At 44.5% G+C, this 288,358-nt stretch overlaps 1 protein-coding gene across 1 annotated transcript; it reads right to left on the reverse strand.

Moving 5' to 3' along the window:
• Positions 1-4,099: 4,099 nt before the first annotated feature.
• Positions 4,100-7,236, reverse strand: LOC137429144 (homeobox protein DLX-6-like). The gene is made up of 3 exons (XM_068119156.2): positions 6,671-7,236; positions 5,537-5,730; positions 4,100-5,225 (listed from the first exon to the last, which is right to left on the reverse strand). Exons 1-3 carry the CDS (start codon positions 6,999-7,001, stop codon positions 4,968-4,970), a joined length of 783 nt encoding a protein of 260 aa, XP_067975257.1. The 5' UTR covers positions 7,002-7,236; the 3' UTR covers positions 4,100-4,967.
• Between the last annotated feature and the right edge of the window lie 281,122 nt (positions 7,237-288,358).

Below are 288,358 nucleotides of genomic sequence, written 5' to 3' on the forward strand. Positions count from 1 at the left end.
AAATTCATAAAAGGAAATATAAAAGGAAGTGATGTTACAAAATAAACATGACCACAACCCAATTAATGATCATAATTATAACAATAATTATAATGATAATAATAATACATGTATCCCTCATAATTGACAAATCTCACGCTATATTGACAATGTCAGATGGATCTGCAATTTGGATTTTTAAACGATCTCAGGAATCCATTGAAGGGTTCAACTGTTTCTTTTTCGACATTGTGCTGCCAGGTTATGCTGAGAGGTGTCCACGCACACCTGAGCCGTCGCACCTGGACTCGAATCTCGAACCACCGTCATTCTGGTGTTTGACATGTAGGACGAAGCGTGAATGCTTGTGTCGTCCCGCGGATGGACGAAAAGCTGGCTGTCTCATGTGCTGGCATTCGCCGTTAAAAACTCCAGTGTGTGCCGACGATAACTCCGAGAGTTATCGCCGGCATCCTGAAGAAATTACATGGAAAACGCGTGATGCATGGAAGTAAAATTTTAATCAACGAAGGAATATCGTCCATGCAGTTCTGATGAATTCAAGTTTCATGGAAAAGAAATCCCATGAATCAATTTTCTTATTTCGGTCAGGCCACAAGACTTACCGAAACCCACCTAGCACACGTCAGGTAAATCTACAGGACCATTTAACCTCACACTCCTGAATCCTCTCCTCCCTCCATCCTCGTCCTTACTTTCTCCGAAAGCCAACGTTTTGCATCCACAAAATTTCTCTTGCAATTCGAAGCAATAAAATCAGGCGTTGAACGCGTGTTGTCCAAGTGGAAACGGAGGAACGATGACATTCCCTCTTGTTTTTCCCAAAAAACTCCACCGTGCCACCGTTTTTCCATGCACGGTACGTACGCACACCTTCAGCGATTTCGTGCCGTTTCACCAAGAACTGATAAAAATGATAAATGATATGCATTTATTCCGCTAAATTCCTTTAATGTCTGATAATTAGCGCTATTTGAAAGTTGACGTGGACGAGAAGATTGTCCGCTATTCGTAATTATCCGCATTTTCCTAAATTACCCACAATTTTAAACGCTGAACAAGCTCTCGATTGCGCCAATTTCATCAGCCTAATGAACGCCTAGCGCGGGCACTAATAACGCCTTTTTTTCGCGGGGAATATAAGGGAAAACGAAGGGGGGAAAAGCTTGATTTTTACACCTGTTCGTGGGACGTGGTGCGGCGGAGAGTCGACCTGCCTCGGGGCGAACGGTCCGCAACATGGACGTGACGAGATCATGAATACAGGTAAGTTCAGCACCTTTACCGTACACACCGAGTCGTGTGAGGTTGTATCGGAGTATTTCGTAGAACTTTCATATCATTTCATCGTTTCATATATATATATATATACTGATCCATACACAGTATACCTGCGGAGGGAAAGCGTACCTGTATAGTACAAGGTGTGCATGAAGAAAATGTTTATCACCAGAGTGTTGTGCGTTTTTTAATGATGTTTAAAATAGTTTCAAGTTGGACAGACTGTGTTCCTTTGGGGATATATGCTGTAATTTAATATAATATTGTACGGATAACAAAAGGAATTAATTTTCAGAACCGATTCCGCAAGAAAGTTCAAATACCAAACGCTGCTCATCGATAAGCACACTTGTTCGGATCTCTCCCACCTCAAGTGTGATTCACCTGGTGCGGTAACTCAGTTGCTGTTAGAGGCACCAATGGCGACACATTGTATGATGAAGGAGCGGCGTCATGACGTTGTTGCAATATGGTGCAGTTTGTGAAATATAGTGCAGCGTGGTGCAATATGGTGCAATGTGTGCAATGTGTGCAATATTGTGCAGTGTGTGCACTATAGTGCAGCATGGTGCAATATTGTGCAGTGTGTGAAATATAGTGCCGCATGGTGCAATATTATGCAGTGTGTGCAATATGGTGCAATGTGTGAAATATAGTGCAGCATGGTGCAATATTGTGCAGTGTGTGCAATATAGTGCAGCGTTGTGCAATATAGTGCAGCGTGTGCAATATAGTGCAGTATGGTGCAATATTGTGCAGTGTGTGCAATATAGTGCAGCATGGTGCAATATGGTGCATTGTGTGAAATATAGTGCAGCATAGTGCAATATTGTGCAGTGTGTGCAATATAGTGCAGCATTGTACAATATATGTGCAGTGTGTGCAATATTGTGCAGTGTGTGCAATATCGTGCATCATGAACTATTGTTGTGCAGTGTGTGCAATATATTGCAGCATGATACGTTATGGTGCAGTGTGTGCAATATAGTGCAGCATGGTGCAATATGGTGCAGTGTGTGCAATATTGTGCAGCATGATACATTGTGGTGCAGTGTGTGGTTTTGGTGCAATATGGTGGAAAATGCAAATACATGTGCATGAGAGCAGAAGGCGAGCAATGGCAAGGATTTCGCAAAATCTTACGGTCATGCATGACCCGTTTTGGATACATTCGTACTCGCACATATACAGTACATGTATCTATGTCACATTGAAAAAAAACAATGACCAGAAACAGTAAATCACGAGTATATATATCTTTCAGTGCGGTGCGTAACGACTGATTGCACAGCATATTACTGCTATGAAATTTGCCCGATGCAACACAGTGTTATAGTTATAATATATATGAAGAGTTTGCACCACACATTGGTAAACTGAAAGATAATTATTGTCAATATGTAAATATCTCCGATGTCTCCTCCTCTGCCTCCAGATACATTTACTAGTGATCGCATAACTCATCGTGCTCGTCGTTGGTTCTCTAAAATTAAAAACAATTAAATAAACAAAATTAAAATCTGTGTTCTCCTTCAACCACAGACTTTTATTAAATTTACGTAAACGGGGACTGAAATTAATATTAATACAAGCATCACCCGTATTATTTTATAAACTTCATTGTTCGGATCGAATAACGTTTGTATTGATGCTAGAAACAGGTATTTAATTGTGTATATATATATATATATATATCCAGTAGTCATCCTTAAAATGAGTTGTCGGTCGTGTGTGCCAAAGACATAAAACCATAACAAAGAGAACATCTGTTTCGATGTGAACCTGAAAGGACAGAAGGTGTAGTGTACACATTACATAACATTTTTACCTCCGCCACCAAAGGTGGATGGAGGTTAGGTTTTCACCCCTGTCTGTCTGTTTGTCCGTTTGTCTGTCTGTCCGTTTGTGAACAAAATATCTCAAAAAGTTGCGGACGGATTCGGACGAAATTTGGCAGGGAGGTAGTGTATGGGACCCCGACGAAATGATTAAATTTTGGTGAAGATCCGGATTCGGATCCGGCTACTAGAATTTTTAAAGTGATTCTTCACCATTGGGAGATCGGGCCAAAAAGTATACACAGCAGGATATCTCAAAACGTTGTGGACGGATCCGGACGAAACTTGGTGGACCGGCTGGGTGTCTCACAAGGATGATTCGATTCGATTTTGGTGAAGATCTGAATATGGATTCGGATATGAGAATTATTTAATTTCTAAAGTGATTCTTCACCATTGGGAGATCAGGCTAAAACCAACATATCGCAGGATATCTCAAAAAGCTATTGATGGATTTCGACGAAACTTGTTGGACAGGTTGTGTGTGTGACAAGGAAGAATCGATTCAATTTTGGTGAAGATCTGGATCCGCATCCGGCTAGTGGAATTTTTAAAGTGATTCTTCACCATTGAGTGATATGGCCAACCAGGCAGAGGTTTGCTCTCTACTGAGTGCCGTTCTAGTTACTGTATATGAAAGGTACTGATAATGTATATACCCTATATTTTGGGCTTGTTTTATCCCATATATGTATAGACTACACAACATATTGCATTTGATAAAAATGGAAGCGATCAATAAAATCTTAAATAACATCTTTGATTCTTTATACAGGACATGTAAACGCTATTAAATTGTTTGTTTAACAATTACAATTTTATTATATATATATATATATATATATATATATATATATATATATATATATATATATATATATATATATATATATATACATATATGCCTTTGTATAAATACACACCCGCACGGCACACATACATACACAAAGGCAACATATGAACGACTGAAGTCATGTACACTCTATACAACATTCATATTTATTAGAATACGAAAAAGCACTGAACATTGAACGAATTATATACATCTCAAGAAAATAAGTGTCAATATATACAAACACAGAGAATTGCCTCGAGCGTGATCATTGAAGGGATTTGGACCACGTGATCGCATCATTCCTTCACCGCGCGCGCTCCATCGGATAATATCACTCAACGCTGTCTCGATATTATTAACTTCCCAGGAAGGCTTTAACGTAATAACACATCAATCTGTACAAACAGGATGCCACAGGTACTAACGACGGGTATTTGCGGTGGAAAGCAGTTCGATCTCTGCACGGGATGTTTGCGTAACATGGCGCCCGTTACGTAGCCTCGTATGCATCCTCACCCTCTCTGCCTCCTCTCCCTCTCTGCCTCCTCTCCCTCTCTGCCTCCTCTCCCTCTCTGCCTCCTCTCCCTCTCTGCCTCCTCTCCCTCTCTGCCTCCTCTCCCTCTCTGCCTCCTCTCCCTCTCTGCCTCCTCTCCCTCTCTGCCTCCTCTCCCTCTCTGCCTCCTCTCCCTCTCTGCCCCCTCTCCCTCTCTGCCTCCTTGTCCTCTCTGCCTCCTCTCTCTCTCTCTGCCTCCTCTCCGTCTCTGCCTCCTCTCCCTCTCTGCCTGCCTCCTCTTCTTCCTCTCTGCCTCCTCTTCCTCTCTGCCTCCTCTTCCTCTCTGCCTCCTCTTCCTCTCTGCCTCCTCTTTCTGTCTGCCTGCCTCCTCTCCCCCTCTGCCTCCTCTCTCTCCCTGCCTCCTCATCTATATATATCTCTCTCTCTCTCTCTCTCTCTCTCTCTCTCTCTCTCTCTCTCTCTCTCTCTCTCTCTCTCTGCCTCTCCCCATCACTCTCGCTTACATGAGCGACGCGTGTTGCATTGTCTCTGCCGCCGAGTACCAGTGCGCATATGGCGCCATGTACCCCGCCACGGGCATGCCGGCGCTCTTGTTCACCGTATGGATGTCCCACGTGGTGACTGGACCCTGCGTGCCAGGGCTGGATGGAGGCAGGCAGCTCGGGTTCACCATGAGAGGGTTGTTCTCTAGACCGCTACCTCCTTGCTTCATCAGCTTCTTGTATTTAGAGCGTTTATTCTGAAACCAAATCTTCACCTGCAAGCAAAGAACACAAAAACATCGCCATGTGTCATAAGATTTGAAACCGCAGGGCGGTGGCACTGGGTTGGTCCAGCTCTAAGACAGGAATATTTGCGCAGGTATTTTTCAGGCATACAATGACATTAATGGGAAAGGGTTCTCTTCGTGGGCAACATGACCATCACCATCCGATTCGTCGATCAAATTTATTCAGAACACGCTTCCTCGAACCAAAGAAAAAAAAATTGCTAAAAGACATAAAAAAGGTAGAAGTTTTAGCGTCGAGGTTATCGTGGGAATCGGAGACCATCCGAATATGAACCGACCTGGGTCTGGGTGAGTCCCAGGGAGGCGGCGAGTTCAGCCCGCTCAGGTAGCGCCAGGTACTGGGTTTGCTGGAAGCGTCGGTTCAGCGCCTGGAGTTGAAGGCTCGAGTATATGGTCCGCGGTTTGCGGATCTTCTTCCCTTTCCCGTTGAAGCGAAGTTCCCCATTCTGGATCACCGGCGTTTTCTCGGGATCTGCAGGACAATCAGGCGGACATCAGGGATCCCATTTCTCCCGTGGACACAGCTTGTGCACCGCGGCTGAAGGAGCGCCGGGTTTACCAACCTTGATGCATTATGGTTCATAACAACGAGCAGAACCTGGCACTTACCGACAAACACCTACTAAATAATCGTGTGCACACAGGAGGAAATTCTCTGTGACGTACAAGATGATATGTACACTGAACGAATTTAGACCATGCAATACTGCTAATACGATATATATATATCAATATGTAAATATATATATGAATAAAATTAAAAAAGAAAAGAAATATATATATAAAATATTATATATATATATATATATATATAAATAATAAATAATAAATAAATATATATATATATATATATTATATATATATATATATATATATATATATATATATATATCAAAAGGATAACATTAGCATCATGTCACATTGAGGGTCAGAGTTGCCTTCTTTGTTATATGTATGTGTATATATATATCAAAAGGATAACATTAGCATCATGTCACATTGAGGGTCAGAGTTGCCTTCTTTGTTATATGTATGTGTATATATATATATATATATATATATATATATATATATATATATATATATATATATATATATCATATATATACATGTATAAATTAAATAAATAAATAAACTATATATACACATAGCATAAGGTCAGCATCATGTAACTTCGAGGGTCAGAGTTGCTCTCTTTGTTACATGTGTGTGTAAATATATATATATATATATATATATACATATATATATATATATATATATATATATATATATATATATATATATATATATATATATATTATATATATATATATATATATATTATATATATATACATACATATACATACATCCGTTGTGAGACACACTCGATTGTCAAGTGTGCGTGTGAGTGCGTGTATCCGTCCTCACCGTGTTCGTCAAGCCGGCCGTGGTTGAGCGCGGAGCTCGCCTGGTACGACGGGAGAGGGTTCAGATTGTACGCACTCGCCGCGTTCCCTCCCGCACCGCCCATGTACGGATAAGCAAGCGCGCGGCCGCCGTACGGGGGCGTCGGCGCCGGGTACGACGCGTCGGGACCCGGCCCGGACAGGCAGTGCGACTGGTAGTGCGCGTGTTGCGCCATGGAGGAGGCAGACATCTGATGGTGCCCCGGGTGATGGGAACCTTGGCCGAACTCCAGGAACGCCGACTTGCCGCACTCGGGCGCGTCCAAAGCTTCAGCCACGGCGCTCATGGTCATGGTCGATCGACGCGCCAGGCACCGATGGCATCCTCCGATAGACGATCGGATCGAACGCGTCCTCTCGGACGCTCCCACGTCACGGGGCGCGCCCGCGCGCCGCGATCACGCGCTCGGGGATGCGCGGGTAAAAGTTCATGCGAGGAGCGCTCGCGCGCGATGCATATGGAACGTCGGTCGCGAGACGGCACGATGTGCGCGAGGCAGCGCGCCTTCCCATTGGCTGCCGCCGTGTCGTCACGATCGCGGTAATAGATCTCCCTGAATACTCGTGGCCGTCGCTAATTAATAGGTGCGATAAATCCGCTCGAGCGTCTGGTCGTGTTGCGGATACACGGCGCATGCAAATACACAGGCGGCGCGTAACCCCCGTTTTGACACAATTGCATGTGACGAGCTAATTCGTTAAATCGACGTACTTTGCTCGTGTAAGCTGCAATTGACTAACTGTTATAAAGAGCTGCCTAAATGGCTCCGACGAAACCGACCCACTAAACTCGAACTGTGTAATATTTCCCAGGTAGGTAGAGCCGCTTGGCAGGACGGTGGTAGCCTACTGAGGTTGGTACCAGGTATGTACCTGGACTGCACAGCCGGTGCTGCAGGTATTATATATAGGCCTACGTATGGCGGCGTAGACCGGTCGACATGACGTTTTTGCTGCTAAACCAAACCTATTAATCCCCTATAAAACCAACGAATGGTGCCCTCCGTGCACACAATGGTATTGTTTAGATTCAAAACACCTTGAAGTTTGGCAGCAAAGACAATCACTCGTTCACCTGAGAAGTAGTCGTACGTACACACCCTTCTCTCCATATATCGATGAATATCGTTGCGGATTTGGGAAATCACAGAGTATAGCCGCCATTTTGTGAACGACTACACAATCTTCTTGTGAGTGCTTAGTGCGGGGTCACAAGGAGCAATCCAAAACTCGCAGGTAAAACAACCCCGTAGGTGCGCCGCAGGTAGGGATAAAGTTTCAATGAAGTCATTCGCACAAGTGAAGGAGGGTAACTGTGATCGCTTTCACTAACAACACCTCTGCACCCCAGAGAGGTAGGAGCGACCATGACATCAGGAACGGTGCGTAATCCTCCGAATGAAAAATGACAGTAATTTTATTTGAAACAACCGCTCGTTTCTCCTTACACCTGAGGATAGGCGACCCCTTCGTACAGCATGAACCCAAACGACAAGCCAGTTACATGGATTATTCTTCATTTTTTTGTACTTGCTCTTCAGATGATGCCTCGGTATTGGCATGAAATTGTTTTCCTTCGTATTTACTGCAGAATCAAATCTGAAAGGGTAAAATAATGGGGATGCTTAGGGAGGGGGCAGGTGGAGGGAGTAGGGACTCTGACTTTTGTGAATGATATGTAGTTCATTCCAAACACAAACGCCTTCATTGTTGTGGGGCCCGGAAAGCAAGATCGCCAAAGAGGAAGATCATTCCTTATTCTTTGGGTGGAGACTTAAACAATTGAACAATTGAGGGTATTGGGAAAGCTGGCAGACAGATAAGCTCGAAATATATATATATATATATATATATATATATATATATATATATATATATATATATATATATATCTGTCGTATAAAAGTAAACTTGCACATTTGTTTATACACTTGTTTATATTTGTTGGTTTGTTTGTTTATTTATATAAGCTTCAAAAACATATCTTACTATTATTCACCAAATGTCTGTCCGTCTGTTTGTCTGTCCGTCTGTTCTCAGGCCCGCAAAAAACGGCTGAATTGACCGCAACGAAATTTTGGGTGGGTAATCCTGGGACCCCCTGGAATAAAATAGGCTATATTGTTTTCCCAATTTTCCAATTTTTCCAATTTTCCAATTTTTCCAATTTTCCAGTTTTTCCAAACACGATAATAATAATAATAATGCATTTATTTTATATAGCGCTTTTCAGGAAGCCCAAAGACGCTTTGACAGAGTGCAAAACATAATGCATAGCAAAACATAAAGACAATTGCAAAAAAAAGAAGAATCAATAGGGAAATATTCAAAGCACAAAGGAGGGAGAAGGAGAGGAGATAGAATGTGAACGGAGATAGAACGATGGAATAATATTTACCGATATGAACAGTGATGTGGCTTTTATTGAAATTCTACAAATACTGTTTAGATTTTGATGATTTGCGTGTGATATGATTTAACGGATGTTTATATAAATCGTTTAATATAAAAAAGCCTTCTATTTCTGATATTTTGCCTTTTCATTTGGGCCTCCCAATTGAAGCCCCGCCCGTAGGGCCCATAGGGTTAGGGTGCCGTTGCTAGTGAACCAAATACAAACAAACATTACATGTTGCCGAAGGGTGCCCCATGTGTGATTTCTGTCAGGGGAGGGGACTCATCGTGGAGGAAAGACCCCGATTTTCTCTGTGTAAATGTGTATTGTATAGCTTCACACGGTGGTAGCCTATATTACAACTTAACAATATGCATTACTTATGCCGATGTTGAAATCTGAGTGAGAATAATTCGAAATTTTCAAAATGTTTCATTTCAATCCGTTTAAGTGGAGGCTCAAACGAAATATTCCAGCACTGAGCTCTGCAGCAAAGCGGAGGTGATATTTGCCTTGCGCCATATATAAACAGCAAGGATGGTTGAAGAAAGGTGATGTTAGTTGACTTCCAAGGAGATGCAAGATGACCTCAGGCATGTGTATGCAGTGTGTGTATATATATATATATATATATATATACAGACTTGGCATTTAATATGGAATATTTTTTTTGGAGTGGTGAACTTACTTTTCAAGATGTCTTAGAACCAAAAGTTCATTGGAATTATGTTGAAATTATTCTAGATTTTGTTAATGTGACCTTTAAAAGAAACAAAAACCACATTTGACATTTCGAAACAAATAAATTGATCCTTGAAAGTGATGTAAACTGATATCGAACTCAATTCATGGACAGTACTGTGTTAAACTTCTGTACGTTTTCCAGAAGTATCTCTTTATTTTGTACATTAGCCCAATTTTTTTTAACAAAAACAAAAGTTAAATTACGACTGTGATTACAGACAGTAAAATTACAGTTCAGTACTTCGTGTAACCCCCACGAGCATTCAGGAGAGCACGTACACGTCGAGGCATGCTGTTCACGAGATTTGCCAAGGTTTGGACAGGAATCGCTTGCCATGCAGTGACAATAGCCTGCTGCAATTCACACACAGAGGTCTGCTGCTGGTCCAAGTGGTCGATTTGACGCATTAATTCTGCCCACAAGTTCTCTATCGGATTCATATCCGGGGACATGGCAGGCCACTCCATATGCTCTACACCACGGTCAGCAAGAAAGTGTTGGATCATGCGAGCATGATGAGGCCATGCATTGTTATCTTGGAAGACAACGTTTCCTCGAAAGGCTGCACGAGCAAATGGAAGCAATTTTTCTTCCAGAATGGCCCTGTACTTGAACTGGTTCAGGTTTCCATTCAGAACAACCAGGTCAGTTTTGCCCCTTGCATGAAAAGCAGCCCAAATGGTCACCCCACCACCTCCAGCTTGGACTCTTGGCACTATACAATCTTTGTTGTGGGCTTCATGCACTTGGCTGCGTACTCGGACGCGGCCATCTTGACGATAGACCAGAAATCTAGACTCGTCACTGAACATCACGTGATTCCAGTGTCCTGGCTGCCATTGACGGTGCTCTCTGGCCCACTGCAATCGGTGCTGGCGGTGTTGTCTGGTCAGGCGTGGCTTTCTCAGAGAACTCCTGGCACGATAGCCTGCTTGAACCAGTCGTTGGTTGACTAGCCTTGTGGATACAGGCACATTTGTCAGTTGCTGCCACTCAGCCCTAAGCCGATTAGCTGACTTGGTACGGCCATTGCGGACTAACCGGTGCAGCTGGCGATCATCCCTCCTTGTGGTTCTGCGAGGACGTCCTGGCCTCGGTATTGGAGTAGGGACACCCCTCTGAGCATTTCGTTTTAGGATCTTTGACACCTGACCTTGAGTGATGCCATACTGCCGAGCAATAGCATGCTGTTTCATGCCGTAATTTCGTAAAGCCACCACTCCATGACAAACAGCATTGTCGAGTTGATGGACCATCTCCAGAGGAAGTGGCAATAACTTTTGGAGACGTGCAGCAGTTGTTTTCCACGAATACAGAACGCAACAACCCTTGTATACCCGACTGTGAAGCCAATCATCAAATGCACCTGTCCATACATTTTGCCACGCCACCTGTGATATAATCCTGTTGTTGACTTCTTGCTGCAACAGACAATCAGTGACATGGTTCTTTTAACAAATAAATCACCAAAGTGTAAAAGAAACTCACCAGATTGATATACTGAGTTAAGAAAGTAAACCCAAGTCAAGAAAATAAAAAACATTCCATATTAAATGCCAAGTCTGTGTATATATATATATATATATATATATATATATATATATATATATATATATATATATATATATATATATATATATATTTATATATATATATATATATATGTATATATATATATGTATATATATATATATATACATATACATATATGTATATATATATATATATATATACATATATATATATATATATATATATATATATATATATATATATATATGTATGTATATATATATATATATATATATATACATATATATATATATATATATATATATATATATATTGTTACAGATCGCGGTTTAGATGTTATGATGACCGAGCGGTGGTGTATTTAACCGCGACCTAACAGGATCCCCAACTCACCCGATTCCACCCAAACGTTGGCCGGATCGCACCGCAGCTAGTCAATGAGGGAAAAGACGAAAACGACGCAATGCAAAGAGGAAAACGAAGGCAAAGAAAGGTTTGGAAATACTACCAAATTTATTGACTATTTACACACAAGCAAAAAGAAAGCAGTCACGTTTATTTACAAGCACATAAGACGCAGGTGACACAGGGAAAATACTAGCTTACCTACAGTCTTAATTAACCCAGGACAGAACAAACAAAAGGCAGACTCACGCGGGGAATGACAGGAATGGCAGGAGGTGGATGGCTGGAGGTGAACGCTTGGTGGAGCCAACGCGGAGCTTGGTGGAGCTTTGGTGGAGGTGAATGCTTGGTGGAGCCAACGCGGAGCTTGGTGGAGCCTTGGTGGAGGTGAACGCTTGGTGGAGCCAACGCGGAGCTTGGTGGAGCCTTGGTGGAGGTGAACGCTTGGTGGAGCCAACGCGGAGCTTGGTGGAGCCTTGGTGGAGGTGAACGCTTGGTGGAGCCAACGCGGAGCTTGTTGGATTGGTGTGACGGGTTCTCTCTCCTTCCTTAGTCCCACCCAGTCCAACAACTTCCTCTCTTGCTTAGTCCCACCCAGTCCAACAACTTCCTCTCTTGCTTAGTCCAACTCAAGGCCTTCCTGTCTTCTGATCTCCTCCCTCCTCGACTCCTCACCGCAACCAACGCAACCACTGACCGCCACCACCGACTCCTCACCGCAACCAACTGACCACCGACTCCACTGACTGACTCTTCCCGACTCTCTCTTGACGACCAACTCTTTGTGACCAACTCTTTGTGACCAACTCTCTCTGGCAACCGACCCTCAACCAACTCAGACCAACTCACGACTCACTTCCGTTTGCGCCTTTTATAGCGCCTCCAGCGATTCAGCCGCCGGCGTTTTTGGACACGCCCATCGGGGTGCTCACCTCGGCCCTGGTTGGTCGCGCGACCCTCGGGCTCCGCCCTGGATGACGACGGGCGGGCGCGCCCCTCTTCCTCTCTATGACGAGGTGGAGACACGCCTTTCTTCCCCGATTCGAGCCTCGTGGTCAATGGCGGTTATTGGAGGGGAGGTAATTGAGAATCGAGGGCTCAGCAATGACGAAAGGGGATGTGATAGGAAATTGAGGTTTTGGGGATGGGAATGAAAGGGGATCTATTCTCTTTCACTGGTGCAATGGAGTACTTCAATTAATGGGAGACACAGCCTTACTCTAAAACACAGAATAAGAGATAACTATCAACAGGGGTATTCTATTACTTGGCTGACGTGTATGCTTGTGGACTAATTATGGGATGCCCTTTCACCTTTACACAGCTCCGGAGGTAGGGGGGCGCAGAATAAACAATAATAATAATAATACAGCACACAATCAAAAAAATACAGTCCTCATTTCCGCAACAATATATATATATATATATATATATATATATTGTTACATGCTCCTCCCCAACCCCCTGGTCATGGTGTACCTCCGAGCCCCAAAAGGATTCACGGCAGAAAAATATGTTATCCTGTGTCAAAATCAATGGTGAAACCACACCAATTGCAAATAATACAAACACCAATAATACAAACAAATATTGTATTAAAAATCACACAAGAATAACAGTACAATAATAATAGGAATCAAGAGTACAATAACAGTACAATATATCTCCTATGATGGTACCATCAGTTTTGTAATATTTAACTCACTGTGCTCCAAGTGAGTGAAACAAGAACATTCCCCAATGTCTCTTATTCCCGGCTTCGAGACGAAATTGATTCGCTCCAGCGATCGCCAGAACGAGGTCCAATCGAGACCAGAATCCCGTGCGGATGGCAAATACCGTCACACAGCCGATGCTGCACAAGGGCGCCCTCAAGGTGCCTGGGAAATCCAAAGGCGCCCTACAGGCGACTGAGAGATCACACCCTCGGGTATGGACGAATTAACCTTCAAAAGGCCATGTCACACACACGCCCCAGATCGATGTCTGAATGCGGTGGAGATGGTCGAAAAGAGACGAAACCGCGAGCGAAGCACAAGTCCTGCGCGAGCGAAAATGGCCGACGACCCGGTCTCGTGGCGCACGGCACGGCGATGATTCTCCCCTGAATCGATCACAAAATCTGACACGCAGGTTGACCGGTCACAGCGATGACAACTCTGTCATAGGAATTCCTTTCCCAGGAACCCTGAAAGTTCACTAGCGACTTTCGTTCGATAATGTTCGCCCCGGACCTTGAAGCGACTCGCTTCTTGTCTGACTTCATTCACCCCACCCTCTTTCTCTCTTCTTCTTCATCGCCGTCCGGTTCCTGTTTCATTTTAAAAACATTCCTTTTACCTTTTGACAATAATAATTGCTATTTCCCTCAAACAATAATAATAATAATACATGGAACCAGAAATGCCTCAAGTGGATGAAAGCCACCACAACGGAAGTGACGAATCCGTAACAATATATTGTTGTGGTTTTGAGAACCCACACGTGTAAATACGACATCATTCTTGTAAATATGACATTATTAAAGGGTTAAAGGTTGCACCCCATAGGTAGGCCACAAGCAACACGTAGGCCACCATAGGACTTCAGTTATTTCATTAGTATGTGTTTAGAATAAGGCCGTGTTTCCAATAGTTGAATCTGCGTTGTGTCAATCAAATAAGAAGTAGGCCCCATTCCGTTCATTTTTACAGCCTCCCTCTCCAAGCGATACCATTACGTGCCCTCCAGTCTGCCCTATGGCTCTCCCAATTTGTTATGCGCCTTTGTTAGCAGCGTTAGCTGCCTTAGCGCTCGCTCAACGCTGCCATAAGACACGAGGTGAGGCACGGAAAAAGGGGGCGGACGCCAAGAAGGTGTGGCCACGTCAACTCACCATCAGGCGTGGCCGGTAAGCCTTCACCAGCCAACCAGGGCTGAAGTGACATCACCGACAGGCGTGGCTTCGGGGCTGGCAGAGTGATCACTTGGTGAGTTATAAAAGTGAGCGCAAAGCCCTTTCACAGGACTTGCCAGCGAGCACATTTACCAACAGGACTTACTTACCAGAGCGCGCATGAACTTACAGATCGGGAGAGCGCACCTTTGTAAAGACTTACCGTGTGAGAGAGCTCGCCTTGACTGACTTGCTTGGAGAATGCGCGTTGCATTGACGGGGCTGATGCAGTGGCGCTTATGAAAGAAGGACCTTATCAAAGGAGTACATTGGAGAGGGGGCGTTTGGCGCCTTTGTATAGTGCAAATATTACGTACGCAGTGTACCAGCTTCCCCCCGTTATATAAACTGTCCAGTCGCGTTCCATTATACGCGGAGCTGCCTGCCAGGTTTCGGCTGCTGGATCGGAGCTTGGACTGGAGCCGACTGGAGCCTGGATGCGCTGGTTACCATCCACCATCTACAATCCCCGTGTGAGTGTGTACATTTGTCCTGGGTTCTAAGTGTAAGACTGTCTAAGGCTACCCTGTGTTTTGCTTCTTCCTCTTCCTATCTTGTATATTTCTTTCGTTTCCTCTTCTCCTTGTACAAATTGTAAATAAATTACTTGTTCTTCCTGGTTTTTCTTTAATCCGATCGCATTAGTCTTTTCTTCCATTGGGTAAACGTGGCATGATAGGAACTGCTTATAATCGGGTTTAGTCCCATTGGTAATGGCTCGGATCGCGGATCGCTATCCGCTCGGCGTTTCCACCAATATCCGTGGTTCGAGCGGGAGTTATCTCATTGCTTTATGGCCGGTGGTAGTACTTAGGTAATTGGACTATGACTCGACCAACAACCCTATTTACCACCGACGGGAAGGAACGTTATAACCCCCAGGACTCCGGTTGGCCAGATAACAAGACAAGGGGATTAACCCCCCCCCCCTTGATAAGGGGAGAGCCGACGTCGGAGATCCGTAACAATATATATATATATGTCACGTGAAAAAGTAAGTGGGCCTACACGCCATGTAAAGTTTTGACTTTTTCAACATATTTCAACATACAGCTATTTGATCTTAATTTCAACAATATTGACAGATAAAGGTGATATAATATAACAAATATCATGAAACATTTACATTTTGTAGTCCATTGTATAATTTAAATAAACATAAATGCAAATTTCGCATGTGGAAAAAGTAAGTACACCCTTGGCTCTAATAAGTGGTATTGCCCCCTTTGGCAGAAACAACCTCAAGTAGGCGTTCCTTATAACTCTCTACCAGTCTCTGACATCGACTGGGAGAAATTTTTGCCCACTCCTCCATGCAGAATTCTTTCAGCTGTGTGATGTTTGAGGGGTTTCTTGCATGCACAGCTCGTTTCAAATCCCCCCACAACATCTCGATGGGATTTATATCCGGGCTTTGACTTGGCCATTCCAGAACCCTCCATTTCTTTCTTTTCAGCCATTCCTTGGTGGATTTACTGGTATGTTTAGAGTCATTGTCATGTTGCAAGGTCCACCTTCGGTTGAGCTTCAACTTTCCGACAGATGGCCTCACATTATCCTCAAGCACCTTCTGGTACAATGAAGAATTCATAGTGGATTCTATGATGGTGAGCTGCCCAGGCCCTGATGCAGCAAAGCTGCCCCAAACCATAATATTTCCACCACCATGATTTACAGTTGGTATCGGGTTATTGTGGTCAAATGCTGTCTTTGGGTTTCGCCAAACATGTCTTCTGGTACTGTGGCCAAATAGCTCTACCTTTGACTCATCTGTCCAGAGCACATTGTTCCAGAAGGTATTGTCTTTGCCTAGGTGTTCATTTTCAAAGTTTAGTCTTGCCCTGATGTTCTTTCTCGACAAAAAATGATTCCTCCTGGCACCCCTCCCATGGAGATCAAATTTGTGCAGCCTCTTTCTAATGGTAGACTCCTGCACTTTGACATCAGCAGTGGCAAGAGCTACCTGTAGGTCCCGTGATGACATTCTGGGGTTCTTAGAGACTTCTTTTAGCATCTTGCGGTCTGCTCTCAGGCTGAACTTGCTGGGGCGGCCTGGCCTGAACAAGTTGGCAGTTGTTTGGAATCTTCTCCACTTGTAGATGATCTTCCGGACAGTCGAATGATTGATTTCAAATTGTTTGGAGATCTTTTTAAATCCCTTCCCAGACTCGTAGGCATCTATAACCTTCTTTCTGAAGGCCTCAGAGAGCTCTTTTGATCTAGGCATGGTGACTCCGCACACTTCAACAACAAAGAGCAAACCAAACTAAATGTCTGAGGTTTAAATAAGACAGGTTCCTCCAAGATCCTCTCTAATGATGTTCTAATCATTTGCACCTGAGCTGGTGCACCTGATTCTAATTTTAGGTATTTTAAGTGGTGGTAAATGTAGGGGTGTACTTACTTTTTCCACATGCGAAATTTGCATTTATGTTTATTTAAATTATACAATGGACTACAAAATGTAAATGTTTCATGATATTTGTTATATTATATCACCTTTATCTATCAATATTGTTGAAATGAAGATCAAATAGGTCTATGTTGAAATATGTTGAAAAAGTCAAAACTTTACATGGGGTGTATTTACTTTTTCACGTGACTGTATATATATGCATTCTGCATGTTTTTACGGGGTAGCCCATCGGGCAAAGCTGTCTCGAACAGTATTTATCTGTCCGTATGTCACCTAAACGTATACCAATCAGAGATGAGGATTTGTTCACATGACAGGGTTGATGTGATGTCATTACGGCGGTATGGCGGCTGACTCCAGACACCGCCATTTTGATTCCAAATTCGTTCAGGCCGAACATATCGTCGAACCTGTCATATATCACAACCTTGCCGTTTTTCATTCAGTGTGAAACACAAACAAACCGATTGTTAAAATGACCATCAAATATCGAAAGCATCGGCGTTACGGGTCTTCCAACCATACAGTACTTCTCGGCCTTAGGCTTCTTGCCTTCATGGCTCACCTTCAGGCCGCTTCGGACAAATTAGCAGAGGTTTATTAATACAGTAGTATTGTTTTCGTAATAATAATAATAATAGCATTAATACTAATAATATAGTAAATATAATTGTAACACTGCAATCCCTTTGTCATTATTGCAAGTTTCTGGATTGAAGTGGTGTATGGTTGTTTCATTGTTGACTCAAAACAGAATAAACCAGTGTCTCAACACAAAAATATTTTTTAATACTTACATCATTTGCTAACTGGTATCCCCACCCAGGTCATACTATTCTATTCAGCTAAAGTATCAAACAAGCCCGGCTACGCCGATGTTAGACTGTCGGTCTTGTTTTTTTATACATACAGGGCCTTCAGAAAGTATTCAAACCCCTTGACTTTTTTCACATTTTGTTGTGTTACAGCCTGAATTTAAAATGGATTAAATTTAGTGTTTTCTAGTTACTGATCTACACATAATACCCCATAATGTCAAAGTGAATTTTTCTTTTTTAGAAAAAAATAATTTAAAATGAAAGTCAATACTCCGTAGAAGCGCCTTTGGCAACAATTACAGCTTTGAGTCTTCTTGGGTATGTCTGTAGACTGTATCAGCTTTGCACATCTGGATTTGGGGAATTTCTCCCATTCTTCCTTGCAGATTTGCTCAAGCTCTGTCAAGTTGGATGGGGAGTGTCAGTGAACAGCAATCTTCAAGTTTTTATTTATTTTAAGTAAGTATGTATGTGTGGGTATGTATGTGTGGGTATGTATGTGTGTGTATATATATGTATATATTGTTACGGAACCCAACGTCGGCCTCTGTTCCCCTTATCGAGGGGGGATTAATCCCCTCGTCTATAACTGACCGACGTGGTCCCTGACGCTGCACTGCTATCCCCGAAGAGGCAGGTGCACAACCTCGTTCGTACCATGGACAGATGTTAATTGCTGAGCGGTTTTAGCAACAGCGGCACGAACTATTAACAGAACTAGACCCGATCCTTAAACGTTGGCCAAAATCGCGCCACATCTATCTTCTATCTATAATTCCAGTAATCTCTGTGTGTCTGTCTGTGTGTCTGTGTGTCTGTGTGTCTGTGTGTCTGTGTGTTTGTCTGTGACCGCTGTTTCTCGACAACCACGGGTCCGATATACTTGAAACTTGCCAGGTATATTGCTGGGGACCCGAGGATGTGCCTTTTCAAGGTTTGAAATTAATCGGACAAGTACCTACCGAGCTATGTCCAAAAAACGCTTCAACCAATCAGAGAGCAGCGAGCTATCACGTGTGCCGAACCGTTAATGCAATGCAAGCGTTAATGCGTTAATGCAAGGCTTTTCTTTTTTTCCCTCTTCTCTTTCTACTTTTCCTTGCGATTAAATTGCAAACAGCCAAAATACGTTGGCGCTAATTGAATAATTGGCCATTAACACTAAAATAATCGTAACTGCGATATGCCAACTTCCGGACAGTGCAGCCTTCCCTGTTGTTGTTGTTTGCAGCAGCTGTTTGCAGCAAGGCAAGGCTTTTCTTTTTTTCCCTCTTCTCTTTCTACTTTGCCTTGCGATTAAATTGCAAACAGCCAAAATACGTTGGCGCTAATTGAATAATTGGGCATTATGTTTTACAACTAATAAAAACGAATTTGCGATTCATTCGCTTTCCTGCGCGTTTGTGTACGCGATGGCGATTTCTTTACCAAACTCCGGAAGCCGTTCGCTTTGGACCGAACCATTGCATGTAAATAGAGGGGGGGGGGATTGTCACCACTCGCAAGCCGTTCGCTTTGGACCAAACCATTTCATGTAAATAGGGGGGGGGATATAATTTTAGATATATATATAGTACGGGCATGCCCTAGTATACTCAATGGGGAAACCTCTAAAGCGACCGAACGAGCATGAAGAAGAAAAAGACAAAGTAGGGAATAACAGGATTTATTATTATTTACACACAATTAAAGCAGAAGAGAAACAATCAAAGTAATACACAAGGAAATGGAAGAATCAGAAGGACACAGTGTAAATATTAACTTAGAGTATACAGTCTTACTTAACCCCAGGGACAAGACACACAGAACAAACTCATGTACACGAATGGGGAAATTGCAGAGTGGATTGGCTGGAGGGATCAGAAGGTTCAGGTCAGACCACAAAGCCTGGAAGGTTGAGGAGGGTGCACAGCAAGCAGGTCCTCTCTGGGCTAGGAGCGAGCAGGGCGGTGGCAGCACACGTATCTCGTCCTTCCTCGACACGCCTCGGGCTCTTTTGTCATCTGCTCCGGTCTTCCCTCAATCGTCTCACTCCCTCCAATCCTCCTTTGGCACCACCTTCTTTGTATCTCTTGCTTTATCTCTCCTGCGCGATCGTCGCACGCTTGTCTCATACCTTCAGCGCGGGGGTGACACGCCCTCATCGGTTTCGGTCCCTCCCTCCCCCGTGCTCTGTTTCGTGACCTTACATGGCAATGCGAGATCTCGCGAGATCTCGGAGACGGTGGGAGGGATTTTCGAAGCTCCACACGGTCTCCACGTTTTTCGAAGTTAAGTCTGTTCACAATTGTATTTTGTCGAAACTGTATTTATCTTTCGGTGTGTGAAGTTATTGTGTGCAACTTTGGTTGTTTCTCGGTGTTTATCTTTCATAAATTGATCGTCTGTTTGCCGTGTCGTGTCTGGAGGCCTTGTACAGTGTGCACTGTACAACCTTGAGGCTTTGTTTTTCTCTCAGCGGTCCGTCGTTTGTGATCCAATAACTTTCGTTCTCTGTATTCCCAGGCTTTTCACCCATAGCCTACTTCCCTTGTGTAAATCTCAACTAAAAAAAAAACAAAAAAAAAAAACATTTCCTTCTCTGTTCTCATTCGTTTATTCATTCTTATTCGTTCGTTCGTTCTTCGACCACGTGTTTCTCCCCCATTTCCCCAGATAGTTTTCACTCATTAACCTTCAATGTTTACTCTTTCCCCTCAAGTTATGTATTCCGTCATATTTTATAACACCTTTTTCTTCTTCTTCTTTAAAAGGCTGCTTTCGACTTGCTCACCAAATCAATTCATCCCCAAAAAAATATCCATCTCCTATAGTGCCTTTTTTCTACATTCCCTAAACTCTCCTGCACTCCATCCTCCATCCAGCGTCCTTAAATGTATTTTTAACTCGAAGGTCACAAGAAACTCATTTTGCAATAAATGTTCGTTTCCCATAAATCGTACACTTTCAAAAATCCAATCTCACCCCTCCCCTCCAAATCTTCCCCATAACCCCTCCCCTCCTAAACTACCCCCTCACCCCTCCCCGCCAAGACGCCCCCTCGCCCCTCCCCTCCTAGACTCCTGCCTCACCCCTCCCCTCCAAATCTCCCCCATATCCCATCCCTTTCAAATCCCTCCCCTTGTCCCTTCCCTCCCAAACTCCCCCCTCACCCCTCCCCTTCAAATCTCCCCACCCTCATTGCTTCTCAATTTCCCCCCTCTCACTCCCCCTCCTCAAAGCGTCCTCCCCGCTTCTTCCCCCTTCAAACTCTCACCTCCATCTCCCCCAACCTTCTGCCTCGCTCTTCCCCCTCCTCAAATAACACCTCATTGTGGCTCACCCAATCACCATCAAACCTTTTGTCCGCCCCATCCTTCCCTTTCTCCGAGCTATTCTGAAATCTCTGACACACCTTCAACAGCTCTCCCTATCTCTTCCACCTCTTCCACATCTTACCCTACCCCTCCTCCCCCCTGTTCTGTATCTGATGCTCCCCCTTCCTCTTCATTAACGGTATGGACCTCAAACATCCGGGGCCTTCGTTCAAACTTAACTGATCTCTCCATACAGGTTGCTTCTGTCAAACCAGACGTGATCTGCTTAACAGAAACTTTCCTCCTTTATGATGTCTCTGATTCCATAGTATCTCTCCCGGGCTACTCCCTCCTCCGGTATGATAGACCTGAGCCTCGTCCTGGAGGCGGGGTTGCTATCTTTATCAAAAACTCTCTTCCTCACTCGCCCTGCACTGCACTCTCTCCACCTCACCCCCAGGAATACCTCTGGCTACGGCTTCCCCTTCGCTCCCACCTCTTGTTCATATGTGTGTTGTACCGTCCACCAAACAGTGATGACTCCATCTACATCTCGCTGTCTGATGATATGGACCAACTTCTATCTACTCATCCCAACTCTCTCTTCCTCATATGTGGTGATTTCAATTGTCACCATGCCAGTTGGCTGGGTGTGGGTACCTCTCTCACCAGCCATGGCTCTTCAGCAAAGGACTTCTGCGACTCACTGGGACTGACACAATCTGTCAATTTCCCGACCCGGATCTCAGTCAACGGAACATCTTCTCTTCTGGACTTGGTTATGACTAACTTCCCTGAAAATGTCTGCTGCTCTTCTTCTGCTCCGATCGGATCATCTGATCATGTCCTTGTTAAAGTGGACATCTCTCTGACCATCCTCAGGGAGCCTGCTCAGCGTCGACGAGTCTGGCATTTCACTCAGGCCAACTGGCACGGTCTTCAAGCAGCCATCAATCATCTGGACTGGTCTCCCATCTCTACCACCTCTGACATCAACTCATCCTGGGAATTCTTCCAAAGTAAATTGCTCTCTCTCATGCACAGATTTATCCCATCTCGTCTTCAGTTGTCATACCCTTCCTCCCGTCCATGGTACACGGAATCTTGTGGTGAGGCTGTTGCCCAGAAACAACTTGCCTTCGTCTCCTGGAAAGCAAATCCAACGGAAGGAAATCTCATTTCCTTTCACAAAGCCCGAAACAAGTGTGTGTCCACCCTCAGGAGAGCCAGGAAACAATATCTCTCCGTTCTCAAGACCGAACTCTCTTATCTGTCTCCCTCTTCCAAATCCTGGTGGCGTCTGGTCAAATCCGTTTCTGGTGTTTGTTCCCCCTCCATCCCCTCCCTTACCTCAAACGGCTACACAGCTGACTCTGCACGTGAAAAAGCTGAATGCCTCAACTCTGTGTTTGCCTCTAAATCTTGTGTCCCAAACCCATCCCTCTCTGTACCCACCATACCCAGTCGTACCCTGCTGCTCCTGGACTCCGTGTCCTTTCCTCCTGACAAGGTGGAAAAGTTTCTGTCAACCCTCGACTCTGATTCTGCAACTGGACCCGACGGCATCAGCCCACGGGTCCTAAAATCCTGCTCTGCTGCTCTATCTCACCCTCTCTCTGTTCTCTTCACCCTCTCTTTTGCTCAAGGTCAACTGCCAACTGCTTGGAAATCAGCCAACATCACCGCTTTGCACAAAAAAGGTGCAAAAACAGATCCTAGCAACTACAGACCAATCAGCCTTCTCCCAATTATCAGCAAAGTCATGGAATCCATCATTGCTTCGGATATGAAATCTTTCCTCTTCTCCAATGGCTTGATCTCTGATCATCAATTTGGTTTCAGACCAGGTCACTCTACTCTGGACATGCTGCTTCTGCTGTCTCAACAATGGATGGAGGTCCTCAATGCCAAACAGGAAATTAGAGCTGTCTCCCTTGACATATCACGTGCCTTCGACACGGTCTGGCACCCCGCTCTGCTCACCAAACTCTCCTCCTTTGGTATCCATGGAAATCTCCACGCATGGCTGGCGGACTTCCTCTCTAGTCGTCGTCAACGTGTGGCCCTGAATGGGTTTCTCTCATCTCCTCTTCCTGTTCAGGCTGGAGTTCCCCAAGGCAGTGTTCTGGGCCCCGTGCTTTTTCTGGTCTTCATCAATGATCTCTCTGACTCTCTCGAAAATCCTCTCTATCTCTTTGCTGATGACTCCACTCTCTGCCGCTCCATTCCTCTTCCCTCAGATCGGCAGTCTGCTGCCTCCTCACTCTCTGAAGACCTGGACAAAATCACAGACTGGTCAAACAAGTGGAACATGTCTTTCAATCCTGACAAATCTCACACTCTTACTATGTCTCTCCGAAAAGATCGACTGGACAACCCTCCCATCTACTTTCTCAACACTCCTCTCCAAGAAGTTCTGTCGCTCAAGATTTTGGGTCTCACTATCTGCCATGATCTTTCTTGGGAAAACCACATTTCCAAGCTGGCCTCCAAAGCCAGTCGCCGACTGGGCATCCTCCGTCGTGCGAAGTCCTTCCTTGGCACACCTGAGCTCCTCACCACATACAAGGCTTTCATCCGCAGCTCAATGGAATACTGTTCTCCCCTATGGGCCGGTGCTCCTGCCTCACACCTAGCTCGGCTTCACGCTGTTGAAACCAAAGCTTTCAGAATTATTGGAATCTCCCGCGATGAAGCTATCTCTGAGGGCCTTTCACTCACTCACCGCAGGCAGGTAGGTGGTCTTTCTGTCTTCTACCGACTCCTCTCCGGCCTTGCACCCCCAGCTCTCTCTGTGCTCTGTCCCCCAAATATTCCTACAGGTCGCACAAGATCTGCCAGCAACCCTCTGATGGTTAAACTGCCGAAATCTCGGCTCTCTGCTCACCTTCACTCTTTCATTCCTCTTTTCTCCCGCCTCTGGAACAAACTCCCTCACTCCCTTCAATCCCACTCCTCCCTCCAGGTCTTTAAAACAGCTGTTCACCACCATCTCTTATCTTCCCCCATCCAAAACCTTGATCTTTTCTACCCCCGCTAATTCACTCCAGATCCACCTTGTTTGAAATTCCAACTTCTTTCCTGGAAGTCCTGGCAGTGTCCATATGTTTTATACCTCTCCCACCGCCCCCTTCCCATGCCCCCCCCCCCAAAGCCCTCGCCCTCTCTCAGATCTCTCGATGTCTCCATGTCTCTCGGTCCCTGCTCTCAAATGTTGTGTTTGTGTCCTTCCCCCTCTCTCCCCATCTTGTCTACCGCTCCCGATGTTATATGTTTTATGTGTCGGTTTGTCTTTCTGTGTGATTAATGTTCGCTCTTTCACGAGACTCGATCTTGTATACAAAAAAAAAAAAAAAAAAAAAAAAAAAAAATGCCCCAGGCTTGTCTCCTTATTTGGGCATGGGGCTGAACAGCCCCGCCCTGGGCTTGCCTCTTCCCGGCGACCCCGCCCCTTCTGTTCAAACAGAGCACGGAGCACATATTCACTATAGCAGCGAAATGAGAGGGCGCGCACCCCACGCTTGTGAAACTGCTTTACCCAGAGATGGAGAGTTTGGCTGGGAAATGTAATTATTGAAGGGGAGCTATTCTTATTTGATTCGGTGCAATGGAGTGTCAACTAATGGAAGACACAGCCTTTAACTAACATAGAATAAGGGATTAACTATTTAGAGGTTCTAAAATTTGCTCGGTGTATGCGGTGAATTAACTAAGGGGACGACCATTGATCTTGGTTCTTAAAGGAGGTATTTACAACAATCATGACACTTACACAGGGTGATATTTTACAACAATTCTCAAATCCACAACACTGCACCCTCATCCTCCTAGGCACGTCCTCGGGCCTATAAAACTTTAGCTTAATGTGGCACGTAGGTGTAATTCCCTCTACATTTAACCTGACCCTGAGTGCGACAATTTTAAAACACAGATAAGTATGTCCCTCTGCTGCATTGCACCCTATCTAACAGTTTCACACCCACAGCTAACCGAATTGCGGAATTATTTTCAAAACGAAACATTTATGGTGGGGGAGCATTATTTACATTGACATTATTTGACTATTTACAAAACGCAACCCAGGACCTGTGATTTTTCTTTTGGGGAAACAAAAAAAAGAAATTCCTGTTGGGAGGGAGGAGACAGCACGCATTGCATCGACGCACCAGCACCAATACACCAAAGCACCAATCACCAAAAGCACCAAAAGCACCATTCGGTGCAACAGTCACCAGTTCATCATAATAACCCACAAGACAACAACTGGTGGTGGTCTTCCTCTTCGCTGCTGGGCCGATGTTCTTCCTGATGTTTTCTTTCTATTCTTTTCTTCCTGCGGCCTATTTGAAAATAAAAAATGAAGTGCACAAAACGTTAGTCAACGTTAGAAGGTTAGTCAACCAACGACTGGTTCAAGCAGGCTATCATGCCAGGCGCCCCCTGAGAAAGCCATGCCTGACCAGACAACACCACCAGCACAGATTGCAGTGGGCCAGAGAGCACCGTCAATGGCAGCCAGGACACTGGAATCACGTGATCTTCAGTGACGAGTCTAGATTTCTGGTCTATCGTCAAGATGGCCGTGTCCGAGTGTGTAGACAAGTGCATGAAGCCTACAACAAAGATTGTATAGTGCCAAGAGTCCAAGCTGGAGGTGGTGGGGTGACCGTTTGGGCTGATTTTCATGCAGGGGGCAAAACTGACCTGGTTGTTCTGAATGGAAACCTGAACCAGTTCAAGCACAGGGCCATTCTGGAAGAAACATTGCTTCCATTTGCTCGTGCAGCCTTTCGAGGAAACTTTGTCTTCCAAGATGACAATGCACGGCCTCATCGTGCTCGCATGATCCAACACTTTCTTGCTGACCATGGTGTAGAGCATGTGGAGTGGCCTGCCATGTCCCCGGATATGAATCCGATAGAGAACTTGTGGGCAGAATTAACGCATCAAATCGACCACTTGGACCAGCAGCCGACCTCTGTGCGTGAATTGCAGCAGGCTAACGTCACTGCATGGCAAGCGATTCCTGTCCAAACCTTGGCAAATCTCGTGAACAGCATGCCTCAACGTGTACGTGCTCTCCTGAATGCTCGTGGGGGTTAAACGAAGTACTGGACTGTAATTTTACTGTCCGTAATCCCAGTCGTAATTTAACATTTGTTTTTGTAAAAAAAATTTTTGGCTAATGTGCAAAATAGAGAGATACTTCTGGAAAACGTATAGAAGTTTAACACAGTACTGTCCATGAATTGAGTTCGATATCAGTTTACATCACTTTCAAGGATCAATTTATGTGTTTCGAAATGTCAAAAGTGTTTTTTGTTTCTTTTAAAGGTCACATTAACAAAATCTAGAATAATTTCAACATAATTCCAATGAACTTTTGGTTCTAAGACATCTTGAAAAGTAAGTTCACCCCCACAAAAAAAATATTCCATATTAAATGCCAAGTCTGTATATTAAAGAAAGAAGGCGCTTCCAACCAAAAAGTAAAAAAACTAGATCTACTCAGCATTTTAAAGCAAATAAGCAAGAGCAGACCCGTTCTCAGGTGACGTTTTACCCACTTCACAGCAGGCTTCTTCAGGCCAACAGACATATAGACCAACAGCTAAATAGGCCTAGCCTTGATGAGGACAATATAGTCCGTAACTGGAGCCTTCAACATTAAAAATAAAAAATAAAAAATAAAGATATATATATATATATATATTTATATATATATATATATATATATATTTATATATATATATATATATATATATATATATATATATATACATATACATATATATATATATATATATATATATATATATATATATATATATATATATATATATATATATATATATATATATATATATGTACATATATAATATCTAAAGCCATTTCTAGCCACTGACTGACTCACTGATATAAATGTTCAGTACCTTATTGCTGGGGTAGAAAGCTGAATATTGTATACTGGAGCAACTCGAAGCCGATATCCCAGGAAAAATCACATAACAGTCAGAAAATATAAGTTAACAGAAATATACACAAATAAAAGTCAGCCAGTGCAGGCTTTGTCTCCCTCTGATGTATGATGTGTTTGACGTATTGATACGTTTTAAATATTGTTGAATAAATAAAGGTTATATCTATTATGTCTGCACGTGGGATGTACTGAAGTAGTTGCTTGGATTGTGCAAGCATGCTCAGCTGGTATATACTCGTATCTATAAATATATAAATGTAAGTTTCCTGATTGTGTCTGATCAGGGTAATCGTGGTAACCATAGCACGTACAATGCTGAATGATACCTCATTCTAAGAGCTCTTGGATACAGACTGCATGATGAGGTTTAAAATGATTGTTATTCACACAATCTCGTTATATCCATTTTTGTTGCGCATGTGGTGTATATGCTCAGAGACGTTGGTTTGCACATGTACCGGAAGTTAAAAACAAAACAAAAAACGGATCAGTCAATTCTGTCATCTATATTCGATCTATGTAAATATACATATAAATTAAACCGAGCGAAAAACAAAGTCCATCCGTGAAGCCATGTGACTATATGTCAATTAATCACGTCCTGTTTTAACGTTGGTTGCACCCTGTCTATTAAGTACGTAGTCTATTAATTATATACTAATGGAATGTACCTTTTGACCATTTAAATTTCTGAGGCCCCTTAGATCTTTGAAGACCCTTCAAGACCCCAAGACCCCGAAAGCCATCTTTGACCCCAAAGACCCAAAATACCCTGAAGACCACCCTTAAAGACCCCAAAGACCGCAAAGAGCCAAAATACATTTAAATATACATATATATATGAATGATCGTTTTAAGGCCATTTTCTCCGCTTGAGCGGGGGTTAGCCTTGCGGGCCCCATGACAATCATAGTTCCCTTTTTGAGGCAATGTTTTTATGGCCGGATGCCCTTCCTGACGCCAACCCTTGGTCGCCTTTTATGATGCACAGGGATATGGTGTACCTGTTCTAAGCCAGGGTGCACACCGTGATCATTCATCCCAGCAAGCTGGTACTCAATTTGCCGACCTCGGAAGGATGACAGGCTGAGTCAACCCCCATGGCGTTAATTCAGCGATCGATCGGGATTCGAACCCAGGATCCTTGGATCCCAAGCCAGCACCCTAACCGCTAAGCGAACACCAGGCTGCATTTAAATATACAGAAGCCCAAAAATACCCAAAATATCAAAAAGACCCTTAAAGTCCTTGAAGACTGAAAATACCTCAAAGACATTAAAGACCCAAAAGACCCTTAAAGACCCTGAACACCCAAAAGTCCCCAAAGACCCAAAAGACCTGGATAACCCAAAATACCCTGAAGACCCCAAAACACTCTGAATGCCTAAAACACCCCAAAGATGCAAAAGACTCTTAAAGACTCAAAACACCCAAAATACCCCAAAGACCCAAAATACCATTAAACTCCCAAAATACCTATAAACACAAAAAACCCAAAATACCATGAAGACCCAAAACCCAAAATACCGTAAGACCCAAAACCCAAAATACCGTAAGACCCAAAAGACCTGGAGGAACCAAAATACTCCGAAGACCCAAAATACCTAAAGAACCAAAAAGACCCAGAGACCATGAGTACCCCGAAGATCCTTTAGACCCCGAAGATCTTTGGGACGCAAAATACTCAAAAGACCCTGAGGAATTTCCACGGGCCCCTGCCATTATGTTGTCAAAGGAAATTTAGGTCAAAGACCCTAAACCTTTTACACTCCATTGCAAACGAATTCCCTTACAACAGCCCGGTTGAACCGGGTTATCTGCTAATATATATATCCAGTATTCAACCCCGTGCAACCAATCATGGGCTGTCACCACAAAAGTGATGGAGGTCCTTGGTTCGAGTCCCGTGTTGAGTCAGAGTTTTTCACACTAGCTCCACGCAGGAATTGAATTCCTGTTTATAAAAAATTGTAGATGAGTTATTCTCCAATGCACTTCTACATATACTTGCATATACATACATACGCATACTTATACTTACGCTCACATCCTGGGTCTGCCTAGCAGGCATGTAAGACATCTGCCATTATAAAGCTTGCAGTGTTAAGTGTGGAAAATTTCTGAGGTGATTCCATAGACACAATAGCGCAGTGGGCTGTCACCGTGAAAGTGATGGAGGTCCTTGGTTCGAGTCCCATGTTGAGTCAGAGTTTTTCACACTTAGCCCCATGCATGAATTGAATTCCTGCTTATATATACAGTCACGTGAAAAAGTAAGTACACCCCATGTAAAGTTTTGACTTTTTCAGCATATTTCAACATACAGCTATTTGATCTTCATTTCAACAATATTGATAGATAAAGGTGATATAATATAACAAATATCATGAAACATTTACATTTTGTAGTCCATTGTATAATTTAAATAAACATAAATGCAAATTTCGCATGTGGAAAAAGTAAGTACACCCTGACATTTATCACTACTTCAAATACCTACCATGGCTCGATCAAAAGAGCTCTCTGAGGCCTTCAGAAAGAAGGTTATAGATGCCTACCAGTCTGGGAAGGGATTTTAAAAGATCTCCAAACAATTTGAAATCAATCATTCGACTGTCCGGATGATCATCTACAAGTGGAGAAGATTCCAAACAACTGCCAACTTGTTCAGGCCAGGCCGCCCAGCAAGTTCAGCCCGAGAGCAGACCGCAAGATGCTGAAAGAAGTCTCTAAGAACTCCAGAATGTCATCACGGGACCTACAGGTAGCTCTTGCCACTGTTGATGTTAAAGTGCACGAGTCTACCATTAGAAAGAGGCTGCACAAATTTGGTCTACATGGGAGGTGTGCCAGGGGGACACCTTTGCTGTCCAGAAAGAACACCAGGGCAAGACTAAAGTTTGCAAATGAACACCGAGGCAAAGACCAGCACTTCTGGAACAATGTGCTTTGGACAGATGAGTCAAAGGTAGAGCTATTTGGCCACAGTACTAGAAGACATGTTTGGCAAAAACCAAAGACAGCATTTAACCACAAGAACCTGATACCAACTGTAAAGCGTGGTGGTGGAAATATTATGGTTTGGGGCAGCTTTGCTGCATCAAGGCCTGGGCAGCTCACCATCATAGAATCCACTATGAATTCTTCATTGCACCAGAGGGTGCTTGAGGATAATGTGAGGCCATCTGTCGGAAAGTTGAAGCTCAACCGAAGGTGGACCTAGCAACATGACAAGGACCCTAAACATACCAGTAAATCCACCAAGGAATGGCTGAAAAGAAAGAAATGGAGGGTTCTGGAATGGCCAAGTCAAAGCCCGGATCTAAATCCCATCGAGATGTTGTGGGGGGATTTGAAACGAGCTGTGCATGCAAGAAACCCCTCAAACATCGCACAGCTGCAAGAATTCTGCATGGAGGAGTGGGCAAAAATTTCTCGCAGTCGATGCCAGAGACAGGTAGACAGTTATAAGAAACGCCTACTTGAGGTTGTTTCTGCCAAAGGGGGCAATACCACCTATTAGAGACAAGGGTGTACTTACTTTTTCCACATGCGAAATTTGCATTTATGTTTATTTAAATTATACAATGGACTACAAAATGTAAATGTTTCATGATATTTGTTATATTATATCACCTTTATCTATCAATATTGGTGAAATGAAGATCAAATAGCTGTATGTTGAAATATGCTGAAAAAGTCAAAACTTTACATGGGGTGTACTTACTTTTTCACGTGACTGTATATATATATATATATATGTATATATTCAACAACATACTGATGCAACTCGAAGCCAATATCCCCAAATTTTTTTACAAAACCATCAGAAAATTTCTGCAAACGGACATATCCACAAATAAAAGTTTCTGGTGCAGTCTCAGTCTGCTCACTGTGGATCACATGACTGAAGACAATGTAGCTGACCAGGGAACTTGTTGCTCGGCCATGGTAACAAGCACTTCTACCTTTGTAAATTTGGTCCCATTTACATTAAAAATTACGATAGCAATCAACTTTTGAATAGAGTTCATTCTAATCACTATTTTTTTATTTGCTTGAATTATTTATCTTTTTGCGGAATTAAGGCACAATGGGATTTTAAAACAGTTGAAAGAGACCGGACTTTATACATTAGAAAGAAAGCAATTACAAATGATTCCTATCTCTGTCCCTAATCTGTGATGTGCTTAGGTATTGATATGTTTTAAATATTGCTAATTACTAAGTAATTTTATTAATCAGAAATTTGTTAATTGCTATGTAATCGTAGTAATGATAGCACACTTTTCATATTTAATAACATTGCATTGTGTGTCACACGACTTGCCTCTTCTGCTCATTGTTTGATAAAGTTAATTATGAATATGCACCATTTTTAGTTTGTCTTTTGGCTGAGATATCATTGTAAATTCCGCTGTTGAATTTAAAGCTGTGATTTTTTTATGTCCGCACATAAGATGCAGCTGAATAGTTGTTTGCAGAGTGCAAGCATCCCAATGGTAATACATATCGATTTGATTTACCCCGACTATACAGAGCATTGCTGCTGCCGAAGCTGTTTCTTTGCAAGTGTTGTAGTGGGTGGTTTGCCAATACCTTCTCAGCGTTGTTGGTCCATGCTATCTCCTTTTAAATGATGAACTTCGAGCAAGGAAACAGCACGTACCATTTAAAACAGTACTTTGTATGACTCGACTGGGGTTTGAACCACTGACATCCCAGACTCAGAGTAGACACTTTAACCATTATGCTACCCAGTCTGGCTATATATAAATATACTGGTGGATATTATACAGTATATGTGTGTGTTTGTTTGTTTCTTATACATTAATAACCACCTTGACCAATTTTCCTGAAATTTGCTGCACCGCATTTGTTTTCAGACACTGAAGGTCAACGGCACAATAAACCGTTTCATTCTGAATCAATTTGATATCAAAACAGGTAATAAAGATGCTTTAGTGAAAGTCTAAATTTGTGGCTCGATGTGATCCAACTTGTGTTTATTTATTTTTTATAGATATAATGGGATATATATATATATATATATATATATATATATATATATAATTATATATATATATATATACAGTGCATTCAGAAAGTATTCAGACCCCTTCACTTTTTCACATTTTGTTATGTTGCAGCCTTATGCTGAAATCGTTTAAATTCATTTTTTCCCTCATCAATCTACACTCAATACCCCATAATGACAAAGAGAAAACAGGATTTTAGAAAGTTTTGTTTGCAAATTTATTAAAAAGAAAAAACTGAAATATCACATTTACATAAGTATTCAGACCCTTTGCTATGACACTTGAAATTTAGCCAGGTGCCTCCCATTTCTATTGATCATCTTTGAGATGTTTCTACACCTTGATTGGAGTCCACCTGTGGTAAATTCAATTGATTGGACATGATTTGGAAAGGCACACACCTGTCTATATAAGGTCTCACAGCTGACAATGCATATCAGAGCAAAAACCAAGCCATGAGGTCGAAGGAACTGCCTGCAGAGCTCAGAGACAGGATTGTGTCGAGGCACAGAATTGGGGAAGCCTACAAAAAAAATTCTGCTGCATTGAAGGTTTCCAAGAGCACAGTGGCCTCCATAATTCTTAAATGGAAGAAGTTTGGAACAACCAGGACTCTTCCTAGAGCTGGCCGCCCGGCCAAACTGAGCAATCGGGGGAGAAGGGCCTTGGGAAGAGAGGTGACCAAGAACCCGATGGTCACTCTGGCTGAGCTCCAGAGATCCTGTGTGGAGATGGGAGAAACTTCCAGAAGGACAACCATCACTGCAACACTCCACCGATCTGGGATTTATGGCAGAGTGGCCAGACGGAAGCCTCCCTTCAGTGAAAGACACATGAAAGCCAACAGACAACAGATCTCGCGAGATCTTGGAGACGGCGGCAGGGATTTTCGAAGCTCCACACGGTCTCCACGTTTTTCGAAGTTAAGTCTGTTCACAATTGTATTTTGTCGAAACTGTATTTATCTTTCGGTGTGTGAAGTTATTGTGTGCAACTTTGGTTGTTTCTCGGTGTTTATCTTTCATAAATTGATCGTCTGTTTGCCGTGTCGCGAGCAAGGCCTTGTACAGTGTGCACTGTACAACCTTGAGGCTTTGTTTTTCTCTCAGTGGTCCGTCGTTTGTGATCCAATAACTTTCGTTCTCTGTATTCCCAGTCTTTTCACCCATAGCCTACTTCCTTGTGTAAATCTCAACTCAAAAAACAAACAAAAAAAAAACAAACATTTCCTTCTCTGTTCTCATTCGTTTATTCATTCTTATTCATTCGTTCGTTCTTCGACCACGTGTTTCTCCCCCATTTCCCCAGATAGTTTTCACTCATTAACCTTCAATGTTTACACTTTCCCCCCAAGTTATGTATTCCGTCATATTTTATAACACCTTTTTCTTCTTCTTCTTTAAAAGGCTGCTTTCGACTTGCTCACCAAATCAATTCATCCCAAAAAAAATATCCATCTCCTATAGTGCCTTTTTTCTACATTCCCTAAACTCTCCTGCACTCCATCCTCCATCCAGCGTCCTTAAACGTATTTTTAACTCGAAGGTCACAAGAAACTCATTTTGCAATAAATGTTCGTTTCCCATAAATCGTACACTTTCAAAAATCCAATCTCACCCCTCCCCTCCAAATCTTCCCCATAACCCCTCCCCTCCAAATCTTCCCCATCACCCCTCCCCTCCAAATCTTCCCCATCACCCATCCCTTTCAAATCTCCCCCCTTGCCCCCTCCCTCCTAAACTACCCCCTCACCCCTCCCCGCCAAGACGCCCCTCGCCCCTCCCCTCCTAGACTCCTGCCTCACCCCTCCCCTCCAAATGTCCCCCATATCCCATCCCTTTCAAATCCCTCCCCTTGTCCCTTCCCTCCCAAACTCCCCCCTCACCCCTCCCCTTCAAATCTCCCCACCCTCATTGCTTCTCAATTTCCCCCCTCTCACTCCCCCTCCTCAAAGCGTCCTCCCCGCTTCTTCCCCCTTCAAACTCTCACCTCCATCTCCCCCAACCTTCTGCCTCGCTCTTCCCCCTCCTCAAATAACACCTCATTGTGGCTCACCCAATCACCATCAAACCTTTTGCCCGCCCCATCCTTCCCTTTCTCCGAGCTATTCTGAAATCTCTGACACACCTTCAACAGCTCTCCCTACCTCTTCCACCTCTTCCACATCTTACCCTACCCCTCCTCCCCCCTGTTCTGTATCTGATGCTCCCCCTTCCTCTTCATTAACAGTATGGACCTCAAACATCCGGGGCCTTCGTTCAAACTTAACTGATCTCTCCATACAGGTTGCTTCTGTCAAACCAGACGTGATCTGCTTAACAGAAACTTTCCTCCTTTATGATGTCTCTGATTCCATAGTATCTCTCCCGGGCTACTCCCTCCTCCGGTATGATAGACCTGAGCCTCGTCCTGGAGGCGGGGTTGCCATCTTTATCAAAAACTCTCTTCCTCACTCGCCCTGCACTGCACTCTCTCCACCTCACCCCCAGGAATACCTCTGGCTACGGCTTCCCCTTCGCTCCCACCTCTTGTTCATATGTGTGTTGTACCGTCCACCAAACAGTGATGACTCCATCTACATCTCGCTGTCTGATGATATGGACCAACTTCTATCTACTCATCCCAACTCTCTCTTCCTCATATGTGGTGATTTCAACTGTCATCATGCCAGTTGGCTGGGTGTGGGTACCTCTCTCACCAGCCATGGCTCCTCAGCAAAGGACTTCTGCGACTCACTGGGACTGACACAATCTGTCAATTTCCCGACCCGGATCTCAGTCAACGGAACATCTTCTCTTCTGGACTTGGTTATGACTAACTTCCCTGAAAATGTCTGCTGCTCTTCTTCTGCTCCGATCGGATCATCTGATCATGTCCTTGTTAAAGTGGACATCTCTCTGACCATCCTCAGGGAGCCTGCTCAGCGTCGACGAGTCTGGCATTTCACTCAGGCCAACTGGCACGGTCTTCAAGCAGCCATCAATCATCTGGACTGGTCTCCCATCTCTACCACCTCTGACATCAACTCATCCTGGGAATTCTTCCAAAGTAAATTGCTCTCTCTCATGCACAGATTTATACCATCTCGTCTTCAGCTGTCATACCCTTCCTCCCGTCCATGGTACACGGAATCTTGTGGTGAGGCTGTTGCCCAGAAACAACTTGCCTTCGTCTCCTGGAAAGCAAATCCAACGGAAGGAAATCTCATTTCCTTTCACAAAGCCCGAAACAAGTGTGTGTCCACCCTCAGGAGAGCCAGGAAACAATATCTCTCCGTTCTCAAGACCGAACTCTCTTATCTGTCTCCCTCTTCCAAATCCTGGTGGCGTCTGGTCAAATCCGTTTCTGGTGTTTGTTCCCCCTCCATCCCCTCCCTTACCTCAAACGGCTACACAGCTGACTCCGCACGTGAAAAAGCTGAATGCCTCAACTCTGTGTTTGCCTCTAAATCTTGTGTCCCAAACCCATCCCTCTCTGTACCCACCATACCCAGTCGTACCCTGCTGCTCCTGGACTCCGTGTCCTTTCCTCCTGACAAGGTGGAAAAGTTTCTGTCAACCCTCGACTCTGATTCTGCAACTGGACCCGACGGCATCAGCCCACGGGTCCTAAAATCCTGCTCTGCTGCTCTATCTCACCCTCTCTCTGTTCTCTTCACCCTCTCTTTTGCTCAAGGTCAACTGCCATCTGCTTGGAAATCAGCCAACATCACCGCTTTGCACAAAAAAGGTGCAAAAACAGATCCTAGCAACTACAGACCAATCAGCCTTCTCCCAATTATCAGCAAAGTCATGGAATCCATCATTGCTTCTGATATGAAATCTTTCCTCTTCTCCAATGGCTTGATCTCTGATCATCAATTTGGTTTCAGACCAGGTCACTCTACTCTGGACATGCTGCTTCTGCTGTCTCAACAATGGATGGAGGTCCTCAATGCCAAACAGGAAATTAGAGCTGTCTCCCTCGACATATCACGTGCCTTCGACACGGTCTGGCACCCTGCTCTGCTCACCAAACTCTCCTCCTTTGGTATCCATGGAAATCTCCACGCATGGCTGGCGGACTTCCTCTCTAGTCGTCGTCAACGTGTGGCCCTGAATGGGTTTCTCTCATCTCCTCTTCCTGTTCAGGCTGGAGTTCCCCAAGGCAGTGTTCTGGGCCCCGTGCTTTTTCTGGTCTTCATCAATGATCTCTCTGACTCTCTCGAAAATCCTCTCTATCTCTTTGCTGATGACTCCACTCTCTGCCGCTCCATTCCTCTTCCCTCAGATCGGCAGTCTGCTGCCTCCTCACTCTCTGAAGACCTGGACAAAATCACAGACTGGTCAAACAAGTGGAACATGTCTTTCAATCCTGACAAATCTCACACTCTTACTATGTCTCTCCGAAAAGATCGACTGGACAACCCTCCCATCTACTTTCTCAACAATCCTCTCCAAGAAGTTCTGTCGCTCAAGATTTTGGGTCTCACTATCTGCCATGATCTTTCTTGGGAAAACCACATTTCCAAGCTGGCCTCCAAAGCCAGTCGCCGACTGGGCATCCTCCGTCGTGCGAAGTCCTTCCTCGGCACACCTGAGCTCCTCACCACATACAAGGCTTTCATCCGCAGCTCAATGGAATACTGTTCTCCCCTATGGGCCGGTGCTCCTGCCTCACACCTAGCTCGGCTTCACGCTGTTGAAACCAAAGCTTTCAGAATTATTGGAATCTCCCGCGATGAAGCTATCTCTGAGGGCCTTTCACTCACTCACCGCAGGCAGGTAGGTGGTCTTTCTGTCTTCTACCGACTCCTCTCCGGCCTTGCACCCCCAGCTCTCTCTGTGCTCTGTCCCCCAAATATTCCTACAGGTCGCACAAGATCTGCCAGCAACCCTCTGATGGTTAAACTGCCGAAATCTCGGCTCTCTGCTCACCTTCACTCTTTCATTCCTCTTTTCTCCCGCCTCTGGAACAAACTCCCTCACTCCCTTCAATCCCACTCCTCCCTCCAGGTCTTTAAAACAGCTGTTCACCACCATCTCTTATCTTCCCCCATCCAAAACCTTGATCTTTTCTACCCCCGCTAATTCACCCCAGGTCCACCTTGTTTGAAATTCCAACTTCTTTCCTGGAAGTCCTGGCAGTGTCCATATGTTTTATACCTCTCCCACTGCCCCCTTCCCACGCCCCCCCCCCCAAAGCCCTCGCCCTCTCTCAGATCTCTCGATGTCTCCATGTCTCTCGGTCCCTGCTCTCAAATGTTGTGCTTGTGTCCTTCCCCCTCTCTCCCCATCTTGTCTACCGCTCCCTATGTTATATGTTTTATGTGTCGGTTTGTCTTTCTGTGTGATTAATGTTCGCTCTTTCACGAGCCTCGATCTTGTATACAAAAAAAAAACAAAAAAACAAAAAAAAAAAAAACAGAATCTTGTTTCTCAGAGTCTGAGAGTCCTTTAGGTGCTTTTTTCAAACTCCAAGCAGGCTTTCATGTGTTTCATGTGTTTTTGGTAAAGCACATCATCTCTATGTTTACAGAAAACAAAATCAAGCCTTCAAAGAAAAGAACACCTTCCCTACAGTCAAACATGGAGGAGATTCAGTGATGTTTTGGGTTTGCTGTGCTGCCTCTGGCCCTGGGTGTCTTGAATGTGTGCATGGGATCATGAAATCAGGAGATTACCAAGGCATTCTGGAGCACAATGTTCAACCCAGTGTTAGAAAGCTGGGTCTCCGTCGAAGGTCATGGGTCTTGCAGCAGGACAATGACCCCAAACACACTTCAAAAAGCACCCAGGAATGGTTCAAGACAAAACGCTGGATTGTTCTGAAGTGGCCAACACTGAGTCCAGATCTAAATCCCATTGAACACCTGTGGGGAGATCTGAAAACAGCAGTTGGGAGAAGGCACCCTTCAAATCTGGGAGAACTGGAGCAGTTTGCATAAGAAGAGTGGGCCAAACTGCCAGTAGAGAGGTGAAGGAAGTTTATTAATGGCTATAGGAAGCGCTTGACTACAGTTATTTTTTCAAAAGGCCGTGATACCAAATATTAAGTCGATGGTGTCAATAATTTTGTCAATGCCATTTATTTTTAATTTCTGATTTAAAAGGAGATATTACGTTCTTAATCAAAAACCAAGGTTCTGTAATATTAACAGTGAAATAAAGAATTGTGGAGAGCAAATATTTTTGTCAATGTCAACTTGTTTCTAGAGAAGATTGTGAGTTGTTTGAAAAAAGTGCAAGGGTGCCAATATTTTTGTCCATGACTGTATATATTGTTACGTTTGTGAGGGTATGGGATGAAATACCCTAGTGCAGATAGGATTGTGTTGTATTAGCATGGACCGCATGCGAGTAGGAAGCCCATCTCGATGGTGTTTGGGGTACGGGTGCGGCACCCACGGAAATTGCGTTCAGCTTTCAGAATCCAAATTTTAAACAAGTGTCTCTCTCTCATCGAGGGGTAGAGGATCGAAGTACCGAGGTCTAAATTTGATAAATAATTTGTTTTGGGGAGAACGCAAAAAACCGCATTGTTAAATTTAAATTCTTTTTTTATTCTGAGGTGTTGACCAATCGGTGTCGTGGTTACTTTGAACCAATCGGTGTCGTGGTTACGTATACATGCTTACAAATGCACTAGTTCTTATCTCTTCCAGTCTCTTTGCTGTGAATTGCCTTGAAGAGTACAGCACGAAAAGCTTTGGTGTTATTTTCATTATGTCGTGTTTGTTTTTTTCCTTCATATTAAGGAGAGATATAACAAAAAATCCTGAACGAATGGAGGGGAAAATAAATGACATCACCCAACAAACGAATGAAATAAAGGAAGAAATAAAGAATGAATTACAGGCACAGGAGATGAAATGTTTCTTGAAAAATGGCCCGGGTGAACATCGCACCCGTGTGGATGCCAGAATGCAACAACAGCGAGAGGAATGGAGATTTTAAAGCACCAAGGTGGTGAATTGGCGGAAGAGGTGAAATAATTGGAGTCCCCGTGCAACAGAACATGAGCGGGTGTTAATTGATAAAGACCTGTGGGGGCAACAATTGACTGGGGGAAGGATGGAGGAAATGTTAAAGCAGCGGCCGAGCACTTTAGACAATACTGTCAAGTGGGAGGTGCTCGAGTCCAACATAGTCTGCGAGACAAAGTGAGTCAGTCCGTAAAGCATCTCCAGGATGAGATTAAAGTGACCCAGGGGACCCTCACCACAAGCCCCATTTGGGCACAGGAGGCTCCGAAATTGAATACCCAGCTGGGGAGGGGGGGGGGGGGGGAGGGGTGTTTTGGCCCCGAGCTGGATTCGGACATGAGGGAGTTGGGAAAAAGAGTCTGAATTTGGAACAGCTGCAGGGAGGGGCAGAAAAACCCGAAAAGGGGTTGTAACCTGCAGCTGTGGTTGGACAGGCGAGACCAGAATTAAAAAAAAAAAAAATTTAAAATTAAACTAAAATTTTAATGGGAATTTTATTTGGCGCAACCTTCGAGGGAGTAGGTCCCCGGGCTGTGGAATTCGGACCAGGGGGACTAAAGGGGTTGGCCTCGTGGGAGATTTCCCCCCTTCTACATTGGGTTGTGCCAGGCAGCTGGGGGGCTGTGCTGGTGAGATTTGGACATAGGGTCCGACTAGGGGTGTCGTGGTTCTACCCGGGCCCACGGGGAGTGTGGTGGGGTGTGGCGTCCCTTGTCTATCGGTGTGCTGCCCGAGTGTGTGTCTCGGACCAGCAGGGTCGCCGGACCCTGGAGGAGGTTGAGACCTCTGGGGGTCTGAGGTGGTTACTCAGGGGCACCTAGCATGGTGCACCATGAGGACCACTAGGGGTAGGTGTTGCAGCTCGCGCTTTGGTGGCGGCACCACGGACGGCCAACAAAGGCCTGATGTGGTAACCACCCAGGCATACGGCCTGGCAGCCTCTCCATGAGACTCTGGGACAGCAAGCATGTGGCTTCAAGTGGGGCGGATGCTTTTGTCTCTGGCTCTCAGCTGTGGCTGTCTCGGTTGCGATCGTGAGGAGAACTTTCGGAGCTCGGGTGGACTTTTACGATCGTGAGGTGGAGGTATTAGTGGCGGTTTGTTAGTCCGCGTTGCGCTTCCCCGAACGGCAGAGGGACCCGAGGGAGGATTGCCCTAAAAAAGGACATCATGTTCGGGGTGCCGAGGAGCGGCCATCTTGTGTGCCTGTGGGGTTTCGAGCTTCGGCGACCAGCAAGCTCCTAAAAGTCTCGTTGAGCAAGCTGAGTGCCGGCTGATAAAAAAAGAACATTGTTTTATTTTTGTTGAACTTTTTCCTTGTCTGTTTTCATGTCTGATTGGAGACGTATCAAGTTAGGATTATAGATTTACCTCACCGGTCATTTTATATCAGTGATTGAATTTCATTAAATTCCCTACTGTACATTTCATTTGTTGTGTCGTGTTTCTGTGTTCGTGGGTTTCGGATATACGCCCCGTGGGTTCCGTGCAGGTAAGCACCCCGTTGCCTCTTGTCCCACACACGACAAAGGGTGCCGCCAATTTTCGACTCGATTGCCTCGGAGTAAAAACCGACCAGCTAACCGTCCAAGGCTGGCCTTATCGGCCGCGGACTTGACAATATATGTATATATATAAGTAAGTTCAAAACACACCTGGTCACAAGTGTGCCGCACTGGCCGGGTCCTCAGTCGAGGTCCTCAGCATCATCCCGTTTCGGCCCTTCAACCTCGATACGGTCAGCTAAGGTGGGCCAGCAGGGGCTCATACACATCCACATGCAGCAACTACACCTGGATGCGTACATACCCCCACCCCCAGCCAGTGCGAACGCAGACTACAACAACAACAACACCTCCACATCCAGAATCCACAGCACCAAACAAACATGGTGGAACACTCAAACACCCACCTTTATACCCTTCACCACTCACCAACAAAACACACCAGATCATTCATACACACACATACACACCCATACACACACATACACACACATACACACACAACACCAACCAACCAACCACCTACCCTTGCATCATACACCACTCAACACACAAAAATACACTCATGCAAAAATTAATTCATGCAAAAACACACACCCTCACCCACTCACTCATATACACAAAATAAGAAATAATAATGGTAACAAAAAAAAACCACAACAACCTACACCGTTCGACGTGCCTCCATAAACTTCCTCCATATCCAAAATGAGCCTTTCAAGGCAACCTGGGCCACCTTGTCACACATCCTCCTTCTTTCTGTCTCACACACTCCAAGCCAAGCAAGAAATGCAGAAAAGGAATTGCCAATATACCCTCTGCACCCCACCTCAAATGGCTGACACGAAACTCGCCAACCCTTCTCCTGGCACTCTGCCTCCAGCTCACTGTACTTTGACAAGGGGACTAATCCCACCTTGGTAAGGGTAGAAGGCCGGTGACGAGATCCGCAACAATATATATATATATGCCTGTATATATATATATATATATATATATATATATATATATATATATATATATATATATATATATACGTATATATATAGTTACGTTTGTGGGGGTAGGCATGAAATACCTCATAGGAAAGTTCAGAATGTGTAGGTTTTAGTATGGACTGTGTGACTCAAAGAAGAAGGAGCCATCTCGATGTACATACGCCTGGTAAATGTTCAGTGTTTGCATGTCGCCATATGATATGGGGCGTGGCTTTTGTGTTAACTTGTTCTTAGGAGTAACATTAATAAACCACAGTGTGTAATTGGCCCCTTGTGATTTTTCCCTTTGTTTTTATAAAACTCAGCCGGCCAGGCAATGGGCTCCATTAGCCAGCCACGCCAGAAACGGTATTTGCTAATTGGAATTAATCCTCGATGTCATCCGGACATTCTTGAAGGATGGCTCGACTCCGCCTCGAAGGACCGGAATCAGGCGACAGGCCATGCCCGAGGTTCACAATTGGGTGTCAAGAATGGCCGTGACGCCATGCCCCGAAGGACGATTGGTTGGGACGATTCGACGGCGCTAGGCATTGGTCAATAGGATGACGTCATCGGGACGTTCTGAGAAAAAGCACAAGGAGACGACATTTTCTCTCTCTTTTGTGCTGGCGTTCGTTTGAGGCGGTCACATTTTGGGGTTTTTATGGGCTGGTGGAGCGAGTTTGGAGCCTGTGTGGACTTGGTGCAAAGAAGGAGTGGTGTGGCAAATCTCGATCCTGAGGAAGGGGTGTTGCTGGCGGTTTGTGGTGCTCACAGCGTTTCGGAATGAGTGGAGAGCGCGAGGGGACCACCGGTTCGAATTACCCCACGTTGATGGAGTGGCGAAAGAGCGGCTCGGCGCCATCTTGAGCAGGTCGATGCGCGGACATTTTGCCGACCGACCCTGACTGATGACGCCCACCAAGCTCTCGTTGAGGCCGGAGCTAAGTAGCTGCACCACATGAACATTATTTATTTTATTTTACTTTTATTTTCCCCGTGTTCGTATCTGAGTCGGAGTGGAGGGACCCTCATTTAGGAATTCTAGTTTACCTCCCCTTTTGTTGTTCCCTTGCATTATTTTAATAAACCCATTATCTGAATGGAGTTGTTGTTCCTGTTGTTGTTCCCAAGAAGTTGTTCCCTTCTTGACCTACAAAGCCCTCCATAACCTGGCCCCATCCTACCTGGCTGACCTCCTCTCCAGACACACTCCCACCCGCAACCTCCGCTCTGCTGGTACCAACCTCCTGACCCCCCCCCCCATCCGGACCAAATTTAGATCCTGGGGGGACAGGGCCTTCTCCATCGCTGCTCCCACCCTCTGGAACTCGCTACCTCACACCATCAGAGACTCCTCCTCACTCACCACATTCAAAACATCACTCAAGACCCACCTGTTCAACACTGCATTCAACATTTAACCCACAGCATCTAACCCCTGACTATCTCCTCTCCTTCTCCCTCCTTTGTGCTTTGAATATTTCCCTATTGATTCTTCTTTTTTTGCAATTGTTTTTATGTTTTGCTATGCATTATGTTTTGCACTCTGTCAAAGCGTCTTTGGGCTTCCTGAAAAGCGCTATATAAAATAAATGCATTATTATTATTATTATTATCTGTTGCATGTTACTTGGTATTCTGTATTGTTTATTCGTGGTGGGTTCGAGGAAGCCCAATGAACTCCGTGCAGGTAAGCCCTTGCTGCCGTCCATCCCACGCGTGTCACCACCGTCAAGTTGGGTATACGCCTCGGATTAAAGCTCGTTTCCGTCATCCGTCACCCAGGGGTCTTAACCCCAGTGACACGACAATACACACACACACACACACACACACACACACACACACACACACACACACACACACACACACACACACACACACACACACACACACACACACACACACACACATGGTGTATCCGCCAACATACATATCCTATAGGTTGAAGGAGTATAACAATCGCACAGACTTTGTGAAATATAACAGGCACAACTACAGAGTTCATTAAGTTGTACACGTCTAATGGTTTTGACAAAAAACAATTGCTTGCATTTCCTCTATTAATGGAGGCTTTTGTGAAGACGTCGACGTGAACATTAAGTTATTCACAGGTAAATGCATAGCACCAGAGCATGGACAGGTCGACATGTAATAAACCCAACATGGGAGTTGTGGATCAAAATGGCTTGTCGCGAGTCACGTGCCCAACAAACGAGTCACGTGACTCGCGAATCCAACAACAGCATGCGATTCGATGCCAGTCAGCGCACGTTTGGGTGGGGGCTGAGGGGGGGGGCGGGGTTAAATATTTCATATCTATCTGACACGTGACATAAAAAAAGGCACGAAATGTTTTGTTTATTCCGCCGCTCGTTTTCCCATAGTCTTATTACTCTTATCGTTGGGCTGTTAAATGAAAGGGTTTGTGAATGGATGGAAGGAGAAGCTTGGGTGCATTTGGGATCCAAAAGAGGGTCTTGGGGAGAGAAGACACTGTAGATAGCAAGGATCCACGGGCCGATTCTGGTATTTTACCAGCACGAGTCGGTAATAAATAAATAAAAAGACGAAATTTATTGCGTCATTATGAAACGGTCATGTAATGGCGGGTTGCGCCATCGTGGGTATAAAACTTGGATGATCATGACCCTGAACTCGCGTTGAGCTTCATTAAGGTGAGCTTGTTCCTACAATAAGTCAAATTCCTCGGTGATTCCGTGCCTCAGGTAAGCTGGAGTCCTCGGTGCTCCTGATACCTTCATCGTATATGTGTGAGCCTGCCTGATTCCTTTGACTTGCGTGACCCCAGGCCCGTGGTGACGTTGAACCCAAAGCGACACAGAGCCCGTGTCGAGTCTAAATTCCCTCGCGCACGTTGTACACGCACAAGAGTGACCTTGTACATGCATAGTGACGTTGTACACGCACGGAGTGACGTACACGCATAGAGTGACGTTGTACACGCACGCAGGTGGCGTTGTACATGCACGGAGGACGTTGTACACGCATGTGCGGTAGTGACGTAAACGCACGGAGTGACGTTTACACGCACGGAGTGACGTTTTACGCGCATTCAGTGACGTGTACGCATGGAGTGACGTTGTATACGCACGGGGATGACGCTGTGCATGCACCGAGGCCGAGGGCGTTGTACACGTATGCAGTCACGTGCACGCACCGAGAGACGTTCTACAGGTACGGAGTGACGTTGTACACGCATGCAGTGACGTTGTACACACATGCAGTGACGTTGTGCACGCACGGAGTGACGTACGGTATCTTTGCGGTAGCTCGGGCGGTATTTTCACAGCACCTGGGCGGGTCGGTATTTCTCTGCCCCGATTATACGAACGTCAATCAATGAGCTACCGTCGTGCGAGCAGTGCGATTCGCACACACGTCAAATGGCACACGGTGATCAGTAAGTCCGTGGCCTGAAAAATATACATTCTAACCAGCATGGAATAAAGATACATTTTGTACATCTTAAAATGGAAATTTTCCTGTAAAGTTTTTTTTTAAACAACGAAGGGAACCCTAGAACTGAGAAATCACCCTCATCTACACCAATATTTCTATATTAGGTATCGGACAGACTGAACTACGCTCAAATATGATCGTGACCTTCAAGGAATATATCGAATATCAATTTAATACTAATTACATATATATATATATTGTTGCGGATCTCCGACGTCGGCTCTCCCCTTATCAAGGGGGGGTTAATCCCCTTGTCCTTTTATCTTGCCGACGCGAGTCCTGGAAGTTATAACGTCCTTTCCGGCGTGGCGTTAGGTAGGGTTTGTTAGGCCTAGGGGTTCACAACTACCTAATTACTAACGCCGACCGGAAACGAGGGAATAACTCCCACTCGAACCACGGATATGATGGAATATGCCGAGCGGATAGCAATCCGCGATCCGAGCTGTTAACAGGTGACTAGACCCGATTATAGCGGTTGCGATCGTGCTACGCTTACCCAATGGGAGAAAAGACTGATGCGATCGGATGGAGAGGAAACCAAGAAAATAGGAAGGACAAAGCAATTTATTAACAATTTACAGAAAGAAGAGGAAACAAAAGAAGGGAATGTACAAGGAAGAGGAAGAAGAAGCACACAGGGCAGCCTTAAACAGTCTTATCTTATTCCCTGGACAAACGGGCCCGTCTCAGACACTCACACGGGGATTGTAGATGGTAGGGTGGAACAGGTTGATCGTCACCAGCGCGTCCAGGCTCCAATCCAGCTCCGGTCCAGCGGACGAAACCCGGCAGGCAGCTCCACGTGTCGTGTAACGCGAACGGACAATTATATCACGTGGGGAAGGTTGGTGTCCTGGCGGCGTTCGTAATAGTTGCACACTCGTGCCAAATGCCCCCTCTCCAAGGTCCTGCTTCGAAACGCCAATGCCAACGAGCCCTCTCTGATCAAGCGCATGCACCCACGAGTTTATTGTAATGTGCACTCTCCCAATACATCCTGTCCACACCAATCTTTCACTTGAGTGCCTCGCGAGGGTCCTTTACAACGCCAATCATACGACGCAGTCCTCGAGTAAGTCCTGTCAATACCACTCTTTCTCATAAGTCCTTTCAATGCGCTCTCTCCCAATAAGTCCTGGACAGTCCCGTGAAAGGGCTTTGCGTTCGCACTTTTATAACTCAAGCAGCGATCGCTCCGCCAGCCCAAAAGCCACGCCTATCAGGCGATGTTACCTCAGCCCTGGTTGGCTGGTCAGGTCTTACCGGCTCCGCCTTTGATGGTTGGGTGACGTGGCCACACCTTCTTCCTGGCGCTCCGCCCCCTTTTTCCGGGCCTTACCTCGTGGCTTATGGCGGCGTTGAGCGAGCTTACGGGCAGCTAAGGCTGCTGCTGCTGGCCAAGGAGCGCACCAAATTGGAAAGGGCCATGGGGCACAGACTGGAGGGTGCGCTTAATGGCGTCACTTGGAGAGGGAGGCTGTCAAAATGGATGGAATGGGGCCTACTCCTTATTTGATTGACACAACACAGATTCATCTATTGGAAACATGGCCTTATCTATACACATACGAATGAAATAACTGAAGTCCTATGGTGACCTACGTGTTGCTTGTGGCCTACCTATGGGGTGCAACCTTTAACCCTTTAATAATGTCATATTTACAAGTGTGGGTTCTCAAAACCACAACAATATATATATATACTACATGACCAAAAGTATGTGGACACTCAAACATCACACATCTCATTCCAAAATCATTAATATGGAGTTGGTCCAACCCCCCCCTTTGCTGCTATAACAGCCTCCACTCTTCTGGGTAGGCTTTCCACTAGACGTTGGAACATTGCTGTGGGGATTTGCTTCCATTCAGCCACAAGAGCATTAGTGAGGTCGGGCACTGATGTAGGGCGATTAAGCCTACCTCGCAGTCGGTGTTCCAATTCATCATAAAGGTGTTTGTTGGGGTTGAGGACAGTGCTCTGTGCAGGCCAGTCAAGTTCTTCCATACCGATCTCGACAAACCATTTCTGTATGGACCTCGCTTTGTGCACGGGGGCAATGTCATGCTGAAACAGGAAAGGGCCTTCCCCAAACTGTTGCCGCAAAGGTGGAAGCACACAATTGTCGAGAATGTCATTGTGTGCTGTAGCGTTAAGATGTCCCTGCACTGAAACTAAGGTGCCTAGCCCGAACCATGAAAAACAGCCCAGACCATTATTCCTCCTCCACCCAACTTTACAGTTGGCACTATGCATTCGGGCAGATAGCGTTCTCCTGGCATCCTGCCAAATGCAGATTCGTCCGTCGGACTGCCAGATGGTGAAGCGTGATTCATCACTCCAGAGAACGTGTTTCCACTGTTCCAGAGTCCAATGGCAGTGAGCTTTACACCACTCCAGCCGACGCTTGGCATTGCGCATGGTGATCTTCAGCTTGTGTGCGGCTGCTTAGCCATGGAAACCTATTTCATGGAGCTCCCAACCAACATTTGCTTCCATGCTGATGCATGATGCATGAATGTTTGCTGACGTTGCTTCAAGAGGCAGTTTGGAACTCGGTAGTGAGTGTTGCAACCGAGAAGAGACGATTTTTATGCGCTACGCGCTTCAGCACTCGGCGTTCCCGTTCTGAGAGCTTGTGTGGCCTACCACTTCGTGGCTGAGCTGTTGTTGCTTCTAGACGTTTCCACTTCACAATAACAGCACTTACAGTTGACCGGGGCAGCTCTAGCAGGGCAGAAATTTGATGAACTGACTTGTTGGAAAGCTGGCATCCTATGACGGTGCCATGTTGAAAGTCACTGAGCTCTTCAGTACGGCCCATTCTACTGCCGATGTTTGTCTGTGGAGATTGCATGGCTGTGTGCTTGATTGGGCTGTCACCGTGTAAGTGATGGAGTTCCTGGGTTCGAGTCCTGGGTTGAGTCAGAATTTTTTCACACTAGCCCCATGCAGGAATATACTTCCTGTTTCTTAAATTGTTAGATGAGTTTTTTTTTTGTTTTTTTTTGTATACAAGATCGAGGCTCGTGAAAGAGCTAACATTAATCACACAAAAAGACAAACCGACACACAAAACACAAAAAACAAGGGGAGCGGCAGACAAGATGGGGAGAGAGGGGGAAGGACACAAAAGAGAGGGGGAAGAGGGGGAAGGACACAAACACAACATTTGAGAGCAGGGACATCGGGAGGACTTGGGGGGAGGTGGGAGAGGAATAAAACATATGAACACTGCAAGGACTCTGGGGTGAATTACCGGGGGTAGAAAAGATCAAGGTTTTCGATGGGGGAAGATAAGAGATGGTGGTGAACAGCTGTTTTAAAGACCTGGAGGGAGGAGTGGGATTGAAGGGAGTGGGGGAGTTTGTTCCAGAGGCGGGAGAAAAGGGGAATGAAAGAGTGAAGGTGAGCAGAGAGCCTAGACTTTGGTCTTCTTTACAGAGTTCTTACAAGAGTTCATCTTCAATACACTTTCACACTTACATACACATACATACACTCACATCCGGGGTCTGCCTAGCAGGCACATCAGACATCGGCCATTATAAAGCTCGCAGTGTCAGTGTGAGAAATCTCTGAGGATATCCTGGAGACTCAATAGCTCCGTGGGCTGTCAGTTTAATGATGTTCCTGGGTTCGAGTCCTGGGTTGTCAGAATTTTTCCACACTTGCCCCACGCAGGAATTTACTTCTTGTTTCTTAAATTGTTAGATGAGTTCATCTTCAATGCACTTTCACACTTACATACACAAACATACACTCACATCCGGGATCTGCCTAGCAGGCACATCAGACATCGGCCATTATAAAGCTCGCAGTGTCAGTGTGAGAAATCTCTGAGGATATCCCGGAGACCAAATAGTAAAGGTGGGCGCGATTCGGAAAATTTTAAGTCCGCTTACCGCTTATCCGCTCCGCCAGCCCGTGTAGTCCGATTCGCTTATCCGCTTCAGCGGCCGAAAATCTTAGTCCGCTTACCGCTTATCCGCTTATCCGCTTCGATTCGATTTTTTTAAAGCGCTTCGACGTTTTTAAAGCGCTTTTTGACGTTTCTAAAGGGAATTTAATGCGTTTTAAGCCTAAATAGCCATTTCTAACTACTACAAAGACAAACAAAGCTTTTAAGATCAAAAATATACATTTTTATTTAAATAAAATTTATTCAAAATTTATTGAAATAAAGTTTTCCACTCGACTCTACTCTACTCTACAGTTAATTTAAATATAATTTTAATATATGCAAGTTACATTAAAGAAAAATCTATTTGCCCGTCCTTTCTTTGACAAGAGAGTCTACTAGTCAACAGACTAGCAGTCTGTTGACTAGTCCTCGTCTTCCTCCTCCACCTCGTGGGCCTTCTTGAGGAATTGTCTGTGTCCATTGTCACGTTGATCTCAGCCGACTCGATTGAGTCCAGCGACATCCTGCTCTCGCTGCGCGCGAGCTGAGGGGTCAGGGCGCAGATCTCCTGACTGTCCTCCACGTCCCCCATCATGTTGACCGCCGGGTTGTGGATGTCGCTGTGCTGGGACTGCTGGTTTGCGTCGCTCGTGTGCCTGTCCCTGGCACTGCCGCTGGGCTGGAGAGTCAGAAATCTCTCCATCTTGACGTTATTGCCGCTCTAGCGTCCAATAAAATATTCAGTTTTCACTTATTATTCACTTAAATAAATATTCACAATTCTAGAGTAACGGCTCAGGCTAACAGCTGATTTGGCGAATCGCGATGCGCTTTAATTTTTCGGTAGTCCACTTACGCTTATCCGCTTCGGTTTCCGGGGGTTGTTCCGATTCGCTTATCCGCTTCGAAAACGTTAGTCCGCTGCAGCGGATAAGCGGATAAGCGGACTTTCGAAGCGGACCGCCCACCTTTGCGCAAATAGCTCAGTGGGCTGTCACCATGTAAGTGATGAGTTCTTGGGTTTGAGTCCCGGGTTGATAGTCAGGTTCACTATGTTAACATAATTTCGTTCAACATTTTGGGAGATTAGCAAACCTGTACATTTTTGGAATCAACAGAGCATGGAGAACCCGAAAATCAATGTTGGCATTTGCACAGACACCTGCATGGCCGCCATTTTATATTTTCAAACTGGCCACCATAAAATACATATTTTGCGCTATCTCGGCTTCTAGTCAACCTAGAAACTTAATTAAATATGCTAATCCTATGTTTTCTGGGTCAAGGAATCCAATAAAGGCCTCAAAATAGTGCTCAGGATTATAGAAAAGCAACAAACAAAGGTAATTGAAAACCATTGTCTTTATATTTGTGATATAACTGTATTACATAATACATGATATTGCAAGTCCTTTGAAGTTATAGGTATGGGTTTATAAAGCAAGAAAGCAGCCTTGTTAGTATCAGATTGACTATAAGTCCTATACACAGGATCATTAGCATATATACAGGATCAAGTCCCTGGTGTTGGGCTAGCGGCTAGGGTGCCAGCTTAGGATCCCAGGATCCTGGGTTCGAATCCCGGTCGATCGCTGAATTAACGCCAGGGGGGTTGACTCAGCCTGTCATCCCTTCTGAGGTCGGCTAATTTGAGTACCAGTTCACTGGTAATTCCCTGCTTGTTGTAAAAGGCGACAAAAAGGGTTGGCGTCAGGTAGGGCATCCGGCCGTAAAACATTGCTTCAAAAAGGGGACCAAAAAAAAACATACAACAACCACGGTCCCCGAAAAAGGCCAACCCCCGCTTTGCGGGGAAAAATGGCCTCTAAATGTGGTTATTTTTTTATTTTATACACAGGATCTACGAGGTCTATACCGTTCAGGAATATGCTTTTACAGATCTTCATCACTGTCCTGAGTGTCATCTGGAAAGTCCTAAAAGTGAAGCAAGTGTTAGGATTAGAAGTCTAATGATCCCACCAATGGTTTTCTTGACCCAGAAAACATAGGATTAGCATATTTAAATAAGATTATAGGTTGACTAGAAGCCGAGATAGCGCAAATTATGTATTTTATGGCGGCCATTTTGAAAATCCAAAATGGCGGCCATGCAGGTGTCTACGCAAATGCCAACATTAATTTTTGGATTCCTCATGCTCTGAATATTCCAAAAATGTATAGTTTTGCTTATCTCCCAAAAATTTGAACGAAAAAACATAGTGAACCTGACTATGAGTCAGAATTTTTTCACACTAGCCCCACGCAGGAATTTACTTCCTGTTTCTCATATATATATATATATATATATATACATATATATATATATATATACATATATATATATATATATATATATATATATATATATATATATATATATATATATATATATACAGTATATATATATATATATGTATATACAGTATATATATATATATATATATATATATATATATATATATATATATATATATATCTATATATATATATATATATATATATATATATACATATATATATATATATATTATATTATATTATATACATACTAGAGAGGCACCCATGCTATGCACATGCTATGCACGGGTGAGAAGCCAAAAGCAAACAAACAATGTGGAAACGGTGAATGCTAAGCCATGGAACCAATAAATTCCACATCCCTGTGCCGCCTTCAGTCGCATGTCAGACATGGACAGCAGGTTCGTGAAGGACTTGCACCAAAAATGTACCTGTTTGAATGGTTCTATACCCAGTCAATGGCGAATCTGCATATGGCGATCCGCAAAAGTCACTGTTAGAAAGTAGAAACCCTCACGGCATTTCATCATTCACTTGAACTCAATATCTCTATTTTCATTCCAAACAGCACAACTCCAATCACAAAATAAATACAGTAGCATTAATATAAAAAAATAAACTTTTACCAACACTGGTGACATAAACAAATATTTAAATCCGTGCTGATGTTGCACCCGGATGTGGAGCAGTTCTGTATGGTTGGAAATTCAAAATCACAATTGTATTCACTCAATTCCAAACAGCATGTCTCCAATCATACATTGATACTATAAAAAAAATAGTGTTAAATGATAATTTTATTGAGCTAGTATCAAGCCAGCTCATTATTGTCGTCATGTGTTCAGTTCTGGATTTTGGGCAGCTTCGTATCGAGTTAATTTCAAAATCATAATTTTATTGAGGAATTTATGAAACCTCATACCTACCTTACAACATCTGCTGGGACCCCAAAACGTTCCACAGGAGGTTTGGTGGGGCTAACCGCAAAACTGAGGTAGTAGTTTGGGGACGGACAGACGGACAGACAGACCCTCCTGTTTTATAATATAGATGTATATATTTATGATGACCACTGCTTTTGCATCTTCAGATGCATATGGCTGCGGAAGCAGTTTCTTGCCATTGGGCACAATCCTGCTCATTCATCCCAATAAGCTGGGACTCATTTTTCTGACCTTAGAAGGATGACAGGCTGAGTCAACCACCTGGTGTTAATTCAACAAAATGACAGGGCTTGAACTCAAGACTAAATTATATTATATATATAAATATTATTATATATATAATAATATATAAATATTAAATATTATATATTATTATTATATAATATTATATAAATTATAATATAATAAATATTATATAAATATTATATAAATAATTAATATACGGTATTATACGGTATTAATATAAATAATTATATTATATTATATATATTATATAAATATTATATAAATAATTAATATACATATTATACGGTATTAATATAAATAATTATATTATATTATATAATTATTATATAAATAATATATATTATTTTATATATACGGTACATCATGGAGACGTTTTTATTTATTTATTTATTTATTTACTCTGAGCAAACAAAGCGAAAAGCACAGTTCTTCAATTGGGTGTCACTTTGTCTTTCTGTTTATCCATCTACAAATGTCAGTTTATGATCGAGGAACAACTTCATTTCAATTGAATGTCACATTTTGAACATTAATCAGAAAATTGAACCTGCAGTTTAGCAGTACTTTGGCTCTGAATTTTTCCCGACCGCACATGTGCAGAGAGGAGTGAGATATAATTTTTTACTTTGTCTGTCTGGAAGTCAAACAAATTTGAAAATCATTGCAAACAGGAAACGTACTGTTTTTAAGGACCCCATAAAGCACAACAACAACAGGCACGAAGAGCTAATGTAATGTGTTAAATAAAGTGGTGTAAAAGACGCTGCACCGACGGCGGTAAACTTAGAAGTTTTTTTTTTATACAACCTTTAAAATCTTTATTTTATTCCAATTTAATTATATACCTGAACTCTGTTGAACAAATCGCCTTGTTGGCAATTCCAAAACCCTTCAGTTTAGCAGGACTTGGACAAAATATTATGGCATTTTACATCATCTCGTCCAATGAAATTTTCCGCTCGTCGACCCCGTGTCCTTGTTTCTCAAGACTGCGCAGCGTAAGGTGTTCCATGATCTCTCTAGATTATTTATTTATCTGGTGTATTGAAAAATAAAAAACCTTAACATTTCATGCTCCTGCGTGAATATGTCATTCTGAGATATATTTTTCAATGCTCCTCGTATGTATTACCTGTATTAATCATATTTAGATGTCACTTTCTGATATATCGATTACGTGTGCGATTCCAATACTTCCGTTAATTATCGCAGCTTCGGCTAATATCTGCAAGATGTTAAAATGATTATAAATCAGCCACGCAAAGTCCTTGACACCAAATGTAGTAACAACGTAAATCGGAATGGGGAGTGGAGGTGGGTAGGAGGGGGGAGGGGATTTAAATGATCCAAAACGTGTTCGCAGGTAAATCACACCCTCAAGTAAATGATAAATTTACCTGTTTGCAGGTCAATTAGGTAAATCACACCCTCACGTAAATGAGAAAAAAAAATTGAAGGTATTTTTTTTTATTTTTTTTTAACCCCAGTTCGATGTGAAAACCCAAAAAATAAATAGTGTTTTATGGTATGATGAGACAAATAAATAAATAAACAAGTACACATACATTCAAAGTACACCGCCCCATGCCAAATAATTAAATATGCTGCAGCGCAGCATTGCCGGGGCGCCTCCGGCGCCCGGCAATACCGCAGTGCAGCTCATTGAGGCTGCATTGGGAGGGAGAGGTGTACACTAATTGAATGATTAATTGTATAATTAAAATCAATAAAAGATTATTGTACACCGCTCCTTTCCTATGCCATCTCCAGGCATTGCAAATCGTCATTGCCGGGCACCAAAGGGGGCTCGGCAGTGACGCACGCTGAAAGAGAGTACTCAGTTTTCACTCTGGTTTCTTTCTTTCTTGTTTGTTGTACACCGCTCCTTTCCTATGCCATCTCCAGGCATTGCAAATCGTCATTGCCGGGCACCAAAGGGGGCTCGGCAGTGACGCACGCTGAAAGAGAGTACTCAGTTTTCACTCTGGTTTCTTTCTTTCTTGTTGTACACCGCTCCTTTCCTATGCCATCTCCAGGCATTGCAAATCGTCATTGCCGGGCACCAAAGGGGGCTCGGCAGTGACGCACGCTGAAAGAGAGTACTCAGTTTTCACTCTGGTTTCTTGCTTGTTTGTTTTCTTGCTTTCTTGTTTGTTTGTCCGGGCGATATCTCAGCCATCCTTTGAGCTAGGAAGCTGAAATTTCGGCACAGTAGTGAGCAAGTCCTTTGTCAAATACGGTATTTTTTGTTTTTTGAATAATCAATTAATTGAGGAGTTATTTAATTATTAGCGTTTAATTAAGTACTTATTTAATTAATTAAATTTCATTTCTCTTCTGACCATTATTAACTCAGGCACCTTTTGAGTTAGGAAGCTGATATTTGGACATGCCAATGACCAGGTGATTTGGCTGCAAAGGATATTTTTGATTTATTAATTAATCAATTAATCGATTAATTATTTAATTATTCGATTAATGACAAAAAATTTTTTTTTTTTTAAGTTACAGATTCTGATGAAATAGTGGTAGTTTATGTGTTCTCTGACCAAATTGATTAATAATTTAATTTTTTTATGATTATTATTTATTTATTTTCATTATTAATCATTTATTTATTTTCTTTCTCATTTGGCCAATATCTCAGGCACCTTTTGAGCTGGGAAGCTAATATTTGGACATGAGTGACCAAGTGATGTGGCTATTGTACACCGCTCCTTTCCTATGCCACCTCCAGGCATTGCAAATCGTCATTGCCGGGCACCGAAGGGGGCTCGGCAGTGACGCACGCTGAAAGAGAGTACTCAGTTTTCACTCTGGTTTCTTGTTTGTTTTCTTGTTGTACACCGCTCCTTTCCTATGCCACCTCCAGGCATTGCAAATCGTCATTGCCGGGCACCGAAGGGGGCTCGGCAGTGACGCACGCTGAAAGAGAGTACTCAGTTTTCACTCTGGTTTCTTGTTTGTTTTCTTGTTTGTTTTCTTTCTTGTTTTCTTGGTTGTCCGGGCGATATCTCAGCCATCCTTTGAGCTAGGAAGCTGAAATTTCGGCACAGTAGTGAGCAAGTCCTTTGTCAAATACGGTATTTTTGTACACCGCTCCTTTCCTATGCCATCTCCAGGCATTACAAATCGTCATTGACGGGCACCAAAGGGGGCTCGGCAGTGACGCACGCTGAAAGAGAGTACTCAGTTTTCACTCTGGTTTCTTTCTTGTTTGTTGTACACCGCTCCTTTCCTATGCCATCTCCAGGCATTGCAAATCGTCATTGCCGGGCACCAAAGGGGGCTCGGCAGTGACGCACGCTGAAAGAGAGTACTCAGTTTTCACTCTGGTTTCTTTCTTGTTTGTTTGTTTTCTTGTTTGTTTTCTTTCTTGTTTGCTTTCTTGGTTGTCCGGACGATATCTCAGCCATCCTTTGAGCTAGGAAGCTGAAATTTCGGCACAGTAGTGAGCAAGTCCTTTGTCAAATACGGTATTTTTTGTTTTTTGAATAATCAATTAATTGAGGAGTTATTTAATTATTAGCGTTTAATTAAGTACTTATTTAATTAATTAAATTTCATTTATCTTCTGACCATTATTAACTCAGGCACCTTTTGAGTTAGGAAGCTGATATTTGGACATGCCAATGACCAGGTGATTTGGCTGCAAAGGATATTTTTGATTTATTAATTAATCAATTAATCGATTAATTATTTAATTATTCGATTAATGACAAAAAAATTTTTTTTTTTTAAGTTACAGATTCTGATGAAATAGTGGTAGTTTGTGTTCTCTGACCAAATTGATTAATAATTTAATTTTTTTATGATTATTATTTATTTATTTTCATTATTAATCATTTATTTATTTTCTTTCTCATTTGGCCAATATCTCAGGCACCTTTTGAGCTGGGAAGCTAATATTTGGACATGAGTGACCAAGTGATGTGGCTATCAAGGATATTTTTGATTTATTGATTAATCATTTCATCTATTAAGTATTTATTGATTAATCGATTAATTATTTATTGAGTAATCAATTAATTATTTAATTTTTTATAAATGACTTATTTAATTAAATTTCTAAAAGATACATCTTCGGATGAAGCACTACTGGTTTAGTTATGCGATTAGCCAATTGATTATGAAAATATTTTGTGATAATCTTTTATTGATTTTAATTATACAATTAATCAATCAATTAGTGTACACCTCTCCCTCCCAATGCAGCCTCAATGAGCTGCACTGCGGTATTGCCGGGCGCCGGAGGCGCCCCGGCAATGCCGCGCTGCAGCATATTTAATTATTTGGCATGGGGCGGTGTACTTTGAATGTATGTGTACTTGTTTGTTTTCTTGTTTGTTTGTCCGGGCGATATCTCAGCCATCCTTTGAGCTAGGAAGCTGAAATTTCGGCACAGTAGTGAGCAAGTCCTTTGTCAAATACGGTATTTTTTGTTTTTTGAATAATCAATTAATTGAGGAGTTATTTAATTATTAGCGTTTAATTAAGTACTTATTTAATTAATTAAATTTCATTTCTCTTCTGACCATTATTAACTCAGGCACCTTTTGAGTTAGGAAGCTGATATTTGGACATGCCAATGACCAGGTGATTTGGCTGCAAAGGATATTTTTGATTTATTAATTAATCAATTAATCGATTAATTATTTAATTATTCGATTAATGACAAAAAATTTTTTTTTTTTAAAGTTACAGATTCTGATGAAATAGTGGTAGTTTATGTGTTCTCTGACCAAATTGATTAATAATTTAATTTTTTATGATTATTATTTATTTATTTTCATTATTAATCATTTATTTATTTTCTTTCTCATTTGGCCAATATCTCAGGCACCTTTTGAGCTGGAAAGCTAATATTTGGACATGAGTGACCAAGTGATGTGGCTATCAAGGATATTTTTGATTTATTGATTAATCATTTCATCTATTAATTATTTATTGATTAATCGATTAATTATTTATTGAGTAATCAATTAATTATTTAATTTTTTATAAATGACTTATTTAATTAAATTTCTAAAAGATACATCTTCGGATGAAGCACTAGTGGTTTAGTTATGCGATTAGCCAATTGATTATGAAAATATTTTGTGATAATCTTTTATTGATTTTAATTATACAATTAATCAATCAATTAGTGTACACCCCTCCCTCCCAATGCAGCCTCAATGAGCTGCACTGCGGTATTGCCGGGCGCCAGAGGCGCCCCGGCAATGCCGCGCTGCAGCATATTTAATTATTTGGCATGGGGCGGTGTACTTTGAATGTATGTGTACTTGTTTGTTTTTTATAATCAATTAATTGAGGAGTTATTTAATTATTAGCGTTTAATTAAGTACTTATTTAATTAATTAAATTTCATTTCTCTTCTGACCATTATTAACTCAGGCACCTTTTGAGTTAGGAAGCTGATATTTGGACATGCCAATGACCAGGTGATTTGGCTGCAAAGGATATTTTTGATTTATTAATTAATCAATTAATCGATTAATTATTTAATTATTCGATTAATGACAAAAAATTTTTTTTTTTTAAAGTTACAGATTCTGATGAAATAGTGGTAGTTTATGTGTTCTCTGACCAAATTGATTAATAATTTAATTTTTTTATGATTATTATTTATTTATTTTCATTATTAATCATTTATTTATTTTCTTTCTCATTTGGCCAATATCTCAGGCACCTTTTGAGCTGGGAAGCTAATATTTGGACATGAGTGACCAAGTGATGTGGCTATCAAGGATATTTTTGATTTATTGATTAATCATTTCATCTATTAATTATTTATTGATTAATCGATTAATTATTTATTGAGTAATCAATTAATTATTTAATTTTTTATAAATGACTTATTTAATTAAATTTCTAAAAGATACATCTTCGGATGAAGCACTAGTGGTTTAGTTATGCGATTAGCCAATTGATTATGAAAATATTTTGTGATAATCTTTTATTGATTTTAATTATACAATTAATCAATCAATTAGTGTACACCTCTCCCTCCCAATGCAGCCTCAATGAGCTGCACTGCGGTATTGCCGGGCGCCACAGGCGCCCCGGCAATGCCGCGCTGCAGCATATTTAATTATTTGGCATGGGGCGGTGTACTTTGAATGTATTTGTACTTGTTTGTTTTCTTTCTTGTTTTCTTTCTTTCTTGTTTGTCCGGGTGATATCTCAGCCATCCTTTGAGCTAGGAAGCTGAAATTTCGGCACAATAGTGAGCAAGTCTTTTGTCAAAAACGGTATTTTTTTTTTTTGATTAATCAATAAATTGAGGAGTTATTTAATTATTAGCGATTAATTAAGTACTTATTTAATTAATCAAATTTCCTTTCTCTTCTGACCATTAACTCAGGCACCTTTTGAGTTAGGAAGCTGACATTTGGACATGCCAATGACCAGGTGATTTGGCTGCAAAGGATATTTTTGATTTATTAATTAATCAATTAATCGATTAATTATTTAATTATTTGATTAATGACAAAAAAATTTTTTTTTTTAAAGTTACAGATTCTGATGAAATAGTGGTAGTTTATGTGTTCTCTGACCAAATTGATTAATAATTTAATTTTTTTATGATTATTATTTATTTATTTTCATTATTAATCATTTATTTATTTTCTTTCTCATTTGGCCAATATCTCAGGCACCTTTTGAGCTGGGAAGCTAATATTTGGACATGAGTGACCAAGTGATGTGGCTATCAAGGATATTTTTGATTTATTGATTAATCATTTAATCGATTAATTATTTATTGAGTAATCAATGAATTATTTTTTTATTTATTAATGACTTATTTAATTAAATTTCTGAAAGATACATCTTCGGATGAAGCACTAGTGGTTTAGTTATGCGATTAGCCAATTGATTATGAAAATATTTTGTGATAATCTTTTATTGATTTTAATTATACAATTAATCAATCAATTAGTGTACACCTCTCCCTCCCAATGCAGCCTCAATGAGCTGCACTGTGGTATTGCCGGGCGCCGGAGGCGCCCCGGCAATGCCGCTCTGTAGAATATTTAATTATTTGGCATGGGGCGGTGTACTTTGAATGTATGTGTACTTGTTTTCTTTCTTGTTTTCTTTCTTTCTTGGTTGTCCGGGCGATATCTCAGCCATCCTTCAGCCATCCTTTGAGCTAGGAAGCTGAAATTTCGGCACAGTAGTGAGCAAGTCCTTTGTCAAAAACGTTATTTTTTTTTTTGATTAATCAATAAATTGAGGAGTTATTTAATTATTAGCGATTAATTAAGTACTTATTTAATTAATCAAATTTCCTTTCTCTTCTGACCATTAACTCAGGCACCTTTTGAGTTAGGATCCTAAATTTCTAAAAGATACATCTTCGGATGAAGCACTAGTGGTTTAGTTATGCGATTAGCCAATTGATTATGAAAATATTTTGTGATAATCTTTTATTGATTTTAATTATACAATTAATCAATCAATTAGTGTACACCTCTCTCTCCCAATGCAGCCTCAATGAGCTGCACTGTGGTATTGCCGGGCGCCGGAGGCGCCCCGGCAATGCCGCGCTGCAGCATATTTAATTATTTGGCATGGGGGCGGTGTACTTTGAATGTATGTGTACTTGTCACAAAATATTTTCATAATCAATTGGCTAATAGCATACCTAAAGCACTAGTGCTTCATCCGAAGATGTATCTTTTAGAAATTTAATTAAATAAGTCATTTATAAAAAATTAAATAATTAATTGATTACTCAATAAATAATTAATCGATTAATCAATAAATAATTAATAGATGAAATGATTAATCAATAAATCAAAAATATCCTTGACAGCCACATCACTTGGTCACTCATGTCCAAATATTAGCTTCCCAGCTCAAAAGGTGCCTGAGATATTGGCCAAATGAGAAAGAAAATAAATAAATGATTAATAATGAAAATAAATAAATAATAATCACAAAAAATTAAATTATTAATCAATTTGGTCAGAGAACACATAAACTACCACTATTTCATCAGAATCTGTAACTTAAAAAAAAAAAATTTTTTTTGTCATTAATCGAATAATTAAATAATTAATCGATTAATTGATTAATTAATAAATCAAAAATATCCTTTGCAGCCAAATCACCTGGTCATTGGCATGTCCAAATATCAGCTTCCTAACTCAAAAGGTGCCTGAGTTAATGGTCAGAAGAGAAAGGAAATTTGATTAATTAAATAAGTACTTAATTAAAAAAAAAAAAAAAACACCTTTAGAGGCCATTTTTCCCCGCAAGCGGGGGTTGGCCTTTTTCGGGAACTGTGGTTGTTGTTGTTTTTCGGTCCCCTTTTTGAAGCAATGTTTTACGGCCGGATGCCCTTCCTGACGCCAACCCTTTTTGCCGCCTTTAACGACAAGCAGGGAATTACCAGTGCACTGGTACTCAATTAGCCGACCTCGGAAGGTATGTACAGGCTGAGTCAACCCCCCTGGCGTTAATTCAGCGATTGACCGGGATTCGAACCCAGGATCCTAGGATCCTAAGCCGGCACCCTAGCCGCTAGCCCAACACCAGGGCAAACACCAACACACTTAATTAATCGCTAATAATTAAATAACTCCTCAATTTATTGATTAATCAAAAAAAAAAAATACCGTTTTTGACAAAGGACTTGCTCACTATTGTGCCGAAATTTCAGCTTCCTAGCTCGAAGGATGGCTAAGATATCGTCCGGACAAACAAACAAGAAAGAAAACAAGTACACATACATTCAAAGTACACCGCCCCATGCCAAATAATTAAATATGCTGCAGCGCGGCATTGCCGGGGCGCCTCCGGCGCCCGGCAATACCGCAGTGCAGCTCATTGAGGCTGCATTGGGAGGGAGAGGTGTACACTAATTGCTTGATTAATTGTATAATTAAAATCAATAAAAGGTTATCACAAAATATTTTCATAATCAATTGGCTAATCGCATAACTAAACCACTAGTGCTTCATCCGAAGATGTATCTTTTAGAAATTTAATTAAATAAGTCATTTATAAAAAATTAAATAATTAATTGATTACTCAATAAATAATTAATAGATGAAATGATTAATCAATAAATCAAAAATATCCTTGATAGCCACATCACTTGGTCACTCATGTCCAAATATTAGCTTCCCAGCTCAAAAGGTGCCTGAGATATTGGCCAAATGAGAAAGAAAATAAATAAATGATTAATAATGAAAATAAATAAATAATAATCATAAAAAAATTAAATTATTAATCAATTTGGTCAGAGAACACATAAACTACCACTATTTCATCAGAATCTGTAACTTTAAAAAAAAAAATTTTTTTGTCATTCATGGAATAATTAAATAATTAATCGATTAATTGATTAATTAATAAATCAAAATATCATTTGCAGCCAAATCGCCTGGTCATTGGCATGTCCAAATATCAGCTTCCTAACTCAAAAGGTGCCTGAGTTAATGGTCAGAAGAGAAATGAAATGTAATTAATTAAATAAGTACTTAATTAAACGCTAATAATTAAATAACTCCTCAATTAATTGATTATTCAAAAAACAAAAAATACCGTATTTGACAAAGGACTTGCTCACTACTGTGCCGACATTTCAGCTTCCTAGCTCAAAGGATGGCTGAGATATCGCCCGGACAACCAAGAAAGAAAACAAATAATTAAATATGCTGCAGCGCGGCATTGCCGGGGCGCCTCTGGCGCCCGGCAATACCGCAGTGCAGCTCATTAAGGCTGCATTGGGAGGGAGGGGTGTACACTAATTGATTGATTAATTGTATAATTAAAATCAATAAAAGATTATCACAAAATATTTTCATAATCAATTGGCTAATCGCATAACTAAACCACTAGTGCTTCATCCGAAGATGTATCTTTTAGAAATTTAATTAAATAAGTCATTTATAAAAAATTAAATAATTAATTGATTACTCAATAAATAATTAATCGATTAATCAATAAATAATTAATAGATGAAATGATTAATCAATAAATCAAAAATATCCTTGATAGCCACATCACTTGGTCACTCATGTCCAAATATTAGCTTTCCAGCTCAAAAGGTGCCTGAGATATTGGCCAAATGAGAAAGAGAATAAATAAATGATTAATAATGAAAATAAATAAATAATAATCATAAAAAAATTAAATTATTAATCAATTTGGTCAGAGAACACATAAACTACCACTATTTCATCAGAATCTGTAACTTTAAAAAAAAAAAAATTTTTGTCATTAATCGAATAATTAAATAATTAATCGATTAATTGATTAATTAATAAATCAAAAATATCCTTTGCAGCCAAATCACCTGGTCATTGGCATGTCCAAATATCAGCTTCCTAACTCAAAAGGTGCCTGAGTTAATAATGGTCAGAAGAGAAATGAAATTTAATTAATTAAATAAGTACTTAATTAAACGCTAATAATTAAATAACTCCTCAATTAATTGATTATTCAAAAAACAAAAAATACCGTATTTGACAAAGGACTTGCTCACTACTGTGCCGAAATTTCAGCTTCCTAGCTCAAAGGATGGCTGAGATATCGTCCGGACAACCAAGAAAGAAAACAAACAAGTACACATACATTCAAAGTACACCGCCCCATGCCAAATAATTAAATATGCTGCAGCGCGGCATTGGCGCCCGGCAATACCGCAGTGCAGCTCATTAAGGCTGCATTGGGAGGGAGAGGTGTACACTAATTGATTGATTAATTGTATAATTAAAATCAATAAAAGATTATCACAAAATATTTTCATAATCAATTGGCTAATCGCATAACTAAACCACTAGTGCTTCATCCGAAGATGTATCTTTTAGAAATTTAATTAAATAAGTCATTTATAAAAAATTAAATAATTAATTGATTACTCAATAAATAATTAATCGATTAATCAATAAATAATTAATAGATGAAATGATTAATCAATAAATCAAAAATAAGTCATTTATAAAAAATTAAATAATTAATTGATTACTCAATAAATAATTAATCGATTAATCAATAAATACTTAATAGATGAAATGATTAATCAATAAATCAAAAATATCCTTGATAGCCACATCACTTGGTCACTCATGTCCAAATATTAGCTTCCCAGCTCAAAAGGTGCCTGAGATATTGGCCAAATGAGAAAGAAAATAAATAAATGATTAATAATGAAAATAAATAAATAATAATCATAAAAAAATTAAATTATTAATCAATTTGGTCAGAGAACACATAAACTACCACTATTTCATCAGAATCTGTAACTTTAAAAAAAAAATTTTTTTTGTCATTAATCGAATAATTAAATAATTAATCGATTAATTGATTAATTAATAAATCAAAAATATCCTTTGCAGCCAAATCACCTGGTCATTGGCATGTCCAAATATCAGCTTCCTAACTCAAAAGGTGCCTGAGTTAATAATGGTCAGAAGAGAAATGAAATTTAATTAATTAAATAAGTACTTAATTAAACGCTAATAATTAAATAACTCCTCAATTAATTGATTATTCAAAAAACAAAAAATACCGTATTTGACAAAGGACTTGCTCACTACTGTGCCGAAATTTCAGCTTCCTAGCTCAAAGGATGGCTGAGATATCGTCCGGACAACCAAGAAAGAAAACAAACAAACAAGAAAACAAATAAGTCATTTATAAAAAATTAAATAATTAATTGATTACTCAATAAATAATTAATCGATTAATCAATAAATACTTAATAGATGAAATGATTAATCAATAAATCAAAAATATCCTTGATAGCCACATCACTTGGTCACTCATGTCCAAATATTAGCTTCCCAGCTCAAAAGGTGCCTGAGATATTGGCCAAATGAGAAAGAAAATAAATAAATGATTAATAATGAAAATAAATAAATAATAATCATAAAAAAATTAAATTATTAATCAATTTGGTCAGAGAACACATAAACTACCACTATTTCATCAGAATCTGTAACTTTAAAAAAAAAAATTTTTTTGTCATTAATCGAATAATTAAATAATTAATCGATTAATTGATTAATTAATAAATCAAAAATATCCTTTACAGCCAAATCACCTGGTCATTGGCATGTCCAAATATCAGCTTCCTAACTCAAAAGGTGCCTGAGTTAATAATGGTCAGAAGAGAAATGAAATTTAATTAATTAAATAAGTACTTAATTAAACGCTAATAATTAAATAACTCCTCAATTAATTGATTATTCAAAAAACAAAAAATACCGTATTTGACAAAGGACTTGCTCACTACTGTGCCGAAATTTCAGCTTCCTAGCTCAAAGGATGGCTGAGATATCGTCCGGACAACCAAGGAAACAAGAAAGAAAACAAACAAGAAAACAAACAAGTACAAATACATTCAAAGTACACCGCCCCATGCCAAATAATTAAATATGCTGCAGCGCGGCATTGCCGGGGCGCCTCTGGCGCCCGGCAATACCGCAGTGCAGCTCATTGAGGCTGCATTGGGAGGGAGAGGTGTACACTAATTGATTGATTAATTGTATAATTAAAATCAATAAAAGATTATCACAAAATATTTTCATAATCAATTGGCTAATCGCATAACTAAACCACTAGTGCTTCATCCGAAGATGTATCTTTTAGAAATTTAATTAAATAAGTCATTTATAAAAAATTAAATAATTAATTGATTACTCAATAAATAATTAATCGATTAATCAATAAATAATTAATAGATGAAATGATTAATCAATAAATCAAAAATATCCTTGATAGCCACATCACTTGGTCACTCATGTCCAAATATTAGCTTCCCAGCTCAAAAGGTGCCTGAGATATTGGCCAAATGAGAAAGAAAATAAATAAATGATTAATAATGAAAATAAATAAATAATAATCATAAAAAAATTAAATTATTAATCAATTTGGTCAGAGAACACATAAACTACCACTATTTCATCAGAATCTGTAACTTAAAAAAAAAAAAAATTTTTGTCATTAATCGAATAATTAAATAATTAATCGATTAATTGATTAATTAATAAATCAAAAATATCCTTTGCAGCCAAATCACCTGGTCATTGGCATGTCCAAATATCAGCTTCCTAACTCAAAAGGTGCCTGAGTTAATAATGGTCAGAAGAGAAATGAAATTTAATTAATTAAATAAGTACTTAATTAAACGCTAATAATTAAATAACTCCTCAATTAATTGATTATTCAAAAAACAAAAAATACCGTATTTGACAAAGGACTTGCTCACTACTGTGCCGAAATTTCAGCTTCCTAGCTCAAAGGATGGCTGAGATATCGCCCGGACAACCAAGAAAACAAGAAAGAAAACAAACAAGAAAACAAACAAGTACACATACATTCAAAGTACACCGCCCCATGCCAAATAATTAAATATGCTGCAGCGCGGCATTGCCGGGGCGCCTCTGGCGCCCGGCAATACCGCAGTGCAGCTCATTGAGGCTGCATTGGGAGGGAGAGGTGTACACTAATTGATTGATTAATTGTATAATTAAAATCAATAAAAGATTATCACAAAATATTTTCATAATCAATTGGCTAATCGCATAACTAAACCACTAGTGCTTCATCCGAAGATGTATCTTTTAGAAATTTAATTAAATAAGTCATTTATATAAAATTAAATAATTAATTGATTACTCAATAAATAATTAATCGATTAATCAATAAATAATTAATAGATGAAATGATTAATCAATAAATCAAAAATATCCTTGATAGCCACATCACTTGGTCACTCATGTCCAAATATTAGCTTCCCAGCTCAAAAGGTGCCTGAGATATTGGCCAAATGAGAAAGAAAATAAATAAATGATTAATAATGAAAATAAATAAATAATAATCATAAAAAAATTAAATTATTAATCAATTTGGTCAGAGAACACATAAACTACCACTATTTCATCAGAATCTGTAACTTTAAAAAAAAAAATTTTTTTGTCATTAATCGAATAATTAAATAATTAATCGATTAATTGATTAATTAATAAATCAAAAATATCCTTTGCAGCCAAATCACCTGGTCATTGGCATGTCCAAATATCAGCTTCCTAACTCAAAAGGTGCCTGAGTTAATAATGGTCAGAAGAGAAATGAAATTTAATTAATTAAATAAGTACTTAATTAAACGCTAATAATTAAATAACTCCTCAATTAATTGATTATTCAAAAAACAAAAAATACCGTATTTGACAAAGGACTTGCTCACTACTGTGCCGAAATTTCAGCTTCCTAGCTCAAAGGATGGCTGAGATATCGCCCGGACAACCAAGAAAACAAGAAAGAAAACAAACAAGAAAACAAGTACACATACATTCAAAGTACACCGCCCCATGCCAAATAATTAAATATGCTGCAGCGCGGCATTGCCGGGGCGCCTCCGGCGCCCGGCAATACCGCAGTGCAGCTCATTGAGGCTGCATTGGGAGGGAGAGGTGTACACTAATTGATTGATTAATTGTATAATTAAAATCAATAAAAGATTATCACAAAATATTTTCATAATCAATTGGCTAATCGCATAACTAAACCAGTAGTGCTTCATCCGAAGATGTATCTTTTAGAAATTTAATTAAATAAGTCATTTATAAAAAATTAAATAATTAATTGATTACTCAATAAATAATTAATCGATTAATCAATAAATACTTAATAGATGAAATGATTAATCAATAAATCAAAAATATCCTTGATAGCCACATCACTTGGTCACTCATGTCCAAATATTAGCTTCCCAGCTCAAAAGGTGCCTGAGATATTGGCCAAATGAGAAAGAAAATAAATAAATGATTAATAATGAAAATAAATAAATAATAATCATAAAAAAATTAAATTATTAATCAATTTGGTCAGAGAACACATAAACTACCACTATTTCATCAGAATCTGTAACTTAAAAAAAAAAAATTTTTTTGTCATTAATCGAATAATTAAATAATTAATCGATTAATTGATTAATTAATAAATCAAAAATATCCTTTGCAGCCAAATCACCTGGTCATTGGCATGTCCAAATATCAGCTTCCTAACTCAAAAGGTGCCTGAGTTAATAATGGTCAGAAGATAAATGAAATTTAATTAATTAAATAAGTACTTAATTAAACGCTAATAATTAAATAACTCCTCAATTAATTGATTATTCAAAAAACAAAAAATACCGTATTTGACAAAGGACTTGCTCACTACTGTGCCGAAATTTCAGCTTCCTAGCTCAAAGGATGGCTGAGATATCGTCCGGACAACCAAGAAAACAAACAAGTACAAATACATTCAAAGTACACCGCCCCATGCCAAATAATTAAATATGCTGCAGCGCGGCATTGCCGGGGCGCCTCCGGCGCCCGGCAATACCGCAGTGCAGCTCATTGAGGCTGCATTGGGAGGGAGAGGTGTACACTAATTGATTGATTAATTGTATAATTAAAATCAATAAAAGATTATCACAAAATATTTTCATAATCAATTGGCTAATCGCATAACTAAACCACTAGTGCTTCATCCGAAGATGTATCTTTTAGAAATTTAATTAAATAAGTCATTTATAAAAAATTAAATAATTAATTGATTACTCAATAAATAATTAATCGATTAATCAATAAATAATTAATACATTAAATGATTAATCAATAAATCAAAAATATCCTTGATAGCCACATCACTTGGTCACTCATGTCCAAATATTAGCTTCCCAGCTCAAAAGATGCCTGAGATATTGGCCAAATGAGAAAGAAAATAAATACATGATTCATAATGAAAAAAATAAAATAAAAATCATAAAAAAATTAAATTATTAATCAATTTGGTCAGAGAACACATAAACTACCACTATTTCATCAGAATCTGTAACTTAAAAAAAAAAATTTTTTTTTTTAAATTAATCAAATAATTAAATAATTAATCGATTAATTGATTAATTAATAAATCAAAAATATCCTTTGCAGCCAAATCACCTGGTCATTGACATGTCCAAATATCAGCTTCCTAACTCAAAAGGTGCCTGAGTTAATGGTCAGAAGAGAAAGGAAATTTGATTAATTAAATAAGTACTTAATTAATCGCTAATAATTAAATAACTCCTCAATTTATTGATTAATCAAAAAACAAAAAATACCGTTTTTGACAAAGCACTTTCTCACTATTGTGCCGAAATTTCAGCTTCCTAGCTCAAAGGATGGCTGAGATATCGCCCGGACAACCAAACAAACAAGAAAGAAAGCAAGAAACCAGAGTGAAAACTGAGTACTCTCTTTCAGCGTGCGTCACTGCCGAGCCCCCTTCGGTGCCCAGCAATGACGATTTGCAATGCCTGGAGATGGCATAGGAAAGGTGCGGTGTACAACAAGAAACCAGAGTGAAAACTGAGTACTCTCTTTCAGCGTGCGTCACTGCCGAGCCCCCTTCGGTGCCCGGCAATGACGATTTGCAATGCCTGGAGGTGGCATAGGAAAGGAGCGGTGTACAACAAGAAACCAGAGTGAAAACTGAGTACTCTCTTTCAGCGTGCGTCACTGCCGAGCCCCCTTCGGTGCCCGGCAATGACGATTTGCAATGCCTGGAGGTGGCATAGGAAAGGAGCGGTGTACAACAAGAAACCAGAGTGAAAACTGAGTACTCTCTTTCAGCGTGCGTCACTGCCGAGCCCCCTTCGGTGCCCAGCAATGACGATTTGCAATGCCTGGAGATGGCATAGGAAAGGAGCGGTGTACAACAAACAAACAACCAAGAAAACAAACAAACAAGAAACCAGAGTGAAAACTGAGTACTCTCTTTCAGCGTGCGTCACTGCCGAGCCCCCTTTGGTGCCCGGCAATGACGATTTGCAATGCCTGGAGATGGCATAGGAAAGGAGCGGTGTACAACAAACAAACAAGAAAGCAAGAAACCAGAGTGAAAACTGAGTACTCTCTTTCAGCGTGCGTCACTGCCGAGCCCCCTTTGGTGCCCGGCAATGACGATTTGCAATGCCTGGAGATGGCATAGGAAAGGAGCGGTGTAAAATAACGCAATTATCGTGGCGTCATCTGAAGATCAAAGCGATATGTAAGTGTCTGTGTAGTCGTGTGTTAACGGTTGTGAGTTTACGCCAATGAAATGCAAGTGAAGTTTATATTACAAGCCATAGTAGTACAGTACAGCCTATGGTAGTTTACTCTGAGGTAGCGGACGTTTGAACGGATCTCTCGAATCATTATTATTGAATAAACTCGCTACTGGAGGGGGAATTCACCCACCAACACGCCCACCTGTGCTGTAGCCCCGCCCTGCGGATCAGGTATATATTATTCTTCATGAAGCAATTTATTATAGAATTTAGTTTCGCAATAACGGACCAATGTTCCCCCTCTCTCCCCCACCCCCCCCCCCCCCCATGTCGACTCACTGGGAGCAGAGGGAGAAATTGGAAATTGATTTTGGAGCGGAGTGCTCTCTGGCAGTGGGGAAAGGGGAGGGTTTGATGGTCGCGAAGGAAGGATGAATGGGGGGCTGGCAGAGGGTGTGGACGGGGCATCGCGGGAGTTGTACAAGAAATGTCAAATTAGGAGCCGCCGCTGGAGCAGCAATCAGCACAGCGTGTTCCCATCCATTAGGCCTGATGAAGGAAAATTGTTCTGTTGCTGGGATGCGATGGCGAAGAGATGGGAGGGTTGAGAAGAGCGTCTCGGAAATTGGCAGGAGGGTTCGAGAAAGAGCGGGGAAGTAAGAAGACAGAACGCGAGGAGGAAAACGAAAAGAACGGAGTGTGGAGGGGATTGGAGGGAGGGTAGTTCGGACAACGATGGACGATGGATGGAGTCTGAGCGTGTGGCTCTCGCATGAAAATGCAGGTCTCGCATGAAAAAATGTCTTCCCCGCTCCTCCTACCTGGACTCCGCACAACACTACAGCTGTTCATCAGTCCATCACCATCTCAGGTCATCTTCCATCCAATACGATGATTTTTTCCTACCTCTATTAATCCTCCCCAAGCTAACCTCGTTTAAAATTTCCAGTTTTTCCTTCCTGAGTTTGTTTCTGTATCCATCTTGTTCCCTCCGAGTATACTCCCCTAGTCCCCATCCTCACCCACATCCCCCTATTTTGCCCTCATTCCTGTCTTTCGTGTGTTTCTCCAATCTCTTTCTACTGCACCTTTCGTTCTGTTACGTCCTGATCCGTTCTATGCTCTACCTCCTCCACGAGCCTCGATTTTGTAAATAAATAAATTAATAAATCTCGATTTTGTAATTAAATAAATTAATAAATCTCGATTTTGTAAATAATTAAATTAATATATCTCGATTTTGTAAATAAATAAATTTATAAATCTCGATTTTGTAAATAAATAAATTAATCAATCTCGATTTTGTAGATAAATAAATTAATCAATCTCGATTTTGTAAATAAATAAATTAATCAATCTCGATTTTGTAAATAAATAAATTTAATAAATCTCGATTTTGTAAATAAGTAAATTAATAAGTCTCGATTTTGTAAATAAATAAATTAATAAATCTCGATTTTGTAAATAAATAAATTAATAAATCTCGATTTTGTAAATAAATAAATTAATAAATCTCGATTTTGTAAATAAATTAATAAATCTCGATTTTGTAATTAAATAAATTAATAAATCTCGATTTTGTAAATAAATAAATTAATATATCTCGATTTTGTAAATAAATAAATTAATATATCTCGATTTTGTAAATAGAATAAATTTATAAATCTCAATTTTGTAAATAAATAAATTAATCAATCTCGATTTTGTAAATAAATAAATTAATAAATCTCGGTTTTGTAAATAAATTAATTAATAAATCTCGATTTTGTAAATAAATAAATTAATCAATCTCGATTTTGTAAATAAATAAATTAATCAATCTCGATTTTGTAAATAAATAAATTAATCAATCTCGATTTTGTAAATAAGTAAATTAATACATCTCGATTTTGTAAGTAAATAAATTAATAAATCTCGATTTTGTAAATAAATGAATTAATAAATCTCGATTTTGTAAATATATAAATTAATAAATCTCGATTTTGTAATTAAATAAATTAATAAATCTCGATTTTGTAAATAAATAAATTAATATATCTCGATTTTGTAAATAAATAAATTTATAAATCTCGATTTTGTAAATAAATAAATTAATCAATCTCGATTTTGTAAATAAATAAACAAATCACTCGATTTTGTAAATAAATAAATTAATCAATCTCGATTTTGTAAATAAATAAATTAATAAATCTCGATTTTGTAAATAAGTAAATTAATAAATCTCGATTTTGTAAATAAATAAATTAATAAATCTCGATTTTGTAAATAAATAAATTAATAAATCTCGATTTTGTAAATTAATAAATTAATAAATCTCGATTTTGTAAATAAATAAATTACTAAATCTCGGTTTTGTAAATAAATTAATTAATAAATCTCGGTTTTGTAAATAAATAAAAAACGCTCTCACGAATACACCCCTACCCCCTAATCCTTCTTTTTTTTTCTTTTTCTTTTTTGGTATACAAGATCGAGGCTCGTGAAAGAGCGAACATTAATCACACAGAAAGACAAACAGACACATAAAACAAATAACATCGGGAGCGGTAGACAAGATGGGGAGAGAGGAGGAAGGACACAAACACAACATTTGAGAGCAGGGACCGAGAGACATGGAGACATCGAGAGAACTGTGGGAGGGAGAGGGCTTTGGGGGGGAGGCATGGGAAGGGTGGGGGTGGGAGAGGTATAAAACATATGGACACTGCCAGGACTTCCAGGAAAGAAGTTGGAATTTCAAACAAGGTGGATCTGGGGTGAATTCGTAGGGGTAGAAAAGATCAAGGTTTTGGATGGGGGAAGATAAGAGATGGTGGTGAACAGCTGTTTTAAAGACCTGGAGGGAGGAGTGGGATTGAAGTGAGTGTGGGAGTTTGTTCCAGAGGCGGGAGAAAAGAGGAATGAAAGAGTGAAGGTGAGCAGAGAGCCGAGATTTCGGCAGTTTAACCATCAGAGGGTTGCTGGCAGATCTTGTGCGACCTGTAGGAATATTTGGGGGACAGAGCACAGAGAGAGCTGGGCGAGCAAGGCCGGAGAGGAGTCGGTAGAAGACAGAAAGACCACCTACCTGCCTGCGGTGAGTGAGTGAAAGGCCCTCAGAGATAGCTTCATCGCGGGAGATTCCAATGATTCTGAAAGCTTTGGATTCAACAGCGTGAAGCCGAGCCAGGTGTGAGGCAGGAGCACCAGCCCATAGGGGAGAACAGTATTCCATTGAGCTGCGGATGAAAGCCTTGTATGTGGTGTGGAGCTCAGGTGTGCCTCTTTGCCAGCTTTGTGTCTCCACATTCCCCATTTTTACAGGATTCATTATGGAACTCCTCAGGAGCCCAAACACAGACCCCACACAATAAGATCCACGGGAGAAAAAATTGCCAAACTAATACTACCCGAACAAAAAGTCTATACACATACATATATACATATACAGTATATGTTCTTTTTTATTATTGGCCTGAGGAAGTCTGCTGTGAAGTGGGTGAAAAATCGCCTGAGACCGGGTCTGCTATTGCTTATTTGCTGAAATTTGCAGAGTAGATCTAGTTTTACTTTTCTGGTTGGAAGTGTCTTTTTTTCTTTTGAAATGTAAAATTCCTACCCCAACCTTTTACCCCCCACCCCCCCCCCCCCCCACACACACACACACACATATATATATATATATATGATTCCTGTATACCCCGCAATGCCTCCATCGTAGCCGTTGCGCCACCATTCCGCTTGTTGACCAGGAGCCCTATTAGAGCAAGGTATACATGCATGCCCAAAAGTATGCACATCGACGATATATGTCATTATAGGATGCTCGACAGTTACTTCCGAAGGACGGCGTACTCCATGATGCAGTGCACCTACTGGCATCACACGAGATACCAGGAGTCGAAAAGCCGATCTGTCTTGTCCCCAGTTGTATTACAGTCTTTTACACGTACTTAAGTACATTGCAATCAACATGAGAATACCCAGAATCAATAGACGAGGACGATTCTTCGGAAGCCATTCAACCGGTTCGCGGCGACGTGAACTACTGCAGAGGTCACAGTGGGGAAGCACCGTCGAAAGGGCCACGTCCCACGAGAAACACCTGCAGCCTTAGTGTTACCGACACTCGTAACGCGGCGGATCGGGCGTCCCACTGCGGCTAATATGGCGGGAAAAGGAGGCTTCGATCCCCTCGGACTGAATGTCAGGCTTGCGAGCCGCAATAAGCGGATCGTTGAGCGCACCAGCCGGACTTACACCGTGGTCATTACCACCGGACGGCTACCCCCCGATGGTAAACCCAGGCGTGTTTTCCCCGTTAGACCGAACGTGCAAAGTTTGGACCAAATTTGTTTAACTCACCCCGACACGTGCTCCGACCTGCAACACGTCACGGACTACATATGCTCACTCGCACGTGGTATTAAATTGAGGGTCAGCACCCGCAGCAACCAAGCTGCGCCGTATAAATGGCCGAGCTGCACCGTATAAATGGCCAAGCAACGCCGTATAAATGGCCGAGCAACGCCGTATAAATGGCCAAGCAACGCCGTATAAATGGCCGAGCAACGCCGTATAAATGGCCGAGCTGCGCCGTATAAATGGCCTAGCAACGCCGTATAAATGGCCGAGCAACGCCGTATAAATGACCGAGCAACGCCGTATAAATAGCTGAGCTGCACCGTATAAATGACCGAGCAACGCCGCATAAATGGCCGAGCTGCGCAGTATAAATGGACGAGCAATGCCGTATAAATGGCCGAACAACGCCGTATAAATGGCCGTGCAAAGCCGTATAAATTGTGGAGCTGCGCCATATAAATGGCTGAGCTGCACCATATAAATGGCCGAGCTCCGCCATATAAATGGCTGAGCTGCACCGTATAAATTGCCGAGCAACGACATATAAATGGCTGAGCTGCACCGTATAAATGGCCGAGCTGCGCCGTATAAATGGCTGAACAACGTTGTATAAATGGCCGAGCAACGCCGTATAAAGGGCCGAGCAACGCTATATAAATTGCTGAGCTTCACCATATAAATGGCCGTGTTGCGCCGTATAAGTGGCTGAGCAACGCCATATAAATGGCCGAGCTGCGCCATATAAATGGCTGAGCTGCACCGTATAAATGGCCGAGCTTCACCATATCAATGGCTGAGCTGCACCGTATAAATTGCCGAGCAATGCCATATAAATGGCTGAGCTTCACCGTATAAATGGCTGAGCAAAGCCGTATAAATGGCCGAGCAAAGCCGTATAAATGACCAAGCAATGCTGTAAAAATGGCCGAGCAATGCCGTATAAATGGCCAAGCAACGCCATATAAATGGCCACGCTGCACCTTATAAATGGCCGAGCAAAGCCGTATAAATGGCCGAGCAAAGCTGTATAAATGGCCGAGCAACGCCGCATAAATGGTGGAGCAAAATTGGACCTCCGCTTCTGGTTTCTCATTCGAGGTGGCGACTTTTGTTCTCTCCAGGCATCAAAGGTTAAGTTATTTTTCCATTCGTGTGTTTGTCAAATTTCCACTCGTTATTTGATCATCGATGCGTTATTGTTTGTTTCTCATTCGTTTTGGTTTGAATTCCCTGTAACTCCTAATTAATTAATCGTGGTCTGTTTGCTCCTCATGTGCGGCCTTGTACCCTGAGGCTACCCCCTTCGGTGGCTGGTAACTTAAGTTCCTTACTTCGTGTTTTGCTTGGTTCTTAGATTTTTCCCTTCTCCCCTGAACATCTACTCTTTGTCTAACGTTTTAAATCCCCCCCCCTGCCCCCCAAAAACAAACAAACAAAAAAAACCCAAAAACATTGATTTCTTTTTCTCCACGTGTGCTCTTGGCTCATCCTGTGCTTCTGTCCACGTGCGCTGTCTCACCCCACCCCTATTATCTCCTTGTCTTCCACCTTTTGCCCTGTTCACGTGACTCGTGGTTGTCCCTCTGGGCCCTCTCCCCGTTGGTATTTTGTGAATATAAGATTGTTCTTCACGGTTCTGTTTAAATATTATTTAAGTATGTTTAAACTTGCCCCTGCAGTGTTTTATTCAGTGGTTTATTACAACACGCTGTGTTTCTTCCTATTTAAAAGGCTTTTTTCAATTTCTTTTTCCACTCTTACCACTTCAAAAAAATAATAATCAATCTCTTACAATTCTTCCTCGTGACATGTTCTAAACTCACATTCATTCCACCCCTCCTCTATCATGCTTAAACGGATCTCTGACTTGAAAATCACAATAAACCCAATTTGTTATCAATGTTCGTCTTTCATTAATCATCCACTTTATAAACTCCCCCCTCACCCCTCCCCACCAAATCTCCCCCCTTGCCCCTCCCCTCCTAAACTCCCCCATTTCCCCATGTCTCCTAAACTCCCCCCTCACCCCTCCCCCTCAAAACTCCCCCCAACCCCTCCCCTTCAAATCTCCCCCCATACCATCCCTCTCCAATTCTCCCCCCTCCCCCCTCCTCCTCAAAGCCACCTCCTCCCTACTTCGTCACCCTTCTATCTCATACCTCCACCTCACCCAACCTTATACTTTCCTCTGCCCCCTCCTCAAATACCCCCTCACTGTGCCTCATCCCATCACCATCAAACCTTTAGTCCTCCTCATCCTTCCCTTTCTTGTAACTCTTCTGCAATATCTGACAAACTATCAACTGCTCTCCCGACCTCCCCCTTCATCCTTCATCTTACCCTACCACTCCCCTCCCCTGTCCTGCACCCGATGCTCCCCCTCTCTCTTCATTAACGGTATGGACATCAAAGATCCGTGGCCTTCGCTCAAACCTGACTGATCTCTCCAGACAGGTTGCTTCTGACAACCAGACTTGATCTGCTTAACATAAACTTTCCTCCTTCATGATGTCTCTGATTCCTTAATATCTCTTCCTGGTTACTCCCTCCTCCGGTATGATAGACCTGAGCCTCGTCCTGGTGGTTCGGTTGCTATCTTTATAAAAAAAACTCTCTTCCTCACTCTCCTTGCACTGCCCTCTCTCCACCTCACCCCCAGGAGTACCTCTGGCTTCGGCTTCCTCTCCGCTCCCACCTTTTGTTCATATGTGTTCTGTACCGTCCTCCAAACAGTGATGACTCCATTTACATTTCGCTGTCTGACAACATGGACTAACTTTTATCAATTCATCCAAACTCTCTCTTCCTCATATGTGGCGACTTCAACTGTCATCCTGCCAGCTGGCTGGGTGTGGGTTCATCTCTCACCAGCCATGGCACCTCAGCAAAGGACTTCTGCAAATCATTGGGACTGACACAATCTGTCAATTTCCCGACCCGGATCTCAGTCAATGGAGTATCTTCTCTTCTAGACTTGGTTATGACAAACTTCCCTGCAAATGTCTGCTGCTCTTCTTCTGCTCCAATCGGTTCTTCTGATCATGTGCTTGTTAAAGTGGACATCTCACTGGTCATTCTCAGAGAGCCTCCTCAGCATCGACGAGTCTGGCATTTCACTCAGGCCGACTGTCACGGTCTTCAAGCAGCCATCAATCATCTGGACTGGTCTCCCATCTCTACTGCCTCTGACATCAATTCTTCCTGGGAATTCTTCCAAAGCAAACTGCTTTCTCTCTCATGCACAGATTTATCCCATCTCGTCTTTGGTTGTCTTACCCTTCCTCCCGTCCATGGTAAACTGAATCTTATGGTGAGGCAGTTGCCCTGAAACAACTTGCCTTTGCCTCTTGGAAGGCAAATCCAACTGAAGGCAATCTCAGTTCCTTCTACCAACATCGGCACAAGTGTGTGTCTACCCTCAGGAGTGCCAGGAAGTACTATCTCTCCACAATCAAGAATGAACTCTCAAACCTGTCTCCTTCCTCCAAATCCTGGTGGCGTCTGGTCAAATCCGTTTCTAGTGTTTGTTCCCCCTCCATCCCCTCCCTCACCTCAAATGGCTACACAGTTGACACCGCACGTGACAAAGCCGAATGCCTCAACTCTGTGTTTGCCTCAAAATCTTGTGTCCCAAACCCATCTCCCTCTGTTCCCACCTCACCCAGTAGAACCCAACTGCTCCTGGACTCTGTGTCCTTCTCTCCTGACAAGGTGGATATGTTTTTGTCAAACCTTGACTCTGATTCTGCAACTGGACCAGATGGCATCAGCCCACGGGTCCTAAAATCCTGCTCTGCCGCTCTATCTCACCCTCTTTCTGTTCTTTTCACCCTCTCTTTTGCTCAAGGTCATCTGCCAGCATTTTGGAAATCAGCAAACATTACCGCTTTACACAAAAAGGTGCAAAAACAGATCCTTGCAACTACAGACCAATCAGCCTGCTCCCAATTATCAGCAAAGTCATGGAATCCATTATTGCTTCGGATATCGAATTCTTCCTCTTCTCCAATGGCTTGATCTCCGATCACTAATTTGGATTCAGACCAGGTCATTCTACTCTGGACATGCTGCTTCTGCTGTCTCAACAATGGATGGAGGTCCTCAATGCCAAACAGGAAATCAGAGCTGTCTCCCTCGACATATCACGTGCCTTTGATACGGTCTGGCACCCAGCTCTGCTCTCCAAACTCTCCTCCTATGGTATCCATGGAAACCTCCACGCACGGCTTGCAGACTTCCTCTCTGGTCATAGTCAACGTGTGGCCCTGAATGGATTTCTCTCATCTCCCCTTCCTTTTCAGGCTGGAGTTCCCCAAGGCAGTGTTCTGGGCCCTCTGCTTTTTCTGGTCTTCATCAATGATCTCTCCGACTCTATGGAAAATCCTCTCTATCTCTTTGCTGATGACTCCACTCTATGCCGCTCCATTCCTCATCCCTCAGATCGGCAGTCTGCAGCCTCCTCACTCTCTGAAGACCTGGACAAAATCACAGACTGGTCAAACAAGTGGAACATGTCTTTCAATCCTGACAAATCTCACACTCTTACTACGTCTCTCCGAAAAGACTGACTGGAAAAACCTCCCATCTACTTTCTCAACAATCCTCTCCAAGAAGTTCTGTCGCTCAAGCTTTTGGGTCTCACTATCTGCTATGATCTTTCCTGGGAAAACCACATTTCCAAACTGGCCTCCAAAGCCAGTCGCCGACTGGGCATCCTCCATCATGTGAAGTCCTTCCTTGGCACTCCTGAGCTCCTCACCACATACAAGGCTTCATCCGCAGCTTAATGGAATACTGTTCTCCCCTCTGGGCTGGTGCTCCTGCCTCACACCTAGCTTGGCTTCATGCTGTTGCAAGCAAAGCTTTCAGAATCATTGGAATGTCCCGCGATGAAGCTAACTCCGAGGGCCTTTGAATCACTCACCGCAGGCAGGTTGGGGGTCTTTCTGTCTTCTACTGACTCCTCTCCGGCCTTGCTCCCCCAGCTCACTCTGTGCTCTGTCCCCCAAATATTCCTGCAGGTCGCACAAGATCTGCCAGCAACCTTCTTATGGTTAAACTGCCAAAATCTAGGCTCGCTGCTCACCTTCACTCTTTCATTCCTCGTTTCTCCCGCCTCTGGAACAAACTCCCCCACTCACTTCAATCACACTCCTCCCTCCGGGTCTTTAAAACAGCTGTTCACCACCATCTCTTATCTTCCCCCATCCAAAACCTTGATCTTTTCTACCTCCGCTAATTCACCCCAAATCCACTTTTTTTGAAATTCCAACTTCTTTCCTGGAAGTCCTTTCAGTGTCCATATGTTTTATACCTCTCCCACCTCCCCCAAGCCCTCTCCCTCCCACAGATCTCCCGATGTCCCTGCTCTCAAATGTTGTATTTGTGTTCTTCCCCCCTCTCTCCCCATCTTGTCTACCGCTCCCCTTATTATATGTTTTATGTGTCGGTTTGACTTTTTGTGTGTTTAATGTTAGCTTTTTCACGAGCCTCGATCTTGTATACAAAAAAAAACAACGCCGTATAAATGGCAGAGCAATGCCGCATAAATGGCTGATCAATGCCGTATAAATGGTGGAGCAATGCCGTATAAATGCCCGAGCAACGCCGTATAAATGGACAAGCAACGCTGTATAAATGGACGATCAATGCCGTATAAATGGATGAGTAACGCCGTATAAATGGCTGAGCTGCACCGTATAAATGGCCGAGCAATACCATATAAATGGCCGAGCAACGCCGTATAAATGGCTGAGCTGCGCCATATAAATGGCCGAGTAACACCGTATGATTGGCCAAGCAACGCCGTATAAATGGCCGAGCAACGCCATATAAATGGCCGAGCTGCACCGTATAAATGGCCGAGTTGCGCCGTATAAGTGGCTGAGCAACGCCATATAAATGGCTAAGCTGCACCGTATAAATGGTTAAGCTGCACCATATAAATGGATGAGCAACGCAGTGTAAAGGGCTGAGCTGCAACATATAAATGGCCGAGATGCACCGCATAAATGGCCGAGATGCACCGTATAAATGGCCTAGCTGCACCGTATAAATGGCCGAGATGCACCGCATAAATGGCCGAGATGCACCGTATAAATGGCTAAGCTGCAACGTATAAATGGCTGAGCTGCACCGTATAAATGGCCGAGATGCACCGTATAAATGGCCGAGCTGCACCGGATAAATGGCCGAGATGCACCGCATAAATGGCCGAGATGCACCATATAAATGGCCGAGCTGCACCGTGTAAATGGCCGAGCTGCACCGTATAAATGGCCGAGCTGCACCGTATAAATGGTCGAGATGCACCGTATAAATGGCTAAGCTGCAACGTATAAATGGCTGAGCTGTACCGTATAAATGTCTAAGCTGCACCATATAAATGGTTAAGCTGCACCATATAAATGGCCGAGCTGGACCATATAAATGGCCAAGCTGCACACTATAAATGGCCGAGCTGCACCATATAAATGGCCGAGCTGAACCATATAAATGGCCGAGCTGCACCCTATAAATGGCCGAGCAACGCCGTGTAAATGGCCGAGCAACGCCGCATAAATGGCGGAGCAACGCCGTAGAAATGGCTGAGATGCTCTGTATAAATGGCTGAGTTGCACCGTATGAATGGGTGAGCTGCACCATCTAAATGGCTGAGCTGCACCGTATAAATGGCTAAGCTTCACCGTATAAATGGCCGAGCTGGACCGTATAAATGGCCGAGCTGCACCGTATAAATGGCTGAGTTGCACCGTATAAATGGCTGAGCTGGACCGTATAAATGGCCAAGCTGCATCGTATAAATGGCTGAGTTGCACCATATAAATGGCCGAGATGCACCGTATAAATGGCCAAGCTGCACCGTATAAATGGCCGAGCAACGCCGTGTAAATGGCCGAGCAACGCCGTATAATTGGCCGAGCAACGCCGTGTAAATGGCCGAGCAACGCCGTATAAATGGCCGAGCAACGCCATGTAAATGGCCGAGCAACGCCGTGTAAATGGCCGAGCAACGCCGTATAATTGGCCGAGCAACGTCGTGTAAATGGCCGAGCAACGCCGTGTAAATGGCCGAGCAACGCCGTGTAAATGTCCGAGCAACGCCGTATAAATGGCCGAGCTGCACCATATAAATGGCCGAGCTGCACCATATCAATGGCTGAGTTGCACCGTATAAATGGCTGAGCTGCACCGTATAAATGGCCAAGCTGCACCGTATAAATGGCTGAGTTGCACCGTATAAATGGCCGAGATGCACCGTATAAATGGCCAAGCTGCACCATATAAATGGCCGAGCAACGCCGTGTAAATGGCCGAGCAACACCGTATAATTGGCCGAGCAACGCCGTGTAAATGGCCAAGCAACGCCGTATAAATGGCCGAGCAACGCCGTGTAAATGGCCGAGCAAGGCTGTGTAAATGGCCGAGCTGCACCGTATAAATGGCCGAGCAACGCCATATAAATGGCCGAGCTGCACCGTATAAATGGCTGAGCAACGCAGTGTAAATGGCTGAGCTGCTCCGTATAAATGGCCGAGCAACGCCGTGTAAATGGCCGAGTTGCACCGTATAAATGGCCGACCTGCACCGTATAAATGGCCGAGCTGCACCGTATAAATGGATGAGTTGCACCGTATAAATGGCTGAGCTGGACCGTATAAATGGCCAAGCTGCATCGTATAAATGGCTGAGTTGCACCGTATAAATGGCCGAGATGCACCGTATAAATGGCCAAGCTGCACCGTATAAATGGCCGAGCAACGCCGTGTAAATGGCCGAGCAACGCCGTGTAAATGGCCAAGCAACGCCGTATAAATGGCCGAGCAACCCCGGGTAAATGGCCGAGCAACGCTGTGTAAATGGCCGAGCTGCACCGTATAAATGGCCGAGCAACGCCATATAAATGGCCGAGCTGCACCGTATAAATGGCTGAGCAACGCCGTGTAAATGGTTGAGCTGCTCCGTATAAATGGCCGAGCAACGCCGTGTAAATGGCCGAGTTGCACCGTATAAATGGCCGAGCTGCACCGTATAAATGGCCGAGCTGCACCGTATAAATGGATGAGTTGCACCGTATAAATGGCCGAGCTGCACCGTATAAATGGATGAGTTGCACCGTATAAATGGCTGAGCTGGACCGTATGAATGGCCAAGCTGCATCGTATAAATGGCTGAGTTGCACCGTATAAATGGCCGAGATGCACCGTATAAATGGCCGAGCTGCACCGTATAAATGGCCGAGCTGCACCGTATAAATGGATGAGATGCACCGTATAAATGGCCAAGCTGCACCGTATAAATGGCCGAGCAACGCCGTGTAAATGGCCGAGCAACGCCGTATAATTGGCTGAGCAACGCCGTGTAAATGGCCGAGCAACGCCGTATAAATGGCCGAGCAACGCCGTGTAAATGGCCGAGCAACGCCGTGTAAATGGCCGAGCAACGCCGTATAATTGGCCGAGCAACGCTGTGTAAATGGCCGAGCAACGCCGTGTAAATGGCCGAGCAACGCCGTGTAAATGTCCGAGCAACGCCGTATAAATGGCCGAGCTGCACCGTATAAATGGCCGAGCTGCACCATATAAATGGCTGAGTTGCACCGTATAAATGGCTGAGCTGCACCGTATAAATGGCCAAGCTGCACCGTATAAATGGCCGAGCAACGTCGTGTAAATGGCCGAGCAACGCCGTATAATTGGCCGAGCAACGCCGTGTAAATGGCCGAGCAACGCCGTATAAATGGCCGAGCAACGCCGTGTAAATGGCCGAGCAACGCTGTGTAAATGGCCGAGCTGCACCGTATAAATGGCCGAGCAACGCCATATAAATGGCCGAGCTGCACCGTATAAATGGCTGAGCAACGCCGTGTAAATGGCTGAGCTGCTCCGTATAAATGGCCGAGCAACGCCGTGTAAATGGCCGAGTTGCACCGTATAAATGGCTGAGCTGCACCGTATAAATGGCCGAGCAACGCCGTGTAAATGGCCGAGCTGCACCGTATAAATGGTCGAGCAACGCCATGTAAATGGCCGAGCTGAACCGTATAAATGCCCGAGCAACGCCGTATAAATGGCCGAGCTGCACCGTATAAACGGCCGAGCAACGCCGTGTAAATGGCTGAGCTGCTCCGTATAATTGGCCGAGCTGCACCGTATAAATGGCCGAGCAACGCTGTGTAAATGGCCGAGCAACACCGGAGCATCGTCCTAACGGAGCACGCGAGCGATTCCTTTTAAATGCATTTGTTTAACATCACGTGATGTATACATTGGTACAAATCACAGGCAACATCGTAATGCTGCAAATAGCCGGTTGTTAAGTGTAAAGTGCCCATTTCCAGTAAAACAAACCTAATTGCGAAATAGATGCTCCTTGGTATATTCTGCAGGTGCTAAGGCATTGTAAGTTTTTTTTTTTTTCTAATGTTTTGTGCAAAATCCTTTTATGCAAAAGGACAAAACAATAACGATAAATCACGATTCCTCCGTCACTCGATAAAATACCTGTTTACATCACAACAGCGCACAGGTCGCTGACGTCAATCGCAGAATTATCGTAAACATTTATTTATTCTAATCAGGTGTAAACGTGAACGGACGACCTGTGCCAAGTTCCACAGCAGTTGTTTATGGTCGATGTGATTTCTGCGATTTGAATGAGAACAACACGGACCACGTGACGAATCTCCATGTGACAAACGGTGACTGGAATGATGTAGGCCTACGTATGGTGTTCAAAATGTGATGGGAATGACGTACTCACAGTAGTCCAATGAACGCCAACATTGCTTGGACCATTGTGAGTACTTCTTTCCGGCCTCCAAAGTCAGCCGCAGACCGGTAGTCATCCGTCGATACAAGTCAGAGCTAGTCGCAGTCTCCGAGGCTTTGGCCGTAGCCTAAAGAGTGGTAAGTGTGACTCTCCGCTGTGGCCTGGCACCCCAGCAACACATCTGTCTCTCCTGGATTATGCGGAATGTAAAACTCTCAACAATATGGGAATCTCCTATGATTAGGCCGAGGCACAAGGTCTGTTGCTCTCAGGTCGCAGGCAGGTTGATGGTCTTTGTTGTCTATTCGGGATTTTGAAATGCCGTATGAATGATTAATCAAATGGAAGACCAAATACGGCATTGGAGTCGTCAGAAGGAACCCGAACAAGTGAAGAGCTGTTGCTGCCACTGAATGCACACCTCAACTTCTGTTCCTCACTTCTCCCATCTATGGAACCACCTTCCAGAAGGGTTCCTTCTCATTCTTCCCTCCAAAAATTAAGGAAGCAAAGCACCACCATCTCTTGTCATCCCTAATTCTGACCCAGGATCTTTATTACTCCCACTAACCTTTCCTAATATCGTTTCAGTATTTCCTCCTCTCCCCCTCCCCCCCCCCATCCCCCCCTATCCCCCCCCCTCCCCACTCCCCTTTGCCTGTTCATTCCCTCCATCATCGTCCCACTGCCAGTTCTACCGAGCTCTTCTGTTCGCTTCACTCTTATAAAGTCATTTTAAAATATTTTTTTCAATGCATGGTTTTTATGTGACGAGTAAGAAGATATGTTTTCCAGGTATTATGTCTGGCAGGATGGCCAACACTGGAGGTCTGCACACTCACACCTGAGCTGTCTAGCCTGGTTTAGAATGTTGACCCAGCTATAAACTTTCATTGTGGTGTTTCACAGACAGGGTGAGGGGTCAGGGAGGATGCTGTCCATTGGAAGGGTGTTCTGCAATAAGGAGATCATTGCGTGTACCAGCTGGACTTGCACTGCAGTCATTTTGCCGACAAAGTCTCCGGAGGCGTTTTGTGTTCAGATTGTCAGTCCGGCTGTGTGTCCGTCCGTCCGTAATAGGTTTTCGTTATCGTGATAACTGAAGTACAGCTGATGGGATCTAAGTCAAACTTGGTACAAGTATGTGTAATGATGCAAAGATGAACTGATTAGATTTTGGCATCTATAGGTCAAAGGTCAAAGGTCAGAGTCTGAAATATGTTTTCGTTACCGTGATAACTTAAGAACACCTGGAGGGAACTACAAAGTCAAACTAGGTACAAGTATGGATAATGATGTAAAGATAAATGGATTTGATTATGGGGTCAAGAGGTCAAATGTCAGAGGCCCCGTCAGGTAAAAATTCTGTTACTGCGCTAACTTGTGAATCCGTGATGGGATTTTGACTAAACTTGGCATAAGCATACATTATGATGCAAAGATGAAATGAAAGGTCAAAGGTCATGTCAGGTTAAAAAAAAAGTGATACTCGAGAACAGCTGAAGGGATTTTAATCAAATTTTTTGTTTTTGTATACAAGATCGAGGCTCGTGTAAAAGCTAACATTAATGACAAAAAAAACAAACGGACACATAAGACGAAATAAAGGGAGCGGGAGACAAGATGGGGAGAGAGGGGGAAGCACACAAGTCCAACATTTGAGAGCAGGCACATCGGGAGATCTGTGGGATGGAGAGGACTTGGGGGAGGATGTGTGGGGTGGGAGAGGTAAAAAAAACACATGGACACAGCTTGGACTTCCAGGAAAGAAGTTGGTATTTCAGAAAAGTGGATCTGGGGTGAATTAACAGGGGTAGAAAAGATCAAGGTTTTGGATGGGGGAAGATAAGAAATGGTGGTGAACAGTTGGTACAAGTATGTCTAATGATGTAATAATGTGGGCGGAGGCATATTGGTCGACATCGCAAAGACAAAAAGTGCCGTTGTAGTTCCTAGATACTACTGCAATGATACCACTGATGCTGAACCAGGCAATGTTGTGTCGTCGTTGTTGTTGTAGTAGTAGTAGTGGTAGTAGTAGTCAAACAAGTTTTGGAATTATGTTGAAGTTGGACACTATTAATCATGTATTTTATCATTTTTGTCATCTCTTCACTTTTTGTCTGTACATCTGCATGTTGTTGTCAAGGGCTATACTTTTGTTCTCTCTAGTTTTTATAGAGGAGGTTTTGCTGTTTGTGATGGATATAATTGTAGTTGATATATAATTTAGCTATGATAATAAAAGAGTGTGTGTCAGTCAGTCAGTGTGTCTCCCCCATAACTCCAAAACCCTGCAATATATCAGCCTGAAACTTTGCAAGCATACAAAGGCAACTCCAATGGAGTGCATGAATGAAAACTGGGTGTTTGGGTAAAATTAAACATCCCTCTTGAAGAGAATTAACCAGCTTATTAAATTAAAACAAAAACAGGCATTATCCTTGGTCAATGGTCAGCCCTCTATCCCTCACTGGGGTCTTAAGCTTTGCTGCGACCATCTCCAAAACACCTTGCCTTGGAACAGGTCACAATGGTTTCTGCACGATTAAGTGCTCAAAAACGTTTTTTCACTTTTCTCACTTACATCATTGAATGTCTGATCTTCATACCTATGAATACCTATATATACTGTTACGGGGTCCTCCCCTATCGAGTCCCCGGCAGAAAGATGTGTTGTCCTTGTGTGAAAACCAGCCAATCAACCGAGTCCACACCAAGGGATACGAACAAACCACAATATATTATAACACTTCAAACCAAATAGGAGATCAAATAGGAGATCTCGCGAGATCTCGGAGACGGTGGGAGGGATTTTCGAAGCTCCACACGGTCTCCACGTTTTTCGAAGTTAAGTCTGTTCACAATTGTATTTTGTCGAAACTGTATTTATCTTTCGGTGTGTGAAGTTATTGTGTGCAACTTTGGTTGTTTCTCGGTGTTTATCTTTCATAAATTGATCGTCTGTTTGCCGTGTCGTGTCTTGAGGCCTTGTACAGTGTGCACTGTACAACCTTGAGGCTTTGTTTTTCTCTCAGCGGTCCGTCGTTTGTGATCCAATAACTTTCGTTCTCTGTATTCCCAGGCTTTTCACCCATAGCCTACTTCCTTGTGTAAATCTCAACTCAAAAACCAAAAAAAAAAACAAAAAAACATTTCCTTCTCTGTTCTCATTCGTTTATTCATTCTTATTCGTTCGTTCGTTCTTTGACCACGTGTTTCTCCCCCATTTCCCCAGATAGTTTTCACTCATTAACCTTCAATGTTTACACTTTCCCCTCAAGTTATGTATTCCGTCATATTTTATAACACCTTTTTCTTCTTCTTCTTTAAAAGGCTGCTTTCGACTTGCTCACCAAATCAATTCATCCCCAAAAAAATATCCATCTCCTATAGTGCCTTTTTTCTACATTCCCTAAACTCTCCTGCACTCCATCCTCCATCCAGCGTCCTTAAACGTATTTTTAACTCGAAGGTCACAAGAAACTCATTTTGCAATAAATGTTCGTTTCCCATAAATCGTACACTTTCAAAAATCCAATCTCACCCCTCCCCTCCAAATCTTCCCCATAACCCCTCCCCTCCAAATCTTCCCCATCACCCCTCCCCTCCAAATCTTCCCCATCACCCATCCCTTTCAAATCTCCCCCCTTGCCCCCTCCCTCCTAAACTACCCCCTCACCCCTCCCCGACAAGACGCCCCCTCGCCCCTCCCCTCCTAGACTCCTGCCTCACCCCTCCCCTCCAAATCTCCCCCATATCCCATCCCTTTCAAATCCCTCCCCTTGTCCCTTCCCTCCCAAACTCCCCCCTCACCCCTCCCCTTCAAATCTCCCCACCCTCATTGCTTCTCAATTTCCCCCCTCTCACTCCCCCTTCTCAAAGCGTCCTCCCCGCTTCTTCCCCCTTCAAACTCTCACCTCCATCTCCCCCAACCTTCTGCCTCGCTCTTCCCCCTCCTCAAATAAAACCTCATTGTGGCTCACCCAATCACCATCAAACCTTTTGTCCGCCCCATCCTTCCCTCTGTCCGAGGTATTCTGAAATCTCTGACACACCTTCAACAGCTCTCCCTATCTCTTCCACCTCTTCCACATCTTACCCTACCCCTCCTCCCCCCTGTTCTGTATCTGATGCTCCCCCTCCCTCTTCATTAACGGTATGGACCTCAAACATCCGGGGCCTTCGTTCAAACTTAACTGATCTCTCCATACAGGTTGCTTCTGTCAAACCAGACGTGATCTGCTTAACAGAAACTTTCCTCCTTTATGATGTCTCTGATTCCATAGTATCTCTCCCGGGCTACTCCCTCCTCCGGTATGATAGACCTGAGCCTCGTCCTGGAGGCGGGGTTGCTATCTTTATCAAAAACTCTCTTCCTCACTCGCCCTGCACTGCACTCTCTCCACCTCACCCCCAGGAATACCTCTGGCTACGGCTTCCCCTTCGCTCCCACCTCTTGTTCATATGTGTGTTGTACCGTCCACCAAACAGTGATGACTCCATCTACATCTCGCTGTCTGATGATATGGACCAACTTCTATCTACTCATCCCAACTCTCTCTTCCTCATATGTGGTGATTTCAATTGTCACCATGCCAGTTGGCTGGGTGTGGGTACCTCTCTCACCAGCCATGGCTCTTCAGCAAAGGACTTCTGCGACTCACTGGGACTGACACAATCTGTCAATTTCCCGACCCGGATCTCAGTCAACGGAACATCTTCTCTTCTGGACTTGGTTATGACTAACTTCCCTGAAAATGTCTGCTGCTCTTCTTCTGCTCCGATCGGATCATCTGATCATGTCCTTGTTAAAGTGGACATCTCTCTGACCATCCTCAGGGAGCCTGCTCAGCGTCGACGAGTCTGGCATTTCACTCAGGCCAACTGGCACGGTCTTCAAGCAGCCATCAATCATCTGGACTGGTCTCCCATCTCTACCACCTCTGACATCAACTCATCCTGGGAATTCTTCCAAAGTAAATTGCTCTCTCTCATGCACAGATTTATCCCATCTCGTCTTCAGTTGTCATACCCTTCCTCCCGTCCATGGTACACGGAATCTTGTGGTGAGGCTGTTGCCCAGAAACAACTTGCCTTCGTCTCCTGGAAAGCAAATCCAACGGAAGGAAATCTCATTTCCTTTCACAAAGCCCGAAACAAGTGTGTGTCCACCCTCAGGAGAGCCAGGAAACAATATCTCTCCGTTCTCAAGACCGAACTCTCTTATCTGTCTCCCTCTTCCAAATCCTGGTGGCGTCTGGTCAAATCCGTTTCTGGTGTTTGTTCCCCCTCCATCCCCTCCCTTACCACAAACGGCTACACAGCTGACTCCGCACGTGAAAAAGCTGAATGCCTCAACTCTGTGTTTGCCTCTAAATCTTGTGTCCCAAACCCATCCCTCTCTGTACCCACCATACCCAGTCGTACCCTGCTGCTCCTGGACTCCGTGTCCTTTCCTCCTGACAAGGTGGAAAAGTTTCTGTCAACCCTCGACTCTGATTCTGCAACTGGACCCGACGGCATCAGCCCACGGGTCCTAAAATCCTGCTCTGCCGCTCTATCTCACCCTCTCTCTGTTCTCTTCACCCTCTCTTTTGCTCAAGGTCAACTGCCATCTGCTTGGAAATCAGCCAACATCACCGCTTTGCACAAAAAAGGTGCAAAAACAGATCCTAGCAACTACAGACCAATCAGCTTTCTCCCAATTATCAGCAAAGTCATGGAATCCATCATTGCTTCGGATATGAAATCTTTCCTCTTCTCCAATGGCTTGATCTCTGATCATCAATTTGGTTTCAGACCAGGTCACTCTACTCTGGACATGCTGCTTCTGCTGTCTCAACAATGGATGGAGGTCCTCAATGCCAAACAGGAAATTAGAGCTGTCTCCCTCGACATATCACGTGCCTTCGACACGGTCTGGCACCCCGCTCTGCTCACCAAACTCTCCTCCTTTGGTATCCATGGAAATCTCCACGCATGGCTGGCGGACTTCCTCTCTAGTCGTCGTCAACGTGTGGCCCTGAATGGGTTTCTCTCATCTCCTCTTCCTGTTCAGGCTGGAGTTCCCCAAGGCAGTGTTCTGGGCTCCGTGCTTTTTCTGGTCTTCATCAATGATCTCTCTGACTCTCTCGAAAATCCTCTCTATCTCTTTGCTGATGACTCCACTCTCTGCCGCTCCAATTCCTCTTCCCTCAGATCGGCAGTCTGCTGCCTCCTCACTCTCTGAAGACCTGGACAAAATCACAGACTGGTCAAACAAGTGGAACATGTCTTTCAATCCTGACAAATCTCACACTCTTACTATGTCTCTCCGAAAAGATCGACTGGACAACCCTCCCATCTACTTTCTCAACAATCCTCTCCAAGAAGTTCTGTCGCTCAAGATTTTGGGTCTCACTATCTGCCATGATCTTTCTTGGGAAAACCACATTTCCAAGCTGGCCTCCAAAGCCAGTCGCCGACTGGGCATCCTCCGTCGTGCGAAGTCCTTCCTCGGCACACCTGAGCTCCTCACCACATACAAGGCTTTCATCCGCAGCTCAATGGCATACTGTTCTCCCCTATGGGCCGGTGCTCCTGCCTCACACCTAGCTCGGCTTCACGCTGTTGAAACCAAAGCTTTCAGAATTATTGGAATCTCCCGCGATGAAGCTATCTCTGAGGGCCTTTCACTCACTCACCGCAGGCAGGTAGGTGGTCTTTCTGTCTTCTACCGACTCCTCTCCGGCCTTGCACCCCCAGCTCTCTCTGTGCTCTGTCCCCCAAATATTCCTACAGGTCGCACAAGATCTGCCAGCAACCCTCTGATGGTTAAACTGCCGAAATCTCGGCTCTCTGCTCATCTTCACTCTTTCATTCCTCTTTTCTCCCGCCTCTGGAACAAACTCCCTCACTCCCTTCAATCCCACTCCTCCCTCCAGGTCTTTAAAACAGCTGTTCACCACCATCTCTTATCTTCCCCCATCCAAAACCTTGATCTTTTCTACCCCCGCTAATTCACCCCAGATCCACCTTGTTTGAAATTCCAACTTCTTTCCTGGAAGTCCTGGCAGTGTCCATATGTTTTATACCTCTCCCACCGCCCCCTTCCCATGCCCCCCCCCCCCCCAAAGCCCTCGCCCTCTCTCAGATCTCTCGATGTCTCCATGTCTCTCGGTCCCTGCTCTCAAATGTTGTGTTTGTGTCCTTCCCCCTCTCTCCCCATCTTGTCTAACGCTCCCGATGTTATATGTTTTATGTGTCGGTTTGTCTTTCTGTGTGATTAATGTTCGCTCTTTCACGAGCCTCGATCTTGTATACAAAAAAAAAAAAAAAAAAAAAAAAAACCCACAATATTTTATCACACTTCAAACACCATATAATTCATATCTACAGGTGGTACCACCTTATGGAGTCCCTTAACCCCCAAACTCACGGCCCTTTCCCCAATGTCTCTGTACTCCTCCAAGGCGACGTCGATTCGCTCCAGCGCGTGGAATCAATGTCCGGTTCAAATCCGTGGAAGCGGAGACGATCGAACCAACCCGCAGGTCACGTGGTCCAATCCCCAGCACGATAGCGGTAGAATGGGAAACCGGCCAAAGACGATTTCGGGTACGTACCCGCTGGCGGTTCAATCCGCGAGTCTCCTCAATAACCCTCCCACAGCCGCGGACTGGTGGGTTGCACAGTCGTCCCTGGCAGCCCGCCGGAGAGAAACGCCTGGTCGAAGCACCGCCAAAAACCCGGTCACGGCCGGTGATGCGCGTGGCGAAAGTGGCGGTCGGCTTTCCCTCACTGCTCGGTCGGGAGCTGCAATCCGACCACGTTTCACTGCTCCGTCGGGAGGCGCAATCAGAACACGTTTCACTGCTCGGTTGGGAGCTGCAATCTGAACACGTTTCACTGCTCGGTCGGGAGCTGCAATCCGACCACGTTTCACTGCTCGGTCGGGAGCTGCAATCCGAACACGTTTCACTGCTCGGTCGGGAGCTGCAATCCGAACACGTCTCACTGCTCCATCGGGAGCCACAATCCGAACACGTCTCACTGCTCGGTCGGGAGCTGCAATCCGACAGGTCTCACTGCTCCGTCGGGAGCCGCAATCCGAACACGTTTCACTGCTCGGTCGGGAGCGGCAATCAGAACACGTCTCACTGCTCGGTCGGGAGCTGCAATCCGAACACGTTTCACTGCTCGGTGGGGAGCGGCAATCAGAACACATCTCCCCCGTTTTCTCTTCGCTCCACCCCTTTTCTCCGCTCCACCGCTTCCGGTCTTGATCCGGATTTCCGGCCACATTTCCCCAGGAGGGCTTTTAGTTCTTCTACCCACAACAACCCTTTCCCATAAATCCCCATAAGCATAATATCTAGGATACTTTGAACCCACAACAGTAATCATAACAATCATCATTAGGGCCGAATACGTAACACTTCCCCCCCTCAAGAAAGAAAGTTGGAGCACCGCAAAAACTTTCTTTGTATGCCCTCTTTGAACAGGCAAAAGTAAATACCTTACCAACAAATTCACAAACCAAATCAGCAATCCTTGGGGGGCAACAATATTCAACCTTTCCCAAAAATAGAGCAACAAAATTTCACACAACCCCCCCCCCCCCCCCAGAGCTTTCCGACAATTAACTCCCTCGGGACAAAGCGTCAGCCATGACATTGTCCCGGCCCTTCACATGTTAAATTTCCAAGTTGAACCCCTGCAAAGCCAAACTCCATCTCATCAACCTCTGATTTTTATTTTTCATTTTTTTGAATGAAGGTTAAGGGGTTGTGATCCGTAAATACTTTTATGGGAAAGGATGTAATTCCCAGATACACCTCAAAATGCTGAAGCCCTAGCAGGAGAGCAAGGGTCTCTTTCTCCACGGTGGCATAATTCGTCTGATGTTTAATGAACTTTTTGGAGTAGTAGCACACCGGGTGATCCACCCCATCCTCATCTTCTTGTAAAAGGACTGCCCCAGCCCCCACATCACTTGCATCGATGGCCAACTTGAAAGGTGCTTGAAAGTCCGGGGCTGCCAGGACAGGAGAGCTCATTAGTATTGCTTTGACGTGGACAAAGGCTGCCTGACATTTGTCATCCCAAACTAATTTGGTCTCCTTTCTCAGCTGCTACCCTGGTAATCATTCTTTCGGGAGATGCCGTAACTCTGGGAGCCTCCATAGTAATATCGGCTGTGGCCACCACCAAAACTACCGCCAAGTTGGCCTCTTCTGTAGACCTCTCGACGCCTACGAAATGCCTTCCCTACTGTTATGGTCCGACCCTCCAAATCCTTGCCATTCCAATTCTTCTCTGCCTCTTTGGCGTCCTTTGTGCTTGCAAACGTGACAAAGCCGAACCCTCTTGACTGTTGCGTTTCCCTGTCTTTTACCAACCTCACCTCCACAAGCGGTCCATATTTGTTGAAGACAGAGGTCAGAACTTCCTCCTTTGTTCTGAAGTTCAGACCCCCCAATAAAAAGCTTGCCAACTTTGCCTCCATCCCTGACTGGTGAGGTGTTATTTCCCATATCGGACTTTTTCACAGCCATCAGGTTACTAGAAACTTGACCCCCGGCCAAATCATTCCCAACCACAACTGATACTCCCTCTACAGGAAGAGTGGCTTGCAACCCCACGGTGACTGGTCCTGACACCAAATCAGACTCGAGATTGATGACATGAAGGGGAGCGCTAACCCAGCCACCGATCCCTTGTAACCGAACACTATCACCAGTTGCTGTACTCTCCGACAATGGTAAAATGCCTTCCAGCATTAAGGATTGATGTGCTCCTGTGTCCCTCAATACCCTAAGGGCCTAAAAGGTCTTGGGTTAGTCGAGTCTCCCTCCAGTGAGACAAACCCCTCATAAATAAATGGTTGGTAACTCTTCTGTGGGCGATTTCTCACGTTTGCCATCGCATTCGGAGTTGTACTAGTCAGACTCCGCTCCTGATTCTCTTTTCCCAAAGCATGACAGTGGGACATCAAGTGTCCGGGTCTATGGCAAAACGCACAAGTAGGCCCGGAGGAGAACCTTGTGGTCTGCCTCGAGGCCCACGGAGGATACGTCTGCCTTGAAACCGTTGACTTCTGACCCCTAGAAGTCGTAATATCAGAATGGTCCTCCTCTCGAGGCCGCCCCCATGAATTTTCGTTCTCCGCCCCTGCCGTACCATAGCTCCCCTGGCTAAGTCTAGGCGAGAAGTTAGGGTTGCGGAACCCCATCCTGTGGGTTAAGGCATAGTCATCTGCCATGGTCGCTGCCTCATACAACATTGGTACTTTCCTTTCCTCCAAGTGTATTTTAATGTCCTCGTGGACACACTGTTGGAATTCCTCCACCAGGATCAATTGTCGCAATAGTTTGAAGTCTTTCCCAACTCCTTTCGAATCGCACCACCTATCAAACATGGTTTCCTTCACTCTGGCAAATTCCACATGGGTCTCACTCTCCCTCCTCCTGGAATTCTGGAATTTTTGCCGGTAAGCTTCCAGGACCAATTCATAAGCTTTGAGAAGGTGTTTCTTTAATACCTCATATTCTGCACACTGGTCAATCGGTAAAGCCGAATAAATCTCTTGAGCTTTACCCACCAGAACACTTTGCACTAGTATGGACCAGTACTCCTAAGGCCAGTTTAACTGTCGAGCCACTTTCTCAAAGTGGGGAAAAAACTTGGCTACCTCCTTCTCATTGAAGGGTGGGACCAGCCTCACATGTCTGCCAACATCCCAGGTGTTCTGACTAGGTGTCGAACCAGCTGGCATGGATGGTACCTCTCCCCGTTCTCTTATTAACTCCAGCTGCTTGATTTTAATTTCCTGCTGAAGCTCCATGTCATGTTCCTTTAACTCCCTTTCGGCTCTTCTTTCCTCCGCTCTTTCCCCCTCTGCCTTCCTTTCCTCTGCTTTTAACCTTTCCTGGCTCTGCAGTTGCATCTCCAGTTTCCGGAGCTCCACATTTTCTTGTTCCTCGGGTAACCAATCCAAGGCTACCTATGTCCATGTGCCCTGTCCCACCAGAGCTTCTATCACCAATGTCTGCATCTCTGCTTTCCTCATATTAACTCGGACCTCCAAGTTAAAATGTCTGGCCAATATCACGAGTTCCGATTTTTTTAACGCTTGGAACTGTGCCTCACTAGGCGACGCCGCAAACTTTTCTGCATCAAACACCATGGTGACTATCCGTGAGCACCTGTTAACCTTCACACAAAAATTTCCCAACAAACAAAACAAAAGTTTTTTCCTCTTTTTTTTTTGTTGTTTGTTTTTTTGGGAAAAATTTGGGAATTTGGAAAAAGTTCCAAACTTGGGAATTATTTCCCGGACTAAATTTAGGAATTTCTCAGATCCCGGATGAGCCCCCAATTACTGTTACGGGGTCCTCCCCTATCGAGTCCCTGGCAGAAAGATGTGTTGTCCTTGTGTGAAAACCAGCCAATCAACCAACGAGTCCACACCAAGGGATACGAACAAACCACAATATATTATAACACTTCAAACCCACAATATTTTATCACACTTCAAACACCATATAATTCATATCTACAGGTGGTACCACCTTATGGAGTCCCTTAACCCCCAAACTCACGGCCCTTTCCCCAATGTCTCTGTACTCCTCCAAGGCGACGTCGATTCACTCCAGCGCGTGGAATCAATGTCCGGTTCCAATCCGTGGAAGCAGAGACGATCGAACCAACCTGCAGGTCACGTGGTCCAATCCCCAGCACGATAGCGGTAGAATGGGAAAGCGGCCAAAGACGATTTCGGGTACGTACCCGGTGGCGGTTCAATCCGTGAGTCTCCTCAATAACCCTCCCACAGCCACGGACTGGTGGGTTGCACAGTCGTCCCTGGCAGCCCGCCGGAGAGAAACGCCTGGTCGATGCGCCGCCAAAAACCCGGTCACGGCCGGTGATGCGCGTGGCGAAAGTGGCGGTCGGCTTTCCCTCACTGCTCGGTCGGGAGCTGCAATCCGACCACGTTTCACTGCTCCGTCAGGAGCCGCAATCAGAACATGTTTCACTGCTCGGTCGGGAGCTGCAATCCGAACACGTTTCACTGCTCGGTCGGGAGCTGTAATCTGACCACGTTTCACTGCTCGGTCGGGAGCTGCAATCCGAACACGTTTCACTGCTCGGTCGGGAGCTGCAATCCGAACACGTCTCACTGCTCCGTCGGGAGCCGCAATCCGAACACGTCTCACTGCTCGGTCAGGAGCTGCAATCCGAACACGTCTCACTGCTCCGTCGGGAGCCGCAATCCGAACACGTTTCACTGCTCGGTCGGGAGCGGCAATCAGAACACGTCTCACTGCTCGGTCGGGAGCTGCAATCCGAACACGTTTCACTGCTCGGTCGGGAGCGGCAATCAGAACACGTCTCCCCCGTTTTCTTTTCGCTCCACCCCTTTTCTCCGCTCCACCGCTTCCGGTCTTGATCCGGATTTCCGGCCACATTTCCCCAGGAGGGCTTTTAATTCTTCTACCTACAACAACCCTTTCCCATAAATCCCCATAAGCATAATATCTAGGATACTTTGAACCCACAACAGTAATCATAGCAATCATCATTAGGGCCGAATACGTAACAATACATATATATATCGAGAGGAGGGAGGGGAAGGGGTGGGAGAAGGGACCTAGCATTGCTGCGTATATTTGCTTTCACTTTCCATCCCTTCCTCACTCCCCACCATCACCCCACCATGCTTCATTCCCTCTTCTCTCTCTCCCCTTCTCCTCCTCACTCTCCCCTCCCTCCTCTCTCTATGTTCTCTCCCACTCCTCACTCTCCCCCTCCCTCCTCTCTCTCCCCCTCCCCCATCCTCTCTCTCCCCCTCCCCCATCCTCACTCTCCCCTTCCCACTCTCCCCTTCCCACTGGCAGGTAGTCTATTCTTGCAGGTACAAGGTGATAGGTGGAAGATTTACTTGCCATAGCTTAGGAACCAAATGCGGTAATTGTGGTGGTTTACTTTACCACTGATGCAGAAATTGCCTCAACAGAAAATGTCACATTTTATTATTATTATTATTATTATTTTGTACACAAGATCGAGGCTCGTCAAAGAGTAAACATTATTCACGCAAAAAATCAAACAGACACATAAAACATATAATAAGGGGAGCGGTAGACAAGATGGGGAGAGAAGGGGAAGCACACAAACACAACATTTGAGAGCAGGGACATCGGGAGATCTGTGGGAGGGAGAGGGCTTGTGGGGAGGAGGCGTGGGAATGGGGGGGGGGGGGGTGGGATAAGTATAAAACACATGGACACAGCTTGGACTTCCAGGAAAGAAGTTGGTATTTCAAAAAAGTGGATTTGGGGTGAAATTAGCGGGGGTAGAAAAGATCAAGGTTTTGGATGGGGGAAGATAAGAGATGGTGGAACAGCTGTTTTAAAGACCTGGAGGGAGGAGTGGGATTGAGGAGAGTGAGGGAGTTTGTTTCAGAGGCGGGAGAAAAGAGGAATGAAAGAGTGAAGGTGAGTAGAGAGACCAGGAGGGAACCCAGGGATTTAACACCAGTAATATCAAAAACATTAACAACACTTGATGATAAATTCTGCTTTCATATGCCATTGACAGTTTTCTTCTATCACATGTACATCAGAAGTTATAAAAGTTCAGAGTTGCACAAGGAATTTATGAACATCCTGCATATACACAACGGTGATCCAAAATTAAGTCTATCTATTTAATATATACAAATACTCTTTTTTATTATAGAGCATGAATTTGTTTTGTTTGAAAGCTTTACTGCAATTAATACTTTTTTTCCTTTGCTTTCAGATTGATCCATTATGGCTGAGAAATTAACTGTTGCTCAAAGAGCGCCAATTGCTCCACGGTATGAGGTTTGGTCGTCCTTTTAATTGAATGAATGAATGAATGAATGAAAATTCATTCATTCCTTTTATTGCAGCTCAAAAAAGATGGCGGCCGCAAGAAATGGGAAAACATGCAACTTTGAATTCAAATACAATAAAAAATTGACATCAAAAGCTGACACACACACACTAATCTGGGATAATTTAATACCACCTTTCACGTAGCTAGAAAGGCTCAGGCACGATAGACTGATTAAAAAAAAATATCCCCCCCCCCCCCCCCCAAAAAAAAAACATATTAAAAAATTTATTTATTTTTGGCCTAAAGCACTCCCAGACACTCACTGATGAACCTCTGAAGGTTTGATGAAGATCCGTTGAAGATGAGAAAAATGGCGACACACAGACACACACGCACAGACAGACAAACGGCTCTCTTGTAGTACAGATGATAGTGTGAGTCAATTCAGACGAATATCCACACTTCGGTAACGTGTTCACTAAGAGTTGTGCATTGTGTGATGGCTGTATAGACCAAACAACCGACAGTATTGGCCACAAACATTGCAGGTATAGACTGGTCCTTGCGGAGATTTACTTTTACAGGTTTCTCTTTCTTGCCTCCACTGTCTCTTGATGGGATGTCTTCCACATTCAAAGTGGTCCAGGACTTTGTGGCAGATTGATGTCCCCAGGTGATGACTCTCTGCTATCTATCTACCTTATCGCCAAGTTTTGTGTTATCTGCAAATTTAGAAAGCTGATTCTTAACCCCACTATCCAAATCACTAATGTGAATTATTAATACTAGGGCCTAGGGCGTGCCCGTACGTGGGTGCAAAAAAACATGCGTGCAAACAACAACAACAAAAAAAAACTTTGAAACCACGTGGCAGTAACGACCACAGAACCCCCCCCCCTCTATTTACATGAAATGGTTTGGTTCATTCGCAAAGCCAAAGCGAACGGCTTGCGAGTACGGTGACCATACCTTGGGAACCACTTGTCCGATTAATTTCAAACCTTGAAAAGGCACATCCTCGGGTCCCCAGCAATATACCTGTAATACCTGTAACCTGTAACAACCTGTAATACCGTAAGTGCGTGATGTGACCGTACAATGAATGTATCCTCCCGACGCCGCAGCTCGGATGGCGCTGCAGTTAATCGGGCCTGTATCGGCAGAGTTATTATAAACGTGTACTACAATCGATCGTACCTTACAACAATCAACACAGATTGCAACTTGAAATAAATGAATACGCTCTCAAATGTGCCGTCCGAGGCAGCGTCTGCTCGCCACGTTCAGCATTCAGTACGTCGTCACTATGACTATCCGTAAGTCCGGAAGTGACGTCCTCATTTGACTGTCCGGAGGGTCGCATATCGCAGTTACGATGAATCGCAAATTAGTTTTAATTAGTTTTAAAACATAGTTTAACGCCAACATAGCACCAAAATAGTTTGCCAACGTGAAATAAATGAATACGCTCTCAAATGTGCCGTCCGAGGCAGAGTCTATTCGCTACGTTCGGCACACGTGATAGCTCGCTGCTCTCTGATTGGTTGAATCGTTTTTTGGACATAGCTCGGTAACTACTTCTCCGATTAATATGAAACCTTGAAAAGGCACATCCTCAGGTCCCCAGCAATATATCTGGCAAGTTTCAATTAGATCGGACCCGTGGTTGTCGAGAAACAGCGGTCACAGACAAACACACACAAACACACACACACACAGACACACACACAGAGATTACTGGAATTATAGATAGATAATACTAGTCCCAATACTGATTCCTGGGGGTATCCATTACCTGCATCCCCCCAGCCAGACATCCTCCCACTCCCAGAACAATTAAATAATTTATGACTTATGATAACGCAGGAATTCACAGTTCAGGTACTCTACTGGATCTCCAGTTGTATCAAATCTTATGGGTGGTGTACCTTGGTCAGGTACTCAAGCTCAGGTACTCAAACCTTGCAATATTGGAGAAAACACTATAGATATACAGTTATTGATTTTTTTTCATCACAAAATGGTAAAATTATTTTTCTCTTTTTGTTATACTTGTAGCATTCTGCCCGAAATTGAACCTCTCGCAAAGCGATTGGTGGAGAACATCTGCCTGTGGTTCAATTATTTTACACCTTTACCTACTGCATTCTCAACCGCCAACACCAAATAGATTCCTTTCCACCTCTTCTTGTTCTCTTGTACTCTCACCACATTCTGGATTATTTTGCACTTCTTAGAATAGGTGGTTACCCAGCCTTGTCTCTCTAGTAATGTTCATGTAAGATTAATCCATCCTAAATACCTGTGTCCTAAAACAAATATTTGATTTGATGGACGATAATCGTTATTTGACGAGTGTTGGTGCTGCCCAAGCAGTTTGCTGGCAAGGGTTATACTGGGTGGTTTGCCATTGTCTTCCCAGCTTTGCTTCTCTGTGATCTATCCTTGCATCAAGCAAGGAAGCAGCTCGTACCCTCTTTGGTATCACTCAATCGGGGTTTGGAACCATCGACCTCCCAGACTCAGGGTGGATGCTCTAACTATTACAGCACCGAGTCTGGTACTAAACAAAGAACAAGATGGTTATTTATTGTTCTGATAATGTAGAAGCACCATATTGATATTGTGGTTACAGCATTTGAATAGTAATCTGATCTTCACATACTGTCATTTTGCTCTCTCCTTTTTGTCCCCCGCCCCTCCGACAAGGTCGGAGATTGGGGACATTAAGATGAGCTCCGTCCGACCGACCGACCAATCATCTGTCCATATACCTTTGTGTATGTGATATTTCAAAAAACCGTTGAACACTTAGCTTTCATATTGCAGATATCTATTTCTCAGGACATTATCTCAACTTGATTAGATCATGGCTGTGATTGGCTGAATTATGTTGCGATGGCAACCATCTGCGTGGACTTGGCTCATGCATGCGATATTTCAAAAACCGTTCAACATTTAGCTTTCATATAACACAGATCCATTCCTCATACCACCCAAAAGGTGGGGGACCTAGAGTATCAGGTCCTTGTTACACTCAAAATGATTGGGATTAAACCTTAAACATGTATCAAGGACATCAACAGCAAATATCGTGGGGAGTGGAGGGGAGGGTAGAGAGGGGGGCTAGAGGTATTCATTCGTAGCCGTCAGTCAAGTGACTATTTTGACATTCCTGAAAAGTTAATGTTGTCACATGATAGAATACCATATGTAGTCTCAACAAACTGTTACGGTCTTGGGCTTAGAGGTTCGCCTTGAGGAGAGCTCTCAGGTTCGCTCCGACCTTCGACACCTGTAGGCTGCCGGCCGGCCCAAAGATAACTCGGGTCAGGCCACAAATGTAACGACGCAACCGTATCCGCTTGACATAGAATTACCAGCCTGGATTACCAGAGTTACGTTCTGCTGTTGCATACCCTTTCCTTTGGCACGGCAACTTAACTAGGAGCTACACCCTCAATAACCACCTCTCTATTTAGTACGGCCGAGCAAACCATGAATGGCTATTGGCTAAAATCGGAGCCAATCATAGGGGGACAACTTCCCGTTGAGCCATGCTTTTACCTGCCTCAGACCAATATATATATTTATTTTTTTGTATACAGAGTCGAGGCTCGTGAAAGAGCTAACATTTATCAAACAAACAAATCAAACAAACAAGCAAACAAAGTATATAAAAAGGGGAGCGGTCGACAAGATGGGGAGAGAAGGGGAGGAAGCACACAAACACAACATTTGAGGGCAGGGACATCGGGAGATGTTTGGGAGGCAGGGGGCCTGGGGGGAGGCAGGATAGGTATAAAACGCAAGGACACCAAGGACTTCCAGGAAAGAAGACAAAAGTCACCTCAAAAAAGTGGATTTGGGGTGAAATTAGCGGGGGTAGAAAAGATCAAGGTTTTGGATTGGGGAAGATAAGAGATGGTGGTGAACAGCCGTTTTAAAGACTTGGAGGGAGGAGTGGGATTGAAGAAAGTGAGGGAGTTTGTTCCAGAGGTTGGAGAAAAGAGGAATGAATGAGTGAAGATGAGTAGAGAGACCAGGAGGGAACCCAGGGATTTAACACCAGTAATATCAAAAACATTAACAACACTTGATGATAAATTCTGCTTTCATATGCCATTGACAGTTTTCTTCTATCACATGTACGTCAGAAGTTATAAAAGTTCAGAGTTGCACAAGGAATTTATGAACATCCTGCATATACACAACGGTGATCCAAAATTAAGTCTATCTATTTAATATATACAAATACTCTTTTTTATTATAGAGCATGAATTTGTTTTGTTTGAAAGCTTTACTGCAATTAATACTTTTTTTCCTTTGCTTTCAGATTGATCCATTATGGCTGAGAAATTAACTGTTGCTCAAAGAGCGCCAATTGCTCCACGGTATGAGGTTTGGTCGTCCTTTTAATTGAATGAATGAATGAATGAATGAAAATTCATTCATTCCTTTTATTGCAGCTCAAAAAAGATGGCGGCCGCAAGAAATGGGAAAACATGCAACTTTGAATTCAAATACAATAAAAAATTGACATCAAAAGCTGACACACACACACTAATCTGGGATAATTTAATACCACCTTTCACGTAGCTAGAAAGGCTCAGGCACGATAGACTGATTTAAAAAAAATATCCCCCCCCCCAAAAAAAAACATGTTAAAAAATTTATTTATTTTTGGCCTAAAGCACTCCCAGACACTCACTGATGAACCTCTGAAGGTTTGATGAAGATCCGTTGAAGATGAGAAAAATGGCGACACACAGACACACACGCACAGACAGACAAACGGCTCTCTTGTAGTACAGATGATAGTGTGAGTCAATTCAGACGAATATTCACACTTCGGTAACGTGTTCACTAAGAGTTGTGCATTGTGTGATGGCTGTATAGACCAAACAACCGACAGTATTGGCCACAAACATTGCAGGTATAGACTGGTCCTTGCGGAGATTTACTTTTACAGGTTTCTCTTTCTTGCCTCCACTGTCTCTTGATGGGATGTCTTCCACATTCAAAGTGGTCCAGGACTTTGTGGCAGATTGATGTCCCCAGGTGATGACTCTCTGCTATCTATCTACCTTATCGCCAAGTTTTGTGTTATCTGCAAATTTAGAAAGCTGATTCTTAACCCCACTATCCAAATCACTAATGTGAATTATTAATATAATACTAGTCCCAATACTGATTCCTGGGGGTATCCATTACCTGCATCCCCCCAGCCAGACATCCTCCCACTCCCAGAACAATTAAATAATTTATGACTTATGATAACGCAGGAATTCACAGTTCAGGTACTCTACTGGATCTCCAGTTGTATCAAATCTTATGGGTGGTGTACCTTGGTCAGGTACTCAAGCTCAGGTACTCAAACCTTGCAATATTGGAGAAAACACTATAGATATACAGTTATTGATTTTTTTTCATCACAAAATGGTAAAATTATTTTTCTCTTTTTGTTATACTTGTAGCATTCTGCCCGAAATTGAACCTCTCGCAAAGCGATTGGTGGAGAACATCTGCCTGTGGTTCAATTATTTTACACCTTTACCTACTGCATTCTCAACCGCCAACACCAAATAGATTCCTTTCCACCTCTTCTTGTTCTCTTGTACTCTCACCACATTCTGGATTATTTTGCACTTCTTGGAATAGGTGGTTACCCAGCCTTGTCTCTCTAGTAATGTTCATGTAAGATTAATCCATCCTAAATACCTGTGTCCTAAAACAAATATTTGATTTGATGGACGATAATCGTTATTTGACGAGTGTTGGTGCTGCCCAAGCAGTTTGCTGGCAAGTAAAGGGTTATACTGGGTGGTTTGCCATTGTCTTCCCAGCTTTGCTTCTCTGTGATCTATCCTTGCATCAAGCAAGGAAGCAGCTCGTACCCTCTTTGGTATCACTCAATCGGGGTTTGGAACCATCGACCTCCCAGACTCAGGGTGGATGCTCTAACTATTACAGCACCGAGTCTGGTACTAAACAAAGAACAAGATGGTTATTTATTGTTCTGATAATGTAGAAGCACCATATTGATATTGTGGTTACAGCATTTGAATAGTAATCTGATCTTCACATACTGTCATTTTGCTCTCTCCTTTTTGTCCCCCGCCCCTCCGACAAGGTCGGAGATTGGGGACATTAAGATGAGCTCCGTCCGACCGACCGACCAATCATCTGTCCATATACCTTTGTGTATGTGATATTTCAAAAAACCGTTGAACACTTAGCTTTCATATTGCAGATATCTATTTCTCAGGACATTATCTCAACTTGATTAGATCATGGCTGTGATTGGCTGAATTATGTTGCGATGGCAACCATCTGCGTGGACTTGGCTCATGCATGCGATATTTCAAAAACCGTTCAACATTTAGCTTTCATATAACACAGATCCATTCCTCATACCACCCAAAAGGTGGGGGACCTAGAGTATCAGGTCTTTGTTACACTCAAAATGATTGGGATTAAACCTTAAACATGTATCAAGGACATCAACAGCAAATATCGTGGGGAGTGGAGGGGAGGGTAGTGAGGGGGGCTGGAGGTATTCATTCGTAGCCGTCAGTCAAGTGACTATTTTGACATTCCTGAAAAGTTAATGTTGTCACATGATAGAATACCATATGTAGTCTCAACAAACTGTTACGGTCTTGGGCTTAGAGGTTCGCCTTGAGGAGAGCTCTCAGGTTCGCTCCGACCTTCGACACCTGTAGGCTGCCGGCCGGCCCACAGATAACTCGGGTCAGGCCACGAATGTAACGACGCAACCGTATCCGCTTGACATAGAATTACCAGCCTGGATTACCAGAGTTACGTTCTGCTGTTGCATACCCTTTCCTTTGGCACGGCAACTTAACTAGGAGCTACACCCTCAATAACCACCTCTCTATTTAGTACGGCCGAGCAAACCATGAATGGCTATTGGCTAAAATCGGAGCCAATCATAGGGGGACAACTTCCCGTTGAGCCATGCTTTTACCTGCCTCAGACCAATTTTTTTTTTTTTTTTTTTGTATACAGAGTCGAGGCTCGTGAAAGAGCTAACATTTATCAAACAAACAAATCAAACAAACAAGCAAACAAAGTATATAAAAAGGGGAGCGGTCGACAAGATGGGGAGAGAAGGGGAGGAAGCACACAAACACAACATTTGAGGGCAGGGACATCGGGAGATGTGTGGGAGGCAGAGGGCCTGGGGGGAGGCAGGATAGGTATAAAACGCAAGGACACCAAGGACTTCCAGGAAAGAAGACAAAAGTCACCTCAAAAAAGTGGATTTGGGGTGAAATTAGCGGGGGTAGAAAAGATCAAGGTTTTGGATTGGGGAAGATAAGAGATGGTGGTGAACAGCCGTTTTAAAGACCTGGAGGGAGGAGTGGGATTGAAGAAAGTGAGGGAGTTTGTTCCAGAGGTGGGAGAAAAGAGGAATGAATGAGTGAAGATGAGCAGAGAGTCTTGATTTTGGCAGTTTAACCATAAGAGGGTTGCAGGCAGATCTTGTGCGACCTGCAGGAATATTTGGGGGACAGAGCCCAGAGAGAGCTGGGGGAGCAAGGCCGGAGAGGAGTCGGTAGAAGATGGAAAGACCACCTACCTGCCTGCGGTGAGTAAGTGAAAGGCCCTCGGAGATAGCGTCATCGTGGGAGATTCCAATGATTCTGAACGCTTTGGTTTCAACAGCGTGAAGACGAGCTAGGTGTGAGGCAGGAGCACCAGCCCAGAGGGGAGAGCAGTATTCCATTGAGCTGCGGACGAAAGCCTTGTATGTGGTGAGGAGCTCAGGTGTGCCAAGGAAGGACTTCGCACGACGGAGGATGCCCAGTCGGCGACTGGCTTTGGAGGCCACCTTGGAAATGTGGTTTTCCCAGGAAAATTAGAAATTAAATTAAAAATAAAAAATTAGAAAAAATTAGAAAATTTTCCCAGAAAATTAGGGAAAGGACATCAAGGAGTTGGTCGGAAACACTTGATTTAACAATTTAACAAGCACATTTATTTTCATTCATAACACAGCATAATATATTCACAATCACAGGCAATGCAACACTTATTTACAATCACAAACAAAGAAACACATACAAAAGATACATAAGTGTCTATCGTAAAGCTTAAGCATGTACACAGGACATGACGTGTCATCCATCAATCAACCAGTAAACCAGAAAATCGATTTACTCCTCTTTTTTTTTTTTTGTTCCTCACTTTCTTTTACTGTGTTTACAGAGATATGAACTCTTGCAAATTGGTTTTGTAAGGTTCACTTGCCTACGCCTGGATTATATAGTTTTGTGGGTAGAGGAGTAGCAGCTGAAATCCAAATCCTATCCAGGTTCCTCTACAGTTATGAAAATGGCTTCAGGGTTAATAAATGGATTAATTAGTTAGTTATCTCAGAACTAACTTTAGCATAAGTCATTTTGTAAACCCAATTAGCATTGCCATAATCAAGTATAGAAGAAGCTCCTTGTCGTCCCCTCCTTCTCTGTTTCTCCACCTTTTCCCCTGTGATTAATGTCTTTAATCCTTCTCCATCGGATTTTCACACCTCCCCATGCAGTCGCAACATCAACATGGTGGGTTTGCATGTGTGAGGTGGGATGTGACTGCACAGATATGGTTGGACTACTTGTGTAACTTTTGCACAATGTGTCAACATGCTAGAGTGGCATACTGAACTAACATGGTGAAAACTCATGTGTGACCTTCCTTAGGGCGGAAGGGGGGCGGAGGGAGGGAGGGAGTGATCTCACAGCAGCAGCAGTGGGGGGAGGGAGGGGGTGGAGGAGGATGTTGTGGAGTGAGTCGACTGGAGTGCCATAGCCAGCAGTCGGGTCAATGGGGCAGGCACCGAGAGACAGCCAGTACACTCAGCATGGGAGAGACAGTGAAGGTGTATGAGTTTGAGCTGGTGGAATCGGCAGCCCAAGTAACAGAGACGACCCTGAAGCAAAACGGCAGTCTAAGGTTTTGACCAAGAGCCCAGATCCCTAACCGGTGCACCCTCACTGTGCCCACCTGGCATTCCCAGAGAAGGAAATGTCACAACAAACTCTCTATGCCTCCATTTGTCTCACTCTTTCATTGTCTCATGTCCCCGAGCCAGTCTGCGTGTTAAGTTAGATCAAGAAAGGTTAACAGTCCATCTTTGTCTACTTTAAGTGAGTTTGTGCTGATTGTATTTTCTTTCTTGGTTCCCACCATTGATTGATTTATTGTTGCATTCCTCATTGAATGCATTCCTCATTCATTTTATAATATTGTTACGTTTATGGGGGGTAGGCAAGGGAATACCTTAGGCCAGGTAGGATTGTATAGGTAGTGTGCTCTGACTATCGTGAAGAAGAAGAAATACCTATGTAACTAAGTAGGGAATCGGTCAGTTACACCGGATCGGTTACACCGGATGATAAAAATAAATGCAATAAATCTGTTACACCGGATGTCGCGTAAGTGTACAATTGTCTCCATAGCGAGAGGTGGTGCTATGTTAATTAGGTAGGGGTTAAGGGTAAATCCCCTGTGTGTAAATTGCCTCTGTGATTTTTCCCTTGTTCCTTATGACACTACACTACACACACTACACGCCAAGCTATCAGCGCGTAATTATAAACACTAAATAAAAGCCACCAGGATTCAGACATTGGAGACTGCCCCGACACTACCCAACGAACCATCTCAAGAGGCGTGAAGAAGGCCATGAGGCCCGGCCCCAATAGGTGATGATTGGTCAGGGCGATGGAGCGATGAGATGGACTCTTTGATTGGAGCACGTGCGGACGTGATCAGATGACGTTTGAGACTGGGAAACAAAAAGGCTGAGTCCCGGCATTTTCCTCTCTTGGTCGGGGCGATTGGTGCGAGTGGATGCATTCTTTCTTCTCTCGCCTCTTGCGCTGGGTTTCATTACGAGCGGACGCACTTTTGGCTCTTGGCTTTCATCGCAAGCCGTCTCACAGTTTATACTCTTCTTGCGCTGGGTCGTCGTTGCGTGCGGTCGCAGTTCGTGCTCGCTCTGTACCTGGCTGCGTGGAGGAGCGGACGCATCTTTTTCCCTGGTTCGTTGGTGCTGACTTTGTGACGGCTGTGTGCAACTGAGAGACCTTGGTGCTTTGCGGAGCGTGGGACGAGGATGGATCGAGGACCTGCTTGCTTTACGTTCACGGTTGGCGGGTGAACGAACTTCGTGCCAAGGCGTGTGTTTTCCCGCGCAGGGACACGAGACCTTTGACGGCCCTGGGTGGTCATGAATGCCAGGTGGAGTGCAGGCAAATGCACCACACGCAGACTTCTTGTTACTTTCGTTATTTTATCATCCCTGTGTGGGGGCGCTCCATTTAGGATTTTAGTTTTACGTGCATTTCTTGTTCCCTGGCATTATTTTTATTAAACCTGTTTATTTGTTGCATTTTAATTCCGTGTCAGTCTTGTTTGATTATCGTGGTTCGAGGACGCTCCAGTGGAATCCATGCAGGTAAGCGCTCGCTGCCTTCTACCTCCGTACATATTAACACCGCCATAGTTTGAGTGAACACGTCGGAGTTAAAGCTCGATCGGTCATTTGTCCGAGGCTGGTCTTTATTGGCACGATCACAATACTATACTCAACAATTTTCATTTTAAAAGCATTGTTACACTGCATTTTGAGTCACGGAATCGCCTTCTGGAGTAACCAAGTTATCTTTAAACTGAACGCACATGCCAAACCTGGCCGCACATGTCAAATTATTTAATTATTGATCCACGTTGTGCTCTGGACTAACCACACATGTACAGAACACCTCAGGTATTCTGGGAGGTAATCTGGTGGTCTCACATCACCCATTTGGGAGACCGAATCCATTGAAGTTTTGTGTCAGGAGAGGTAACTTTCTACCCATTACAATTTCAGTACAATTTTGGTGTCAGGAGTGGGATGATAAATTGAGCATGAGCTGTGGATAAATTGGCCATTAGGACCACTTTAGTGGGTATTAAAAGTCAAGCTGAAATATTGTTTTTGCTATGTAGTATGGTTCTGAATACTCACTCTCCTCAATACCATACATTGTGTGTCAGATGCTGGTAAGGGTAGAAAAGGGTATTTAGCATTTCAGAAGACCCATTGTGTGCCAAAGTGCTCGATGAGAGTAGGTGTTCCAGTTAGTCGCCCTCTCTAACAGTGAGTGAGGTAAGGCCTCACCACATCAGCCATTTAAGCTTGTAAGCACACTATAATTTCCTCCCCAGACGGTGGAGAATAGGTTCAGAGCTGGCCATCCTCCCCCCTGAGGCCAAACCACCCATCGACATCTGCAGTCAGCCATCACCAATGGTAATGCTGCCAGCCTCTGACCAACACTGCTCTGCAATGCAAGCCTGCTGCCATGACGATGGCCTCCATCGTAAACTTATTTTTCTAGTTTTAACTCTCAATTGCTGCCTCCATGGCCAATGAACTGTTTGGCTTCCATGGACACTTTTCTAGCCCTCATTAACTTGTTGTCCCCTCCTCCATGAACTCATTAAATTTTGGCTATGAACTTTATTTTTATTATCGTTTGCCATGTTGTAAGTACGAATGCTCATCCTCGGCAACACGTTTATTTTTGTTGCATTTTTAATTCTGGTAGAGCCGTACGTATGTGCATAAGGATGGATGTCTCTGAGAAGAAAAGCATCCTGGCTGGTAGAATAAGTCAATGCCCACATCCACTACAATTTGAATTTTTGGCATATTAGAGTAGGGCAGAAATGTTGTGAAATAGTAATTCCCGTCCTGTCCAAGCCCAGCTTGAGGTAAAACTTTGGACGAGTCTGCGGGGAAGGATAGGGCAGTGTTAGGAAAATTACTTGGAGGTTAACGAAGGAATTAATTAGTTAGTTGTCATATAATTAACATTAACAAAAGTCATTTTGTAACTCCAGTTAGCATCGGCCAGAATGGGTGATTAGGAAGCTCCATGTAATACCCTGGCCATTGACCATGTTTGTCTCTTTCCACCTTTCCCTCTGTAATGAATGTTGTTAGTCCTTCTTCATTGGAGTTTCTCATCTCCCCAGATGGAGGCAAAGATGAGCTTTCGATAAAATTTGACAATTCCGCCATGCTTTCTAAACTGTCTGCCTATGGAATCTAAGGCCAACTCCACTCTTGGATTGCTGACTTCCTCCACTCTCATAGCTAACATGTGGCTCTCAACGGATCCCTTTCTTCTCCTCTTCCTGTCAAGGCTGGAGTACTCCAAGGCAGTGTTCTAGGCCATATCTTATTTTAAATATTAATCAATGACCTCACTGACTCTGGAAAATCACATTTATCTCTTTACTGATGACTCCATGACATCCTCCATCCTGACAGAGAGGCAGCAGCCTCGTCCCTCTTCGGACCCTGAGAAAATCACAATCTGGTCAAACACTTGGAATATGTCTTTCAATCCTGATACATCCCGCACACACTCTCTCTCTCCAAATGGACCGTTCCGCAAACCCTCCCATCTATTTTGTCATCAACTGTCTGGAAGAGGTTCAGTCACTCAAGCTCTTGGCTCTCACACTCAGTCATGTCCTCTATTGGGCAAACCACATTTCGAAGTTGACCTCCAAAGCCAGACAATGACTAGGTATCCTCCGTCGCATAAAGTCCTTCCTTGGCACACCTGAACTCCTATCCACATACAAGGTTTTCATCCACTGCTTGATGGAGTACTGCTCTCCCCTCTGAGCTGGCTCCCCTGCCTCACATCTTGCTCAGCTTGATGCAGTGGAAACCAAGGCTTGGAACATCATTGGAATCTCTCACTCTTAGGCTGAGTCAATGGGCTGATCATTTCTCTGGTCTCTCTGTCTTCTTCTTCCTTATTTCTGGTTTTGCACACTCCGCCCTCTCTGTGCTCTGTCCCAAGTATCTACTGGATTCTTGCCGGCCACCAGCAACGCCTTTCTGGTGAAACTGCCTAAATCCGGAACCACTGTTCACGAGCACTCATTTATTTCTCTTTTCCCACCTGTGGAACCACCTTCCACACTCTCTTCGATCCAATTCTTCCCTCCGGGTATTCAAGATAGCTGTTCCCCACCATCTCATCTCATTCCCCATCCAAAACCATGATCTTTTCTACACTCGTTAAACCACTCACCCCCATCTCAAAATTTTGCTTATGTATCCATCTTGTCCACCTCTTGTGTTCTCCCGTACAGCTCATCGTTACCTGCATCCCTTGTTTGTCTATCTCCGTCTACTCTTTCCCTTTGCCTGAATATTGGTGTTTCCCCTGTCTCCTGCTTTTCCCTTTGTCATGCTGTGTCCTGATGTGTTCGTTGTCCTCGCTCTTCCATGAGCCTAGACCATGTGTATATATATATATATTAAAAATTGACATCTCAGATCATCATTGGAGACCTGTAGTTCTCAGCTTGATAAATATTTTAAGTAATTGATGTTGACACTTTATGAATAGCTTGTTGTACCCTATCCAATGGTTATTGTGTGTGCTTTTGTTGGTTACAATGTCCTATTCGGCTTTGCTTTGTCATGTGTTGTCGTTGCAGTGGCCTAGTCAGTGACTACCTCCCTCCCCAATTCTACCTCTGTCATCTTTTGTGGTTTATACTGCCCATTCACTGAATTTCTCTGCCATATTATTTTGCTTTCAGTGCTTTAATTGGTACTTGCTTTGTCTTTTATGTGCTTGATGTGTTTAATTCTACATTTGCTGTTCCCTTTGTGGTGCATGTTGTGCTCCGTCCAATGCTTGCAACGTGCTGTCCCGACAGCAGACTATTTTACTGTGGTTGCCCTGAGGCTGATCACGTGTGTGTTTCCCTACTGGAGTTATGTCTTTGGAGGTTTGAACTTGACAGGGTGATTATACTTATCAACCTGTAGTTTGGAACGCCATAACCCTGGAACTGATGGTCAAACTTCCTGCTGTCACTGCATTCAAGAACCTTCAAACAGCCCATGTCAACCTGAAGAAAAGAACACAAATTGAAAAATTATCTTATAACAAAGGTTGTGGTGTTCTGATACGTATAGGAGTGCTGTTCAAAATGATCTACGGATGGGATGGTCCAAAAACTTTTTAAAACCCACCCAAAGCTTTTATTTTATATTTTTCACCACTTGACATTTTTCACATTTTGTTGTTACAGCCTGATTTTAAAATGGATTAAATTGAGATTTTTTGTCACTGATCTACACATAATACTCCACATAATGTCAAAGTGTAATAAATAAAAAAAATCGAAATTTTTACAAACCAACACATGACACATCCATGTATGATTCAAACGGACTCGACTTCTCTGCACATTTAACCCTTTGCAATAAGGTCAAATTATGTAACCAGGTGGTCACCCATCCCACGTTATCCTACGACACGACAACACAAGTTCAGTTTAACAGCAGCATACTTTCTGGTGCAATTGTGTGATGTGGAAGACCAATTACAAGGTCCCTCATGTCCTCGAGTACTGTTCCGCAACTTTGGCGTTTCTACCTTGATATGTCGAAGGAGAAAAAAAAAAATTGCCGTTGGTTGTGTTTGATAACTTTTGGTTGGTCGTTCTACAATTTATTCTTATACTATTAGATACTAGCAGTGTACCCACCCAGTAGAGTTTGCACATTACTTGCTGTAAAAGTAGAGTCTGCATTTTGCAAGAAGACTATACTTGTATAGATCTTTATGTGGTATGGGTCTAAAAGGTTCTAGATGATCTAAACTAAAGGGTTTCTATGTCTAAGAGTTCTGAATGGTCTTCCAGGGTCTATCTGGTCTTAGGAATCTAAGGAGTTGAAAGGATGTAAATGTCTAATAGCATCTAAAGGAAAGAAAATGTCGAAAAGTCTTAAAGGGTCTTCAAAGATCTAAGGGGTCTGAGCAGTCTAAAAGGGTCTAAAGGTTCAAAAGGTACATTCTAATACCATGTAATTAATAGACGTAGTTACTGTGCAACTGACATTCAAACAGTATGTAATTAATAGACGTAGTTACGGTGCAACTGACGTTCAAACAGTACATCATTAATAGACATAGTTACAGTGCAAATGACGTTCAAACAGTATGTCATTAATAGACGTAGTCACAGTGCAAATGACGTTCAAACAGTACGTAATTAATATACGTAGTCACAGTGCAACTGACGTTCAAACAATACATAAATTAATAGACGTAGTTACTGTGCAAACGATGTTCAAACAATACATAAATTAATAGACGTAGTTACTGTGCAACTGATGTTCAAACGGTATGTAATTAATAGACGTAGTTAGTGTGCAACTGACGTTCAAACAGCATGTCATTAATAGACGTAGTCACAGTGCAAATGACGTTCAAACAGTATGTAATTAACAGACGTAGTCACAGTGCAACTGACGTGCAAAAAGTACAAAATTAATAGACGTAGTTACTGTGCAACTGATGTTCAAACAGTATGTAATTAATAGACGTAGTTACTGTGCAACTGACGTTCAAACAGCATGTCATTAATAGACGTAGTCACAGTGCAAATGACGTTCAAACAGTATGTAATTAATAGACGTAGTTACTGTGCAACTAACGTTCAAACAGCATGTCATTAATAGACGTATTCACAGTGCAAATGACGTTCAAACAGTACGTAATTAACAGACGTAGTCACAGTGCAACTGACGTGCAAACAGTACAAAATTAATAGACGTAGTTACTGTGCAACTGATGTTCAAACAGTATGTAATTAATAGACGTAGTTACTGTGCAACTGACGTTCAAATAGTACGTAATTAATAGACGTAGTTACGATGCAACTGACGTTCAAATAGTACATAATTAATAGGCATATTCACAGTGCAAATGACGTTCAAACAGTATGTAATTAATAGATGTAGTCACAGTGCAAATGATGTTCAAACAGTACGTAAGTAGAATGGCACTCAGTAAAGAGCATACCTCCACCTGGTTGGCCATATCACTCAATGGTGAAGAATCACTTAAAAAATTCTACTAGCCGGATCCGGATCTTCACCAAAATTGAGTCGATTCCTCCTTGTCACACACACAACATGTCCACCAAGTTTCGTCCAAATCCATCCATAACTTTTTGAGATATCCTGCTATGTATAGTTTTTGGCCCCATCACTCGACGGTGAAGAATCACTTATAAGATGAAAATAATTCTCCCATCCGGATCCAGATCTTCATCAAAATCGAATCAGTTTGTTCTAGTCACACTCCCAACCTGTCCACCAAGCTGCGGCCGAATACATCCACAACTTTCTGAGATATCCTACTCCCAGACGAACAGACCGACAGGGGCGAAATCAGAACCTCCATCCACCTGCAGTGGCAGAAGTAAAAACAATTGATCTCACCTGGTTCCATGGCCATTCGATTAACCTCCTTGAAAGGCCGAGAAATGGTGAGGTAATGAATGCAACACGTTTGTTTCCAACAAAAATTCACCAAACTACTTTAAAATTCCATCTGAGCATAAACAGCTGACACCTAATTGCAGAGCATGTGCCGATGAATGTATGAAACGTTGTATGATTATGTATGAGGGAGATGAGCAGGAGGCATGATAACCCATATTTAACAATTATTTGGGAGATAAAGAGTTCGTTTCAGCAAACTGACTTGCTCTACCAATTGAGCCCGTGTTTTTTTATTATTTATTATTTAATTTTTTTGTTCCCAGGTGAATGTGTATGATTGCAGTTGATTTGTTGTGAGGTAGAGAGACAGCACCCCACAAGAACACCGAACCTACATGTGTCTCATGTACTGGCTGCGGCCATTATGAAAATGGGGTCAGAAACAGAGCAGCCCAGCGATAATTGTCCAATATTAAATTCCCAGTCCTAATTATACGCTGTTCCCTGGGCATGTTATTAGTTGTGGCAAATCCCATGCCGCAGTTGTGGTTTTGCGGTCTTTTGATAACCTGTGTTCACAATCTGTGCAGAAAGAGTCCCAGGATGTGACAAAATGTTTGGACATTTTATACGAAAGCAGAAATACAATCATCACAGTGTTTTTCCTATAAGGTGTAAGATGCTGAACAAAAAAGAAGTGTTTTAAAAAAAGAAGGATTTACCTTGTGATTAAAAACTTTTACCATCTACATGGTATTCATAGAATACGTAACCTGCGCAGTCAACTTGGTGCGAGCCAACTCCTCTGTTTTGGAAGTGTTTTTTTCTTTGATCCAATATGGCTGCCAGACCACGTGAGCGATGACGTCAAACTTGCATTCTCTAATATAGTTGTTGCATAGATCACGCTCAAGAAATTTCAAACTGATCAGACTAAGCATTGTCCCTGTTGAATTATGACGTCATAATTAAGACTCCTAATGACGTCATCATTGACAACACTTATTCCTCATGTGGAGTTCTTCGCAATGAGCCATGTTTCATTTTTTTCCATGGAGCTGTTTCGGAAATATAGAGGTGCAACGTTTTTCGTTTTTTCCAAGATGATGCCTGCACCACGTGACCTATGACGTCATAATTATCATGAAAAATTATACAGGAGAAAGCGCTCCTATGGTGAAAATTTATTGTCCATTGGACCCACAGTTACAGAGAATAAATTGATACTGATTGGATGAAGTGTTATACTTGTCGAATTATGACGTCATAATGAAGGCACCGATGACATAATTAACAAATTCTATTCCCCATGGGGAGTACTTGACAGTGAGACATGTTTATTTATTTTTTTCCATTGAGCGATTTCGGTGATATAGAGGCGCAAAGTTATTCAAAGATGGTGCCTGTACCACGTGACCTATGTCGTCATAATTATGGATTAAAAATTCTACAGGCGAGGTGCTACGATGGTGAAATCGGACCAATGATCGCCAAGAAAATGATTTATATAAAATGCAGAGACGCACGTACGTACGCCATACGTACGCACGCCATACGTACGCACCCGATCGCTTAACCATGCTTTTTGCTTCGCGAGCGCAGGGTAACTCGTACAATCTGTTTATTTACAGCTCATCCTCCTGACACAGAAGCTGTCAGGGTTTGGACTTCATTGAGATGTCCACATGAGCTCTGAAACAGCAAAGGAGACATTGTGAAAATCATGCCATGTTCAGTAGTCAACCTGGCTAACTGATTTACCTGGTTTACCTGGCCTGATTACCTGATTTGTAGCTGTTGATGTAATGTATTTGTGGCTGTTCCTCCAAACTAGTTGACAGCAACAATGTTATTGAGCTCTCCCCACCTCCAAAACACCGGCAGGTGACAACAGCTCAAACTTTAAAGTGACTTGTTAGCGGTCGCTACTTGTCATCGTTGCTATTCTTCAAAATGCAATCTATCAACAGGTGTCAGTTGTTTAGAAAGACCTAAGTATATATATATATATATATATATATATATATATATATATATATATATATATATATATATATATATATATATATATACATATATCTATATATCTATATATATACGTATCTATATATCTATATATATATACGTATATATATATATATATATATATATATATATATATTATATATATATATATACGTATATATATATATATATATATATATATATATATATATATATATATATATATATACAGGATATATATATATACAGGATATATATATATACAGGATATATATATATACAGGATATATATATATACAGGATATATATATATACAGGATATATATATATATATACAGGATATATATATATATACAGGATATATATATATACAGGATATATATATATACAGGATATATATATATACAGGATATATATATATACAGGATATATATATATACAGGATATATATATATACAGGATATATATATATATATACAGGATATATATATATACAGGATATATATATATACAGGATATATATATATATTCAGGATATATATATATATACAGGATATATATATATATATACAGGATATATATATATATACAGGATATATATATATATATATACAGGATATATATATATATATATATATATATACAGGATATATATATATATACAGGATATATATATATACACACACAACGCACAACATGCATTTTAAGGCCATGTTCCCTGCTAGAGCGGGGGTTAGCCTTGCGGTCCCCATGACAATCTTCTCCATTTTGCCCTATTTTCTGCATCTCTCCTTGTTAACCCCCTTGCCCGCATTTCTTCTTCCACCATCTTTAGCCAAGTCTTTCTCGGTCTTCCCCGTCCTCTACTTCCTTCTACATTAACTTCCATCACTCTTCTCAACCAGTCACTTTCATCCTTCCTCAATACATGACCAAACCATCTCAACCTGTTCCTCTTCACAGCATCAATCACAGGCAATATTCCCATCATCTTTCGCAATTCATCATTTGTCTTCCTCTCTCTCAACGATACTCCGCACATCCATCGAACCATTCGCATTTCCACCCTTTCCAGCCTTCGTTGCTGCTCTACGTTCATTACCCATGTCTCGCTCCCATAAATCATAACACTTCTCACACATGCAGCATACACCTTTCCCTTCAGCTTCAGCGACACTCTCCTCCTCATCAGCACGCCACTCAGTTCCCGAAACTTCTTCCATGCACATCTCACTCGAGCAACCGTTGCCGAGTCTGATCCACCTCCTCCATTCAGCATGTCTCCGAGGTAGCAAAATGTTTTCACACCTTCCAGCTTCCGCCGTCTCCAAGATCCAACTCAACATTTCCTCCATCTGCAGCTCCCTCTGTGCACACCTTACATTTGAATGTAGCTGCCACACTGGTTAATGACCCTCTCAGACCACTACATTTTTGATGAACCCACTCAGCACACATTGTACATTGAATGGAGTTCACTCCGACACCCTTCCTGCACACAGCACACGGCCACTTCCCAGTTCTTTCCACCTCACCACATGCTTTACCACTTGCCATCTCCTTTGTCTTTCCGATATTCACCTTCAGACCTTTTGTCTCCATACATTCCTTCCACTTGTTCATCTTTTCCTTCAGTCCATCCATATATATATATATATATATATATATACAGGATATATATATATACAGGATATATATATATACAGGATATATATATATATACAGGATATATATATATACAGGATATATATATATATACAGGATATATATATATATATACATACAGGATATATATATATGTTGGAACCCATCTGTGGATCGGTCCCATCGGCCGATGGGTCTGACCCATCTGTGGATGCACGAGAAATGACAATGCAGACCCATCGGCCGATGGGTCTGCGCCATCTGTGGATGTGTTGTTCACCTTGAAGGAATGTGTTGACAGAATGGTGCTCTTCAATCAGGTACACAGTCATTGGAATTACATGTTGTAGGAATTTAACAGAGATGATTTTTTAATGTTTTATTATCTATTTCTACCCATCTATTTATACATTTTGTCAATACATTTTGTAATTAACAGATACATGGCAGTTTTAGTAAAGCTTTACTTTACAGGATATATAGATATATACTATTTGCACTGTACAGGATATATATATGTACAGGATATATATATGTACAGGATATATATATGTACAGGATATATATATGTACAGGATATATATATATATATATATATATATATATATATATATATATATATATATATATATATATATATATATATATATATATTGTTGCGGATATGGGATTTGCATCCATCCATATCCGCTTGTAAATATTCCCCTATTTCCTCAATACTTCCCAACTATCCCCAATCCCCCATTCCCTAGTCCCATTTTCTGTAAACAACACTCTGTAGACCCGACCTCCCCCTATTTACCCCCATTAAATGTCGCATCCAGGTCCACCGCATCTCACGTAGACAACTATAGGACATCTTGCTAGTTATTCTTAGTCTATGTCAGTTAAGGATTCGTTTCCATTAATTCTGACCCTTCGTTGCACCAGAATGTGATTGTATGGCACCGTTAGGAAGTTTAGGACCTCCCAATACATCCCCGCAGCTCTTCCTCACGGTTCAGCAACAACAACAACAACAACAGCAACGGCGGCGGCGCGGGGAGTGCGCGTCCTCACTCCGGCTTGGTTGGTAGGGGGTGTTGGGAGGGCACCAGGCCTTTCCAACGAGCCGCCATCGAACATGTGCTCGACGGGGTTACCAACTAGGGGCTCCCTGTCAGCTCCTCGTCAAGGGCGGAGCCCGGTAACCCCCGCACCCAATGGAAGCGGCGGACCGGTCCCATCTGGGGCGGAGCCAACCAGCCGAGGGCGTGTCACTCCCCGTTGAGCATGCGCAGCCGAGGGAGTGGTGACGTCAGATGCGCGCTGAGCTTGGAGAAAGAAAGACGCCACCTCCGAGCGCTGTGAAGCCTCCCTGCATCTTTTGGACCGTGCTTGATCCTGTCCCCGAGCCAAGGTGCACCTTGTGCTATCGACTACCTGTCCTTCCCTGCCATCAATCCCTGTGTAAGTCAGCCTTGTTCCGTTTGTCTGTGGTCTGTCTGGGCTAAAATAAGATTGTGTTTAAGTGCCTATCTCTTCTATGTCTTTTACCTCACTCTACCTTGTAATCTACCCCTTTTCTCCACCACTAATTATATCCTCCTCCGGAGGTCTTGAGAACTGTACCCCTTGCGTCGTTTCATTTATCCCAGTCGTTGTGTCCTTTCCAATCATTGATTTAGCGTAGCGCGATTTGGCCAACGTCTGGGTGAATCGGGTGAGTTGGGGAAGAATCGGGGGAACTGTTAGGTCGCGGTGGACCATCCGCTCGGCCCATCATAACATCTAAACCGCGATCCGTAACTATTGGTGTCGAGGAGTGAGATACGAGGCCCGAAGCGCGCTTAACGCGCTCGAAATTACAAGCAGTTGGAAATTGTTTTGTTTTACAAAAAAAACCCCGAATTTTGAAAGTCGCGCTATGGCAGATCAAGACGGCTGGGTTCCGGTAGAGGAGAGTGAGGCAGGGTCGATCCAGGACCAAATTGAGGGACAAGAGGAGAGCGAAGCAGTGAGGGCGGCAGGTTCGCAAAATGGCGTCCTCGCGCACGAGGCTTCAGGCGCGCAAAATGGCGTCCTCGCGCACGTGGGTGTAGCGGCACCAAATTTTGCCGCACCCGTGACCGTAGCAGCGGCCGCAGCACCAATGAACTGGGGCCTATTCATGCAGCAGATGCAGGCCTTCATGGTCAAGGCGGATGAGGAGAGGGAAGAGAACAGGGGGATGAGAAACCAAATTTTAAGAATGGGGAACCGGATGGATGCTCAGAGTGAGCAATTGGGGGTAATGAGGGACGAAGCGAGTAGTACCGGTGAGGGATTAGACAAGAAATTAGAGGGGTTAGACAATGGGATAGAAGGGGTGAAACATGGGTTAATGGGGGTAGAAAACAGAATGGCCGCTCAAGAGAATCAAATGGAAGGGATGAAAAAGGGGTTAGAGGGGTTAGAAAACAGTATGGAAGGCAAATTGAGGGACATGAGGGACCAAGCGGAAAGGGAAGTTAAAAAATGGGGCAGCAGATAGAGGGGGTCAGAATGAGGGTAGAAACTAAATTTGATGCTCACAGGGAGGAAATGGAGCAGATGAGGGTGGCATCTGGGCAGGAGATGCAAGTGATGGGAGAAGAGATCAGAAGAGGTGTGAGTGAGGAGGTCGGAGGAGTGCGCGAGGAGGTGAGGCACTGTAAGGAGCGCATGGAGAAGGAGGTGAGAAAGGGGACTGTAAAATTGCAAGGTGGTATAGAGGAGTTGACACTGGGAGTAGAACAACTGACAGTGGGACAAAAGGAGTTGGGGGACCAGGTAAAGAAGAACACAGCGGTAATAGAGGGTTTAAAATCGACACAGAAGGAGATGAAAAAGGACGTAGGGGTAATTAAAAAAGAGTGTCAGACGGTACATGAGGACCTGACGAGGAAAATGAACAAGGTGGTAGAGGTGATGGAGGTTAAAGAGCGGGAGGTGCGGGAGCACATAGAAAAAAATAAGGTGGAGTTAGAGGAAGAACTTAAGGGGGCACACGAGGAGATGAAGGAGGTGAAGCAGAAATTAGAAGAAGTGGAAGAAGGGGTGAGCGAAATTAAGAAGCGACGGAGAGAGGATAAGAAAGAGATAAAGGAGGAAGTAAAAGAATTGGTCCAAAGTCTGTGTTTGGATCGTGATGATGTGCTCATTAACCGGATGAGGGATTCGCAGGTGATGGAGGAGAAGTGAAGAGAAAGAGGACCCGGTGTAAGTGGTGACCAATATGGTCGTGCGTATGATGCGCCAGGTGATTTAATAAGCTTGGGGGTCGAGATAGACCCGGATGTTCGTGAGAGGCCAAGAGTGAGGTGTATGGCTGGTCCGGAGGGTATGGAACGAGGGTGCGAGCGAGAGGGTCCGGTGATGGGAGAGGTGCGAGGTGTGAGTGAGCAAGGTTGTGGTGGTATGGAATGGGTAGCGGGTTGCGGAAGTGTGACCCATGCATCGACACCAACAGGGGTAGTTTTTAGGGGGACAGGGGAGGCACGAGAGCCCCTTGGGGGTAATGTACTGTGGGGGCCCGGCCGGTTCGGCCCCGCGCTGACCCCGCAAGGGGCGACGCGCGGGATCCGGCAGGCGGGTAACGACTCACATACGAGGTGGTCCCACAAGGTCCCACTCGCGCCGTATGACGGTGGGTAAGGGTGGCATCCCTGCCACCCTTCCCATGATTTAGGGGGCAAAGGAGCACTAGTGTATGGGGTGTATGGCAGTGAAAACTAGCCCGGGTGGGTTAGGATATTGTGTGTAGGGATCTAGCGAAGATGACATTAGGTAACGTTAAGGTTTAGATAGTGACTGATACCTGTAGAGGGGACGCAGGTAGATTAGAGTGGATGATAATGACGAGGGAGCGCAATAGTTTAAAGGGACGACTGGGAAGCGCAAGTTTCAGAGGGGAGTAGTTAGATGAGATGATGCTGTGTGAGAACTGGACAGGTGTGTGGAGCAGTGTATGAGTAGTGAGTGTTGTGGATCAGCGCGAATGCGCTTGGGGGAGAGAAGGGTGCAGGCGGCACCAAGTAGGAGAGCACAGGTGTGCAAGCACAGGTAGTGTGGAATACATGGAGTATTGGAATGAGTGGTGTGGAGAGAGTTAGAGTAAGTGGTACGGAGTGGTGTGCATGGTGCGAAGGTGTGGATGGGGGAAGAGTGGACCCCTTTTCACGAGTACCCGGGGAGGGTAGTTTAAAGAATAGTTAGAAGGTATAGGTAAATTGTGGTTGGATATTGGCATTTGTGGTGCGGTTGCAGAATGGTATTATGGATGGGTGCATTGGTGTGGTGAAATTGGCTGGTCATGTGGCCTGTTAGTATGAGTGTGAATGGTTGGGCACTCCGCCACTGTTAGATGTCGGCCAGGTGAGGCCGCAGGTGGGCTCTGGGAGCCGTTAGTGTCAGTGGGTGCCTGAGGATCCCGGGTGTGGATCGGGCAGCCTGTGCCAGAGAGGGCACTGAGGGGGTGAGAGTGCGAGAGGGCCTTCCCCAGTTAGTTAGGTTAGGGTGAGGAGCAGGTGAGCTCGGTAGGCAACAACAGTGGTGGAGGTGTGCAGGTGGGCGGACTAGCTAGGAGCGTCACACGACCCAGCCACCGAAATTGTGCGGGGGCACCGAGTGATGAATCGGGGGAGTGAGACCCCAACTTGAGAAGCACCACAGTTTGGTCAATGGGAATTGGTTTTTAGAACCCATAGTGTAAGTGGGCCAATTGTTTGGCAGGAGAAAGACCCCGGGTAATGTAAAGTTGTTAAAGTCATTTAGGAAATAGTTAGGATTGATGAACCTGTCGCACCATACGCAGCCACTTACCTGAGGTGATGATGATGACTCCACACCTGTGTTCCTTTGTTCTGTGTTGCAGGAAGGGAGAATTGCTGTGTGGATTTGTGAGACGCATCACGACGTGGATGAGACATTGGGGTGATTCCATCTCTCCCGTTTTGTGGATACAGTAAGGGGTAAGGGAGGGGCAATGTAGGTTACCTGGTGGGGGGGGGGGCGTACAGTAGGAACGTACCTGTCTCACCTGGTTCCCATGTGCCCCCAGTGTGCATTACCTAGTATTGCGTGCACTTTTGCGCCCTTACCACCTTACTCACTTGTCTGCTTCTTTTGTCTCCCACCTCCGAGGATCTGGCTTTGGGGTAGAGAGAGAGGAGAGAGAGGTGCTGGCTCCGCAGTTGTGGGCCTGTACTTCTGCTGCTTGCTGCCTGGATCGATACACCATATGGACCACAATTTTTGTGGCCGCCCACAATGGACCGCAGTTGTTTTGCGGTCAAGCACCACCCGTGGATGGACCTCTGGGTCAACGTGGCACCTATGCCATATAGGTGAACCACTTTTAGTTGGCCCCCTGACGGCCACAATTAAGAAATGGACGCGGTTGGTGCCTTTCTTGATTTCTAAAGAAGCCAGAAGGACAAGTGCACTCCATGAAGGCAAGACCAGCGGCAGAACATCGGCCGGCTGCGACACCACCGGTGACCATGGACACTTGATTGTGCATTTTTTATTGAACACTTTATTGGTGCACTGGATGGTGCTGACTGTGCATAATGGGGTGGTGCTTTTGGTGCTTGGACGGGGTGCTCTGCACATTATTAAAGGCCGTAGGGCCACAGGGCACTCGTGGGTTGGTGTATCGATGCTGGCATGCGTGCTCTCTCTCCCTATGCATAACATCTGCATGTGTTCCTCAAAGAACAGGTCCTGGATCGTAGTGTAAATATCAGTGTAGTCTTGTGTAAATGATGCTCCCTACCGGCTGTATGTTTAGTTTGAGGATGCTTTCCGCGATTCGGTTATCCTGTGGGTGTGTTTCTGTTAGGAGAAGGGTGCAACGTCGCAGGGGGACATATTTACTCATTTGTGAACATCTGTAAAACTGTCGCACTCAGGGTTGAGTTAATAGTAGAGGGAACTACATCTGAGTGCCACACTAAAGTAGGTAAAAATTTATCGGGTCGGGACGCCCCGAGGTAGAGAAGGGTGCAATGTTGTGGATATGGGATTTGCATCCATCCATATCTGCTTGTAAATATTCCCCTATTTCCTCAATACTTCCCAACTATCCCCAATCCCCCATTCCCTAGTCCCATTTTCTGTAAACAACACTCTGTAGACCCGACCTCCCCCTATTTCCCCCCATTAAATGTCGCATCCAGGTCCACCGCATCTCACGTAGACAACTATAGGACATCTTGCTAGTTATTCTTAGTCTATGTCAGTTAAGGATTCGTTTCCATTAATTCTGACCCTTCGTTGCACCAGAATGTGATTGTATGGCACCGTTAGGAAGTTTAGGACCTCCCAATACCTCCCCGCAGCTCTTCCTCACGGTTCAGCAACAACAACAACAACAACAACAACAACAGCAACGGCGGCGGCGCGGGGAGTGCACGTCCTCACTCCGGCTTGGTTGGTAGGGGGTGTTGGGAGGGCACCAGGCCTTTCCAACGAGCCGCCATCGAACATGTGCTCGACGGGGTTACCAACTAGGGGCTCCCTGTCAGCTCCTCGTCAAGGGCGGAGCCCGGTAACCCCCGCACCTAATGGAAGCGGCGGACCGGTCCCATCTGGGGCGGAGCCAACCAGCCGAGGGCGTGTCACTCCCCGTTGAGCATGCGCAGCCGAGGGAGTGGTGACGTCAGATGCACGCTGAGCTTGGAGAAAGAAAGACGCCACCTCCGAGCGCTGTGAGGCCTCCCTGCATCTTTTGGACCGTGCTTGATCCTGTCCCCGAGCCAAGGTGCACCTTGTGCTATCGACTACCTGTCCTTCCCTGCCATCAATCCCTGTGTAAGTCAGCCTTGTTCCGTTTGTCTGTGGTCTGTCTGGGATAAATAAGATTGTGTTTAAGTGCCTATCTCTTCTGTGTCTTTTACCTCACTCTACCTTGTAATCTACCCCTTTTCTCCACCACTAATTATATCCTCCTCCGGAGGTCTTGAGAACTGTACCCCTTGCGTCGTTTCATTTATCCCAGTCGTTGTGTCCTTTCCAATCATTGATTTAGCATAGCGCGATTTGGCCAACGTCTGGGTGAATCGGGTGAGTTGGGGAAGAATCAGGGGAACTGTTAGGTCGCGGTGGACCATCTGCTCGGCCCATCATAACATCTAAACCGCGATCCGTAACAATATATATATATATATTGTTATGATTGGCGGGTAGTGATATGTAGAGCAGATAGATCTGAGTAGGTAACATGCTTCGTGTGTCACGGTAAGGAAAACTACCTTGTAATAAGTTCCATGTGTGGGGGTTTTGTCGGTAAGGAGTATACTTGTGAACCTACCAGGAGGTTCGTGTTAAGTAGAGTTAGGGATTAAAGAGTAGCGCCCTTGTATGTCTCACCTGGTCAGCCAAACCTTTGTCTCTTTTGGCACTGCACACCACTTAGACACGTAGGTAGGACCTTTAGTACAACACTAAATAACGCCCTCCCCTGACATGACTTAGGAAGGAAACCAGGCCAGGACACCGCCGCATGGCTGCCGCCATTTACACCTCCGACAGGCCTCTCCACCTCGAGTGCCACGTGCTATGACCACACCACAGGCCTGCGATTCGGTGGAGGCCACTGATTGGGTGGCGCGCCAAGGCTGACGTCACCGCCACGGAGTGATACGAGTGGTGGCAGGACTTTCGTGGAGTGAGTGAGTTGCGCGGCAGTTGGTTCAGAGCAGTTGCTTCTGGCAGTGGGTCTTGCACCGAGTGAGTCTTGAGAGAGTTGCGCGGCAGTTGGTTCGGAGCAGTTGCGTCTGGCAGTGGGTCTTGCGCTGAGTGAGTCTTGAGACGCAGTAGAGTGAGTGAGTTGGCAAGCAGAGGAGTTGGCCAGCAGTGGAGTTCGGACAGGGAGAGAATTGTGAGCGTTGCTTCGTTGGCTTGAACTTGGCTCGAAGCGGCACTTGGCGTGCAGTGGACTCGCGCTCTCTTTCTCTTTTTGCCATTCTTCGTCGTTCTGTGTTCGTGCTCGAGTTGAGGGTCGACCTTGTGTGGAGCTCGCGGGCCTGTGTTGGACGCGTGGTGCTTGGTGCATGGACCTCGTGGGCGGCTAGTGGATCGGAGCTTGGAGCGAGGCCTGGTGGTGGCTGAGCGGGGCCGTGTTACACGGAAGACGACCAGAGACAGATAAGACCGAGCTACGCGTTCCCCCCTTACACAACGAGACGTGTTATTTTGGTGTTCTTTTCCCTCATCTGTGCTTTGAGATCTGTCGTGTGGGGACGTCCCGATTGGGATATTTATTACCGGCGCATGCTTTTCCTGTCCTTGCTTTTATTTGGAATAAACCCTTGTATTATTTCCTGGACATACTTGAACGCAGTTTTCCGTGTGATTGATTTTAACAGGTAAGGCTGCAGGGGTCTCGCCGCTCCCCTCCATCCCGCGCACTTTGGTGTAGCTGTTGGTTTTTGGAATCCGCCATTGAGTTTTCGCCTCGGGGGCAAAGGCCTTCACGATCGGCCTCCATGACCGCCTGATATTAATCAAAGACGGTCGCGCGACAATATATACATATATATACAGTATATATATACATAGATATAGACATATATGAAGTATATATCGATATAGATATTTATACAGTAGATATATATATCGATATAGACATATATGCAGTATATATCGATATAGATATATACAGTATATATATAGATATAGATATACAGTCACGTGAAAAAGTAAGTACACCCCATGTAATGTTTTGACCTTTTCAACATATTGCAACGTACAGCTATTTGATCTTCATTTCAACAATATTGATAGATAAAGGTGATATAATATAACAAATAACATGAAACATTTACATTTTGTAGTCCATTGTATAATTTAAATATACATAAATGCAAATTTCGTATGTGGAAAAAGTAAGTACACCCTTGGCTCTAATAGGTGGTATTGCCCCCTTTGGCAGAAACAACCTCAAGTAGGCGTTTCTTATAACTGTCTACCAGTCTCTGGCATCGACTGGGAGAAATTTTTGCCCACTCCTCCATGCAGAATTCTTTCAGCTGTGTGTTGTTTGAGGGGTTTCTTGCATGCACAGCTCGTTTCAAATCCCCCCACAACATCTCGATGGGATTTAGATCCGGGCTTTGACTTGGCCATTCCAGAACCCTCCATTTCTTTCTTTTCAGCCATTCCTTGGTGGATTTACTGGTATGTTTAGGGTCATTGTCATGTTGCAAGGTCCACCTTCGGTTGAGCTTCAACTCTCCGACAGATGGCCTCACATTATCCTCAAGCACCCTCTGGTACAATGAAGAATTCATAGTGGATTATATGATGGTGAGCTGCCCAGGCCCTGACGCAGCACAGCTGCCCCAAACCATAATATTTCCACCACCATGCTTTACAGTTGGTATCAGGTTCTTGTGGTCAAATGCTGTCTTTGGTTTTCGCGAAACATGTCTTCTGGTACTGTGGCCAAATAGCTCTACCTTTGACTCATCTGTCCAGGGCACATTGTTCCAGAAGCGCTGGTCTTTGCCGAGGTGTTCATTGGCAAACTTTAGTCTTGCCCTGATGTTCTTTCTGGACAACAAAGGTTTCCTCCTGGCACACCACCCATGTAGATCAAATTTGTGCAGCCTCTTTCTCATGGTAGACTCGTGCACTTTGACATCAACAGTGGCAAGGGCTAACTGTAGGTCCCGTGATGACATTCTGGGGTTCTTGGAGACTTCTTTCAGCATCTTGCGGTCTGCTCTCGGGCTGAACTTGCTGGGGCGGCCTGGCCTGAACAAGTTGGCAGTTGTTTGGAATCTTCTCCACTTGTAGATGATCTTCCGGACAGTCTAATGATTGATTTCAAATTGTTTGGAGATCTTTTTAAATCCCTTCCCAGACTCGTAGGCATCTATAACCTTCTTTCTGAAGGCCTCAGAGAGCTCTTTTGATCTAGGCATGGTGACGCCGCACACTTAAACAACAAAGAGCAAACCAAACTAAATGTCTGAGGTTTAAATAAGACAGGTTCCTCCAAGATCCTCTCCAACGATGTTCTAATCATTTGCACCTGAGCTGATGCAGTTGATTCTAATTTTAGGTATTTGAAGTAGTGATAAATGTAGGGGTGTACTTACTTTTTCCACATGCGAAATTTGCATTTATGTTTATTTAAATTATACAATGGACTACAAAATATAAATGTTTCATGATATTTGTTATATTATATCACCTTTATCTATCAATATTGTTAAAATGAAGATCAAATAGCTGTATGTTGAAATATGTTGAAAAAGTCAAAACTTTACATGGGGTGTATTTACTTTTTCACGTTACTGATTATACAGCATATATATATATATATATATATATATATATATATATATATATATATATATATATATATATATATATATATATATATATATATATATATATATATATATATATATATATATATATATATATATATATATATATATATATCAATATATATATATATATATATATATCAATATATATATATATTTATATATATATATATATATATATCAATATATATATATATATATATATCAATATATATATATATATATATATATTTATATATATATATATATATATATATATATATATATATATATATATATATATATATATATATATATATATGTATATAAATATATATATATAAATGTATATATATGTAAATATATATATATAAATATATATATATAAATATATATATATATATATATATATAGGTATATATATATATATATATATATACAGTATATATATATATATATATATATATAGGTATATATATATAATATATATATATATATATATATATATATATATATATATATATATACTGTATATATATATATATATATATATATATATATATACAGTATAGATATAGATATATACAGTATAGATATAGATATAGATATATACAGTATAGATATAGATATAGATATATACTGTGCATTCAGAAAGTATTCAGACCCCTTCACTTTTTTCACATTTTGTTATGTTGCAGCCTTATGCTGAAATCGTTTCAACTCATTTTTTTCCCTCATCAATCTACACTCAATATCCCATAATGACAAAGAGAAAACAGGATTTTGGAAAATTTTGCAAATTTATTAGAGAAAAAAACTGAAGTATCACATTTACATAAGTATTCAGACGCTTTGCTATGACAATTGAAGATACATGAAAGCCCACAGAATCTTGTTTCTCACAGTCAGAGTCCTTTAGGTGCTTTTTTTGCAAACTCCATGCGGGCTTTCATGTGTCTTTCACTGAGGAGAGCCTTCCGTCTGGCCACTCTGCCATAAAGCCCAGATCGGTGGAGTGTTGCAGCGATGGTTGTCCTTCTGGAAGTTTGTCCCATCTCCACACAGGATCTCTGGAGCTCAGCCAGTGACCATCGGGTTCTTGGTCATCTCTCTTCCTAAGGCCCTTCTCCCCTGATTGCTCAGTTTGGCCGGGCGGCCAGCTCTAGGAAGAGTCCTGGTTGTTCCAAATTTCTTCCATTTAAGAATTATGGAGGCCACTGTGCTCTTGGGAACCTTCAATGCAGCAGAGATTTTTTTTGTAGGCTTCCCCAGATCTGTGCCTCAACTTAATCCTGTCTCCGAGCTCTGCAGGCAGTTCCTTCGACTTCATGGCTTGGTTTTTGCTCTGATATGCATTGTCAGTTTAGACCGTCTATAGACAGGTGTGTGCCTTTACAAATCATGTCCAATCAATTGAATTTACCACAGGTGTACTACACTCAAGGTGTAGAAACATCTCAAAGATGATCAAGAGAAATGGGAGGCACCAGAGCTAAATTTCAAGTGTCATAGCAAAGGGTATGAATACTTATGTCGATGTGATATTTCAGTTTTTTATTTTTAATAAATTTGCAAAACTTTCTCAAATCCTGTTTTCTCTTTGTCATTATGGGGTATTGAGTGTAGATTCATGAGGGAAAAAATGAATTTCAACGATTTCAGCAAAAGGCTGCAACATAACAAAATGTGAAAGAAGTGAAGGGGTCTGAATACTTTCTGAATGCACTGTATGCAGTATATATATATATATACATACAGTATATAAAATGGAGCAAGTGTATGTCTGACCCCTAACCCACGTGACTATGTCTCTTTATTACCTCCACCACCGAAGGTGGGCAGACGTTGTTTTCACTCATGTCTGTCTGTGTGAGCAAGATATCTCAAAAGGGTATGGATGGATTTGGACGAAATTTGGTGGAGAGGTTGGGTAAGTGACAAGGACCAAATTGTTAGATTTTGGTGAAGATCCGGATCCGAAAAATGTTGAAGTGATTTTTCACCATTGAGAGATGGGGTTAAAAACGATATACAGCACGGTATATCAAAAGGTTACGGACGGTTTCGGACGAAACTTGGTGGACAGGTTGGGGGTGTGACAAGGAAGAATTGATTAGATTTTTGTGAAGCTCTTTTTTTGGTCTAAAAATTTGCCCCGTTAAGTAAGATGAGAAAAGCGGCGCCATTGTTGTGACGTCGCTGGTACCTCGAGCATCCTGGGAAGTGACAGTGGTGACGGTACTTCCCTTAAGCTCAGTGGCTGCGTAGGGAAAAGCTGTAGCAAAGCATTTTTTCTTTGTCTCGTATGTGCCCTTGGCTGTTATCAAAGCTGTGACCACGTAGGTTCAACTTCTTCCATACAGCAGAGTTCAAGGCCTCTCCATAAGCTAGGCAAAGATGTTGGTTCATACGGGCCTTAAGAGTTTGCTCAGTTTCTCCTATGTAGGTCTCAGTACACGATGGTTTCCCACATCTGATGCCATACACCAAGTCACCTTTCCTACCTTTCCAGATCTTCCGGCTCGTATAAGCCCGGAAGGATAGGAAACGCGACTTCCAGATGACTTTACCAACTGGTAAGTCCAGTTTATTTCAATTATAAACTTTTACTGTTCAAGTATTGAACATTTTTTTGCTCATGGCGCCAATAAGATGGAGAAGACGGCTGGGAATACGAGTGGATTTTCGAGCAGGAAATTCGAATCCATGTACAAGAGAGAAAAGGGAAGAATATCCTGATGGACTGCGTGCTGTACGCATGTCTCATGGGTAGGGGAGTGGAGTGGGACGGGGGATGGCGGGGGGCAATAAACGAAACAAAATCCTCCCGTCTTTTTTTGACATCTTTCGCTAAACGTTCAGGTGAAATGAGCGCTTAGGTGATAAAAGGTAGTTCGTCGTGATTTTGCCAATGGATTCGTCAGTCATTGGTTCTGGTCTGGCAGGAGGTATGCACACTTCCTCGCCTGGGTTGGAATGTCGACCGAGGCATCAATGCGTGCTCCATTAGAAGAACGTTATGCCAGCCGAGGACTTCTGCTGGCACTAGTCGTTGGTGGACGTTGAAGATCCCCTAGTACCCCGTTACGGAGTGGCGACCGGTCCATGATTGCTTCTGGCCTTGAAATGTTTCTTGACTGGAGCCGTGAATGTCCAAAGTTCTGTCATGTGTCCTGCTCTCCGTTATTGGTTCATCAACATGATGAAGGGATGCCTCCTTGGACGCAAAGACGTTGCCAGCCTTGATGGAAAGTAATCCCAGAGGTGTCGGAAGGAAAATGTGCTGCTTTGTGTCAACTGCTGCTCTAGTTCTCGCCTCCTCTTGTAGCCCACATGCAGTCAATTAGACACATGACTGCTACCAATCACTGCGAGGACGAAACCAAAGTAGTCCATCAATTGTCCACAGAACTCAGCAATGTGTGAAAGGCAGACTATGCTCAAGGATTGTCAACTTGGTATGAAGGCGGCATTTATTTCTTCTCATTCGTCTGGTGTACATGACTGGCTTCATTTTGGAATCCTCTTGCATTTTGGAATCCCCTTGCATTTTGAAATCTGAATATGGTCTTTTTAAATGTTCTTCAGGATTGCTTGGAGCTCACAAAGCGGAAAGATGTGCCGCAATGGCAGGGGCCCGTGCCGCTCGGCACCGGTGCGGCCGCACCGGCCCGGCCGATCGCTGCTGGCCGGGCAGGAAAGGCTGCTGACCCCAGGAGGCGATGGAAATTGCCATGTACGCCGAGGGCCTGTCTGGGGAGACAGGGACATGCGTGTGAAGTGAGGGGGCCCACAATAAATCTCAGGGAAGGCAGATGAGAGATGCGTAATGAATGGGAGCTCGGCCTCCAGTGTCCTCGCATTGTTGAAAGTACAATCATACATTGGGACGCAGTCATGTGATAGTTGTTTTGAATTGGACAACAACTACCGTATTCAAAATATAGCAAATAGAGATCAAATATGGGGATATTAAGAGGACAGCACGATGTTATGTGGGTTTCATGCAATAAAATGAGGGCAATGACCAAAGTTGGACAGTAGCTTTCTAATTTAATTTTTGTACATTCATCTCAGACTCACTTCAAGATCCAGGGGGTTCGGACTAGTTTTCTTTTTTTTCCCATAGTTTTCATTCTAAACTCGCTTCCAATCAATCCAACTTTAATTGTTTGGAATGTTGTGCTTGTGGCGACGATTTCACTTCATCTAACAGGATGTGGTGTGCAAGTTCCATCTATAACTATTTGCTGTCAAATCAAACTGCAAAGTAGTGATGGGGTGTCACCTCCCAATGCCAATTATAGAACATGTCCCAATAATATGACGTTGTGTGGCTGTGCTGTTGGTGCAGTGCCCCTGTACATAAAGGAAGAGGTTTGGCCAGGTAGCCAGCCCATATAGTACTGTTACTACTGCTACTACTACTTCTACTACTTCACGATACAGTAACGCCCCAAATTATACCCACTTCATTGTGAGATAATTTTGGCCCAAATCTTTCAGGAGCTGCCTGGTGAGAGGTTGCTGGCTTGAGGTTCAACTGCAGGTGACATGCAGAAATGTAGGACTTAGCACAGGGTGGCAACCCACATTGGCCTACTCTTTTCGATAGGAACAGTGGGATATTGAATGCCGACCATGACTGGCTGACGAAACACCCCTGTTAACTTCCTATTCTAAAAGACAGTGAATTCAATGATATAACTATGGGAATTGAACCAAACAGTGACTGCACTCCCTCTGATCTGTCTTGTGAACCCAAATACTGTCTCTGTTCATATCACAATTTTCATTGAAGGGTTTTTGGGTAATTCAAATATGTTTAAGCTAAAGTTTCACTATGTACCTCTTCCCCACCCAAAACTCTCCAAACGTTCTTGAACATAACCACCCTCCACCCACACACTTCCCGGTGTGTCAAAGTTATCCCGCGTCGTTTCAAAGCCATGATGGACAGGACAGCAGAGCAATAGGCCTGTGGGAGTGCGTACAGCGGTGTGCGGCGGCTTGCTCGTGGGCTCGTCGTGGTGCTGTGGTGCTGGCCCGGGCATGTAGACCGCTCTGATTGTGACACACAGTGGCGCCGGAGCTCCCTGCCCTGCCTGCCTCCCGCCGCCCTTCAGCTGTCTGGGCGCCCACCGTCCCAACTGCTGCCAAATGGCACGTCGGAGGTCACATTCTGCAAGTTCACTTGTGCGCACCCCGAGGCCATGGCAGCAGCAGCACCGGTAGCAGAATCGGCAACAGCCACAAAACTAGGAAAACTAGCAAAATCAGAGCATAAGTAGAAACCAGTGCTCACTGCTCTGAACGAGGTCAAAATCCTGCAACTGGAGTGGAACCCGAGTCGAGCTGGCATTTGATCGGTCTTTGTGTGGTGTAAAAAATGAATGCCAGGGGTGGCTGTACACCGAGGTCGATCTGTCGTGTTTCAGTAATTGCACACAAAAGGCTAATTTACATGTATTTGTGTGAAAATTGTCCGGTTCCAATTGCCTTTCTCCGCCAGCTCTGCCTTTGTACGGCACATCTTCGTGTGCACGCACTTGTTATTTCCAAGAGAATGGGTTCTGGGTCTTTGTAGCATTTCCAGGTGGTACTGCCCTTGCTCTTCACTAATTTCAACCCCCCCTCCATTCCCCGCCGCCTTCCCCGTCCCCCACCCAGAGAAATCCCCCGCCATCTCTTCCCCCCCTACAGCCACCCCTGTTTGAGATTGAGGGACATTGGGAGGCCTTTGTTGCGACCTGAAAAGCGGACTGTAATCTAGTGTAATTATTTTGCCTCCAATTTTCTGCTGCTTTTGGCGATTTTACTTTGAAACGAGCACAGAGGGTTCAAGAGAAGGATGCAACAGCAAAATGCGACACACCGAAGGGCTTCATTGAAAAGGAAAAAAAATAAAATAAAATTGGTCTGCTGAGGTCGTGCCCTGGAAGCCTACATCCAAAACGGTGTGGAGGAGAACCACTGACTGTGAAACACCACATAGAAACTCCATCCTTCCCCGCTCCCCATCGCCTCCCCGCTCCCCACCCACCCCCAAAAAGGTTTATGAATTTTGTACAAGGGATAACAAATCAGATAAGGTCAGATAATGAACCATGCTTTATACGGAGTGTCAGTTCTGCCGAAACAATTTCCTGGCTAGGGAGGACCATCCTGGATGGGTCACCACCCAGCCACAGGAAGTCAGGGCAGGAATTTGTAATTTGGCCATGGTGCAGGCGATGGCTTGCCTACACTTCACGAAGGACACCTAGGATCTTTAACGTCCACCGACGAATGCTGGCAGATGGGGCACCCGGTTTAACTTCTATCCGAGGGATGGCGCACTCATTGAAAAATCACCATGCCTGTGAAACACCAGGCCGACAGTTTATAGCTGCGCTGAGAATGAAACCCAAGCTAAACAGCTTAGAAGCTTGTGCACGTACCTCGATGGCCTATGCCATCCTACCAGGCCTGGACCAAGCTAAACAGCTTAGAAGCTCGTGTGCGTACGTCTAGGGCCTAGGCCATCCTACCAGGCCTGGACCAAGCTAAACAGCTTAGAAGCTTGTGCACGTACCTCGATGGCCTAGGCCATCCTACCAGGCCTGGACCAAGCTAAACAGCTTAGAAGCTCGTGTGCGTACATCTAGGGCCTAGGCCATCCTACCAGGCCTGGACCAAGCTAAACAGCTTAGAAGGTCGTGTGCGTACGTTTAGGGCCGAGGCCATCCTACCAGCCCTGGACCAATCTAAACAGCTTAGAAGCTTGTGCACGTACCTCGATGGCCTAGGCCATCCTTCCAGGCCTGGACCAAGCTAAACAGCTTAGAAGCTCGTGTGCGTAACTCTAGGGCCTAGGCCATCCTACCAGGCCTGGACCAAGCTAAACAGCTTAGAAGCTCGTGTGCGTACGTCTAGGGCCTAGGCCATCCTACCAGGCCTGGACCAATCTAAACAGCTTGGAAGCTCATGCGCGTAACTCTAGGGCTTAAGCCATCCAGCAGGCCTGGACCAAGCTAAACAGCTTAGAAGCTCGTGTGCGTACCTCTAGGGCCTAGGCCATCCTACCAGGGCTGGACCAAGCTAAACAGCTTAGAAGCTTGTGCATGTACCTCGAGGGCCTAGGCCATCCTACCAGGCATGGACCAAGCTAAACAGCTTAGAAGCTCGTGCACGTACCTCGAGGGCCTAGGCCATCCTACCAGGCCTGGACCCAAGCTAAACAGCTTAGAAGCTCGTGCACGTACCTCGAGGGCCTAGGCCATCCTACCAGGCCTGGATCAAGCTAAACAGATTAAAAGCTCGTGCACGTACCTCTAGGCCTAGGGCCTAGGCCATCCTACCAGCCCTAGATAATAAAGCAGAACCCAATACTGTATTAATTATTGATAGCACAATTTTCATTGTTCTTTTGGATTAAAAAATGTATCCTAATTACCTAATCCGAAGCTCGAGTCGGGTTCGACTCCAGTAATGTTGGGTGGGGACGACGTTGTGGATCTAAACTTTTTTTTTTTTACTGTAAACTTCGAATTAGGTTGTGCATTGCAAAGTGAACGAACTGACGTGTATAATCTATCGGTGTAATTTGATCAATTTGTTTCCATCATTTAAAGGGTTTATCTTGTCGGAAATTGCATGCTCACAAGAAACCCATGAAGTGTTTGGGTCCAATTTTATTTTAAGGGATGGTGCATTTCCTGTGTACCATTCAATTCAGTTTAAAGACCTTGTTACCCCTAATATTGCATGCCCCTTTAGTTTAGATATCCAGGCTTGAGTTGTCAAAGCCAGCTTTTCCACATTTTATCCTAACACTTGAAGTCGAAGCATATAGAATAAAGGGGAAGAAATCAGGCGACGAGTGGCGATAGACATTTTGAGTCAAACTGAAAAGGAAGTCAATATTTTTCGGCCTATGATGATCCTAATATTTTTTGGTGCCTTTTAAAGGCATCAAGTATTTAGAAGAGAAGAGATAAGATGTTATGTGATATTATTGCTGGGAGATGATACCCATTCAGGGTTTATTGAACCTGCCCTTGATGGAGTATTTGTCTCGGGCCTAGCAGTCCACCTCAAACCACAGACTCGACGAGAAAGCCTGGGCGGGTTCGTCGAGCCCTCGAGGGCTCACTGTGGAGTATTTCTCTCGGGCCTAGAAGTCCACCTCAAACCACAGACTCGACGAGCGACCCTGGGCGGGCTCGTCGAGCCCTCGAGGGCTCACTGTGGAGTATTTCTCTCGGGCCTAGAAGTCCACCTCAAACCACAGACTCGACGAGCGACCCTGGGCGGGCTCGTCGAGCCCTCGAGGGCTCGCTGTGGAGTATTTCTCTCGGGCCTAGAAGTCCACCTCAAACCACAGACTCGACGAGCGACCCTGGGCGGGCTCGTCGAGCCCTCAAGGGCTCGCTGTGGAGTATTTCTCTCGGGCCTAGAAGTCCACCTCAAACCACAGACTCGACGAGCGACCCTGGGCGGGCTCGTCGAGCCCTCAAGGGCTCGCTGTGAAACAACTACCCATATCCCGCAAAAAATGCACAGTGAAAGGAAATGTGAGCCTCTTACTCCACTCGGATAGATGATCATATCTCGACTGTGGGGAAAAGGGGCAGCACGGTTTTCAACCCAGGTTGAGTGGTGCATAGAAACAAGGTATTTGTGATGTGACGCCATGTTTGCGAAGCACCAATCTGACAGTTTTTAATCAGATCATAAATCAAACCCAGGCTAGACAGCGCCAAGATCTTCTGCATAATCTAGTCAGGTTCACTACGTTTTTTCGTTCAAAATCATGGTAGATTAGCAAACCTATACATTTTTGGAAACGATATTACATGGAAAATCTGAAAATCAATGTTTACATTTGCCAATTCCGACCAATTCGACCAATCGACCAATTCCATTCGACCAATTCGACCATTCGACCAATCGATTCGATCGACCATTCGACCAATTCGATCGATTCGATTCGATTCGATTCATCGAATTCGATTCGATCGACCATTCGACCAATTCGATTTGCCAATCAATTTGACCGACCTTTGCTTGTGTGGAACGGACTGTGAAAACGATGCGGACTATATTGTCGGATACGACACACAGGACAGTGATGACGAACTCTAAATGGCATATTCTGTAATCGTGTATGTTTGATGCCATTGACTGCCTGTGTATATTTTGTCATTGACTGCCTGTGTCGATGTGAAGTTATACGGACTGCATGTGTATATATGATTTTGCTGACTGCCTGTGTATGTTTGGTGATATGAATTATTGTGACACATTTTGATGTTATTAACTGCCTGTACAAAATGATAACATGTATTTGATTATGCAACTTATCGCGAATATAAAGACAGTATTTTGCAATTCAAAACCTTTGATTCGTGTCTTACCATTCCCCATAGCACTAATTTGATACTTTCATTGGATTCCTTGTCCCTGAAAATATAGGTTTAGTATATTTTAAAACGTTTTTAGGGTAATTAGAGGCAGAAATAGAACAAAATATGTATTTTAGTGGCCATTTTGAAAATCCAAAATGGCCGCCATACAGGTATCTCTCCAAATGTAAACATTGATTTTTAGTTTCCTTATGCTATAACCTTTCCAAAAATGTATAGGTTTGCTAATCTACCATGATTTTGAACGAAATATAATTTATTGACATAGTGAACCTGACTAATCCGTGCCTTTTGGAGACTGCTAGATTTTCAAAACGTCCTCCTGGGTTAGGGTTCGGGTTAGGGTTAGGATTAGGGTTAGGGTTAGGGTTAGGGTTAGGGTTAGGATTAGGGTTCGGGTTAGGGTTAGGATTAGGGTTAGGGTTAGGATTAGGGTTAGGTATGCATATTTCCAAAATAAATTGTGAATTTGGGATGATGGACATGCCACCTTTTTGTTTACATGGTTACAAGTTTACATGGTTACAATACATGTCACACTGACACATGTAGACAAATATATGAGACAACTCTGGACCAAACATCAGACAGACACAGCCACTGAGCTTGGGGGAAGTGATGTCACTTCCCAGAGCATTCTGGGTACTGGAAAAGCCGTCTTTTATGACATCACTTTTTTCTCTTGACTTGTTAAGACAATTGAGAAGGAATTAACTACTCTCCGTGGATGCCAATCTCATGGGTTTTTCTCTGCTCTATCCATTTAAATACAGAACACAAAACAAGGAAGCAGTATGTACTATTTTTTAAATCTTCAGCATGACTCGGGTAGGGTCGGAGTTAAACCTCGACCTCTCAAATTCAGAGAGAACACTTGAAGTGATGTCTTGTCTCTTCTCCAAGGTTTTTACATGTATTGTATTACCAAGGGAGACGCACGTGACAGCTAGATCATCTTAATGACGTCACAATGTTGTGATTGCATGTGTTTGATAGTAGGTGTGATAACATAATTAAGTGTACACATTTGTCAGTGTGACGGTGTATATGATCGTGGGTGTGAGATACATACATGCATATGATTGTGCATGGGTGATGGTAGGTGTGTTTATAGCCGGCGAAGCCGGTGTTGTCAATAAACGAGTACGTATTATGTTGAAAACCTGATTATGCCTTGGCTCGAGAATCCGAAGCGCAGTGGGCGCAGCCATCTTGCGGAGGCGGAAGTATGCATAACAAATTTAAAACGTTCATTAGGAGTTTCTTTCACCCGTCGTCATTTGATTCACAATCTTATGCACCTCCGATGTATTAATAAAATAATTTAAGACCAACATCGGTTATCTTCAACGAAACGCGTCACCAAACACCGGACCCAATGAGAGTCGAGCATTTGCAAAAATATTTCTAAAATGAAATCACTCACTGGATGGAGTGCTGGAGACAGCCATCGACCGGATGCGGAAGTTTGCATAAAACAATTGCGAAAAAGTTCGATAGGAGTTTGTTTCACCCGTTGTTCTTTGATTCACAATCTCATGAAACCTCTAATCAGTAATTAAAATACGTTAAGACCAACCTCGTTATCTTCAACGAAAATCGTCATGAAACACCAGAACCAATGAGATTCGAGCATTTGAAAAAATATTATTACGCGTTTCGGAGGGTGAAAACGGCGTCAAATATTCTAACATTGACGAAGAATAATTTTTTAGAAATCTCGCTGCCATATGGGATAGTTTTTCACGGCCAGAAATATGGTATAAGCGGTTTACATATTTAGTTTAGAAATACGGATAGTTTTTCACAGCCGGAAATATCCGAAGTTGACACGGAATTCACCTAATTAATTACTGCAAGCTAACGTCTTCTGGTGGAGGAAGCCACAGTGCCCGGAGACTCAGAGAACCAGCCCTGGCGCCTGACAGCGCCTGAAGTTAGAAGACTACACACATACTGTGAAAACGTATGTTAAGCCCAGTTAAAATTTCTTAAAATAGGCCTTAAGCTAGCACATCGTATCGTTACTTCCTTAAGCTTCTTGTGACATTTATTGTATGCAGGTATTGGGGAGGACTGTCTGCTCTTCTCTTTTACCAAGTCTTACCAGGTATGGTACCTACTACACCTACCTGCTACCAAGTACCTACCTACCTACTACCAACTACCTAACCTACTGATGCCATGGTGATGGGTAAAATAGTGGCAAGAGGTATGCAGGTATTGGGGAGGACTGTCTGCTCTTCTCTTTTACCAAGTCTTACCAGGTACGGTACCTACTACACTACCTACTACCAACTACCTAACCTACTGATACCATAGTGATGGGTAAAATAGTGGCAAGAGGCTTTGCCTTCACCGGCTCATTGCGGCTTTGCAGTCGGTACTAGTATGGAGAAGGCTATTTTAGGTTTTATTGTTAATAGTACACTCGCTCACTACGGGAGCGGAAAAGGGTCATTCCTCTTTGGGGTATGTAGATTACAGTCGATCTATGGTCGGATCTCAAGAACATTGGGTGTGTGTTCATTTACCAAGTTTCTTGTGAAGAGATCACCAAGTGGTTTAAACATTCGAGCAATCACTCCATTCAAAACCGTTAAGGAATGGCTGGCTTGGCAAGCGCTAGCAAGTTGCTTGGTAAAGAAGCACAACACCGAGCTTCTCCCTGTCAGTTTCGTATCAAACAGCAGGAGCGGGTTTCAAAAGTTCGCTACGAAAAATGCCACGGTAGCAGCAGAAAGGGCCATGTTATTAACGCAACTGTGTGGGATATATAGAGTACAGTAGATCTTCGCTCAGTTCTGTAAGTAAACCTTACTTCACGGATGTCGGGATTCCTCCAAATTTCTTCATTTAGTGTTACAAAGAGCATTAGCGACTGTTTAAAAAGCAAATCATACATGTTTGTGGTTTACAATATTTTGACTTCCTGTAGAAGCTTTTCCCACGGAAACGCCATTATAACTATAAGCTATTTAAACACGTTATCACTGCAGGAAAAACGCCTTGGGGGAAGTGGGACATTATTAGTATTAATATTGTTTTGTAATAACATTAACAATATGCGATTATCATTAATTTTGTTATTAAAAGCATCTTTGGAAAAACGCCACGATAAAGCTAATTTAACATTTATATACACCTCAATACGCAACGCCATTGATGGCAATGGCGGGGAAAACCCGCTCGCGGGAGAAAACCCCCTTGGGGAGGGGGACAAATGAATGCGCTACAACCTTCATTGTGTAACCCTTGGTCATCCTGTCAAGTTTGGTTGAGATTGGATAAGTAACGACAGAATGTATTGGCGTCAAAAATTCATCAATTAGACAGACAGAAATGGTGTATTTTAGTATGATGGTTTGCTGCATAATTATCACTTCCTGTATCGTAGGTGGGATTGCTGAATTTCCAGGTATGGTACAGGTTTCAGGGGGTCACATGGCCTCCTTCTTTTTGTAAGTTTCTTTGTAGATTTTGTACTGTATTTATGAGAACGTTGCTCAAGATGGGACATTGTAAGTTTTTCTTACGATCTCGCAATTGGAAAATAATTTAAAATTATGCTCTGAGTAAGACAGCAACCAAATTAGCAAATTAGCTCCTCCATGAACCTAAAGTTATGCAAATAAATAAATAAATAAATAAGAAACAGTGCTTGTTAAAGGAAAATTACAAAGCTTTATGTTGACCAACCTTCCCTGTTCTTTATTGTAAGACACAATAAAGTTAAGTTATGCAGATAATCTATTGTGAGACACAATAAATTATCTGCATTATATATGCTGAAAGTTCAATAACATTTTTATTCACTTGCTCCAGTTCCACACATAGACAGTGTTACATGGCCACAAACATGTGACATGTTAATTTATTAGTATAAAAAAAAAAACCCACCTTTAGAGGCCATTTTTCCCCGCAAGCGGGGGTTGGCCTTTTTCGGGAACTGTGGTTGTTGTTGTTTTTCGGTCCCCTTTTTGAAGCAATGTTTTACGGCCGGATGCCCTTCCTGACGCCAACCCTTTTTGCCGCCTTTAACGACAAGCAGGGAATTACCAGTGAACTGGTACTCAATTTGCCGACCTCGGAAGGATGTACAGGCTGAGTCAACCCCCCTGGCGTTAATTCAGCGATTGACCGGGATTACAAACCCAGGATCCTAGGTTATCCTAAGCCGGCACCCTAGCCGCTAGCACCAACACCAGGGACTTTTATTAGTATGATCGACTTTATTTAAATTATTTAAATTTATATTTATTTAAATATTAAATTATTAATTTGATTAGTATTATTAGTATAATAAATGTTAATTTATTAGTATGATCGACTTTATTTAAAACGACGACACCAACCCCCTAAATAAGTCACTTTCTCATTTTCGTTTGATAACTGTTCAACCTTGCAGGGAAAAATGGCCTCTAAAGGTGTTTTTTTTTTAACTGTTCAACCTGTTAAAACTGAAAAATAATATGAAGAGCATTACGGGAATATGAAGAGCATTAATATGGAACATTTAATATGGACATCGGCCATGATAAAGCTTGCAGTGTTAGTGTGAGAAATCTCTGAGGATATCCCAAAGACTCAATAGCTCAGTGGGCTGTCACTGCGTAAGTGATGAGGTCCGTGGGTTCGAGTCTCAGGTTGAGTTAGAATTTTTTCACACTAGCCCCATGCAGGAATTTATTCATGTTTATTAAACTTTTTAATATATTGTTACGGACACGGCTTTTAGATGTTATATTGACCGAGCGGTGGTGTATTTAACCGCGTCCGAACAGTTACTCCCCGATTAGAACCCGATTCCAACCGAACGTTGACTAATCGCGCTACAGATATTCAATTGGGAAACCTCTAAAGCGACCGAAAGAGAAGAAGAGAGAAGAAAGACAGAGTTTGGAGGAAGAACAGATTTATTATACACACACAAGCAATATTGTAGAGCGACCAATATTATTTACAGCAATAGATGGAAAAGAGCAGTCACACAGTGCATTGTTAACTTATTCTATTTCATTTACTTAATCCCCAAGACAAACGAGTAGGACAGGACGTTCACACTCACACGGTGGATATTTCAGGCAGGTAATGGCTCGAGGTTGATTGCTTGAGAGGAAGGCAAGGTCGGAGGCCGCAGCTTTCAACCCCTCGCGGTTTTGGCGGGAAAACCTCCGTCGCGTATCCGCGGCCGTCACGCGCTGGCTCGGCACACCTGCTCCTCTTCCTGGGGTGGAGCCGTCTCCCTCCGTTCAGCGCGTCTCTCCAACGACAGGGGATTTTGCAGGCAGGTAGGTAGGTAGGTAGGGCTTGCGGTGGATTGCGCTCCTCTTCCAGATCATCCCCCAGCGTATCTCTCAAGGCCTCTTCTTGGTGCAGCCTCGTTGCTCCTCTCCAGCTCATCTCCAGTCATCTCTCATCTGGTAAAGCAGTCCCCTGCAGTCGCTTTTATCACCTCCAGCGAAATCAAGCCGCCGACTCCGAGGGCGCGCCTACCGGGTCACTCACCGCGGTGTTGATTGGCTGTTAGGGCTGGTTCACTCCTTGCTTCTTATGACGAGGTGGAGACACGCCTTTCTTCCCCAACCTTACCTCGTGGCCAATGGTGGTTTGAAGAAAACCAGCTAAAATGCGGAAGGCAATTGGAAGGGAGGTTTTGGGGAAATTGGAAGGGCCTACGCTTATTTTGTTTGATACAATGCAAAGTCAATCTAGTGGGAAAACACATACTTAGCCTACATGGAATAAGGAAATACACTATTTAAAAGATATATCGTGACCTGCGTGTATGTTCTATGAAATTAATTAGGAGGACGGCTGCGACCATTATTTACATTACCAGGATGTTACCATACCAAAACCATACTCTTCACATCCGTTACCCTTCCTCCAAAATTGTTACACTCCTCAAAACCCGTTACACTTCTCAAAACCCGTTACACTTCTCAAAATCGTTACACTGCACCCTCCTTTCTTCAGGCACGTCCTCGGGCCTACTAGACTTAACTGAGTGTGACATGTAGGTGTAATTCCCTCTACAATTAACCTGACCCTGAGTGTGACAATTTTAAAACACAAATAAGTATGTCCCCCTATTGCATTGCATCCTGTCTAACAGACTCAAGCCCACAGCTAACCGAATTACGGAATTATTCTGAAACTATACATTTACGGTGGGGAGCATTATTTACAATGACGTGATTTCTTATTTACAACGCAACCCAGGACCTGTGTGTTTTTTTTCTTTTCTTTTTAGGGAACAAGAGAAAGAAATTCCTGTTGGGAGGGAGGAGACAGCACGCATTGCATCGATGCACCAGTACCAATACCACCAAAGCACCCAAAAGCACCACAAGCACCACAAAGCACCACTCGGTGCGCAGTCACCATGGTTCATAATAAACACAACAAAACAACTGGTGGTGGTCTTCTCCTTGTCTGCTGGGCCGATGTTCTTCCTGACGTCTTCTGGCTTCATGCGGCCTATTTGGACATAATAAAAAGCACAACTTGTGTTCGTTTTTTATTATTATTTAGGGCCTCAGGGGCCAACTAAGGGTGGTCCACCTGTTTGGCATAGGTGCCACCTTACCGAGGTCCGCAAGCAAGATTCCCTGGCCACTATGGCCGGTCTCCAACAGAGGTGCTCTGCCCCAGAACCTGGGGTCCATCAAGTGGTACTTGGCCGCCGAACAGCGGTCCATAAAGTGGTACATCAACGCAATGCGTGCTGGTTCTGGGAATCTCGGGCGCACAATGGCCACCTCACGCACGCTCCCCTCGGCACCCAATGGCGCACAGGTCATGTGGGAGACAAAAGAAAGACAATTGAGCGAGGGGTAAGGTCACAAGGGTACACGTCAAACAAGGCAATGCAAGGTGAAATGCGTACGGAGGGCGAAGTGAGAAAGCTCGTCCCTACCGTACGTCACCCCCCTGTCACCTACACTACCCTTGCTCTTACCCCATATTTACAAAATCTACCCATTTACAAATTCGTCACTACTGTCACGTCTTCCCCATATTTCCCTTATACCAAATTCGTCACCACAATCCCTCTACTTCAAAATTTGCCATCACCAAATTCATCATCAATCCTCATAAGGAGGCAGAGATGGAACATCAAAGCACAATGTCACACCCACGTCATGATGCGTCTCACAATCCAAACATTTGCATCATAAAAAATGATCAAAACATGGCATGGTGTGGAGTACCTGTCACCTCAGGTGAGTGGATGCAGATGGTGCGAGGAGATCCTTCATCCTAACTATCCTCTAAATGACTTTAACACACTTTACACTACCCGGGGTCTTTCCCTGCCAATCCATTGGCCAACTTACACTATGGGTTCTAATAACCAATTCCCATTGGCCAAACTGTGGTGCTCCTCAATTTGGGGTCTCACTCCCCCGATTCATCTCCCGGTGCCCTCGCACAATTTCTGGGCCGCGACGTGTAGCTCTCCCAACAGGTCTACCCACCTGCACACCTCCACCACTGTAGTTGCCACCCGAGCTTACCTAGCTCCTCACCCTAACCTATCTAACTGGGGGCAGCCCCTCTCCTGGCTCTGTCACCCCATGGTGCCCTCTGGCACTGGGCTACCCGGGTCCGTCCTCCGGATCCTCGGGCCCCATCCACAACAACTACTACCGGCTCCCAGAGCCCACCTGCGGCCTCACCTGGCCGACATCCTCACAGTGGTGGAGTGCCCAAACCAACTACACACACTAACAGGCTACACGCCCAGCCATTTCCACAACACTAATGCACCCATCCAAAGACCATTCTTCCACTCGCACCACAGATGCCAATATCCAACCACAATTTACCTATACCCTCTGCCTAACACTTACACTACCCGCCCCGGGTATCCGTGATGGGGGTCCACTCTTCCCCCATTCACACCTTCGCACCATCCACTCCACTCCACAATTTCCACCATACTCACTCCACGACCATCCATTCCAATACTCCATACCATTTATTCCATACACCTGTCTTTCATTCACCTGTCGTTGCACACCTGTGCAATCATACCTGGTGCCACCTGCACCCTCCTTTCTTCCTGGACCGTTTGGTCAACACAACACGCAATCACCACTACTCCCTCATACACTGCTCCACACACCTGTTCAGTTGCACACCTGTGCAATCACACCTGTTCCATTCTCACCTGTTCAATCCTCACACACACGGCATCATCTCAGCTAACTTCTCCCCTCTGAAACTTGCGCTTCCCAGTCGTCCCTTTAAACTATTGCGCTCCCACGTCATTATAATCCACACTAATCTACCTGCGTCCCCACTACAGGTATCAGTCACTAACTAAACTTAACGTCACCTAATGTCAATCTTCGCTAGATCCCTACACACCATATCCTAACCCACCCGGGCTAGTTTTCACTGCCATACACCCCATAATCTAGTGCTCCTTTGCCCCCACCTGTGAGGGATGGTGGATTTGCCATCCCACCACATCGGGGGTCTCTCACTACCAATTTCGCTCGTCCAAATCCAACAATTCAAAAATTTTCCATTTACTGCTAATTCTATTCACTTTTCTAAATTTCGTTTTAAATCACTATCACTACCACCATCACCCGTCTACTTATTACATCCTCTCGGTGCGCCAATTCACATCACCCGTCTACTTATTACATCCTCTCGGTGCGCCAATTCACATCTACAGCCCGGCTTCGTACAGCCGAGCAATGAACGCGGGTCGTTTTGTGCCAGCGGCTGGATACGTCCCGCATTCGGGGCAGGGACGGAGGCTTACCCGGGCCGAGATCCCATGCACCATCTCGGCGTGGAGCCATCCAATGTCCCGATCTCGACCTGCCGGCACGTCTCAATAGAAAGTGGTCGCCATGACGACCCTTCCTATCCAGCTGCCCGCTCCGCCTAGTGGAGCCCGGCCGCGGCCGTTCCAAGCGAGGCATAGCGTGGATCGCGTACGGCGGTTCTTTCGAAACCGCCGTGGTTCGGATCCCCGCTGATCCTCGCGGCACGCGAAGCTGCCCGACGCGCACCGAGGGCCTGATTCGGCTATAAGTCGTTCTAAACTCTACCCCGTCTAACGTCGATGCTTCACCTGGACGCTTACACCCCGCAGCCCGTTCCTTGCTCACACATCCAGCTGTGCCCATGCTCCTCGTACCTTTCCTTACACACCCAGGTACACCCATTCCACTCACAGCCTTGGTCACACACCTGACCACCGAACACTTTGGCACACATTCGTTGCTCGCACACCTCACCAATACACCGCTTCGCGCCCCCTCCTCGGTCACCTCCTCTGTGACAATCACAGGTGTGCTCTCATTCGCACACCCAACCACGTGCCTCACTACCAACTCAAATGTGCCTTCCCACACACGCTCTACCATTCCAGGTGTGCATCCTTCCATCCCAGGTGTACATCCTCGCTCACCTGTCATAACCAACTCACGCTCCGTTTCACTCTCACTACTCTCACCTCCACTCTCGGTCGCGCACTCACCCTTACTCTCGACCGCACACTCTTTCCTCATGCACCCGTCCGTTACACACCTTTCTCGCGCACACCCTCCCGTTTCATCCTCTGTAACACTCACCACAGGTGTACACTCTCTCGTTACTTCCTCCGTAACACTCACCACAGGTGTACACTCTCTCGTTACTTCCTCCGTAACACTCACCACAGGTGTACACTCTCTCGTTACTTCCTCCGTAACACTCACCACAGGTGTACACTCTCTCGTTACTTCCTCCGTAACACTCACCACAGGTGCACACTCTCTCGTTACTTCCTCCGTAACACTCACCACAGGTGTACACTCTCTCGTTACTTCCTCCGTAACACTCACCACAGACGTACACTTTCTCGTTACATCCTCTGTAACACTCACCACAGGTGTACACTCTCTCGTTACTTCCTCCGTAACACTCACCACAGGTGTACACTCTCTCGTTACTTCCTCCGTAACACTCACCACAGGTGTACACTCTCTCGTTACTTCCTCCGTAACACTCACCACAGGTGTACACTCTCTCGTTACTTCCTCCGTAACACTCACCACAGGTGTACACTCTCTCGTTACTTCCTCCGTAACACTCACCACAGGTGTACACTCTCTCGTTACTTCCTCCGTAACACTCACCACAGGTGTACACTCTCTCGTTACTTCCTCCGTAACACTCACCACAGACGTACACTTTCTCGTTACATCCTCTGTAACACTCACCACACCGCGCTTCCATGTACCCCCTCGCACACGCGCTTCGACCGGCTCACTCCTGACGGCACACTCACTCCTCGGCGTGCACTTTTTCCTCACACACCCCATGGTCGGACATTCTCGCACACCTCTTTTTTCGCACACCTGACCTGTCACACACTTCACCAACGGCCTTTCACGAACACCCGGATCCAAACCAATCCCCAAGCCGACTGAAGCTTTCCTCACATCATATACATTGCCACTCACCTCCGTACTTCGTCTCCGCACCTCCTCTGCCACCTGCAAACTTTTTATTTGGTTAGTGAGCACTTCATCATGATTTGAACACAGACCTTGTACATATTCCATGACTTCCTCCTTTATCTCCCTTTTAGTTTCTGTCCGTCCCTTCTTAATTTCACTCACCTCTTCTCCCACTTCCTCTAGTTTTTGTTTAACCTCTTTTATTTCTCGGTGCGTCCCCTCAAGTTCGTCCTCTAAGGCTACCGTGACCGTCTCTATGTGCATCCTCACCTGCCGGTCCTTTGTCTCCATTATCTCTGTCACCTCCTCCACCCTCATTGTCAGTTCCTCTCGTACCATCTGACATTGCCTCTGCGTCGCTATTAATTCGTTTTTAATTTCTTTTTGTGTCGCCTTTAACCCTCCTAGTACCGCAGTGTTCTTTTGAACCTGCTCCACTAACTTAGTTTGTCCCTCTGTCAGCTGCTCCACCTCCTCCGTCAGATCTTCTATTCCCCCCTGTAACTTTGCCGTATTATTCCTCACTTCTTTCTCTATACGCTTTTCGCCTCGCTTTACCTCCTCGCGCAGCCCCGAGACCTCCTCACTCACTCCTCGTCGTATTTCCTCCATCTGGTTCCCCATCTGTTCGATTTCCCGGGCGGATTGTTCCCCTATTTCCCGCAATTTGTCCTCCATCCTATTTTCTAACCCCATTAACCCATTTTTCACCCCCTCTAACTGATTCTCCTGGGCAGCCATTCTGTTTTCCACCCCCGTTAACCCATGTTTCACCCCTTCTATCCCATTGTCTAACCCCTCAAATTTCTTGTCTAATCCCTCAAATTTCTTTTCTAATCCCTCAAATTTCTTTTCTAATCCCTCACCGGTACCCCTCGCTTCGTCCCTCATTACCCCCATTTGGCCCTCCAATCGCTCACCCTGAGCATCCATCCGGTTCCCCATTACCCCCATTTGGTTTCCCATTACCCCCATTTGGCCCTCTAATCGCTCACTCTGAGCATCCATTTTTGCTTCTAGCCCCATATTTGCCATTAGTATGGTTGCATTAATCTGCGCCATGAGGTCCCGCACATCAATTCCCGCTATTTGCGCAGCGGGCGCGGCTACCCCGCGCTCGTGCGAGCCGCCCCTTTGTGCGTCTGATACCACGTGCGCGAGAGCGCCATTTTGCGCGTCTGACACCCCCTCAACCGCCTCCTCATTGCTCTCCTCCTCCCTTTCTTCCACATACATTTCCCCTGGTTCCTGGGTTACCCCTAACCCGTCTATCTCCCCCACCGACATCCGATCGCCTTGATTGTCCATGGCGCGATCTCAAAATTCGGGTTTTATAAAACAACACAATTTCGGCAGCTCGTAATTTTGACCAAAATTTTTTTTTTAAATTTGGGCCTAACAAATTTAGTCCCGGGTCCGAATCCGACTCCTCGACACCAATTGTTACGGACACGGCTTTTAGATGTTATATTGACCGAGCGGTGGTGTATTTAACCGCGTCCGAACAGTTACTCCCCGATTAGAACCCGATTCCAACCGAACGTTGACTAATCGCGCTACAGATATTCAATTGGGAAACCTCTAAAGCGACCGAAAGAGAAGAAGAGAGAAGAAAGACAGAGTTTGGAGGAAGAACAGATTTATTATACACACACAAGCAATATTGTAGAGCGACCAATATTATTTACAGCAATAGATGGAAAAGAGCAGTCACACAGTGCATTGTTAACTTATTCTATTTCATTTACTTAATCCCCAAGACAAACGAGTAGGACAGGACGTTCACACTCACACGGTGGATATTTCAGGCAGGTAATGGCTCGAGGTTGATTGCTTGAGAGGAAGGCAAGGTCGGAGGCCGCAGCTTTCAACCCCTCGCGGTTTTGGCGGGAAAACCTCCGTCGCGTATCCGCGGCCGTCACGCGCTGGCTCGGCACACCTGCTCCTCTTCCTGGGGTGGAGCCGTCTCCCTCCGTTCAGCGCGTCTCTCCAACGACAGGGGATTTTGCAGGCAGGTAGGTAGGTAGGTAGGGCTTGCGGTGGATTGCGCTCCTCTTCCAGGTCATCCCCCAGCGTATCTCTCAAGGCCTCTTCTTGGTGCAGCCTCGTTGCTCCTCTCCAGCTCATCTCCAGTCATCTCCAGTCATCTCTCATCTGGTAAAGCAGTCCCCTGCAGTCGCTTTTATCACCTCCAGCGAAATCAAGCCGCCGACTCCGAGGGCGCGCCTACCGGGTCACTCACCGCGGTGTTGATTGGCTGTTAGGGCTGGTTCACTCCTTGCTTCTTATGACGAGGTGGAGACACGCCTTTCTTCCCCAACCTTACCTCGTGGCCAATGGTGGTTTGAAGAAAACCAGCTAAAATGCGGAAGGCAATTGGAAGGGAGGTTTTGGGGAAATTGGAAGGGCCTACGCTTATTTTGTTTGATACAATGCAAAGTCAATCTAGTGGGAAAACACATACTTAGCCTACATGGAATAAGGAAATACACTATTTAAAAGATATATCGTGACCTGCGTGTATGTTCTATGAAATTAATTAGGAGGACGGCTGCGACCATTATTTACATTACCAGGATGTTACCATACCAAAACCATACTCTTCACATCCGTTACCCTTCCTCCAAAATTGTTACACTCCTCAAAACCCGTTACACTTCTCAAAACCCGTTACACTTCTCAAAATCGTTACAATATATATATATATATATATATTTATATATGTATATATGTATGTATGTGTGTGTGTGTGTGTGTGTGTGTGTGTGTGTGTTTGGTTTTGGCTTAACAGTTAAGGTGGCAGGCTTAAAATTGCAGGGTCCTGAGTTGAAGCTCCTGTCATGCCATTGAATTAACAACAGGTTGGTTGATTCAGCCTGTCATCCTGCCGATTTTGGCAAAATGAGTAGCAGCTTACTGGGATGAATGAGCCATTCAAGTATAATGCATCGGAGTGGCGACCCCTCTAAGATTGTGCCTAATACACGAAGAAACTGCTTCGGCAGCCATATGCATCGAAAGATGCAAAAAGGGTGGTATTCATCATCATACACGAGGGTCAGTCAACAAGTAACCTTAAAATGGCGATATAAATTTGAGAATGTAATGTGTGTCGTTGTGGACGGCATATGTTATATCCCTGGGTAAGAGTCATGTTTTGCCTGCTTTATATCTGGAAACATTGAGCGTATGACGTCAGTAGAGCAGTTCCAAGATGGCGGCTCCCTTAGAAGCATGCACCAGGAAGGAGCAACGTTCTGTCATCCGTTTCTTGGGAATTGAGAGTGTGAATCCCAGTGAAATCCATCGCAGAATGTAGATGCAGTATGGTGACGAATGTTTATCGCTGCAGCAGGTGTACGACTGGGACAGGAAGTTTAAACGTGGAGTGCCCAGTGTGGCAGACGTTGCACGCTCGCGCCGGCCTCACACAGCAGACACACCAGAAATGTTTGCAGGAGTTGAGCGTGTGCTAAGGGAAAACTGTTGCATTACGCTGGATGAAGTGGTCTCCGAAATGAACATGAGCCATGGTTCAGCACACCATATCATTCACAACGTGCTGGGGTTCCGCAAAGTGTCTGAAAGGTGGGTGCCCAGAAAACTTACACCCGAACTGCAAGAACGGCGAGTGGACGCATGTGAAAAACTTCTGTGACGTTACGAAACAGAAGATGATGCTTTCTTACAGCGCGTAGTGACTGGGGATGAAAGCTGGATCCACTTTCAGCCAGAAACGAAGAGGGCAAGCAAAGAGTGGCGCCGTTCAACTTCACCAAAGCCCAAAACATTCCGCACACAGCCGTCCGCTGGAAAAGTGATGCTGACGCTCTTCTGGGATAGTCGAGGCCCACTTGTCGAGCATTACATGCCCAGAGGGACCACCAGTCACCAGTGCATCATTCTGCGACCTCATTAAAAATCATCTAAAACCAGCAATCAGATCAAAACGTCGTGGACTCCTCACTATCGGTGTTTTGCTGCAGCATGACAATGTTCAGCCCCATACTGCCCGTGCTGCACATGCAACAATCGAGGACCTGCATCTTGAGTGTCTTCCTCGTCCATCCTACTCGCCAGACCTCGCCCCTTCTGATTACCACATCTTTGGGCCACTTAATGATGTGCTTGGTGGAACCACTTTCCGATCCGACGAATAGGTCCAAGAGGCGGTGCACGAATGGCTACACAAGCAGCCAAAATATATATTTTTTTTCTAGAGGAATCCAGACCTTAAAAAGTGAATCCTCTTGGATTGCGCTGAGGTTCGGGCATGGAATTTCGAGCCTCGATCATGGTTCGAGCCTCGATCTTGTATACAAAAATAATAATAATAATAAGAACCTTGGGCCGAATCTCGCGCTTCACCAGTGCGCGTGCGCGAATTTACGTCACGTCGGCAGCGAGAAGGGGTTCCCCAACACGAACCAATCAGGAACTGCCACGTCACACTTATATGATCTCAGAATTCCTGTGACAGGAATTCGCGTTACACTGGCTGGAAGTCATTCGCTAGAGGCGCTTCCTCAGCGCTAATAAAGTGCTAGAAAAAAATGCATTGAACGCAATGGAGATTATGTTGAAAAATAACATTTGTTAGACACGTACATGCAATAAACAAGTTGTGAAAAATATTTTGACGTTACTTATTGACTGCCCCTCGTATATGAGTGTGTGTATATATATATATATATATATATATATATATATATATAAAAATAAATATTTCCCTATTGATTCTTGTCTTTTTGCAATTGTTGTTTTCATGTTTTGTTATGCATTATGTTTTGCACTCTGTCAAAGCGCCTTTGGGCTTCATGAAAAGCGCTATACAAAATAAATGAATTATATATATATATATATATATATATATATATATATATATATAGATATACACACACACACACACACACAGTCACACACACACACACACACACACAGTCACACACACACACACACACACACACACACACACACACACACACACACACACACACACCTGCAGTTGCATATCTACTGTAGTTGGGAATTCCCTACATGTTCTTTTAAACACAGAATCCCGACATTCAGCGACATGGCCACAAAGCTGTGAAGGCATCTGGTGCATGCGAGGCATTTGTAAAGGAAGGAAACTAGTGGGCAAGTGCACTTCTGACTTCAATCTGAGGCGCCACTCTAATTCACCCGGCTCTTAGAGGGGGAGCGGAGCAGTTTTACTTGTCTCGTATCGTAGCGCAGCAACTCGTGCACTGCCTGCAAAATTTACAACCGCAACCTCCGATAATTACAGCAACTTCACTTTCATGGAGGTGAAATAAAATGATTACGCCTTTTATCAAACTGGCTGGGTTAAACTGGCCGCATGTTGTTTGTGTGTGTGTGTATGTATGTGTGTGTTGCGTGTACTTAACCGGCATTGTAGCATGAGACTTGATATGTATTCAGTAAAGAGATGGAGAGTTCACTCTTCCACCTTCTTGCTGCAATATTTTTGATCACATCAGTTTTTTAAATGTGTTTGTTTGAAAAATGTGATCCAGGAGGTTGCAAATACTTACACTTGGTTGTCACCCTTTGCATACCCACTTGTGCCATTTCTGGTATCCCCTCCATGTCGCATTTCATCCACTCTCCTTCACAAACCTCTCATCATCATCCAAAGCTAAATGGAAACTGCTCAGGTCTACCACCAATACATACTCCTCTACTGAATGGATACTCATCTATACTATGAAAGGGATTAAGCCTGGTGTTGGCTTAGCGGTTAGGGTGCCGGCTTGGGATCCTGGGTTAAAATCCCGGTCGATCGCTGAATTGACGCCAGGCGGGGTTTGACTCAGCATGTCATCCTTCTGAGGTCGGAAAATTGAGTACCAGTTCACTGGTAATTCCCTGTGTGTTGCAAGAGGCGACTAACAGGGTTGGCGGCAGGAATGGCATCCGACTGGAAAACATTGCTTCAAAAAGGGGACCACGGAGCCCGAAAAAGGCCAACCCTGCTCTGCGGGGAAAAATGGCCTCTAAAGATGGTTCTATACTATGAAAGGGGCCGTATGTGCGTGCGGCCATCCGTATGTGCGTGCACGTTGGTTGGATGGTTCACCTGACTCCACCCACAATTTCTATACTGTGGCTGCCATGTTGATGCTTCCTGCTATGTGAAGTCAAAGAAGAGGAGAAACTGGCAAAACCTTCACCGAGTCCTGAAACTAGGAAACCTCTTCACAGGACCACTATCCGTGGAGCTGTCATATCCACAATCGCCATGCCCTCCCAATAAGTTTTCCCTTCAGTGTAAAATGACCAAAGTGAGTGTCAAGAGGATTTTTAGCTGATATGCATCACAGGTCTCTGTGAAGATAGGCCTCTGTGACCGAGGCAGCGGTCTGTTGTTTATACACTGCCTAAATAACTATGTGTTCAGCTATTTACGTTACGGATTTTCAAATTTGCTGTAATAAGTGGGAGGGGAGGACAGAGTTGGGTTTGTAAGAGATGGGACAGGTTTTGTGTGGGTAGGGGTAGGGAGAAAAGATGGGACAGATTTAGTAGGGGGAGGTTAAGGTTTTGTGGTTGGGGGAGGTGTTGAGGACTTTCAGTTGGGGAGGAGTAGCTAAGTAGTTGTGGTGGAGTGGGGAGAGGGTTTGAAGGCTTGACGGGGGGGGGGGGGGGGTTGAGGGGGGAGTGGATTGATGCCTTAGGGTTAAGATTGGGAGGGTGAGGACTTGGCGTCGGGGTGAGGGGTGGGAGGGATCAAAGATGGCGCAGAGTCGGGAGGGGGAGTTTGAGGCTTTGGGAGGGGGTGGGGGGGGGGGGGAGGACTTTCGGTGGGGGTTGGAGTTGGAGGTTGAGGACTTGTCAGAATTGCATGTGGATGTTTACTCAGTAAAATGTAAGAGGTGTGTGTGTGTGTGTGTGTGTGTGTGTGTGTGTGTGTGTGTGTCACTTTAGGGGGGGTGGATGACACAATCACCTGAGTGGTAATGTGCTCGTGTTCTTGAAAAAGGCCAAGTGCCTCATTTCCTCCCGTTTTATCCCAACCATGCTTGGAGCGTATTTATCTCTTCCTTCAACTGCAGGTCAAGTCAACCTTCTCCCATGAAAAACAAAATGATGGAATCTGTCACTGCTGCAGACCTGCAAGCTAACTCTCCAACTAAGCTAACTCTGCTAAGCTAACTAATCTCCCCAACCTTACAATATCTGATCATTCTGATTTCTGCCTCGGCTGCTACAATCTGGAGATGTTGCTTTTTCTTCGTCAATAAGGGATGGATTTTGGAAATCTCAAACAAGAGGATCGGGATCATCACCAAGGACATCTCTAGCATCTTCCTTACCGTATTCAGTATCTCCTCTTCAAATAGCTCCCTGTTTTACTCCATGAGCACAAACAATGGCTCACTCTGGATTGTATTGTGCCCATTGTTCTACCTCTCGAGGCTGGTGTGCCGCAAGACATCACAGTCAAATTAATATTATTCTTGTTCTACATCAACTCCTTTTCTGCTTCCCTGGAGAACCTTCTGTACTATTTTGCTGATTGCTCCACCCCGTGCAGAACAGTAGACCATACACCTGACAGGTAGGCTGCAGTGGCATCCCTGTCTATACATATGGAGATAATGTCCCGGGATAACTACCTGAAACATGTCTTTCTTTCAATGCAGGAAAGTTTCTGAGCAAAGGAGAACTCATTACGATTTATAATGTTTTCATTTGAAGTGTCATGGAGAACATGTCCCCACTTCGGGCTGGTGTAGTTACTTCCGATCTTGTTCCCTTGATGATTGTTCAATCCAAGGCACTTATTGACATCTTCCAGCAGTCATCCATATCCCAGAGTCTGGGCTGGGCCACCTCATGCACGTTGATGGACCTTTTGCTTGTTCATAGGGATCCACACATTGTTAACTACCCAAAGTCTTGGTTTGATGCTATTCTCCATCCTTTCGTCCTGTTTTTCTCTTGACTACGGAACCAATTGGCCATGTCTGTAAACTTTGCAATTATCTCCATTATTTGGAGATCACTGTCTATTGCCACGTTATGGTTTCTCTTGTACACAGTCCTGAGTTTTACTACTCCTGTTGACCCCCTAACCCTCTTCCTCCTTGCCACTTCCCTCTTGATCCTGTAGTGCACCTGTGAGTTTTTATCAGTATATATACCTTGGCCCCTCTGGCAGTCTGTTAATCCAAGATTCTCTGTCATTCTGTTATTCTACGAACCGAGAAAACAAGAAAGATAGAGTCTAACAATGGCATAGCTGGGCTTGAATCTGATGAGTGGGGGATTTGCTGTCCACCTGCCATGTGACCAGATCCTCAGCTCTGATTGGTGGACGTTTGTGAGGGATATTCATACATCGGACGGACAGCCAAACGCTGTTCCAGACGGCATTGCCCCATGGGCTATGGCGTGTAAATATGGCTGCTGACCCACGTGATCGATAACGTCATCACTTTTTTTCTCGACCAATTTATCCCTATATCAAGTTCAAGAAATTTCATACTGATTGGATCAAGCATTGTACTTGTAGCTTTATGACGTCATAATGAAAGTATGTGACATCATTAACAGATGTAATTTCGCATTGGGAGTACTTTACAATGAGCCACCTTTCAATTTTTCCTTGGAGCGGTTTCAGAGATATAAATGTGCAAATCTTTTCGGTTTATCCAAAATGGCGCCCATACCACGTGACAGATGATGTCATAATTATCAATAAAATTTATACAGGAGGACGTGCTCCTATGGTGTACATTTCACATCAATCAGACCAACGGCTGCAGAGAATACGAATTTTAAAGGGAATAAACCCCACCAAATGTTGGCGGAAGAGACATAATACAGACAGACAGACAAACGCTGTTCCAGACAGCATTTCCCTACGGGCTACACCCCAAAAAAAAAAAGACAAGTACAGATACATTCAAAGTACACCGCCCCCATGCCAAATAATTAAATATCCTACTACGCGGCATTACCGGGGCGCCTCCGGCGCCCGGCAATACCGCAGTGCAGCTCATCGAGATTGCGTTGGGAGGGAGAGGTGTACAATAATTGTTCGATTAATTGCATAATTAAAATCAATAAAAGATTGTCATAAAATATTTTCTTAATCAATTGGTTAATAGCATAACTAAACCACTAGTGCTTCATCCGAAGATGTATCTTTTAGAAATTTAATTAAATAAGTCATCAATAAAAAAATTAAATAATTAATTGATTAATCAATAAAAAACTAATCGATTAAATGATTAATCAATATATCAAAAATATCCTTTATAGTCACATTACTTGGTCACTGTCATGTCCAAATATTAGCTTCCTCGGTCAAAAGGTGCCTGAGATATTGCCCAGATGAGAAAGAAAATAAATAAATGATTAATAATGAAAATAAATAAATAATAATCCTAAAAAAATTAAATAGTTAATCAATTCGCTAATAGAACACATAAACCACCACCATTTCATCAGAATCTGTAACTTTAAAAAAAAAAATTTTTTTAGTCATTAATCTAATAATGAAATAATTAATTGATTAATTGATTAATTGATTAACCAATAAATCAAAAATATCATTTACAGCCAAATCACTTTGTCATTGGCATGTCCAACTCAAATTCAATCATTCAGTCTTCCTAACTCAAAAGGTGCCTGAGATCATGGCCAGAAGAGAAAGGAAATAAATAAGTACTTAATTAATCGCTAATAATTAAATAACTCATCAATTAATTGATTAATCAAAAAAAAAATACCGTTTTTGACAAAGTGCTTGCTCACTATTGTGCCGAAATTTCAGCTTCCTAGCTCAAAGGATGGCTGAGATATCGCCCGGACAATCAAGAAAACAAGAAAGAAAGCAAGAAAACAACTAGAACGGGCACTCGGTAGAGCGCATACCTTCGCCGCAGCTACTTTTGTTGCCAAAATAAAAGACTACAAGATCTGTGTAGCAAAGCCACACCTACGATTGCGTTATAGTGATGACGTCCTGGCAGGACATCTTCTTCTTCAGTCGCGCATAACTTTGAGTGAAATACGATCGAGTTAAAAATAGTCAGAATTTGAGCAAATCTGTTTCATTCGTTTGTTAATATGCCTCATCTATTGTCAAATCTGCAATTATAATTTTTTTTGAGGTTGAAATGATCGCGGGAGATCGCGTTATAGTGATGACGTCCTGGATGGACATCTTCTTCTTCAGTCGCTCATAACTTTGAGTGAAATACGATCGAGTTAAAAATAGTCAGAATTTGAGCAAATCTGTTTCCCAAAATCTAATCAAATGTGTCCCGTATAATAACCAATCATCCCACCAAATTTCATGCAATTCGGTTGAATACTTTTTGAGTTATGCGATTAACATACACACACACAGACATACAAATAAATACACAGCGATCAAAACATAACCTTCCGCTTTTGCGAAGGTAACCAGAGTGAAAACTGAGTACTCCCTTTCAGCGTGCGTCACTGCCGCGCCCCCTTCGGTGCCCAGCAATGACGATTTGCAATGCCTGGAGATGGCATAGGAAAGGAGCGGTGTACAACAAACAACCAGAGTGAAAACTGAGTACTCCCTTTCAGCGTGCGTCACTGCCGCGCCCCCTTCGGTGCCCAGCAATGACGTTTTGCAATGCCTGGAGATGGCATAGGAAAGGAGCGGTGTACAAGAATGAAAACGGAGCGAAAGAAAACACTTATGCAAAGGAGTGTAACAGGGCATTTTAAATCGTGCATCAAACTTGTTCGACTCCGGGTAGTTTTGTGATACATTTACCCGCGCACGGGAAGCGGAAAGTCGGGTTAAGCAATTGGGTCATGTCTGTCCATCCATTTGTCTGTCTGTCTACAAACGTCAGGTTATGATCGAGGAACAACCTTGTTTAAATTGAATGTTATATTTTGAACGTGAATCGGAAAACAAACATGCCGTTTAACAGTACTTTGGCAATGAATTCACCCCGATCACACATTCGCAGAGAGAAGTGAGACGATTTTAAAGATGTGAAGCCGCTTCAATATTTGGCTCTGTCTTTCCATCCGCCACTCACCGTGCTTATTTCTAAAGGGTTCTTAAGTGTACTTCCAGTTGGGTTCTAAAGGATAATGCTAAGGGGGTTTAAAGGGTAATTCTAAAGGGTTTTGTTCGTTTCTTGGCTTTGCATATTTCATATTTAAAATGGCAAACTGAACCGCTTCCTTCAGACATGGATGCCATTGTTTTACTCTGTCTGTTTGCCTAGCAGTCAAACGAAATTGAAAATCATTCCAAAGAAGAACCTTGCTGTTTTTAAGGACGTCATAACGGACACAAACAACAGTCATGAAAAACTGAAGTAACGTGCGTCAATGGCGGTAAATTCCAGAATTAATTTATTTGTTCGACTTTTACAATTTTAATTTTATTTAAATTGATTTATTTACGAGAACACTGTAGAACACAAATTGCCTTCTTATCACTTCCAAAAACCTCCAGTTTTGCAGAACTTGAACATATTAAATAGGCTCGTGTGTAAGACTGCTTCAATAGCGCTAAATTTCTCGAGGTTTAACGATATTTTAAGTCATTATTCTATTAAAATTGTATGTACTATTCTAAGTATATACTTCAACACTGCATGGGGTATCATGTTCTATGAACTCTCTAGTTGATTCTTTGTTTGACTCAATGATATTCCACCATCATTCCTCTGTGGTCATTATTTTAGGGTACCAATCTTCCAGGCTGCATCCCTATTGTTTTTCTTATGTTTATTATTCCGTTATTTTTGGACGCTTATCAGCCCCGAACCCGAACAGCGGGAGACGGGGTTTTGCAATTACTTCTGTGTGTGAGACACACACACACACACACACACACACGCACACGCACACACACACACACACACACACGGATTTCCTACTAAAAACAGAAATTACACCTTCCATGTCATGTCGATAGGCCGTTTCCTTTGTGCACGTACTTGTTAGAGAACAGATTACTGTAAAAGTAATTTTTTACCTCGAAGAATGGCAAATTATTGAGAAAGCAGGCCATGCCACTAAAACAGTGTACTTACACCTTTACCAGGCGGAATGTTTATCGGAGTTCCTCTTGGATTTGGCGGAACACATGAACTGATTGGTACATGCGTGTATCTGCTAAATACATACAGTAAATTGAATGTGGATGAGATTGAAGAATATTTAACTGCCAAAAACAAAATGTGTTGCGCAAAATGTTGGTGCAGTCACTGAAATTAACAGACTTGAAGGATATATATGATGTAAATTTGTCTACAGCATGTGATACACTTATTTGATTCAAATTTACTATTTTCAATGTTTTATGACATTAATCTGACGCTTTGTTAAAGATTAACATTGCATTTCCTTTGCTTCTTTACAGGGAGACGTTGGGAGCCCACGTCCAGTCGTAAAGGTTCCCATGGCTGAAAACAAACCCTGGACAGGTTGCAGGTGTCTGGTAAACACTTAAGAGGTAAACCCTTAAAATTAAAATTGTATTATGACGTCATAGCTGACCTTGATTGATGTCGATGGCGCATCATAACATATCCCTATGCTTCCCACTTAAAGCAAAGTTGAAAGATGCTAAAAAATACCAACCGGAATGACTCAATATCAAATTTTGATTCTTTTTTCACCATTTTGACCCCTGTGACCCAAACTCCCCACCCCCTGGGGCATGAACCAGTGGGCAAATAAAAAAAAAATCATATATTTTAAGTGTTTCCCAATGTTGACATACAAAGTTTCATTTTATAATGTGCCCATAATTGCAATTTTCGGAATTTGACATTTTGACCCCACCCCAGGAAGTGGGTCCAAAAATTACACTGTTCTTGCACCATCGGGCCATTGTGTGACCACAACTACCAAGTTTGGTGAATTTCTGCACAACTTTGTAGGAGGAGATAGTGTGACGGACAAACGGATGGACAGACAGACGGACGGACAAACAGACTGATGGACAGAATGAGGGGTGAGGAAGGGAGTGGGTGGGGTGGAAGGGGGAGGGGAGCGGTAGGTGAGGGGATAGGGAGGGGAAATAAATGCAACATATACATATTTTGGGGGGTGGGGTGGCTTTGAAAGGCCCCTCCGCTTTGGGGAAGGAGGAAAAATTTTCCCATGCCACGAGTGCTTCATAACCTCAGTGTTGCACAAGTAAAAAAGTAAATTGTAATACCCATCACCTCTGCCACCATCACCAGGTGGCGCTACATGGTACAAATTTACATAGAGAATTTACGCCCCTCTTCCGGTCCCCCACACACCCAAATGAGGCCATGGCCACATAGCCGATGTTACCCCCCAGACAAAGTTGTATTTGTATTTGTACCCCGAGTAATGTGTAAAAGCGTTTATAGCTGGAGTACCTGGTGTTGCTCAAGCGAAAAGGAAACATTAACATTTGAAATGAGGACAAACATAATGGAAAAGCAATTGCATCCAAATCAGAAATCATAATTTCACCTTTTTGTTGAATATATGCTGCTGAATATGCCGTTCATCATGTTTCTGAGTTAAGTGTGATGCCGATTAGGAAGAAGAAGAAGCCTTACTACCATCTTCGTACACTTCAGGAATTGTTTGATTTATTTGTGTTGAAATGTCGAGTGATTGTTTTGTATTTATTTATGCCTGGTGTTGGGCTAGTGGCTAGGGTGCCAGCTTAGGATCCTAGGATCCTGGGTTCTAAATCCTGGTCGATCACTGAATTAACGCCAGGGGGGTTGACTCAGCCTGTCATTCGTTCCGAGGTCGGCTAATTGAGTACCAGTTCACTGGTAATTCCCTGTTTGTTGTAAAAGGCGACAAATAGGGTTGGCGGCAGGAAGGGCATCCGGCCGTAAAACATTGCTTCAAAAAGGGGACCAAAAAACAACAATCAACCACAGTGCCAGAAAAAGGCCAACCCCCGCTTGCGGGGAAAAATGGCCTCTAAAGGTGGTTTTTTTATGCGAATGTGTACTTGCATATAACTGTAATTAATCAAAAAGGCTTAGGCACGACAGAACGATTTTTTCTAAATCCCAAAAAATGAACTTTTTTTCTAATTTTTTTTCTTTTTTTTGCCTAAAACACACCCAGGCGCTCACTGATGAACCTATGAAAGTTTGACGAAGATCTGTTCAGCCATCTCAGAAAAATGGTGACACACACACAGAGACAGACAGACAGACAGACCAACAGCTCTCTCATATAGGATATACAGTGGAACCTTGACTTACGAGTGCCCCAACTTACGAGTTTTTCGAGATACGAGCCGTCGCTCGGGCGGTTTATTGCTTTGAGATGCGAGCCGTGATCCGAGTTACGAGCTTTCGCCACCCGGTCACGTGGTTATCTTGCCGTGCACGTACAGTATCTCTGTCGTATAGCGCTGCATTTTAGTTTTCGCATTTCGGTTATTTTGAGTTTACGCCGCCAGGTGGGTTCCGGTCACGTGGTTATCTTGCCGTGCACGTACAGTATCTCTGTCGTATAGCGCTGCATTTTAGTTTTCGCATTTCGGTTATTTTGAGTTTACGCCGCCAGGTGGGTTCCGGTCACGTGGTTATCTTGCCGTGCACGTACAGTATCTCTGTCGTATAGCGCTGCATTTTTGTTTTCGCATTTTGGTTATTTTGGAAAATTTCATGTTCATGTCGAACATTTCATGTTCATGTTCATGTTTTCATGTTCATGCCATGCCAGGCCACAACTTGTTCAGAGTGCCGGCGATAGCTCGCCTTCTCTTTGTGGAAAACACGGTGAGATCCTTAACATCCAACAACTAATGGGACGCAAACGGGGCGCCCAGTTTAGCGGTACACACATTGATGAATCACCCTGCCTGTGAAACACCGACATGACAGGTTATAGCTGGGTCGGGATTCAAACCCAGGCTGGACAGTTTAGACTTTAGAGTCAAGTGTGCGTACCTCCAGTCCAGGCCATCCTGCCAACTTGTATGCTGCATACAGGTGAAATATAAAGCGCGAGATATTTTTATATATACTGTATATTAAAAAAAAAATTGGTGTGGTTTTTGGCGGGCTGGAACGGATTAATAGCATTTCAATGCATTTCAATGGGGAAATTTGATTTGAGATACGAGCAATTTGAGTTACGAGCTCGGTCACAGAACGAATTAAACTCGTAAGTCAAGGTTCCACTGTACATATATGTATACAGTCACGTGAAAAAGTAAGTACACCCCATGTAAAGTTTTGACTTTTTCAACATATTTCAACATACAGCTATTTGATCTTCATTTCAACAATATTGATAGATAAAGGTGATATAATATAACAAATATCATGAAACATTTACATTTTGTAGTCCATTGTATAATTTAAACAAACATAAATGCAAATTTTGCATGTGGAAAAAGTAAGTACACCCCAACATTTATCACTACTTCAAATACCTAAAATTAGAATCAGGTGCACCAGCCCAGGTGCAAATGATTAGAACATCGTTAGGGAGGATCTTGGAGGAACCTGTCTTATTTAAACCTCAGACATTTAGTTTGGTTTGCTCTTTGTTGTTGAAGTGTGCGGCATCACCATGCCTAGATCAAAAGAGCTCTCTGAGGCCTTCAGAAAGAAGGTTATAGATGCCCACGAGTCTGGGAAGGAATTTAAAAAGATCTCCACACAATTTGAAATCGATCATTCGACTGTCCGGAAGATCATCTACAAGTGGAGAAGATTCCAAACAACTGCCAACTTGTTCAGGCCAGGCCGCCCCAGCAAGTTCAGCCTGAGAGCAGACCGCAAGATGCTGAAAGAAGTCTCTAAGAACCCCAGAATGTCATCACGGGACCTACAGGTAGCTCTTGCCACTGTTGATGTCAAAGTGCACGAGTCTACCATTAGAAAGAGGCTGCACAAATTTGATCTACATGGGAGGTGTGCAAGGAGGAAACCTTTGCTGTCCAGAAAGAACATCAGGGCAAGACTAAAGTTTGCCAATGAACACCTAGGCACAGCCCAGCACTTTTGGAACAATGTGCTCTGGACAGATGAGTCAAAGGTAGAGCTATTTGGCCACAGTACCAGAAGACATTTTTGGCGAAAACCAAAGACAGCATTTGACCACAAGAACCTGATACCAACTGTAAAGCGTGGTGGTGGAAATATTATGGTTTGGGGCAGCTTTGCTGCATCAGGGCCTGGGCAGCTCACCATCATAGAATCCACTATGAATGCTTCATTGTACCAGAGGGTGCTTGAGGATAATGTGAGGCCATCTGTCGGAAAGTTGAAGCTCAACAGAAGGTGGACCTTGCAGCATGACAATGACCCTAAACATACCAGTAAATCCACCAAGGAATGGCTGAAAAGAAGGAAATGGAGGGTTCTGGAATGGCCAAGTCAAAGCCCGGATCTAAATCCCATCGAGATGTTGTGGGGGGATTTGAAACGAGCTGTGCATGCAAGAAACCCCTCAAACATCGCACAGCTGAAAGAATTCTGCATGGAGGAGTGGGCAAAAATTTCTCCCAGTCGATGTCAGAGACTGGTAGACAGTTATGGAAAGGCCTACTTGAGGTTGTTTCTGCCAAAGGGGGCAATACCACCTATACGAGCCAAGGGTGTACTTAATTTTTCCACATGCGAAATTTGCATTTATGTTTGTTTAAATTATACAATGGACTACAAAATGTAAATGTTTAATGATATTTGTTATATTATATCACCTTTATCTGTCAATATTGTTGAAATGAAGATCAAATAAGTGGATGTTGAAATATGTTGAAAAAGTCAAAACTTTACATGGGGTGTACTTACTTTTTCACGTGACTGTATATATATATATATATATATATATATATATATATATATATATATATCAGTCACTATGCGACCTTCATATCTTCAGTGGAGAACCGCCAGCAAGGTGTCCCATACAGCTGCTGCTGCACCTTGCTGGGAGTGATACGCACCGCCTGCCACGCGGTGACGTTATCTCTGGTATCCACTCATCATATGGAGTCGACCTGGTTGCGGTTGGGAGTTACTAATAATGGTATCTGTAATCTGGTTCTCCAACCTAATGAGCGGACAACATGACGTCATCGCCATGCACGTCCGCCTTGCCTGCAAAGTTCCAGAGGAACCATCTAGCAGTGCGTCATTACGGATTATAAATACAGATACTGTCACAAGTGCATGCAAAACCCACAGTTACCGACCTGGTTTCGCCCTTGTTGGGGCTTCATCAGGGCAACGCAGTGAGGCTTTCCATACACTTGTAACTCTGTGACCCTGTGACCTGTGACTCTGTGACCACCACCACTCTTGTAACAGAGTTACAAGTGTATGGAAAGCCTCACTGCGTTGCCCTGATGAAGCCCCAACAAGGGCGAAACCAGGTCGGTAACTGTGGGTTTTGCATGCACTTGTGACAGTATCTGTATTTATAATCCGTAATGACGCACTGCTAGATGGTTCCTCTGGAACTTTGCAGGCAAGGCGGACGTGCATGGCGATGACGTCATGTTGTCCGCTCATTAGGTTGGAGAACCAGATTACAGATACCATTATATATATATATATATATATATATATATATATATATATATATATATATATATATATATATATACAATATTTATATATGTATGTATGTATATATATATATATATATATATATATATATATATATATATATATATATATATATATATATATATATATATATATATATGTATGTATATATATATATATATATATATATATATATATTGTTATGAATTTGGTAGAGCAACATCTAGAGCTAGGTAGATCTGAATAGGTAGGTATTCGGCTGTCGTGACAGGGACTCTACATGTAATAAGTTCTTGATGTTTAGGCGTTTGTCGGGGTAAGATGTATGATTGTGGACCTACCTGGAGGTTCGAGTGTTAAATAGTGAGGGATTAAAGGTAACGCCCCTGTGAGTCTCACCTAGTAGTCAAACCTTTGTCCATTATGGCACTGCAAACCACATAAACATTAGTTAGGTCCTTAGCGCAACATTAAATAATTCCTTTCCCTGACAATGACTTAGGAACAAACGGACAGGAAACCAGGCCAAAACCACCGCCACAATGGGCCGCCACCGTTTACACCTCCAAGGCCTACAAACCTCGCCTGGCACGTGTTACACAAGAACCGCGGGGTCGGGGACGGGAGATGTCAGGAGTGGGATGCCGCAGAGGGCGTGACCTGGGCGAGCCGGCGAGTTGGGAGGCTTTTGATTGGCTGAGGAGTGCGCCAATGGGACGTCATCGGCGAGAGATATTAGCAACGGTCGGACGCCATTACAGGGGAGTTCGTAGAGAGTTCGTTGAACAGTTGGCACTGAACAGTTGGCACTGAACAGTTGGCACTTGGCTGCCAGCACTCCCGCAGAGAGTCGAGTCGAGTGGAGTTCAAAGGAGTCCTTCCTGTCCCTGGTCAAGTGGAGTTTGTGCCCGCGTTGGAGGTCGTCGACGCATGGTGCTTTTTGGTGCGTGGTGCTCGGCCTTGTGGGACTTGGAGCGAGGGACCTCGTGGTGTGCGATCGGGCCGAAAGGAGCGGTGTTGGACGGCCGCCACAAAGACGACGAAAGACAGACAAGATAAGCCCGCATCCGCGTACATTTTGAACGACGTGACGTATTCTTTTCGTAATTCATCTCCCTCGTTTTGTGTTTGCTGTCAGTCGTGTGGGGACGTCCCGATCTAGGATATTAGATTTACCGGCGTTGCTTTGTCACTGTCTTTGCTTTTATTTAATAAATCCTTGTATTATTTTCTGTATATATCTGAACGCAGTTTCCTGGGTGTTTGATTTTAATAGATAAGGCGGTGGGGGGGAGCTTCGCCGTGTCCGCCATTCCGCGCGTTTAACTTTGTGTTGAGTTGGAATCCGCCATTGAGTTTTCGCCTCGGGAGTGTAAAGTCTCGCAATCGGCCATCCGTAACTGTGGTGTTAATCACGGTTGCGTAACAATATATATATATATATATATATATATATATATATATATATATATATATATATATATATATATTGTTACGGATCGCGGATTAGATGTTATTTACCGAGCGGTGGTATTGCCGCGACCTAACAGTTCCCCCGATTCTTCCCCAACTCACCCGATTCCACCCGAACGTTGGCCAAATCACGCTACGCTAAATCAATGATTGGAAAGGACACAACGACTGGGATAAATGAAACGACGCCAGGGGTACAGTTCTCAAGACCTCCGGAGGAGGATATAATTACAGTGGGGGAGAAAAGGGGTAGATTACAAGGTAGTGAGGTAAAGACACAGAAGAGATAGGCACTTAGATACAATCTTATCTTATCCCAGACAGACCACAGACAAACGGAACAAGGCTGACTTACACAGGGATTGATGGCAGGGAAGGACAGGTAGTTCGATAGCACAAGGTGCACCTTGGCTCGGGGACAGGATCAAGCACGGTCCAAGAGATGCAGGGAGGTCTCACTGCGCTCGGAAGGGACGTCTCTCTTGCTTCAAGCTCAGCGCGCATCTGACGTCACCACTCCCTCGGCTGCGCATGCTCAACGGGGAGTGACATGCCCTCGGCTGGTTGGCTCCGCCCCAGATGGGACCGGTCCGCCGCTTCCATTGGGTGCGGGGGTTACCGGGCTCCGCCCTTGACGAGGAGCTGACAGGGAGCCCCTATTTTGTAACCCCGTCAAGCACATGTTTGATGGCGGCTCGTGGGGAAGGCCTCGTGCCCTCCCAACACCCCCTACCAACCAAGCCGGAGTGAGGACGCGCACTCCCTGTGCACGCCGCCGCCGTTGCTGTTGTTGTTGTTGTTGTTTCTGAACCGTGAGGAAGAGCTGCGCGGAGGTATTGGGAGGTCCTAAACTTCCTAACGGTGCCATACAATCACATTCTGGTGCAACGAAGGGTGAGAATTAATGGAAACGAATCCTTAACTGACATAGACTAAGAATAACTAGCAAGATGTCCTATAGTTGTCTACGTGAGATGCGGTGGACCTGGATGCGACATTTAATGGGGGGAAATAGGGGGAGGTCGGGTCTACAGAGTGTTGTTTACAGAAAATGGGACTTGGGAATGGGGGATTGGGGATAGTTGGGAAGTATTGAGGAAATAGGGGAATATTTACAAGCGGATATGGATGGATGCAAATCCCATATCCGCAACAATATATATATATATATATATATATATATATATATATATATATATATATATATATATATATATATATTGTTGCGGTTTTGAGAGTTGTACATATGCCGTCATTAAAGGTTAAAGGTTTGCCCCCCATAGTTAGTCCACAAGCAACAAGTAGGCCCACTTAGAATTAGTTACGTCATAGTATGTGTGAGAATAGGCCATTTCCCTGCATTGGGAGGGAAAGTTGGGAGTAACATCTGCGTTGTGTAAAGAAATGAGCTAAGGTCCTTTTCATCTTTGAGCCACCCCCCAATTACATCATGGGCATAATTGATCCCGCGCCCCATTTGGCATCCCTCAAGTTTGTTACGCTTTGGCTACCTGCAATTTGTTACGCTTTGGCTGCCAGCAGCGTTCGCTGCCCTTAGTTGGCTCGAAACTAGCCAAGTGACACGAGGTAGGCCTGGAAAGACGGAGGAGCGTGAGGATGGGGTGTGGCAGAGTCAAGCAGCGCATCAGAAGACGGTGACGGTAAGGGCTCCCAGCCAACCAGGGCTAGGAGGGCATGGCGTGATAGGGCGTGGTGAAGAACGTCTGGTGAGTTCCAGAGGGTTCCACATGCGTGGCAATAAAACCCTTTGCGCGAGGCCCCCCCCACCTCAGATGAGAAGGGATGCGCGGTGTTGAACTCAGTTGCGAAGGGAGAGGCACTTGTGAGAACTTATGCAAGAGAACTGTATTCAGAGGACCGGCGTGCACACGACAGTATCGGAAGGATTTGTCGAGGCCATTAATTGAAGAGCGCATTGTGAGCGCACATTGAACTATTCGCTTATTACGTACGCGGCTGCAGCCGCGAGTGATTAACTGCCAAAGCCAGCCCTACCGTTCGCCCTGTAATTACCCCGTGCACGAAAACGACACATGGAGAGCTCCTGGCTGCTGTATTCATCTTCTTCGCGGTGTGAGTTGGGGACCGGAGAGCGAGCTGCCTGGACGCCATCCCTGGACGTGCTGACCTGGTCAACTGCAAACCCCGTGTGAGTGTCTGAGTGTGAACGGGCCCGTTTGTCCAGGGGATAAGTATAAGACTGCTTAAGGACTGCACTGTGTCTTCTTCTTTTGATCTTTGTACATAGTGTGAATAAATTATGTTCTTCCTTTCTTCCAATTTCGACCGTTTCTGTGATTTCTCCATTGGGTAAGCGTGACACGAATAGGAACCGCTTGGATCGGGGTCTAGTAATTGCTAACGGCTCGGGTCACGGTTTCGCTACCGCTCGGCGTATCCACCAACACCCGTGATTCGGGCGGGGCTTATTTCCTCGTTTCTGGGCAGTGCGAGTAATTAGGGATTAGTGATTAGTCCTACGACCCTACTTCGCGCTGTCCGGGGAGGACGTCATAGGTCCCGGGTCCCGTCGGCTAGTCAAAGACAAGGGGACTAATCCCCCCATTGGTAAGGGGAAAAGGATGGCGCTGAGATCCGCAACAATATATATACTGAACATCAAAAGAAACTTATCTCTTTCATTTTTTGAAATGTTCAGCTTTACAAACACGTTTATTCAATTATTGTAATGGCTGATTATGTTATGGGAACTTCACTTCAATCACCTGGTTGATCAACAATGGCATGCTTGAGTGGTTCTGTATAGGGACCTTTCCCTTTAAATAATGACCCTCATAATGAAATCCTTCAGTTCTCGTTGTTAGACATTCATTTACTGCTGTCTATCGTCACTCTAGTCTCGAGGCTTCTGACAGGCAAAACAACAAGAAAATTCAGGTGCCACGCCTCACATCTGAACAACGTTTCAGGTCATTTGGGATGCTTGAGGCTGGTGTAAGCCAGCGAACAATTGCCCAACATCTTGGTTGCTCACAGCCTGCAATTTCCAACCTGGCCAGGCGTTACGGTGAAACTGGAACTGTGAATGATAGTCCACAAAGAGGAAGACCATGGGTAACCACCCCAAACCAAGATCACTGGATTGTGCTGCAGCATCTTCGTGATCGTTTCCACCCTGCGACGCAAACAGCTGCAGTGACAAAAGGTCGCCACAACAACCGCATCAGTGTCTCTACTGTGCGGAGGCGCTTGAGAAGTCGGGGCCTGGTGGCAAGATGTCCTTGCAGAGGTCCAGTTTTGAACGCAGTGCATTGGCAGAACAGACTAAGATGGTGTCTGCAGAATCGCCGCTGGACACAGCAACAGTGGAGTGCAGTCTTGTTCAGCGATGAGTCCAGATTTTATCCCCATGCTGCTGATGGGCATCAACGGGTAAGGCGCAGAGGTGGGGAGAGGTATGCAGCATGCTGTATTCGCCAGATCAATCGTTGGGGAGGACCCAGTGTGATGGTATGGGCCGGCATTTCCACCCGTTTCAGGACACCTCTGGTCGTCATCGAAGGCAATCTCACTAGTCAGCGTTATGCCAATGAAGTTTTGAGACCTCATCTGCTGCCATTTCTCCAGGCTCATCCTGACATCGCAGTTTTCCAGCAGGACAACACTCGACCCCATGCTGCTCACCTGACCACCAACGTCCTCCAGGAACAGAGTGTTGAAGTGTTGACTTGGATGCCTTATTCCCCTGACCTCAATCCCATTGAGCATTTATGGGATGAGCTTGGTCGACGTCTTGCATCGAGGAGAACAACGGCTGTCAATTGGCAAATGCTCATTCAAGGCTTGCAGGAGGAGTGGGACAGACTTCCCCAGGACCGCATCAGACGCCTGGTGCAGAGCATGCGTCGGAGGTGTACAGCCTGCAACACAGCTCAGGGAGGACACACACGATATTGAGGACTGCTGTCATTCTGTCCTTGACTGTTCAGAGTGTTGTGTCCATTCCTGTGTCATTTTGTTTTGACTGTATTCAGGTGCGTGCCTTTGTGTTGCAGTGCTGTGACTTTTGTTGCACCACCCCTTGTGATGTTCATGCTTCTTGTTTTTTTTGTGATTGAGGCAACCTCTTGTTTATTGACATGTGTTTAGTAAAGATAGCTGAACTTTACCTGTGTTCAAATATTTTTCATTTTTGCGTGGAAGATTTCAATGAATGTCCTTCTAAAGATTTGATAAGTTTATTTTGATGTTGAGTTGTTGCACCTTGAATCGCACCTTGAACCCATCATGAATTGTATCCACATTTTTCCAAACGATATAATAAATAGTGCCACTATAGTATCGTAATCTTTTACCATTGCCGTAACAAATGAATACAGTACAGAAATTAAAGTACAGTACAGAGCCCTTCTGTAGGCTAATGTAATAGACTGGCGAGTAGTGGCCATGACCCCATTGGACATGCTCACACTTCACACTTGATCGTACGATGGTGGATGAACTGTGGATGAACTGTGGATGAACTGGAGTTTCTTCCGTTAGAGAAATCTAAGAGTCCTTTCTAGGCCTACTTTGTTTTTCCTGCATGAGGTGGAGAGTTTGTTGAGAAGGACAAGAAAAAAACGGCAGAACATCTACTGTAAGTTGTGCAACCATGTGTTGTCGTACAAGGGTAACACTACCAACATTCTGGTCCACCTCCAGTACAAGCACAAACCCGAATGCAATGTGGTGTCACCGCAAGCTACTCCTGCTGCTGTAGCACCATCTCAACCGGCGCTGGAAGGTGAGCACTCAAATGTGGATGCTTTTCGGCAGCTTGAACCGGTTCTGTGGAGTTTGTCATGGTATAAGTCGTTGACTGATTTGGTATGCTATTGCATCGCAAAGGATGATGCCTTTCAATGATGATGATGACTTCCTTTCAATGCAGTGGCTGATCCTGGATTTTGACACATGCTCCTCACGTTTGAGCCGTGGTATGTTCCCCCAGATAGGACAATGATCGCTCGCCAATACATTCCTGAGCTTTATGGGTGTGAAGGCAAAAGTCACAGATGCAATGGCTTCCGGAATAAACTTCGGGAATAAACAGTACTTCGCCATCACCTCCAATGGATGGAGCTCATGGGCAAACCACAGCTACACTAGCCTTACTGTCCACTACATCAATGAGCATTGGTAGATTTGTTGTCATCTCCTGGAGATTGCTGAGTGTTCTACCGACCACACCACAGCCAATCTAGCCACAGGACTAGAAGAAGCACTTGCTCGCTGGAAGTTAAATTTGACCAGCCTCAGTGCAGTCACAACCGACAATGCTAGAAACATTGTTGCATCCCTTGAAATTCTGGATTGGCAGTGACTCAGCTGTTTCGCTCACACTCTTCATTTAGCAGCCCAAAAAGCCATGGCTGTTCCAGAAATGGCCAGAGCTTTGGGTCTGAGCCAAGCATCTGGCGGGTCACTTTTATCATTCCATAAAATCTACCAATTTGCTCCACCAGGAGCAGAAAGACCTGCAGAAAAAAGAAAAAAAAAGACCTGAGACTGAAAAGCAGAATCTTATCCCGGCAAGTTACATTGTCATTTGTTAGACATGAGCAGAAACTCTACAATGAAGTCCAAGGAACTGTCCGTAGAACTCTGAGATAGAATGGTGAGGAGGCACAGATCTGGGGAAGGGTATAAAACAATTTCTCGAGTGTTGAAAGTTCCCAAGAGGACAGTGAGCTCCATCGTTAGGGAAATGGTAAGAATATGGAACTACCCGGACTCTTCGTAGTGTTGGCCATCCGACCAAACTGAGCAACCAGGCAAGAAGGACCTTGGTCAGGGAAGTGACCAATAACCCAATGACTACTCTGACAAAACTATGGAGTTCCTTGGCTAAGATGGGAGAACCTGCGGGAATGCCAACAGTCTCTGCAGCACTTCACAAATCTGGTCTTTATGGGAGAGTGGCCAGACGGAAGCCATTCCTGAGAAAAAGGCACAAGACAGCACATCCGGAAAAAGGCACGTGAAGGACTCAGAGAATGAGGCAAAATATTCTGTGGTCTGATGAGATGAAAATTGAACTCTTTGGCCTGAATGCAAAGTGCTACATCTGGTGGAAAATGAGCCCAGCTCATCACCCATCTAACACCATTCCTACCATGAAGCATGGTGGTGGCAGCATCATGCTATGGGGATGCTTTTCAGCGGCAGGGACTGGGAGACTTGTAAAGACGGAGGAAACAATGAATGGAGCTCAGGTGGCAAATCAGGCAAATCCTTGGGGAGAATCTGCTTCAGAGTGCAAAAGAACATAGACTGCAGCGAATGTTTATGTTCTAACAGAACAATGACCCCGATCATACAGCCAAAGCAACACTGGAATGACTTCAGAACAAGAACGTGAAAGTCCTTGAAGTGGCCCAGCCAAAGCCCAGACTTGAATCCCATTGAGAATCTGTGGAAAGATTTGAAGATTGCTGTTCACCGTCGCTCCCCATCCAACTTCTGAGCAAGCTTTTCTTCTTTCAAAAATAGTATAATTTGAACTCTAAAATATCACTAAACAGATTTATTTGCATATCACCATTTGTACATTTTCCAAGTCCTATATGTAAATACAAATCTTGTATACAGCACTAGATTTTGTAGGATCCACAATTCATCTTTACTGTCACAAATGACGGTACATTGATGTGTCCTGAAGTCATTGTCATGAGAGGAATATCCACACAAGCTTCTTTATGAACCAAGGCTTCATCTACTCTACCACCAAGCCACTACAGCCTGAGATATCGCGAAAAGATAATCCCACATATTCCCCGCTATAGTCATACGTCACTTGTCATGGCCCATTATAGTGTCACGTGACTGTACATCCAAATTCCAGCTGTCGCATCATACTTGTACAAACATTCTTCACAAATCAAGTCTTATCTCAAATCTATCTCAAATCGTCACAAATCAAATCAAGTCCAAGTCTTGGACACTCCGCTTCCGGTCTTGCCGGCGAGGTTTCGTTTATTCGCAGCTGTCGACGCTCTCCATCGAAATCGAAGTTAAGTAATTGTTCCCATTTGTATTTTCGTTATAACTGTATTTATTTTATGGTGTGTGTACGTATATTGTCCCGAGGAAGATTTTCGGTGCAAATCTTTCATACCTGTATAGAAAATCGTGTTAATTCGTGTCGTATCTTTTGAGGCCTTGTACAGTGTACACTGTACAACTTTGAGGCTTTGTTTTTCTCTCAGCGGTCCGTCGTTTGTGCTCCAATAACTTTCGTTCTCTGCTTTTCCCAGTCTTTTCACCCCATAGCCTACTTCCTTGTGTAAATCTCAACTCAAAAAAAACAAAAAAAAACATTTCCTTCTCTGTTCTTATTCCTTGTTCTCATTCGTTTATTCGTTCTTATTCGTTCGTTCGTTCTTCGACCACGTGTTTCTCCCCCATTTACCCAGATAGTTTTCACTGTTATTAACCTTACAATGTTTACACTTTCCCCTCAAGTTCTGTATACCGTCGTATATTATAACACCTTTTTCTTCTTCTTCTTTAAAAGGCTGCTTTCGACTTGCTCACCAAATCTATTCATCCCCAAAAAAAATTCCATCTCTTATAGTGCCTTTTTTCTACATTCCCTAAACTCTCCTGCACTCCATCCTCCATCCAGCGTCCTTAAACGTATTTTTGACTCGAAGGTCACAAGAAACTCATTTTGCAATAAATGTTCGTTTCCCATTAATCGTACACTTTCTAAAATCCAATCTCACCCCTCCCCTCCAAATCTTCCCCATAACCCCTCCCCTCCAAATCTTCCCCATCACCCCTCCCCTCCAAATCTTCCCCATCACCCATCCCTTTCAAATCTCCCCCATTTCCCCCTCCCTCCTAAACTATCCCCTCACCCCTCCCCTCCTAGACTCCTCCCTCACCCCTCACCTCCAAATCTCCCCCATATCCCATCCCTTTCAAATCCCTCCCCTTGTCCCTTCCCTCATAAACTCCCCCCTTGCCCCTCCCCTTCAAATCTGCCCACCCTCATTTCTTCTCAATTTCCCCCCTCTCTCTCCCCCTCCTCAAAGCGTCCTCCCCGCTTCTTCCCCCTTCCAACTCTCACCTCCATCTTCCCCAACCTTCTGCCTCGCTCTTCCCCCTCCCCCTCCAACACCTCATTGTGCCTCACCCAATCACCATCAAACCTTTTGTCAGCCCCATCCTTCCCTTTCTCCAAGCTATTCTGAAATCTCTGACACACCTTCAACCGCTCTCCCTACCTCTTCCACCTCTTCCACATCTTACCCTACCCCTCCTCCCCCCTGTTCTGTATCCGATGCTCCCCCTTCCTCTTCATTAACGGTATGGACCCCAAACATCCGGGGCCTTCGTTCAAACTTAACTGATCTCTCCATACAGGTTGCTTCTGTCAAACCAGACGTGATCTGCTGAACAGAAACTTTCCTCCTTCATGATGTCTCTGATGCCTTGGTATCTCTCCCAGGTTACTCCCTCCTCCGGTATGATAGACCTGAGCCTCGTCCTGGAGGTGGGGTTGCTATCTTTATAAAAAACTCTCTTCCTCACTCGCCCTCCACTGCCCTCTCTCCACCTCACCCCCAGGAATACCTTTGGCTACGGCTTCCCCTTCGCTCCCACCTTTTGTTCATATGTGTGTTGTACCGTCCACCAAACAGCGATGACTCCATCTGATAGTGAGTCAGACATCTCGCTGTCTGATAATATGGACCAACTTCTATCTACCCATCCCAACTCTCTCTTCCTCATATGTGGTGATTTCAATTGTCACCATGCCAGTTGGCTGGGTGTGGGTGCCTCTCTCACCAGCCATGGCTCCTCAGCAAAGGACTTCTGCGACTCACTGGGACTGACACAATCTGTCAATTTCCCGACCTGGATCTCAGTCAATGGAGCATCTTCTCTTCTGGACTTGGTTATGACTAACTTCCCTGAAAATGTCTGCTGCTCTTCTTCTGCTCCAATCGGATCATCTGATCATGTGCTTGTTAAAGTGGACATCTCTCTGACCATTCTCAGGGAGCCTGCTCAGCGTCGATGAGTCTGGCATTTCACTCAGGCCATCTGGCACGGTCTTCAAGCAGCCATCAATCATCTGGACTGGTCTCCCATCTCTACCACCTCTGACATCAACTCATCCTGGGAATTCTTCCAAAGTAAATTTCTCTCTCTCATGCACAGATTTATCCCATCTCGTCTTCAGTTGTCATACCCTTCCTCCCGTCCATGGTACACAGAATCTTGTGGTGAGGCTGTTGCCCAGAAACAACTTGCCTTCGTCTCCTGGAAAGCAAATCCAACGGAAGGAAATCTCATTTCCTTTCACAAAGCCCGAAACAAGTGTGTGTCCACCCTCAGGAGAGCCAGGAAACAATATATCTCCGTTCTCAAGACCGAACTCTCTTATCTGTCTCCCTCTTCCAAATCCTGGTGGCGTCTGGTCAAATCTGTTTCTGGTGTTTGTTGCCCCTCCATCCCCTCCCTTACCTCAAACGGCTACACAGCTGACTCCGCACCTGAAAAAGCTGAATGCCTCACCTCTGTGTTTGCCTCTAAATCTTGTGTCCCCAACCCATCCCTCTCTGTACCCACCATACCCAGTCGTACCAGCTGCTCCTGGACTCTGTGTCCTTTCCTCCTGACAAGGTGGAAAAGTTTCTGTCAACCCTCGACTCTGATTCTGCAACTGGACCTGACGGCATCAGCCCACGGGTCCTAAAATCCTGTTCTTCCGCTCTTTCACTCCCTCTCTCTGTTCTCTTCACCCTCTCTTTTGCTCAAGGTCAACTGCCATCTGCTTGGAAATCAGCCAACATCACCGCTTTGCACAAAAAAGGTGCAAAAACAGATCCTAGCAACTACAGACCAATCAGCCTTCTCCCAATTATCAGCAAAGTCATGGAATCCATCATTGCTTCGGATATTAAATCTTTCCTCTTCTCCAATGGCTTGATCTCTGATCATCAATTTGGTTTCAGACCAGGTCACTCTACTCTGGACATGCTGCTTCTGCTGTCTCAACAATGGATGGAGGTCCTCAATGCCAAACAGGAAATTAGAGCTGTCTCCCTCGACATATCACGTGCCTTCGATACGGTCTGGCACCCCGCTCTGCTCACCAAACTCTCCTCCTTTGGTATCCATGGAAATCTCCACGCATGGCTGGTGGACTTCCTCTCTAGTCGTAGTCAACATGTGGCCCTGAATGGGTTTCTCTCATTTCCTCTTCCTGTTCAGGCTGGAGTTCCCCAACGCAGTGTTCTGGGCCCTGTGCTTTTTCTGGTCTTCATCAATGATATCTCTGACTCTCTTGAAAATCCTCTCTATCTCTTTGCTGATGACTCCACTCTCTGCCGCTCCATTCCTCATCCCTCAGATCGGCAGTCTGCAGCCTCCTCACTCTCTGCAGACCTGGACAAAATCACAGACTGGTCAAACAAGTGGAACATGTCTTTCAATGCTGACAAATCTCACACTCTTACGATGTCTCTCCGAAAAGACCGACTGGACAACCCTCCCATCTACTTTCTGAATAATCCTCTCCAAGAAGTTCTGTCACTCAAGCTTTTGGGTCTCACTATCTGCCATGATCTTTCCTGGGAAAACCACATTTCCAAGCTGGCCTCCAAAGCCAGTCGCCGACTGGGCATCCTCCGTCGTGCGAAGTCCTTCCTTGGCACACCTGAGCTCCTCACCACATACAAGGCTTTCATCCGCAGCTCAATGGAGTACTGGCCTCCCCTCTGGGCTGGTGCTCCAGCCTCACACCTAGCTCGTCTTCACGCTGTTGAAACCAAAGCGTTCAGAATCATTGGAATCTCCCGCGATGATGCTATCTCCGAGGGCCTTTCACTTAATCACCGCAGGCAGGTTGGTGGTCTTTCCGTCTTCTACCGACTCCTCTCCGGCCTTGCTCCCTAAGCTCTCTCTGGGCTCTGTCCCCCAAATATTCCTGTAGGTCGCACAAGATCTGCCTGCAACCCTCTTATGGTTAAACTGCCAAAATCAAGACTCTCTGCTCACCTTCACTCCTTCATACCTCTTTTCTCCCGCCTCTGGAACAAACTCCCTCACTCTCTTCAATCCCACTCCTCCCTCCAGGTCTTTAAAACGGCTGTTCACCACCATCTCTTATCCTCCCCCAATCCAAAACCTTGATCTTTTCTACCCCTGCTAATTTCACCCCAAATCCACTTTTTTGAGGTGACTTTTGACTTCTTTCCTGGAAGTCCTTGGTGTCCTTGCGTTTTATACCTATCCTGCCTCCCCCCAGGCCCTCTCCCTCCAAAAACATCTCCCGATGTCCCTGCTCTCAAATGTTGTGTTTGTGTGCTTCCTCCCCTTCTCTCCCCATCTTGTCGACCGCTCCCCTTTTTATATACTTTGTTTGCTTGTTTGTTTGATTTGTTTGTTTGATAAATGTTAGCTCTTTCACGAGCCTCGACTCTGTATACAACAAAAGAAAAAAAAAAATCTCAAAAAAAAAAAACCAACCATTTATTTCTACAAAAAATTCCACTTGAGTCATAAACCTACCAAACGAGTTTCATTCAGAAACCTCAAACCGAATCCCACTCAGTGTAGTATTGTAGTGTAGTATAATGTGCAGCAGCACAATAAATTAACACTTATTAGATATTATCAGAAATAAAAATCCCATTACATCTCATGACATTATCATCAGATCGCCTCGCAGGTTTCATGAAAAATTGTTCGTTTTATAAGAGTAATTCCTTCCTCAAGTCTCACTCAGAAAGGAGCCCATTCAAGTCACACTTAGAAATTGCACCCTAGGAGTACCACTCAAAAATACCCAACAGGAGTCCCATTCAAAAAAAAATCCCCACTCGAATCCTACTCAGAAACTCCCCAGAAAATATGGAAACAATATCTCTATGGCCTTGTTGTGGGACTCTAACTTGTGGAGGGGCAGTGGGGAAGTGATGGGGGAGAGACCCTCCTCTCGATACGCACTCGCACGTGTTTTCAATCAGCGAATGCATTGCTCGAGTCACATGAAGCAGTTACAATCAGAGGTTCGGTTTCAGGTATACGTCAACATCCCATCGCTCGGCCGGCCTGGCAGCGATAAGCGGCTTCTCAAATGAAATTTCTCTCCTCGAAACATCTCTGCTTCCTTGACGTGTTTATTACCTGTGAGTGCCAAAGGAGCAGTGAATGAACAAATCTTTAGTAAATATCTGGCAGAAGAAAAATAGGAAAATTTTAGATTTTTTTCCCAAGACCTCAATTCTGTAGATATCGTAAAATATCTGCGATATTTGATATGATCTGAAATTATTCCCTCTGAAGGATATCATGCTCCATGATGTGGTGCCCACACCTGGCTTCATACCAGGTGATGGTTTTCATCAGATCTACTGCAAAAATAATTGGATGTGCGTCTTTTTATAAACACCTACTTTTTATAAATACCTACCAACTACGAACAGCTACTGTGCTTTCAGCCTATTTGGCACCCTCACCCACAAACGGAAACATTGCGGAACATTACATGTCAGATGACAACCGATCACGTCTGAATAATGTGGCAGCAGCAAAACAGACAACTATTATGGGTTTTTTTCTTTTAACGTTTTTTTATTTTCTAGGATGAAAGGAGTGGACATAAGGTATGCTACCTTGTAGAGAGAAATGAAGGAAAATACATATGAGGAATTGTGGATAGTATTTGGAGTGGTTGGGGGCACACACGCATGACCAGACATACACTATAAATATATTTCTATACAAGATCGAGGCTCGTGTAAGAGCTAACATTGATCAGAAAATGACAAACTGACAAATAAGACATATGATAAAGGGAGCAGGAGAACAGGATGGAGAGCAGGGGCATCGGGAGATCTGTGGGAGGGAGAGGGCTTGGGGGGAGGAGGCATGGGAAGGGAGGTGGGGCGGGGGGGGGGGGGGAGAGGTAAAAAAACACATGGACACTGCGAGGACTTCCAGGAAAGAAGTTGGTATTTCAAAAAAGTGGATCTGGGATGAATACCGCGGGTAGAAAATATCAAGGTTTTGGATGGGGAAAGATAAGAGATGGTGGTGGACAGCTGTTTTAAAGACCTGGAGGGAGGAATGGGATTGAAGAGAGGGACGGAGTTTGTTCCAGAGGTGGGGAAAAAGAGGAATGAAAGAGTGAAGGTAAGCAGAGAGTCTTGATTTTGGCAGTTTAACCATAAGAGGATATATGACCAAAAGTATGCAGACACCCCTTCTAATTAGTTGATTCGGCTGTTTCAGCCACACCCATTGCTGACAGGTATATATAATCAAGCACACAGCCACGCAATCTCCATAGACAAACATTGCAGTAGAATGGGCCGTACTGAAGAGCTCAGTGACTTTCACCGTGGCACCGTCATGGGATGCCAGCTTTGCAACAAGTCAGTTCGTCAAATTCCTGCCCTGCTGGAGCTGCCCCGGTCAACTGTAAGTGCTGTTATTGTGAAGTGGAAACGTCTAGGAGCGACAACAGCTCAGGCGTGAAGTTGTAGGCCACACAAGCTCACACAACGGGACCGCCAAGTGCTGAAGCGTGTAGCGCGTAAAAATCGTCTGCCCTCGGTTGCAACATTCACTAACGAGTTCCAAACTGTCTATGGAAGCAACGTCAGCACAACAACTGTTCGTCAGGAGCTTCATGAAGTGAGTTATCCATGGCCGAGCAGCCGCACACAAGCCTAAGATCACCATGCACAATGCCAAGCGTCAGCTGGAGTGGTGTAAAGCTCGCCACCATTGGACTCTGGCGCAGTGGAAATACGTTCTCTGGAGTGATGAATCACACTTCACCATCTGGCAGTCCGACGGACAAATCTGGGTTTGGCGAATGCCAGGAGAATGCTACTTAGTCGAATGCATAGTGCCAACTGTAAAGTTTGGTGGAGGAGGAATAATGGTCTGGGGCTGTTTTTCATGGTTCGAGCTAGGACCCTTACTTCCAGTGAAGGGAAATCTTAACACTGCAGCATACCATGACATTCTAGACGATTGTGTGCTTCCAACTTTGTGGCAATAGTTTGGGGAAGGCCCTTTCCTGTTTCAGCATGACAATGCCACCGTGCACAAAGTGAGGTCCAGACAGAAATGGTTTGTCGAGATCGGTGTGGAAGAACTTGACTGGCCCTGACCCTGACCTCAACCCCATCTAACTGACCTCAACTGTGTACGTGTGTGTGTGTGTGTGTGTGTGTGTGTGTGTGTGTGTGTGTGTGTGTGTGTGTGTGTGGAACTTGACTGGCCTGCACAGAGCACTGACCTCAACCCCATAGCTGTACCTTTTCATGCATGTTGAGTATCATTATTGGGGCTGACAATATGGCCGAGAGGCAGGGGTGCTGACCGCCATTGAAAAGTGGGGGACGTTTTCTGGGAATGTGATTTTGAAGTGGCTATGAAAAGATTATTTTTCTTTTTGATATTTTCTTGAATTTGATGTAATCGCAGGAATAGTCACCAATTTGAAATCTGATATCACATTGCAAATTGAATTGAAACTTCAGTCGGAAACGTCGGAAGACTTCCGATGTAGGAATGACACACAATTCATCAAAAAAGAAAATCTACCAAGATGCAAACTTGTAAACATATGAAAGTACCAACCAATCAGTCTTCTGTAGAGGATTTCACATCAAGTAACACTGATTAACCCGTTGTGTGCTGCATCTTGTTTTTGCCAAATTTTCACCAAAAAATTACATTTTTTGTCGTTTTCAAAATAAAAAAAAGAATTTTCATCTTGTCACAAATCTGCGACAGCAGCACGCAAAGGTTAAACGTTTGGACAGCATGGCTGAACTACAAATTGTTCAAACCGAATCTACCTCATTTTAAAGTGGGAACGTCAATGACTCGTCAACATTTTCATAACTTGAAATGATTCCACGAAAATTAGGTGTAACTGAGTATTTACGCATTGGGCAATGATTCGCCAAGAGGGGTGGGCGGGACAACGACTGTCAATCAGCCTGCTGGGGCGGGGCCGCAAAGAACATTTCATCATATGTACTATTTGGAATGTTAGATCGTCTATAAAGTATGTACTGATTAGATTTTGGTGTACATGAAATATGACATCACGTCGGGCAATTTGTCCCCTTAATTCGGTATTACCAAATGAATCCTTCATTGTTCAATTATTGTAGGAACAAGGAAGTGTGTGTGTGTGTGTGTGTGTGTGTGTGTGTGTGTGTGTGTGTGTGTGTGTGTGTGTGTGTGTGTGTGTGTGTGTGTGTGTGTGTGTGTGTGTGTGTGTGTAGTGTCGTATTATTAAATATAAATTTTCCTTCGTGAGTGTAGGGAAGTGTTTTAGCCCCCCACAAAAAAATAGGAAAAAATGTTTGATCTCTTCAATTTGCCAACAGGATTAGAACATCACCGGCTGATTCCGGGCACTCCTTCTAGTGCTTAATATTTCATGCTAACGTGTGTGTGTGTGTGTGTGTGTGTGTGTGTGTGTGTGTGTGTGTGTGTGTGTGTGTGTGTCGTTGGTTGCTATCTTCATAAGTTGAGACCGTTTGTCTGTCTGTTTGTGTCCGCACAGAATAAATATGATTTTCTCTGCAACGGTTGGTCCGATTGACAGGAAGTTTTCACCATAGGTGCAACGCCACCTGTATAATTTCTTAATGACACTTATGTGTCATTAAACGTGGTACGAGCGCCATCTTGGAAAAACCTAAATTTTTTGCACTTCTTCATCTCTGAAAGTGCTGCATCGTAAAAACTGAGACCTGGCTCATTGTAAAGAACTCTCCTTTGGGAATAACATATGTTAATGATGATGTCATATGTTCCTCCATTATGACGTCATAATTGGACAAGTACAAAACTTCATCCCAAATATTCTTGCAGGTCGCACAAAATGTGACAGCAACCCTCTCCTGGTGAAACTGCCAAAATCTCGGCTCTCTGCTCACCTTCACTAGTTCATTTCTCTTTTCTCCCGCCTCTGGAACAAACTCCCCCATTCCCTTCAATCCCACTCCTCCCTCCAGGTCTTTAAAACAGCTGTTCACCACCATGTCCTATCTTCCCCCATCCAAAACCTTGATCTTTTCTACCCCTGTTAATTCACCCCAGATCCACTTTTCTGAAATACCGACTTCTTTCCTGGAAGTTCAAGCTGTGTCCATGTTTTTTTTACCTCTCACCCCGCCCCCCCCACCTTCCCGTGCCTCCTCCCCCCAAACCCTCTCCCTCCCACAGATCTCCCGATGTCCCTGCTCTCAAATGTTGTACTTGTGTGCTTCCCCCTCTCTCCCCATCTTGTCTCCCGCTCCCTTTATTATGTCTTATGTGTCCGTTTTTTTTTTTGTCATTAATGTTAGCTCTTACATGAGCCTCGATCTTGTATGAAAAAAAATAAATTCCTGTTTGTTATTTATTTATTTTGTAATTAGAATGCCATGACATGGAAGGACCCATTAAGCTGCTCTATACACCTTAACATGGAATTCGATTAAAACATGGGAATTCTTCCAGATTATTTTTCAATTAATTAGCCTAATCAACTCAGGAGATCATGATGGTCATTTCGGTGCATCACACTCCACATCAAAAAGCTCCAGTAGAACTCCACAAAAACATGTCTCAAACACACACACATATGTGCACATGCTCATACATATACTGTACACACACATGAAGTTGGATACTTTGATATCAGGGAGGGCTCCGTTCCACCATCTGAAACCCGCATATGGAGTTGTAAACCACCGACACACACCTCGTCCATTTATAATATTGCACACTATTGTCCATTGCACACTTTCCCTGTGGTGGGATAAAGGCTTTGCCTCTTCTCTTTTTAATCAGTTCCTTCATCCCTTTAGATGTTAGTATAATCAGACTCCACCATTCTTATGTCATTATTAGACTTGACCTGAAGGGGATGCGAGACTATTGCAATGCCCTGTCTGTCTGTCTGTCTGTCTGTCTGTCTGTGTGTCCACGTCCATATATTTTCGCTTTAAAAATGGTTCTCTCCAACCGCTTGTTCCATCGATACAAAACTTTAAACATTGGAGTGACTCCCAATGGAGAATATTTTATTGCTGACTCTGATGTCATAGGTCACATGGTATGGCAGCCATATTGGATTAAAAGGAAAAAATTGGACATCATTTTCTCCAAAACTACTAAATGAAAAAATTGAAACTTGGCTTATGTCATCAACTCGCCAAAGGGTGCATAGGGTGATGCCGATGACATCATCAGTGAAATGGCAACTTCAGATATCTGATCTATGACCCAATGTGAGGGAAGAATTGAAGTTATGACGTACATATCCCATGCCATAAAAACTATGTGATATAATAGGGTGCATGGATGATATGGGTATATGGGCCATATTAGTAACATGTTCAGTTAACAATGATATTCTTTTTCAGAATGAACAAATCTACCATCTTCTAGTTCTATTGTTTTTATTATAGAGGTAAATGCTCATGGAAGAGCTGCTCTACAAATGGCAACAACCACGGATAAAGGGCACCGCATGCAGAGTGTTCCTTGTATCCGTGAACAGAAAGACAAAACATAAGGTGTGATAAGAAAAGCTACAGCTGGAGGAGGGGACAACGTTTGTGAGAATTATCACTAATATTAGTAAGCACAAGTTCATCACTCCATCAGCCACAGAGAATATAAGAGTGGGGAATGGGGGGAGAAGTAGGAGAAGGGGATCAATCCACCCTATTGGTGACTCCAATGGGGATACATAGGGTGATGAGAGTGTTCCCATGAACATGTCAGAGGGTGTTACCAGCATGATCCATGGACCATATCGAACGACTTTTAGTTTGCTTACTGTTGTCTTTTGAGTCAGGTATGCTGAGTAGACATGTTCACTTGCACTCAAGTCTCCTTCAATCTCGTCCATCCTCTTTCCCACTTGGTCCACATCGCAGTCATGTCAATGTGACCCCAGGGCCCATTTGTAGTGGTGAAGGGATGCTGCTAGGGGCGTCCTGCATCGTGTCCATCCATCTGCCAGACACCTCCAGACAGCATGGAGACAGGCTGCATACCCGCGTGGCTAATGCTCACACACCCGCCACTCCCATCCCTCCACTTTAATTCCCGGGCTTTACTTCAGCACTGTCACCCTTTGATTTCTGCCTTGTGGTCGCTCCGGTGGGATGGGCCGCAACACAAATTCCTGACATGCTTCCGACCCTCCACGCATCCGCTCGCTCCTCACGCCCGACTCGAACAATATAAAATACAAACCCGCTGTGAATTTAATAGCAGGCCTGTGTACTGCGAGCTTCACGGCCTGCTTCTCGTCGCAGAAGGAAAGTTTTCGCGGACGTTACAGGCCTCAAAATGCTTCTGTGATGCCAACATAAAACCTTCGCATTTCTGTTTCTCACAGAGCATTTCCATGACTCACCCTTTTCAGAAGGTCAAATGTGGCATTGAAATCTATTTTAAGAAAAAGAAAAATTGGGCATTTTCCAACTCCCATTGTGGTTCTGGATCCAAATTCTATCTATTTTCTGGCATTGCTGATCGAACAAAGAGGAGATGCGTTGACTCGGATTGCAGAGAAGGCTTCATGTCGATGATAAGGCCCATGCTTTACAAACTCCACAAAGCCACAGATTTTCTTTTTACTTCCAATTCAAAATGAAGTTTTTGAACAATTTTTTTTCCTAATACCATATATTGTCCTTAAAAAACGACGGCTTTCAATGTCCGTTGCAAGTAGGCCTGCTCAAGAAGGCACGGATGCAAAATAGGCTCGAAGCAAATTCTCATCACTTGTCGAGATAATCATTATAGATCCACATATCTACTATAACATATAACTGCTCCAACTATTCCTACCTTCTCTTTGGGTTTGCCAGAAAACTTTTTTTGGCCCAAGTCTATCATGAACCAGATGGTGAGGCCCGACGTTTGCCTGAAGGTGGCAGGAATTTGTCATTTTTTCAGGTTCCTGGCAACAGCTCTTTCACGAGCCGCGATCTTGTAAACAAACAAACAAACAAAAAAAAAAAAAAAAAAAAAAAACCTTGCCCACCCCTTATGAAAAACAGTGGGATATTTGATGCCCACAAACTACCAATGCTAGCAGACTGGTCCTCCGACAACATCCTTTTGATGGACAGTGCAAAAGTTTTTGCCTCGCCCTCCAAGCAAAGCACGAGGATGATATGTGTAGTTGGGTCGAGATTTTAACGCAGTCTAGACAGCTCAAAGGTGAGTTCACATACCTTCAGGCTGTCCCGCTAACCCTTTATGAACCCACATATACAATGGGGTGCAAAAGGATAAATCCGCTTAAATCGATGCCCGGCTTTCTTAAATCGCAATTTCAAACACAATTTTGTGATAATATTGAAGATATGTATCCATATTCTTTAATTTATCTTGTATACAGAATTAAAAATGAAATGAAGCTGCATGCGTATGAAGCCTTCAAACCCATTGGCGAGAGAGCTTGCTTGACTCCACCCACAATAATTGTCAGGAAGAAAATAATACGTCCGCCATGTTGGTTTGCTGGTAAACTTAAGATGTCTTTGCAAGAGTCATATTCACAATTTAAATCGTCATTTAATTTAAATCATTGTACTTACTTTTTCCACATGCGAAATTTGCATTTATGTATATTTAAATTATACAATGGACTACAAAATGGAAATGTTTCATGATATTTGTTACATTATATCACCCTTATCTATCAATATTGTTGAAATGAAGATCAAATAGCTGTATGTTGAAATATGTTGAAAAAGTCAAAACTTCACATGGGGTGTGCTTACTTTTTCACGTGACTGTATATTAAATATTTTTGCAAGCAGCGTTCCAACGAGCAGTGTGGTTTTAGTTATTATTGAATGCCACTTTGTCTTAATAAAATATATGAAGGGTGAATACAACAACAACAACAACAACAACATGCATTTAAGGCCATTTTCCCTGCGAGAGCGGGCCTTGCGGTCCCCATGACAATCTTCTCCATCTTGCCCAATTTTCGGCATCTCTCCTTGTTAACCCCCTTGCCCGCATTTCTTCTTCCACCATCTTTAGCCAAGTCTTTCTCGGTCTTCCCCGTCCTCTACTTCCTTCTACATTCATTTCCATCACTCTTCTCAACCAGTCACTTTCATCTTTCCTCAACACATGACCAAACCATCTCAACCTGTTCCTCTTCACAGCATCAATCACAGGCTCTATTCCCATCATCTTTCGCAATTCGTCATTTGTCTGCCTTTCTCTCAACGATACTCCACACATCCACTGAACCATTCGCATTTCCACCCTTTCCAGCCTTCGTTGCTGCTCTACGTTCATTACCAATGTCTCGCTCCCATAAATCATAACACTTCTCACACATGCAGCATACACCTTTCCCTTCAGCTTCAGCGACACTCTCCTCCTCATCAGCACGCCACTCAGTTCCCGAAACTTCTTCCATGCACATCTCACTCTCGCAACCGTTGCCGAGTCTGATCCACCTTCTCCATTCAGCATGTCTCCGAGGTAGCAAAATGTTTTCACACCTTCCAGCTTCATGCCGTCTCCAAGATCCAACTCAACATTTCCTCCATCTGCAGCTCCCTCTGTGCACACCTTACATTTGAATGTAGCTGCAACACTGGTTAGTGAGCCTCTTAGACTACTACATTTTTGATGAACCCACTCAGCGCACATTGTACATTGAATGGAGTTCACTCCGACACCCTTCCAGCACACAGCACATGGCCACTTCCCAGTTCTTTCCACCTCACCACATGCTTTACCACTTGCCATCACCTTCGTCTTTCCGATATTCACCTTCAGACCTTTTGTCTCCATACATTCCTTCCACTTTTTAATCTTCTCCTTCAGTCCATCCATACTTTCCACAATCAACACCAGATCATCTGCATACAACAACTCCCACGGTAAACCCTCCTTTACGTTCTGAGCCAGCACTTCCATCACAGCGACAAATAGTAGTGGACTTAGTACCGACCCCTGATGCACTCCCACCTTCACCTCAAACTCACCACTGTTCCCGTCCTTTGTCCTTAAGGCTGTGCGTGCTCTTTTGTACATTGCCATCACGACTCTGATCAACCATTCCTCCACTCCTAACTTCCTCAATGCCCATGTCAATACTTCGCGTGGAACCCTATCGAATGCTTTCTCCAGATCAACAACCCCAAGAAACAACTTCTTCCTCTTCTCCATGTACTTCTCCTGCAACTGCCTCAAAATAAAGAGCGCGTCTTTCGTTCCTCTTCCTGGTATAAATCCAAGCTGCATTTCGTTGATCTTCACCTTCTTCCTTATCCTCCTCTCCAACTCCCTTTCCAATACCTTCATTCCATGATCCAATAACTTTATCGCTCGGTACGAGCCACACTCCAAAGGGTCACCTTTCCCCTTGTATAGAGGGTACTCAGTTCCCAATCCACTGGAATGCGGCCTCTTTCACCACCAGATTACAGATCTCTGTCATTCTCTTCACACCCCAACTTCCTGCTGCCTTCAACATATCTCCCACAACTACCGTCGGCCCTCCCGCTTTTCTACTCTTCATTGCTTTTATCGCTTCCTCAACTTCCTTCTCAGTTATCTTCTCTGCCGGTCCTAAAACTGGGTTACTCTCTATGTTGCCATCCCATTCATTCTCTGTATTCAACAGTATTTCCATATATCTCTTCCATCTTCCTTTAATTCTATCTGGGTCCACAACGATTTGTCCCACTTCATCCTTCAAGCAACTCACCCCCATCACATCACACCTCTCTTTCGCTGCCTGCTTTGCAATGCTGAATACCGCTCTCTGACCCTCCTCCGAATCCAAGCGTTCTCCGACCATTTTCCTACATGCCTCCTGCACCTTTGCTACCTCTTTCTTTGCAGCCTTCTTGGCTGCCTTATAACTTTCATGCTCTGCTTTTTCTGCTCCCGTACCCTTCGCCTTCTGCCACTCCATGAATTTCCTCCTCTTCTCGTCAATCCTCTTTCCAACTTCATCATCCCACCACCATGTTTCCGAGTGCCTCGGTGGTGCTTTTGTCCATCCACATACCTCACCAACGGCTCCCAACAGACTATCTTTCATTGACATCCAACCACTTTCAAGCTCAACCACATCATCCTCTACCCTACTCAGCCTCTCTTTTAATGCCTCCCTTACTGTCACCTCTTTCAACCTCCACACCTTCATTCTCGGTTGGTACTTCACCCGCCGAGCTCTCAACCCACCTTTCATCCTTATGTCGCAGACAACCAAGTGTTGCTGTGAAACAGCCTCCTCCCCCGGGATCACCTTTGTGTCCTGGAGGTGCCCCCTTTCTCGCCTATGCACCATCAGGTAGTCAACGGTTGTTGTCGACCCACCTGACGTGTATGTAACAAGCTTATTATCCTCTTTCTGGAACTGAGTATTACAAATCAACAAATCAGCTCCATCAGCAAACTCCAAAATCCTTTCACCTTCTGCATTTCTCACACCATATCCGTAACCCCCATGAACTCCCTCAAAACCGTCCATACTCCTTCCCACATGTCCATTTAGGTCTCCTCCTACCACAACAACCTCCTCATCTTTCACGTTTTCCATCAGCTTCTCTATCGCACACCAGAACTTGTCCTTCTCTTCATCGCTCCGACCAACCTGCGGAGCATATCCCGAGATGATGTTTACCAAGAGCTTTCCAATCATCATTTTCACCATCATCAACCTATCACTCACTCTAGTCACACTCACCACACTGTCTACAAACTCCTCAGAAAACAGGACACCAACACCATTCACGCCCGCCAGGCACCCTTGCCACACAAACTTGTATTTCTGTCCCTGCCTACCCTTCACCATTTTCACACCACTTCCCTTCCATCTCGTTTCTTGCACACAACATATGTCCACTCATCTTCTGACCAATACTTCCACCACTTCTCCTGATCTCCCTGTCATTGTCCCTACATTCCATGTCCCAAACCTCAGAAACCGATCTCCACTTCGGGCTGTACCCTGCCCATATGTAGTTGTAATTGTCATGGTTCTCTTTTTGAGGCAATGTTTTTATGGCCGGATGCCCTTCCTGACGCCAACCCTCTTTGTCACCTCTTATGACACGCAGGGATACGGTGTACCTATTCTAACCAGGGTACACACCGGGATGAAGGGTGAATACATTTGAGATAAAGATACAATTTATGTGAGCAGTCTGACTATGCTCTGGAGTGCATTTCAACAATGTTGGGAAAAGATTGACTCAAATTTAATCCATGAACGAAATAAATAAATCCCAAATGGAGTTGAGGCAGATCTCAAGGCAAAAGAGTATCATGCTGATTTATTGATTATATGTAAGGACAGATTTGAGGTTTCCTATTATAATAAACGTTTTCCTTAAGAGTTCATGAAAATTCCTTGAAAGTGCTTTTGGTTTCATATTCCAATGACTTCTTTTGTTATCACTTCTCAATAAATATTTTTCCTACTGGACTCATACCCCTTTGGATACGTATGATAAAACTCAAGAAAAAATCGGTAAGATACATATCATTTCCTCCACAAAGGAAACCATTATTCCATCTATCATGAGTGGAAGCCATAAAGTACAAGCATTAGGTATTTTAAAAGAGAGAAACAGGAGCAAAGGTCAACTAATGGAGTACAGTGCAGGTTTTTATGTAATACTGAAGAGAGCTTATAGGGCAATGCCGTCTGGAACAGCATTTGTCTATCCGTCCAGTGTATGTAATTGCAGTATGTATGTATATATATATAATATATACAGTGCATTCAGAAAGTATTCAGACCCCTTCACTTTTTCACATTTTGTTATGTTGCAGCCTTATGCTGAAATCGTTTAAATTCATTTTTTCCCACATCAATCTACATTCAATACCCCATAATGACAAAGAGAAAACAGGATTCTAGAAAGTTTTGCAAATTTATTAAAAAGAAAAAACTGAAATATCACATTGACATAAGTATTCATACCCTTTGCTATGACACTTGAAATTTAGCTCAGGTGCCTCCCATTCCTCTTGATCATCTTTGAGATGTTTCTTCACCTTGATTGGAGTCCACCTGTGGTAAATTCAATTGAATGGACATGATTTGGAAAGGCACACACCTGTCTATATAAGGTCTCACAGCTGACAATGCATATCAGAGCAAAAACCAAGCCATGAGGTCGAAGGAACTGCCTGCAGAGCTCAGAGACAGGATTGTGTCAAGGCACAGATCTGGGGAAGCCTACAAAAAAATTCTGCTGCATTGAAGGTTCCCAAGAGCACAGTGGCCTCCATAATTCTTAAATGGAAGAAGATTGGAACAACCAGGACTCTTCCAAAAGCTGGCCGCCCGGCCAAACTGAGCAATCCGAGGAGAAAGGGCCTTGGTAAGAGAGGTGACCAAGAACCCGATGGTCACTCTGGCTGAGCTCCAGAGATCCTGTGTGGAGATGTGAGAAACTTCCAGAAGGACAACCATCACTGCAACACTCCACCAATCTGGTCTTTATGGCAGAGTGGTCATACGGAAGCCAAACAGTTCAATCTTGGTTTTATCAGACCACAGAATCTTGTTTCTCACAGTCTGAGAGTCCTTTAGGTGCTTTTTTTGCAAACTCCAAGCGGCCTTTCATGTGTCTTTCACTGAAAATATCTTGAGTCAAGAAGTATTCAACCCCTTTGCTATGACACTCCAAATTGAGCTTCAGCGCATCCAATTTCCTTTGATCATCCTTGAGATGTCTCCACCACTTGATTGGGGTCCACCTGTGGTCAATTCAATTGTTTGGACATTATTTAGAAAGAAACACACCTTTCTAAGCAAGGTCCCATAGTTGAAAGTGCATGTCAGAGCACAACCTCTACCATGAAGTCCAAGGAACTGTGGGTAGAACTCGGAGATAGAACTGTCAGGAGGCATAGATCTGGGGAAGGATATAAAACAATTTCTAGAGTTGAAAGATCCCAAGAGAAGAGTGAACTCTATCATTAGGAAATGGAACGAATATGGAACTACCCAGACTCTTTCTCGAGCTGGCCGTCCGACCAAACTGAACAATTGGGCAAGAAGAACCTTCGTCAGAGAGGTGACCAAGAACCAAATAATCACTCTGACAAAACGACAGAGTTACATGGCTGAGATGGGGGAACCTGACAAAAGGAGAGCAGTCTCTGCAGCATTTCACAAATCTAGGCTTCATGGGAGAGTGGCCAGATGGAGACCACTCCTAAAAAAAGGCACATGCAGCACGCCTGGAGTTTGCAACAAGGCACGTGAAACACTCTGAGAGCATGAGGCAAAAGATTATGTGGTCTGATTAGATGAAAATTGAACTCTTTGGCATATATGTAAAGCGCTACATCTGGCAGACACCGGCACAGCTCATCTGGCACAGCTCATCTGGCTCATCTGGCACAGCTCATCACCCTTCTAACACCATTCCTACCATGAAGCATGGTGGTGGCAGCATCATGCTATGGGGATGCTCTTCATTGGTGGGGACTGTGAGACTTGTAAGGATAGAGGGAACAATGAATAAAGACAAATATAGGCAAATCCTTGAGGAGAACCTCCTTCAGAGTGCAAAAGACCTTAGACTGCAGTGAAGATTTAAGTTCCAACAGGACAATGATCCCAAGCATACAGCGAAAGCAACACTGGAATAGCTTTAAAACAAGAATGGGAAAGTCCTTGAGTGGCCCCAACAAAGCTCATACTTGAATCCCATTGAGAATCTGTGGAAAGACTTGAAGATTGCTGTTCACCAACGCTCCACATCCAACTTGACAGAGCTTGAGCAAATCTGCAAGGAAGAATGGGAGAAACTCCCCAAATCCAAATGTGCAAAGCTGATACAGACATACCAAAAATACTCAAAGCTGTAATCGCTGCCAAAGGTGCTTCTACGAAGTATTGACTCAGGGGGTTGAATAATTAAATTATTTAAATTAGATATTTCTGTATTGCATTTTCATTTACTTTGTAAAGATTTCTAAAATTAATTTACACTTTGACATTATGGTTGGTGGTCTTTCTGTCTTCTACCGACTCCTCTCTGGCCTAGCTCCCCCAGCTCTGTCTGTGGTCTGTCCCCCAAATATTCCTGGGAATGTGTAGATCAGTGAGAAATAAATCTCGATTGAATCTATTTTAAATTCAGGCTGGAACACAACAAAATGTGAAAAAAGTCAATGGGTGTGAATACTTTCTGAATGCACTGTATGTACGGGTCTCACTATCTGCCATGATCTTTCCTGGGAAAACCACATTTCCAAGCTGGCCTCCAAAGCCAGTCGCCGACTGGGCATCCTCCGTCGTGCGAAGTCCTTCCTTGGTACACCTGAGCTCCTCACCACATACAAGGCTTTCATCCGCAGCTCAATGGAATACTGTTCTCCCCTATGGGCCGGTGCTCCTGCCTCACATCTAGCTCGGCTTCACGCTGTTGAAACCAAATCATTCAGAATCATTTGAATCTCCTGCGATGAAGCTAACTCCGAGGGCCTTTCACTCCGAGGGCTAAATATTCCTTCAAGTCGCACAAGAACTGGCAGCAAACCTCTTGTGATGAAATTGACAAAATCAAGACTCTCTGCTCACCTTCACTCTTTCATTCCTCTTTTTTCCCACCTCTGGAACAAACTCCCCCACTCCCTTCAATCCCACTCCTCCCTCCAGGTCTTTAAAACAGGTGTTCACCACCATCTCTTATCTTCCCCCATTCAAAACCTTGATCTTTTCGACCCCCGTTAATTCACCCGAGATCCACTTTTCTGAAATACCAACTTCTTTCCTGGAAGTCCTAGCAGTGCCCATGTGTTTCTACCTCTCCCACCCCCTTCCTCTGCCCCCTCCCCCCCCAAGCCCTCTCCCTTCCACAGATCTCCCGATGTCCCAGATCTCAAATGTTATGTTTGTGTCCTTCCCTCTCTCTCCCCATCTTGTCTCCCGCTCCCTTTATTATATTTTTATGTGTCCGTTTATGTTTTTTGTGATTAATGTTAGCTCTTACACGAGCCTCGATCTTGTATATAAAAAAAGCGGAAGACTTTCTTGTTGGCAGAGCTTCGTTCTTCCTGATGATTTATCCAGGAATAGGCTTCTTTGGAATAACTAAAATGAGGTTATAACATCATCAAATCTAATAGACTGTGTAAAGCAGGTCATTGAAGTTGGATCACCATGCATCAAGATTATTACAATGACTTAATGGTCATAAATTCTGACCAATATTTGCCATTAGTTCCCTCAATTAAAGTAACTTGTAACATTTGAAGTTGAAAGCCTAAGAATATTGATATAAATTTTTTTAAACAAAAAAACAATCACATCCACAGTGTCATGGGAAAGTTATAAACTGGTAGAACACTGCAGTAACATCCTCTTATCTTTTACAGAATGGATAATGCACAGTTGCACACCCCATTTCCTTCACTTATAGCCCCGGGTAAACTACCACCCCCACAGACTCCACTGGATAACATCTTCACGGGGAACAGCTCATGGCATCAGCGTGACCTGTCTGCTCTTTGTGTGCCTGACGCGGGTGGGAGGGTTAATAACAGTGCCTTGGTAAGAGCCAAGGCTCGATTCAACAGTCATTAGCATCTCACACCTGCCTAATGACATGGGGGGTGGAGAGAACATAGTGTGATTTCCACACCTCCTCACCATCCTCCCTCTTGCCCCACCAACCCTCCCCTCCTTTTACCCAAATCTTCCTCCTCCCAACCTTTCCAATATCAGAAATTTCAAAATGATACTTCCTCAGGTCTGGAATAATATTTCCTGTCGTGCGTGAGTGAGGGGAGCAAAAAATATTTCCTTTCTCCTTTTTTATTTTTATTCATTAATTTTTAAAATATTTTTTAAAATAAAAATATTTTAAGAAAAAAATATTTTACCTGTTTCATTCTTCCTGCTAACACATCAGAAATACACCATAAAAAGTCTAACTCATTAAGGAAATATCTTTGCAAAAGGTGATTTGCAAAGATTGCTATTTTCAATTTTCAATATATGATAATTTAATATAAATATTTTTGCAATGTCAGAGCAGAGAGTAAAGGAATATAATTGTATACACATATAATTCAGCGGCGCACAACAAAAACACAATTCCATGAAACGTTCCAATACTTGCACGTGCTGTCCACATATTTTATATATCTCCAAGAGGTTATGTAATAATGCAATTTCAACATTTTGAAACAAACCCCCCCCACAAATTACAAAAAATTATGCCATTGTCGCCATGATTACAGCTTGCGTTATTAACTTTTCTTTTATCCGCTGCAACAAAGGAAGCCGGGCGAGTACTCAGTGGCACTGCCATGCACCGGGCCTAAAGTAGGCCGAGCTATGCTGAGATGGCGCGGAAAAACTGAGCATTACATCCCTCTTTGTTCCTGTAATTGCTCTCTTTGAGTGTGCGCCTCATAGAGAAAAGCACGCCGGCACACGACTCTCTCTCTCTCTCTCTCTCTCTCTCTCTCCCTCCCTCATGGCGCCATTTCCACGCCTGCTGCATTCAGGGCCTGCCTATGGGTGGCCAGGCAGATGCCTGCAATTAGATGTCCATGGAGCTTTTGGGAGACAGGCCTTCAGTGCGCTTGTTTGCAATAATTATGTTTCGCTCACAATCACCGTCGTCGCATCGTCGCAGAGATGCGGACGTGATGTCCTGTCCTTGATTACTGCAATTAAAACATTGGGAGGGTTAATCTGAGACAAGGAGGCTTGTTTAAATATTACATCTGGAAATGAGAGACTGGGCCATAGAAAGGATGGAAATAAGATACACCTGCATGTGATGAATGCCCGCGGCGCTAATTGCTCTGAAGGACCGGAGGGCCCTCGTGTCATCACAAAAGGAAGGATGATCATCGATGGGCTGTACGTCAGACAGGGATAAGGGCGGGAATAGGAGGGAAAGAAGGGGGGACGTGGGAGTTGTAAGGTTACAGATTAAGGATCTTCTACCTCCAAAGAGCTCAATTCAGCATTCAGGGCCTATTGTTGGTGTCGTGCCAGATCCTGCACGAAGATAATAGCAAGCACCCCAGGGTCTGCCCGCTTTCCATTGCAAGGACATTCACACAAAGGGGATTTGAGTTCAAAATGTGTGGTGTAAGTGAAGAAGAGCCAAAGTATAGCATGAACCTAGCCAACACTTGGAGAGAGGACAGAAGAGATTGGATGGACGTTTATGACATTCAAACTCAGATTCCCAAAGTTCATCTTCAATTTTAATTGCTTCTTATATATATGTGAGTATATATATATGTGAAAACATATAAATGTGTGTATATTTTATGGTAGTATAATTATATACACACACAATGCTACCCTACACAGTATATATACACACACAATATAGATATATATATATATATATGTATATATACAGTCACGTGAAAAAGTAAGTTCACCCCATGTAAAGTTTTGACTTTTTCAACATATTTCAACATACAGCTATTTGATCTTCATTTCAACAATATTGATAGATAAAGGTGATATAACATAACAAATATCATGAAATATTTACATTTTGTAGTCAATTGTATAATTTAAATAAACATAACTGCAAATTTCGCATGTGGAAAAAGTAAGTACACCCCATGAAATGTTAAAAAAAATTCTTTTTAACACATGTGGACATATCAATATATGATCTTCATTTAAACAGTATCTATAGATAAAGGTGATCTAACTGAACAAAAAACAATGAAAAAATTGACTTTGCAATAATTTATTCAACAAAAAATTATTAACAGAGATGCCATTTCCTTCTGTGGAAAAAGTAAGTACACCCTTGGCTCTAATAGGTGGTATTGCCCGCTTTGGCAGAGACAACCTCAAGTAGGCGTTTCTTATAACTGTCTACCAGTCTCTGACATCGACTGGGAGAAACTTTCGCCCACTCCTCCATGCAGAATTCTTTCAGCTGTGCGCTGTTTTTTTTTTTTTTTTTTTTTTTTTTGTATACTGAATCGAGGCTCGTGAAAGAACTAACATTTATTTCACAAACAAATCAACCAGACAAGCAAAATATATAAAAAGAGGGAGCGGAAGACAAGATGGGGAGAGAAGGAGAAGCACACAAACACAACATTTGAGAGCAGGGAGATGTGTGGGAGGGAGAGGGCTTGGGGGGAGGAGGCGTGGGAAGGGGGGGGGGGGGAGGGGTAGGAGAAGTATAAAACACAAGGACACCAAGGACTTCCAGGAAAGAAGTTGGTATTTCAAAAAAGTGGATTTGGGGTGAAATTAGCAGGGGTAGAAAAGATCAAGGTTTTGGATGGGGGAAGAAAAGAGATGGTGGTGAACAGCTGTTTTAAAGACCTGGAGGGTGGAGTGGGATTGAAGAGAGTGAGGGAGTTTGTTCCAGAGGTGGGAGAAAAGAGGAATGAAGGAGTGAAGGTGAGCAGAGAGTCTTGATTTTGGCAGTTTAACCATGAGGGTTCAGGCAGATCTTGTGCGACCTGTAGGAATATTTGGGGGACAGAGCCCAGAGAGAGCTGGGGGCGGGGGGCATGGCCAGAGAGGAGTCGGTAGAAGACGGAAAGACCACCAACCTGCCTGTGGTGAGTGAGTGAAAGGCCCTTGGAGTTAGCTTCATCGCGGGAGATTCCAATGATTCTGAACGCTTTGGTTTCAACAGCGTGAAGACGAGCTAGGTGTGAGGCAGGAGCACCAGCCCAGAGGGGAGAACAGTATTCCATTGAGCTGCGGATGAAAGCCTTGTATGTGGTGAGGAGCTCAGGTGTGCCAAGGAAGGACTTCGCACGATGGAGGATGCCCAGTCGGCAACTGGCTTTGGAGGCCAGATTTGAAATGTGGTTTTCCCAGGAAAGATCATGGCAGACAGTGAGACCCAAAAGCTTGAGTGACAGAACTTCTTGGAGAGGATTATTCAGAAAGTGGATGGGAGGGTTGTCCAGTCGATCTTTTCGGAGAGACATCGTAAGTGTGTGAGATTTGTCAGGATTGAAAGACATGTTCCACTTGTTTGCCCAGTCTGTGATTTTGTCCAGGTCTTCAGAGAGTGAGGAGGCTGCAGACTGCCGATCTGAGGGATGAGGAATGGAGCGACAGAGAGTGGAGTCATCAGCAAAGAGATAGAGAGGATTTTCAAGAGAGTCAGAAAGATTATTGATGAAGACCAGAAAAAGCACAGGGCCCAGCACACTGCCTTGGGGAACTCCAGCCTGAACAGGAAGAGGAGATGAGAGAAACCCATTCAGGCCCTTTGTAAGGGCAAAGGAGGAGAGTTTGGTGAGCAGAGTGGGGTGCCAGACCGTATCGAAGGCACGTGATATGTCAAGGGAGACTGCTCTAATTTCCTGTTTGGCATTGAGGACCTCCATCCATTGTTGAGAAAGCAGAAGCAGCATGTCCAGAGTAGAGTGACCAGGTCTGAATCCAAATTTATGATCAGAGATCAAGCCATTGGAGAAGAGGAAAGATTTCATATCTGAAGCAATGATGGATTCCATGACTTTGCTGATAATTGGGAGAAGGCTGATTGGTCTGTAGTTGCTAGGATCTGTTTTTGCACCTTTTTGTGCAAAGCGGTGATGTTGGCTGATTTCCAAGCAGATGGCAGATGACCTTGAGCAAAGGAGAGGGTGAAGAGAACAGAGAGAGGGAGTGAAAGAGCGGAAGAACAGGATTTTAGGACCCGTGGGCTGATGCCGTCAGGTCCAGTTGCAGTTTGAGGGGTTTCTTGCATGCACAGCTCGATTCAAATCCCCCCACAACATCTCGATGGGATTTAGATCTGGGCTTTGACTTGGCCATTCCAGAACCCTCCATTTCTTTCTTTTCAGCCATTCCTTGGTGGATTTACTGGTATGTTTAGGGTCATTATCATGTTGCAAGGTCCACCTTCGGTTGAGCTTCAACTTTCCGACAGATGGCCTCACATTATCCTCAAGCACGCTCTGGTACAATGAAGAATTCATAGTGGATTTTATGATGGTGAGCTGCCCAGGCCGTGATGCAGCAAATCTGCCCCAAACCATAATATTTCCACCACCATGCTTTACAGTTGGTATCAGGTTCTTGTGGTCAAATGCTGTCTTTGGTTTTCGCCAAACATGTTTTCTGGTACTGTGGCCAAATAGCTCTACCTTTGACTCATCTATCCAGAGCACATTGTTCCAGAAGTGCTGGTCTTTGCCTCGGTGTTCATTGGCAAACTTTAGTCTTGCCCTGATGTTCTTTCTGGACAGCAAAGGTTTCCTCCTGGCACACCTCCCATGTAGATCAAATTTGCGCAGCCTCTTTCTAATGGTAGACTCGTGCACTTTGACATCAACAGTGGCAAGAGCTACCTGTAGGTCGCATGATGAAATACTGGGGTTCTTAATGACTTCTTTCAGCATCTTGCGGTCTGCTCTCGGGCTGAACTTGCTGGGGCGGCCTGGCCTGAAGAAGTTGGCAGTTGTTTGGAATCTTCTCCACTTGTAGATAATATTCCGGACAGTCGAATGATTGATTTCAAATTGTTTGGAGATCTTTTTAAATCCCTTCCCAGACTCATGGGCATCTATAACTGTTACGAATCCCACCTCCCCGACTCCCTGGTCACGGTGTACCTCCGAACCCTGAGAGGAGCCACGGCAGAAAAATGTGTTATTCCGTGTCAAAATCAATATTGAAACCACACCAATGGTTATCAACAAACAAATAATGTATTAAAAATCACACAGGAATAACGATACAACAATGAGAGCAATCAACAATACAATCAACACATCTTATGATGGTACCATCAGCTAGGGTAAGATAACTCACTGTGCTCCAAGTGAGTGAAAAAGAACACTCCTCAATGTCTCTATAACTCAAAGGTGATCCCCTCCAGCGAGTGTCAAAGCGAGATCAAATCGAAACCCGAACCCCGTTCAGATGACGGGCCCGGTCACACTGCCGAAATAGCTCACAGGCGTAGGCGGCCAAAGCGGCATAAAGAGTCACGTGGTCCAAAACCATGTCAGGCAAACTCACGGAGGAATGGGAAATCCAAAGGCGCCCTCCAGATATGAATGTTCACTGTTCAGTCGGCGAACCACAAATTAATCTTCAAACTCCGCGTTGCACACACACATCCCCGACAGACGACAGGATGGTGACAGAACTGACGCGTAGCAAAGACCTTTTGCGATGAACAAAGCGCGAGGGTCAAAATGGCCGATGGTTCGTACTTCAGTCGAAACGACCCAGCGATGATTCGTCAGAATCCTAACGCCAAACCTGACCACGCAGGTTTCCCAATCCCAGCGATAACACCTATCGCAGGAATTCCTTTCAAGGAACTCAAAGTTCACTCGCGACTTTCGTTCGACAATGCTCGCTACGGAGCTTGAAGCGACTCGCTTCTTGTCCGACTTCACTCACCCCGCCTCCTTTTCTCTCCTCTTCTTCCTCGTCTTCCGGTTCCCAATCCGGTTTCCTGTTTCATTTAACATTAACATTTTTACCTTGTGACAATAATAATGGCTATCTCCCTCAAACAATAATAATAATACTACATAGAACCAGAAATGTTTCAAGGGGATGAAAACCACAGCAACGGAAGTGACGAATCCGTAACAATAACCTTCTTTCTGAAGGCCTCAAAGAGCTCTTTTGATCTAGCCATGGTGACGCTGCACACTTCAACAACAAAGAGCAAACCAAACTAAATGTCTGAGGTTTAAATAAGACAGGTTCCTCCAAGATCCTCTCTAACGATGTTCGAATCATTTGCACCTGAGCTGGTGCACCTGATTCTAATTTTAGGTGTTTGCAGTAGTGATAAATGTCGGGGTGTACTTACTTTTTCCACATGCGAAATTTGCATTTATATTTATTTAAATTATACAATGGACTACAAAATGTAAATGTTTCATGATATTTGTTATATTATATCACCTTTATCTGTCAATATTGTTGAAATAAGGATCACGTTGAACGATCACATTGAACGATCTCGCGAGATCACGGCGTGGTCACGTCTTTTCGAAGCTGTCCCATGCGCTCACGCTTTCGAAGCTAAGTGATTTTTCTCAATTGTGTTTTGTCGAGACTGTATCTATCTTTCGGTGTATGTACCTATAGCGTATCTTTTGGAAAAATTTCGGTGCAAATTTTTCGTACATGTATACACAATCGTCGGTGAATGCGTATCGAGTATTCTGCGGCCTAGTACTCGTAGGCTTGGCTACCGTACCGTCTCCGACCTTGTGGTTTTGTTTTTCTCTCAGCGATTCGTCGAATCCGTTGCAATTATTTTCGTTCTCTGTTTCGTCCCAGTCGTTCACCCCGTACGTCCTTGTTTAATATCTCTACTCAAAAAAAAAAAAAAAACCCAAAAAAAATATTTCCTTCCCAGGTCTTATTCGTTTATTTGTTGTTCTTATATGTTCGTTCGTTCTTCGTACGCGATCACGTCGTTAGAAATGTATAATCTCTCCCCTGAACAACTATTTTCTCTCATATATTATAACACCCTTTTCTTTTCCTACAAAAGGATGCTTTCGTCTTACTCACCAAATCTATTCATTCCAAAAAATATATATAATACCATCTCTTACAGTTCCTCCTTTCTACATTCCCTAAACTATTCAGAACTCCATCCCTCCTCCAGTGTCCTCAAACGTATTTTTGACTCGAAGGTCTCAAACTCATTTTGCAAAAAATGTTCGTTTCCCATGAATCGTACACTTTCTAAAATCCAATCTCACCCCTCCCCTCCAAATCTTCCCCATCACCCCTTCCCTCCAAAACTTCCCCATGACCCCTTCCCTCAAAAACTTCCCCATCATCCCTCCCCTTCAAAACTTGCCCATCACCACTCCCCTCCAAATCCACCCCCTTGCCCCTCCCCTCCAAATCTTCCCCATCACCCATCTCTTTCAAATATTCCCCCTTGCCCCTCCCCTCCAAATCTTCCCCATCACCCATCCCTTTCAAATCTGCCCCCTTGCCCCTTCCCTCCCCTCCCTCCTAAACTCCCCACACACCCCTCCCCTCCGAGACTCTCCCTCGCTCCTCCCCTCCTAGACTCCCCTCTCACCCCTCCTCAAAGCATCCTCCCTGCTTCTTCCCCCTTCCAACTTTCACCTTCATCTCCCCCAACCTTCTGCCTCGCTCTTCCCCCTCCTCAAATAACACCTCACTGTGCCTCACCCAATCTTCATCAAACCTTTTGTCCGCCCCATTCTTCCCTTTCTCCAAGCTATTCTGAAATCTCTGAAATATCTGACACACCTTCAACAGCTCTCCCTACCTCTTCCTCCTCTTCCACATCTTACCCTACCCCTCCCCCCCCCTGTTCTGGACCCGATGCTCCCCCTTCCTCTTCATTAACGGTATGGACCTCAAACATCCGGGGCCTCTGCTCAAACTTGACTGATCTCTCCATACAGGTTGCTTCTGACAAACCAGATGTGATCTGCTTAACAGAAACTTTCCTCCTTCATGATGTCTCTGATGCCTTGGTATCTTTCCCAGGTTACTCCCTCCTCCGGTATGATAGACCTGAGCCTCGTCCTGGAGGTGGGGTTGCTATCTTTATAAAAAACTCTCTTCCTCACTCGCCCTCCACTGCCCTCTCTCCACCTCACCCCCAGGAATACCTTTGGCTACGGCTTCCCCTTCGCTCCCACCTTTTGTTCATATGTGTGTTGTACCGTCCACCAAACAGCGATGACTCCATCTACATCTCGCTGTCTGATAATATGGACCAACTTCTATCTACCCATCCCAACTCTCTCTTCCTCATATGTGGTGATTTCAATTGTCACCATGCCAGTTGGCTGGGTGTGGGTACCTCTCTCACCAGCCACGGCTCTTCAGCAAAGGACTTCTGCGACTCACTGGGACTGACACAATCTGTCAATTTCCCGACCCGGATCTCAGTCAACGGAGCATCTTGTCTTCTGGATTTGGTTATGACAAACTTCCCTGAAAATGTCTGCTGCTCTTCTTCTGCTCCAATCGGCTCATCTGATCATGTGCTTGTCAAAGTGGACATCTCTCTGACCATTCTCAGAGAGCCTCCTCAGCGTCGACGAGTCTGGCATTTCACTCAGGCCAACTGGCACGGTCTTCAAGCAGCCATCAATCATCTGGACTGGTCTCCCATCTCTACCGCCTCTGACATCAACTCATCCTGGGAATTCTTTCAAAGTAAATTGCTCTCTCTCATGCACAGATTTATCCCATCTCGTCTTCAGTTGTCATACCCTTCCTCCCGTCCATGGTACACGGAATCTTGTGGTGAGGCTGTTGCCCTGAAACAACTTGCTTTCGTCTCCTGGAAAGCAAATCCAACGGAAGGAAATCTCATTTCCTTTCACAAAGCCCGAAACAAGTGTGTGTCCACCCTCAGGAGAGCCAGGAAACAATATCTCACCGTTCTCAAGACCGAACTCTCTTGTCTGTCTCCCTCTTCCAAATCCTGGTGGCGTCTGGTCAAATCTGTTTCTGGTGTTTGTTCCCCCTCCATCCCCTCCCTCACCTCAAACGGCTTAACGGCTGACTCCACACGTGAAAAAGCTGAATGCCTCAACTCTGTGTTTGCCTCTAAATCTTGTGTCCCAAACCCATCCCTCTCTGTACCCACCATACCCAGTCGTACCCAGGTGCTCCTGGACTCTGTGTCCTTTCCTCCTGACAAGGTGGAAAAGTTTCTGTCAACCCTCGACTCTGATTCTGCAACTGGTCCTGATGGCATGAGCCCACGGGTCCTAAAATCATGTTCTTCCGCTCTTTCACTCCCCCTTTCTGTTCTCTTCACCCTCTCTTTTGCTCAAGGTCATCTGCCATCTGCTTGGAAATCAGCCAACATCACCGCTTTGCACAAAAAAGGTGCAAAAACAGAGCCCAGCAACTACAGACCAATCAGCCTTCTCCCAATTATCAGCAAAGTCATGGAATCCATCATTGCTTCAGATATGAAATCTTTCCTCTTCTCCAATGGCTTGATCTCTGATCATCAATTTGGTTTCAGACCTGCTCACTTTACTCTGGACATGCTGCTTCTGCTTTCTCAACAATGGATGGAGGTCCTCAACGCCAAACAGGAAATTAGAGCTGTCTCACTTGACATTTCACGTGCCTTCGATACGGTCTGGCACCCTGCTCTGCTCACCAAACTCTCCTCCTTTGGTATCCATGGAAATCTCCACGCATGGCTGGCGGACTTCCTCTCTGGTCGTAGTCAACGTGTGGCCCTGAATGGGTTTCTCTCATCTCCTCTTCCTGTTCAGGCTGGAGTTCCCCAAGGTAGTGTTCTGGGCCCTGTGCTTTTTCTGGTCTTCATCAATGATCTCTCTGACTCTCTTGAAAATCCTCTCTATCTCTTTGCTGACGACTCTACTCTCTGTCGCTCCATTCCTCATCCCTCAGATCGGCAGTCTGCAGCCTCCTCACTCTCTGCAGACCTGGACAAAATCACAGACTGGGCAAACAAATGGAACATGTCTTTCAATCCTGATAAATCTCACACTCTTACGATGTCTCTCCGAAAAGACCGACTGGAAAACCCTCCCATCCACTTTCTGAATAATCCTCTCCAAGAAGTTCTGTCACTCAAGCTTTTGGGTCTCACTATTTGCCATGATCTTTCCTGGGAAAACCACATTTCAAATCTGGCCTCCAAAGCCAGTCGCCGACTGGGCATCCTCCGTCGTGTGAAGTCCTTCCTTGGCACACCTGAGCTCCTCACCACATACAAGGCTTTCATCCGCAGCTCTATGGAATACTGCTCTCCCCTCTGGTCTGGTGCTCCTGCCTCACACCTAGCCCGTCTTCACGCTGTTGAAACCAAAGCGTTCAGAATCATTGGAATCTCCCGCGATGAAGCTAACTCCAAGGGCCTTTCACTCACTCACCGCAGGCAGGTTGGTGGTCTTTCCGTCTTCTACCGACTCCTCTCTGGCCTTGCCCCCCCAGCCCTCTCTGGGCTCTGTCCCCCAAATATTCCTACAGGTCGCACAAGATCTGCCTGCAACCCTCTTATGGTTAAACTGCCAAAATCAAGACTTTCTGCTCACCTTCACTCCTTCATTCCTCTTTTCTCCCGCCTCTGGAACAAACTCCCTCACTCTCTTCAATCCCACTCTACCCTCCAGGTCTTTAAAACAGCTGTTCACCACCATCTCTTATCCTCCCCCATCCAAAACCTTGATCTTTTCTACCCCTGCTAATTTCGATCCCCATGTGTTTTATACCTCTCCCCCCCCCCCCCTCCCCTTCCCACGCCTCCTGCCCCCAAGCCCTCTCCCTCCCACACTTCTCCCTGCTCTCAAATGTTGTGGTTGTGTGCTTCCCCTTCTCTCCCCATCTTGGCCTCCGCTCCCTCTTTTGAATATTTTGTTTGTCTGGTTGATTTGTTTGTGAAATAAATGTTAGCTCTTTCACGAGCCTCGATTCAGTATCCAAAAAAAAAAAAAAAATGAAGATCAAATAGCTGTATGTTGAAATATGTTGAAAAAGTCAAAACTTTATATGGGGTGTATTTACTTTTTCACGTGACTGTATATATATATATATCTATATATTGCAGTTTTGAGAATAAAGGCAAGCACCCCTCTTAGTTAGTTGCACCACAACATGTAGCCTCACTTAGTTCAGTTATGTCTTATTCAATGTTAAGTCTAGTCTCCTTTCCTGTGTTAGTATGCGTTGAAGCAGGCCAGTAAGTGTAGGCTTCATTGTTCATTGGGCTGGAATGCCATGTGCTACGCCTGGAACAAGTCTGGAAGGCCCGAGGGAGGAGCTGAAGGGGAGTGGCCGGTAAGCGGCAAAGAGCCAATGGGAGCTAGAGGGGAGTGGCCAGCGACGGCATCCAGGGGAGGTGCTTCGAACATTCGGGTGGGACTCTGGGAGGAGCTATAAAACCCAGGCCGGATCCACGAACTCTCTCTCTCTGCCCCCAGCACTCTCTCTGCCCCCGAACGACTCCTCCGTGGCCAAGCTCCCAGCGCGCTGTCTGTCTCTGAGCTCTCTGTCTCAGGATTCTGAAGCGACTGTGTGTGGGATCGAAAGCACGAACTCTCCCTGCCCTGCGCTCTGCTGCCTGATAATAGCGCTTGCGAGGACGCTCTCTCCCGGGGCCAAAGCCCCCAACGATCTCCATTGCCTGGGCTCCCTGCACGTGCCGCGAACATCTCGAGGGACACGCCCAGCGAGCTGACCGGGGCGAACGGCGCCAACGACAGCGCTTTGAGCGCGTCCTTCTTCTTCCTTCCCCCATGTGAGTGAAAGGGCCCTTGTCCGGGGATTAAGTAAGGACGTTATGTTTCTGCCCTGTGTCTCTTTGCCCTGATCATTGTAAATTGTACATTCTAATAAACCTGTGTTCTTTTGCATCCATTTGGCCGTTCACGTCATTTCCCACTATTGGCTTCACATTGTACGAATAAAACCGCTCAATTGGGTTCAATAATAATTAACGGCACGAGTCACGTGACACGCAAACCGCTCGGGCGTATCAGACTAGCGTGACTCATGCGAGGTCCATTCCCCATTCTCGTGGCGGCGTGTGTGTAGAAGGTACTTGGGGATTCGACCGTATACCCTTCTGCACTCTCGCTACGGGGGTGGCGGCTGGAATTGCTCCGCAATCTGCCCCACGAGTGTAAAGTGGGTAGCGGCCTCATGGACTCGAAGGCCCGAGGGGAAAAAGGGTTTAACCTCCCTCTGTACGTCGACGGGCTCGAGATCCGCAACAATAGATATATATATATATTGTTGTGGTTTTGTTAAAAAAGGCAACCCCCCTTTTAGTTAGTTGCACCACAACATGTAGCCTCGCTTTAGCCAGTTATTTCTTTTTAAATGTGAAGTATTTAAAAACTCCTGGACTCTGTGTCCTTTCCTCCTGACAAGGTGGAAAAGTTTCTGTCAACCCTCGACTCTGATTCTGCAACTGGTCCTGACGGCATCAGCCCACGGGTCCTAAAATCATGTTCTTCTGCTCTTTCACTCCCTCTTTCTGTTCTCTTCACCCTCTCTTTTGCTCAAGGTCATCTGCCATCTGCTTGGAAATCAGCCAACATCACCGCTTTGCACAAAAAAGGTGCAAAAACAGATCCCAGCAACTACAGACCAATCAGCCTTCTCACAATTATCAGCAAAGTCATGGAATCCATCATTGCTTCAGATATTAAATCTTTCCTCTTCTCCAATGGCTTGATCTCTGATCATCAATTTGGTTTCAGACCTGGTCACTCTACTCTGGACATGCTGCTTCTGCTTTCTCAACAATGGATGGAGGTCCTCAACGCCAAACAGGAAATTAGAGCTGTCTCCCTTGACATTTCACGTGCCTTCGATACGGTCTGGCACCCTGCTCTGCTCTACAAACTCTCCTCCTTCGGTATCCATGGAAATCTCCACGCATGGCTGGCGGACTTCCTCTCTGGTCGTAGTCAACGTGTGGCCCTGAATGGGTTTCTCTCATCTCCTCTTCCTGTTCAGGCTGGAGTTCCCCAAGGTAGTGTTCTGGGCCCTGTGCTTTTTCTGGTCTTCATCAATGATCTCTCTGACTCTCTTGAAAATCCTCTCTATCTCTTTGCTGATGACTCTACTCTCTGTCGCTCCATTCCTCATCCCTCAGATCGGCAGTCTGCAGCCTCCCCACTCTCTGCAGACCTGGACAAAATCACAGACTGGTCAAACAAGTGGAACATGTCTTTCAATCCTGACAAATCTCACACTCTTACAATGTCTCTCCAAAAGGACTGACTGGACAACCCTCCCATCTACTTTCTCAACAATCCTCTCCAAGAAGTTCTGTCGCTCAAGCTTTTGGGTCTCACTATCTGCCATGATCTTTCTTGGGAAAACCACATTTCCAAGCTGGCCTCCAAAGCCAGTCGCCGACTGGGCATCCTCCGTCGTGTGAAGTCCTTCCTTGGCACACCTGAGCTCCTCACCACATACAAGGCTTTCATCCGCAGCTCTATGGAATACTGCTCTCCCCTCTGGTCTGGTGCTCCTGCCTCACACCTAGCCCGTCTTCACGCTGTTGAAACCAAAGCGTTCAGAATCATTGGAATCTCCCGCGATGAAGCTAACTCCAAGGGCCTTTCACTCACTCACCGCAGGCAGGTTGGTGGTCTTTCCGTCTTCTACCGACTCCTCTCTGGCCTTGCCCCCCCAGCCCTCTCTGGGCTCTGTCCCCCAAATATTCCTACAGGTCGCACAAGATCTGCCTGCAACCCTCTTATGGTTAAACTGCCAAAATCAAGACTTTCTGCTCACCTTCACTCCTTCATTCCTCTTTTCTCCCGCCTCTGGAACAAACTCCCTCACTCTCTTCAATCCCACTCTACCCTCCAGGTCTTTAAAACAGCTGTTCACCACCATCTCTTATCCTCCCCCATCCAAAACCTTGATCTTTTCTACCCCTGCTAATTTCGATCCCCATGTGTTTTATACCTCTCCCCCCCCCCTCCCCTTCCCACGCCTCCTGCCCCCAAGCCCTCTCCCTCCCACACTTCTCCCTGCTCTCAAATGTTGTGGTTGTGTGCTTCCCCTTCTCTCCCCATCTTGGCCTCCGCTCCCTCTTTTGAATATTTTGTTTGTCTGGTTGATTTGTTTGTGAAATAAATGTTAGCTCTTTCACGAGCCTCGATTCAGTATCCAAAAAAAAATAAAAAATGAAGATCAAATAGCTGTATGTTGAAATATGTTGAAAAAGTCAAAACTTTATATGGGGTGTATTTACTTTTTCACGTGACTGTATATATATATATATTATATCTATATATTGCAGTTTTGAGAATAAAGGCAAGCACCCCTCTTAGTTAGTTGCACCACAACATGTAGCCTCACTTAGTTCAGTTATGTCTTATTCAATGTTAAGTCTAGTCTCCTTTCCTGTGTTAGTATGCGTTGAAGCAGGCCAGTAAGTGTAGGCTTCATTGTTCATTGGGCTGGAATGCCATGTGCTACGCCTGGAACAAGTCTGGAAGGCCCGAGGGAGGAGCTGAAGGGGAGTGGCCGGTAAGCGGCAAAGAGCCAATGGGAGCTAGAGGGGAGTGGCCAGCGACGGCATCCAGGGGAGGTGCTTCGAACATTCGGGTGGGACTCTGGGAGGAGCTATAAAACCCAGGCCGGATCCACGAACTCTCTCTCTCTGCCCCCAGCACTCTCTCTGCCCCCGAACGACTCCTCCGTGGCCAAGCTCCCAGCGCGCTGTCTGTCTCTGAGCTCTCTGTCTCAGGATTCTGAAGCGACTGTGTGTGGGATCGAAAGCACGAACTCTCCCTGCCCTGCGCTCTGCTGCCTGATAATAGCGCTTGCGAGGACGCTCTCTCCCGGGGCCAAAGCCCCCAACGATCTCCATTGCCTGGGCTCCCTGCACGTGCCGCGAACATCTCGAGGGACACGCCCAGCGAGCTGACCGGGGCGAACGGCGCCAACGACAGCGCTTTGAGCGCGTCCTTCTTCTTCCTTCCCCCATGTGAGTGAAAGGGCCCTTGTCCGGGGATTAAGTAAGGACGTTATGTTTCTGCCCTGTGTCTCTTTGCCCTGATCATTGTAAATTGTACATTCTAATAAACCTGTGTTCTTTTGCATCCATTTGGCCGTTCACGTCATTTCCCACTATTGGCTTCACATTGTACGAATAAAACCGCTCAATTGGGTTCAATAATAATTAACGGCACGAGTCACGTGACACGCAAACCGCTCGGGCGTATCAGACTAGCGTGACTCATGCGAGGTCCATTCCCCATTCTCGTGGCGGCGTGTGTGTAGAAGGTACTTGGGGATTCGACCGTATACCCTTCTGCACTCTCGCTACGGGGGTGGCGGCTGGAATTGCTCCGCAATCTGCCCCACGAGTGTAAAGTGGGTAGCGGCCTCATGGACTCGAAGGCCCGAGGGGAAAAAGGGTTTAACCTCCCTCTGTACGTCGACGGGCTCGAGATCCGCAACAATAAATATATATATATATTGTTGTGGTTTTGTTAATAAAGGCAACCCCCCTTTTAGTTAGTTGCACCACAACATGTAGCCTCGCTTTAGCCAGTTATTTCTTTTTAAATGTGAAGTATTTAAAAACTCCTGGACTCTGTGTCCTTTCCTCCTGACAAGGTGGAAAAGTTTCTGTCAACCCTCGACTCTGATTCTGCAACTGGTCCTGACGGCATCAGCCCACGGGTCCTAAAATCATGTTCTTCTGCTCTTTCACTCCCTCTTTCTGTTCTCTTCACCCTCTCTTTTGCTCAAGGTCATCTGCCATCTGCTTGGAAATCAGCCAACATCACCGCTTTGCACAAAAAAGGTGCAAAAACAGATCCCAGCAACTACAGACCAATCAGCCTTCTCACAATTATCAGCAAAGTCATGGAATCCATCATTGCTTCAGATATTAAATCTTTCCTCTTCTCCAATGGCTTGAGCTCTGATCATCAATTTGGTTTCAGACCTGGTCACTCTACTCTGGACATGCTGCTTCTGCTTTCTCAACAATGGATGGAGGTCCTCAATGCCAAACAGGAAATTAGAGCTGTCTCCCTTGACATTTCACGTGCCTTCGATACGGTCTGGCACCCTGCTCTGCTCTACAAACTCTCCTCCTTTGGTATCCATGGAAATCTCCACGCATGGCTGGCGGACTTCCTCTCTGGTCATAGTCAACGTGTGGCCCTGAATGGGTTTCTCTCATCTCCTCTTCCTGTTCAGGCTGGAGTTCCCCAAGGTAGTGTTCTGGGCCCTGTGCTTTTTCTGGTCTTCATCAATGATCTCTCTGACTCTCTTGAAAATCCTCTCTATCTCTTTGCTGATGACTCTACTCTCTGTCGCTCCATTCCTCATCCCTCAGATCGGCAGTCTGCAGCCTCCCCACTCTCTGCAGACCTGGACAAAATCACAGACTGGTCAAACAAGTGGAACATGTCTTTCAATCCTGACAAATCTCACACTCTTACAATGTCTCTCCAAAAGGACTGACTGGACAACCCTCCCATATACTTTCTCAACAATCCTCTCCAAGAAGTTCTGTCGCTCAAGCTTTTGGGTCTCACTATCTGCCATGATCTTTCTTGGGAAAACCACATTTCCAAGCTGGCCTCCAAAGCCAGTCGCCGACTGGGCATCCTCCGTCGTGCGAAGTCCTTCCTTGGCAGACCTGAGCTCCTCACCACATACAAGGCTTTCATCCGCAGCTCAATGGAATACTGTTCCCCCCTCTGGGCTGGTGCTCCTGCCTCACACCTTGCTCGGCTTCACGCTGTTGAGGCCAAAGCTTTCAGAATCATTGGAATCTCCTGCGATGTAGTCAACGCCGAGGGCCTTTCACTCACTCACCGCAGGCAGGTTGGTGGTCTTTCTGTCTTCTACCGACTCCTCTCCGGCCTTGCTCCCCCAGCTCTCTCTGTGCTCTGTCCCCGCAATATTCCTTCAGGTCGCACAAGATCTGCCTGCAACCCTCTTATGGTTAAACTGCCAAAGTCTAGGCTCTCTGCTCACCTTCACTCTTTCATTCCCCTTTTCTCCCGCCTCTGGAACAAACTCCCCCACTCCCTTCAATCCCACTCCTCCCTGCAGGTCTTTAAAACAGCTGTTCACCACCATCTCTTATCTTCCCCCATCCAAAACCTTGATCTTTTCTACCCCCGGTAATTCACCCCAGAGTCCTTGCAGTGTTCATATGTTTTAATCCTCTCCCACCTCCCCCCAAGTCCTCCCGATGTCCCTGCTCTCAAATGTTGTGTTTGTGTCCTTCCCCTTCTTCCCCCTCTCTTTTGTGTCCTCCCCCCTCTCTCCCCATCTTGTCTGCCGCTCCCCTTGTTTTTTGTGTTTTGTGTGTCGGTTTGTCTTTTTGTGTGATTAATGTTTGCTCTTTCACGAGCCTCGATCTTGTATAAAAAAAAAAGAAAAAAGAAAAAAAAAAGTATAGTCTCCTTCCCAGTGTTAGTATGCGTTGAGGCAGGTAAGTAAGGGTAGGCCTCATTGGGCCTGGAATGCCATGTGCTGGGCCTAGGACAAGTCGAGGAGGCCCGAGGGCGGAGTCGGAGGGCGTGGCTGGTAAGCAGCAAACAACCAATGGGAGCTAAAGGGGAGTGGCCAACAACGGCGGCCAATGGGAGCTGAAGGGGAGTGGCCAGCAACGGCGGCCAATGAGGACTAAGGGGAGTAACTGATGGGGGCTATCACGACACGTGACCCCCGGCGGCCAGTGGAGGCCCTTGGAACATTCTAGTGGGGCTCCGGGGGGATATAAGACCCGCCCCAGACCCTCGAGGAAGCTGAAAGCTCGAAGCGCTCTGCACCCGCTCTCTGCTGCCCCCCCCCCCCCGTTCTCCCTGGCTCTGGTCTCTCTTTTGCCCTCGCTCTCTTGAGATTAGGGCTCTCGCAGGACGATCTCTCTCGTGGCCCTGTACTCCAACGATCTCCCTGCACGTGCGCTTTTGCCTCGCTGACTTCGGGACATGCTGTGTGGATTCCCGAACATGCACGACTGAAGCCGACGTCTCTGCCGCGAACCTCACCAAGGGGAAACGCCCAACGAGCCGTTTGGGGTGAACTGCACTAAGCGGCCGCACTTTGAGCGCGTCCTCTCCTTCCTCCCTTTCCCCGAGTGAGTCAGAGGGCCCTTGTCTGGGAAAAAGGAAGTAAGAACGGTTAAGTTTCTCTTCTGTGTCTGTTTTCTCTCACCATTGTACATTTGTTAATATACCTGTGTTGTTTCCAACTTGGCCGTTTTCGTCCCTTCACCATTCGCCTCACATTGCACGAGATAAAACAGCTCAATCGGGTTCATAGTAATTAACGGCCCGAGTTACGCGACATGCAAACCACCCGGGCGTATCAGACCAGCGTGACTCGTGTAAGGTCCAGCCGCCGTCCTCGCAGCGGCACGTGTATGGAAGGTACTCAGGTTGTTGACCGGAAACCCTTCCACGCGCTCGCTGCGGGTTTGGCGGTTGGAATTGCTCAGCAATCCGCCCCCACGAGTGTAAAGTGGGTAGCGGCCTCGTGGACTCGAAGCTCGAGGGGGAGAAAGGTTTATTCCCCCCTCAGTACGTCGACGGGCTCGAGATCTGCAACAATATATATATATATATATATATATATATATATATATATATATATATATTGTTACGGACCGCGGATTGGTGTTATTTACCGAGCGGAGGTAACCGCGGCCGAACAGTTGTTCCCCGTTTCTTCCCGACTCACCCGATTCACCCAGACGTTGGCCAAATCGCGCTATGCCAAATCAATGATAGAAAGGACATGACGACTGGGATAGATGAAACGACGCAAGGGGGGTACAGTTCTCAAGACCTCCGGAGGAGGGTATAATTACAGTGGTGGAGAAAAGGGGGTAGATTACAAGGCAGAGTGAGGTAAAGACACAGAAGAGATGGGCACTTAAATACAGTCTTATCTATTCCCTGACAGACCACGGACAAACGGACAAGGTAGACTCACACGGGGATTGATGGCAGGAATGGACAGATAGGTCGCTGGCACAAGGTGCACCTTGGCTCGGGGACAGGATAAGCACAGTCCAAAGATGCAGGGAGGTCTCACAGCGCTCGGAGGTGGTCTTGCTTGCTCCAAGCTCGGCGCGCATCTCTGACGTCACCTCTCTCTCACTGCGCATGCTCAGCGGGGAGTGACACGCCCTCGGCTGGTTGGTTCCGCCCCAACTGGGGCCGGTCCGCCGCTTCCATTGGGTGCGGGGGTTACCGGGCTCCGCCCTTGACGAGGAGCCGACAGGGAGCCCCTGTTTGGTAACCCCGTCGAGCACATGTCCGATGGCGGCTCTTTGGGAAGGCCTGGTGTCCTCCCACCACTCCTACCAAGCCGGAGTGAGGACGCGCACTCCCTGCGCTCGTTGTTGTTGTTGTTGTTGTTGTTGAAGAGAGCTGTGAGGAAGAGCTGCGGGGAGGTATTGGGAGGTCCTAAACTTCCTAACGGTGCCATACAATCACATTCTGGTGCAACGAAGGGTCAGAATTAATGGAAACGAATCCTTACCTGACATAGACTAAGAATAACTAGCAAGATGTCCTATAGTTGTCTACCTGAGATGCGGTGGACCTGGATGCGACATTTAATGGGGGAAATAGGGGGAGGTCGGGTCTACAGAGTGTTGTTTACAGAAAATGAGACTAGGGAATGGGGGATTGGGGAGAGTTGGGAAGTATTGAGGAAATAGGGGAATATTTACAAGCGGATATGGATGGATGCAAATCCCATATCCGCAACAATATATAATTATATATGTATATATATATATATATATATATATATATATATATATATATATATATATATATATATACAGTGAAACCTTGACTTACGAGTTTAATTAGTTCTGTGACCGAGCTCGTAACTCAATTTGCTCGTTTCTCAAATTAAATTTCCCCATTAAAATGGATTGAAATGCTATTAATCCGTTCCAGCCCCCCAAAAACCACACCAATTTTTTTTGAAATATACAGTATATATAAAAATATCTCGCGCTTTATATTTCACCTGTATGCAGCATACAAGTTGGCAGGATGGCCTGGACTGGAGGTACGCACACTTGACTCTAAACTGTCCAGCCTGGGTTTGAATCCCGACCCAGCTATAACCTGTCATGTCGGTGTTTCACAGGCAGGGTGATTCATCAATGTGTGTACCGCTAAACTGGGCACCCCGTTTGAGTCCCATTAGTTGTTGGATGTTAAGGATCTGTGTAGTGTTCTGGGCCCTGTGCTATTTCTGGTCTTCATCAATGACCTCATCGAAATGACCTCATCAATGACCTCATCGAAATGACCTCATCAATGACCCATCGAAAACCTTGATATTTTCTACCCCCGGTAATTCACCCCAGAGTCCTTGCAGTGTTCATATGTTTTATTCCTCTCCCACCTCCCCCCAAGTCCTCCCGATGTCCCTGCTCTCAAATGTTGTGTTTGTGTCCTTCCCCCTCTCTCCCCATCTTGTCAGCCGCTCCCCTTGTTTTTTGTGTTTTGTGTGTCGGTTTGTCTTTTTGTGTGATTAATGTTAGCTCTTTCACGAGCCTCGATCTTGTATACAAAAGGAAAAAAATTAAAAAAAATCTCACCGTGTCTTCCACAAAGAGAAGGCGAGCTATCGCCGGCACTCTGAACAAGTTGTGGCCTGGCATGCTCTTCTCCTCTGCCGTTATATACGTCCTCCTCGGCATCTTTTTCCAGAAGAGCCCTGTCTCGTCACAGTTGAAGATTTGCTGGGGGATGTATCCTTCGGCTTCTATCAGTTCGGCAAAAGTTATAATAAAATCTTCAGCTGCCTTCACATCCGAGCTTGCTGCCTCACCATGCCTGACGACGGAGTGAATGCCGGTCCTCTTCTTAAAATTATCAAACCATCCCCGACTGCCTTTGAATGACTCTTCCGATGCCTCGTCCGTTGATGTTCCCGCCGCCTGCTGCACCAAATCCCCGTAAATGTCTCGTGCCTTCTCACAGATGATGCTCTCGGTCACGGTATCTCCTGCGAGCTGCTTCTCCGTCAACCACACAAACAACAACTTCTCCATCTCTTCATGGACAGAGGTCCGGAGCTTTGAAATAATCGTAACGCCCTTGGCTGGCGTTATAGCCTTTATCGACTCCTTCTGCTTCAAAATCGTACATATCGTAGAAGTACTACGATCGTACTGCCTCGCCAAGTCGACAACACGCACACCTCGCTCATGTTTTTCGACGATTGCGTGTTTTATATCCAAGCACATCATCCTCTTCTTCTTCTCAGCACTGCCCTTGGCACTCAATTTCTTAGGACCCATGGTTAAAACTAAGAAATTTTCCAAAATAACCAAAATGCGAAAACAAAGCAGCAGCGATATACGGCAGAGATGCTTGCACGGCAAGATAACCACGTGACCGGAACGCTCGTTGGGCCACCTAGTGGCGGGTGGCGTAAACTCGTAACTCGGATCTCGGCTCGCATCTCAAAGCAAAAAACCGCCCGAGCGACGGCTCGTATCTCGGAAAACTCGTAGGTTGGTGCACTCGTAAGTCAAGGTTTCACTGGATATATATATATATATATATATATATATATATATATATATATATATATATATATATATATATATATATATATATATATATATATATATACTGTATATATATATATATATATATATATATATATATATATATATATATATATATATAGATATTGTTGTGGTTTTGAAATAAAGGTTAATTTCCCCTCTTAGTTCGTTACACCACAACATGAAGCCTCGCGATAGTTCAGTTATTTCTTAGTAAATGTAAACGTAGTCCTTTCCTGTGTTTAGTTTTGCGTTGAGTAGGCCAGTGAGATTAGGTGTTCTTTTGGCGCTTTGCTTTGATGCTTTTGATTTAGCGCTGAAATACCACGCGGCAGGCCTCAACAAGTCGACCGAGGCCGAAGGAAGGTGGGGCAGGAGGAGTGGTCGGTAAGCATGAGTCGCCAATCAGGGCTCAAGGGGAGTGACTTACCACTGCGGCAGGAGGCGGGGCTTGGAACATTCGGGTAAGGTTGGGGAGGTGCCATATAAGGTCCTGCCCCGAGTCCATGAACAGAATGCGGCAGAATGTATGAGAACGAGATTGAGAATGTATGAGAACATATGAGAACGCGGCAGAAGAGGAACAGAGTGCCCGAGATCGCACGAGAATGGACGGCACGAGAACGCAGAAGGCAGACGAGAACGCGAGTGGAGTTGCAAAGCGAATTGAATTGCCGTTGTACACGAACTTGCCCCGTGCCCTGTTCCCTGCACTCTGCGCAGTATTAATCACGCGTTCGAGAGGACGACCCACTCCAGGTCACAGACGTGTGATTTCCTCCTGCCTGCCTTCGCCTGATACGTGCCGTGAACATCGGAGGGCCACGCCGGGTGAGCTGTTCGGAGGCGACCGGCAGCAAGGCGCGTTTGGCGCGCGAACCTTCTCTTCCTCCATCTCCCCATGTATGTGAGTGGGCCCATTTGTCTGGGGATACGTTAAGATTGATTAAGCTCTGCTCTGTGTCCCTTTCCTTTCATTCTGATCATTGTACATAAATAATAAATTCTGTTCTTCCTTCCATTTGACCGTGCACGTCATTTCACATCATTGGCTTCGCATGGTACGAATAAAACCGCTCGAATCGGGTTCCAATAAAAGTAACAGCACGAGTCACGTGATACGCATTCCGCTCGGGCGTACTCGATTAAGCGTGGCTCGTGCGAGGCTCGATCTCCGCTTTCATGGCAGCATGGGTACCAAAGGTACGTGCGAATTTGTCCCAAAACCCTTTTTCACATTTGCCCGGAAGTGGCGATTCGGTCTCGCGGACCCAAAGACCCAGGGGGAAAAAGGGGTTTAATCTCCCCTTTGTAACGGGAACGGGCTTCGGGGGATCAGCAACAATATGTATATATGTATATATTGTTATGGATCTCAACGTCGGCCTTCCCCTTATCAAGGAGGGGTTAGCCCCTTGTCTGTAACTGACCGACGTGAGTCCTGGAAATCCCAATGCTCCTTCCGGTCGGGAGCAGCCAGGGTAATTGGTCAATGAAAAGTCCCAAGGACCTGAGTGCCACTCCTGACCGCGAAGCAGGGGAGGGACTCCCGCTCGAACCACGGTTTTAGATGGACTAGTTGCCGAGCGGTTTTAGCAACCCGATGTTCGAGCCGTTAGCAAAGACTAACCCGATTGCGGAGCTTTGGCCGAAATCGCACCACAGGAACTCAATTGGGAAATCACTAAAGCGATCGGACGAGGAAGAGGAAACCAAAGGTAAGAAATAACAGGATTTTTTCTTATTATTTACACAAAAACCCAAAGAGAAGAAAAGAAATGTAATTTACAGGGAAATGGAAGGAGCAGAAGGACACAGAGCAATTCTTACTTACACAAGCTTAACTTATACCCAGACAACATGAACAGAACAAACTCACGTACACAAAAGGATGGAATGGCAGGGATGGTATGGGAAGGCAGAGAAGGGTCCAGGCAGATGGTAGGCGTTGACGTCCGGCTCCAAGCGCACGCTCCGATCCACGCTTTAGGGTTGAGGCAAAAACCCGGCAAACAGCTCCGCGTGTCATTGGACGCGACCGGACAATTATGTAGCAGGGGAAAGTTGGTATGTTGCAATCCCAGTGGCCCTCTTTTTGCCGCTCGCCCCTGCTCACTCCACTCGACCTCAACAGAACTTGCAATTCATCCTCCCTCTTTCGTCTGGCCCCTTACGCATCTCTCTTGGGGGCTGATGCAACGGGTTATATAACCCCGCCCTCTTGAGCTATACCCACTCATGCTTGGTTGGTCGTAAGGGGTTTCTGGCTCCACCCTTTGATGATGATGGGTGGGCAATGCCCTTCTTCTCCGAGTTGGAGCACATCGGCAATGGAGGGTGAATGCAGTTGGAGATGTAGGCGAATGCAGTTGGTAATGTAGGTGAATGCAGTTGGTAATTTAGGCGAATGCAGTTGGTAATGGAGGCTTTGGGCTATTGAAAAGGGGTGATCTATCTTATTTCATTTGGTGCAGCGCAAGGTCAACTAGTGGAGACACAGCCTTAAACTGAAACACAAAATAATGATATATCTATAGAGAGGTTCTATGATTGGCTACGTGCTTGTACATGGACTAGCTAGGGTGCTCATTTCAATTAACAGCCAATTAAGGGGGAAATGTACACAGGGGTTATTTATAAGGAATTTTAATACTAAATTTGATGTGAAGGTTCTAAAACTTTAACACAGCACCCTCATTCCTCACGGGACGTCCCGGCCCGAAAACTTTAACTTAATGTGACACTCAGGTGTAGTTCCCTCTACAATTAACCTGACCCTTAGTGTGACAGTTTTAAAACACAACTAAATATGTCCCTCCTATTACGTTGCACCCTACCTAACAGATTCACACCCACAGGATAACCGAATTGCGGAATTAATTTTCAAACTAAACATTGATGGTGGGGAGCATTATTTACAAGTTACATTATTTGTATTTACACTACTGCAACCCAGGACCTGTCATTTATTTTGGGAGACAAAAAAAAGAAAATCCTGTGGGAGGGAGGATAGAGACAGCATGCACTGCATCGACGCACCAGCACCAATAAACACCAAAGCACCAATCAAAGAGCACAGTCACGCACCATCCAGTGCGACATTACACAATAATAAAACAACTGTTGGTCTTGTCACTGCTCTGCTGGTTGCCGCTCCTGCTCTGCTGGTCCGATGTCTCTTCTAGATGTTGTCTTTCTTCGTGTTCTTGCTTACGGCCTATTTGGTGGTAATAAAACAAAAAGCACAACCGTGTCCACTGTTTTTATTTATGGCCAACAGGGGCCAACTATGGCGGTCCATAAATGTGGTGCTCGGCCCCAGACTGTGGTCCATATGGTGGTGCTCGGCCACAACAACGTGGTCCATAAAGTGGTGCATCGATGCAGGCAGCTAGCAGCGGGACTTTGGGCACACAGATGCGAGCTCCCGCACGCTCCCCCTCAGTGCCCATAGAGCACGGTTCATAGGTGGGGAAGGAAGACAAAGTGGCAGCGTTAGCAAGGGGTAAGGTCACAAGGGCACACATCAATAAAGGTAACGCAAGGTGAGGTGCGCATGGGAGCGAGCTGAGAAAGTTTATCCCTAACGTTGCCCCCCCCCCCCCACCCCCCTGTTACCTACACTACACTTGCCCTTTACCCCGTATTTACACAACAAATTACGAATTCGTCACTACCGTCATGTCTTCCCCATATCTCCCCTAATACCAAATTCGTTGCAATCCCAATGCCTAATTTGCCATCACCAATTCATCATCAGTCCCTCTTAAGGAGGAAGAGATGGAACATCAAGCACAATGTCACACCCACGTCATGATGCGTCTCACCTTTCCAAAACATTTGCACAAAAATATAATAACAAAACATGGCATGGTGTGGAGTTCTGTCATCACCTCAGGTGAGTGGATGCAGATGGTGCTAGGAGATTTCAATCCTAACTTCCTTCTAAATGACTTTAACACACTTTACACTACCTGGGGTCTTTCCCTGCCAATCCATTGGCTATCTTACACTATGCGGTTCGAAAAACCAATTCCCATTGACCAAACTGTGGTGCTCATCAATTTGGGGTCTCACTCCCCTGATTCAACTCCCTGTGCCTTTGCACAATTTCGGGACTGAGTCGTGTGGCTCTCCCAGCAGGTCTACTCACCTACACACCTCCGCCACTGCAGTTGCCTCCGAGCTTACCTGCTCCTTTCCCTAACCTATCTAACTGGGGAAGGCCCTCCCTGGCACTTACCCCCTCGGTGCCCTCTCTGGCACTGGGCTACCCAGGTCCGTCCTCCGGATCCTCGGGCCCCATCCACAACAACTCTATCGGCTCCCAGAGCCCACCTGCGGCCTCACCTGGCTGACATCCTCACAGTGGTGGAGTGCCCATTCAACTACACACACTAACAGGCCACACGCCCAGCCATTTCCACGTCACTAATGCACCCATCCAAACACCATTCTTCCACACGCACCACAGATGCCAATATCCAACCACAATTTACCTATACCCTCTACCTAACTCTTAAACTACCCTCCCCGGGTATTCGTGACAGGGGTCCATCCTCCCCATACACTCCCTTCGCACCAACCACTCCACTCCACATTTTCCACCATACTCACTCCACACCATCCATTCCATACTCCATTTCATACTAGTTATGTCATTCAATCATTTTCCATACAACACACAACCATTCTCCATACACCTGTTCACTTGCACACGTGTTCAATCACACCTGGTGCCACCTGCACCCTCCTTCCTCCGGGACCATTTGCTCAATACAATGCCCAATCACCATTACTCACTCATACATTGCTCCATACACCTTCTGCACACACACGGCACCATTCACGAGCATTGCCTCTCAACACAAAGATTCTCACACGCAATGCCTCATTCGATAAAAACCACAAACACACTGCATCATCTGATCTGCCTGGTTTCCTTCTAACTTGGTGCTCCCCATCTTCCCTTTAAACTAAGCACATACCATGTCATTAACAACCATTCTAACCTCTCTACGTCCCCGACTACCTGTACAATGTCGCTACTTACATCTACCGTTACCTATTGTCATTTTTCTAGATCCCTATACATTAACCAAACCCTCCCTCAGCGAGCTTACACTGCCAAAAACCCCATAACTAGTGCGCATGTGCCCGGGCGATGTGAGGGATGGCAGAGTTGCCATCCCTCCACATCGGGCATCTTTCATTATCAATTTTGCCAATCCAATTTTCTGCAAATTAAAATTTGCCAAACACTGCCAATCATTCTTGCCCATCAATTTTGCCAATCATATTTGCCAATCATATTCACTTCCCAATTTCGAATCCAAAACACTGTCATCATCACAGTCCGCTATAACTGAGCCTCTTGGTACGTCATGACATCATTAAAACTCGGCTTCGCAAAGCCAAGCAATGAATTCGGGTGGTTTGGTCGCCTGTAGGTTGAGTCCGTCCGGCATTCGGTTCAGGGGAGGAGGTTTGGTTGGGCCGAGGTTTAAAGCGCCATCCCTACGCAGGGCCTTTCGCTCCCAAGCGCGATAGGCCAACCTTGCCCCCGGGTGGAACGCCGCAACCACGGGGGGGCACCGTTCCGATCCCTCCTACCTGCCCTCAAACCGGACCGGTCGCCTTGCCCGGCAAGGCCCGGACTCGACTGTGCGGGGCGGGGCCAGGCCCGGATCGTGCACGACGCTCCGAAGAGAAGCGACGCAGCACCGATCCCCGCCGGCTCCCGCAATACCCACAGCCCGGCACGGACCGAGGGCTCGCGTCGGCTAACCGTTGGTCTAACCGCTGCTCCGGTCCACGTCAATGCTTCATTTTCAGGCTCACACGCATACACGACCCCTTTCACACTCTTCAACCCCGGCGTTCCAACGCCGCCCGTACATTCCACACACTCCGTCCATTCTACCACCGCACTCCCTGTTACACACCACACCTCTCGTGCACCTTCTTGCACACACTCGTCGTTCGCACACTTCCTTAACACACCTCCTCGCGCTCACTCCTCGGTCACATCCTCTGTGACAACCATGGGTGTGCACTCTTTTGCACACCCGATCACACGCTTTGGTGCGCCCTCCCGCACACGTGCCACCACTAACTCAGGTGTACACTCTCGCACACGTTCCACCACTACCTTACTCTCCGTGTCACACTCCGTACATTTACGCTCCGACGTGCCTTCTCGCTCGCACTCGGTATCACTCTCATCACCGCACGTACACTCTGTATCGCTCTCACTCTCTGTGTCGCATTCACTCTCCGACGCACACTTTTTTTTTACACGCGCGCCATTTCCTCTCACACAGCGCCCAACGGACCTCCCACAAACGCCCGCGGTATGCTGGGATCCCAAGCGCGTGAAAAGAATTTTCGCGCCAAACACTTTTCTGAAAAACCTTTTCGCACCATACACAGCCCGTCTCACCTTTGGGATCCTCCTCTCCACGTGCACCTGCAAATCTTTATAAGGATTAGCAAGTACGGCATCAGGATGTGAACTTCGACTTTGAGCACAATCCATTTCTCCCTTCAATTCCTGGGCTACCTCCGTCGTCTTTTCAATTTCAATTCCAACTACTTCCTTTTCTTTATTCACCTCGACGACCGCTGGGTTTATCAACATTCCCTCTTCTACCTCAGTGGTCACCGGCTTCCCCAAACCCCGGGTCGCGATCTCTATACCCGTCATTTTAACCGCGCTTTGCTCCAACTCACTCAACCTGCGCTCCTCGAGTCGCGTTACCTTGTCGTGCACCTGTGTGCCCCTCCCGCTCAACCTGCGGTTAACCTCCTTCTCGGCTTCCCTTACCTCATATGCGGCTTGCCCCCTCGCCAACCCCTCATTAATTTCTTTGGCTTGGCCAATTATGCCCACCAGTTTGTCCCCTAATCTGCTTCCGAATCCCTCCAATTTGCTTCCTAACGTGTTTCCTACTCCTCCCAATTTGCTGTTTAATCCCTCACATTTGTTGTCTAAACCCTCAAATTTGGCTCCTAGCCCCCCGATTTGATTTCCCATGTCATTTCTCAATTCCCCGATTTGGCTTCCCATCTCAGTTTTCAATCCCTTGAAGCTATCCCCTGTTTTTGCCACAAAGGCCATCATCTGGTTCACAAATAGGCCCCAGTTTATTGGCGCCTCGGGCGTGGCTGGTGTGGTCACGTGCGTTGCGCCATTTGGTGCTGCTGCAACCTCGTGCATGAGGCCGCCATCTTGTGCGCCTGCAACCCCCGCTACCGAATGCGTATTGCCTTCCTCCTCCATTACTCCCACCTCCTCCCTGGGGTCCTGGGTCGACTCCAAACCCTCTTCTAACTCCCCTACCGGCATCCGGTCACCTTGATCATCCATGGCACGATTTTAAAATTTAGATGTTAAATAAAATTTCGGCCGCTCGTAATTTCGACCGAACTTTTGGATTTTTTTTTAAAATTTGGTTTGGGCCTCAAATGCCACTCCCCAACACCAATTCTTACAGATCTCAACGTCGGCCTTCCCCTTATCAAGGAGGGGTTAGCCCCTTGTCTGTAACTGACCGACGTGAGTCCTGGAAATCCCAACGCTCCTTCCGGTTGGGAGCAGCCAGGGTAATTGGTCAATGAAAAGTCCCAAGGACCTGAGTGCCACTCCTGACCGCGAAGCAGGGGAGGGACTCCCGCTCGAACCACGGTTTTAGATGGACTAGTTGCCGAGCGGTTTACCAACCCGAAGTTCGAGCCGTTAGCAAAGACTAACCCGATTGCGGAGCTTTGGCCGAAATCGCACCACAGGAACTCAATTGGGAAATCACTAAAGCGATCGGACAAGGAAGAGGAAACCAAAGGTAAGAAATAACAGGATTTATTATTATTATTTACACAAAAACCCAAAGAGAAGAAAAGAAATGTAATTTACAGGGAAATGGAAGGAGCAGAAGGACACAGAGCAATTCTTACTTACACAAGCTTAACTTATACCCAGACAACACGAACAGAACAAACTCACGTACACAAAAGGATGGAATGGCAGGGATGGTATGGGAAGGCAGAGAAGGGTCCAGGCAGATGGTAGGCATCGAGGTCCAGCTCCAAGCGTGCGCTCCGATCCACGCTTTGGGGTCGAGGCGAAAACCCGGCAAACAGCTCCGTGTGTCGTTGGACGCGACCGGACAATTATATAGCAGGGGAAAGTTGGTATGTTGCATACGCAATTCTCGGCCGGGCAATCCCCGTGGCCCTCTTTTTGCCGCTCGCCCCTGCTCGCTCCACTCGACCTCAACAGAACTTGCAATTCGTCCTCCCTCTTTCGTCTGGCCCCTTACGCATCTCTCTTGGGGGCTGATGCAACGGGTTTTATAACCCCGCCCTCTTGAGCCATACCCACTCAATCTTGGTTGGTCGTAAGGGGTTTCTGGCTCCACCCTTTGATGACGATGGGCGGGCAATGCCCTTCTTCTCCGAGTTGGAGCACATGGGCAATGGAGGGTGAATGCAGTTGGAGATGTCGGCGAATGCAGTTGGTAATGTAGGCAAATGCAGTTGGTAATGGAGGCTTTGGGCAATTGAAAAGGGGGGATCTATCTTATTTCATTTGGTGCAGCGCAAGGTCAACTAGTGGAGACACAGCCTTAAACTGAAACACAAAATAATGATATATCTATAGAGAGGTTCTATGATTGGCTACGTGCTTGTACATGGACTAGCTAAGGTGCTCATTTCAATTAACAGCCAATGAAGGGGGAAATGTACACAGGGGTTATTTATAAGGAATTTTAATACTAAATTTGATGTGAAAGTTCTAAAAACTGTAACTATATATATATATATATATATATATATATATATATATATATATATATATATATATAGCTGTGAGAAATAGTAGAAACTCCACAGTACGAGCAGGGCATCTCATTTGCATTAAATAAATAATCGGGAGATTAAATCAGACGCGGACGTAGCTTCAGGACGTCGATCTTTAATTTTCGACAAGCTTTCGACCAACAAAGGTCTTCTTCTTAGTCGGCCCCAAGTTCAACGGAAGTCATTCAGGGCAAGAACATCATCAGGGGCAAGAACATCAGGGCAAGACTAAAGTTTGCCAATGAGCACCGAGGCAAAGACCAGCACTTCTGGAACAATGTGCTCTGGACAGATGAGTCAAAGGTAGAGCTATTTGGCCACAGTACCAGAAGATATGTTTGGCGAAAACCAAAGACAGCATTTGATCACAAGAACCTGATACCAACTGGAAAGCATGGTGGTGGAAATATTATGGTTTTGGGGCAGCTTTGCTGCATTAGGGCCTGGGAAGCTTCAGTATACAAACAAAACAAAAAAAAAAAAAAAAAAAAAAAATAGAATCCACTATGAATTCTTCATTGTACCAGAGGGTGCTTGAGGATAATGTGAGGCCATCTGTCGGAAAGTTGAAGCTCAACCGAAGGTGAACCTTGCAACATCACAATGACCCTAAACATACCAGTAAATCCACCAAGGAATGGCTGAAAAGAAAGAAATGGAGGGTTCTGGAATGGCCAAGTCAAAGCCCGGATCTAAATCCCATCGAGATGTTGTGGGGGGATTTGAAACGAGCTGTGCATGCAAGAAACCCCTCAAACATCGCACAGCTGAAAGAATTCTGAATGGAGGAATGGGCAAAAATTTCTCCCAGTCGATGTCAGAGACTGGTAGACAGTTATAAGAAACGCCTACTTGAGGTTGTTTCTGCCAAAGGGGCAATCCCACCTATTGGAGCCAAGGGTGTCTTTACTTTTTCCACATGCAAAATTTGCATTTATGTTTATTTAAATTATTCAATGGACTACAAAATGTAAATGTTTCATGATATTTGTTATATTATGTCACCTTTATCTATCAATATTGTTGAAATGAAGATCAAATAGCTGTATGTTGAAATATGTTGAAAAAGTCAAAACTTTACATGGGGTGTACTTACTTTTTCATGTGACTGTATATATATATATATATATATATATATATATATATATATATATATATATATATATATATATATATATATATATATATATATATATATACACACACACACACACACACACACACACACACACACACACACACACACACACACACACACACACACACACACACACACACACACACACACACACTAGTGGGGCACCCGTGGGAACCTGTGAATAAGATTTGGACATCTTGAGTTAGATGCTGCATGTAGAGCTTTCCAAAATGAGTACTGCCAATTCATCAGATCCAGAAATTATGTAATTTACACAATTTAATTACCTCACATAATATGTGCATGCATGTCAATGCAGATGGGAAATACAGTTTGTAATGTGTAATTCCACGTAATGTAAAATGTGACTTCAAGATCTCAAATCTTCTCACCTCCCCTACCCCCTTCCACATCATGCACATTGCACAGGGGAGGGGAGGGTGAGGGGAGGAGGGAGAGTGACACTTCCACCTTGACTTGAGAGGGGGGAGGGGAAGAGGGAGAGTGACACTTCTACCTTGACTTGAGAGGTGGGAGGGGAAAACCTGCCTTGTCTGATTTCCTTCTGTTATTCATTTGAAAACATGAAAGCATTGAATATACTTCACTTTCCAAACTAAAAATTGTTCAAAGACAAACATTATTTAACAAGTACAGATACATTCAAAGTACACCGCCCCATGCCAAAATAATTAAATATCTTCCAGCGCGGCATTGCCGGGGCACCCTTGGCACCCGGCAATACCGCAGTCCAGCTCATTGAGGCTGCATTGGGAGGGAGAGGTGTACAATAATTGATTGATTAATTGCATAATTAAAATCAATAAAAGATTATCGTAAAATATTTTCATAATCAATTGGCTAATAGCATAACTAAACCACTCGTGCTTCATCCGAAGATGTATCTTTTAGAAATTTAATTAAATAAGTCATTAATAAAAAAATTAAATAATTAATTGATTAATCAACAAATAATGAATCGATTAAATGATTAATTAATAAATCAAAAACATCCTTTATAACCAAATCACCTGGTCATTGTCATGTTCAAATATCAGCTTCCTAACTCAAAAGGTGCCTGAGATATTGTCCAGATGAGAAATAAAATAAATAAATAATTGATAATGAAAATAAATAAATAATAATCATAAAAAATAAATAATTAATCAATTGGCTAATAGAACACATAAACCACCACCATTTCATCCGAATCTGTAAATATAAAAAACAAACATTAATTAAGTCATCGATCGAAGAATAAAATGATTAATCAATTAATTGATTAATCAATAAATAAAAAATAGCCTTGACAGCCAAATCACTTGGTCATTGGCATGTCCAAATATCAGCTTCCTAACTCAAAAGGTGCCTGAGACAATGCCCAGAAGAGAAAGGAAATATATAAGTGCTTAATTAATCGATAAGAATTAAGTAACTCATCAATAAATTGATTAATCAAAAAACAAAAAATACGGTTTTTGACAAAGTACTTGCTCACTATTGTGCCCAAATTTCAGCTTCCGAGCTCAGGGGATGGCTGAGATATCGCCCAGACAAACAAACAAGAAAACAAACAAAGAGTGAAAACTGAGTACTCCCTTTCAGTACGCTTCATTGCCGAGCCCCCTTCGGTGCCCAGCGTTGACGTCATGCAGTGCCTGGAGATGGAATAGGAAAGGAGCGGTGCACAACACATCTCCCAACAGCCACAGACATTACACTTCACAAAGCATATTCCATGCCGCAAGTATAAAACCACTTTCATCCACACATTACGCATTTCCCACCCGCTGTGAACATGACAGTCCTAAAAGCATCTGCCAAGCAGTCACACATAAAGCTGCTGTACATGCGAGTAAACCATCGCCCACCACATGATTTGACATGTTTGGGGCGTATTCACGGTTATTTATGCCTCCGCCGACAAAGACACCGGAGGCATTATGTTTTCAGGTTGTCCGTCCCTCCGTCCGTCTGTGATAGGTTTTTGTTACCGCGATAACTTAAGAACGGCTAAAGGGATCTTAGTCAAACTTTTCACAGGTATGTATAACGAGGTAAAGATGAACTGATTCGATTTTGGGGTCAAGAGGTCAAAGGTCATAGTCTGTAATATGTCTATAACTTGAGAACGTCTGAAGTGATCTAATTCAAACTTAGTACAGGCATGTATTATGATGTTCGGATTAAGTGATTATATTTTGGGGGCAAAGCTCAAAGGTCAAAGGTCAAATCTGTAATAGGTCTATATCTTGAGAATGGCTGAAGTGATCTAATTCAAACTTAGTACAGGTATGTATAACGATGTAAAGATTAAGTGATTCGATTTTGGGGTCAAGAGGTCAAAGGTCATAGTCTGTAATAGGTATATAACTTCAGAACGGCTGAAGTGATATAATTCAAACTTGGTATAGGTATGTACTTGGTGTTGGTTTCCCAACACCTTGCCCCCCCCCCCCCCTGCCCAGCTCTACTGGGTCGCCACTGTACAATGGCGGGCATATAGCGGGAAGGATCATTCATTTGACATCTCAAATACCAAATTTCATAATGATCTAATGAGCCTTTCTTGTTCTGTTGCAGATTTTGTGAAGTGATGTCGTGGTCGGATGATTCCGAGAAGAAAAGGTGGATATGCCGCATCATGGCTATTGAGTTCCGAGTCGCCAGGGATCAGCGCCGGGAACCATATCCCGATCCTGGGTTGCCAAGTACCTGAAAAGGTCTGAGGACTTCGTCAAACGCAATTGGAACCGTGATCCCTTCGATTGCGAGATGGACAGCCGGCCCGAACAGACAGCACAATGTTTGTCTCAGGAAAGCAGGGATATCATCATTGAGTCGCTTGCCAAGGAGAAGAAAAGCATTTGAGGGCTCCAAAAGGAGATTGAACGGGTTCGAGGGAAGAAGAAGAGCTTATCAAGTATCCACAGGTTCCTTCAGTCCATTGGCGCAAAGGCTTTTCACCAAATTCCAGCACCGAAGCTGATGGAGAAGAACGTCGAGGATCGAATGTGGTTTTGTGAGTTTTTGAGCGAGTGGACCTCTGATGATTTTCTTTTCCTGGCCCCTTCTGATGAATTTTTCATTTATGAGGCTCGACGTCCCAACTTCCAGAACGACAGAATTTGGGCTCGTCACAATGATGACATTCCACAAGAACTCAAGATTCGAGAGAAATCGAAGACAGCACGGTGCGTTGGCATCTTCTTGATGTTCACAGCGAAAAGGCTGATGTGGGTCATCAAAGAGCAAGGACAATCATGGGACGGCAAATACCTCCGAGACGTTGTGCTGACCCACCATGTTATTCCGTTCTTACGGAACCCAGAAAATGTCCTCTGCATCAAGGAGACCACGTTTCTGCACGACCGAGCCCCGTGCATGAGCGCACTGGCGACCCAGAATCTTCTGAAGGCGAATGAGGTCGATTTTTTTGGAAACGATGAGTGGCCGGGAGCATCGCCTGACCTCAACGCCTGTGAACATTTGGGGGCGATACTCAAGGACAGAGTTGAACAACGCCTCCAGAACACCAGGGAAGAGCTTCTCACTGCTTTGACTAACGTCCTCGAAGAAATGGAGTTCGATCGTGACTTGTTTGTGTCTCTCTTGGAATCCTACCCCGCGCGTTTGGAGGCAGTTCGGTCGGCGGGCGATGGGCACACCAAATATTGAAGCAAAGCTTTTAAACTGTGCACATGAGATGTCGAATAATAAAGCTTTTTCCCCCTATTCGTGGTTTCTCCCTACCTCTCCTACGTTGGGCTGGGCAGGGGGGAGGCTAAGGTGTTGGTGTTGGGACCCCCTGTATAATGTTGTAAAGATTAAATGACTAGATTTTGGGGTCATAGGTCAAAGGTTAAAGTCTGTAATAGGTATATAACTTGAGAACGGCTGAAGTGATCCAATTAAAACTTAGTACAGGTATGAAAAATCTTGTAAAGATTAACTTATTAGATTTTGGGGTCAAAGGTCAAATCTGTAATGGGTCTATAACTCGAGAATGGCTGAAATTATCTATTTCAAACTTGGTACATGTATGTAAAAGGATGTAAAGATTAACTGTTTAGATTTTGGGGTCAACGGTCAAATCTGTAATAGGTCTATAACTTGTGAACGGCTGAAGTGATCTAATTCAAACTTGGCATAGGTATGTAAAATGATGTAAAGATTAACTGATTAGATTTTGGGTTCAAGAGGTCAAAGGTTAAAGGTCAGAGGTCATGTCAGGTAAAAATGTGAATTTGTGAACAGCTGAAGGGATTTAAATTAAAACTTGGTGCAGGTATGTTTAATGATGTAAACATGAACTGATTAAAATTTGGGGGTCAATAGGTCAAAGGTCAGAGGTCATTTAAGGTAAAAATGTGCTAACTTGGGCACAGCTGAATGCAGACGACATCAGAACAAATCTAATCGGGGGGCATTAGGGTAACTGCGGGGGGAGGGGGGGGGGGGGCACAAACTGCCATTCGAGAACTCAATCTATGATGTAAATGCTTGATAATAAGACTTTGCCGTCAACAACCAACACACCAGCCCAGTTCCAATTTAAAAACATGCTGCAAAGTCTCTCTCTTTCACACACACACACACACACACACACACACACACACACACACACACACACACACACACACACACAGACACAGACACAGACACACACACACTGCACTGTGCACCCACACTGCACATAATATAGCCTATGTGCAAGTTTGGCACCAAAGGCTTGGCCTGCGGGTGGGTGGGGGGGGGGGGGGGCACAATAACTCATTTGTGGGGGGGGGCATGGCCCGCGAATGCCCCCCCATAACGCCGACCTGGCTGAATGGATTTATGGATTTAAATAAAACTTGATACAAGTATTATAATGATGTAATAATGTGGGCGGAGGCATATCAGTCGACGTCATGACGTCAAAGAATGCTGTTCTAGTCTGATCTGCTTCAACATTCGCGACCCTGTGCTTTGCATTTTCGCAGTTTTTCTCGGGCGTATTCACGGGTTTTAATGGGATTTTTGATATTCCCATATGAATCATGAACCGTGGGGGAACCTATCCCCCCTTTTCCCATTGAAACAATGCCCCCACATCTGTGGTTCCATCATTCGCGGCATTGTCCAGGAACGTATCTCCCACGAATTCCGGGGTCCGTATGTACATGCTTGCCAATTGACTTCATGTCTGAAGTTTGGACATTACATCACCCATGTTGTGGACTTTGACAAGTTTATGTCCATTTGATGATTCTCCCTTCTTTCTTCATGTTTTAGCCAATTTGAAAAGTATGTACATTCCTGTATGCCTGCTATTCCTTTCCACATCTGACAGACATCTCTCCCATGCTTAGATGATTTCACATGACAAAATAACACATATTATAAAAAGACTTTAAAAACAAGAAACCTTTTTAGTGACAAACACTTTTAATTTCACATGTTTGATGTGTATGTGTGGTCATCTAACTCTGTACAGTCCAGTCCGGCACCAATGAAAATGGGTTTATACACTGCCTCAAATCCAAGCTTGCAATGATTCACATCCGACTGACCTCACTCCTATACTTGCATGATTTCAGATGAGAACACAAGACATATTAAAAAAAATTAACCTTTTTAGTGACAATTCATTTTTATTTCACATGTTTATTGTTGTGTATGGGTCATTTAACTCTGTAGTCCAGCCTGGTGAGAATGAAAAAGGGTTTATACACTGCCTCAACATTGTTTCCCTGTGATACTTCATTCCCTCTTTGACCACAGCACTATATTTGCACAATTCTGAGTGAGTATTTTTTATAGTTTGTACTTCTTTGTCCCTTTTTATAGTGACAAGTACTTTTAATTTCACATTCTTGTGTGTGCGGTCTATGGAACTCTGTAGTCCGGCCCAGCGAGAATGGATACACCGACTCAAATCCAAACTCTCAATAAAGCCTCTGATGATTGTTACCCTATGATACCTCATTACCTCTTTTATCACAGTAAAGCGCGGCGTTACGCGCGCTGCTTGTGAGCAAGGAGGAAGCGGACAAGCGGTAACATATAAACGTCTTTATTGTAAGAGCTCACTGTAACACTGTCCCGCTCCGGGCTGGGCGCCCGGTGTATATCATGAGGCCACGCCTACCCCTCGGGCGTGGCCACCGCCCACTTGGTACGCGGAATGATGTCACCACGCCAGTGGGCTTTTGTGTCCGCCACACGCGCCCCCCCAGAATTCCCGCGCACCTGGAGGGCCAGTTTGCGGGGCAGACGAATGACCCGGCCGAAGCGCCCCCTGGCGATCGGCGGCGTCCGGGGTGCAGGGATGCCAGGTGGGATGCCCCTGGCTGCCCCTGGGATGGGTGCAGGACCGGGGGGCGGCGTGGCGGCGGGCTGGGCAGTGCCGGGGGTCCGCCCGCAGGAGGTCCGGGGGTCCGCCCACCCGCAGGAGGGCGGCCCCGGCGTGGGGGTCGGGCCACTGGCGGTGGATGGTCCACATCGAGGTGGGCCGGCTTGAGGCGGTCTACCGAAACGCGGTCAGGAGTACTGCCGATGTCCAGGGTGAAGTGCTTCGCCCCGGTCTCCAGCACGCGGAAAGGCCCGTCGTACGGGGGCCGCAATGGTGTCCGATGGGCATCGTGGCGGACGAAGACGTACTCCGCCGTGCGAAGCTCCGGGGCGACGTGCGTCGGTGGGTGCCCGTGGCATGCCGTTGGCACCGGGGCGAACCTCTGGGCGGTCTCTTGCAGAGCGGAGCGCTGCTGTGCCGCGGACCCATGGTGCCGTGGAGTCGGGGAGGAACTCGCCCGGCACCCGCAGCGGTTGCCCGAAGACCAACTCCGCCGCGGATGCGCGCAGGTCCTCCTTGGGCGCCGTCCGGAGGCCCAGCAGGACCCAGGGGAGCCTGTCGACCCAGCCGCCGTCGCGGAGGGTGGCCCGGAGTGCGGCCTTCAATGAGCGGTGAAATCGCTCACACAGGCCGTTAGCCTGGGGGTGGTAGGCCGTGGTTCGGTGCAGCCGGACCCCGAGCCCCTGCGCAACCGCCCCCCAGAGCTCCGAGGTGAACTGGGGGCCGCGGTCGGATGAGATGTCTGAGGGGGCGCCGAACCGGGCGACCCAGGTGGCGATGAAAGCCTGCGCGACATCGGCCGCCATTGTCGACGCCAAGGGCACGGCCTCCGGCCACCGGGTGGTGCGGTCCACCATGGTGAGGACGTAGGTGAAACCCCGCGAGGGGGGCAGAGGTCCCACCAGGTCCACGTGGACGTGGTCAAACCGGCGTTCCGGCACCGTGCACGGGGCCTGGGTGTGCCGGTGCACCTTGGCGAGCTGGCACGTGAGGCACATCCTGGCCCAGCCGCGGACGGCCTTCCGGAGGCCATGCCAGACGAACTTGTCGGCGATCAGCCTTTGGGAGGCCCTCGCGCCCGGGTGGGACAGGCCGTGGATGGCGTCAAACACCTGGCGCTGCCAGCCCGCGGGCACGATGGGGCGAGGACGCCCGAGGGAGACGTCGCACAAGAGGGCCGCGCCCGCACCGTCGAACGGCACCTCGGTGACGCGGAGGCCCGCGACGGCGGTCCGCAAGGCCTGGACGTCGGGGTCAGCGGCCTGGTCCGCTGCCATCCGGGCATAGTCGATGCCGAGGTGGACTGCGTGGGCGACGGCCCGGGAAAGGCAATCCGCCACCGGGTTGTCCTTCCCCGCGACGTGCTGGATGTCCGTCGTGTACTCGGACACGGCCGAGAGGTGATGCTGCTGCCGGGCCGACCACGGCTCGGTGACCTTGCCCATCGCGAAGATCAGCGGCTTGTGGTCGACGAAGGCAGTGAACGCACGGCCCTCGAGCAGATGGCGGAAGTGCCTGACCGCCAAGTGAAGTCCGAGCAACTCGCGGTCAAAGGTACTGTAACGGCGTTCGGGCGGGCGAAGCTGCCGGCTAAAGAACGCCAGCGGTTGCCAAGCTCCACGCACCCATTGCTCGTGCACCACGCCCACCGCGTAGTCCGAGGCATCGGTGGTGAGGGCGATCGGTGCATCGGGCGCCGGGTGCGCGAGCATGGTGGCGTTAGCCAAGGCGAGCTTCGCGCCCGTGAACGCCATGTCCATCTGCTCGGTCCAGGTAACTTCGCCTTTGCCCGGCTTACCTCGGAGAGCTTCGTGCAGGGGGCGCAGGAGCTGGGCGATACGGGGCAGGAACCGATGGTAAAAGTTCACCATGCCCAGGAACTCCTGCAGCCCTCTGATCGTGCGGGGGCGCGGAAACCCCTTCACCGCCTCCACCTTGGCCGGCAGGGGGACGGCTCCGTGCCTGGTGACACGGTGCCCCAGAAAATCGATTGTGGCGGTGCCGAACCGGCACTTTGCGGGGTTCACAATCAGGCCATGCTGGCCCAGGCATTCGAAGAGCGTGCGGAGGTGGCGTAGGTGCTCTTCGCGGGACGCGCTGGCGACGAGGATATCGTCCAGGTAGACGTAGACAAAATCCAAGTCGCGCAGGATGCTGTCCATCAGTCGCTGGAACGCCTGAGCCGCATTCTTCAGACCGAAGGGCATGCGCAGGAACTCGAAGAGTCCGAATGGCGTGATGACCGCCATCTTCGGGACATCCTCCGGCCTGACGGGGACCTGATGGTAGCCGCGTATGAGGTCCACCTTTGAGAAGAAGGACCTGCCCGCCAAACGGGCGGAAAAGTCCTGAATGTGGGGGACGGGGTAGCGGTCGGGAGTCGTGGCGTCATTGAGACGGCGATAGTCCCCGCACGGTCGCCATCCCCCGCCGGGCTTCGGCACGATGTGCAGCGGCGACGCCCAAGCGCTCTCTGAGCGCCGAACGATGCCGAATCGCTCCAGGGTAGCGGGCACCGCTTTTGCCACCGCCAGCTTCGTCGGCTCGAGGCGGCGTGCCCGGGCGTAGACCGGTGGCCCGACGGTGGGGATGTGATGGGCCACCCCGTGCTTGACGGCCCCCGCCGAGAAGGTGGGCCGCGTGAGGGCCGGGAAGCCGGCGAGGAGGCGGGTGAATGCGTCCGCTGCCGGAAGCGTACAGACCAACGTGGCCGGAACCGAACCGTTCGGCAAGCCGCTTGGCAAGCCGCTCGTTGAGCTGGGCAACGCACAAGCGAGCGAGCTGAACGTCTCGGCCTGGACAAGACGTCTGCGCTTGACGTCGACCAGGAGCCCATTAGCGCACAGGAAGTCCGCGCCAAGCAGTGCCATGGGCACGTCGGCGGTGACGAACGTCCATCGGAAAACCTGCCCTCCAAACCGCAGAGAGAGGCAGCGTTTTCCGTACGTAAGGATGGGCGTCCCGTTCGTGGCAAGCAGCGCGGGGCCCCCACCCGCGGCGTGCTTGTCTGATGTGCCGGCGGGAATGACACTCACCTGTGCTCCCGTGTCGCACAGGTAACGGCGCCCGGAGAAGGTGTCCGTTATGAACAGCAGGCTGCTCGAACGGCTGGCGCTCATCGCCACTATTGAGTGCCGGCCCGGGCGTTTCCCGCCCCGTTGAAGGAGCATGGCGGATGACACCGCCGAGCTTCGTGGCCGAACTTGGCGTGGAACCAGCACCAGGTGGTGGAGCTGGAGGAGCGCGGCTGGCTCCGCCAGGCCGGTGGAGTTGGCGGGTTTCCCCGCGGTGGAGGTTTTTGCCGCGGCGGTGGGCGGGGCGTGGCGGCGTTCACGAGGTGCGTATCAGCATGCTGCGTATGCTGTAGAAGCTGATGCTGTGGAACATGCTGCTGAACATCAGCGTCGAGGGCCGTGACGGCCACGCCGACGCTCGCCCGCGTGTCCGAAGCGGCGAAGTACCTGTCCGCCTCGGCTGCCAATGCTCGGGGTTCCGTTAGCTCGGTCCCGGCCAACGCGAGGCGAACCTGCGCTGGAAGTTGGCGCCGGAAAAGCGCCCGGAATAGCGAACCAGGGGCTTCGTCGCCCAACAGTGACAGCATATGGTCCATTCGGACCGACGGGCGCGTCTCACCGAGCTCGGGGAGATTCAGGAGGCGGTCGGCCCGTGCGTCGTCCGTGAGGCCGAACGTGGCTAGGAGTAGCCGCTTGAGTGCCTCGTACTTGTGGCCGTCCGGTGGGTGGCGAAGGACGGACACAACTCGAGCGGCCGTGCCGGGCCCGAGGGAGGCGACGATGTGGCAATAGCGCGTGTCATCGCCGGTGAGGCGCCGAAGCTGAAATTGGGCTTCGGCCTGGACGAACCAGAGTTCGGCCTGAGCCTCCCAAAATTCCGGAAGTTTGACGAAGTCGGCCATGGCGATGGCGTCGCGTGTGGAAGGATCGCTCCGGCAGATCCAACGTCGAGGGTCACCAGTAAAGCGCGGCGTTACGCGCGCTGCTTGTGAGCAAGGAGGAAGCGGACAAGCGGTAACATATAAACGTCTTTATTGTAAGAGCTCACTGTAACACTGTCCCGCTCCGGGCTGGGCGCCCGGTGTATATCATGAGGCCACGCCTACCCCTCGGGCGTGGCCACCGCCCACTTGGTGCACGGAATGATGTCACCATGCCAGTGGGCTTTTGTGTCCGCCACAACAGCATCTTTAGATACTTTTGAGTGGGTATATTTATATAGTTTGTACTTTGGGTGGCATGTTGTGTACACTCACTTTTTCCCATTAACTTATGCTTTTAAACATGGATTTTTTCATGGGTATCGCTTGTAATAGTAGCGTGTTTAGTTAATGATGGTATTTTTGTGCAGATTGAGTGTGCGAGGCGAGACTATGTGCTCTGCCGAGTGCACTTCCAGGTTTGATTTATGGGAATGCAAGGATACAATGTGACAAAGTTAAAAACAAACAAACATGGCATCAGTTCTGTGCCATTTGATTCAGATGCGACGATCCAATGTTCACTTTTGTATCTTATTTTTTTGTTCTTCTTGCGAATTTTCCCCCAAAGATTTCCTTAGTTATTGAGGGAGAGATGAGATCACAATCCAGAGTAATGACTTGGAAATTCTAGTTCTTCTGATGCCTTTGCAGATCTCTGAAAATAACGTGTTCACAAGGAACACAATTAATCAGACAAGGAGCTGGGGAGGCTATATCGACAGTAACGACAGTTTTAAGTAAAAAGATTAATGAAAAAGCCTACTCATAAATAGCTGAAATTTTCAGTTTTATATTTAAAAAATCAAATGGAAAAAATGTGACAAATATATTTAAAGCAATGCCACGATTATGAGTGCACTTGTTTTGCATTAGTAAAAAGGAAAACATTTCAGACACTTGTTTAATTGTATAAAAAAAGAAATATTTTATAAAGACACATCGCGTTAAAGTAATAACTACCAATGGCAACAAAAGACAAACAATAAACAAAATGGGGAAAGGCAAATAAAGATGTGATTGAACGGAGACCAATTCCATCTGCACAAAATGGAGGTCCATGGCTTTTCCGATACCAAATGAGGCGCTTCCGATGGGTGCAGCCTCGCCTTGATTTTTCCCTAATGGCAGCCAGCTGGACCGCCTCGCCACCATCGCTCCGCCGGACTCCAGGCCGATCCGGGTCACCGGACGACAAGCAGGGTGAGCGACCCCCTTGCACGTTCTATCATCTTGCCTGAGGCAGCTTTGGCTGTGAAGGAAAAGTGTTCCTTCATAAAAATTGTTGATTGCAAAAAGGGACGAAGACAAACCATACTTGGAAGTTTTGATTTTTTCAAATAAATGTAAATGTATTTCAAATACTCACAACCCATCAAACAGATGATCACAGCATGTTCAAGATACTGGAACATACACCCACGTGTACATGTCACAACTGACTTTCAGCAAAATGACAGTTACAAATGTCGACATTCTAAGTCTGTGCTTACAAGACCCGAGATTCAAATGGATTTCCTGCCGTTGCTAACTCCAACACCTCTGTATCAATCTCATGTTGTAATTATTAAATGTTCGTGTGTTTGATAATCATATTATACTTTATAAAATATCAGCATATGTTTGATGATCATATTATACTTTATTAAATATTACTGTGTTTGATTATCATATTATACTTTATTAAATATTAGCACATGTTTGATGATCATATTATGCTTTATTAAATATTACTGTATTTGATTATCATATTATACTTTATTAAATATTAGTGTGTTTGATTATCATATTATGCATTATTAAATATTAGTGGGTGTGATTATCATGTTATACTTTATTAAATATTAGTGTGTTTGATTATCATATTATTCTTTACCAGTGAGGTACCCGTGCTACGCACGGGTGGGAGGCCAGAAGCAAACAGACAATGCAGAAACGGTGAATGCTAAAGCATGAAACAAATAAATTCCATATTACTGTAGCACCTTCAGTCGCACGTCAGACATGGACAGCAAGTTCGTGAAGGACTTCCATGAAAAACGTACCCGTTGGCAAACAAACGGGTACGTTTGTTCCATACCCAGTCAATGGCGAATCTGCATATGGCGATCCGCGAATTCACGTTTCGAAAGTAGAAACCGTCACGGCATTTCGTCATTCACTTGAACTCGATATCTCTTTTTTCATTCCAAACAGCAAAACTCCAATCACAAATGAAATAACATTAATATAAAAAATAAACTTTTAACAACATTCGTGACATAAACAAATATTTAAATCCTGATGTGAAGTTCTGTACCGTTGGGTGAACACAATTACGAATTCAAAATCGTAATTGTATTCACTCAATTCCAATCATCAATCGATACTTTAACAAAACGATTAACATGATTATCGTTTTCCGATTTAACATTAGATTGAATGACGGTTGTATTGGGATATTATCAAACCCACGCGTTGCCGTCGTCTGTCCACTTCCGTATTCGCAGCAGGTTCATAATTGTCATCAAAATCTAAACAGTATTTGTAGAATTTCAATAAAAGCCACATCACTGTTCATATCGGTAAATATTATTCCATTGTGTTTGGAAAATTGGAAAACTTGGAAAAACAATATAGCCTATTTTACTCCCAGGGGTCCCAGGAATACCCACCCAAAATATCGTTGCGATCGGTTGAGCCGTTTTTGCGGTACCTTCGAACGGACATACGGACATTTGGTGAATTATAGGAAGATTAAATATTGGTGTGTTTGATTATCATATTATACTTTATTAAATATTAGTGTGTTTAATAATAATAATGTGTTTCCCGGTGTGTACCCCGGTTTAGAATAGGTACACCGTTTCCCTGCGCATCGTAAGAGGCGACTAAGGGTTGGTGTCAGGAAGGGCATCCGGCCATAAAAACATTGCCTCAAAAAGGGAACCATGATTGTCATGGGGCCTGCAAGGCTAACCCCCACTCTAGTGGGGAAAATGGCCTTAAAACGATCATTCATATTCATTCATTCATTCATTCAGTGTGTTTAATAATCGTATTATTCTTTATTAAATATTAGTGTGTTTGATGATCATATTATGCTTTATTAAATATTACTGTGTTTGATGATCATATTGTACTTTATGAAATGTTAGTGTGTTTGATTATCATATTATACTTTATTAAGTATTAGTGTGCTTGATTATCATATTATACTTTATTAAATATTATTGTGTTTGATTATAATATTATACTTCATTACCCTGCGCTCGCAAAGCGAAAGGCAGGGTTAAGCATTCTGGTCCGTCCTGTACGTTGTACGTACGTACGTGCGTGTCTGCATTTTAAAAAATCATTTTCTCGGCAACCGTTGGTCCGATTGACATGAAAGTTTCACCATAGGAAGGTCTCCTCCTGTAGAATATTTTAGTGCATATTATGACGTCACAGGCCACGTGGTACGGGCGCCATCTTGGAAAAACCCAAAAAAATTGCATCTCTATATCTCAAAAACCGCTGTGCAGAAATAATTCAGACAGGTCTCATTGCAAAGAACTCTCCATGCGGAATAACATGTGTGAATGATGACATCATAGGTGCCGCCGTTATGACGTCATAATTCGACATGTAAAAAACTTTATCCGATCAGGATGAAATTTCTGGAGCATCTTCTCGGTATAAATTGATGCAGAAATAAAATTATAATGACGTTGTAGGTCACGTGGTTCGGACACCATATTGTTTTGAGTGAAAAACAACTAAAATCCAATTTTCTCCTAAACGACTGAACAGATCGAGGCCAACCTTTGCAGGCAGAATCGCATACCCATGGCGAACAAAAAGGTCAGCAAGAATGACGTCATGCATCACATGGTTTCAGAGTTATGATGTTTTTAAGCATAAACTTTTAAAACCAAGCTCCTCCCTCATTTGTAATCTTGTCGAGGGGAAACCTCACACATGTGTTGAGCATATCAGTCTACTCAAATGACCTTTTGGAATTTGCGATAGGTCACGTGGTTTGGAAGATATAAATAATTAAACGAAAATATATTTTTTTTTATAACTCTTGAACCGCTTCATTGATCGACGTGAAACTCTTAATTATAGTAGAGGTAATGAAGTGTAACATGTGTGCAAAATTTCAAGATGATTGGATGTATGGTCTGGAAGCTAGAAGTTGTTATTGTGTGAAGAAGAAGAGGCTTCTAGAGTGGGCATGGAATTAATTATCAGACTGCAAATGACGAGCAGGCAAAGTACAGAGCGCCCTCACGGGGTCATTTTGACCTCAAATAAAATTCTGATTTCAGATTTGTCGATCGCTGGCTGAGGTATATTAACACATGACCAAAACAGATTTGGCAAAATTCTGACGATTTTTGATGAAAATATAACATTTGTGTCTGCATTTCAGTAAAGTAAAGTGTGTGCTGTGTCAAAATTTTAAAAATTGAAACGTGGCTCATTGTAAAGAACTCCATATGGGGAATAGGTGATGTTAACGATGACGTCATTGGTGCCATAATTATGACGTCATAATTCGACAGGGATAACGCGTAGTCTGATGAGTTTGAAATTTATTGAGCATGATCTATGCGACAATTATTTAGAGAACATACATGTATGATGTCATCGCTCACGTGGTCTGGCAGCCATATTGGATAAAAAAAAAAGAAACGTTCAAAAATAGAAGAGTTCGCTTACACCAAGTTGATTGCGCCGGGAAAGTATTCTATGAAGACCATCTAGTTAAGTATTAGTGTGTTTGATTATCATATTATACTTTGTTAAATATTACTGTGTTTGGTAATCATATTGTACTTTATTAAATACGAGCCGAAAGCACCCGGCGTTGCCCGGGTTCTTTTTCAATGAATTTACGACTATAATTCAGATTTTACTCGTGGCCGTAGAAGATTGACTACGATAATTCAGCTTAGCTTTTAATTGCGAAATGGGCCCAGCCTGGCCCAAGCGGCCTTGACCGGCCTCGCCACCTAGCCTGTAACCTTCCCAGGGCCCGTCCCGACATTTTAAGTTCTTTTTGAATGAATTTACTACTATAATTCAGCTTTTACTCACGGCCGTAGAAGATTGACTACGATAATTCAGCTCAGCTTTTAATTGCGAAATGGGCCCAGCCCGGCTGAAGCGGCCTCGCCCGGCCTCACCACCTAGCCTATAACCTTCCCAGGGCCCGTCCCGACATTTTTTTTTCTTTTTGAATGAATTTACTACTATAATTCAGCTTTTACTCACGGCCGTAGAAGATTGACTACTATAATTCATCTCAGCTTTTAATTGCGAAATGGGCCCAGCCCGGCCGAAGCGGCCTCGACCGGCCTTGCCACCTAGCCTATAACCTTCCCGGGGCCCATCCCGACATTTTTTGTTTTAGAGGTTTCCTCCTATCTTTCACCGTTCAGGAGATTAGGGCGTGCAGACAAACAAACAAAACTTTCTTTTATATATATAATAATAAAATAATAAAATAAAATAAAATAAATAAATAATAATAATAATAATAATAATAAGAAGATTAAATATTAGTGTGTTGATATTAGTGTGTTGAATATTAGGGGAAGATCCCAAAGTCCTGCTCGTTCAGCTGCTATAAACTTCTTCAGGATCCCTATCATGTCGAGGTACATTAACCATAACTTGGCAGTCGGACAAGTGAAGATCATCTTGAATTCCTCTAGCTTCTGTCTCACATCATCTAGGGTTGATTCAGCTTGTCCGAAAGTACTCCTAGCCTCTTCACCTCGGTCCTCATTGATGCCCTTGCAGATGTCAGCTATGTGCTTAGATAGGGTGGAAAAGTCATTGGTGTTATGCCCCTGTTCAAGTATCCACGTTTCAAAATCTTCCAAAAGGAGACTGAACATCGCCCTCTCAACAATGGTATGGGCATGGTATGGGCAATGGTATGGGCATGAAGCATGGCATAGTAGTCTTTCCCATCTATGAGTTTGTTAGCATTTCCTGGTAGGCAAACATCTGCCGCAGACAACATGTCCTCTATGCCTGTGGTTTCATCAAATGGCCGATTGCACCAAGAAAGTTCATCGCAATATGGAATCCTCCCATCACACAAATTGAAGATAATGATGTTTATTTACATAAAAATGAACAAGTAGGATCAACAACTAACATCAAAGAGCTATAGTTACTGAACATCTTCTGTAAATTTTCAATAAAATTGTAACAGATGAAAAATGGTAAAACGACACGAAGGGTTAATGTGAAAGACACACAAGGGTTAATATAGGCAAGCAAAGGCAAGAGATTTTAAAATCTAAAAAAAAAAACCCAAAAAAATATTTTCCTTCCCTGTTCTTATCCGCTTGTTCGTTCTTATTTGTTCGTTCGTTCTTCGACCACGTTTTTCGTGATCACGTTGTTAAAAAATGTTTTATCTGTCCCCTGAAGAACTTTATTTTGTCATATTCTATAACACTTTTTTCTTCTTCTTCTATAAAAGAATGCTCCGACTTGCTCACCAAATCTATTCATTCCAAAAAAAAATTCCATCTCTTACAGTGCATCTTTCATTCATTCCCTAAACTCTCCAGAACTCCACCCATCCTTCAGCGTCCTCAAATGTATTTTTGACTCGAATGTCTCAAGAAACTCATTTTGCAATAAATGTTCGTTTCCCATTAATCGTACACTTTTCAAAATCCAATCTCACCCCTTCCCTCCAAATCTTCCCCATCACCCATCTCTTTCAAATCTTCCCCCTTGCCCCTCCCCCCCAAATCTTCCCCATCACCCATCCCTTTCAAATCTCCCCCCCTGCCCCTTCTCTCCTAAACTCCCCCCACACCCCTCCCCTCCGAGACTCTCCCTCACTCCTCCCCTCCTAGACTCCCCTCTCACCCCTCCTCCTCAAAGCGTCCTCCCCACTTCTTCCCCCTTCCAACTTTCACCTTCTTCTCCCTCAACCTTCTGCCTCACTCTTCCCCCTCCTCAAAAAACACCTCACTGCGCCTCACCCAATCACCATCAAACCTCTTGTCCGCCCCATTCTTCCCTTTCTCCAAGCTGTTCTGTAATCTCTGACACACCTTCAACAGCTCTCCCTACCTCTTCCTCCTCTTCCACATCTTACCCTACCGCTCCCCCCCCCCCCCCCCCTGTTCTGTATCCGATGCTCCCCCTTCCCTCTTCTTTAACAGTATGGACCTCAAACATCCGGGGCCTTCGCTCAAACTTAACTGATCTCTCCATACAGGTTGCTTCTGACAAATCAGACGTGATCTGCATAACAGAAACTTTCCTCCTTCATGATGTCTCTGATTCCTTGGTATCTCTCCCAGGTTACTCCCTCCTCCGGTATGATAGACCTGAGCCTCGTCCTGGAGGTGGGGTTGCTATCTTTATCAAAAACTCTCTTCCTCACTTGCCCTGCACTGCCCTCTCTCCACCTCACCCCCAGGAATACCTTTGGCTACGGCTTCCCCTTCGCTCCCACCTTTTGTTAATATGTGTGTTGTACCGTCCACCAAACAGTGATGACTCCATCTACATCTCGCTGTCTGATAATATGGACCAACTTCTATCTACCCATCCCAACTCTCTCTTCCTCATATGTGGTGATTTCAATTGTCACCATGCCAGTTGGCTGGGTGTGGGTACCTCTCTCACCAGCCATGGCTCTTCAGCAAAGGACTTCTGTGACTCACTGGGACTGACACAATCTGTCAATTTCCCAACCCGGATCTCAGTCAACGGAGCATCTTCTCTTCTGGACTTGGTTATGACTAACTTCCCTGAAAATGTCTGCTGCTCTTCTTCTGCTCCAATCGGCTCTTCTGATCATGTGCTTGTTAAAGTGGACATCTCTCTGACCATTCTCAGAGAGCCTCCTCAGCGTCGACGAGTCTGGCATTTCACTCAGGCCAACTGGCACGGTCTTCAAACAGCCATCAATCATCTGGACTGGTCTCCCATCTCTACTGCCTCTGACATCAACTCATCCTGGGAATTCTTCCAAAGTAAATTGCTGTCTCTCATGCACAGATTTATCCCATCTCGTCTTCAGTTGTCATACCCTTCCTCCCGTCCATGGTACACGGAATCTTGTGGTGAGGCTATTGCCCAGAAACAACTTGCTTTCGTCTCCTGGAAAGCAAATCCAACGGAAGGAAATCTCATTTCCTTTCACAAAGCCCGAAACAAGTGTGTGTCCACCCTCAGGAGAGCCAGGAAACAATATCTCTCCGTTCTCAGGACCGAACTCTCTTATCTGTCTCCCTCTTCCAAATCCTGGTGGCGTCTGGTCAAATATGTTTCTGGTGTTTGTTCCCCCTCCATCCCCTTCCTCACCTCAAATGGCCACACGGCTGACTCCGCACGTGAAAAAGCTGAATGCCTCAACTCTGTGTTTGCCTCTAACTCTTGTGTCCCAAACCCATCCCTCTTTGTACCCACCGTACCCAGTCGTACCCAGCTGCTCCTGGACTCTGTGTCCTTTCCTCCTGACAAGGTGGAAAAGTTTCTGTCAACCCTCGACTCTGATTCTGCAACTGGACCTGACGGCATCAGCCCACGGGTCCTAAAATCATGTTCTTCTGCTCTTTCACTCCCTCTCTCTGTTCTCTTCACCCTCTCTTTTGCTCAAGGTCATCTTCCATCTGCTTGGAAATCTGCCAACATCACCGCTTTGCACAAAAAAGGTGCAAAAATAGATCCCAGCAACTACAGACCAATCAGCCTTCTCCCAATTATCAGCAAAGTCATGGAATCCATCATTGCTTCAGATATGAAATCTTTCCTCTTCTCCAATGGCTTGATCTCTGATCATCAATTTGGTTTCAGACCTGGACACTCCACTCTGGACATGCTGCTTCTGCTTTCTCAACAATGGATGGAGGTCCTCAATGCCAAACAGGAAATTAGAGCAGTCTCCCTTGACATATCACGTGCCTTCGATACGGTCTGGCACCCCGCTCTGCTCAACAAACTCTCCTCTTTTGGTATCCATGGAAATCTCCACGCATGGCTGGCAGACTTCCTCTCTAGTCGTAGTCAACGTGTGGCCCTGAATGGGTTTCTTTCATCTCCTCTTCCTGTTCAGGCTGGAGTTCCCCAAGGCAGTGTTCTGGGCCCTGTGCTTTTTCTCGTCTTCATCAATGATCTCTCTGACTCTCTTGAAAATCCTCTCTATCTCTTTGCTGACGACTCTACTCTCTGTCGCTCCATTCTTCATCCCTCAGATCGGCAGTCTGCAGCCTCTTCACTCTCTGCAGACCTTGACAAAATCACAGACTGGGCAAACAAGTGGAACATGTCTTTCAATCCTGACAAATCTCACACTCTTACGATGTCTCTCCGAAAAGACCGACTGGACAACCCTCTCATCCACTTTCTGAATAATCCTCTCCAAGAATTTCTGTCACTCAAGCTTTTGGGTCTCACTATCTGCCATGATCTTTCCTGGGAAAACTACATTTCAAATCTGGCCTCCAAAGCCAGTCGCCGACTGGGCATCCTCCGTCGTGCGAAGTCCTTCCTTGGCACACCTGAGCTCCTCACCACATACAAGGCTTTCATCCGCAGCTCAATGGAATACTGCTCTCCCCTCTGGGCTGGTGCTCCTGCCTCACACCTAGCTCGCCTTCACGCTGTTGAAACCAAAGCATTCAGAATCATTGGAATCTCCCGCGATGAAGCTAACTCCAAGGGCCTCTCACTCACTCACCGCAGGCAGGTTGGTGGTCTTTCCGTCTTCTACCGACTCCTCTCTGGCCTTGCCCCCCCAGCTCTCTCTGGGCTCTGTCCCACAAATATTCCTACAGGTCGCACAAGATCTGCCTGCAACCCTCTTATGGTTAAACTGCCAAAATCAAGACTCTCTGCTCACCTTCACTCCTTCATTCCTCTTTTCTCCCGCCTCTGGAACAAACTCCCTCACTCTCTTCAATCCCACTCCACCCTCCAAGTCTTTAAAACAGCTGTTCACCACCATCTCTTATCTTCCCCCATCCAAAACCTTGATCTTTTCTACCCTCGCTAATTTCACCCCAATTCCACTTTTTTGAAATACCAACTTCTGTCCAGGAAGTCCTTGGTGTCCTTGTGTTTTATACTTCTGCCTCCCTCCCCCCCCCCCCTTCCCATGCCTCCTCCCCCCGGGCCCTCTCCCTTCCACACATCTCCCTGCTCTCGGACGTTGTGTTTGTGTGCTTCCCCTTCTCCCCATCTTGTCTTCCGCTCCCTCTTTTTGGGTATTTTGTTTGTCTGGTTGATTTGTTTGTGAAGTAAATGTTAGCTCTTTCACGAGCCTCGATTCAGTATACAAAAAAAAGAAAAAAAAGAAAAAAAGAAAAAGAAAAAAAAAAGGTTTAAATTGGTTTAAATGGTTAGGATATGTAATTTATCAATATAATTTATAATATACTCATGTTTTAATCATGCAAGTAGTGCAAAATCACTTTCATTATAATAACCTATATTTTCGCCATTTTTCGTTTTTGCTCAAAGACATTAAGGGGTTAATTCTCAAAACCTGTATTCCCATCAAACATCGCTTGATTATTAAAAACCTGGTTGTATCGTACTCTTAAATTTGTGCGAGTGGCATTCATTTATTGTTATTGGTTTGGGTACAGTGGGGTCATTTATACCCCTGACCCCTAGATTTTCACCTGACCCTTCCGAGCGTGACCTTTTGACCCCTAAAACTGTACTCAGTGACCCCAATGAAAATTTTCTGGTACCAATTTTTAGCCCAGCCTAATACCTTTATGACGATACCTAAAATGTTACAATACAACAATTGCAACATGGTGAAATAGCCATTTACATTTCCCCTACCCCTAATTTTAGGGCTGAAATTTGCCATGTCAACAGATGATAAATTCAGCCGGATCAGCACTTTCGCAAGAGAGTTGCCTAAGCAGGCCACCCGAGACATGCGCACCATGGCCCATTCTACCCAAAAACACCAAAGACAAAAGTATGTTCTTCCATGACTACCTCAACCCTTTTTAAGCACGTTTCTGCTCTCTGGCTCCCCTACTATATCAAATGAAAGAGAAAAGCATGGGGGAATCAGACGATATCAAAATCTCAATTTTGACTTTTGCCCCCAAGTGTTTGCTTTTGCCAGAGCCAGTCACAAATATTAGCAAAGGTACCCAGTGTTGCCGCGTAATGCAGAGTCGCTTCGTGATGGGAACATGGAGAGGGGGGGGGGGGGGGAGGAGGAAGGGAGCAGGAGAGAAGGAGGAAGAAGAAGGGGATTGGAGGGTAGATGGGAGGGGGAGAGGAGAGACGGCGGAGGAAGGAGAGAGAGAGAGAGAGAGGGGGTGGGGGAAAGACAGAGAGGGGTGAGGGTGAGTCTTGGGGGGGGGGGACTGGGAGAAAAGAGAAAGGAGGGGGATGTTAGCAAAGAAAATGATGTTATGCTTAATGACCACATAAACACAAACACACACACATAAACCCCTTTTTATTTTCCTCAGTGAATTGAATACCCGCACACATATAAATAAACACGGAACTCACGGCCCCCCTTACGCCATTCACTCACTCAGAACTCACGGTCCTCCTTACGACGTTCACACACACGGAACATCTCACAGTCTTCTTTATACCGTTCACTCACATGGAACATGTCACGGCCTTCCTTTCACTGTTCACTCACACAGTACATCTCAGGACCTTCTTTACACTGTTCATTCACACGGATCATCTCACGACCCTCCTTACACCGTTCACTCACTCGGAACAACTCGCAGCCTTCTTCATACTGTTAATGCAACCTTCACATACACGGATTATTCTTACGAGTCCTTACGGATCGCCAACTCGTAGTCAATCGCAAGCATCCGTAAATAACTCGCTGGTATCCGTAGATAACTCGTCACAACTCGCAACAACTTTTGACATGTCAAAAATCATCTTCCGTTATTTACGGATGCTTGCGATTGACTACGAGTTGGCGATCCGTAAGGACTCGTAAGAATAATCCGTGTATGTAAAGGCACCCTTATGCACATGGAACATCACACTGTTCACACACCACTCACTTGCACGATTCACTCCACAGTTTTCCTTGATTGCTCCCTCATAACATGCCATTTCAATAAGAAAACAACAGACGAGCAAGTTTGGACCATGACCAGACAGCTATTTTGGTTTGTAAAAAGAGAAACACTTTTTGGGGGTCGGTCAGGATCTGGTTGCCAGGAGCAAATAGGGGCAGCCTGGGAGCAAATCCCACTCTAATCCGCCATTGACACACACACACACACACACACACACACACACACACACACACACACACACACACACACACACACACACACACACACTGTCCAATATGGGCGATTTATCTTTCGATTTATATTTCATTTGATTTATCTTGCCTTCCTTACTCAGAGATTTCCCCACAGAGTATACAGGGGCAACTTCAGAAGCCTTGCCGTCGATCCTGTTGTTAACTATTTTCATTGTACTCTTTGGATTTGGGGCTTCATGGTTGGGCTTCATGGTTGGCTTGGTTGGGATTTGGTTGGGATTTTGAGTTTATTGGGATTGAGTTGATTTGGGATTTGGGATTGGGATTTGGGATTTGCGATTTGGGATTTTGGGATTTGGGATTTGGGATTTTGAGTTGATTGGGATTGAGTTGATTTGAGTTGGTTGGGATTTGGGGCTTCATGGTTGGGCTTCATGGTTCATGGCTTCATCAAGCATGGTGGTGGTAGCATCATGGTATGGGAATGATTTTCAGTGGCAGGGATTGGAAGACTGGTAAGGATAGAGAGACCAATGAATGGAGCCAAATGCTTTGGCTGTTTGCTTCGGGTCATTTTCCTGTTGGAACATAACTCTTCGCCCCAGTCTAGGATCTTTTGCACTCTGAAGTAAGTTCTCCGAAAGGATTTGTCCGTACATGGCTCCATTCATTGTTCTCTCTATCCTTACCAGTCTTCCAGTCCCTGCCACTGAAAATCATCCCCATACCATGATGCTACCACCACCATGCTTGATGGTAGGGATGGTGTTAGATGGGTGAGGAGCTGTGCTCAGTTTCTGCCATTAATGCTTTGCCATCAGCCCAAATAGTTCAATTTTCGTCTCTTCAGACCACAGAAGCTTTTGCCTCGTGTTCTGAGTCCTTCATGTGCCTTTTTGCAAGCCCAGGCATGCTGTCATGTGGCTTGGGGTGAGAGTGGGGTGGAAGTGAGGGTTGGGGGTAAGGGTTTGTGTGGGGGTGGGCTGGGAGTGGGGAGGTCCCCTCCCTGAACCTATATTTTTAAAAATAGGAAAAATAGAGAAAGATGACAGGAGATCGAATGGAGTGTGGAGGAAATGAGTGAGGAGAGAAGGTTTTGAAGAGGTAAGAGTAAGAGAGGGAAGGAAAAGGGCATATATATATATATATATAAATATGAGCATAGGGGTGGGGAGGCGGGGGGAGGGGGGGGGGGAGGTTATAATTTCCACTATACTTGCGTATGTTTCCATTATACATAATAATAATAACAATAATAATAACACTGCTGTGACAACATTATGTCACAGGTGTACCCTTCAACCCTTTATATACCTGAACTGAGTATTCCGTGCGTCATGTTATTTGAATTATGTTGTCATGTTGTTTGATTAGCTTTTCATATATAAGAGATTTACTGTATCTACATTATTAATGACAGTACATCGAGTTCCTTATTTATTTAAAAAAACATTCACTTAAACCAATTAAAGTCTCTTTTGGGGGATAATGGTGCAGAAAGGCTTACTGGACCAAACAGGTTTAATTCCCCTTTCTTTGAGTGTCCTTGTGTTCCTCCTTACACGATAAGCTCCTTTTAGAAACTTGAAACTTAATTTAATTGCACATATTCTTAAAATACCAAAAAAGTTTGTCGTATAAATATCCTTATGGAATTGGCAGTGAAGCTTCACCAAATTCACCTCCTTACACCATCTACATCCATGCACCTTCAGACGTTTGCTGACTTATTGTTAGATTATTTTTTCGACTCCATGATATGCAATCATAAATAAATGTAAGAAACAAGTACAGATACATTCAAAGTACACCGCCCCCATGCCAAATAATTAAATATCCTACAGCGCGGCATTGCCGGGGCGCCTCCGGCGCCCGGCAATACCGCAGTGCAGCTCATAGAGATTGCGTTGGGAGGGAGAGGTGTACAATAATTGTTCGATTAATTGCATAATTAAAATCAATGAAAGATTGTCATAAAATATTTTCTTAATCAATTGGCTAATAGCATAACTAAACCACTAGTGCTTCATCCGAAGATGTATCTTTTAGAAATTCAATTAAATAAGTCATTAATAAAAAATTAAAAAATTAATTGATTAATCAATAAATAATTAATCAATTAATCAATAAATAATTAATCGATTAAGTGAGGAATCAATAAATCAAAAATATCCTTGATAGCCACATCACTTGGTCACTGTCATGTCCAAATATTAGCTTCCCAGCTCAAAAGGTGCCTGAGATATTGGCCGAATGAGAAAGAAAATAAATAAATGATTAATAATGAAAATAAATAAATAATAATCATTAAAAAATTAAATTATTAATCAATTCGGTCACAGAACACATAAACCACCACCATTCACGGCGAGGTCACGTCTTTTCGAAGCTGCTCCATGCGCTCACGCTTTCGAAGCTATGTGATATTTCTCAATCGTGTTTTTGTCGAGACTGTATCTATCTTTCGGTGTATGTACCTATAGCGTATCTTTTGGAAAATTTTCGGTGCTAATTTTTCGTACATGTATACACAATCGTCGGTTAATGGTATCGAGTATTCTGCGGCCTAGTACTCGTAGGCTTGGACTACTGTACCGTCTCAGACCTTGTGGTTTGTTTTTCTCTCAGCGATTCGTCGAATGCGCTGAAATTATTTTCGTTCACTGTTTCGTCCCAGTCGTTCACCCCGTACCTCCTTGTTTAATATCTGTACTCACAAAAAAAAAAAAAAAAAAAAAACCCCCAAAAAAACATTTCCTTCCGAGGTCTTATTCGTTTATTTGTTCTTTTTGTTCGTTCGTTCTTCGTTCGCGATCACGCGGTTAGAAATGTATAATCTCTCCCCTGAACAACTATTTTCTCTCATATATTATAACACCCTTTTCTTCTTTTCCTACAAAAGGATGCTTTCGTCTTGCTCACCAAAGCTATTCATTCCAAAAAATATATATAATACCATCTCTTACAGTTCCTCCTTTCTACATTCCCTAAACTATCCAGAACTCCATCCCTCCTCCAGTGTCCTCAAACGTATTTTTGACTCGAAGGTCTCAAACTCATTTTGCAAAAAATGTTCGTTTCCCATGAATCGTACACTTTTCAAAATCCAATCTCACCCCTCCCCTCCAAATCCTCCCCGTCACCCATCCCTTTCAAATCTCCCCCCTTGCCCCTTCCCTCCCCTCCCTCCTAAACTCCCCCCACACCCCTCCCCTCCGAGACTCTCCCTCGCTCCTCCCCTCCTAGACTCCCCTCTCACCCCTCCTCCTCAAAGCATCCTCCCTGCTTCTTCCTCCTTCCAACTTTCACCTTCATCTCCCCAAACCTTCTGCCTTGCTCTTCCCCCTCCTCAAATAACACCTCAATGTGCCTCACCCAATCTCCATCAAACCTTTTGTCCGCCCCATTCTTCCCTTTCTCCAAGCTATTCTGAAATCTCTGACACACCTTCAACAGCTCTCCCTACCTCTTCCTCCTCTTCCACATCTTACCCTACCCCTCCCCCCCCCCTGTTCTGGACCCGATGCTCCCCCTTCCTCTTCATTAACGGTATGGACCTCAAACATCCGGGGCCTTCGCTCAAACTTGACTGACCTCTCCATACAGGTTGCTTCTGACAAACCAGATGTGATCTGCTTAACAGAAACTTTCCTCCTTCATGATGTCTCTGATGCCTTGGTATCTCTCCCAGGTTACTCCATCCTCCGGTATGATAGACCTGAGCCTCGTCCTGGAGGTGGGGTTGCTATCTTTATAAAAAACTCTCTTCCTCACTCGCCCTCCACTGCCCTCTCTCCACCTCACCCCCAGGAATACCTTTGGCTACGGCTTCCCCTTTGCTCCCACCTTTTGTTCATATGTGTGTTGTACCGTCCACCAATCAGCGATGACTCCATCTACATCTCACTGTCTGATAATATGGACCAACCTCTATCTACCCATCCCAACTCTCTCTTCCTCATATGTGGTGATTTCAATTGTCACCATGCCAGTTGGCTGGGTGTGGGTACCTCTCTCACCAGCCATGGCTCTTCAGCAAAGGACTTCTGCGACTCACTGGGACTGACACAATCTGTCAATTTCCCGACCCGGATCTCAGTCAACGGAGCATCTTCTCTTCTGGATTTGGTTATGACAAACTTCCCTGAAAATGTCTGCTGCTCTTCTTCTGCTCCAATCGGCTCATCTGATCATGTGCTTGTCAAAGTGGACATCTCTCTGACCATTCTCAGAGAGCCTCCTCAGCGTCGACGAGTCTGGCATTTCACTCAGGCCAACTGGCACGGTCTTCAAGCAGCCATCAATCATCTGGACTGGTCTCCCATCTCTACCGCCTCTGACATCAACTCATCCTGGGAATTCTTTCAAAGTAAATTGCTCTCTCTCATGCACAGATTTATACCATCTCGTCTTCAGTTGTCATACCCTTCCTCCCGTCCATGGTACACGGAATCTTGTGGTGAGGCTGTTGCCCTGAAACAACTTGCTTTCGTCTCCTGGAAAGCAAATCCAACGGAAGGAAATCTCATTTCCTTTCACAAAGCCCGAAACAAGTGTGTGTCCACCCTCAGGAGAGCCAGGAAACAATATCTCACCATTCTCAAGACCGAACTCTCTTATCTGTCTCCCTCTTCCAAATCCTGGTGGCATCTGGTCAAATCTGTTTCTGGTGTTTGTTCCCCCTCCATCCCCTCCCTCACCTCAAACGGCTTAACGGCTGACTCCGCACGTGAAAAAGCTGAATGCCTCAACTCTGTGTTTGCCTCTAAATATTGTGTCCCAAACCCATCCCTCTCTGTACCCACCGTACCCAGTCGTACCCAGCTGCTCCTGGACTCTGTGTCCTTTCCTCCTGACAAGGTGGAAAAGTTTCTGTCAACCCTCGACTCTGATTCTGCAACTGGTCCTGACGGCATCAGCCCACGGGTCCTAAAATCATGTGCTTCTGCTCTTTCACTCCCTCTTTCTGTTCTCTTCACCCTCTCTTTTGCTCAAGGTCATCTTCCATCTGCTTGGAAATCTGCCAACATCACCGCTTTGCACAAAAAAGGTGCAAAAACAGATCCCAGCAACTACAGACCAATCAGCCTTCTCCCAATTATCAGCAAAGTCATGGAATCCATCATTGCTTCAGATATTAAATCTTTCCTCTTCTCCAATGGCTTCATCTCTGATCATCAATTTGGTTTCAGACCTGGTCACTCTACTCTGGACATGCTGCTTCTGCTTTCTCAACAATGGATGGAGGTCCTCAACGCCAAACAGGAAATTAGAGCTGTCTCCCTTGACATTTCACGTGCCTTCGATACGGTCTGGCACCCTGCTCTGCTCTCCAAACTCTCCTCCTTTGGTATCCATGGAAATCTCCACGCATGGCTGGCGGACTTCCTCTCTGGTCGTAGTCAACGTGTGGCCCTGAATGGGTTTCTCTCATCTCCTCTTCCTGTTCAGGCTGGAGTTCCCCAAGGTAGTGTTCTGGGCCCTGTGCTTTTTCTGGTCTTCATCAATGATCTCTCTGACTCTCTTGAAAATCCTCTCTATCTCTTTGCTGATGACTCTACTCTCTGTCGCTCCATTCCTCATCCCTCAGATCGGCAGTCTGCAGCCTCCTCACTCTCTGCAGACCTGGACAAAATCACAGACTGGTCAAACAAGTGGAACATGTCTTTCAATCCTGACAAATCTCACACTCTTACAATGTCTCTCCGAAAGGACCGACTGGACAACCCTCCCATCTACTTTCTCAACAATCCTCTCCAAGAAGTTCTGTCGCTCAAGCTTTTGGGTCTCACTATCTGCCATGATCTTTCTTGGGAAAACCACATTTCCAAGCTGGCCTCCAAAGCCAGTCGCCGACTGTGCATCCTCCGTCATGCGAAGTCCTTCCTTGGCACACCTGAGCTCCTCACCACATACAAGGCTTTCATCCGCAGCTCAATGGAATACTGTTCCCCCCTCTGGGCTGGTGCTCCTGCCTCACACCTTGCTCGGCTTCACGCTGTTGAGGCCAAAGCTTTCAGAATCATTGGAATCTCCTGCGATGTAGTCAACGCCGAGGGCCTTTCACTCACTCACCGCAGGCAGGTTGGTGGTCTTTCTGTCTTCTACCGACTCCTCTCCGGCCTTGCTCCCCCAGCTCTCTCTGTGCTCTGTCCCCCCAATATTCCTTCAGGTCGCACAAGATCTGCCTGCAACCCTCTTCTGGTTAAACTGCCAAAGTCTAGGCTCTCTGCTCACCTTCACTCTTTCATGCCCCTTTTCTCCCGCCTCTGGAACAAACTCCCCCACTCCCTTCAATCCCACTCCTCCCTCCAGGTCTTTAAAACAGCTGTTCACCACCATCTCTTATCTTCCCCCATCGAAAACCTTGATCTTTTCTACCCCCGGTAATTCACCCCAGAGTCCTTGCAGTGTTCATATGTTTTTATCCTCTCCCACCTCCCCCCAAGTCCTCCCGTTGTCCCTGCTCTCAAATGTTGTGTTTGCGTCCGTCCCCCTCTCTTTTGTGTCCTTCCCCCTCTCTCCCCATCTTGTCTACCGCTCCCCTTGTTTTTTGTGTTTTGTGTGTCGGTTTGTCTTTTTGTGTGATTAATGTTAGCTCTTTCACGAGCCTCGATCTTGTATACAAAACAAAAAAAAAAAAAAAAATTTTTTTCATGAGAATCTGTAACTGAAAAAAAATGCTTTTTTTTAGTAATTAATCGAATAATTAAATAATTAATCGATTAATTGATTAATTTATGAATCAATAAATCAAAAATATCCTTGATAGCCACATCACTCGGTCACTCATGTCCAAATATTAGCTTCCGAGCTCAAAAGGTGCCTGAGATATTGGCCAAATGAGAAAGAAAATAAATAAATGATTAATAATGAAAATAAATAAATAATAATGATTAAAAAATCAAATTATTAATCAATTCAGTCACAGAACACATAAACCACCACCATTTAATCAGAATCTGTAACTTTAAAAAAGAAATTTTTTTTTAGTCATTAATCAAATAATTAAATAATTACTCGATTAATTGATGAATTGATTAATTATTAAATCAAAAATAGCCTTTGCAGCCAAATCACCTGGTCATTGGCATGTCCAAATATCAGCTTCCTCACTCAAAAGGTGACTGAGTTAATGGTCAGAAGAGAAGGGAAATTTGATTTATTAAATAAGTGCTTAATTCATCGCTAATAATTAAATAAGTCCTCAATTAATTGATTAATAAATAAATCAAAAATAGCTTTTGCAGCCAAATCACCTGGTCATTGGCATGTCCAAATATCAGCTTCCTAACTCAAAAGGTGCCTGAGTTAATGGTCAGAAGAGAAAGGAAATTTGATTAATTAAATAAGTACTTAATTAATCGCTAATTAATTAAATAACTCCTCAATTAATTGATTAATCAAAAAACAAAAAATACCGATTTTGACAAAGGACTTGCTCACTACTGTGCCGAAATTTCAGCTTCCTAGCTCAAAGGATGGCTGAGATATTGCCCGGACAAACAAACAAGAAAACAACCAAGAAAGAAAGAAAGAAAGCAAGAAAGAAAGAAAGAAAGCAAGAAAGAAAGAAAGAAAGCAAGAAAGAAAACAACCAGAGTGAAAACTGAGTACTCCCTTTCAGCGTGCGTCACTGCCGAGCCCCCTTCGGTGCCCGGCAATGACGATTTGCAATGCCTGGAGATGGCATAGGAAAGGTGCGGTGTACAATAAGTGGACAAATAATTGATGCTGAATATGTTATGATGATAATGAACCTCCAAGGTCAACTATATGATGACCATAACATTGGATCTGAAATGAGATAAGCTTGAGCCAAGTCAAACTGACCTGATAGGTTCTTTAAATGTTTAAATACAGTAGTTGTTGAGACCAGGTAATCAAAGTCTCTAATCGCATGACAACTGTTCAGTCGGTATCCACCAAGCTGTCCAATTCTGAGTGTGAGACCTTGGTTAAAGGTGCTGACCTAATCTTCTGCATGTGGTTTATGTGAATGGTAGCTGGTTTAAATCCACACATTCAGTGATAATTACATCTTTTTAACACCTTGCTCTTTATGCTAGGTAACACACTACTCCCTGGCCCGAATTCAGGCCATCATATTGAAGAAAAATTAACCACAGACAGTCAACGATCTCTTCCTTCCGAATTAAACTTCCCAAGTAAGGTCGGATATTACCAGGAGAAGAATAATGATAAATAATTATTTTAGTTTTGCTTTACCTTCTGGGCTGATCTTGAGAAATGTAGCAGTACGGCCTCGGGCATGCAGCAAAGGAAGTGTGGGTCATGGATTAGGCGAAAAAAGCCTTGCCACTAATGATGGTCCAAGGGGTCATCTCAGTACGGAAGCACAGTAAATGACCAATCTCCTCTCTCTCTTCACCAGACCGCACCACCTTCCAATACATGTCCCTGTCGTGCAACCAAAGTACAAGATTTCCAAAAGATTTTCTCCTGAAATCGTTCTCTGAACTGCTCTTCTGCTATAAATCCGTTAGAATTATCAACTCGTTAACTCTTCATCATTCGACATGGAGCACATCACATAGAAAAGCTTCACATCAGGAGTTTGTCATTTATTTATCTATTGATCTATCTTTTAACCCCTTACTAGTTGAATATCATTTATTTTCTGAAACAGTTGTTAAACTGTAGGTACTTCTTTTAAATGTTCACATGTCAAATTTTTTCACATAAAGGTTTCAGCCAATCACATTTGCTTCCCACATAGGGAAGGAAACGTTACTATTTCACAATATTCCTTATAGACCTTCCTAACCATGAGCTTACTGATATTAATTTGTTTTGATTCAAATCCTGCCCTGGACAAGATGGGCTGTCTCTCAATGTCTTATTGATCTACATGATCATGCCCATGATGCACTACATCTTCAAGTGAATTATCACGATTCCGGAGCATGTATTCTGAAGTATTTTACCAAGTCCATTCATTTATTAGGGGTACAATTACCACCAGGTTTAATAAATCTAAGTCTAATCTCAGGTATGAACACAGCATTTCAGGAGAGTGTGTGTTGTTGGTCGTTATCTCCTTATGTGGGTTTCAGGAGGTGGAATGGTTCCCAAGTCTCAAAGTATCTACCTTCGTGTGTATGTGTGTACAATATATATATATATATATATATATATATATATATATATATATATATATATATATATATATATATATATATATATGTATGTATATATATATATATATATATATATATATATATATATATATATATATATATATATATATATATATATATAATCGGGAGATTGAATAAGACGCGGACGTAGCTTCAGGGCTTCGATCTTTAATTCGACAAGCTTTCGACCAACAAAGGTCTTCTTCTGAGTAGAAGGGAGAGCCACGCCAAAGTTCACTCACCGGCCCCAAGTTCAACGGAACTTCCGTTGAACTTGGGGCCGGTGAGTGAACTTTGGCGTGGCTCTCCCTTCTACTCAGAAGAAGACCTTTGTTGGTCGAAAGCTTGTCGAATTAAAGATCGAAGCCCTGAAGCTACGTCCGCGTCTTATTCAATCTCCCGATTATTTATTCAATGCAAATGAGACGCCCTGCTCGTACTGTGGAGTTTCTACTATTTCTCACAGTTATATATATATATATATATATATATATATATATATATATATATATATATATATATATATATATATATATATATATATATATATATATATATATATATATATATATATATATACAGACTTAGCATTTAATATGTAATATTTTCTTTTTCTTGACTTGGGTTTACTTTCTTAACTCAGTATATCAATCTCGTGAGTTTCTTTTACACTTTGGTGATTTATTTGTTAAAAGAACCATGTCACTGATTGTCTGTCGCAGCAAGAAGTCAACAACAGGATTACATCACAGGTGGCGTGGCAAAATGTACGGACAGGTGCATTTGATGAATGGCTTCACAGTCGGGTATACAAGGGTTGTTGCGTTCTGTATTCGTGGAAAACGACTGCTGCACGTCTCCAAAAGTTATTGCCCCTTCCTCTGGAGATGGTCCGTCAACTCGACAATGCTGTTTGTCATGGAGTGGTGGCTTTACGAAATTACAGCATGAAACAGCGTGCTATTGCTCGGCAGTATGGCATCACTCAAGGTCAGGTGTCAAAGATCCTGAAACGAAATGCTCAGAGGGGTGTCCCTACTCCAATACCGAGGCCAGGACGTCCCCGCAGAACCACAAGGAGGGATGAACACCAGCTTCACCGGTTAGTCCGCAATGGCCGTACCAAGTCAGCTAATCGGCTTAGGGCTGAGTGGCAGCAACTGACAAATGTGCCTGTATCCAGAAGGCTAGTCAACCAACGACTGGTTCAAGCAGGCTATCGTGCCAGGCGTCCGCTGAGAAAGCCACGCCTGACCAGACAACACCGCCAGCGCCGATTGCAGTGGGCCAGAGAGCACCGTCAATGGCAGCCAGGACACTGGAATCACGTGATCTTCAGTGACGAGTCTAGATTTCTGGTCTATCGTCAAGATGGTCACGTCCGAGTGTGCAGACAAGTGCATGAAGCCTACAACAAAGATTGTATAGTGCCAAGAGTCCAAGCTGGAGGTGGTGGGGTGACCGTTTGGGCTGCTTTTCATGCAGGGGGCAAAACTGACCTGGTTGTTCTGAATGGAAACCTGAACCAGTTCAAGCACCGGGCCATTCTGGAAGAAACATTGCTTCCATTTGCTCGTGCAGCCTTTCGAGGAAACTTTGTCTTCCAAGATGACAATGCACGGCCTCATCGTGCTCGCATGATCCAACACTTTCTTGCTGACCGTGGTGTAGAGCATATGGAGTGGCCTGCCATGTCCCCGGATATGAATCCGATAGAGAACTTGTGGGCAGAATTAACGCGTCAAATCGACCACTTGGACCAGCAGCCGACCTCTGTGCTTGAATTGCAGCAGGCTAACATCACTGCATGGCAAGCGATTCCTGTCCAAACCTTCGCAAATCTCGTGAAAAGCATGCCTCAACGTGTACGTGCTCTCCTGAATGCTCGTGGGGGTTACACGAAGTACTGAACTGTAATTTTACTGTCCGTAATCCCAGTCGTAATTTAACTTTTGTTTTTGTGAAAATTTTTTTGGCTAATGTGCAAAATAAAGAGATACTTCTGGAAAACGTACAGAAGTTTAACACAGTACTGTCCATGAATTGAGTTCGACATCAGTTTACATCACTTTCAAGGATCAATTTATTTGTTTCGAAATGTCAAATGTGGTTTTTGTTTCTTTTAAAGGTCACATTAACAAAATCTAGAATAATTTCAACATAATTCCAATGAACTTTTCGTTCTAAGACATCTTTTTTTTTTTTTTTTTTTTTTTTTGTATACAAGATCGAGGCTCGTGAAAGAGCGAACATTAATCACACAGAAAGACAAACAGACACACAAAACAAATAACATCGGGAGCGGTAGACAAGATGGGGAGAGAGGGGGAAGGACACAAACACAACATTTGAGAGCAGGGACCGAGAGACATGGAGACATCGAGAGAACTGTGGGAGGGAGAGGGCTTTGGGGGGGAGGCATGGGAAGGGGGGGGGGGAGGTGGGAGAGGTATAAAACATATGGACACTGCCAAGACTTCCAGGAAAGAAGTTGGAATTTCAAACAAGGTGGATCTGGGGTGAATTAGTGGGGTAGAAAAGATCAAGGTTTTGGATGGGGGAAGATAAGAGATGGTGGTGAACAGCTGTTTTGAAGACCTGGAGGGAGGAGTGTGATTGAAGTGAGTGTGGGAGTTTGTTCCAGAGGCGGGAGAAAAGAGGAATGAAAGAGTGAAAGTGAGCAGAGAGCCGAGATTTCGGCAGTTTAACCATCAGAGGGTGGCTGGCAGATCTTGTGCGACCTGTAGGAATATTTGGGGGACAGAGCACAGACAGAGCTGGGGGAGCAAGGCCGGAGAGGAGTCGGTAGAAGACAGAAAGACCACCTACCTGCCTGCGGTGAGTGAGTGAAAGGCCCTCAGAGATAGCTTCATCGCGGGAGATTCCAATGATTCTGAAAGCTTTGGATTCAACAGCGTGAAGCCGAGCCAGGTGTGAGGCAGGAGCACCAGCCCATAGGGGAGAACAGTATTCCATTGAGCTGCGGATGAAAGCCTTGTATGTGGTGAGGAGCTCAGGTGTACCTAGGAAGGACTTCGCACGACGGAGGATGCCCAGTCGGCGACTGGCTTTGGAGGCCAGCTTGGAAATGTGGTTTTCCCAAGAAAGATCATGGCAGATGGTGAGACCCAAAAGCTTGAGCGACAGAACTTCTTGGAGAGGATTGTTGAGAAAGTAGATGGGAGGGTTGTCCAGTCGATCTTTTCGGAGAGACATAGTAAGAGTGTGAGATTTGTCAGGATTGAAAGACATGTTCCACATGTTTGACCAGTCTGTGATTTTGTCCATGTCTTCAGAGAGTGAGGAGGCTGCAGACTGCCGATCTGAGGGAAGAGGAATGGAGCGGCAGAGAGTGGAGTCATCAGCAAAGAGATACAAAGGATTTTCCAGAGAGTCGGAGAGATCATTGATAAAGACCAGAAAAAGCACAGGGCCCAGCACACTGCCTTGGGGAACTCCAGCCTGAACGGGAAGGGGAGATGAGAGAAATCCATTCAGGGCCACACGTTGACTACGACCCAGAGAGGAAGTCCGCAAGCCATGCATGGAGATTTCCATGGATACCATAGGAGGAGAGTTTGGTGAGCAGAGCTGGGTGCCAGACCGTATCGAAGGCACGTGATATGTCAAGGGAGACAGCTCTGATTTCCTGTTTGGCATTGAGGACCTCCATCCATTGTTGAGACAGCAGAAGCAGCATGTCCAGAGTAGAGTGACCTGGTCTGAAACCAAATTGATGATCAGAGATCAAGCCATTGGAGAAGAGGAAAGATTTCATATCCGAAGCAATGATGGATTCCATGACTTTGCTGATAATTGGGAGCAGGCTGATTGGTCTGTAGTTGCAAGGATCTGTTTTTGCACCTTTTTTGTGTAAAGCGGTAATGTTTGCTGATTTCCAGGATGCTGGCAGATGACCTTGAGCAAAGGATAGGGTGAAAAGAACAGAGAGAGGGTGAGATAGAGCGGCAGAGCAGGATTTTAGGACCCGTGGGCTGATGCCATCTGGTCCAGTTGCAGAATCAGAGTCGAGGTTTGACAAAAACTCCTCCACCTTGTCAGGAGAGAAGGTCACAGAGTCCAGGAGCAGTTTGGTTCGACTGGGAAAAGTGGGAACAGAGAGAGATGGGTTTGGGACTAAGGATTTTGAGGCAAGCACAGAGTTGAAGCATTCGGCTTTGTCACGTGCGATGTCAACTGTGTGGCCATTTGAGGTAAGGGAGGGGATGGAGGGGGAACAAACACCAGAAACGGATTTGACCAGACGCCACCAGGATTTGGAGGAAGGAGACAGGTTTGAGAGTTCATTCTTGAGTGAGGAGAGATAGTGCTTCCTGGCACTCCTGAGGGTAGACACACACTTGTTCCGAGCTTGGTGGAAGGAACTGAGATTTCCTTCAGTTGGATTAGCCTTCCAAGAGGCAAAGGCAAGTTGTTTCAGGGCAACTGCCTCACCACAAGATTCAGTGTACCATGGACGGGAGGAAGGGTAAGACAACTGAAGGCGAGATGGGATAAATCTGTGCATGAGAGAGATCAGTTTGCTTTGGAAGAATTCCCAGGAAGAATTGATGTCAGAGGCAGTGGAGATGGGAGACCAATCCAGACGATTGATGGCTGCTTGAAGACCGTCCCAGTCGGCCTGAGTGAAATGCCAGACTCGTCGATGCTGAGGAGGCTCTCTGAGAATGGCCAGAGAGATGTCCACTTTGACAAGCACATGATCAGAAGAACCGATTGGAGCAGAAGAAGAGCAGCAGACATTAGCAGGGAAGTTAGTCATAATCAAGTCTAGAAGAGAAGATACTCCATTGGCTGAGATCCGGGTCGGGAAATTGACAGATTGTGTCAATCCCAGTGAGTCACAGAAGTCCTTTGCTGAGGTGCCATGACTGGTGAGAGAGGAACCCACACCCAACCAGGTGGCATGATGACAATTGAAGTCACCACATATGAGGAAGAGAGAGTTGGGATGAGTGGATAGAAGTTGGTCCATGTTGTCAGACAGTGAAATGTAGATGGAGTCATCACTGTTTGGGGGACGGTACAGAACACATATGAACAAAAGGTGGGAGCAGAGAGGAAGCTGTAGCCAGAGGTACTCCTGGGGGTGAGGAGGAGAGAGGGCAGTGCAAGGAGAGTGAGGAAGAGAGTTTTTGATAAAGATAGCCACCCCACCACCAGGCCGAGGCTCAGGTCTATCATACCGGAGGAGGGAGTAACCAGGAAGAGATATTAAGGAATCAGAGACATCTTGAAGGAGGAAAGTCTCTGTTAAGCAGATCAAGTCTGGATTGTCAGAAGCAACCTGTATGGAGAGATCAGTCAGGTTTGAGCGAAGGCCCCGGATGTTTGAGGTCCATACCGTTAATGAAGAGAGAGGGGGAGCATCGGGTACAGGACAGGGGAGGGGAGGAGTAGGGTAAGATGAAGGATGAGAGGGGGAGGTAGGGAGAGCAGTTGTTAGTGTGTCAGCGATTGCAGAAGAGTTCCAAGAAAGGGAAGGATGAGGAGGATGAAAGGTTTGAAGGTGAAGGGATGAGGCACAGAGAGGGGTTGTTTGAGGGGGGGCAGAGGAAAGAAGAAGGTTGGGGGTGGGGGGGGTGGAGGTATGAGATAGAAGGGAGACGAAGTGGGGAGGAGGCAGCTTTGAGGAGGAGGGGGGAGGAGGGAGAATTGGAGAGGAATGGTATGGGGGGAGATTTGAATGGGAGGGGTTGGGGGGGAGTTTTGAAGGGGAGGAGTGAGGGGGGAGTTTATGAGGGGAAGGGCAAGGGGGGAGTTCAGGAGTGGAAGGGCAAGGGGGGAGTTCAGGAGTGGAGGGGTAGGGGGGGAGTTTAAGAGTGGCGGGGCAAGGGGGGAGTTTAGGAGTGTAGGTGCAAGGGGAGGGATTTGGATGGGAGGGGCAAGAGGGGAGTTTAGAAAGTGGATGATTAATGAAAGACGAACATTGAAAACAAATTGGGTTTGTTGTGATTTTCAAGTTAGCAATCCGGTTCAGAATGATGGAGGAGGGATGGAATGAATGTGAATTTAGACCATGTAGTGAGGGAGACGTATAAGATATTGAATTTCTTTTTTTTGAGGTGGAATGAGTTGGAGAGGAAATTGAGAAAAGCCTTTTAAATAGGAAGAAAAACAGCGTGTTGTAAAATACCACTGAGTAAAACACTGAAGGGGAAAGGTTATACATATTTAAATAATATTTAAACAGAACCGTGAACAATCTTATGTGCGCAAAAATACCAACGGGGAGAGAGCCGAGAGGGACCACCACGAGTCACGTGAAGGGCAAACAGTGGATGGCAAGGAGTTAATGGGGGCGGGGCGAACAGCACACCTGGACAGAAAATACAGGATGAGTCAACAGTACACGTGGAGAAAGGAAAATAAATGTTTTTTTTTTTTGTTTGTTTGTTTGGTTTTTGGGGGTGGGGGGGGGGGGGGGAGGTGGGGATTTAGAACGTTAGACAGAGTATTATGTTCGGGGTAGAAGGGAAAAAAACTAAGAGCCAAGCAAAACACGATTAAGATAACAAACACCGACGGGGGTACAACTACAAGGCCGCACACGAGGAGCAGAACACGATTAAATAATTACAAGTTACAGGAAATTCAAACCAAAAGTAACTATAATCAAAACAATAACGCATGGACGATAAAATAACGAGTTGAAATTTGACAATCTATCTGGGGAAATGGGGGAGAAACACGAGGTCGAAGAACGAACGAACGAACGAATAAGAATGAATAAACGAATGAGAACAGAGAAGGAAATGTTTTTTTTTTTGGATTTTTTTGAGTTGTGATTTACACAAGGAAGAGGGCTATGGGGTGAAAAGATTGGGAAAATAGAGAACGAAAGTTATTGGATCACAAAAACACGGACCGCTGAGAGAAAAACAAAGCCTCAAGGTTGTACAGTGTTCACTGTACAACTACAAGGCCTCAAAACACGACCCGAATTAACACGATTTTCAATACAGGTATGAAAGATTTATACATATACATATACAGTGTATACTGTATATATATATATTTATACATATACAGTGTATATATATATATATATTTATACATATACAGTGTATATATATATATATATTTATACATATACAGTGTATATATATATATATATATTTATACATATACATATACAGTGTATATATATATATTTATACATATACATATACAGTGTATATATATATATATGTATATATATATATATATATATATATATATACTTATACATATACATATACAGTGTATATATATATATATTTATACATATACATGTACAGTGTATATATACATATATATTTATACATATACATGTACAGTGTATATATATATTTATACATGTACATGTACAGTGTATATATACATATATATTTATACATATACATGTACAGTGTATATATATATTTATACATATACATGTACAGTGTATATATACATATATATTTATACATATACATGTACAGTGTATATATATATTTATACATATACATGTACAGTGTATATATACATATATATTTATACATATACATGTACAGTGTATATATATACTTATACATATACATATACAGTGTATATATATATATTTATACATATACATGTACAGTGTATATATACATATATATTTATACATATACATGTACAGTGTATATATATATTTATACATATACATGTACAGTGTATATATATATATATTTATACATATACATGTACAGTGTATATATATATTTATACATATACATGTACAGTGTATATATATATATTTATACATATACATGTACAGTGTATATATATATTTATACATGTACAGTGTATGTATATATATATATATATATATATATATATATATGTACAGTGTATATATATATATTTATACATATACATGTACAGTGTATATATATATATATATATATATATATATATATATATATATATATATATATATATATATATATATATATAATATATTTGTGTATATATATATATGTGTATATACAGTATATATATAGTATATATATATATATTTATGTGCTATCTTCACCCAAGGGAACAGAGTACCCTCGTCCCTCTATACAAGGGGAAAGGTGACCCTCTGGAGTGTGGCTCGTACCGAGTGATAAAGTTTTTGGAACATGGAATGAAGGTATTGGAAAGGGTGTTGGAGAGGATGATAAGGAAGAAAGTGAAGATCGATGAAATGCAGTTTGGATTTATGCCAGGAAGAGGAATGACAGACGCGCTTTTCATTGTGAGGCAGTTGCAGGAGAAGTACATGGAGAAGAGGAAGAAGTTGTTTCTTGGGTTTGTTGATCTGGAGAAAGCATTCGATAGGGTTCCACGCAAAGTATTGACATGGGCATTGAGGAAGATAGGAGTGGAGGAATGGTTGATCAGAGTAGTGATGGCAATGTACAAAAGAGCGTGCACAGCTGTAAGGACGAAGGACGGGAACAGTGGTGAGTTTGAGATGAAGGTGGGAGTGCATCAGGGGTCGGTGCTAAGTCCACTGCTATTTGTAGCTGTGATGGAGGTGCTGGCTCAGAACGTAAAGGAGGGTTTACCCGGGGAGTTGTTGTATGCAGATGATCTGGTGTTGATTGCGGAAAGTATGGATGGCCTGAAGGAAAAGATGAACAAGTGGAATGAATGTATGGAGACAAAAGGTCTGAAGGTGAATATCGGAAAGACGAAGGTGATGGCAAGTGGTAAAGCATGTGGTGAGGTGGAAAGAACTGGGAAGTGGCCGTGTGCTGTGTGCACGAAGGGTGCCGGAGTGAACTTCATTCAATGTACAATGTGCGCTGAGTGGGTTCATCAAAAATGTAGTGGTCTGAGAGGGTCATTAACCAGTGTGGCAGCTACATTCAAATGTAAGGTGTGCACAAAGGGAGCTGCAGATAGAGGAAATGTTGAGTTGGATCTTGGAGACAGCGTGAAGCTGGAAGGTGTGAAAACATTTTGCTACCTCGGAGACATGCTGAATGGAGAAGGTGGATCAGTCTCGGCAACGGTTGCTCGAGTGAGATGTGCATGGAAGAAGTTTCGGGAACTGAGTGGCGTGCTGATGAGGAGTGTCGTTGAAGCTGAAGGGAAAGGTGTATGTTGCATGTGTGAGGAGTGTTATGATTTATGGGAGCGATACATGGGTAATGAACGTAGAGCAGCAACTAAGTTTGGAAAGGGTGGAAATGCGAATAGTTCGATGGATGTGTGGAGTATCGTTGAGAGAGGAAGACAAATGATGAATGGCGAAAGATGATGGGAATAGAGCCTGTGATTGATGCTGTGAAGAGGAACAGGTTGAGATGGTTTGGTCATGTGTTGAGGAAGGATGAAAGTGACTGGTTGAGAAGAGTGATGGAAATGAATGTAGAAGGAAGTAGAGGACGTGGAAGACCGAGAAAGACTTGGCTAAAGATGGTGGAAGAAGAAATGCGGGCAAGGGGGTTAACAAGGAGAGATGCAGAAAATAGGGCAAGATGGAGAAGATTGTCATGGGGACCGCAAGGCTAACCCCTGCTCTAGCAGGGAAAATGGCCTTCAAATGCATGTTGTTGTTGTTGTTGTTCACCCAAGGATGGGTATCAGGAGATGAGACGGAGACCTACCAGGTCTCAAAGTGTTGTGTGTGTGTGTGTGTGTGTGTGTGTGTGTGTGTGTGTGTGTGTGTGTGTGTGTGCGTTTGTGTCCAATGAGTTTTTGACCAGAAACTTTTGAAACCTTTTCAAATATCACGATACATATCGTTTTTGGCCCTATTAACTCTCAATAGTGAAAAAAAATTAAACAATTTTCTGATCCAGATGCGGATTCGAATCTTCACCAAAATTGAATCGATTTTTTCTTTTCCCACACTGAATCTGTCCACCAAGTTTCGTCCGAATCCATCCCTAACTTTTTGAGATATCGTGATACATATCGTTTTTAGCCCTATCACAAAGGTCAAGAATAAATTAAACAATTCTCTGATCCGGATTCGAATCTGCACCAAAACTAAATCAATTCTTCCTTGTCACACACCCAACCACTCCACCATTTGTTTTGTCATAACTCGACAACAACCTTTCGAAATATCACGATGCATTTCGTTTTTAGCCCTATTAACTCTCAATGGTGAATAATCGCTTAAAATAAATGAAAATTCTAGTATCCCCACAGACAGTCAACGTGTCAGAAAAATTATGATGTGACAGATGTGCAAATCGTTCAGAGACACACAGATCTGATGAAATAGATTGAAAAAAAAATGGGGATACATATCTTATGAGAACGTGTGCTTCACAATTACGTGTAAATGGTCAGAATTTTTCTGACACAATAATTAGGTTTATATGTTTTCACTCAAGGTTGTATATTTTCACTGTCGTCCCCACCACCCCTATTTCCTTCCTTTCTTTGCTTTGTTCCCAATCTTCCCAAATTCCTGTCCAATTTTTCCCTCTTGTGCCCTGAATCGTCGTTAAACAAAAAGTCGGATTTTCCTTGGGATAAAAAGTACAATTATTTATTTTCCCTGATGAAGATGCCTCAGGATGTTTCAAAAATTTAACCCCTCTAATCTTTATAATTATGACATAATTAGATTAATGAACAGGATCAAAAAATTTAATTGATTTATGTGGGAAAAATTGCATACCTGGGTTCGATTCCTGGTCTGGGCATGTAATTTTCCCACATATATTAATTTAATTATGACATATGATTAAATTATCGATAACAATTAAATACCAGCAAATTATTTTAAAATGTCACTCAATTATGAAAACTGCTTATGTTTCAAATCCTCACTATCCCTCTACTGGCCTCCAAAATCAAACAGCACAGAAAGAGAAAAACTATTTCGTGTTGGAAAATTTTATATTATAATCAACGAGCAACGGTACCCGCCCGAAGGCTGGGGCTTCAATTGGGAGGGCCAAATGAAAAGGCAAAATATCAGAAATTGAAGGCTTTTTATTTTATTTTAAACGAGTTATATAAACATCCGTAAATCATATCACGCAAATCATCAAAATCTAAACAGTATTTGTAGAATTTCAATAAAAGCCACATCACTGTTGATATCGGTAAATCTTATTCCATCGTGTTTGGAAAAACTGGAAAATTGGAAAAATTGGAAAAATTTTGGAAAAACAACATAGCCTATTTTACTCCCAGGGGTCCCAGGAATACCCACCCAAAATTTCGTTGCGATCGGTTCAGCCGTTTTTGCGGTACCTGGGAACAGACGGGCGGACAGACAGACGGACAGACATTTGGTGAATTATAGTAAGATTATTTAAATGAATGAGGTTATCTAATTGAGCAGGATGTCTTGATCAGGATAGCCTAGAGCTGTGCACACTCACTTGAGCTGTCTCGTCTTGGTTCTTGGAATCTCGACTCAGCTATAAACTATCATCTTGGTGTTTTGCAGGCGCAGGGCGACGCATCGGTGTGTGCCATCCATCCGATGAATGATAAGCTGGAAGTCAAAACAAATAGCAAATAAAATACTTAAATGGTGAGTGATCCACCGTGGAGAGAAGAGAATCTGGAGGTAGGCCTCTCTGTTAATCTGGAAGCCCACTCGGCCAGGATTGGTCGTTGGTGGATGTTATAGATCCCACGACGTGTCTTTTTGCGCAAAGAGGAGATGAATAGATGAGTTATCGCCGCCATCTTTACCAAACTAGAAATTCCTGCCACCAGTTGAACATCAGGTCTGGATTGTAGTTCCTGAAAGACTTGGGTGAAAAACGTTTCCTGACCGACCCCACAAGAAAGTGGGAATAATTAGGGCCATTAAAGAGGGTAGTCGTTGCTATAGCGACCAAATATTTTAGGGCTAATGGAATACAGTATACAATTTATTGAAATCATGAAACTAGCTGAGAAATAGCCAAGTTCGTTTTCAATAAGTTTGTAGTGGGAATTTATAAATTGTACTTATTGTGAACTTAGGCTTTGTGTGAAAAAGAAAAGAAAAAGAAACCCTTTATTAAAAGGACTTCCGTTATTTTAAGCAAATGTTTTCCATCTTTAATGGTATGTTTCCTGTTTTAAAAGTCTGGAAAGGAATGTCACGTTTAGACTGATAGCCCTTTTCCTGTAGATTATTCCTCTCCCAAAAGCAACGTGCGCATGCCAGGATTTGTTACTTTACAGATGATAATTCCTCTTCAATACCATCAATTTATATGAAATATAAGTTGTTATTCGGTGAAACTGAAGGAGTTCCCACATTAATCATCAGCTTGAGAGGAAGGTGGAGGCAACATGTCGAATGTCCTGCCCCGTTCATGTACAACTTCCTTAGTCCTGGCTGTGTTCAGTGTCATGAACGTCGGCACCGAAGGGCTCTCTAGTTGACCGAAGAGCAGGCAATTTAACATGAAGGATGTTCAAAGTCCTGAACAAAAGGATCGAGGAGGATGTATATGTGGGTGATGGGGTGGGGGAGAGAGTGGAGATATTTTGCCCTGTCTACCACCCACACTAGTCCAGTCATATTCACAATGAGACTTCATGCTTTGTGTAATAAAAGGAGAATTTTTTTTTTTGCTGAACTTCAAGTCCTCAACTGTACCATAAATCACAGAGTTTGTTTATTTTTCTGTTTATAACATTGCCCAGCAAACGGAAGATTACCTTTTTAGATTTTAGATTGTAAATAGAAGGCCACTCGGTAGAGCACATACCTCCGCCAGGTTGAACAGTTTACGTTTTGTTTCCCACTGATTGGACGGATCCGGACTCGGACCTGAATCAAGATCAAATTGGCTTGTACTTGTCACCGAACCAACTCGTCCACCAACTTTTGTCATAACTCGACAACAACCTTTTTGAAATATCACGATACATCTCGTTTTTGGCCTTATTAACTCTCAATAGTGAAGAATCAATTAAACAATTCTCTGATCCGGATACGGATTCAAATCTTCACCAAAATTGAATCAATTCTTCCATGTCACACACCCAAGCACTCCACCAACTTTTGTCATGACTCATCCACAACTTTTTGAAATATCATGATGCATATCGTTTTTGGCCTTATTAACCATCAATGGTGAAGAATCATTTTAAAACTTAAAAATTCTAGTATCCTTATCCGGATCTTCACCAAAATTGAATGGATTCGTCCTTGTCACACACCCAATCTGTCCACCAAGTTTCGTCAAAATCCATCCCTAACTTTTTGAGATATCGTGCTACATATCGTTTTTAGCCCTATCACTCAAAGATGAAGAATCAATTAAACAATTCTCTGATCCGGATTCGAATCTGCACCAAAATTGGATCAATTCTTCCTTGTCACACACCCAACCACTCCACCATTTGTTTTGTCATAACTCGACAATAACGTTTTGAAATATCATGATGCATATCGTTTTTGGCCCTATTAACCCTCAGTGGTAAAGAATCATTTTAAAACTTAAAAATTCTAGTATCCTCATCCGGATCTTTACCAAAATTTAATCGATTCGTCCTTGTCACACTCCCAATCTGTCGACCAAGTTTCGTCCGAATCCTTCCATAACTTTTCGAGATATCGTGTTCACAAACAGACAGACAGGGGTGAAAACAACCTCCGTCCACGTTCGATGGAGGAGGTAATAAGGCATAAATATGGAAAATCAACACAGAATCGCAGACTGGGAGCTCAAGATCAATCTTGAATTTGCTAATCCGGGTTTCATTTGACAATAGACAAAACGCGACCATAAAATGTCAACGTTTTCTGACAGGCACATTTCGGTCCTTTAAATTTGAGGCCATACAAGCGAGCAAACACTCTTTTTTTTTTTGTATACAACATCGAGGCTCGTGTAAAAGCTAACATCAATCACAAAAAAAAAATGGACACACAAAACATACAATAAAGGGAGCGGGAGACCAGATGGGGAATTTACCGGATTTAGCGAGAGTGTCGCTATCAGAATGTCCGAAAAAAACCGAGGTGGCTCAATAATAACCTTCTGGTAACCACTCTCAGGGAAATTATGGATGGGCACTGAAATGCAACCAATGAAAAGGCAGCACCAACCACAATGTCACAACCCAAGCAAGTTGCAAAAAATAAATGATATATTTGCGCATTTTTGTATCAATGATTTTTGGGAGATCCGAAAGGGAAAGACTTAAAGTTATTAATTATCAAATGAAATGTGCACAAATTTCTGCTACCTTGATTAATTTAAAAAAAAAATTGTATAAAAGATGTGCACACTCAAAGGTTCGCAGAACAAATCGCATTTCGAACTCTTTATGTTCAACAGCGAACACAACATAACTTATCGTGGGTGGTGTTGCTGCACTTCGAGGCATTATTACTTCCAGCTGTATAAATGATAAATTCATAACATTCGGTAATAAAGCGTTCACAAGAGCATTCCAAAAGGCGGCGATATGGGTTTGCTCATTGTGAAAGTCCGATTTCAGTTTTGAACACGAGATGATCAGGTCTGGGATACATCGCGTGCAATTCAAAAATCGCAGCTTCGCGATGATGCGCGGTTACGTGGGCAATGTGGATTAGCAATTGGATTAACAAACTTTCATTTGTTCCAGCTGTTGCACTTGGCCCGCAGTCGAGGCACGTACTCGTACACGTCTATTTTACACAAGTGTTAAGTTAATTTTGTTTTTCTTCAACCCAAAACCTTTGAGCTAATATGACACTTGTAAGCTTCCTCTTTGCAATGAACTGAAATCATTCTCAGACCAGAGTTGTCCCTTCCAATTGTACCAACTGAGAACGGTGGATGGTTTCATGATGGTATTTATTTTGTTAATACATTAATCCAACATTGTGCCTCTTTACCGTCAAAGTTCTTTAATACAACCCAACTATATCACTTTTGACTATTTCTTTTTCATTCCTCGAAGAGTCTGTCATCAGTATACTGAGCCAAAAACAGACATTCTCACAAATGCTTATTATTTATATTGAAGAGGTACGTACACTGTTGAGCGTTTATCCACATTGTAGTGTGAAGCACGCATCCTTGTGTCCGGCTGGCCAAAATTTGCCGGTATATATACATCACTCAATATGTCCGGTAGCACTTGTGTGTTGGCAAAATCGGACGTGTTCTATTTCACGATGCCATTGTGCCAGTCTGTGCCATTGGTTCCATAATGAGACGACAATTGAACTATTTGGCCTGAATGCAAAGCGCTACATCTGATGGAAACAGAGCACAACTCGTCAATCCCCCATCTAACACCATCCACACCGTGAAGCATGGTGGTGGCAGCATCATGCTATGGGGATGCTTTTCAGCGGCATGGCCTGGGAGACTTGTCAGGATAGCAGGAACAATGAACGGGTAACTCCAATTAATGCCATTAACCAATTAGAAAAGATATGTGTGGAGGACCTCATCTATGTGCAGTGAGTTGAAGTGATGGAGAATATTGTGTTGTCTGCAAATGTTTGTATGCAGGATATGTTGTGCAGAACAAAGGTCGTACGTAACCACAATAAACGTGCTCTATATAACTTGCTGACAAACGCATGAGCCAACGTTGCACTCAAACAGCAGTTTTAAATAATTTTATTATTGCCATTAATAAATATTATAATTTATTATTGCCAGAAATTACCATTGCACAATGATTTATCCTTGTCACATCATTGCAGTCATTTTTCATGTTGTCCACAAATAAACTATTCCAAATTCAAATCATAATAACAAAATAATGAAATTGGATACAATGATGCCGTTTACTGCATGTAAAATGATATTTATCAAAGTTTTATTGACTCTTTTCTTTCGTTTCCAGGTGTCTCCTGTAACACGTGACGCCACATTTACTTCAAATGAGGTTCCCGCAAGAAAGAGTGCAGTGTGCCAGGTTTATAAAAATAAACCAAATCAGCTATGCAGTTTCAACGAAGCTTCAGGACGACCTCTGGAAGGAAGCCACCATCGAAAAACAACGAACGATTCTTGAGTGGAGCAAAAAGTTTATGTCAGACTGTTAGCATCCTGCAGAGGAATAGAGTTGGCTCATCAAGTGCAAGTGGTGAGGATGTTGAAGACGTTCGTGAGTCATTCAAGCCCAGTTCCCAGAAGTCGATTCGGATTCGGATGATGATATTGACAAGCAATAAAAACGTTGAGAAATGTTCTTTCACATGTACCAAACCACATCGTTGTGTCCCATTTCAATGTTATATTGAATGCAATTTGAATTTGGATTGGTAATTTGTGGACACCCTGTACAATTGTGTCATGTTACCCAAAATTCAAACTCCATTTAGACTGCTGACTTATTTTATTGTCTGTGACCTCAATGTGATTTTGTTTTCGTAAAAAACATTTCCGCTCAGTCTTGCACCCTTCGATTAATGATGACATATGAAGAACTTTAAAAGTTCCAAAATTGAAATATAAATGAACTAGAGCAATGCGACTGTGTCGCCAATATGCCTCCACGTAGTCCCTGCCCGTGAAAACAAGTAGATGGCCTCGTTCACTGTCCTAAAAATATACAAGTTTGATTTAAATCCCTTCAGCTGTTTTGAAGTATCATATTTACCACGGGACAGGTTTCAAATCGATTGGTGAAGCGTTTTCAGAGAAGGGATTTAAAAAAATATTAGATTTCAAGCTAATATGGCTGCCAAACTACGTGACACATGACATGAAAAATGTACACTCTGCATATGTATGGGTAGGGGATCATGTTTGTGAAGTTTCATGCTGATCGGATAAGGTTAGTTTTTATATCGAAGATGGCTTCTAAACCACATGACCGACGTACGATGTCATAATTTTCAAACCATATGCAGCAATAATGTTAGATGACATTTGTAAAGTTTCGCATCAATAGAGTAAGCGGTTTCTGAGATATAATTATTTAATATTTTCCTTCAATCCAATATGGCTGCTACACCATGTGACCGATGACATTTCGTGATCAAATTGTCATCGCCATGCCTAGTCAATGACACACGTAAAGTTTTGAGTCGATCACTTTGGTGGTTTGGGGGACGTTTCTTAAAGGTTTTAGGTTAAATCCAATATGGCTGACAAACCATATAACCTATGATGTCATAAATTTAATATTTCAATACAAATGTGTCATTGATCATGTCCATGCCATTTCAGATTTTTGGGATAAGGCATTCAATTAAAACATTTATGGCTGGTATACAACTTCACTGATGATGTCATCATTATCATGCTTTTGTTCCCCAATAGGAGTGCTTGAAAATGTGCCACGTTTCAAATTTTTCGATCAGCGGTTTCTGAAAAATATTAATTTATTTATTTGAGTTTAATCCAGGATGGCTGCCATACCACGTGACCTATTACATCACAATTATCATAAAATATTCTACATGGGTGTCGATCCTACCCTCAAAATTTCGGCTCAATCGGACATGCGGTTGCTGAGAAAAACGAGGTTTAGCCCGAACCATACTTGGTGTACTTGTGTTTATACCTCTCCCACCCCCCACCCCCCCCTTCCCACGCAGCCTTCCCCCAAGCCCTCTCCCTCCCACACATTCCCGATGTCCCTGCTCTCAAATGGTGTGTTTATGTGCTTCCCCTTCTCTCCCCATCTTGTCTACCGCTCCCCTTTTTATATACTTTGTTTGTTTGTCTCTTTGATTTGTTTTTGTGATAAATGTTAGCTCTTTCACGAGCCTCGATTCTGCATACAAAAAAAACAAAAACGGACGGACGTACGGATGGACGGACGGACAACCCGAAAATAATAATGCCTACAGCCACCTTCGGGGGCGGAGGGATAAAAAAATGATAATGCTAGCCATCAAGAGGCAGTAGCTGAGGAGAAATTCGCTTAGATGAGGAGGTCATGAGTCCGTTTGTGTTTCTATTTGTTTAAAATATAATTGACATAAACTATAAAGTGTGAACAACATACAATCACGGGTGGATGAATCTATAGTGGTGGGAGGGGCAGAGGGGTGAGTTGATTCATTTTCAACCAACTCCTCCCCATCCCTCCTCCTAATTCACAAAAAAAAAAAAAAATAGGGGAAATGCCCTTGAGCTCACCTGGTATAACCAGGAAACCACAGGTAGGTGTGGTTGAAGAAATATGTAATGGAGAACAAGGTTAATACCTATTTTGGGGGGATCAAACCTGGACCCAATTTGACTCGCTGTAGATCCCCTTAGGTCCTGATCGTTTTTAGTATCATCCTGCAAGTATCATTATCACTCTGTGATCACACCTTTATGTATCTTGCATATTGACTCGTCGTTCTTGTAACTCATCTTACTCATGAAAACATAACAATGGAATATGAGACTTTTAAATGTTTCATTAATTCCGTCATGTTGTCATGACGTTTGAATATTTCCCCAAGATAAATGAGTCTGTATGAGTCAAATGTTGGTTTCAATCTATGGGTACCACCATCTGATAATTAATTTATACTGTACACATATTGCAGATATCAACATGTCACCTTGACCTTTTCTCGTGACCTTGACCTCCCAAGGTCATGAATCATTTTAATCTGATCTCCTATCCCTAGGAATTTCAATCTACATATCAAGTATATCCAACTTGGTGCAGTAGTTGCTGATGTATACAGTTTATTGTCATTTTCAGTCAAAAATGCCAGTGACCTTGACCTTTCCATGTGACCTTGACCTCGTATGGTTCATTCGATTCCTGATCATTAGAACTATCAATCTACATCTGAAGCATGTTTAATTCAGAGTAGTGACTGCTGATATCTGTCCAATCCCAGTTACAGCCTACTTTTGTGGTGGCCATCTTGGAGTTATGCTAATTAGGAGGCGTTAGCAAAGTCGAAAGTGCCTGCCCTAGATCAGACTTTGAAGAGGACATATGAAAGGTCATCTGGGCCATGTTTAGTGATTTATTCCACCTGAGGAGGTGGACTATGTCGGTCTTTTTCTTCTTCTTCTTCTTCTTCCTCAACCACAGTGTTATTTAATTCCCTTTGTTCCCCCACCATTTACTCCTGGGGATAATGGCCCCTGAAAGGGCCTGTGGGGAGAATAAGAGCGGCACTCTGTGCCCGGTGGGGAGGGAGGGCATGTGACCACTGCGCGGCCAATGGAGGAGCGGCGGTGTCAGGGGTGGCGTCAATAAAGGCGCCTCCTCTGAGAGAACGTGTCGCATCAGCCAGAATAGCCAAGAGAGTTCAGCTGCTGAAAGCGATCATCTGGCCTCACCTCCAGTCCGCATGTCTGCCTGCCATGGGTGCTGCTCCCGGAAGGAGCTTGGCTTGACCATTTTTGGCATGCATGTGACTGGGACAGAATCAGCCTGCACATTGGACCGCAGACACCCTACAGCTCGAGAGGCAGAGGACAGGCCAAACCCCTCTGCCTCCCTATATTCTATCTATCCGCCTATTTTGTCTGTCCTGAATGTTTCTGTGCGAGTATGTGCGTGTGTAAGATTATTTGTAAGATGAGCAGTGGTGATGTCGGAATTGCTTGTCTTTCCCTGTTGATTCATTGCTTGCTGTGTCCCTACCCTTGCTTATTAAATCAATTATTTTTATGACATCGTTGTTGTGGATTTTGTGCCGTGGTCCCATCTCCAGCCTGACTGCATAATATTGATTGAACATAAAGCACACCCAAATTTTTGGGCCTGTACCCCCATCAATTAAGTGATTTCAACACCATACACAGGCATATTTTTTTGTTTTTGTATACAAGATCGAGGCTCGTGTAAGAGCTAACATTAATGACAAAAAAACAAACGGACACATAAGACGAAATAAAGGGAGCGGGAGACAAGATGGGGAGAGAGGGGGCAGAACACAAGTACAACATTTGAGAGCTGGGACATCGGGAGATCTGTGGGAGGTAGAGGGCTTGGGGGTGGAGGCGTGGAAAGGAGGATGGGGGTGGGAGAGGTAAAAAAAACACATGGACACAGCTAGAACTTCCAGAAAAGAAGTCGGTATTGCAGAAAAGTGGATCTCGGGTGAATTAACGGGGGTAGAAAAGATCAAGGTTTTGGATGGGGGAAGACAAGAGATGGTGGTGAACAGCTGTTATAAAGACCGGGAGGGAGGAGTGGGATGATACACAGGCATACACACACACACACACACACACACACACACACACACACACACACACACACACACACACACGTATTCTGGGAGTTTATCTCCAGGGGGTCTTGGGTCACCAATTAGAGAGTTCAGGTGCTGTTAGATTTCAGATGAGTATCTGCTCGCATCTAGGAATTAAAGCATTTTAATAGGGCCAAGAACACGTAATATCAACTCACTAATAGCTTGGTTTCTTAACCACTCAGAGTCCGAGGAAGGCAAGGCATGTTTATCTCCACTGAAAGTAATGGGAAATTCACTGAAAGTTATTTGCTTCTTAATGGTCCCATTTTGTAACATAAAGGATGTAAAGTGTTTTATTTATTTAATAAATCAGATTTAATTCCAGTCAGTAATTAGAAAAATTGCTTCTTGTTTCACATTAATCACATTATGCACTTATTTTCTCACGATTTTCAGACTTTTGCTTTTTGTCTAGATGTGGCTATTGGAAATTCTTTTCATGTCATGTGTGATGTCAAACCGCAGAGAAACTACAAAGCTGGTAACGGAGGTCAAAAGCTACCGTATGCTTTCGCAGTTCTCCGGGACCAAGGTAGCCTTAAGGTTCATGTAGAAGCCTGTTTATCGTCAAACCCTGACAGCTCTCCCTGCATTCCGTGCACCGATTGGCTTTCCTGGTCCCACGTGAATGGAACTCTGTCCTCCTCATATCCTGCCAGGGAACTGGACTGTGTTTCCCTAACTTTGCTGGAAAGGTTTAATTAGGTGAAAAATTGACCTCCCATCAGGGTGATGTGAGAGAGTGAGTGAAGAAATATCTAATGAAGATTTATTACCTGTTGTACCTTGAACTGGATTATGAATTTTGATGATAATGGACGGGAGGGCCACACACGGAACGCGACTCCCTTTGAGCTCATTTTCATGAAGTATTTGCATTTTTCCTTTTTAATTGTTGTTCATCACATTGTATGTTTTGATAATTGAAAGTTTCTTTTTTCTCAAATGTCAATATGGATTATTAATTGTATTGCACCGTTTAAATAATTGTTATTTGATTATACTTTTATCGTGGTTTGGAAACATAAAGTACTTTTGTAATGCAGCTCTTTCCGACGTGAAGTAATTGCACAAAACGATTGTGAAACTTGGCTTTTTGGATATTATTGAAATCATCGTTTGAAAATAAAAAATAATATTGAAACAATAAATCTTTGTATCATTGAAACACTATCACGAGTATTACTTGTCCAAATATACAATTATTGTGAATAGACTATGGATATGTTTATAATACAGGTTGTAGAAGAAGTGGTCATATATAGAGATAGATATACACACATATATCGATAAACACATACATAGATATACACATATATAGATACACACACATATATAGATATACACACATATATCGATAAACACATATATAGATATACACACATATATAGTGTTATGGATTCGTCACTTCCGTTGTTGTGGTTTTCATCCACTGTAAACATTTTTGATTCCATGTACTATTATTGTTGTCGTTTAAGGGAAATAGATATTACTATTTTCCAAAAGGTAAAAACGTTAATGTTTTAAATGAAACCGGAACCGATCGACGACGAAGAGGAAGAGGAAAAAGAAGGCGGAGCGAGTGAGTCGGACAAGAAGCATAGCTGCTTCTTGGTCTGGAGCAAATGTTGACGAACGGAGGTCACTAGCGAACTTCGGGTTTCCCGGGAAAGGGATTCTTGCGACAGAGTTGTTATCGCTGTGACAGATCCACCTGCGTGTCAGGTTTTTGGCGGTTGATTCTGAGGAAAATCATCGTCGTGCCGTTACGCCTCGAGAACGGGCCGTCGGCCATTTTGACTCGCGTGCTTTGCGCATCGCGCAAGGTTTCTTTGCTTCGCTTCAGCCGTTTTCACCGCATTCAGACATTTATCTGGTGTGTGTGTCACGTGGATTTTGAAGGTAAATCTGCGGGTCGCCGATTTGGAGGCGTGAAATGTCCATACCCGAGGGTGTGATTTCTCAGTCGCCTGGAGGGCGCCTTTGGATTTCCCCATCGCCTTGAGGGCATCTTTGCGCAGCTTTGGCCGCGTGGCTGTGGCTGTCATCCGAATGGGATTCTGGTCTCGATTAGACATCGTTCTGACGATCGCTGGAGCGGATCGATTTTGGCTTGATGCCGGAATACGACTTTGGCTTGATGCGGGAATAGAGACATTGGGAATCTTCTTATTTTTGCTCACTTGGAGCACAGTGAGTTATATTGTACGAACCTGATGGTACCATCATAGGAATGATATACTATTTGTTGTACAATTGATTACTATTGTTTTTGTGTTGTTATTCTTGTGTGATCTTAATACAATACTTGTTGGTTGGTAACAATTGGTATGGCTTCACCATTGATCTTTGACATACAGAATAACACATTTTTCTGCCGTGACCCCTCTCGGGGCTCGGAGGTACACCGTGACCAGGGGATTTGGGTAGGAGCACGTAAAAATAGATATACACACATATATCGATATATAGTCTGGCAGCTAAGCTAAATATAGCATAACAATTGTGCATTTTGTGAGGAAAGCACCAAATTTGGCACACTAGTCGACTATCATATTATGAAAAGATATGGATATTGGGCCATCTCAGATTCAGATATTTGATTTTTGCAAGATTTGCAGATTTGCAAGCTGAGATTGCAACGCCAGGGACGACCGACTCCTTCCTGTGAGCTGCCCACGTCACCCGCACAAGAAGAGCTCATCAAATCACTGCAGCGGCACTGCACATCCTGCAACACCGTGCGTATGAACGCCACTGTATGACATATGCTGATGATGCAGAAGACCTGCCTGAGTTCGAAGACTGGTGTCACCAGAGAGGAGAAGGCATTCCCAACTTTCAGTACTGGGCAACTGTGCTGGAACTAGAGATGTTGGTACTGGTCTACATGCGTTCTATGCGGCAGGCTTCATTCACGATGTACCTTGATGCCCTGACGGAACTGGTCCCATGGTTCCATGCCTTAGACCACACACACTATGCCAGGTGGGTCCCTGTTCATCTGAGGGACATGGTTGCACTCCCAATGAGGCACCCAGATGTAGCCAGAGAATTCAGGGCTGGCAACTTCACTGTACAGAAGACGAAGAAGGTGTTCTCTTCGATCCCAATCGAATCGAAATCTTGCAAAAATCAAATCTCTGAATCTGAGATAGCCCAATATCCAGATCTTTTCATAATATGATAGTCTACTAGTGTGCCAAATTTGGTGCTTTCCTCACAAAATGCACAATTGTTATGCTAAGTTGCCCCACTAATACACATATATAGATATACACACATATATAGATATACACACATATATAGATATACACACATATATCGATACACACATATAAAGATATACACACATATATAGACACACACATATAAAGATATACACACATATATAGACACACACATATATAGATATACACAAATATAGATATACACATATAGAGATACACACACATATATAGATATACACACATATATCGATAAACACATATATAGATATACACACATATATAAATACACACATATATCGGTATACACATATAGAGATATACACACATATATAGATACACACATATAAAGATATACACACACATATAGATATACACACATATATAGATATACACACATATATAGATATACACACATATCGATATACACACATATATAGATATACACATATATAGATATACATACATATATAGATATACACACATATATAGATATACACACATATCGATATACACACATATATAGATATACACATATATAGATATACATACATATATAGATATACACATATATAGATATACACACATATATAGATATACACATATATAGATATACACACATATAGATATACACATATATACATATACACATATATAGATATACACACATATAAAGACATACACATATATAGATATACACACAAATATAGATATACACACACACACACACACACACACACACACACACACACACACACACACACACACACACACACACACACACACACACATGTATATATATATATATATACAGTGCATACAGAAAGTATTCAGACTCCTTCACTTTTTTCACATTTTGTTATGTTGCAGCCTTATGCTGAAATCGTTTAAATTCATTTTTTCCCTCATCAATCTACACTCAATACCCCATAATGACAAAGAGAAAACAGGATTTTAGAAAGTTTTGCAAATTTACTGAAAAGAAAAAACTGAAATATCACATTTACATAAGTATTCAGACCCTTTGCTATGACACTTGAAATTTAGCTCAGGTGCCTCCCATTTCTCTTGATGATCTTTGAGATGTTTCTACACCTTGATTGGAGTCCACCTGTGGTAAATTTAATTGATTGGACATGATTTGGAAAGGCACACACCTGTCTATATAAGGTCTCACAGCTGACAATGCATATCAGAGCAAAAACCAAGCCATGAGGTCGAAGGAACTGCCTGCAGAGCTCAGAGACAGGATTGTGTCGAGGCACAGATCTGGGGAAGCCTACAAAAAAATCTCTGCTGCATTGAAGGTTCCCAAGAGCACAGTGGCCTCCATAATTCTTAAATGGAAGAAGTTTGGAACAACCAGGACTCTTCCTGGATCTGGCCGCACGGCCAAACTGAGCAATCGGGGGACAAGGGCCTTGGTAAGAGAGGTGACCAAGAACCCGATGGTCACTCTGGCTGAGCTCCAGAGATCCTGTGTGGAGATGGGAGAAACTTCCAGAAGGACAACCATCACTGCAACACTCCACCGATCTGGGCTTTATGGTAGAGTGGCCAGACGGAAGCCTCTCCTCGGTGAAAGACACATGAAAGTCCACTTGGAGTTTGCAAAAAAGCACCTAAAGGACTCTCAGACTGTGAGAAACAAGATTCTGTGGGCTTTCATGTTATTTTCGCTGAGGCTAATGACTGTACCTGAGTTGCTGTGTTTTCATGATTTGCACCAATCATAATACAAACAATTATTTTGCACAAATTTATTTGTAGTGTTTGTACAGTACATTTTTATAAGCAATTTAGGTTGAAAAAATATTTTTAAAACTCAAAAAGGACCCCTCAGCACGTACATACGGGAGGGGTAGGTGCAGACTGGAAGTTTGGGATGATTACACCTCACCACCAAGTAATTCAAAACACCTCACCACCACATAATTCAAAACATCTCACCACGACGTAATTCAAAACATCTCACCACCACGTAATTCAAAACACCTCACAACCACATAATTCAAAACATCTCACCACCACATAATTCAAAACATCTCACCACCACGTAATTCAAGACACCTCACCACCACGTAATTCAAAACACCTCACAACCACATAATTCAAAACACCTCACAACCACATAATTCAAAACATCTCACAACCACATAATTCAAAACACCTCACAACCACATAATTCAAAACATCTCACCACCATGTAATTCAAAACACCTCACCACCACGTAATTCAAAACACCTCACCACCACGAAATTCAAATCACTTCACCACCACTCTCACCGAGTGCTGTTTTGTCATGATTTACACCAATCACAAAACAAACAATTATTTTGCAGAAATGTATTTGTGATATACTTGATATTGCATTTTATTAACACTTGAAGTTGAAGATTTAAGTTGAAAAAAAACGTTTTTCAAAAAAAAAAAAAAAATTCTAACATTTTCAAAAAGAAATACCCTTAGGACACACCGACGGAAGAGATAGGTGCATACCAGAAGTTTGGTACGATTTCACAAAAGTTTGAGGGAGTAGGTCAGTGACAACACAACACAGACACTGCACAGATATATATATGTATATATATATATAGATATGTATATATATATTGTTGCGGTTTTGGAATAAAGGATGACCCCCCCTCGTGGGTAGATGCACCACAACATGTAGCCTCATGGTAGTTCAGTTATTTCTTAGTAAATGTAAGCGTTGAAGGAGCTGCGCTCCAACGCGAGTCGAAAGAATTGACGCGACCAAAGACGGAATTCGTCCGAGTTGCTTTATTGAAACAAAACAGCTCAGGTATTCTGACAAGCCCGTTTATCGGGCAGCAATATATATACACATTTATGTCGGGAAGTTTGCCCGGCAAAAGCTATACCGGGCATGCCCGGGTGTCAAGGGTGAGCCTTGGAAAGGCGAGTCTGGACCTTCCCGGGCGTGTTTGGCTGTGGCCTGGCAAGTCGAGGCTGGGCGTGCCCGGGCGCTCTGGGCGAGCCCTGGAAAGGCGATAGCGGGCATGCCCGGACGCTCTGGGCGAGCCCTGGAAAGGCGATAGCGGGCATGCCCGGATGCTCTGGGCGAGCCCTGGAAAGGCGAGAGCGGGCATGCCCGGGAAAGACGAGACCGGGCGTGCCCGGGAGGTTCGGGCGTGCCCAGGAACAGTGAGTCCGGGCATGCCCGGGAGAGGCGCGTCTGGCCGTGTTCTGGCCGGTGCAAGGCAATTGTGTGCATCCAGCGGTAACCGCTACACACGCCCCTCCAGAATCGACCTGCACCGGCAGGGTCAATTTAAGGGGGGTCCGGATGACCCGGCTGAAGCGACCCCTGGAGGGTCGTGGGGAGGGGTCCGACGTGGTGGTGGGTGGTCGAGCGGGGGGACTGTGGACGGGGGGCGGCCTCGCCGCGGAGGAAGGGCCAACCGTGGTGGTCGGTCGACGTCCATGTGCGCCGGTTTGAGGCGGTCCACAGAAATCCGGTCCGGCCGGCCGCCGAAGTCGACGATGAAAGACTTGTCGCCCCGTCGCAGGACCCGGAAGGGCCCGTCCTACGGCGGCCGGAGTGGCCCCCGGTGCGCGTCATGACGCACAAAGACGTACTCCGCTGTGCGAAGCGCCGGGGGGACGTAGGACTGGGGGCCACCGTGGCGGGACGTCGGCACGGGGGCAAATCGTCGGGCGGCCTCCTGGAGGTCCGAGCGCTGGCGAGCGGCGGACCAGGGACAGGTAGCGTCGGGCACGAATTCGCCCGGGACGCGGAGCGGCTGGCCGTAGACGAGCTCGGCGGCGGACGCCTGGAGGTCTTCCTTGGGGGCCGTGCGAAGGCCCAAAAGGACCCACGGCAGCCGGTCGGCCCAACCGTCGTCCTGAAGGCCGGCCATGAGTGCGGCCTTCATGGAGCGGTGAAACCGCTCGCACAACCCGTTGGCTTGGGGGTGGTAGGCCGTGGTGCGGTGCAGCGTGACCCCCAACGAACGGGCGACCGCGCCCCAAAGCTCAGACGTGAACTGTGGGCCGCGGTCGGACGAGATGTCCGCTGGTGCGCCGAAGCGCGCGACCCAGGTGGCGATGAACGCCTGCGCCACGTCGGCGGTGGTGGTGGAGGCGAGGGGCACAGCCTCCGGCCACCTGGTGGTCCTGTCCACCATGGGGAGCAGGTGGGTGAACCCCCGCGAGGGGGGCAGGGGCCCCACCAGGTCCACGTGGACGTGGTCGAAACGCCGTTCAGGCACGGTGAAGGGTGCCAGCGGGGCCTGGGTGTGGCGGTGGACCTTGACCCGCTGGCAGGCCGTGCAGGCGTTGGCCCAGTCGTGGATGTTTCGTCGAAGGCCGTGCCAGACGAAACGCGCCGACACCAGCTTCTGAGAAGCTTTCCGGCCCGGGTGAGAAAGGCCGTGGATGGAGGCGAAGATGCGGCGCTGCCAGGAAACGGGCACGATGGGGCGAGGCTGGCCCTGGGAGACGTCGCAGAGCAGGACGGTGCCCGCGAAGGGAATGTCGGCCAGGCGGAGGCCCGTGTCCGCCGCACGGAGTGCCTGCACCGAGGCGTCGGTGGTCTGGTCGGCCGCCATGAGCGCGAAGTCCACGCCGAGGTGGACCGCGTTCGCGCTGGCCCGAGAAAGACAGTCGGCCACGGCGTTGTCTTTGCCGGCGACGTGCCGGATGTCCGTGGTGAACTCCGACACGGCGGAGAGGTGGCGCTGCTGGCGGGCCGACCACGGCTCCGTGACCTTAGCCATTGCGTAGACCAACGGCTTGTGGTCGACGAAAGCTGTGAACGGGCGGCCCTCCAGGAGGTGTCGGAAATGGCGAATGGCCAGGAATAGCCCGAGCAGCTCGCGGTCGAACGTGCTGTAGTTTAACTCGTTCGGCCGGAGTTGCCGGCTGAAAAAAGCGAGTGGCTGCCAAACCCCGTCCACCCATTGCTCATGGACGGCGCCCACCGCGTAGTTGGAGGCGTCCGTAGTGAGGGCAATGGGCACGTTGAGCACCGGGTGAGCCAGCAGCGTTGCGTCGGCGAGGGCCCGTTTGGCGCTGGCGAAGGCCGCGTCCATGGCCGCGGACCAAACAATGTCATGCTTGGCCGGCTTGCCCCGGAGGGCCTCGTAAAGGGGCCGCATGAGCTGAGCAGCACGGGGCACGAATCGGTGATAAAAATTCACCATGCCGAGAAACTCTTGGAGGGCCTTGATGGAACGGGGACGCGGGAACGTGGTGATGGCCTCGACCTTGGTCGGCAGCGGCACGGCCCCGGTCTTGGTGATGCGGTGGCCCAAAAAGTCAACGGTCGTCGCGCCGAAGTGGCATTTGACCGGGTTGACAATTAAGCCGTGCTCGCTGAGGCGACCGAACAGTGTTCGGAGGTGGAGGAGGTGCTCGGCGCGGGACGTGCTGGCGACGAGGATATCGTCCAGATAGACGAAAAGAAACGGCAGGTCACGCAGCACGCCGTCCATCAAGCGCTGGAACGCCTGGGCCGCGTTCTTGAGGCCAAACGGCATCCGCAAAAATTCGAACAGGCCGAACGGCGTGATGACGGCCGTCTTCGGGACGTCGGCCGCCCGGACAGGTACCTGGTGGTAGCCCCGTATCAGGTCAATTTTCGAAAAGATGACCCGTCCCGCCAAACGGGCGGAAAAGTCCTGAATATGCCGGATCGGGTACCTGTCGGGGGTGGTAGCGTCGTTGAGACGGCGGTAGTCGCCACACGGGTGCCATCCACCCCCCGGCTTTGGCACGAGGTGCAGTGGCGAGGCCCACGCGCTATCGGAGCGCCGCACGATGCCGAGGTGCTCCAACGCGTCGAACTCGGCCTTCGCCACGGCGAGCTTGGCCGGGTCGAGGCGGCGGGCCCTGGCGTAGACCGGCGGGCCCGTAGTGGGTATGTGGTGCTCGATCCCGTGCCGCACCACGACGGCCAAAAACGTCGGCCGCGTGAGGGCCGGGAATTCCGCGAGCAGGCGAGCGAACTCGCTCGCTACCGGGAGGGCGCACGCCAGTTCGGTCGGCGCGGAGCTGCTCATTGTGCACGCCAGGGAGCTGAAGGTCTCGGCGTTGACAAGGCGACGACGTTTGACGTCGACCAGCAGCCCATGCGCGCAGAGGAAGTCGGCGCCCAGCAAAGCCATGGGGACGCAGGCGGTCACAAAAGTCCATTGAAAACGCTGGCTGCCGAAGCAGAGGGTGATGATGCGTGGGCCAAAAGTGCGTATGGCCTAGCCATTAGCAGCGACCAAAGAGGGGCCGCAAACGGCGTCCCGCCTGTCCTGCTCGGAGGCGGGTATGATGCTCAGTTGGGCGCCGGTGTCACACAGGAAACGCCGCCCAGACGCTTTGTCCCGAATAAACAGCAAGTTGCCCGAGTGGCCGGCGCTCATGGCTGGGAATGAACGCCGGCCCGGCCGTTTCCCGACCTGTCAAAAGTGCACGGGGGCCGGCACGTCCGAGCCTTGTGTCCGAACCTGGCATGGTAATAACACCACGCACGGTCAGGTGCAGGCCCCGGCCGTCGTGTCGGAAGCGGGCGGTGCGGTGTGGCGGCCGCCAGTTGCACCGGCAGTTCGGCCTCCAACCGCGCAGGGCGCTCTGGCGTCGTGGGCGTCGCCTCGGACGGCGGCGGGCTCCAGGTAACCGCGCCGATGTGCTGGCCCGCCGAGGAGATCTTATCGGCTTCCCTGGCGAGGGCGCGGGAATCCGTGATCAACGTGCCAGCCAGGGCGAGGCGTACCGGGTGAGGCAGCTGGCGAAGGAACAGCTCGCGGAACAGAAAATCCGGAGAGTGCTCACCGAGAAACGAGAGCATATAGTCCATGCGCTCTGACGGGCGCGTGTCGCCGAGCTCGGGCAGAGCGAGCAGGCGCCGTGCGCGTGCTGCCGGTGAGAGGGCGAAAGCGTCGAGGAGGAGTGTCTTCAGCGCGTCGTATTTGTCAGCAGCCGGCGGGTGCTCGAGGAGGCTCAAGGCGCGGGCCGCGGTAGCGGAACCGAGCGCCGCCACAACATGGTGGAAGCGGGTGTCGTCCGCGGTGATGCCTCGCAGGGCGAACTGAGAGTCCGCCTGAGCGAACCAAACAGCCGCGTGAGCCTCCCAGAAGGTAGGCAGTTTAAGCGTCACTGCCGTATCCATGTCGGTAGGTCACCAGTGAAGGAGCTGCGCTCCAACGCGAGTCGAAAGAATTGACGCGACCAAAGACGGAATTCGTCCGAGTTGCTTTATTGAAACAAAACAGCTCAGGTATTCTGACATGCCCGTTTATCGGGCAGCAATATATATTGTAACGGTTTTGAGAAGTGTAACGAATTTGAGAAGTGTAACGGTTTTTGAGAAGTGTAACAATTTTGGAGGAAGTGTAACGAATGTGAAAAGTATGGTTTTGTTGTGTGTAACACCCTCGTAATGTAAATAATGGTCG

The sequence above is a fragment of the Myxine glutinosa genome, chromosome 6 (assembly GCF_964187855.1).
Source record: "Myxine glutinosa chromosome 6, kmMyxGlut1.1, whole genome shotgun sequence".
Taxonomy (NCBI): Eukaryota; Metazoa; Chordata; class Myxini; order Myxiniformes; family Myxinidae; genus Myxine; species Myxine glutinosa.

Bases quoted from the DNA above. Each gene is read 5' to 3' on its own strand.
- LOC137429144 (XM_068119156.2), bottom strand. From the start codon at position 7,001: ATGACCATGAGCGCCGTGGCTGAAGCTTTGGACGCGCCCGAGTGCGGC. The intron at 5,731-6,670 runs GTGAGGACGGAT...ATTGTCCTGCAG, and splicing joins CGGCCGGCTTGACGAACACG to ATCCCGAGAAAACGCCGGTG. The intron at 5,226-5,536 runs GTCGGTTCATAT...CTTTGCTTGCAG, and splicing joins TGGGACTCACCCAGACCCAG to GTGAAGATTTGGTTTCAGAA.